The 288,358-nt window shown below is 45.3% G+C and overlaps 1 long non-coding RNA gene across 1 annotated transcript; it reads left to right on the forward strand.

Annotated features, from left to right (window-relative positions):
- Positions 1-33,718: 33,718 nt before the first annotated feature.
- LOC142786554 (uncharacterized) lies at positions 33,719-153,147 on the forward strand. The gene is made up of 3 exons (XR_012889091.1): positions 33,719-33,906; positions 114,291-114,342; positions 151,489-153,147. It is a non-coding gene; the product is annotated as an uncharacterized LOC142786554 (long non-coding RNA).
- Positions 153,148-288,358: the final 135,211 nt, after the last annotated feature.

Raw genomic sequence — 288,358 nt, forward strand, 5'->3', positions numbered from 1 at the left:
TCGATCATGAGTACGTGGGTTCCAATCTCCCTTCAGCAATTAGTTTCTCTGACAGTTTTCTTCTTAATTTTTCTTTCCCGCTCTTCCTTTTTTTCTCTCTGTACTCGTCCTCTACAAAGCACAGTAATTCCATTGAACGAGATAAAAATTAACCACATGTTTTAACAGCGAAGCTGTAGAACATGTGGTTGATTCATCTTCCTCTACAGCGAAGCTGTAGAGGAAGAAGCCATTTCGTAGCCATTTCACAAGGATAAAGCAAACAAGCAGACCAGACACGGCAAGCATTCAGGATAAGTGATGCGCCGTAAATGGAACGTCAGGAGGAGGTGGGAGGCAGCGCAGGAGTTAATCACATTCATGGCTTTGCGGCATAATCTCCAACAGATTAGTTTTCAATTAGAAATAAAGAGAGGCAGAGACAGTGGATGAATGAAGCTTAAATGAGCATCAGCTAAAAGAGCGGACTGGAGAACCAGTACATCTAACGCAAACACATTGAAGCAATCACCAATAAATAAAAAAACTTTTTGCACGCGTACACAACTTCTCGGCTGCCCGCTTATCAAGCTTCCAGGGAAGCACGCGTGGGAAGCATTATCAAACAGATGGTTAACAGAGCTTAAAAAACGTGTCAATAAAAGCTGCAATAAAAATGATGTCGCAACGTAGCGCCAGAAACTCTACCGAGGTGTTTTTGTTCCTCCTCTGTTATATGAATGCTTTTAATGAAGCGGCCAGGTTCGTGGTACTTATTTATATGGTACTTTATGGCTTACACCCCGTAGAGTATAAGACAGAACGAGTTCATGTGGCTACGGCAAACGCACCTGTTGCTCAGTTCCGATGCTTCTGAAATGCATTGAAAGAACCCGCAAGCTTGAATGTTTTATGTGTGGCTAATATATTTTGGTCGAATGAATGTGCAGCTGCTGCGCAAATATTTAGGAGCACGGAACATGCTGCCAGCTCTAAAATACGGATGGCAATTAGCGCGAAGGCTTCTAATTATTTACGTATGAAAGCGGCTCGCGGCATCGGCATTTTAATTTTACTTCGTAAGATAGTGATAACTTTCGAGGCAGTTTGTTTCTGCTTTGTCTTCGCTTCACAGCGAATTCCGGGATAATGGCAATATTTAGGCCGTTGACGCAGTCTAATTCAGCACATTTCTGCTGGCATGATTAGGAAACTAAACCATTACAGCCAGCCAGGTAAAGGTGCATTGGATGCGGTGTTATTCTGCAAGAAGTAATAAGAAGCTTATGAATGGAAAAGTTTGAGGCGTGTGTTTTTTGCGAAAACGGCTCTCAACTACAGATACGTAACCCTGCACAGTAGGGTGAACTTGTACAGCTGAGCTAAGACAAGCCCACGTGGGATTGAAAAGCATATTATGTGATGATGTGTACGTGTGCGCGCTTCCACATGTCACTCGCAGTAACCCTTCACAGAAAGATTGCCCTGGATATGTGTGGTTTCTCGATTCTCAGAATATAACTTTTTATTCGTTTTGGTTTGGTTTGGCAGCAGAGCTTGGTTGCTGCGCAGGAATCCCCGAGTTTGGTGAAACTCGAGATCTTTCCGAGATCAGGTGACACCGTTTTTCGAAAGAGCTATAAATATAGGAAGAGGTGAAATTTTTACCTCGGCGCACGCTGCGTTCCATTGGTTTACTATAAAACGTGGCGTCCCGTCAAGGGCAGTCGGAATAGTTCAGTGGTGTGTTAAAATTAAAGGCAACCTCTCGAACTTGTTTGTCATTTCACTAATTGTAAAAGTGTAGTCATAAAGTTACGCCGTTCATCTATACATGCAAGAAATGTGTCAGTGTAAAAACTTTTTACTAATGTTGTTTTTGAAAGCCACGGGTTGTTCAATTTCTTTTCACGCATTTGATGCTTCCACTGAGCATTCTTTGTAAGAATCAATACCGTGGCCTTTGAGAGTAGCTCCGGTCGAGCGCCTTACAACAGCGCGTGGCCTGGGCTATCCGTAGAGACCACGTGTAATAACAACAGGGGAGAGCTGCTACATCTTAGCGCGTTTCTCGACCGATGCGCGCTCTTTTCACCATAGTCGGCTTGCTGCACAAGCCCTTGCGCCCGGCTGATTAGGTAAGCATATGGGCGGTACAGCTAGATGTGCAAGTCAAGACATACATGGCCAAGCGAAAGTGTCCTAACACAAAGATAGCTAAGCCACATCTTCGTAGGATCAAGCTAACTTACATGAAGTAATTAAGAGCACACTTACTATAACTAAGCTAAAAGAGATTTCAATACCAAAATAGTGTAACTTCGCTTCCGTTAATTCGAATCAGGTTAATTAGCTTGATACTAATCAAGGGTGGGCTGATTACCTACGTGGCAAAAAATTAAACATGCGAAAAGTTTCAACTGCTTCACCCTAGTGGTGTAAAACCTGAAGGCACTGCTGTGCTTGTCAGCCTTTATGTGTCCCTTCATTTACACTTCCTTTCTTCCTCCGATCACTTTTTTGTCCTCGTTTTCAGCTTTTTGTGTTTTCTTTCTCTTTTGTACTGTTTATTTCTATTTTTCTTCATAGCTTTTTTGTTTCATTCTGTTTATCGCTAGCTTCCTACTTAAATGTCTTCAGTTCCGACAGCTGCGTTTGTTCATTGTAAGGTATATATATTTAAAAAAATTTTGGTCGTAGTCAGCTGGGACAGCATGTATAATGACATATGAGGGCTTGCACCTTTTTGAGAGATCTGGAATAAAACATAGTGCTTCTCTATAACCGCGTTTTTCTCTGACGCTGCGATATAATAGTACCGTCCTCACGCAGTCTTCAAGCGATGATGTATGATAAAGGAAAGTAACAAGACAATATATGAAAAGGGATTCCTTATTGTCGAGCATGGGCTTCGTGTCGCCACCAACTGTCGCCAAAAGGCACGTGTGAGTGAAGGCGGATGCGTGGCTTCAATCAACAGAGCAATGAACGGTGCGCGAAATCTTTCTCTTTATCGTGTGGAGCTCTATGAGCACGTGGCTTTAATTTGCCGCGCCGTGTTTGGCCTTACATAGGGAGTCACCATCTTTGCCGGGGGCTCGGTATTAAACGTGTAGCTGTGAGTCTCTTCTTTTATTGAAACACACACACACACACACACACACACACACACACACACACACACACACAAGCACGCAGGCACGCAAACACAAACACACACACACACGTACACGCACACACGTACACGCACGCACGCACGCACGCGCGCACACACACGTACACGTACACGCACACGCACACGCACGCACACAAACACGCACACACACACACACGCACACGCACGCACGCACACACACACACACAACACACTCACACACACACACACGCACATGCGCGCGCACACACACGTACACGTACACGCACACGCACGCACACAAACACGCACACACACACACACACACGCACACACACACACACACACACAACACACTCACACACACACACACGCACACGCGCGCGCACACACACGTACACGTACACGCACACGCACACGCACGCACACAAACACGCACACACACACACACACACGCACACACACACACACACACACACACACATACACACACACGTGCGCGCGCACGCCCTCTGCCTTGGGGTGCTTGCTTTCTGTAATGTCTGCCCGGCATTGGCTTTGGGCGATACTTTCACTTAAGAATAACCCAATTTTTTTACTCCGGGTACAATAATGGGGGTGCTGCCCCGCCACGATGGTCTAGTGACTAAGGTACTCGTCTGCTGATCCGCAGGTCGCGGGATCAAAGCCCGTCTGCGGCGGCTGCATTCCTGATGGAGGCGGAAATGTTGTAGGCCCGTGTGCTCAGATTTGGGTGCACGTTAAAGAACCCCAGGTGGTCGAAATTTCCAGAGCCGTCCACTACGGCGTCTCTCATAATCATATGTGGGTTTTGGGACGTTAAACCCCACATATCATTCAATCATTAAGGGGCGTGTTATTACAGGGCTTTTCAAGAAATGTGTCCAATAGTATTTAGTCCTAAGCAAATGTCGCTATTTGCTGGCCGTGTTAACAGTTGCGTTTTCTGTATCAGCAGATATTTTAACAGGGTTGAATACATTGTTTAAAACAGTAGTTAAGAAAGCTACTTTATTTAACCTAATATTTAGTGATCTGAGGAAGTTAACTCAAACGAAGAATTGAAGGGATTCATGCGAAGAACCAGTTGCGACTTGCAGAAGACGGCCTCTTGTAGTAACCGCAATATAATGAACTTCTTTTAAATTGTGCAGGGAAGCCGTAACCAAAGGACCGATGAGCGCAACAAGCAGACCATACAATGACGTCACTGTTCAAAACAGTGGTTGCAGGGCTGCAGTTCTTCCCTTTTCGTTAACGTATATGCGTCATGCGTGCTCTAAGTGCAAAACAGCACACACACCCACACAACGAAGTAGGTTGATGGTTGATATAACCACACTATCTCATTTCAGACGCTCCAGACGAATATAGCAGTTGCGCTCTTTCACGTTTCGGTATTAGTTTCATGGCAGAATTTAGGAGAATTTCATTATTTCGCAGTTACTACTAGAGACCACTTTTCCAAAACTTCAAAGTGACAATGGGCTCTTCACACGAATGACTTCAATTCTCTTCTTTGACTTAACTGCTTAACTTCACTTATTGAAAAGTCAATTATTTGTCTTTCCTGTTTACTGTTGCCAAAGATGTCTTCATCCATCTTAAGATGCTTGCGCTACAGAAAAAGCAACGCTGAAGACAGCGAGCAAATAGCGCCTTATGCTGATTTTTAAAGAATATTGGAAACATTTCTAGAAACACCCTGTATGACACGGCTGACGAATCGTAATAGGTAATTACGAAGAGTTAGGTTTGTGCGCTCACTCCAAAGTGACGTAATTGGAATGTTTATTTTCTACGTATTGTATATGAGCACTTTCATGAATGTTCACGATATGCCAATGAGAATTTCTGGAGTTTGAAGTTTATGCCCCAAAAGCACGATGCGATTATCAGGGACGCCGTAGTGCAGTGTGCTTCATAAAAACACAAAAAAGCGAATGTAAAAATTTGTTCATCAGTAGAGGTATTTGCCATATTGCAGGTGTGCGGGAAGAGAATAACGTCATTTTGTAAAACGTTTTGCGCGAAGGCACAAAAATAAAAGCCTACAACCTTGTGTGTTGTAGATATTTCTATACTGATAACATATAAGAAAGCGGTATACGCCGCTTAACCACGTTGCGTGCGACAGAAACAAGCTTCTAGATGAGTAAGAGCGCATATTATCAGTGCCTTTCCAAATAATTGAATTGGAAGCACATTCACTGAAACGATGAACGAATATGCGCAGCACTATATTTCAAAATTGATTCACAATAGGTACATGCAGAGGCAAGCGTGGTAAACGGTGCATTTGATGACATTTAAATACTTGTTTCTAAATGGAAGATGAAATGAGTTTAGAATTTGGTACAACTTCATTGTTAAAAGGACCGACATTACTGTTGACGATGTCGTAATTTCTGCCGCTATTGTAGGAACAGCATATTTGCGATACGCGAGAGCAAAAAAAAAAAAATTGCATCTCGCTCCACTGTCGCGAAAACACCAAAACTGAGTGCGTGGAGACAAACAAATCAGAAGTGCGTCATCCTCATTTCTTTTAGCGCAATTGCCCTGCTCACCGAAGCGAGACTTTCGCCTCTCAATGACGCCAACAAACTATGATATGATTTATGTACTGCAGGCTCATGTAAGCGTAGAGAAGTTGAGAATTTTGCAGTTGAATGAAAATATGTCGTAGCTAGAAACAGCTGAGGGTGACGCGAAGGAGCATTTCTTCCATCTTCAAGCATGACATTATTTACTAGTCCAGGCATTGTTCGTTGCCGAAGCTAATGATTCAGGGCACGTCTCAACAGTGCTGGCGTTGCTGACCAGGATTACCAAAGACGATGCAATCGCTTTAGCTCAGCATGTCGAAAAAATCCTGCGACCTCAAGCGCTCTGTTTTTTTAAACCAGACGTTGCTACTTGCGTTAATCTTTGAGAACTTTCAGAATGGTTTTAAAGCTCAGAAATCATGAAAAATCATAACAATTTGTACACTCTTTTTGAAAACGTTTTTGAATGAAGAAAAATACAGCTCGCATTGTTTTTCTTCAAGTGAAACTGTCTTACTGAATACTCAGAAACATCGCTTATTGAAGAGCGCGAACAGCAACGTTCGCGCTCTTCAATTGTTCTTACTGCAAAATGGCAGCACATATAGGTACTCGGATGCTGGCCCGCAGGTCGCGGGTTCGAATCCCGGCTGCGGCGGCTGCATTTTCGATGGAGGCGGGAATGTTCTGGGCCCGTGTGCTCAGATTTGAGTGCACGTTAAAGAACGGTCAAAATTTTTTGAGCCCTTCACTACGGCGTCTCTCACAGTCATATGGTGGTTTTAGGACGTAGAACCCCACATATCAATCAATGGCAGCACATACAGCAGCTGGTCATATAGTTCACGAAGAAAAGCGGTCGATACGACGATGCATTTGTTAGAGCACAGCTTTGTGAAAGCTGCCCCTGGTCAATCTTGATCAGAAAATTCTAATCACAAGGCTGGCTTCAGATTAAATTTGTCTGCATGATTACTAAGCGAATGTGGAAATGCGACAGGGTGACTATTATTTCGTGATTAGGAACATAAGTATAAGAAAGATGTGTAATTCACATTCATAAATCTGCCAATCGTTCTGTGGTACAAAGTGCTCAGCTACGCGAGTTTTGTGATTAAATGTCGTGACGCGCACTATAGATGGCGATGCCTTTGCCTTGAACGCTACCGCGCCGAAAGGCTGCTTTCAGAATAAATACCTAACAGATCACTGTTATTTCGATGGGACAGCACTTTCGTCGTTTGGGTTCCGGGGCATTCGCCACTTTTAGTACCAGTGAGGGCATCTGGGGCTTTCGGCCTTAATATAAAGTCAGTTTCATTACACTGCGTCAAAATAAAGGAAGAGGAATCATTATTGGCTATCTCAAGTTGAGTTTCTTTTCTCGTGTCTTTGGCTGCAAATGCACCTGAATAAAAGAAGTCTGATGTTGCTTAGCTCCAAAATCTCAGAACAGGCTTTGCTGTTCGATGCTAAGGCTTATGACTATTGGTAGTAAGTGGCCAGTCGTGATGCAAAGAATAACGAATACCGAGACCCCAGCGCTCACTACTTGAGCTCTTGCAGTAAAGCTAGATATCTTATAAGCCAGTTCGATGCCCTATGTCACAATATTGGTCACAGGACAAAAAGGATATATAGTTGTCTGCTTTGATAAACTTGCCATAGATGCTGCGGCCGGAAGCCCTACAGAGCACGAGCAAAGTTTGATTCCATGAAATAGAAGCCGGCAATAAAGACTTCAGTTTCTGGGGAAAGAAAACGAATGTACACTCCTGTAACAAAGCTCAAAATGATTTCACAAAAAAACAAACAAAAAAAAACGCGTCAACCTACAATAAAGTGCGAGATTTTACATCCAATTTGTCATGAAGCAACGGTATACGCGAGTCATAACCCTGTATAGACAGGGAGACAGATAATGAATGGAAGGCCTTAGTTACCCAGAAGAAGACCTTCTAGGTTGCAATCATTAGCTTCAGGGAAGGGAATTAGACAGTATTAAAGTAGGTGTGCAAAAGAAAGTATAGATGAGATGCGTAATGGTAGAGTGACAGCTTACCGGCCAGGACACTCTTACTTAAGGGCTTCGGAATGGCTTTGAAAAAAATATCGAATGAGCGAAGTGATTAGGAAAGCAATGTAACATTAGCACTTATCCAATGTCATTGCCTAAAACTCGCCGCGAACATTTATAATGGGGGAATCAGCAACACTATAAGCCGAGGAGCATTTAGGTTTCGTGTTTTTCAGAAACTCTTCTGCATATGAACGTAACCAATAATGTCGAAGTCCTTCTTTTTTTATTTCAAAGTGTTGCATAGATAATATTTTTTGGCACTGAAATAATACATTCTGTCGTAATACTAATTGCATAGCGGGCATCACTTCGCTGGTACCAACCACTACCACGACCATCTATGGGTAATCTTGAACAACGTGAACGGAAGCCAGAATTTATATTCATTAATTACTAAACTACGTCGTTTGCTCACGACACAGAACGTGACACAGGCGTCGTTACGGTGCTTGAAGTCGATAGGTCCATCACTCCTCGATTTGTTATACCCCTTCAAGCGTGTGCGCAACAAGTGCTCTGCTTTGTGTTCTCTTCTCTCTCCGTGCTATTTGTTTAGTTCGTTCACTGCAGAGCAGGAGGCTACCCATGCATATAGTTAACTTCCCAGCGCTACCCTATACTTCACGTTTTGTTAAAGTACTGGTAATAAAACATGTGGTGCAAAATAACGACAAGTCAGACGAAGCTGAACTTCGCCCATTGCTTTGAACTACGCCCAAGCTCATCATGGCGGATGACGTGAACAGACCAAGTCGTTGCATGAAGTGCACGCAAACAAAAAAAAAATCAGTGAAGAGATGCACTGGCAGCCGAGTGTTAAAGCTCGGTCATCCATGGAGAACATTAGTTGAGCATAATATCGTTCGCTGCGAACGCAGTGGGTGAAAGCAAGCAAGTGGAGCTCCGCTTTTCAAGCTTGACAGCACTACGCATGAGGTGCACCCAACAATCTCATGAAGTGATGTAAACTGGTGCACATAATTCCAGAAGTGGTATATGACGGCAGAGGCACGAAAGAATGTGCAATTTATGCAGCCCACTTTTTTTTTGCTTTCTAGCTGCCTACGTTTTCATACTATAGTGCTTAGGACAGTAAGCTGCCTCACATTCTTTTTAAAGCTATTTTCTCCTTGTTCTGCATTTTTTCTTCATCTTTGTTTCACATCGTTACTATAGCACATGACAAACACACACCACATACAGATTTCGTCGTTTAAGAAAACCTTTTTTTTTCTGCTCGCTTTTGCTTCTCTTGTCAACCAAACTTTGATAGGACATTGTCTTTGGCTAGCTCTCCTGCGGTCTGTTAAAATTGTTGGTGCAGGCAAATGAACTCGCAAAAGAAAAGAACAACACACTTATTAAACACTTGGCGAGTTATACTTACTTTGATGAAATGGAACACTCTTCTACAAAACTGGGAACAAAACGTAGCAACCATCAGAAATAATTAGTGACCACACCAATCATCGACCGCCTAGAGACACTATCTCCTATACTAGAGACGCTCAATCCTATCAGTGATTGACGTATCTTGAGTGAAGCTTAATTAAAGACTGGTCAAGGTATAATTTTCGCACTCCACTATCGCCCCCACACCATTCGGTACCAAAATTTTAAGAACTATTCGCGTGCTCCAAAGTATGCAATAAATGATTATTGAATGTGGGCAAGTCACACACGTCTTTTTATGTGCCTTTTATTTTTTTCATTCGTAGGCTTGCAGCCATACGGCCGTTCCTAGTATGGAAACCTGACTTTTATGGCACTTTTCAAATATGCTCACGTCCCCAAATAGACAGCCACAATTGCGCATACCACAAGGTTTTTCATCTCACTCCGAGTTATGAAGGAGCTGCTTATGGGCGAATATAGCCATGCTCGTTTGATACGTTTTGTGAGAACGTACTTCTTCGTTACTAAATACATAAAATAAAGTTCAGCAACAAAGCTATTTATGACAAGTCAGCCGACACAGCAAGCAAATAACAGCTTTCATGTTCAGACTATGTAGAGATGCGAGGACTGCAGAAATTCAAAACAAGCGGCGTGTGTGCGAAATACGAGGATATTTTTCGGGTGACGTGATATAAGGGACATTCTTTTTTGTTTTCGCCGCGGAAACGGGAGCGGGAACTGTTTGCGAAAAGGGCTGTGTCATCCTTTAAACTCTTTGTGGGCAGTAGGGCGTTCTTGACATTCTGTCATGCATTTTGTTGCTATATTCTGTTCGCCCACGTGAAAATTCTAAAACTAGCAGTAAGGCAAAATTTTTACAAAAATTGTAATCCGCCCAGTTCGGTAGAGAGTAAATGAACGAAAAGACAGGCAAGCAAACTATAAAATACAATAACGGGTAAGTAAAAAAGCATGAAATATTTGTATTTTAAGGGAGTGTGGTACGTTAATGGCCTCCTATGGTCCACCCTTTGCAGCCGGATCTACCACTGCACAGACGGCCGGTTTCTGCCTGGTCACAGACCTCCTAGTGGTAGACCGCCATGATGCCCCGTTTCTGGATACACGTCGCATGCGACATGTAGCCAGGATGGAGCTTCTTACCCGGCAACGTGACCGGGGAAGCGGTCTCTTCAATTGCGTTTACTCCTCGTTTGCTGAAGGTGTGCTACACAGCGTCATCGGCTTGGTAGAGCTTCGTACCCCGTGTGCACTGGATGAGGGCAGACGAAACGATGTATTCTCAATGTTTCAAGCACAAAATGTGAAAAACCCCTGCAGTGCAAAAAGTATGAAAAAAAAGTTTTTGTTTTGGCACGCCTTCCGCAACGGTTTAGGCGACATCGACCATTTAATTTGACTTGGCCGGCCACGGAAAAAACAGAAACGATGATCCGTAGCCCTTAATGGAGTGGTAATGTGATCAAAAATGTTAGTTTGCGACTTTTGTTTTCCGGAGAAGCCGCAAAAGGTGTGCAAGTTGGTACGTGATTGAAACGTGTAAAAAGCAGCTCGTACAGTACACGGAGGTATACGTTAGGGCTTTCGTTACACCCGCCTTCACCCTGTGTTCCCACTGTTTGCCGTTTTCCCGTAATGTCCATGGCAATGAGTCAGTCTGTCCTATTAAAACCAGTAAGTGTACGATGATGAGGGCAACGAAGATGACGACCACACAGAGCGCTTGTGCTCATTTTCATTGTCCTTGTCTTGGTGCGCTTAGCGGTTTCAGTATGCCAATTTACCAACTACATCGGCCCTCATCACACCTGTATACGGTATTATCATCATTAATACCGCCACAGCCCCCCCCCCCCCCCCGAACGAGCTGATTATCGTGGTCGGAGCCACAATGACCTCCTGACGTGTGACAACGGTACGTGTTGCTCAACACGAGGTTATTAGGTGCGGTATGTCTTTTATATTTAGGTCACCATGAGCACTGAACAACATGTTTTGTTTTATATGTCCTGTTCTATGCTGGGTGGATTATGTCGGCTAAAGCAATCTAACCTAACATGTTATGGTAGAATCATTTGCAGGTTACGTATATGCATAATTAAGAACACCGAACACTGTACAACGCCATTCACTTCCCCCTATGCATGGCGGCATTTTCAAGGTGCAATTCATTTTTCCTAATGATGTCGTGCACATGTTATGCCACGCTCTTACTGTGCTCGTACCAAACAAGACGTTGATACCACAGCTGAACCATAACCATTATTTTAGCCCAAGATTTTAGTCAAGCAGACACCTTCTACCACGATAGGGAACTGAAAAACACCAGCAACGCATCGAGCAATTTCCTAATATATCACTGACGCCTTTTCGAGCAACAGTCATTCGGATGTATAGACGTACAAACGAGCAACTCCTCTCACAGCGCGGCGCTACGTCGCGGCCATTAGCGAGTGCGGTGGTATCACCAGCCGAAAATAAGGCGACTATCAGCAGGCTGCCGCTCGTGCGGGCGATGCAGATTCCGCGGATAAGAGGCCACACTGAGCATTGTCTTGTTTTTTTTTTCCATACCAAACATACAACGCCCATCGAACCGTAAAATGCACTTAGCCGCTTCCACTGAAGCATTGGGGAGAAAGCGGTAGCGGTAAGACGATAGAGCAAATGGCGGCCGCGAACACACGGACACCGCTGATGCCCCGAGAGACCACGCCCGGCTCGCCTCGTCAATTTCTGCTCATTCATTGTGCATGGTGCTAACTCGGAATGGCGATGCTAGCCAAGACTACTGCACCTTTCTTTTGCGGCATCGCCACGTCGGTGTAGCAAGTGATAAGCATGGACTAGTGAAATAAATGAATGCAGTACGTGTGGATATCGTCGTGGTTTTCATCAAAACAGGACCACAATAAGCAAAAGGAAATCATACGTGACAATTCAAACCACTTTGTGGCAGTAATCTGACCTAAAAACGAGTGCTTTGTTACATGCAACAATGCACAGGTAGACAAGATAAACTCTAAATGTACGCAAATTAGTTGTGTGTGATCCATCGCTTATAGCGTCAAAGCTTTTTGATGATAAAATCAAATAATTGTAGTATGCGGCAATCCTTTATGGTTTTATGACAATTATCTTTTGTTAAAATCTATATTTTTTGTTACCGAGGTTCAACCATTATATCGCTGTCGAAGGCACAAAAGTGCTTCATAATAATTTATCCGTAAACACACGCGCTATTTATTTGTCACAACGAGTAAACAAACATGATAGACGAGCTCGCTATTACCACCTCCGAGCCAACATGCGGAAGAGCAATCTGATGAAGTTTCTCAAGGTGCTGCTGAAATCACGCTTGTATTTTTCTGATGGCTGGCCTACGTGATTCCCGGTGGACGACATAAAGGCGTGCCATCACGCTGCGAAAATGGGAACAGATCTCCGGCAATAGCCTCAACATTTGCGGAATGTGCGAGCTTCGGGCAAAACAGAGCAAGCGAGGACTTCAGGCCTCGAGAGCCTTTGTTCCCTCACAATACCCTCTACGATCCCAACATGAATCGATAGAACACCTCTTCAATTCGCTATACCTTATTATATATAATAAGGAGATACTATCAATGTTTCGCAGGTTAACATTAAAACTTCTTTCTAGTTAAATGATGCAGTCCCTCGTATCGTCTGTGTATGAGAATAACACATTTCGAGCTAGTAATTAACGAATATTATGGTGTCAATCTTTTTTCCTGTAATTCTAATACCGACATGTTTTCGTGAGGGAAAACTTGTCACGGTCTTTGACATTAGTTTACATCACTGAGGGTGTTATATTGTTTTGCAATTTTGCCAGATGGCCTATTTGGGGCCAGGCGTAAAGCTCAATCTGTATGGACGGGAAAACAACTCTCTGAGCGATGACGTCACTCCCGTAATACACGTGCACGGGCGCCACTGGTGTGACGGCATGTGCCACTGCCGAAACAAACCGGAACGCACTTGCTCCGGCCTCTTCTTAATCGTCGCCATCTTCTTCACCTTTCGCCTCGCTCGTAGAACGCGTGCGCCGATTTCCCTGGTGTAGGATGCAAAGACTAAGATGAACGAGAGTACAAAGAGAGAGAGAGAGAGAGAGAGAGAGAGAGAGAGAGGGGGAGGGAGAAAGAAAGGATGGGCATAGAATTTCTCACAAAAATACCCAGGGGAAATGTGGCGCCCCCGTCTATGGGAATTTGACGATAATGACGGTATATGTGTGTGCGAGGCTGGTATTGACTGAAGTTGAGCGAGGCTTCGGCTAAAAAGTGAATACAACTGCTTAAATGAAGCTTCTCTAAAGCAAAACGTTTTTAAGGGGATCTCATTCATGCGTATTACCATCTAAAATAAAAGTCCACTTACATTGACGGCACAACCAAACGACGAAAGAAAGAACCAAACGACATAAAAGTGGCACAGGCAACGCTCGCTTTGTCGTCTGCCTGCCAATTTCAGCGGTCGTTGGTTATTTCTTACGCTTCGTACAACTGTACATCTACATAGAAGGCTCAAGTGTTAAATAAGACACGTTTCTGTGCACAATAAATTGCTCATTACTTGCTATATTAATAAAAAATATCAATCATTGTAATGTGAAGCTAGACGCGTCTGCGAGGTATACAAATCCAACTCAATTTCGACGCTCACATATCGCGATATTCCCTTGCATCAAGCAGATCACTAGTGCCAGATTTTACTCTGGGGAATTTTTTAGAAAACACTATAAAAGAGGGTGACAAATTGCAAGACACAAATAAAAAGACGGACACAGATAGTCAGAATTAGAGAGGCAGTTATATTATAGAAGGGAAAATAGAAATAAAGAGGAAGCTAGAAATGTATAAAGAATGAAATGTAATTACACGCTTATAAAATAAATACCCGAAAAACAGAGAGAAGACAGAAAAGAACGAAATCAAAGAAAAACAAAGAAAAATGCACAAAATTCAGCAAAACGCCATCATGCAAGATTACAGAAGTTTCATCAGCTCCATTGTCTCTTTAGCATCGCACATCAGGTGCACTGTATACGCTAAAATTTTTCATGCTATGTCCTTGTTTGCGCCAATAAACCTCCTTGAATGTAGTACAGCGTGTAATGGTAGCCTTACTAGCGCTGTTCAACAACTTTCACTTTGCGAATGTCAGCAATTGCCGTTTTCGGTAAAAGACTAAAAAATCCTGCTGTGCCCCTTGCAACACCCACCTCAAAGCCTCGCCGACGCGCTCTTGAGGTGCACTGTGTGATCGTGTGAGGAACCAGCAAAGAAGAAATTGCTCGTAAAAGAAAAGAAAGTGCACTTGTATGCTGTGTGCACGAAGAATGTCATAGGAAGCATACTCAGCGATGTCCTTCGTACGTCGTCGGTTAGAATCAATGCACGGGTCTCCCACGTCTTCCAGTTACCGCGGTGACGAACGACACCTTCGTAAAACAAAACATCATCTTTCTTCTACGCATCCTTCGCACGCCCTGGGGCCAAACCGATCACGTTATAGGTACCCTTGCTTGACGTTGCCTTATAGGAAGTTGTTCCAACTTGACACGTTTCCTCTACCCGAGCGTTCGTGCGCAACTTTGTATGCATGTTCCGAGCACACTCATAGCAGTCGCCTTGTGTCAAAATCCAGCTCATAAGGTGACTGAAGTATCCATCGGTAGAGTCAGGCTCCTACTTTTGCTTCACGACATACTTGAACCACGTCGAGGAAAAGACAAGTGATTTCTCTGGGCTCCCATAGGCTTGATACCAAAGTATAGGTTCGGGGGATTCCGTGTCACTGATTAGCTCTTGCTCATGTATTGGTACTTTCGCACGTTTGCGTATGTATCCATATACGAACCTTTAAAGCACAGGTCTCTTAGTAGGGCAAGTGTATGCCTTGGATATCACCCTTCATGTTTCTTATAGGCGTTGTTGAACATTGCTAATACATATTTTTGCTAAGCGCTGATTTCCCATGAGGCGTTGGAGCTGAATGAATTGGTACAGCCCTTTTATGTCGAGAGCTGCGTATCATTTTCAGTGTTTTCCCGCTATCGAAGAAGCGTGCATGGTGGATGTCGACACACATTTACACACACACACACACACACACACACACACACACACACACATATATATATATATATATATATATATATATATATATATATATATATATATATATATATATATATATATATATATATATATATATATATATATATATATATATATATATATATATATATATATATATATAAATACCAGATCTAACAGACAGCAAAGAAAAGTAAAGAAAAGATATTAGACTGAATCGTAATCTAAATATGAAGAAAGAAAACTGGGTGAAAAGATAACTTGCCGTGGGGGCAAGTTCTCATGATATATATATATATATATATATATATATATATATATATATATATATATATATATATATATATATATATATATATATATATATATATATATATATATATATTTATATATATATATAGCCCCACCGCGCTAGTCTTGTCGCTACGGTACTTGGCTGCTGACCCACAGGTCACGGGATCGATTCCCGGCTGCGGCGGCTGCATTTCCGAGGGAGGCGAAAATGCTGTAGGCCCACGTGCTCAGGTTTGGGTGCACGGTAAAGAAGCCTTGGCGGTCGAAATTTTCGGAGCCCTCCACTAGGGCGTCTCTCATAATCATATGGTGGTTTTGGGACGTTAAAACCCGTATATATATATATATATATATATATATATATATATATATATATATATATATATATATATATATATATATATATATATATATGAGAGAGAAATACATGCAATCCTCTCGTATATCAATTCAGTTTCGCTAAAGAAAACATTTTGTAGTGAGAATTGGTTCACAAATAGTGTAATCGTGAAATGCTGACAGCCGTTGTTTTAAAGGCGCACGCAATATTGCCACAGTGAAGTAAATAGGACAACCAAAGTTGAAAAGACTTCTCAAAAGCTTCTTCATTACAGCGTTGGGGAGTGGCCGGCCGTGTAGTTCAATGCTGTCTGTCTTATGTTGGTGCTCTACCGCTCACGAAATATATCGTAAGCTGACAATGAATTTAGCTCAAGATTGCGTTGATTTCACTCCTGCTCATAGAATGCGTGATTACTTGTTGCCTTGCATGTGTTCACTGCAACGATGTGGTTATTTCCAACACGCTGAGATTACTTTCAGTGTTGTCTCTATCCATCTTCCGCTTCCTGTGTGTACTGCGTGTGTCCGTGTATTAGCATTCGTGTACACGTGTGTGCGTATATGTTTACACGTGTCGGTGTGTGTTCGGCTGCGAGAAAGTTGTGTGTGCATTTTGTAACGTAGAGTCCTTAAACATTATGTGAAAAGTGCGTCAATTATGTCAAAACTTTTGCTACATTGTAGTACATAAATTTTCGGTACTTTTCGCAGCCCTTCGTGTCTGTTATTTTCGGTCTGAGTATTCTTGAGTAAATAGATAGCCTCAATCATCTGCTATTTCATTATCGATCGTAATACCGAGGTACCAAACACATATTTAGTATTAAACCACGCATTGAAATTAGAACGACTAGGGAACACTACAAGATAACTCAGCCATAAAAAAAAGTAAGACTGTTGAGTTTGGCATCGGTCCTTTTATTCTGCTTGACTGCTCAGGTCCAGAGAGAGAGAGAGAGAGAATAAGATTGAGTGAAAGGCAGGGAGGTTAAGCAAAAGACAATTTTTGGTTTGCTACCCTGCACCGGAGAAAGGGGATTCTGGATGAAAAGATAAGGGGGGGGGAAGGGAATGGAAAGGGATAGTGAGAGAAAAGAAAATAGAAAATGCGCTCACACTCAGGCACGGGAATGTCACAGTCGTTTAGCGAGTCCGGTGGACCACAGAAGCACGTAATCAATGCATTCGCTGTTTTAACAGCAGAAACGTACTTATCTGCTCACCGTCTTCTCAATGTCTTATGGAGTGCACAGCTGAAAGGAAGTTGGACCATTTAGGGTAAAGTTCATGTCCGCATCTCGCATAAGCAAACAAGGGATGAAGGCACGAAGCATGCGCGCGTGCTTATTAGTTCGAATGCACCCACAACTCTATACTCAGTGACGCAACAAAGACTTCGCAATCCTATAAAGTGTACGGGCTTCTCAACTAACTTCGTGTCATGTGCCGGAAACCGTTGAAACCATGCTGAAAAGCCGGGGAACGAAAATGTCGCCACCAGGGGGTTACGTGACGATGATATACCGGAAATGGGCACTGAAGCCACACCGGCCTCCCGGGGTACTCTTATACTGTTTCTTAATTTTCTTCACTGTAGTTATCATTTGTTGCAAATTTAGTTTTTTGATTTTTTATATCAAAGACTAGAACATTGTCCGTGGACTTTATCAGACGCTTTTGTGTGCAGCGCACGTGAGAGCCAACATGAAACTTTTCTCGTTTACCTTATACGCTTTTCTCGTTTTCGTTGTTTAACTTTCATTGCAGATATCGTTCAGGCATAAAGCAGCTAAAACGCTCACATTCCAAGTCGTGACTGAGAAGTTCAAACACCCGGTATATTTTCGTGACAGAATGGTTCTCGGAGTGTCTTCTCATTCGGGTCCATTGCAGTTTAGGTTTTTCTGCAAGACGCGTCATCTTGCCCTTGTCAATTCGCTTAGTCGCAAACCATACGTGTAGTCTTCACGTGTGCGTTGCAGTCAGGGAGAAATATACCCCAGCATACTTTTGAAAAAGTCACGAGGCCTGTCAAAATCAGCTTTTGAAATAGTTGGTTCATATTCGCAGTAAAATAGCACCAGGGCAGTTAAGAGACTAGACGAGAAGACACATGTACACAAGGCATTCTAACAGCTCGTTAATGCGCCTTAGGTACGTATTTTTTTTTCATAGTCTGGTCTGTTGATTCGCTGGCGCTGTTTTACCGCGTATCAAGAATCTTGGTGGTACCGCACTAGACCGCTCAGTCATCCAGATTTGGAAGAAATGGAGACCGCCTGATAGGGTTTCGCCGGCACTGGTTCCCAAACACAATTTGCAACGTGGCAGAATAAAGACTCGTAGTCACTGTTATACGAGTTTTTCTTAGTATGTACAAGAAAGAAGGCGGGTTGAAGAGTGAGCTCGGGGTTTAGCCGGCTGAAACACTGTCGTCATTTTCGCAAACAGCGAAACTAGTAAAGGAACGATTGAGAAATATAATGCCACATGGCCGAAGTGAGTCGGAAAACAACTGAGGTTTCTCTAAACTAATGGGTGCCCGAGGCCCGCCAGATCTGCAGAGACGCAATTAGTGCTCAAAGCTTCAAGCGGCGTTGCCGTCACACTGGGTGGCGTAACCGACAGATTGAAAAGAACCTCACACACAGGGAGAAAATTAATGATAAAATATGAAGCGCCGATTTGAATTTGAACCCAGCTCTCCCTGCATTGCAGTCGAGTATTATACCACAGAGCGATGCTGATTCACGAAACTCATTTGCCAAGAGACCCTATATACAGACTGCATGTGACGCAAGGATTCCCGTTAGCTCATGTAGTACAGCGGGGTCGGAGAGTAAAATAACAAGCAGGTGTTGCACAATAATTTTTGCGTGGCGTGTGCGTGGTTTAATGTTTCCCACCCACTCCAACGTGCTCAGCCATAATTCTTCATCGTCATCAATTGCATGCATGACCAACCGAATGCAGGTATTGCCTACAGATGTCTAGCACCTGACGGATCTGCAGAAAAACGAATACGACCATTATGTGTGCATGCTGTACCACTTCACAAAAATCACGATTTTTGTCGTGTTAGACACCTTGTGGTAAGCCCAAACTGCAAACAGAGTTGGCCTTGCTCCAACACGAAGTTGCTTTCACAATTACTATCAGGCAGTATTGTAACGATTCTTGAATTTTTTTCTCTATAGCGATTGTATTGCATGTAGTGATCTGCTTGTCGAGGTCTTCAGTAGCTGTATCTATTCCACGACGCTACCAAGAACGATGCGACGTCTTATTGAAAAAATCTATTTGTCGTCTCTGATTTCGCATTACTTGCGTGACTGTCGATGAGGCACCCTTCCCTTCACATGCCGTCACTTGCTAGGCTGATATTCTTTGTACCACTATTCCGAAAATTATTGGTTGGCTAGGTGGGTGACCACGAGGAATGAGCCATACAAGTGTGGACTCAGGAGTTGGGCGAGAAAACTGCATATCGTTGGGACTGAATGCTTGTGCCTACACACGCAACGGCACGTAGCCAAACAGTGATAAAGTGAAGTGTACATTATAGACCCAGTAGCAGTGCACTGTGGGAAGTCCGTGCATTGAATAGTAGGGTCGGTGGCCGAGAAAAGTGCGCAGGCATGAGCAGAGCGTCGAACCACGACGGTGGTCTGCCTAATCATATAGATGGTGGTCGGTTACACATGGCGTAACGTCATTGGCACAGAGCATAGCAGTTGGCCACACGTTGTGGCCGGCCTAGCGACGAGAACGCACTGCCATACCTGTAAGGCTGATGCGCTCTATCACACCTCTGCGTCGTTACCATCAGAAGGCCTTTCTGCGTCACGGGCCGTCAATTCTTTTGTTATGTGCTTTGACCACTTGAGTTCACGAGTGCCATTTCTTTGTGGCATGGTCCCTCTTTAAAGATGAAATACTCTAAAAAGTATCTCTTTCTCTCTGTGTTTGTTTCCTTGATTATATTTGTGGAGGCTATGACATTCTCGATGCGCATTAAGCGTATATCTGCCAAATTCTCCGTTAAGGCGCAAAGTATGCTTGCGCGACGTTGGTTTTCACGAAAATGCTATATGGTAGAGCAAATGCTACACCAATCAATTCTTGTACGTTGTGCGTTACTCATGCAAATCTGTGGGTATCTGAGATTGACGAAACTTGCTCATCTTCCAATATTCTATTCAGCTATAAAATATCCAGCGCCCTTTATAATATTTTAAGTTATTGCTTTTTCGCCATCCCCGCGTATCCAGGGTCAGTGCTATGCAGAGTGAGGTAGCACGATCTGAGAGTCTGCCTGATCAAATATGTCAAGGACTTGGAATGAGGCTGAAATTGTCACAATCGTTTCAGTCATCCTCGTGCGTGGTTGGTGGATCCCGGGCTGTTCCCGGGCGAATGTTTTACAACCGAATGTGCTCTTCCAGGAGGAGGTGTTATCAAACGTGGGACTGCGCGAAATCAGACGTGGTTCCTAACGAGTATCTAATGTGCAGGCAATGAATTTATGTTGATGCTGGTAATACTGCCACTCTACAGTCACTCATGTGTAGTATGAGGAAAATGGTTTAGACGAAGCTTTATTGAGTGATCATTCGGTTTTGGCATCCGAGTTTCACCATGTAGTTGTAGCGAGCGAGGCCTTTTTTGCACAGCTCAGGAGCGAACGCGCAAGCACGGAGAACATTTTCAGAACGAAGGGCACTGGAAAGGACGAAATACTTCTCGGCGGATCATGTCATCCGTGTGTCTCTATGGTCGCGCGGATCGGTCGCATCCTTGGCGTGATCGACTGATCACGTACGCTTTAGAAGCGCTGCAAGTACGTTTGTGGAGTCTGTAGGTTTGTGGATGTGAAGTCTGTCATGCAGATTTTATCGTATACGTACGTTTATACACCACTTTTTACGGTGCGTATTTCGCCACCCCCACAAAGCGGTGCACCATACTGAAAACAATCGCTGCCCACATATGACATGCTTTGAGCTCCTTTGAATTGCTTATGTGTTTGTTCAGAATGTCGGTGGAACTTAGGCAAGTGAGAAAAAATAAAATACGCGTGTAGACGTGCACATTTCAATGTTGTATGACTATCAAGTGAAATAATATAACCAGGTATTGCTTGAACCAGTAAGTGTACTAGATCAATTGATTTTGCCTCATGCAATTGAGGTTCATCTGTCAGTAAGCGTGGCAAGGCATACCGTCACAATGCATACCGAATTTCCCCAAGAACACCGAAGTCCAAGAAAGGATGTAACGAATCAAAGATAAAGCGGACAATCAGTGTCGATAAATTTTTTCCGCAGCGTAAATTTGTTGCAACATTGTTGATTTACTGTATTTAAGTGACATGTTGCGCACCCTCCACATATCAGAAGAATCTAAGATTTGGTCTCTCGTTCTTTTTACGGCAGACTGACCAGAGCTGCACATCCCAAAATAATGTCTCGGAACTCCGATCAAGTAAGACGGAAAAGTGCTTGCTTTTTTTTTATGAAAATAAGAAAGAAAGCAGTCGGAGAGATAGTTTGAGATTTCTTGAAAAGAACAAAACTGCGGATTTTGCACTAAAGCCAATAAAACAAATAAAAATGAATAATCAACGCGATTCTCATAAATAGTACTACGTGAATGAGGGGACATTATTATGAGAACAAAATCTGCCCTCAACTTTCTCCTAGGCATCTGATTTGAGGAAAGATTCGCCATGTTAAAAAAGATTAATTATCGTTTCTCCAGAAGCCATTTTGTTAGCCTTTCGTAGAGATATAATAACGTGGTGAAGTAGATATTGGGACTTTTTTGCTAGCAAAAGTAACTCAACTTAGAATTACCTAGACACAAAAAGTGAGAAGGTACAGATGGTCTTGTTATTTTGCAATGTACTACAATCGGGTGTACATGGGACTGCGCGTGACCCGAAAAGAGATCTACCAACAGCTTTCGCTGTAAAAAGTAAAGTAAAGCTAAAGTATTGGTCAAGAAACATCGCAGCACATCCACGGGGTGAATAATGATGAGTGGGCGAAGCTCCGGAGGAAATCATCAGTAAACCGTGAATCTTCCGTGAAATTCGCCCAGTCGATCAATTTAAAGACGTGAGAAACGCTGTGTGTGTATGCCGCGCCGCTTGGTCCTCGCGCTCTCCTACGGCAGGATCTTGTCGGCGCCGCCGCGCAGCTTCAAGGCAAGTTTCTGCCTCGCGCGGACGCACATCGGGGTTCCGTCTTCGAGTGCGAGCCGCCACCGCCTTCCGCGCACGCCGCTCTGCAGCCTCGTTTATCCGCCGACTTTCTGAACGCGCGCCATAACGGCTTTATTTTACTACACCGCGCTTCCTAGTGTACGGCGCCGCCAACAAATACGCCATCGCCAGCGGCTTCGTGCAACTTCATTTCAACTTTCTCGCGCGCTCGCACATCGGGGTTCCGTCTTCGAGAGCGAGACGCCACCGAGCGAGACCTCCTCTGTAGACGCAGTAGCAGTATATGCTACACCTCTAGTTTATGCGTTGCTCAAAAGATGGCGTTGTGTGTATGTGTCTTTGTGAATATTATACCTAGTTGGCGTAAGTGGTTTTCACAGCATGCAGTCAATGATGATGAGTGAGCTGAAGCATCTGTTCGTGTGTCCATCCGTCCGGGCATTTATCCGTCTGCCCGTCCGTTCATCTATCCGTGAATCATTCCGTGCGTCCGGCTATCTATCTGTGCGTCCATCCGTCCGTCCGTGCATATTTGATTCTGTCAACCCTCCATCCGCTGATACATTCATTTTTTCATCCGTCCCTCTGTCCATCCGCCCACCGTGATTCCCTCCGTCCTTGCGTTCGTCCGTCCTTCTTTCCGGTTCGTTCGTCTGCCTGCCTGTCTGTCTGTCTGTCTGTCTGTCTGTCTGTCTGTCTGTCTGTCTGTCTGTCTGTCTGCCTGTCTGTCTGTCTGTCCATGCTTCCGTCTATCAGCGCTTTCATCCATCTATCCGTCCGGCCGTCCGTCTGTCTCTCCGTGCTCCCATTCGCCCGTTCTTGCTTCCATCAATCCATCCGTTCATCCATCCGTCCATACGCACGGATCGACGGACGCTTAGCACCACTCATGATCATTCACTGCGTAAATATGTTGTGAATTTTTTTGTTCTTTTTTCTGCTGCTTGGCTTCAATTTTTTTCGGTGTCTATATCCTTGTGTTGTAGAGGCAATGAAGTCCCACCGACACGGCACTACTATTTACGGCTCTTTGTTCTTCGGAAGTCATAATTTGACAGCTGAGTCTGATAGTGCTCAAAATTACTCTGTCGTAAATGTTCTCTGCGTTCTTTTTGTCATTCCGTTTAAAATAAAAAAAATGCCAGGCCTGCGTGGTAGGCGCAGCACAGCCTCAGCGAAAGCTAGGAGAGCAGCCTTGATTGATTGATATGCGGTGTTTAACGTCCCAAAACCACCATATGATTATGAGAGACGCCGTAGTGGAAGGCTCCGGAAATTTTGACCACCTGGGGTTCTTTAACGTGCACCCAAATCTGAGCACACGGACCTAGGACATTTCCGCCTCCATCGGAAATGCAGCCGCCGCAGCCGGGGTTCGAACCCGCGACCTGCGGGTCAGCAGCCGAGTACCTTAGCCACTAGACCACCGCGGCGGGGCGAGAGAAGCCTTTCAGAGCCTTTTAAAAACACTCATTGGGTAACTACTGCAATACCCACGAGGACATTATTAATGAACTTTTAGGTAGTAGGCCGGCATTTGCTATGATACTTTTCGTCATTCTTTTGCGAAGCGTGGTGTCCACTAAACACTTGCAATGAATTTTGTGCTGATTGTCCATGCACTAGCTTGCGACGATGAGGAATTATGGCTTTAGTGGGCATGCGCCACAGTTAAAAGGGGAGCAAGAACACGCCTTTGTAATGGGTTGGAGCATTTGATGGCCCACTCTATTGCTAATCGCAATGTGCGACGACTGGTTGTTCTTTCACTAATGTAAAACGCTTTGTAAGTTGTAATAACGCGATTGCTTTCCCGACATGAAGCCAGCCTAAGGCAAGTTTGACAATAAGGCATAAACACCGCTGTAGCTCAGAGGTAGAATAATGGGCTGGCGCCCAGCGGATCCGAGTTCGAGCCCCACTGTGCCATTGGTGCTAGGTCATGCCTGCCTAAGGCAAGGTTTTTTCTAATTTCGCGTGATGTGGTTATGTACACCGGCGGCGGCAGCGGACAACATGCAACTGCACGTGACCCAAATAGTGGTCTCATAACAGCTTTCGCAACAACAAAAAAAGATCGACGTTCTTGCTCAGTGTGAGGCGAAAAGTGCAGAACAAACATACACCTAATTGGTCTTGCAACATTGACATTTCGCCAATTTTTCGGAATATTTTACCAGATAACGAGTGGGAACATTCTATATTCACGTTACGCTGGTGAAATATGGAACAAACGTTGACCTTGACGGTGCATGGAATCCTGCCGATGGCAAGTTATCTTTTCGCTTACTTTTCTTTTCTAACATTATTAGCACAATACTTCTAATACCTTCTCTTATATTTTCCCGGGCATTACTGTCTGTTAAATCTCATTATTATTGTGTCTAACAAGGAAACTGAGCCCTTACGTTTATTTACAGTTTCCTTCTTTGATTTTAAGCGTCCTAAAAGGAGCAATACACGAAATTTCAAACTCTAGACGTTGTGTTCATTCGATGGCTCAGAATGCGTGAATATTTCATCGAACTATTAATGATGTTTGGGCGCAGAAGTTATTTTATTTCGAGTACAAAAAGCATCCGAAGTCTCAACGGCGTGTTCCAGGCCATAAGGCACCAACAGTATTTTGACGTGCTGAGCAAGCTCCAAGGCAATGGCGCTGTGTGACGATGAGCGAGCAGTAACTACATCAACAATTTTAGTGTTGGCCTCATGGTGTCTACATGTCGTACCATCTGGCGGGGAAGCTTGACTTTGTGGCAACGGCTTCACTTGCTTTGTTTTGCTCGGTTTATGCTGCAGGGTGATCGGATTGGATAAACTTTTATTTGGTCCTCCAAAACACAGATCACTGTGTTGCGGGCAGCTCCCACGTGGGGACTGAGATGCCAAGCTCCTCAGCCGCCTCGCGGGCTTGGTGGACAGCCCAGAGCTGATCTGCCAAGGACGAGCTGCGGATTGCCGCCTCCCATCTGGCAGAGGTGATGTGCGATAAATGAGCGAATTTGGTGCACTGCCAGAGCATGTGTTCTAATGAAGCTATTTTCCCACAATGTGGACAAAGATTACTTGGGTATAGGTCAGGGTACATTATGTGTAACATTTTCAAAGTAGGGTACATCCGCGTTTGCAAAAGCCTTAATGTAAGTGCTTGGGGCCGGGTTAGATTTTTGTGAGGTGGAGGGAAAATCCTTCTAGACAGGTAGAAATGTTTAGTGAGCTCGTTATATGTTGTAAGAATTTCCCGGTTATCCCCTTCATCGCTAGAACGCATCCCCGGGGAGGCGCGGTTGGAGAGTTCTCGCGCCGCCTCGTGTGCTGCTTCGTTAAGATTGGGAGGGGAATCGTTGATTTGTCCAAGGTGAGCTGGGAACCAACTCAGAAGATGATGTGTTATGTTCTTGCCTTGCAGTATTTTCAGCGTTTGTTCACAGACTGTCCCCTTGGCGAACGCCCGTAGTGCTGCCATGGAATCACTGTAGACCACTTCAATGTTATCCATCTTGAGTGCTAAGGCGATGGCCACTTGTTCCGCAATGATTGGGTCTTTCGTCCTGACCGTCGCTGAGTTGACGACATGGCCAGCCCCATCGACTACCACTGCCACAAACGCTTTCCCATTGGCGTAGGAAGCCGCGCCAACAAATACGACCCCTCGTTCCTCGTTTGAGACTTGACGAAGTATAGTCCTGGCCCTCGCTACTCTTCTTCCGACGTTGTGTTCTGGATGCATGTTTCTCGGTATAGGAGATACCGTGATAGTCTCCCTGATGTTGTCAGGGATATCATTGTAATTGCGTCTGATTGCTATTGGGTTTTGGCCCAGCTCGTGCAGGATCATTCTCCCCGACCTTGTAGTAGATAACCTTGCAAACTGTGCTCTCTCTTGGGCTTCTGCTATTTCTTCGAGCGTGTTGTGTATGCCAAGCTCAAGCAGACGCTCGGTGCTGGTATGTATGGGTAGGCCCAGGACCTTCTTGATAACTTTCCTGAGGAGCACATTCAGTGTCTCGGACTCTGCTCTTGACCAGTTGTGCATTGCTGCCTCGTATGTGAAATGACTTAGAACAAACGCATGCATCAACCTGATGAGGTTGTCTTTTTTGATCCCATTTCTTTTGTTGGCCACTCTGCGTATGAGGTGCACCGCACTGTCTGTTTTCCGAGTTAACTTGGCAATAGATTTGCTGTTGGCGCCGGTAGACTCTATCAGCATTCCCAGGACTTTGATGGAGTCGACCCTCTGGATGGCATCCCCTTGATTTGTACGGAGATGAATGTCTATCTGGTTTAACGGCTTCCATCCCCTGGGCTTCGGTCCCCGGCGTGCAGTCCGATAAAGCAAAAGTTCTGACTTACTCGAGGAGCACTTGAGCCCGGAAGGGCGAAGGTAGTCTTCTACGGTATCAATCGCCTCTTGCAGAGCGCTCTCAATCTGCCCCTCGCTTCCACCTGTGCACCAGATGGTAATGTCATCTGCGTAGATGCTGTGCTTCAATCCTTCAATGCTCGATAATTTCTTTGACAGTCCAATCATGGCAATGTTAAACAGCATTGGTGAAATCACTGCCCCTTGTGGCGTGCCCCTTGCTTCTAGTTCGATTGCTGCGGTTTCGATATCTGCAATCTTCATCACGGCTTTCCGATCTGTAAGAAAGGACCATACGTAGTCATAGAAGGCTTTCCCTAGACCAAGCTTGGAAATTGCTTCGAGTATGAATGAGTGGTGGATGTTGTCAAACGCTTTTTCTAGAACTAGGCACAGAATGGCTCTCACGTCTCTGGTTTCATTGTCAATGACCTGGTGTTTGATAAGCTTCAATGCATCTTGTGTGGATAGCCCTGCCCTGAATCCAACCATATTGTGTGTATATATGTTGTTATATTCCAAGTACTTGTTTATCCTGTGCAGTATGGCATGTTCTGCGACCTTGCCGATACATGATGTCAAGGATATTGGCCTCATGTTGTCCAAGTTAGGGGGCTTTCCTGGCTTAGGAATAAGGATCGTGCTGGCCAGCTTCCACTGCTCTGGCACCCTGCCTTCTTTCCATGCTGAATTGATCATATCCCTCAGGGTTTCAATTGAATCGTCATCAAGGTTACGCAGGGCCTTGTTTGATATACCGTCCGGGCCAGGGGCCGACCTGCCGTTGAGATCATGCAAGGCTCTTCTGATCTCCTCGATGTTAAAGTCGCCCTCAAGACCTGGATTTGGCGTGCCCTGGTACTGTCTACTTGGTGGTGCCAATCCTCTTTTGATTGGGAGGTACTTATGCACGAGCTGCTGGACAACTTGCTGTTCTGTAGTGCGCCCTATCTCTTTATGCAAAATTCGAGCGATGACATGCTTTTGACTTGTTTTGGTGGTGTTTTCGTTGAGGAGATGCTTTAACATATTCCATGTCTTGCCATTGCGCATCTGACCATCGACGAAGTTGCAGATTTCGTCCCATTGCTGCCTCGATAGTGCGCGACAATGTTCCTCGACTGATCTGTTTACCTCAGCTATCTTCTTCATCAGTCTTCGGTTCAGGCGCTGACCCTTCCAACGGTTCAGTAGTGTTTGCTTTGCCTCAAGAAGATGAGCAAGCCGGCTATCCATTCTTTCAACCGGAAGATCTGTGGTAATGGTGGAGGAGACGGATTTGATGTCATCTTTAATCTGTTTGACCCACTGCTCCAAGCCTTGTCTGTGGCCATCTTGTTCCCTTTCCATCCTTATCTTCCTGAACTTATCCCAGTCTGTGAAGTGGAATTCTCTCTGCTTTTTACGCTCCACGGAGAAGGTAGTGGCAAGAATGCAGTGGTCACTCCCTAGGTCTACAGCAAGGTTCATTCACTGGGCCTTCTTGATGTTCCTTACAAATGTAAGGTCCGGGGTAGAATCCCTGCAGCAAGATGTACCAAGCCTTGTTGGTAGGCTGGGGTCTGTGATTAGGGTGAGATCAAGTTCACTGGCACTTTGCCAAAGTCGATTTCCTTTCGCAGTGTTGTACTTGTAACCCCATGTATGATGAGGGGCGTTGAAATCACCTGCTATGACGAGTGGACATTCCCCGGCGATATTAACAGCTTTCTTTAGAACCGTCTTGAACCCTTGCTTTTGTTCCTTTGGACTGCTGTATATATTAAGAATGAAAATGCTCTGACGGTTGCTGGTACCCGGCACGATCTCTACCAAGACGTGTTCCAATCGGCCTGCTTCTATCTTGAGGTCATGGGTTACGTGCGTTAGTTTGTTGCATACGAAGGTGCAGAATCCCCTCCCTTCAGTATCCCCTATTACAGGCCGGAATCCAGGCAACGTTGCTTGCGGTGAAAGGGTCTCTTGTAATAATATAATATGAGGCTTTTCTTGGCTGCTCCTGATATACTGCTGCAGGGTTGCCTTCTTTTTAAGGTAACCTCTACAGTTCCATTGCCAGATACGAAATGCTTCACGTAGCGCTGCCATCATGGTTATTACATGGGTGGCCAGAGCCTGATGCTGCACCTGTCGACAGGTTTGGTACCACTAGTATTGGTGGCCGAAGGGGTGAGCTTGGTGCATGAGGAGGCCTTGCTGTGTTGTGCAGATATGCTACGACCTTTGTAATGCGCAAAGTCATATGCTCTTCCAGTGCCGCCACGCTTGATTGTAGCCTACCCATCTACTCGCTAAGATTGGCTACTACTTTGCTGAGCGTGTCAAACACCTCTTTCATATCTGACATGGTCGTTTGGTTGGCTTCCACGTGTTCTGCCATGACTGCCCTCTTTTTCGCGGTTCTCGAGTCCCCCACGTTTTCAGCTACAGGGACATCAACTGGCTGAGGCATTGGCTGTGAAGATTGCGCGCTGGTTAGCTTAGTGAGAAGAATTTTTATTTCCTTTAACTCAGCTGATAGCCTCTCATTTGATTTTGTAAGTCTCGCGTTTTCTTGCTCTAGCTGTGCAATTATATCATGCTCTGGCAGCTTACCTGTCATCACCTCTGCCCCGCCGCTGCGCACTCGCTCAGCCCAGCTGCCTTTCGAAGTAACTGCAGGCGTCCTCCCCGGGTGTGAAGCCGTGATCTCGAACTGAACGCCAGGTAGCTGGCCATTCGGGTGCCGCCCAGGCTGATCCCGACCCTGATGGTGAGCTTGAGAACTCGAGCGCCCCCGTGATTGGGAGCGGGCCTTGGGTCTAGAGCCTCTTCTGGAACGCGACCTCCCCCTGGAGTGGGGCCGCCTTTCCTGTTCTTGTGTAGTCTGGATGCTCTGGGTCCCGTAGGCTTGAATAAGCTGCTTGTCATTGATGTCTGGACTCGATGTGATTGATGCGTCCCGGGCTTCTGCGGCTGCTCGCGATCTTTCCCAACGTCTGCGTCTGACGACGTATGGCACTAAGAACCTGTTCTTGCACTCCTTGTCTGCCGTGGGATGGTGACCGTCGCACAGCCTGCATCTTGGATTGCACTGGTGCAGGCTATCTGGGTTCTTGATTTCGCAGCCTCTGCAGATTGTTTCAGCTGGGTTCGGACAAACGTCAGCCCGATGTCCCAGCTTTCCGCAGACGTAAGAAATATCGATGTTCTTGCGGTAAAGGGAGCATTGCAAAAGTGAAGGTCCATATCTCACGAATCTGGGCACCTTGTGTCCTTCGAACGCTATGATGATTGTCCCGGTGTTCTTGATTCTCTTGGCCTGCAGCGCGAGCGGGTTGTTCGCGTTCACAATCTTTCGGGTCAAAATGTCCTGAGTATCGCTTACGGGGATCCCGCGAATCACTCCTTTACAAGTGTCGTGGGGTGCCGCGGCGTACGCGCTAACTTCGAAAACTTTGCCTCCAATGTCAATTTGCTTGACCTTGAGGTATCTTGAAGCTCTGTCTTGGTCCGGAGTGCTTGCCACCATAATGTTCTGCTGCAAGTTGGAACAGATGATGTCCTGCATGGCCTCTTCCTCTTTGACGCCGGCCGCCAGTACTATCGCGTCTGCCACGGCTCCAGTGCCAATTCTCGAGATATTTAATCCTCCACGTGGTCGTAGCACAATTTTGCTGAAGTCCTTAGGTAGTGGCGGCATGCGTCCAGCTCGCACGATTGTATGCTTGGTGTCATACCTACTACGACTGGCTCGAGCGTCTCCCGCAACGCCGGCCTCGGTCGAACCCTTGGCAGCAGGAACGCTAACCGCGGCTTGCTTATTCCTTGAGCGTCTCGTTTCGGCTTCCTTCCAACCCATTTCTTCCGTGCAATCCTCTGGAGAGATGTCCTCTCCATCTACTTGGTATTCCATTCTCAGTTGCAGATACTGGAACGCGCAGAGCGTTGAGTCGCGTTGGCGCCGGGCCGGCGCATCGGCGACAATCGCCTCCTTGGTTAGGCCTAAATCCCCCGGCGGCGTTGCCGTGTAAAAATGTCCCAAAAACGGTTTAAAAGTCCACTCACCGGCACAAAGGTGGTATCTGCTGATTTCTTAAGAACTTAGGCACACGATGAGAGTAAAAACTCGGCGACAAATTTGTGAATACCACAGGAAAGCATTCTTGAAAGCAGGAGCCGATCTTCGCGCGTCCGCACTGGTCGGCACCTAGAGCGTCTCCCTGCAGGGTGATATGAATCCCGTGTTTTTGTTGAGCCGCTTCGGGTTACTTGTCGTGGGGTCACGAGCAAGAATATGATTGTTTGAAACTGCGATCATCGCGAACAAGTAACGCGCATACAGCGTTCATATGTCTTAGCAGCCAGCGTGACCAAACATGCGTTTCCAGCTGCCTCGTCTCTTCTCAGTATTGCGTCGATTTCAAAATCAGAGATCAGAAGAGAATCGAACCGAAGATGACTCGCGCAGCCACAAATACCAAGATCTCATATTCAGTGTTTCAATTGTCGCATCACGACGCCAATGATGGCGGTGACGACAATGGTGGTGGCGAAGACATGCTTATTACATGTGCGCGCCCAGCACACTGAAACTCGCGTCACCATTTGGTGTGGCCACTGGATCAAATGGGGCGGCACCGTGGGAGGTGACCACCTGGGAGCGCTAGCAGTGTTGAAAATTGGCGGGCTTTGCACTCATTTTGAATTGGGTTCAAATCTGGTCATACTAATCAATACCACATATCGTAATTCATGTCTGCATGTGTTGCATTATTAGTACGGAATAGTAAATAGTTAATGAATGAGTATTCATTGACCAAAAATGCGACACGCGTCAAGTTAATGCCACTTCTTTAAAACAACTAAAAAATATTCAGAGGCGCTTTATTCACAAAAAGCACGTTATATATTGTTTTCTCAAAATACGCCGACATTGGCTTCGATTCACTTCACCACGAGAAATTCTCTTATAACTTTAATTTTCAGACAATATTTCAAAGTTAAAAAAAATCACAGCGTATCCACGGAGTGAATGATGATGAGTGAGGCGAAGCGTTCGTCTGTCCGTTCGAGCTTGAGTCTGTGCGTCCATCTGTCTGTGTATTTGTCCATCCATCCGTCCATTTGTCCGTGCGTCTGTCTGTCTGTCTGTCTGTCTGTCTGCGTCCGTCCATCCATCCGTCCATCCGTCCATGTAGTGAACACTCGAAATACCGTCATCTCGCATCTTTTCATCACATATTCATAATATACAAGTATCACCATCCAGCGAACATTCAAGGACTAAGCGAGTGGTGGCTATCTACTACTTTCATTACTACTGCTACTACTGCTCTTACTCTTACTACTTACTTCAGGGACGCACAACCCATGGCTTAGCAACTTCACCCTTAAAACTGACGTTCTTGAAAACCAACCTTGGACAAGCGCGTGGAGGTTTGTCTAAGTCTAACAGTGTCCTCTGCCGACGCACCGAGACCTATAAGCCCGAATACTTTGACTTAGTGGAAATTTCGCCAAGTCTAGTCAATTTCACACTCGTGGGAAAAATGAAGTTCTTTCTCATGTCACTAAAGCACGGCAAACAGCTGCATTCTTGCTCTTTCTTCTTTATTTTCAGAACAGAGTTCGCTACCCGCTCACGCACAGAGGAGGATGCCATTTCAAGCCCATTGCTAACCAAAATATATGCTTCAAGCACAGTTTCACATTTCTGTAGTTATTTTTTCAAGACAGAGAGAAAACACTAATAAAGAATTCATAAATATCCACGAACTATGTTATTACGAGTGTGCGAAACTGGGTATCGTATCGATGAGTAACCATACACTCTCAGCCACCTATACTGGATAACGAACTGGACAGAGGCCGCGTGCCCCTATGTACAGAATATAAGCCAGCTTGTAGGAAGCCCAGCAAATATATATATATATATATATATATATATATATATATATATATATATATATATATATATATATATATATATATATATATATTGACGGATCTCGAACAGACGGGCTAAGCCTACAGTCGTGTTAAAGCGGCAAAGCGAGCCGTGAAAACTTCACGACGTGTGCATGGTGGCCACGATGGCGGGAAAAAAAGAAAAATATTTGGCAGATCTCACGTACTTTGGAAATCGACGTTATGCGAAGCATGCGTGGAGAAGGTACACGTGTCACAATTTCATTCTTTTAGTGACACGTAATAAAATGACGCTAGATATACGTACAAATGTTGCACGCACCGACAAAGTTTGGAGAGTTTGAGATGTTTAGAGAACCAGTTGTTTGCGCTTGCGCAACGATGCCAACAGGAACATGCGTATTAACAGCACAAGATGCTGATATGAAGCACTCATGCTCCCGAAGATGCTGGCCCTAGACACTGCTACATAAATCAACTTCAGCGCATGACATCTAACAACAATTTATGTTAACCCAGCGTCACGGCTGTATCGAAGGAGTACATATAGAATGTTTATAAAATTTGATAGGAAGAACTGCAACCACTACTGACATTTCACGAAGATTAGCGTCTACTTGAAAAGTAGTTTCGAGACCTGGCGTTGCCCTGTGGTAGAACGTACGCTTCATTGCCACGCAGAATTCTTGGGTTCGATTCCAGCTGCGACCCTGACATTTGTTCTTCGCATTCGTCGGGTCGTCGCTACCAACGACAGGTACTTCTCAACGTTCGCGCGTTAAAATTGCCCATGTGTGTTCTCGTCGTTCCTCGTAAGTGTCAATCACCTGTGGTATATAAACGCATATCAGTAGCCCATACCCACCCATTGGTATGTGCCCCTGTCGGGCGGGGGAAGTGTTTCACGATGTACGTGATGGGAATGTGACATTATTCATGTTTTGACCAGCGCGTCATATTCGTCAAACCAACCTGCCCTCCCATGCTAACTTTCGTTCACGCCAAGTTAAGGGGATGATCCCGAGAGCACCCAAACGTAAGCGGTTAGATAGATAGATAGATAAATAGATAGATACGCTCAAAGTCAGCTATGTTTGCTAAGAAATGCTTCAAATTTAATAAACAAAAGAACCTGGCGGTGCCAGATAACGCTTGGGGCTGCACGTGGTGCACTCGCACATTCTCAGTGCTTGCATGGTGCCGTAATTTTGTTTCATAGTCTTGTACTTATCAGGTCTGATTTGCTCAGCGGTTGCCGCCATGTGGGCGTCTTTTGTGCTGGCAGCTCGACAATGTTGTCGACGCAAGACGTGAACTGTGTTTCGCGACGGCAATAGAACTTTCCGTAGACGGCGAGCCCGTTCATTTAGTGACGGTCTGGGGCCTAGAGGGAACCTTCCGCTGCGACTACCTAGGAAAATTCGCGCATGTTGCGCGCTCGGCAGAGCCCAGTACAGGTGCGGTAAGTCATGTTTCTTTTCTGTCCGCTCATTCACAATGTCGCTCGGGCTCTTGCACGTTTCAGCTAATCACGGTTTGGAGGTTTTTGACCATTCGTGGCTATGTAGTGAAGATGTTGCGTGTTTCACGTTCGCGTGAAGATGTCGCGTGTTTGAATGTGTACATTGTCATCTGTTGGTGCCAAAAGCTTAGTATGTGAAGCTTCAGAAAATTTTATCCAGCCATTTTCACGAGAATACGGAAAATATATTTGAAAATTTCCTACCGCACAGTCGGAACTTTTGGCACGCAGTTTGAAAACGAAATTTCATCTTTGATATCATCCGCTAATGATGAACTTATAATAGTGAAATATATGAAATTAGAGTTCGCAGAGTAGTTTGTCAATGTATGTAGAGTCACTATACTTATTTACTGTCCATATAAAGAAAAGGCTATACATGGACTCCGTGGCGTCTGTGATCTGTCTGATGAGCCAGCGCCACGTTCTAGTAAAACACATCGCAAAAACTTTCTACTCTCCTCTGCTGAGTACATCGCAGTGTTCTCATTATCCTCTTCCTAGGAATTTCACAGCAGTGCTGTCAACCTTTGTACTATGCTGTTAGTCGTTAACGAAATGACCACCTCCATCACTAATTCGTAAGCCTTTTCTTTGTCTTCTTGCCTTTCGTCAGCGTGGGTTACAATACCGAAGATTAGCGAGGAAACAAGCACAGAAAGAGCTAAAGAAAGAGACAGACAAGCACTAATAAAAAAAACGACAAAAACATTCAATTTCAGACAAAAGAAATGGCAGCATATACACGGAGTGAATGATGATGAGTGGGGCGCAGCGTCCATCAGCTGTTCTGTGCATTCATCCACCCGTTCATTCTTGCTTCCGTCCACCCGCGTGACCATCCATGCGTCCGTACGTCTGTCCGTCCATGCGTCCATCTAGTGAACACTCCCAGTACCGCCATCTCCCATCTCGCAACCCCTGTGGCACATACCCGCTCTAGAGTGAGTATACATACATACATACATACATACATACATACATACATACATACATACATACATACATACATACATACATACATACATACATACATACATACATACATACATACATACATACATACATACATAGTGTCACGGGGTCGTGACGTGGCCAAAGACAGAAAACTTCGTGTTGGGATTTAACTGTTTATTTGGGCGAACCTGTGCCCGGTAAAGGGAAAGTCTAATTACAGCAGCAGTCTTGCACAGACAGCAGTCTCGGACTGATAGCGGCGAACGCAGCGTCGGCCTTCGATCAACAACTGACAAGCGGCGAAGCGCGTCGGCATTTATGCCCTTGCCGTCGAATGTTCTAGCGTTATCGCTGGCGGTGGCGTAGGTTCCAGAACAATCTGTACCGTTCGCACAGTGGGCGTGATCTTATCGAAATAATCTACTACAGTCCGGAACCTTCTCGAAACCTGCAGGCGCGGTTTGCGCCGAGAATCGTGTGGTGTTTCGGAACGATAACAAAAACTTGTGAAATGGAACGTGGCATTGCCCCCCTCTGAAAAAAGGCATCGTCCCGATGCTTTAACTAAAGATGAAGGTACAATAATAATGCAAGAAAGTACAATGAATAAATTACAATACAACAATAATAAAAAAAACACTGTTTCAGTTTGTTAACGTGCATGAAACGGCTTGAGGCGCGCGACATGGACGACTTCAGGTCGCGATCGGCGTCGTTGAGAGTTCGTGATGCCGTCGAGACAACCTCGTAATCAAGTGGGCCGAGACGTCGAACCACCTTGTACGGTCCGAAGTACCGTCGCAGAAGCTTTTCACTTATTCCACGTCGGCGTATCGGCGTCCACACCCAAACACGTTCACCGGGCTGGTATTCCACGAAGCGTCGTAGAAGGTTGTAACGGTGGCTGTCGGTCGTCTGTTGATTCTTGATACGAAGACGCGCAAGTTCTCGGGCTTCTTCGGCGCGTTGAAGGTACTCGCTCACATCGAGGTTTTCTTCGTCGGTGACGTTGGGTAACATGGCATCGAGCGTCGTTGCCGGGCTCCTTCCGTAGACCAATTTGTATGGAGATATCTGCGTCGTCTCCTGCACCGCCGTGTTGTATGCGAAGGTCACATACGGAAGAATGGTGTCCCACGTCTTGTGTTCGACATCGACGTACATTGACAGCATGTCGGTGATCGTCTTGTTAAGCCGCTCGGTGAGGCCGTTGGTCTGTGGGTGGTACGCTGTCGTCCGGCGGTGGTTTGTTTGGCTGTATGCCAAGATTGCTTGAGTTAAGTCGGCAGTGAATGCCGTTCCTCTGTCGGTGATAAGGACCTCCGGGGCGCCGTGACGTAGGACGATATTTTCGACGAAAAACTTAGCTACCTCGGATGCACTGCCTTTTGGCAGGGCTTTTGTCTTGGCGTAGCGGGTGAGGTAGTCGGTAGCTACCACGATACACTTGTTTCCGAAAGCCGACGTCGGGAACGGCCCCAGTAGGTCCATACCAATCTGCTGGAAAGGTCGGCAAGGTGGATCAATTGGCTGCAGAAGTCCCGCTAGCCTTGTCAGCGGTGTCTTGCGTCGCTGACAGTCCCGGCATGTCCTCACATAACGAGTGACGTCGGGGGTAAGACGTGGCCAGTAGTACCTTTCTTGTATCCTCGCGAGTGTGCGGGAAACACCGAGGTGCCCTGCCGTCGGATCGTCGTGCAGGGCCTGCAGGAGTTCTGGTCGCAGAGCTGAAGGCACCACAAGGAGGTACTTAGCTCGAAGCGGTGAAAAGTTTTTCTTTTGTAGAAGACCGTTTCGTAGAAAGAACCACGCAAGTGCGCGCTTGAATACCTTCGGGACTTCGGTGGTCCTGCCTTCGAGGTATTCTATTAGGGCTTTAAGTTCCGGGTCGGCCCGCTGTCGTTCAGCGAAGTCGTCGATAGTTATCGTTCCCAAGAAGTAGTCGTCATCCGAGTCGTCGGGTAGCGGTTGGTCGACAGGCGCACGAGAGAGACAGTCAGCGTCGGAGTGTATTTGCCGTAGGTACTGGGATCGATACCCAGCACCTCCACCAAATGTCACGGGGTCGTGACGTGGCCAAAGACAGAAAACTTCGTGTTGGGATTTAACTGTTTATTTGGGCGAACCTGTGCCCGGTAAAGGGAAAGTCTAATTATAGCAGCAGTCTTGCACAGATAGCAGTCTCGGACTGATAGCGGCGAACGCAGCGTCGGCCTTCGATCAACAACTGACAAGCGGCGAAGCGCGTCGGCATTTATACCCTTGCCGTCGAATGTTCTAACGTTATCGCTGGCGGTGGCGTAGGTTCCAGAACAATCTGTAACGTTCGCACAGTGGGCGTGATCTTATCGAAATGATCTGCTACAGTCCGGAACCTTCTCGAAACCTGCAGGCGCGGTTTGCGCCGAGAATCGTGTGGTGTTTCGGAACGATAACAAAAACTTGTGAAATGGAACGTGGCAATACATACAGCGAGTTCACGTAACAACACTTGTTATTGCTCAAGAAGCGTTAGCCGCAACAGGCTGGTACAGGCTGGAACCCGGCAAGCACGAGCCCCATGGACATCAACGTCTTCTTCTACGCTGGCACAGAGCTGGCGCCACTATGCTCCGGTACAATTAGTGCCCGCGCAGAAAGGAGCAAACCTGGCGACCTAGGGAAATGACATGACAAGGGGGTCTTAGCACGGTTTGAGGCGTGATACGTGTACTGTTTCATACCCACGGCAGCGTTGGTCCAAAGGTGGGTCAATGGCCTCAAGTTCATAGTTGACAGGAGATGTTTGTCGCACCACACGGTAGGGGTCATGGTATTTCGACAAAATCTTCGGGGAAAGACCGGGAGGGGTAGACGGGATCCAGAGCCAAACCAACATTCCTGGGTTATAATGGACGCTAGACGAAGAGGCATCGTGGTCAGTTTTCTGGCGCCATTGGTTTTGCGCGATAAATGAGCGAGCGAGTTGACGACAATCTTCGGTATTAGCAGCTGATTCGGAAACAGGCGTCGCTTCGGACACATCAGGTCTGTAAGGGAGAATGGTGTCTATGGAGCAAGATGGTTCACGTCCGTACAGGAGGCAGAAAGGAGAAAAGCCGGTGCTTGTTTGTGGCGCAGAGTTGTACGCCTACGTGACAAAAGGAAGCACTTGGTCCCTATTAGTGTGGTCAGACGCGTACATGGTAAGCATATCTCCAAGGGTACAATTAAAGTGTTCTGTCATGCCATTGTTTTGAGGATGGTATGCCGAGGCTTTCCGATGGACAGTGTGACATTTCCTGAGCAGCTTGTCAATGGCGTTCGAGAGAAACACGCGTGTACGGTCACTCAATAATTCACGAAGTGCACCGTGTCACAAAATCAGATGGTGAAGAAGAAAGGACGCAACGCCTTCCGTAGTGGTAGCAGGCAGTGAATATGTTTTAGCGTAGCGTGTCAAATGACCGACGGCAACGATAAGCCACCGGTTGCCTCGAGGAGCGTTTGGTAGAGGACCATAAATATCAATTCCGACGAGGTAAAACGGTCTTGCTGGGTAGGTTGAGGGTTGCAAAGGGCCAGCAGTGCTGTAAGAAGGCGTCTTGTGGGGTTGACACGTGGTGCATGACCGAACGTACTGGCGAACGTGCCGATACATGCCACGCCAGTAGTATCTTAGACTAAGGGGAGAGTTAGTCTTGAATACTCCAGCGTGGCATTCAGGGGGTCATCGTGAAAAGCAGCGCTGATGTCCAAGCGTAAATGACGAGGGATGACAAGGATCCACTTACGGCCATCCGTCACGTAATTGCGCCGATACATTAAGCCTTCATGGACAGCAAACTGTCTTGCTTGACGAGAGAGGGAGCGTGAGGTCGATTCGGACGAACTGTGAGAGAGGACGTCGAGCAAAGAATTGATACAAGTATCCTTGCGCTGCTAGGATGGCATGTCGGTGATGCGCAACGATGACGAATAGCATATGGCAGTTGATAAGCAGGCAAGGTCAAGAGGAAGCGGAGAACGGGATAGGGCATCGGCATCTGAATGTCTGTGTCCTGACCGATAAATAACAAGGATGTCGAATTCCTCAAGGCGTAAAGCCCAACGAGCGAGGTGGCCGGTAGGGTCTTTCATGGACGCTAGCCAGCATAAGGCATGGTGATCTGCGAGAACATCAAACTGGCGTCCGTAAAGGTAAGTGCGAAATTTTTCTATAGCCCAAATGATAGCCAAGCACTCCTTTTCTGTGACAGAATAGTTGGACTCTGCCTACGTTGGGGTACGGCTGGCATAGGCGACAACGTACTCGTCGAAACCATCCTTGCGTTGAGCGAGAATGGCACCGAGGCCGACACCACTAGCGTCCATGTGAATTTCAGTAGGCTCATTGGGATCGAAGTGGCGGAGAACTAGCCGAGACGTGAGTAGCCGGCGCAGCGCCAGAAATGCATCATCGCAGTGGGAATTCCAGTCATAGAGGCCGCGCTACTGGAAAGAAACTGAGTCAGGAGGGCAATTATACAGGCAAATTCGCGAATGAAACGCCGAAAATAGGAACACATGCCTAGGAAACTACGGAGCCCCTTTAGGGTAGTAGACTTGGGGTACTCGGCAACTGCACGCAGTTTGACAGGGTCTGGCGATATTCATTTTTTTGAGACGACGTGGCCAAGAGTTGCGAGTTTGCGGATGCCAAAATCACATTTCCTGAAGTTCAGTTGCAACCCGGCTGCCGTAAGGCACTGGAGAACTTGTTCCAGACGGAAAAATGAGTTTCAAAATTTGCGGAGAATACAACTTCGTTGTCTAGTCGACGATAATCCAAACCTGATGGAGCCATCGTTTTTTCACACGAGGACCATGGGTGAAGCCTAAGGACTGTGTGCGTGTTGAATAACACCACGTTGCAGCATCTCGTCGACGTGTTGAGTGATTACGACACGCTCAGCTTGCGAGACGTGGTAGGGGCGCTGACGAAGCGGATTATGATGACCAGTGTCGATATGGTGAGCAACAACTGACGTGCGCCCCAAGGGAGGTTGTCCGTGGTCGAAGGAGGCGAAGAAACGGTCAAAAAGTTGAACGAGCTGACTGCGCTGGTCCTGCGTAAGCCCGGTGTCCACGCTGCGCAACAGAACGTCTTCGTCAGTTAGTGAGGGCGCGGTGGCAGCTGTGACAGGATCCACGGACATCGGCGTCGTATGAGAAGGGGCATCGAAAGGAAAGATGCCATCATAAGTGTCAAGACTCCCAAGACATTCGTCGTGCAATAAGGTAGCGGGACAAGGGAACGGATTGCACACGTACACGGCACTGGAGCCGTTGGTAAGTGTTATGACGGGAAACGGGAAGACAAGGCTCCGGCGACGAGCGCTTTCTTGCGATGCCATAAAAAGGGCAGTTAAATCGGGAACGGAGTTGCACAAAATAGAGACCACGGACACCGAGAAAGCAGAGATCACGACGTTAGTGGCGACGATCACCTTTTTAGGTGAACAAGAGAGATCTCTAAATGTCACACTGAATGGGAACAAAACGAGTTGAGCACGAGTGCAGTCGACAATCGCATGATTAGCGGAAAGTTTCATCCCAGGATGATTTCATGAGACGCATGCGGAAGGACTACAAATTCATCGACGTAAAGCCCTCCTTGAATCACAACATGAACAGTGCCAGTGGCAGAAAATTGAACGTGCTGCGAACTCGCTGTACGTAAAGAAATGTCATACAGTGGAGTCGTCACTTTGTTTAGTTTGCGGTAAAAAACTTCACTGATTATACACATAGCGTCACCTGTGTCGACAAGAGCATTTGTGGCGAAACCGTCCACAAACAGGGTAATCTCGTTGGGGGACGAAAGTTGAGGCGTTGGCAATTCCGTCGCTGGCGCAGCTCTTCCCTCAGGAACTGCGACTAGCTTTCCTCCTGGGCATGGTTGGAACGGAGAAGCATGGGTTAATGAGACCGAAGAAGGGCGTAAAGGAGATCGACGTGGGCTGAAGCCTCGTCGACGTGGGCTGGGGTCAGGTGCATCGAGTGTCACATGTGATTGTGATTACCGAGGGATGTTGCCGGAATGCTGAGTATTATTAAAATAGAATCCTCGGCGACGATAGTAGCGCACGACATGTGCTGGAATACCGCAGTTGTAGCAGACGGGCCGGTTATCCGGAGAACGCCAAGAGTTTACAAGTGCTCGAGGTTGTGGCAAGGGCCGATTTACCGAATAAACCGAAACTAGTGAACTGTAGTAGTTGGTGGCTGGAATGTATGAAAGGAGCAGCGGTGGGGCCCGAGGTCCACGGACGGCTTCTGCATAAGTCAGCGGTGCAGTAACTGATATTGGGGACGCGGGCGAAGGGAGAGCCTCGGCAACTTGCGTCTGAATAGCACGGCGAAGTGAGGGATCCAGTGCTGTGGGCGTCTCGTTCATGGTGGCCACAAGAGAGAGCTGTCGAGCGACTTCTTCCCGGATGTTGAATTTGAGGCATCAACACGCTCACACGCTCACACGCAGCAACACGCATCCAAAGCCGAAATATCCGCTGTTTGCGTATTAGCGCGACGAGTTCGCTGCTTGTACATCTCATTAAAACTTTTACATAGCTGAATCACGGCCGTGAGGGTCTGTGGGTCTTTGGCCGCAAGCATATGTAAAGCGTTGTCATCAATGCCTTTAAATATATGTTTTATTCTGTCAGCCTCCGTCATCCTCGCATCAACTCGCCTACAGAGGCTGATCACAGCCTCAATGTAGCTTCTGAAGCTCTCACCCTTTCACTGAAATTGTCCCCGCAGGTCAAGTTCAGCGCGGAGCTTGCGCTTGGCTGGACGACCGAAAATCGAGGTCATGGTCTCTTTGAAAACCGACCAGGTGGGGATGTCGGCTTGGTGGTTGGGGAACCATAGGTTGGCCAAATCTGTCAGGTAGAAGATGACGTGAGTCAGCTTAGGAAGGTCATTCCACTTGTTAATCGCACTGTCACGCCCGTACTCTGCCAGCCAGTGCTCGACATCTTGATCTTCAGTGCCGTTGTAGGCTGGTGGGTAACGCAGACGAAGTGCACCAGGGCACATGACAGGTGGCCGCGTCAAAGAGGCTTGTGGGGAATCGACGCACTCGGTCATCGTGGAATCAGATGGTAGCTTACAGCTGCGGTGTTCCAGGACGTTACCCAGCACTTTATCACCAAATGCAACGAGCAAGTTCACGTAAAGACACTTGTTATTACTCGAGAAGCGTTAGCCGCAACAAGCTGGTACAGGCAGGAACCTGGCAAGCAGGAGCCACACGGACATGGCACAGAGCTGGCGTCACCCTCTATGCTCCGGTAAAATACATACATACATGCGTACGTACGTACGTACGTACGTACGTACGTACATACATACATACAGACGTACGTACATACATACATACATACATACATACATACATACATACATACATACACACATACATACATACATACATACATACGGAGGAGTGACAAACCCACGTCATAACGAGCTTCGCCCCTAGAAATTTTTGCGAGGGGGGATGCAAGCTTGCGTGACCGCAAGTCAAAGGCAAGCGTCGTAGCCGCTCCACTTTTCAGACACGCTAGCAGAGCATAGAATAGCCTTGTGTGGTATTGTATAGCAAAGAGGTGGGAAATAGAGGTGAGAATAAGGATAAAGGTAAAGACTAAAGCATAATATGGAATGAAAAGGAAAGCTATATACAGATTTAAAGAAAGAAAAAAAGAAAAGATGGAATCAAAAATATAAGGAGAAAGAAAGAGAAATGCATAGAAATAAGCAATGAGAAACAAAAACAAATATAGATACAAAAAAGATAGAGAGAAAAGAATAGAAATAAGCAGAGACAAAGGAAAGATACAAAAGAAGAGAGATCAAAATGAGAGCGGCCGAGAAAACAAAGACTACCCAGTTCCCTACTTTCCTCTGGCTTGACACCACTACTGTGAGAATGGCCTAATTTTTTACCTGCATAGTTTGCTAGATTTACAAGTTTTGTTAGACATAAAATGATATTCCCGTACACGACGTATCTCATAAATAGTACTGTTTGTTTCTGTTACATGTTACCAAGCCTATTCCCAAGAGGCCACGTGATATACGAGCATACCTTATTGATGAGAAATCCTTCAACGTGAATTACCCCTTCAGTGGCATTATTTGTAGAGCGATTGCTCATTACTTCAAGCATCTAGCGTCTTCAGGGCGTCTTTCGGCTACGTCAAATTTTTTTTCGCACAATGGTCTTAATAAAGATAAAGAGCCTGGATAAGTACAAACTTAATCAACCCTGCAATTATAGTGATATACCGCAAGCATAACTTCATTCAGAGGAATAAACACTTCCCTACAGTTTTATTCACCCTACTATAAAACGCCATCCGAGTGCGAAGAGGAAGAAAACGTAGGCGCCAATAGAAAGCAGATGCTTTCAAAGAAGACGTACTTTACATTTTTATGTGCCTGACATGGCAGCGTTTAATTTAAAATGATGGGCCTTCTTGCATTAGTGAATGCCTACTTTTAATGCAAGTGCCAAGGCCGTTGCGAAAAAAGTGAGTTCAATCGATTGCTGACCGTCATCACAAGATATATCCTTCACACTTTCATTGCCTGTTCAATTACTTGAAGAAATTGGGCATGTGACTCAGAAACCAGGTATTGCGAAACTAGCTACATGATGCAGAGCTCGGAGAAGACTCTATATACCGTTTCCCCACAATCTATGTAGCGTGGGGCACGTATCAGATTACGCTAGTCACAATGACAACCTCATAAACTTGGTAGTAGCTGTGGAGTTCTAAGAAGATACCTCTTCCGTAGCAAACGCATTGCCTGCACTAATCTGACGCGTGCCTGCGTCCTCCACTAATTTTCTACAAGACAAGTGACCTCCACGACACAGTTCACTAGCGCGTTCTTTTTTTAGAGCCAGCAACTTCATTAACTCTCTATCGGGGTATGTCGGAGGGGAGGCACTACGAGCTTGTTATAATGTATACATGTTTCTCTCATCACCGGCCACCTTACTATCGAGAAATATGCTGTAATAATATCCTTACCCTCAAGGTACATATATGTCAGTGGGTAAATGCTGCTAGCTTGAGTGCCACCTCATGACGAATATAAGGACGCAACCAATTGCCAACACTCACCTAGTTTTGCCAAAATTAGTAAGTGTTTACGGGTTTGAAAAAAACAAACTAAACGAGCTTTTTTTAAAGGCTTATATCTGCGCTACTATTAAACACATGAAGATACGAGTGAAATTCAGGACCCCGCGTGTCCGGTATTTCACTCGTATTCAGCCGTGTTCAATAGCGGTGCAGTTGTAAGCATTAGAAATGAATGTAAACCAACTAGCCTGCCTTACTGAAGGAAGTCTGTCTGATATTCTTGAACAATGCGAGTACACTGCCGGCCACGCCATACTCAATTCAACGTCATAACTATTATACATTGCCTGGTCACTACCGGGCAAATGTACCCGCCATGGTGGTCTACTGGTTAGCGTGCTTGCCTGCCAACTCTCACCTTACAGGATCCTCGCCTCCACAGACCCCGGCCCCGATGGCCACATTGTCCGGGGGGGGGGGGGCGGGGGGAGCGAGGATGCTGCAGGTCCGTGTAGTTCGATGTATGAACACGTTACAGTTCCCCTGGTGTTCGAAATTTCTGGAACTCTCGACTACGGGGTCTCTCATGAGAATGTCGCGGTTTCGGCCCGTGAAACCGATGGCAACTACGGTCATTACAAAACAAGTGTAACCGTTTTTCGGTTAATTGCTTACAAATTCATTGCGTGCCACCATATGGTACAATTTACTTTCAAACTTGCAGCGCCTGGGAGGACGTACAAATACGAGCAAAAATGTACGGCACAAGTGATACTAATTTTGTTGCAATTGGCTGAGCTTGGAATTCTTAAAGACGTATTCGACAATCAACATCAGTAACGCCTTCAAGTTATCTTCAAACGTATTACAAACTTTGCATATGTACGACATGTTTGTTATAACTTCGTGTTTGAGCATTGCTTCGCAAACGCCATAAATTGCTATATCTTTTTTTATTTTCTCTCACTAGCGTGATATAATTACAAAACTTCAATTTTGAAGTTGAGGAACCAACTCCCCATCTTGATGGCAAAGTATTTCAAAATCTTGTAGAAATTATTTTGATGCATGATCAGGCATGGTTTCATGGTGCGAAGCCTTCTTCTACGCTTGAGAGACATGCAGGTTTACATTAAAAAAAATACCGAATTCTTGTGCGAATGCCATTCCCCATCTCCGTTCCGTTTCTTCGGCAGCTGCCTCACCATCAGAGCTTAGAACTTGTTCAATCTTTTATTTCCTTCTGGGAACATTCGATGAAAGAAGGCTCTTCGATTTACGACAATTTTGGGCCGGTGCGAAACGGGCAAAAACAAGCGGAAATGTTCACGCCGAGATACCGCTTTAGGCCGGGATTTAAACGTCAATGCGGGATATGGCATTGCACATACTTCTGCTTTCTGCCTATTCGTTTTCTCATTTTTTTGCACTCGTTCATATCGCTCGCTTCGAAGTTCTTCAGTATTCTCGCTTCGATCAGTTTGCCACTAACGAGAAATTTTCGGAGATCAATTCAACTTTACGTGGCACCGACTACTCGTTTTCAAAGAATACTCTCTTTGAGTGTAAGCGACAATGAGTATTAGTAGAAACTTTATGTTAAAAACGCAAAAATGATACCAAAATACAGATCGCATGAATCCCACAAACTATAAAAAATCACAGAAGCGCGAGCACCATCGGCATAGCTACAGCACAGACAATGAAACTATTCAGTCACATAACAAATCGAGTTCATACAAAATTCAGTCATACCAACACTGAATATATCAATAAATAACAATGCACAAATCATCTAGTAACATAAAACTCTGACAGAGTTTATTCACAGGAATCTTGAATACGTTTACACATGAAGCAACACGTAATACATGGTCAAGTTGAAGTATAAACTGTGCTTGCATTCTGAAATTTTAATCTAAATATTTATCTCCATAACTTTCAAAACACACACGCTTCATTGAAAGTTGTTTTCTTCTTAATATTGCGAATTCTTTTAAAATAGGAATAATAACTGAGGCTTTAATCCCAAAAGTACGGAATAATTCAGAGGGGCGCTGTAATAGAAAGCACTAGAAATTTCGACCATCTGGTGTCCTTTAACGTGTACGTACATCACACGATACAAGGGCTTTTACGATTTCGCCTTCAGCAAAATCCGATGGCCATGCCAGGGATTGAACCCATGACCTTCTCGTACAGCTGAGCACCATAGCCACTGATACGTCAGGGCTGACTAAGCTTGCCACCTCTTGTAATGCGTGCCTTGGTCATGGACTTATGAGCTTTTTCAGACAGAGAAGAGCCTTGAGGTTAAAGTTAATATGGAGTCAGCAAACAAGTCACACCCCAAAATAAATATTTTTTGAAGAATTCTGTCAATAGAACAGGTGCGTTTCAGTACATGCAAGCCTATTTTCACTTAGGTTGCCCTATCGTACGATACACAGAAGGATGACCGGGCGTTGCAATTACTTCATAAAAAAAGCTTCAAAGATATTGTGAAAAAATGAAAATAACAGTAACAATAAAAAACATATTTCTTTAGATTGATACGTTAAGACAAAAACTGAAATATTTCACTTCCAATCTTCGGATGAAAAACTTGAAACAAAGGAATTTGCTGTGTGTGTGTATGAACAAGTCGTCTTACGCGCATGCGTGTGAGACAGACGTCACAGTCCCTGTCCATTTAGTTGGTTGGCTTCAATGGTCTTGTTTGTCGATGATAAGCAATGAGCAAGTTTTTTCTCTACTGTCACTGAGAGTGGATACTGGATTTTACAGAAAAATTGGTCTCTCTATTGGAAGAATGCTACCACAAGCTGAGCGTGAATCGTCAGCATCAATGCGAAGCTTATACAATCCAGATTTCAGCAGCAACCTGATATAGTTGATAATCACTCAACAATGAGTATGTCGCTCTTATCTGTGAATTCTCGGCTTTATGTAACCGTACTAGAATAATTATGGGGATGTACAGGCACAAATGAAACTTCAGAGTTTTGCAGGCGTTTTAGGATTTATTCGGTTTTTCTTGGAGTGGTTAACTAGATCTCATTCTCAGATTTGCCCATACGTTACAGCTGTAGGAAGTACTAACGTGTCAGTGAAGAGTTGGTACAATGCTCGGGTGTGGTCCTGGGTAAAATCTGGGGTCGTGAAATTGCTCTAAGGGAAACAGAAATGAACCACCCCCATGATGGGAACCCTAATTGGATGCGGAGCAGCAGTGGTGCGCATGTGGTTGACCCGGTGGAAACAGGTGTGGGTGCTGGCACTGAGATCCCACTTGGAAGTGGAACTATGTGTAGCGTTTACTCGAGTAAACGTTCGTTTCAAACGCTAGGACACGGGAGGTGGGTTGGGTTTCGTGTAAGTCTCATTAAAGCACTTGAACAAATTTTAACGCAGCGCGCAACTACGTGGACACAAGAAAAAAAAAAGACACGAGCCACAGTGCAGTGGCTTGTCCATTCTTCTCTTGTCTCTGCGTAGTCGTGCAATGTGGTAAAGTATGTTGAAATACTGACACCAACTATTCTAGCTTTCAGTCCTTTTTCATTAAAGCGTTTGGCAAGACTTCGTAGTCGTCGTTTCTTCAGAGTGGAAATGGGCACTGGACCGGAGCTGGCACGCGTTTCGCCTTAACGACAAGTGATGTGCACGCTGAGAGGTTCCTGCAAATATTCGAGGTCGAAGTTGGCAAAGACCATAATGATGCACGTTCCCCCTATTGTGGTGGATAGTTTAGCGGTGGTAGTGGCAGTGGTTGCGGGAGAACGGACAAGGCGGCAGCTGCGAGGGCTGTGGCCAGCACGTACCAGGCCAGGGAGAGAAACTTCAGCGCGCACTGAGAGGGGAGTGTGACGTCATCGCGCAGATGCGGCGTGACCTACTTGGCACCACTCAATAACTGTGGCGATGTGAACGCGTTACGGCGCGTTCGTAGGAACGCACGGACGTATGGTGTTACATGCATGATCCATAAACTGTTTTGCATCTATACAGAGGAGATAACGCTGCAGTTAATCGCCTAATGGTGGTTATAAAGCACCTGGCTGAACTGAACGCATTGTGTGTGTTTATAAAAAGTGGTTAACAATTGAGAGTACTCTGTATCTACTATCGGAATGCTGGAACCCGTCTTGTGTGCCTCACACCTAATGAGGCCGCATCGACAAAAACTATAGAGAAAGCAGACTGCTTGCTCTCTGAATGGTCGGTTTCTACAGATGTTGTGATGTGTGTTTAGAAAAAGTGGGTAACAATTTAGTGTACAAGGTACACTACTATGGGAGAGCATAAATGCCGTCCTATAAGCCTAAATGAACTGTGTGTATAGAAAAAGTGGTTAACGATTTCGATTACTTCGTACTCAACTACGAGAGAGCAGTGAGCCATCCCGGTTCAAGAGACTTTTATTTCTGAAAAAAAAAAAACATACTTACACAGAAGGAATTTGTGTTACATTGTTCGTTCTCATGACATCCTAATATATTTTAATATACATTCAAATGAAGAACATGAATTGTTTGTACCTGTAAACGGAAATTCTAACGTGCGTAAAGAAAGCTACGCTCAGGGGTACGTACAATTCATAAAAAGGAACGAAAGACAACATTTAAGAAGTGCGCATAACAATGAATAAGTACTTATGCAATACTAAATGCAGGTTCAGTGATGTCACATACACTAGCCTACCTTCTCAGTAATGAAGGCAAGGTATTGACACTTTGTTCTTTCTGAGAATAATAAATCTTTTTGACCACCGCAGGAGGAAAGCTTCCTCCCCCAGAATGAATAACTGTTCGTTCAGATGTGTTAACATCATAGTTCTTAAGCGATGTAGCAGAGGAAACATGGCCCTTTGAGGGCGTCCCCGCAGGCATGCCAGTCCCCCCCCCCGCTTCCACAATACAAAAGCACCAATACACATTATCAACTCAACGAAAATGTATCTGTGCCGCAACTGCCATTGCATGCTGACTTGAAATATGCTGGTCACCAAACGCCAGAAAGTACGTGCCACAGGACATTGATGAAGTACATGATTTAGAGTTTCCGTCCGGCCGCCCTGCGGACATGAGGTGGAGGGTGCCACAACCCACGCCGCAAGGCGGTGGACCGTTTGCAACGCCTGCCATTCTCTCAACCAAGTGAAGTCTCAGATTTCAGCGGGTAGAGTAGTGGTTTTCATGAACCAGCGTAGACTTCTGCGGCATTTCTTGCCATCCCTTGTTCAAGAGAATTTTATTTCTGGATATATCATACACAGCCTATGTGCACACATGAAAATGGACTATGGTGAACAATGTGTGCGTACAATGCAAGCTGTTATATACAGCGAAAGAACTTATAGCGTGTGCAGTGACGTACAATGCGAAAATTGTACAACAAAGACAGGACATTCATGACATCGAGACGCTTAAACTTAAATAAACAGTAAGGCTTTATGAACAAACAAGGGGGGGTCATTAACAGTGTAGCGTGATATTTTGCATTCACTTGTGAAGTATATTTGCTCTCGGGCTCAAGAACAATATTGCACAAAAGGACATATTTCTAAAGAAGAAAAGAAAAATACACACTGTAATGTCACAGTGGTAGAAGCTCTAGCCCACCACCTCAATAGGGGAGGAAAGGCATGGACACTCTGTTGTTTTTCACGGTAATAAATCGCGTACACCACCGTCAGAGGAAAGCCTCCTCTCCCAGCATGACTAGTTCTGCGTTAAGATGCATAAGCATTACGTTTCTTAGCCGATGTAGTAGAGGAAACACGGCCTTCTGGGGGCGTCCCCTCAGGCAGGCCAGTCAACTTCGTTTCCGTAAGACGAAGGCTCCGACAGCCATTCCCAATGATACCATGGTATAAAAATTAATCAGTCGATGCTTGGCTTTTGAGAGGAAGACAACTTCGGTGATTGCGCTCACCCTGAAAGCTCAAGTAATGAAACCGCTGGCTAGTTGTAACAAAATTTATATGGTGGTGATTTATTTCTTAATTTTTGCATTAAAGTAGCACTTTGAAGAAAACACATTTCATTTAGTTTGCCTTACTCAAGAGCAGCGTGCTTGGTCGATAGCAGGTCAACGCGCTTCGTGAAAGACTTTTTAATTCCTTTAAATACGTGACGAGATTCGCACAAAGGTTTACTAATACACGGTAGTAAGATGCTGCAGTTATGCTTTTCTTGTTGCCAATCTCACGAAAAAATACCAATTTTTTTTGCAGCCTTCACAACACTTTCATTTAAAACTTGCATAGAAAATTGGCAGATGCCCCCCGTACAGTGGTAATCGATGATATGCGATGCACGAATGAGGAAGGTTGATATGTCATTTTCAAATCAGCACAATGTTACAAGGTGGAGGTAAATTATGCCGTACATGACTTACGTTTCATGATTATCATGTTTGGATGTGGCGTTTACCTCCATTATCTATTCACGTCACATGATACCAAATTTGTAATATTTGGAGCTGGCAAAACGGCCACGAGCACGCAATTAGCATGGTATGTAGTCATGTTCCTAAATGACACGCTTGTCAGCATTTTCTTGTTTGCGCCATTCATATGCTTTTGTTGTCCACCGACGCCACGTAACACCAAAATTGGTATATGTGGAGTTATCAAAACAAATGGGAGCGCACCTTGAAGGACCCAATATACTCCAATGTAGCATTTACGCGTGTGAACGCTGGGTACAGCGACGCCACGTTAGCAAAACGTGGACACTCTATAGTTTGATGCGAGGCACGACCAGCGCGACCAGCGTCCATCGGCCGGCGCGACGACAACCAGCGCGAAATGTGGCATGCTCGCGCCAATGCGTTACCCCGACAACACTGCGTCTCCCTCTTTTCGTGACGGAGGGACGCCGGACGCGCTGAAACGTGCATGCGTCAAAGCAACGCAGTGCGACGCACACCTGCGAGTACATGGCAAGATCGGCACCTGGCGTGGCAACGCCGCTTGACGCGACGAAATGAATGCGCACAAGCATGCGCACCGCGTTACGTCAAAATGTATTAGTGCCTTGACTGTGGTATGTAGTCATGTTCTCACATGACACGCATCTCATGATTATCGTGTTTACCCTAGTCACATACCTTCGTCATCAATTCATGTCACAGAATACAAAATTTGGCATATGTGAAGCTAGCGAAAAGGCCAAGCGCACCATGTGCGTAGCATGTAGTGATGTTGTTACATGACACGCATCTCATGTTTATCATGTTTGCACCAGTATCATACCTTGGTCATCTATTCACGCCCAGTAATACGAAACTTGGTATAAGTGAAACTAGCGAAACGGTCGCCAGCGCATCATGAGCGTGGCAAGTGGTCATGTTGTTACAGGACACGCAGCTCATGATTATCGTGTTTGCACCAGTCACATGCATTCGTCATCCATTCGCGTACCATAATACCGAATTTGCTATATGTGACGCTAGCGAACGGCCGCGAGCGCATCATGAGCGTGGGTTGTAGTCATGCTGTTACATGACAAGCATGTCATTATTTCCATGTTAGAATCTGTCGCTTGTGTTCGCCATGCAATAATGTCATACCATACCAGTTTTGCAACACGCCATGTGAACGAATCAACCACAAGAGCTTCAGAACCATGACATGTAAATTATGATATTTATAACATACACGTCAGGATTTTCATGTTGTAACTAGTCGGTTATGATCCTCGTAAAGCCATGTTATGCCATACCAAGTTTGGTATTAATACTGTTATCGAAATGACCAGGAGAGCTAGATGTTGTAAGCGGATAGATAGATAGATAAATAGATAGATAGATAGATAGATAGATAGATAGATAGATAGATAGATAGATGCGCTCAATGTCGTCGAAGTTCGCTAAGAAATGCTTCTCATTTATTACTGTCACCAACTAACCTAGCTTCCAGTCCTTTTTCATTAAAGTGTTTGGCAAGACTTCATAGTCTTCGTTTCTTCAGAGTGGAAATGAGCGCTAGACCGGAGCTGGCACGCGTTTCGCCTCAACGACCAGTGATGTGCACGCTGAGAGGTTCCTGCAAACTTTCGATGTCGATGTTGGCAAAGATGAGACTGATGCGCGTTCCCCCTATTGTGGTGGATAGTTTAGCGGTGGTAGCGGCAAGTGTTGCGGAAGAACGGACAAGGCGGCAGCTGCGAGGACTGTGGCCAGCTGGTAGCAGGCCAGGGAGGGCAACATCAGCGCACACTGCGAGGGGATTGGGACGTCGACGCACAGCTGCGGCGTGACATACGTTGCACCACACAATACCTGCAGTGAGGTGAACGCGTGTCGGCGCGTTCGTAAGGACGCACGGACGTATTGCGTAACAAGCATGAGTCATAAAGCTGTTTTTCATCTATACAGAGGATATATAGCTGAAGTTAATTGCTTATGGTAGTTATAAAGCGCCTGGCAAAATTTTACACACTGTGTGTGTTTATAAAAAGCGGTTAACGATTGAGAGTACTCTGTACTCCACTATCGGAAAGCTGGAAACTGTCTTGTGTGCCTCACACCTAATGAGGCCGCATTGACAAAAACTATAGAGAAAGCAGACTGCTTGCTTTTTGAATGGTCGGTTTCTACAGATGTTGTGATGTGTGTTTAGAAAAAGTGGGTAACAATTTTGTGTACTAGTTACACTCCTATGGAGGAGCATAAATGCCGTCCTATGAGCCTAAATGAACTGTGTGTATAGAAAAAGTGGTTAAAGATTTCGAGTACTTCGTAGTCAACTACAAGAGAGCAGTGAGAGCAGTGAGCAGTGTTTAAGAGACTTTTATTTCTGAAAAAAAAACATACATACACAGAACGCCTTTATGTGTTACATTGTTCGTTCTCACGACATGCTAATATATATTAATATACATTCAAATGCACAACAGGAATTGCTTGTACCTGTAAACAGAAATTCTAACGTGCATAAAGAAAACTACGCTCATGGGTACGTACAATTCATGAAAAGGTACGAAAGACAACATTTAAGAAATGCGCATAAGAATAAATAGGTACTTATACAATACTAAATGCAGGTTCCGTGAAGTCACATACACTAGTCTACCTTCTCAGTAATGAAGGCAAGGCATTGACACTTTGTTCTTTCTGAGAATAATAAATCGTTTTGACAACCACACGATGAAGGCCTACTCCCCCAGAATGAATAACTGTTCATTCAGATGTGATAACATCATGGTTCTTAGCGATGTAGCAGAGGAAACATGGCCCTTTGAGGGCGTCCCTGCAGGCATGCCAGTCCCCTCCACTTCCACAATACAAAAGCTCCAATACACACTATCAACTTAACAAAAATGTCTCTGTGCCGCAACTGCCATTGCATGCTGACTTGAAACATGCTGGTCGCCAAACGCAAAAAAGTACGTGCAACAGGACATTTTGAAGTACATGATTTAGAGTTTCCGTTCGGCCGCCCTGCGGACATGAGGTGGAGGGCGCCACACCACATGCCGCAAGGCGGTCGACCATTTGCAGTGCCTGCCATTCTCTCAACCGAGTGAAGTCTCGGACTTCAGCAGGTATAGGGTGGTGGTTTTCATGAACCAGCGTAGACTTTTTGCGGAATTTCTTGCCGTCCCAAATGATACCACAGTACAAATATTATTCAGTCGATGCTTGCCGCTGGGGGGGAAGAAGACTTCGGTGATTGCGCTCCCCCGGAAAGCTCAAGTAACAAAACCGGTGGCTAGTTGTAACAAAATTTATATGGTAGTCATTTAATTCTTTACTTTTGCATTAAAGTAGCACTTTGATGAAAAGACATGTCATTTAGTTCGCCTTACACAAGAGCAGCGTGCTTGGTCGATAGCAGGTCAGCGCGCTTCGTGAAAGACTTTCTTAATTTCTTTAAATACGTGACGAGATTCGCGCAAAGGTTTACTAATACACGGTAGTAAGATGCTGCGGTTATGCTTTTCTTGTTGCCAATCTCCCGAAAAAATACTGATTTTTTTTCAGCCTTCACAACACTTTCCTTTAAAACTTGCATAGGAAATTGGCAGATCCCCCCCGTACAGTGGTAATTGATGATATGCGAAGCACGATTGAGGAACGTTGATATGTCAATCTAAGATCAGCACAATGTTACGAGGTAGAGGTAAATTTTGCCGTACATGGCTTACGTGTCATGATTATCAGGTTTGGATGTGTCGTTTACCTCCATCATCTACCATGTCACATGATATCAAATTTTTTATATGTGGAGCTGGTGAAACGGCCACGAGCACGCATGAGCATGGTATGTTGTCATGTTCCTAAATGACACGCTTGTCAGCATTTTCTTGTTTGCACCATTCATATGCTTTTGCTGTCCACTGACGCCACGTAACACTAAACTTGGTATAAGTGGAGTTATCAAAACGGCTGGGAGCGCAGCATGAAAGGCCCAATATACTCCGATGTAGCATTGACGCGCGTGAACGCTGGGCACAGCGACACCACGTTAGCAAAACGCGAACACTCTATACTCTGATGCCAGGCACGACCAGCGCGACCAGCGTCCATCGGCCGGCCCGACGTCAACCAGGGCGCAATGTGGCATGCTCGCGCCGATGCGTTACCTAGACAACACTGCGTGTTTCTCTTCTCATGATGGAGGGATGCCGGACACGCTGAAACGTGCATGCGTCAAAGCAACGCAGTGCGACGCACACCTGCGAGTACATGGCAAGATCGGCACCTGGCGTGGCAACGCCGCTTGACGCGACGAAATGAATGCGCACAAGCATGCGCACCGCGTTACGTCAAAATGTATTAGCGCCTTGACTGTGGTATGTAGTCATGTTCTCACATAACACGCATCTCATGATTGCCATGTTTACCCTAGTCACATACGTTCGTCATCAATTCACGTCACAGAATACAAAATTTGGCACATGTGAAGCTAGCGAAATGGCCATGCCCATATTGTGCGTAGCATGTAGTGATGTTGTTACATGACACACATCTCATGTTTATCATGTTTGCACCAGTATCATACCTTCGTCATCTATTCACGTCCCATGATACCAAACTTGGTATAAGTGAAACTAGCGAAACGGTCGCCAGCGCATCATGAGCGTGGCATGCGGTCACGTTGTTACAGGACATGCATCTCATGATTATTGTGTTTGCACCAATTTCATACCTTCGTCATCCATTCACGTTCTCTAATATTAAATTTGGTATACGTGACACCAGGAAAACGGCCACGTGTGCATCGTGACCGTGGCATATAGTCATGTTATTACATGACACGCATGTAATTTTCATGTTAGGGTCTGTCGCTTGTGTTGGCCATGCAATCATGCCATACCATATCAGTTTTGCAACAGGCCATGTGAACGAAACCACCGCAAGAGCGGCAATACCATGAATTGTGAGTCATAATATTCATGACATACATGTTGCTATTTTCATGTTATATGACTAGTCAAATATGTTCTTCATAAAGTCATGTTATGCCATACTAAGCTTGGTATTGATATTGTTATCGAAACGACCAGGAGAGCTAAATTTCTTAAGCAGTTAGATAGATAGATAGATAGATAGATAGATAGATAGATAGATAGATAGATAGATAGATAGATAGATAGATAGATAGATAGATAGATAGATAGATAGATAGAGTCAAAGTCGCCGAAGTTCGCCAAGAAATGCTTCGCATTATAAAATTTTGCACTTTCTCACAACGGCTCTGACGAAAAGCATAAGATAGTTGAGAGTTTCAGTGCCGGGACTCCCAAGACGCTCGCATTATTATTATTTTTTTTTTTGCGTGTGGGTGGCGAATGGCAAAACGCCGGGAGTGCTGAAAAGCGCACAAGATGTTAGGGACACAATGGCCAGGGGTCCCCGGTGCTAAATGTTTCCAGCATTTTCTAAACACGAGCTTATTGAAAGCAGTAGCGTGCTGGAAAATATGCTTTTTTCACATTCATTTAGTAAACCGCTATTCGCGAAGTCCATGATAAACATAATATAGCGCTGAACACTTGGGACGAAAGAAGGGAGAAGCACAGCGCCGAACTAGCCACTGGTTCCTAATATTTGTGATGCCTATCTACTAGCTCGTCCAATCTGCCTGTCTTCTTCATTAGGAGTTGTTGATTGTGCCTATAACTGTGGAATCACCATTACCATCACGTACCCAAGTTAGCTACCCTCCCCCAAATAAAAGCTAGTGATCTCCACTTGGTTTTTATTTAACACAAAGAAATTAATATGCAGACAAATACTACGCTGCGTTGAACATCATCATCACCGTTATTTCTGCTTGAGGTGAACTTATCGAACATCGATTTGAACTTGAACCTCATGCAAGTTTTCCCTGCTCTTACGGGTCGACTTGTAAATACTCATGTCTCAGTTCTCCATTATGCTTGCTTTCTATGTTTTACTTTATATTCTTTTAACGAGTATGAAGTCTATCTAGAATTCATTAGTGAGCTCGAGACCGGAACGCTTTTGCAAATTCAAGACTCAAAAAGCGCGAATTTGTTGAAATATTGCTAACGACTTCGGTGGAAACAAAATGATCTCAGCCATTTTTATGTGCATTGTGAAACCGCCTTCTTAGCTCCCTGCAAAAAATAAGAAAAGGAAAATAGAGACAGCTTGGACCGGAGTTTCGGCGCACTGATAGATGCGCGATTATTTTATTACGATTCACACAAAAATGGCTGAAATACCAAAACATCTAATAAAAATGTTATTGGAATGGAGAGTGCGGGGAACCAATGGATGACTGGCTCTGTGTTTCATGATTTCTTCGTATTCTCCTTGTTATAGTATTATATTTTTACGTTTTTAAGTATTTTCCACGCATTTCGGGGAAAAGATCAGTAATTGAATCACGAGGTTAAACAAACTCATGCTTGCTCGAGCTTGCAGCAGTGCACTGTATTTCGCTCTTTAAAGAGCAATGAAAATTAAGAATCTTTCTTGAGACATTTAAAAATATCTAAATTCTTATTGGGACTCGGTTCACACTTCCTTTGTATCGCTGCGATTTCGACGCGATAGCGTTCGAAAACTCATTTTGCTGAAATTCTAACTTCGGTGTTGGTGTACGTGTCGGCGCGGGTGTCGTTGGTTGTCAGCGAAGAATGATCTTGTAAGTGACTGTGAAATTAATATGAACATAAAATGAATAGTAAAAGTTCCCAGGTACAGTTGAGGATCGAAGCGAGGCTGTTTGCGTGGAAATCCGGAATGCTATCGCAAAGCCAAGTGTTTCCTTGGAAATACAGCTCTAATAGCTTCCTCTGCACGGAAGTACAGTAAAAATATCATTCATGCTTTACAAGAGCGCGCGTCCAGTATATACATTTCACTATAAAATATGTTATATTGATGTAATATCACGCGGTAAAAGCGTAAATTGCCATCGCGCGTGAAAACATCTGATTGTATTAATTATTTCGTCGTTACGAAACGTGCATGAGATCTGCCGTAATTTCGTAGGTGTTTGAGCACGCCACCCCACAACGATTGTTATTCAACATTCTTTGAATTTTCAGTCCCCATAGAGGCGACGAACGCTGCTTTTTCACTACGGAATGGTGAAATACACGCAAACACATGTACAACGAATTAAGGTAGCTACGGCAGACATCGGCTTATATTTCTCCAAGAGTAATGAGCAAGTTCGCCACGTATGGCGCTTCCGTCGGCGCCCACTAGGCGTATAGTAACGCCACGTGAGGTGCTTTATTGTGAGAACAAGAACAGTTGTATGTAGTGGTACGCACCTTCGGCAGCACAGCTGTTCTAATGCTGTAATTAACGACCAATGAGTGTCTATGTCACACGTCACGGTCCAGTTCACAAATACGAAAATAGATGACACTTCATGTGACTAACGCACAAATGTCTTATTTGCGGATTAAGTCCTGGCTGCACGGTGAAATTGAGAGGGTGGTTCGAGCATGAAATGTGCAGAAAGTAAATCTACGAAAAATCGGGTGTTGAGGGTCCGCCCCACATCCATTTGAAACATCTCTACTGTAGAAGTAACGTAATGACAGAGACCTACATAAATGATGAAAAATCACAGAAAATAAAAGAAATCACAAGCGAAACGCAGGAGAAGCGCAGCGCAATTCTTTCTGCATATTTCGCGCAGAGTATAACTAAGAAAGTTTTTTTGCAGCCCTGCTATCATCATGTAGTATGATCATGAAAACATCTCTTAGTTTGCAGCACATTTTTGCGATCTTAATAAAAATTGCGTACCATATATCTTCAATTCGGTTTTAGTATTCGCTTATTGAGTTGGCAAGTTAAAAGGGGGCTGCCGGCTGCACTGAGAAAACAAAGAAACAAACAAACAAAAACATACGCATCTTGCGAACTTGGTAGACTTTATAGGGCATACACAGGTCGGATATATGAAAAATACGCACACCCTCTAAGAGAAAAATTCGCAGATTCCACTCACCTTGGGAATTGATGTTTAGCTAAGCATGTGGAGGAGTAGTAACTGAGCTGTTTGTTTTTTCATTATTACAGGTAAATTTTGGGAAGTGGTTCTTAGAACATCTACAGATGCACTCAAAAACATACGTTAAACAGCCTCATATATTTTATATTGTCGCGAAGTGAAAATAACAGTATACGGGACGACGGTGTGACCAGAAAAAACGATGTCTGTATTAACAAAACAAAAGAGCAGCCACTTCGACGTCGCCTTGCTCGGAGGATCCGTGAGTGCTGTCCACGCTCATCACTTTGTCGTCCTCTGTCTTCTTGCCCGGCCTTTAACCGTGACATCAGCCTCATATTCAAGAAAGCATCGTCCCGATGCTTTATAATCAAAGTGGTTTGTACTCGTTGGAAACGCATGAGTTTATTCGGAGAAATAAGACTTCATCCGTACCACGTGCACAACTTCTGGAGCATATGTTTGACGCCTTAAGGAGCGTGCAGTATCAAGAACAACCTCATAATTGTTGTCACTGAGACGTCGGGGAACTTTATAGGGATTGAAGTACCGTATTAATAGTTTTCATGAGAGGCCACGGTGCTGAAAAGGAGTCGATAGCCAAACTTTCTCTCCTGGCTCATAGGAGACGGGTCGGTGACGAAGGTTGTACCTTCTTGAATCGTAGTCCTGCTGGCGACTAATACGTAGGCGTGCAAATTGTCGGGCTTTTTCGGCAAGCTGAGTGATATAATCAGCATCCGTTTCGGCGTCTTCGCACTCATGCGACAGCCTAGCACCCAGCATAGTGGTGACTTCACGCCCATGAAAAAGGCGGAATGGCATTGTTCTTGCTGTTTCTTGATGAGCCATGTTATAGGCGAACGTGACATACGGCAAGATCTATTCCCAGTTTTTATGTTCCACATCGACGTACATGCAGAGCGTATCCGCAAGTGTCTTGTTGAGCCGCTCCGTAAGACCATTCGCTTGCGGATGATACGCCGTTGTTCGCCGGTGGGAGATGTCACTTAGTTTTAAAACTGTCTGTTATAGTTCAGCTGCGAATGCAGTTCCCCTGTCAGTTATTACCACTGACGAAGCGCCATGCCTCAGCACCACATTCTCTGCGAAAAATCGATCTGCTTCACTTGCCGCGCCCCTCTCAGAGCCTTTGTTTTGGCGTAACGAGTAAGGTAGCCGGTGGCAACTGTAATCCATCTGCGACCTGCCGATGAGGTTGGAAATGGGCCCTAAAAGATCCGTTCTGGCTTGAGCGAATAAAGTAACAGGCACATCAATAGGATTGAGGCCTGCTGGTTTGACGTGTGGGACTTTTCTGCGCTGGCAATCATTGCACGTCCGATCATAGTGTTGAACGGTCGCCGTCAGTCTTGGCCAGTAGTATTTCTGCCTCACTCTGCACAAAATGTACGTGTGTAACCCAAGTGGCCGGATGTTGGTTCATCGTGGCATGCCTGTAATGCTTTGCTCCTTAGAGATGTTGGGAGGACGAGTAAGTCGTTTCCGTGTGGCGGGAAGTTCATTTATACACGACGTCGTTGCACAAGCAAAATGGCGAAAGCCCTCTCGCAAACAGTCTGAGTACGGCTGAAGTGCGACGCTCTAAAAAAACGTATTATGGGTTCTAGTTCGGGGTTGTCTCGTTGCAGTTGTGCGACAGTTGCCGCGTTTACAACTGTGACAAAGGCTGCATTGTCATCTTCTGTCGTCGCAGGCTCGTATGGCGCAAAAACGAGAAACGCAAACGGGAAAGGGAATCAGCGTCTCAATGTCGCTTCCCAGATCTGTAGATCACCGTCATGTCAAATTTTTGAAGCTTCAGGCTCCAGCACGCCAACCGTCCTAAAGGGTCTTTTAAATTCGTCAGCCAGCAGAGGGAGTGATGGTCGCTGACAATAATAAAAGGACGACCACACAGATATGGGCGGAATTTCATAACCACACACACCACCAGAAGGCACTCTTTTTCCATGGTGGAATAATTTTCTTCCGCCAGTTAAAGAGTTCTCGCGTGAGCAATTACTCGTTTAGCGCCATCCTGCGACTGCACGAGTACAGCTCCTAAGCCGACATTGCTAGCGTCGGTGTGCGCTGTTGTACGGGCCTCATCATCAAAGTGTGCGAGAACTGGCGGCTTCTGAAGGCGTTGCCGCAGCTCGTTGAATGATTTTTGCTGCTGTTCATTCCATATGATTGCGACGTCTTCTCTGGTAAGGCGGGTCAACGGCGAGGCAATGCGCGAAAAGTTCTCAATGAAGCGACGGTAGTATGCACACAGTCCTAAAAACCGTCTCACCGCCTTTTTGTCAGTTTGCGCTAGAAAATTCGTAATGGCAGCTATTTTTTTAGAGTCAGGCCGCACACCTTCACTACTGACAAGGTGCCCCTGGAACACAAGCTCTTCGAAGCTGAAGTGGCATTTTACCGGCTTAATTGTTAGTCCGGCGAAACTGATGGCTTGAAATACTGAGCGGAATCGCCTGACGTGTTGGTCGAGTGTGGCAGGAAATACAATGACGTCATCTAAATACACTAAGCACGTCTGCCACTCGAGGCCTCGTAGTACGGTGCCCATTAGCTGCTGAAACGTTGCTGGTGTTGTGCATAAGCCAAATGAAACTACCTTAAATTCAAAAAGGCCATCAGGTGTCACGAAAACTGTTCTCTCCTGGTCTCTTCCATCGACTTCTATCTGCCAATACCCACTCCTCAGATCCATCGACGAGAACTAACGGGAATGCCGTAGTCGATCGAGTAAATCGTCGATACGTGGAAGTGGGTAGACGTCTTTTTGTCCCCTGATTCATCTTGCCGTGATCCATGCAGAAATGTAAGGTGCCGTCTTTTTTCTTCACTAATACAACCGGCGAAGCTCTAGGGCTTTTAGGCGGCTGTATAACGTCGTCTTCAAACATCTGTCGCACCTGGTTTTCGATGGCTTCACGTTCTCGCGGAGCTACTTGGTATGGGTTTTGCCTGATGGGTCTGGTCATGTCGTCCGTTATAATTTGATGTTTCATCAGTGGCGTTTGACGGACCCTGGACGTCGAAGAGAAACAGCCTTCTACCTTGTTATTAAGCTGCATGATACTTTGCTTCTGCGCCGGCAACAAACCTGATCCAATATCAACAGATAGAGGAGCGGGGGGCATATCAATTGAATTATCTTTCTCGAGAGTTAGGCAATCTGTCATCTCGGCGAGCTCTTTCATGTACGCGACTGCTATGCCCCTCGTTAGATGTAGGCGTTCATAGCTGAAGTGCGTAACAAGGACGTGCGTGTGTCCGCATTTTATGCTCACAAAGCCTCTTGCGATAGATAAACCATGGCTGAATAGCAGAGTTGTAATTTTCTCGGCGACGTTTTCAGAATTGCTCGACGTGTCACTTGTCACAGCTACGAGTGCACTCGACCGCGGTGGGATGGTCAGGTCGTCGTCGAAGACGCGCAAAAGTTTATGTCGCTGGTCTGTACAGGGCACATCCGAAACTTGATCTGGGGCAATCCAAAACGTAAGCGATCTCTCAGGAATGTTGATAACGGCACCGTATTCACGCTGGAAGTTCATGCCCAAAATCAGGTATTTGCAGCACTCCGGTAAAATTACGAAAGTAGTGACGAAATCTGAACTGCCAATATTAATTCGAACGGTACATTTGCCCGTCGGCGTCACCACTTGACCAGCTGTCGTTCTTATTTTCAGGCCCGTCCATATTGTTCTCACTTTCTTTAGACAGGCGGTGAGTTTACGGCTGATAATAGAGTAGTCCACGCCAGTATCTACCAGAGCTGTTACTGGGCGTCCGTCTATACAAATGTCCAGACTGGCGCTTACCATTTTCGTTGATGTCGGTGACGTCGTATCGTCCTTGGTATCGTCTATCGTATGATTCGTGGTATCATTCGTCGTATCGCGTCGTGGAGAAGATGTTGGGGGTGTGACAGCATCTCAACGGTCGGCAACCTTCCCCCCAAAGGTCACTGCTGTTAGTTTCCCCGACGAGAACTAGGAGATCTGCCCCGGATCACCTCGGCGTAACAACAATGCTGCGGCGAGTTAGATGCAGGTGAAAGAGAGCGGGGTCGACGATACGGCATATCGGGATGCTGTGCTTGCGGGCCTGCACTGCTTTCATGGCCATTATCGAAATAAGCACGAGGGGAAGTTTGTAGAAAGTCCTGATGTCTAAGGTCACGGTACACGCGATTGCGGAAAATATGGTCGGCTTTTTTGCAATGCAAGCAAAGCGGTCGACGGTGCGCCACAAGTCCGTCTGGCGGATGAATGGTCGACTTGTGGGCATCCTTTGCGGCCAAGATGCAGGTGTCGGTGGAGTGTGCATCGGCAACGTTTTCATAGGCACGTTAGACTGTGGATACGGCAGCGTCGGATTGACAGCTGGGGCCCATGGCTCGTCGTAAGGCCCTAGGCTGACGTCGCGATAAGCTAGTGGTGACGAGTTGTACGTCACTGGAGTGGGTCGAAAGACGGCTGTTGCGTAGCTTACAGACCACTGCTCTGAAAGCAATTCGGGCAACGAAAATGCCTGGCGGAGTTCTTGCCGGACAACTTCTGCAACGCAAGCCACGGTATTTTCTTGCGGAGTGATAAGGAGATTTTGGATCTCCTCACGAATGACCTAACAAATGAGCTCATGCAGAGAACACTTACTGCTGGCAGTCAAAGCAGAGAGGCTGGGAGATGTGTTGTTTGGTTGGTTGTGGTATCGGTGCCGTTGCTGCAGTGCTCGCTCGATTGTCGTAGCCTCTTTGATAAATTCCGCTGCATTTGTTGGCGAGTTGTGTAGTAGACCGGCAAACAGCTCTTCTTTGACGGCCCTCATCAGATGTTGGGATTTTTTACCTTCAGGCATTACGGGGTCAGCCTGCCGAAATAGGCGGGCCACGTCTTCCGCAAACATGGCGACGCTGTCGTTTGGCTTCTGTATGCGTGCCTTGATGAGCTGCAGAGCAGAATCATGGCGGTCGGTGTTTGCGAATGTCGCGAGAATTCACAGCGGAAATTCATCCCACGAAGACAGCGTTGACTCGTGGTTCGCCGACTCGAGCGCTGTCTGCCAAAGCAAAGTAGACGCACGATAACGTTTGTTCAGTGGGCCAGCGGTTGGCCTTGGTGACTCGCTCATACTGGGCTAACCAGTCCTCAACGTCTTCATAAACGTCACCGTGGAAGGCTCGGGAATATGAGGCTGTTCAACAGTAAGCTGTGAAGGCCCTCAAGTAACTATTTCTCTAGGCACGGTGTGTTGCTGGAGAAGTTCGAGCAGGTTTGCCTCAGGGCTAAGGCCTCGCTGTCGGCGACTGTAGCGGTGGACGGGAGTGTACACTGCAGTAACGGGCTGTGGTGGTGGACTCGCAGTGCCAGGGCGCGGAGGTGTCCCAAGCATCAATTGGAGAAGTCCAGCACCTCCACCATTGTCGCGAGGTGAAATTAACAGGAGACAGGACGACGGTGCAACCAGGAAAAACGAGGTCTCTATTAACAGAACAAAAGAGCAGCCGCTTCGACGTTGTCTTCCTCGGAGGAACCGTGGTGCTGACCACGCTCATCACTTCGTAATCCTCTGTCTTATTGCCCGGCCTTTAGCCGTGACAATATAACGACTTATTTACAGTTGCGTAATGACACCAACAGGGTGATGAATATTAGAAACACCAGAAGCGGTAGGCTGATATGTAGCGCTGACGCTCGCAAAGATGGTAGCCCGTGGACACTGCTACATAAATCTACTTTAGGGGGTGTGGCACTTAATTACAACTGACGTTAACCGACCGTTACGACAATATGAAAAGAATACATGTGTAATTATTATAAAATTGAATAGCCAGCACTACAGCCACTTAAGGTCGGTTTGAAAAGTGTATCAGAGACCTGGAGTGGCTCGGTAGTAGAATGCTTGATTACCACCCAGAATGCGAGGGTTAGATTCCTTCTCAGATTTTGACATTTTTTATAAAAAAAGCTCTTATGAGATGAAAACTCGGGTGACACGCTGTGCTGTACAGTTTCGCGCCGCAGGTCCCAGTAACCACTATCGCAGGAATGGGGAAAAACCTAGTACCAAGGAGACAGCGGGGTTCAAACCCCGGTCCGATGCGTGCCAGCCCAGTATTCTACCACTGAGTCACGCTGGTGCTTGGGACTTATTCGCAAACTTACCATAGGCAGGCTTGACGTCGGGAAAGGAATCATGGTAATATGAGTATTAAGCGTTTTAGAACATAACAGTCAGGCGTCATACAAAGCGAATAGCGTAACGAGTGGGTCGTCCAATGCTCCACTCCATTACAAAAGCTTGTTCTCAATCACCTATTAACTGTGTCGCATGCCCACTTCAGGCATAATTTGTCATCGTCGTCAGCCACTGTGTGAACAATTGGCACGACATTGCTTGCAAGTGTTGAGCTGATACCGCGTTTCTCAGAAGAATGACGAAGGATAGCATAGTGAATGCCGGCCTCCTACCCAGTAATTATTATTGTTAGTGCCGAATTGGATACCTAGCAAGTGTGATTGCAGCAGTTAACCAATGAATGTTTAGAAAAGGCTCTGAAAGGCAACTTTTCTAGCTCTTGCTGTGACTGTGCTGCGCCTTCTGTGCAGGCCAGGCGTTTTTTTTCTTTGTTTTTAAGGTCAGCGATGCCAACGCCAATTTTTTGCACTCTCACACGTTAAAATTATCCATGTCCTCGCTGCTCCCGAGCAGATATAAAATGTCAATAATCTGCGACACATTCGCGTATACCTGTGGCACACACCCACCCATGGTGATGTACCACACGTTTGGCGGAACGTTTTCACGACCTACGCGATGGAATTGTGACATTGTTCATGTCATCACCAGCAAGTCATATTCGTCAAACCATCTTAACCACCGATACGGTCCTTGGTTGACCCCAAGCTAAGAGGGGTATGATGGGAGCACCCAGATAGATAGATAGATAGATAGATAGATAGATAGATAGATAGATAGATAGATAGATAGATAGATAGATAGATAGATAGATAGATAGATAGATAGATAGAAGTGCCTGCAGTAGAAATGTTTAGCATTTAGGCGCAATTTGTCTGTTACTCTCCATTGTTATCATAGCATTCTACTAATTAAGCGAAATGACCAGAACATAAGTAAGAAATCACAAAGAAAAGCGAGAGCGTAAGGTTTGTCCCTTCGTCTTTTCTCACGTTCGTCTACTTTAAGAACACAATTCACACATTTTTGAAAAGCAAGAACAACGAAACATTTAGCCCACCAGAACGTTGTATCGAATTACAGCAAATGTTACCTTCTCCAGAGGTGTACGTTTAGTGTTTTTAGATGATTATTGTACCCTCCTTGCAGTGATAAGAGTTGCGACTCTCAAAAAGAAAGCGAGTGAGAATTTATAGAGAAACAGAGAGAGAAGATGTATATGTGGCGAGTGAGATCAGCTGTATACCTTGTAATGAAGAGGTAGAGATACCCTTCTTTGTTTCCTTAATATGCACGTACAAATAAGAAATCTCAATTTTTGTTTCGGCAAGAATAAAAACCATGTAATGCATACTCGGATAACTTTGGAAGTGTGTATTTATACCTGAAGCAATGTAGATGAACAGAACGGACACGTACATTGTCATATTCGCAGGTGATACTCAGTTGTGGAAAACACTTAAACCATCCCTAATGGCCTGCCCCGCCGTGGTGGTCTATTGGCTAAGGTACACGGCTGCTGACCCGCAGGTCGTGGGATTGAATGCCGGCTATGGCAGCTGCATTTTCGGTGGCAGCGGAAGTGTTGTAGGCCCGTGGACTCAGATTCGGGTGCACCTTGAAGAACGCCAGGTGGTCGAAATTTCTGGAGACCTCCACTACGGCGTCTCTAATAAGCATAAGGTAGTATTGGGACCTTAAACCCCACATATCAATCAATCGTCTCTATTAGCCATCTTGTCTGAGAACGTATGTCACGACATGCTGTGCCTGCACCTGATGGTAGCGTCACTAAATGGCGTCGCGTGTCTTGGAGAAAGTCAATAGAGAAAGTGCGACAGAGGAGCTTGGCTGTAGCGGAAGCCTCTCAATGGCGTGTTTCTGCGCGGCTAAAGGGACTTTACTCCGTTGCTTCCAAAAGTTTAACATTGCATGACAATCGTATTGAGTCCGATATGCACAAAGATGGATACTTACAACTGCAACTTCCGGTAATCGGGAGCAGGTACAGGCAAATGTGTCGTTTTGTTCATATTGTTTTTACATTTACCCGGCAAAATAGGCGGAAAAAGGCACCAAAATTCTTTTTTTTTTTCAGGTCATTTACACAATCACTGATTGTGAGCCATTTTCTCTGTCCTGTGAGACCGACTTTTATGAAATTGCCCCGCCGCGGTGGTCTAGTGGCTAAGGTACTCGGCTTCTGACCCGCAGGTCGCGGGTTCGATTCCCGGCTGCGGCGGCTGCATTTCCGATGGAGGCGGAAATGTTGTAGGCCCGTGTACTCAGATTTGGGTGCACGTTAAAGAACCCCAGGTGGTCAAAATTTCCGGAGCCCTCCACTATGGCGTCTCTCATAATCAAATGGTGGTTTTGTGACGTTAAACCCCACAAATCAATCAACTTTTATGAAATTGCTCTCAGCGTTTACGTCTCTGACATGGTACTTTAACCAGAGGTGCCGTGACAAGCAACGTGTCCCCTCAAGCATCTTCAATGAAGAAACAGAACTATTGTGACTGCACATAAACCACGTTCTGCCTCCCAGACAGACTGAAATTGAGATAAGTTCTCCCTTTCCTATTTCCACAACTTCTTAGAGTTTCTTATCGTGACGTCTGGTGGAAAACGCGAGAAATGAAATTCATTTAGACAATGCCTGCCCCGTTATGTCTTTCAATTTGCATAAGTGTTCAGCGACATCCAGAGAGCTCCACGCGGGCATGGAATAACGTGAAGAAAAAAATTATACTTTTGCTCCAGGCTGATTTCGTGTTTGTTTTTGCCTGTTTCAGAGAAATAACAAAGACCGAACAGAAAAGCTCTCGCTTTAGCTACCCGCGTTTTCCCCAAACTTTTGTGAACCTCTCGTCCACCGCCACCTTCAGAACTCCGCACAAAATTTTTTTTCCACTCCGCGCTCGTCTTTCAGACCCAAGTACCTGAATTAAGCCTGTTTTATCAAGAGAGTCTTAAGCTATAAGTGCCACGTGTGGCGAGCACTGGATTTTTCCTTATTCTTTATGTAGTGCAGTGGCGTGGCCATAAAGACTGTGGTTTTGAGAGTAGAATACTCCGCCCTGCCGACATAATGCGTGGGAGATTTAGTTAGCACGGAGAGAACCTGAAGACTGAAGACGGAGGGCCCTTTAGAGTTTCTTTTTCATTTTTTAATTGTCCCTGCAGTACGGAAGTAGTGTTGTATACCTTCACGTGCTGCAGCGCCGAGACGTTGGAAACCAAGAGTGGTACGTCGCAAAAAAGTAAATCGGATTTAGCTTGAGACGTGTGGTGTGAATGCTGTTTACAGAAGTGCTGTGTTTTTTTCCAGGAAGCCTCAGTGGAGTACCTACGTTTCACGGCTATAATGCATGTTGACGCCGTTTCGTACGTATAAGTGCGTAAAGACAGGCACTTTTAATTATCGGTGCCGTGATAATCGTAGTTGTAGAAGAAGCACCAGTATAGTAGCAGGCTTTCCAATATTGAAATTACGCCATTGCTATGGTTTTTTTATAACTATGAGTTCTGGTGTGAATTACTTCGAGTGAGTAACTTCAAGGTAGGTTCTCCCTGCTTTCTCTGTTACCTCTGAATCCGATAAGTTACTCCGCTTCTCTAACAACGCCGAAATTTACAAAAAAGGAAAGCATTAGAAAGTGTATGAGCTAATCTAAGTGCCAAGTCTCAAACACGCGAAGTTGACCAAATGCTTTTGCGATTTCAATATATATACGTGACGTAAATGAAGTGTATGTGAGTTGTGGAAGAGTTATGAATGTTCGTTAGGGCAGAGAATAAAATCACAGACTTCAGAAAGAAAAAATGAAATGAGACCCCGCAACACGTGCTAAGCTTTGTGCCTTTCTTATATTGCGAATCCTGCCATTTCATACTTTGATTTTACTACGAATCAACTAGCCCTCAAAAAATGTTATAAGACTTGTGAAGTAACTTTGTTAGCTTTATTACGAAAGCATTTGTAAGGAGACTATCGGCTGGATTTTGCCTCCAGCGTCGACGTAGAAGTCGGCGTCATGCACCGTATACGTATACGTATCTATACATATATGCATACACATGAAAGAAAAAAACCCAGAAAAAGCTCCGGCACATGGAATCAAAAATGGGACCTCCAGGTCGTAAATGCGATAAGTTAACCATTGAGCCACCGAGAGCCGGCGAAGGGTCGAGAGGGAGGTTTGGGCGGACGGGAGAGTGCGGCGCAGAATGGAGAGAGAGCGAACAGCGAAAGAAGGGGCGAAACACATCACTTACCCTCTCCTACACTCTCGCACATCACATATTGCTAGGGGCAACGCCGACTAAATTTCAAGGTTGAAAGGCTGCCGCAGTGACGTCAGAGGTTGGGGGCCCAGTTGCCCAACTGAGCATGCTCAGTAAGACTTTTTTTCTACATCTTTTATTCGGACCAATCGAGCCGCAGCAGCTGCGAGAGTGGGAACGTTGGTTCTCCTTAAACGTGAACGAAACACAGGCTTTCCGCCGCGTTCGCGGCGTAACTGGGCCCCCACCTTCTGACGTCACTGCGGCAGCCTTTCGGCCTTGAAATTTAGTCGGCGAGGAATAACTCGCACACCCGCAGGTGTTGCTTTGGGAGAGGGATTGAGAGCGGAGAGATAACACCTGCCAGGTCATGGGCACCACCGCGGTCAACGCTGGATGCCTGACATATCCCGACTAAGTAATGGATTCGCATTTAAAATTGCACCATATTCCGCTAAAGGGAATCATGTGGCGGGTGCTAGCGTTTACACTATCGCCGGAGAGAAACCTGGGCGTTGCTCCGGAGAGCTATGTTGCGCCGGAGTGAAACCTGGGGTGGCGCAAAGCATGCAGGGATGGACCGCTGTTTCTTCGTGGAACATTCCAATCGCTGCTTATAAGCAATGAGGGACAGCGAACTCTTATTGGAAACAGAGACCCGGAGTCCGCCTTCAGTTAAGGCGCACGCCATGAGCATTTTTGTTCAACGACGCTCAAGAGAAAAATCAGCCACCAGCGCTACTTATGAGTTTAAGATCCAGCGCCTATATTTATGGGGAGGGTAGTGAATGGCTGTGCAGCGCGAGCAGTTGGTCTTTGAAATCTAGAAACTTGCTAGCATATGCTGCCTGCGTTGGCGTCGCAAGGCGACAGAGAGACATGTTGGAGAAGAAAGAAAAGGTAGGGGATGTACATGCGCCATGGGGGTGCTAACGTTACTGGGAGGGATGCCTATAGGAAAGAGAGAGGACAGCCATCGAAGGAAGGAAGCAACAAAAAGGAGAAGGTGGGGAGGCTAACCAGAAAGACATCCGGTTGCCTACACTTCACTGGGAGAAGTTTTGATAAGTTAACCAGAAACGACTATGGCGTTTTCACAGTTCACCGACCATAGGAACGATGTGTAGTAGACGAATTTGCCTGGCCTTCGTACTTGTGGGCGGCTAATCGCACTTGTGGCCTCGTTTATTACTGGGTGTCGGTTTTGTTTCGAAGGAAGGAACAAACGCTTTGAACTCCGTGACCTGATTTGAAATGGTGAGATTTAAAAAAGAAGGTGGTGAGGTGCAACCGCTTAATTTTTGCTGTTTTTGTTTCACGAGCAAACTGCTTCAAGGCACATGATCCCACATGGAGCCAGAAGTTCGACAATTAGACAAATCCGTGTACTACCTATCATTCCCATGCTCACTGAAGCACCGTGTGTTGCATGTCCCTCAGGCATTAGTGCCAGATTTCGCTCAAGTGTATAATTAGCAAACTCTATGGGGAGAGCGAGCGCAACCAGGTGGTAGGGAAGAAGTAGAGAATGTAACACGCAGCTGTTCGAGAGAGGGACAGATGAGAATTGCGCATGCGTAGCGTGAGGGCTGAGACCAACGATGCTGCGGGACATGGGCCCGAAAAAAGGTCCTTCGCATCTAAAAAAAGACGCTTCTGGGCAAAACCATGACCGCGTTACATGGTCGGTATAACTTGCCCAAGACACCGTTTGACAAAGCCCCGACTCGCACCCGTCTCTTTCTACCGCTGAGAACGGGTCCCTTGCCACCCCCATCCTTGCTTCTGGACTGCTGTTCGTGCTGAGGACGTCTGCGCCACTGTTTACGTAACACTTTTCTCTTCTATCCAATTTACTCCCATTCCCCATCCCCGCAGACACTGCGCCATGCTCCCTGCCCGGCTTCAGAAATTAGTAGCCTTCTTACTCTTCTAACGACGGCCACCACCATCACCACCGTCTCACCAGAGTTCATTGAGACTCCAGCGAGGGGCAGTGAGACTCCAGCGAAAAGCACTTTAGTAGGGCAGCCTCCCATGCCTCTTGGAAAGTGGTAGCAGAAGGGGGCAGATGTGCCTTTTTCGTACATGCCCACATTATGCAGAAGATGCCAAAGGTCTCCCCATTAAGTGGGCACTTCCTATCTGAGCTCTGACCAAACTATTTGATGACTGCATGACTAAGTATAGTAGCTTGTCTGCAGGTGCCTTGATGTTCGCTCATTCGCTTTACTCAGGCCCTTTGCGGAACTGGAAAAAGGCAGTGAGTGTCGAGACAACAAGAGAGAGAGGAGAGGAGACAGGGAGGTTAACCTAGAAGAACTGGTTTGCTACCCTGTACAAGGGAAGGGGAAAGGGCCGTAAAGAGGATAGTATTAGAGCGATATAAAATAAATTAGAAAAAAATTCAAATGCGCCCAAATTCAGGGAGTTACGATCACAGTCGTTTGGACAGGCTGGTTGAACGCAAACGCAGGAGCACCTTCACAGCCTTCTTCTGCGCCACAAAGTCCTGTCGGTAGCGGAAAATTCTTTCTTCCGAAAGAGTATGGTTGTCCAGTTCGTCTAGTGCTTTGCAGAGTGACTGTCTTTGCGAGCAGTATTGTGGGCATTCATACAAAATGTGCCAAGTTGTTTCGTCACTGCCGCAATGGTTCCGTGCAGCAGTTTCGCCTATTCCTATGCGGAACGCGTACGCATTGGTAAATTCCACCCGCAAGCATAATCTGCAAGCGCCCCAAGTATGCGGAGTTTCCGTGTAGCGTGAGTTATGAAGAGCGGAATTGCTATTTGATTGCTTTTAGTATGGGCAGAACGGGCAGTTCGATCAGCCGGTTCATCGCCAATTATTCTACAATGATTTCAAAGCCATTGAAAGTCTATTTCTTGTCCTTTCTCAGTGAAATGTTGAGTCTTTTCTGCCATCTCGAATACAAGCTGTTCGTACGGACCGCAGCGTAAAGGTGATACAAGGGATTGCAGGGCCACCTCTGAGTCACTAGAAATTGTCCATTTTTGTGGCTGTTTGTCACAGATGAATTGCAAGGCGGCACTTCGAGCTGTGAGCTGCACTCCCGTTGATGTCGTAAAGTGGAAGGTCTTAAATTTTCTTGTCGTGTCTTTTATTGATGTAGGAAATGATGCCGTTGAACTCTCCTGTAAAACAGAGACGTTGGTGTATGTATATCGCCTTGATACGTCTCGTATAACAAGAGCAGAGCAAGCTGCCCAAGAGCACCTGACGATAGATCTCATTTTTTCTGGATGCCAGTTATAGTTAGCCTGTTGTTAGCCTGAGTCAGGCACCAAGAAAGAGTCGAAGGCCTGGCGGCGGGTGGGAAGCATGTTGGATAAGAGTCGCAGTACGTGGTCACCGTTTGGCAAAATGAAGAACGTGGTCTGTCTGCTGGTAAAGAGGCTCGGTGGTGGCAGGGTGTCCGAGCAGTATTCCTTACACGTGTCCTGAGAACCTCAACGTCAACGTGTATCGTGATGATGCGGTCACCAGCGATTGCTACAGTTGCCATTCTCTCCAGACGCAAGACTATCGTCTTTCGACGACATTTGCGGTGTAACATGCTGATTTGGAACCAATTTTTTTTATTCATTTCTTGCCTAATTAAGTAATTTTTATAACATGTTTTTCTTTGTTTTTTTTCTTTCTCTCTTTTGTTTTTTTCTCCCATTTTTCTTATACTGACACGATGTGCGCATTCCTGCCTAGTCTGTCGACAAACTGTGAGCAGCCTTTTCCCAAGGAGGAGGAAGTGGGCAGTTTTGAGCCCAAGGATAACATCACGTCACAATGTATGGAAATAAAATAAGCACGCCTAAGAGAAAAAAAATTAAAAAAAATGCCACCTGCATCTTCCCGCGGGGGGAACTCGAGTAAATGCGTCGCAATCAGGGGGGGGGGGGGGTGAGAGGGTATCACGGGAATGATGCGGAAGTTAGTATGACTTGAGAGTGCTTATTTGTTATTTCGTGTTTACTATTCTTACTTATATCTCACTTATAGAATGAAGAAGAAGCGTTACCTTCAACGAGTGGTGGGACGCTAATGTGTAATCTACTGCTTTTCCTAGTTTCATACAATAATTATTGTATGAAACTCTATGAGTGGCTCTATATACGGAGTGACCAGTGAACGGTTGTGCAGCTCGAGCAGCCGGTTTTCTCTAGCAGACGCTGCCTGCGTCAGCCTTGCATGGCAAGAGATAGAGAAGCAAACAGTTGGCACGCGACGCAAGCATGCGGCAGGATACGCGATGCGCGAACATGCGCAGTGAGAGTGTGGATATCGCCGTTGACGCACGATGCACGACATTGTGCGACTAACAAATGCTCCACATACAAAAAATGGCTGCATATCCATGGAGTGAATGATGCAGAGTGGGGTGAAGCATTCGTCTGTCCATTTGTTTTTGCTTCCGTCCGTGCATGCGTCCATCTGTGTGACCATCCGTGCCTCCATCCGCCCGTCCGTGCGTGCGTCCGCACGTCCTTCCATGCGTCAGTCCCTGTGTTTGTCCATGCATCCACCCCTGCGTCTATCCATGCGTTCATCCGTCCATGCAGCCATCCATGCGTCCAATCGTGCATCTGTCTGTGTGTTCGTTCGTCCATCTAGTCAACACTCCAAGTACCACCATCTTGCATCTTTTCATCATATATTGCGTATATAGTAGCACCGTCATCCAGCGGACATTCCAAGGACTAAACGAGAGGTGACACACGCACACTTTCTTACGACTTACGCTTTTTGTCTACTTCTCACCTATAACCACCTCAAGTTCATGGCATATACTAGTTCAATGTATTCATGGCACTGCGGCCCAAAGCTCGCTAAAGCTTTTTAAAACCAAAAAAGTTACGCCCAGCGAGTATAACTTAGCACCTTTTCTTGTCAGATAGCGCTCATTGTACATGCCAATGGCTGCTGATTGGGAATGAGAGACAGGAAAATTCGCCTTTCAGTTAACGCACACGCTGCGATTTTTGTATTGTTCAACAGCGCGCAAGAGAAATCTCCTACCGGCACCACCTTGCTGGTGAAAGCGTAAGACTGGTTACGCACCACGACGAGGGATGAACGGGTGCCGCTCTAAAGAGCTTCGCCCCTAAAAAGTAACAGTTTTGTGTACGAGCATAACCGATGAGTGAAGCTTCTCAGAAATGGGACGCACGCAGTGGTCAATACGTCTCATATCGCTGAAGGATTGTCAAGGTGATAGGGTCATAGAGAAAACAAATGAACTTTTTTCCTTTCTTTAAGGAGGGTGGAGAATGGTGGAGATAGCGTTTGCTGCGCTCCATGGCGGGAACGACTGATCGGTTGAGTGAGCGGCGTGCGACAGGCCTAAGGAGCTGCGCTCCTAGAAAAAATTGGGCATATCCCACGTACCCTGGGGAGAGAATGGTAGAGAAGGAATGGTAGGGAGGTCAACCAGTTGAGGATAAACAATTTGCTACATTTCGTCGTAAAAAAGAAAAAAACACTTGTTGCAAAGGTTTCTCTGGAGCTGCGCTTTCTTGACTGTTTGTTACGAAAAAAAAAGACTGATCTAAGAGGACGTTTCTAACAGTTTCTTTTTATTTCAATAGGCGCGGAAGTCATTAGGGCAAGAATTGGCATCCCTTTGTGTTAGCGCAACCTCCTTCAGAGTTTTCTTGCAAGATGGGCTATTTATTTTGGCAGAATGGTAATGACAGGCATTATATTTTTCTGAGACAAAGCTCGTTCGTTGTTCAGGACGTAAACAATGAGTATATGTGTGTTTGATGTTCTTTCAGTGGTATAGAAGTGGGTCTTTGTTTATGAGTGCCGACTGAAGGCACAAGAACAGATTAATCAGGCGAAAGATGTTTTAGTGGTGATTCAGACCGCACGTTCTTTTATGCTTGCTCATAAGCTATCCCCCAAAAAACTTGCCAACAAGACCGTATAAGGTCCATCCTTTAAACAGAAACCACCGTGATTGTGTGCCCTGGGATCTGCGCATTTCCACAACGCTGCCTATTCAGGCCGTGTACTTGATACAAAAGAAGAGACTGAACTTTATAGCCTAAAATATAGAGAACAATAAATACACTTCAGTAAACTTGCAAACTTTAACCACGAGAAACTACCTCTTTTCATTCTCCTTTTGTTGGTTTTTTGTGCAGTTTAGTCACACTTAATCCGTTTGCCCAGCTATCTTGCAGTCAACATCTGAAATAAGTTAATCCAACAATTGTTCGTTTTGTATGAGTATACTTAATTTTTTATAAGTATGAATAACTTTGGCAGAAATTAGGTTTTCTACTATTACTGGCGATATTACTAGTGGTAGTAGAAATCTTAAGATTTCTCTTTTGCTCATGATATCCGAAAGGGTAGAACCTCCATTTGAGTGCTTGATTTGATAATTCAGCTGGCTGGCTTGATAAGTCCATTTCAGCTGGTTATCCAGGGCTATGCTAGAAACGTGAGCAGCTTCCCTCTGAGAAGGGACGAGCTTGGGCATTGTGTGCGTTAGCCGGGAGGTTCGGAACATTCTGACATGGAGGACACAGTTTTAGGTATACGTCACAAAAAAAAACGATCTGGAAATTCAGGTGGGCAAAATGCATGGCGGAGTGCCGTGCTGGGGAATATATTAGTTTAGAGCTGGTGCCAAGCAGGAACTTCTGCACGGGAGAGTTTATGAAATGCATTTCTCAGGCTATTCATAAGGATTACCTCGTTATCATGTGGTTCTCTTCTCCTACGCCCATGTTTGCAGATCTTAACTACACTTAAAATGAATCACAATTAGCTGTATTTCGTGACCCCTCTAAACATCGGCTTCACGGGCACGATTGTGCGTTGGGTTTGTTGCAACGACATACGGCCATAGCTCGTTAAGTCGCATTTTACTATCGCGCGAAAATATCTGAAATAAACAAATGTCGAAAAACCAAATTTTTAACACAAAAAGAATGTGTGTTGCACCATGTTTTTTTTTTTACAGCAAAAGCTGCATATGGCTAGGAGAAACAAAACGTCTTTCGGCAGTAATGTCTTGTGAATTTTTTCGACGTCGCTTCCTTAATTAAACTAGACCATTGTAGTCTTGATGCGCCCTAACATCACAATTTCATGTTAAAAAAAACAGGAATCGTAAAAAAGGGGACCCCGAAGAAGAAAACGCATTTAAAGTGGGCAGAGAGGCAACCACGCAGATGCGCAAGCATTCTCAACGAGTACGGTTCCTCGCAGAGGTCATTTGATGGACCGATATTGCAAAGAAAAGTGATTGCATGGAGCATTTGCTTGCCAGAGTATGCTGTGTGACGTTAATGACTTTTCTCTATTATTTCTTTCGGCTTTATGAGTATATGTATAGTATAAGGCGGATTTCACTACAGTTAAATAACATCGATATGAACTGAGACATTGTGGGGAAATTGAGGCCACGTCGGCCCAAGCAACCTGCACTTAGCCGCAATGTAACAGCGCAAGCACGCACCTTCAAGACAGGTAACACCTACTAAGAAGCCCCGACGATTGGACTTAGTGTTGACGGCACCAAGATGTCGTACTTATCTATATGTGTAACCTCCCCAAGACTTCAGTGCCAAGAACAAAACACACGACTCTTTCACTACACCGAAAACGTCATCTGCTGCGCGAGAACTGTTTAGAAGACTAATGCGCAGATAGCAGTTTTCTTACGAAACATTTTGCGCGAAGATGACAACATACAAATACCCGTTGTCGTTGTGCTTACTCTAATTTTATTCCAATACCACCATGGCTATTTTGTCATAATTTTGTAAATTATTTGGTTTTATACTCTAGAAAAACTAATATTTCGTCAAAATCTGGAAGCATGCATGGAACACACAGCCCGATCACAGAATAAGCTGAAGGAGGCACCCTTTTCAGGTCCGTTCTACAGTGTGTTAAGACACCTGTAGTGCAAGTGACTTTGAAAGATAGCCACTAGATAATTACCAAGATGTCGTATGATGATGGAGTTGGCGATTGATCAGCTTTCAGCACCCAACTTGTTATGCAAATTACCTGGTGTGGCGCCTGTTGCAATGATAAGCTTCTGCCACGTCATGTTTGTGTAGATACCAACGTGCCTCCTTCCAGGATACGACGACTTTATGAAGAATTTATCTGAAACAGCTTCTAGCACTAGCGTTCCATTTTTTTAATGTTTGAAAATCGCGGAGGAGGCCTGGGCTTGAATCCAGTTCCAACCCCGGCTTTTATTCTCATGTTCTATAGATGCAACCGACACTGGCTGTGGCGGGTATCGCGAACAAAAATAGCTCATGTGGTCTCGCAAGTTTTTGCACTCAAATGCAAAGTTTACAGCGGAAATAGACATAGCACGGTTGCATAAAAATTATTAGCCATGCTTGGACAAAACTTCATTCTTTGAAGGCACCCGTCGCATCTGATTATAGCAGTGCTGTTGGAGGTCGTGTAGAGTATTGCTTGGAAAACGCCTTTTGAAACTTCCTCCCAAAAAATCAATTTTAGCTGTCAGCCCGGCTCACGAAATTACCATATAGTTTCTTTCAGCAGCGAATGGCGTGAAGCTCTTTTAGCCTGTCAACTTTTGTGCTCACAAAAATGGTGCCTTTGTTAGATACAGGCGTTAGCGATTAATCTTTGTCTGACCATCCATGTCAGCAACGCCTTTCAGCCTAACTGATAGACTGCCTAGACAGAATAGAAAGGAGGGAATTGATAAAGCTCTGATTTTTTCCGTCATTGAGGAGAAAACTTATTCACGACATTTTTCAGACTGGAATATAACACTCATCACTGGTACATGACTTCAGGATCGACTGTTGAGGAGCACTCGAAGTATTAAACCACCCTTGCTTGCATCTGCTACTTGTACTTGCATGGAATTAGAGTAATGCGATGAATGCATGAGGGTGGGGAGATGTCTATACATACCATGTAAGTGACATTTCAAGTACTTCAGAACTTCAGAATGGAAATTATTTCGCTATTATTCACAAGAAATTTTACATATTTCAGGTATGATGTTAGTATATTATACATTAGGCATCTATATGTTGTGCCTTGAGCCCGAGTTGAACTGCGTCTGTAGACAAAAGACGTTTGATTAGGCATCTTACCAAAGAGCTTATAGGTGTTTTTCCCAAGGCTGTAAGTACATCGCGCCTTGCTTTTTTTTTGTTGTGAAATGTAATACTTATCTCTACATCTTCTTATTCTTCTGTTTACTCGGGGCCGTTCAGGCCTGACCAAAGAATAGTACACTTTACTACATCAGCCCAGACATTGTAAACTTCTACAATTCAAAACCTTTTGGCACTTATAGACAGTGTGATTACCCGGTCAGACTTTGACGTCCGTCATTGTGACTAGTGAGCTAGTGGTGGCCAGATACACATGGCAATGTTTTTTAAGTTGTTTCTTGCGCTAATTATATATTAACCTGTGCCCACCGAAAATCTGAGTAGGGTAAGGTGGGCTACGCGTCATTAGCGATCGTAGAGAAAATATAAGCACAAACATAAACACGTGTTATGCTCTGGTAAATAATGTTCATAGCAAAAAGTTAATACAGTTAATCGAAGTCCATCTTACTCGCCTCTTGCAACACCGTTATTGATGTACGTACTATATATTATCATTAAAGATAATGTGGTGCAGGATGCAGTCTATCCTGCACGTGCATAACCCATAACGTAGATGGGGGAAGGCTGCCATAGTAGCTAAGTTGTTAGAGCACCGAGAGCGTTATTCGAAGCTCCCAAGTTCGGTACCTGCCCATGGCAAGTTACCTTTCCGTCTACACTTCTTTCTTCACATTTAGATTGCACACACATTACACACTTTTCTTGGCGTTATTGCCTCTCAGATCTCAGTATTGTTTCCAAGGAGAAAGACATATTGATTCCCATGCACCATTCAGTACATTTAACAACGCATTTATGCGCACAAGACCAAGGTATTTTAGAGAGGCTTATGTCACCCCGTCCGGTCCAACTGCTGCCTTCTTACGGCACGATACAAGTGCATGCTTGAATACTTCTAGGGCGAACACCTGAACTAGGCCATGATGTTGAGTGCAGAGAGTCAATTCAACTGGTATTTTTTCAATTCAATTCGTATCTGCAATGATTACGTTCTACAGAGCACTCGCTGAATTGGGCGAGTATAAGCTGAAACTCGTTCGCAAGGATCGTTCCCGGTACAGTTTGAATCCAGACCATGATTCTGCCTGTTCGTGTGTTACTGACCAATTTAGAAAGAGCAAAACATTATTAAATATTGACTTTTGCGTAACGGGGCCTAAGTGAACTGTAGAATTTTCGCCAGCACTTTGCACCTAGTCGCTCCAGTTGCCGACTCATCCATTCATACTTTTCTTTCGTTTTAAATGCGAAGCATGTCTTAGCAAACTTCGGGCACATTGAGCGTATCTATCTATCTGTCTAACCGCCTACAACTTTTAGCTCTCCTGGCCCTTTCGATAATGGTATAGATACGAAACTTGGTACGACATAAAATGACTGTATGATGAACATATTTGACTAGCCGAAACATGAAAATCGTGATATGTATGCCATGAATGTCATGCTTTACATTACAAGATCCTGCAGCACTTGCGGTGGTTTCCTTCACATGGCATGTTGCAAAACTGGTATGGTATGACATGATTGCATGGTGAACACAAGCGACGAACCCTAACATGAAATTCATGGCATGCGTGTCATGTAACAACATGACTACATGCCACACTCATGATGCGCTCACGGCCATTTCGCTAGCTTGACATATGCCAAACTTGGTATTACGTGATGTCAATGGATGAGGAAGGTATGTGACGGGTGCAAACATGACAATCATGAGATGCGTGTCATGTGAGAACATGACTACATGCCACAGTTAAGGCGTCAATATATTTCGACGAAACGTGGTGCGCGTGCTCGCCGGCATTGATGGCCCCGCGCTGCGTTGCTTTGACGCATACGCGTTTCAGCGCGTCCGGTGTTCCACCGTCACGAAAAGGGGGAAAGTCAGCGTTGTCTGGGTAACGCATCGGCGCGAAAAGCAGCATGTCGTATTTCGTGCCGGTTGCTGTCGGGCCGCGCTGACGGACGCTGGTCGCGCCGGTTGTGCCAGGCGTCAGGCTATAGGGTGCTCGCGTTTTGCTAACGTAGCGTCTCTGGGCCCAGCGTGCGCCCGCGTCAACGCTACACTGGATTATATTAGGCTTTATGATGCGCTCGCGGCCGTTTTGCTAGCTCCACGTATACCAATCTTGGTGTTACGTGACTTCAATGAATGACAAAATATATGACTGGTGCCATCATGACAACCCTGACACGCGTGTCATGTAAGAACATGACAACATACCACGCTCATAGCGTGCTTGCGGCCTTTTCGATAGCTCCACATATACTAAATTTTGTATGACGTGACGTGAATGACGAAGGTGAACGACACATCCAAACATAATAATAATGACGCGGAAGTCACGTACGGCATCATTTATCTCCACTTCGTAACGTTGTGCTGATTTTAAAGTGACATATCTACCTTTCTCATTAGTGCTTCGCATATCATCAATTCCCACTGTCCGTGCGATCTGCCAATTTTTTTTTTCTTTTCAGACCACTTTTCCTTTTTTTCCTCTTCCTTTCTTTCCTTCTTCCTTTCTTTCATTCATTCTTTTTCTTTCCCTCTTTCTTTCGCGCACTTTGTTTGCTCGCTCCAGTCTTGGCATTGAAGAAATGGCGAGCAACCTTGTCACCCGGTGCGAGAAATGAACGTGCCTTTGCACAAGGAAAACATGACGCCGCCTCTTCTTGGAATGGCGACGTGCCTTCGAGCAACCGGTGCCTTCACGGTACTGAAAAGAAAAAAAAAATAACCTTGAGAGATCAGCTTGAACTCAAGTGCCGTACAGCATTCAACAGGAACAACAGACAGTGTTGAACGAAAACCACCCATCCCTCACACGCGGCGATGCGTCAGGAAAGAATGCCCAGTAGCCAGCAGTTCGGTGTGAATGGTACGGATTGCTTTCAGATCGCGCTCCAGGAAATAAGAGCTGGGATGATATCCCAGAGAGAAAGAGGGAGGGTTTTGTGGTGCAGCCATGATTGTGTGTTTTGTCGTTATTTGCGCCACCATGCCGCTCTTTGCTTATATTGATGTATATAAATGCCACCATGCGGCATCTGGCTGCTGTTTTGACGTGCTTGTGCGCGAAGACGTCGGTGCTCACGTTATAGCTCACTGACATCAAACTGCGCAGTCAGGGTGAATGACAGTATTGCAGAAAAACCACTTCCGTCGTATGCAAAGCACGTTGCATACGCCATAGCGAGAGAGAGTGAAAGGATCTTTTTCGTCGCTATAGAGTGCGTCAATTTGCAGGGGCGTAGCCAGAAATTTTTTTCCGGCGGGAGGGGTTCACACAGAACCTTCGGGAGAGGGAAAAGTCACAAGCATCAGCTTTTCTCTGTGATATCACTATCAGCGGTACTTTATACAGATGGTGGACATGTATATCAATTCATAAGATTGCCTTTGTTCCTATGCGTATGGTTGTAAAGAGAGTAAGTAAAAATACTGTTAGAATGATTGATTGATATGTTGAGTTAACGTCCCAAAAGAACCACATGATTATGAGAGACGCTGCAGTGGAGGAATCCAGAAATTTAGACCGCCTGGGGTTCTTTAACGTGCACCTAAATCTGAGCATACGAGCCTATAGAATTTTCGCCTCCATCGAAAATGCAGCCGCTGCAGCCGGGATTCAATCCCGAGACCTGCGGGTTAGCAGCAGAGTATCTTAATCACTAGTTGACGGCGGCGGGGAAGTGCTGTAAGACGTACTCTAAATACGGTAAACGACAGGTACAGTGACCGTTTGAAGCAACGGCCTCTCGCCGTACCATTGAATGGGCTAGTCTTCGAAAACGCATTGTAGCGTAAGCCTGGCTACACACTACGACTACGACTACGAGGAATGAACGGGTGCCGGTATGAGGAACTTCGCCCCTAAAAAGAGTAATCTCATGAGCGCTAGCGCATAAGATCTCCCTGAAGAAATGTGGGCTAGACACGGTATAAAGTTGATCCTTGCAACCAGACCACCATGGTCTCCTGCTATGCTATCTAGAGCATTCCACGCGCCTAACCATACAGAGCATATTTCGGAAGCCGCTGGAAAAAGTCGCGCTTGATGTACCTCTGCCATCAGATGAGATTGTGTTATTTAATCGAACTGTTAGGCTCGACTTCAGTTCTTCGGTCTTTGTTTATTCGTGTGTACAGTGTAGTGACACATATTGAGTTTGTAAATTCTTTGCAGCTAATCATTTGAGGCCTTGACGGCACACTCTCAACCGATTGCTCCAAAAACCACGTCGACTTTAAAATTTCTATAAATAAGAAAGTAAGTGACTCGCTTTGCCATTTATTCGCGTTACATGTTATTTCTTCATCGCTTAAAGTACTCAAAGTTGATGTGTTTGCAGAGCACATGTTTATCTGCCCGAAGGTGTTATACTTGGCTCGATTGAGGATAATAACCATCTTGGAGGAGACAAACACTCCTAGCTAACATCAATGCAATCTTGTCTGAACTTTGATCTTTGCACTATCAATACCCATATGCAGTGAAGCCGAAAGTTGAGTCGGTCTGCAGTTCGAAAGGGAGAGAATTCGTACGAGGAGGGAAAAAGAATGAGAAGAAAGTGGCGAGTTATCTCTTTTAATAGTGGCAGTGGGTGCAATGATGTCAAAAGCGTTGTTTCCACGAAAATTTATTTAAGTAACGGACGGCCTATACATGTCGCCTTGTCTGCAAAATCAGCCTTAGTAGGCGTTCGGCGGTGTTTATACTATCATACCTCTTCACGCTTTTTATATTATAAGAAGAACAAACAGCCTTTATTTACATCTGGGCCGCCATGTTAGTGTACGCTGGGGTCGAAACACATTTCATTTTTCGCTAGGAAAACTTGCTTCGAATGATGCGACTCGGATGTGCCTATACTGAAACCTTCTTCATCGACTTGAAGAACACACAGCGACAAAAACGCTGTTTGTTGAATAACTAACGTCCTCATTTTTTTTCTTTTGAAGTAAAGTGCTTTTTCTTCACACAAGCCCACATACACAATTATCTGGACTGATAAGCAGAGAAGGACCATTGTTTAAACCAAAGACAGGCCAGTTACAGCGTTTAAACAGAATGGTATGCATTAACATCATAGTTAAAAAAAATAAACTGATCATGAAAGCGAGAGAGAAAAAGAAGAAAAAAGCAGGAAGGTTAACTAGACTAAATCCAGCTTGCTACCCTACACGTGGGGAGAGGGCTGTAAGGGTGAAACAGAGAGAAAGAGAGAGAAGGAAATGGACATTTGCACACCATAGACACACATACCACACACGCTGTGCAGGGTTTCATAGGTGGTCACTTAGTGATGTTGCCCTCAAGAATTGTAGAGGGCTCATGTGCCTTTCTGTGCTTTTGTGCTTGAACACCGACGGCTGCCTGAATCGGGCACGCGCGGTGGTGTTTCTCCAGCCGTTTTATTCAGTAAGCGCCCCATTGAAAAAATTTAATTGTACAAGTTCCGCTGCGTGCCACGACTTCTCCTATCTCCTCTGCAGACGATGCCGAGAGAGCCGCGCCGCCGACATGCTTGGAGAAATGCACATTGGACGTCGTTCATGTGGTGACCCGATTAAAGGAACGCTAATATATATTCTTAATCGTACTTGACACTCCATGACGCATGTATTAAGCTGACTGACTACATGATCTGCCGCGCTTTTCATTTTTTTGTTTTAGCGATTGTTTCTTCCATTGTGCGTGTCAATTTGCGGCCTTGTTCTGCTAGGAATGCATTTTGTCGTGGTTGACCCTGCATTTATTGCTATGCTACGCAGTCCAGCTCTGTCATCACAGCGTCACATTGCTGCAAAACTAAAGCGTAGTACACGATGATCGGTGAAGTTTTGCTGTAGGCACGAAACTTAATATTTCCAAGTTACCACAGTATGACAGTGTTGCGAATGTGACTTTCTCATCAAAGTGGAGGCAGCATGTAGGCGACTATGAACGTGAAAATGATGGGTGATGGTAGTCGCCTGAGAATTATAGGGTGCCAGGGATCGTTCACCCCATTACCAAAGCACTTTTTTTCCCTTTGGTGAATCTTGTCGTTCTAAAGGGCGACATCATTAAAGAGCTTGTTTCGCAGAAATTGTGTCATCGGCGTCAGTGTGTGAGCGGAAAAGCTGCATTGGCTGTGAGCGAAAAATTGAGGTAGATATGGTGGTAGTGGTGGTGGTGGTGGTAAAAAACATTTATTTCAGAAAAAGTTTACTAGAGAGTGCCGACGTGGCCCATCGGCGTGCTAGAGTGGCAAGACCCTATTCCGGGACGCCAGTGGAGCTGGAAGCTGCCCTTGCGCGCTCCACCAAGGAGCGTTGTGCAGCCAAGGTAGAGCAGCCGAGCAGTTGCTCCTCCCAAGCCTCTCTAGTTGGGATAGGAAAAGGGAATGAGAAAGGGACAGGATTAACTGGGCACGATGCTACGACGTGATATGTGTCGGCGAGCACATGACAGGTCGAGCAGGTGCCATTGATTTCCGGCAAAAAGTGCCTGGCGACCGCCGGACTGATAAAGGTGTTCGTCTGCAGGCGGCGTAGCAGTCGTTCGTCCGCTTTCTCCAAACCGCGTGCGGGGTCCGGGTAGAGGCGGCGCGAAGCCCGGTAATAAGCCAAAATTTCGCGAAAGCGCGTCAGGTTGGTATTGCCAGATTCCGTCTCGGGACATGGAGGGGCAACGGCTCGGACAGGAGAAGCGCGGGCAGCGGCATTTGCCGCCTCGTTGCCGGGCAGGCCCGAGTGGCCTGGGGTCCACACTATACGAATGGGATGAGGGTTAAAGCGCCAAGAGGCTGTCTGTAGTAGGCTAGCCGCCAGCGGAGCAATGGAACCCTGAAGGTACTGAGAACAGGCCGAGCGCGAGTCCGCCAGGATGGTGCGTGAGGCAGGGTGAGAGGCGGCCAAAGCTATGGCAACCTCTTCAGCGTGCGTTACTGTGTCTGCTCGAAAGGAGAGGCCATCTACGTGTTTGCCCTCTGTAATCACGGCAGCCGTGAAGTGACCCGAGGGGGAGGGACCCGAGACGTCCACGTAGAAAACACCAGGACGATCGGAGTGTCGCGTATGAAGGGCCGCGGCGCGTGCTAGTCTACGGCCAGGATGGAGGTCGGGGTTCATATTACGGGGTAGAGGTTCCACCCATAGCTTTTGACGCCAGAGCTCTGGTACCGGCTCCAGAGGGTCTTGGTCAGATATCGGGTTAAGGCCAAGGCTGTGTAGAAGACGGCGCCCTGAAGGCGTCTGCGACAGTCGATTGATTTGGTTAACGCGATGAGCTTCGCGCATCTCTGCAAAGGTGTTGTGTACCCCCAGAGCCGTAAATCGGCTGTTGGAAGTTGCAATAGGTAGGTCCAGAGCGCGTTTGTATACTGAACGAAGAAGGACGTCCAGCTGGTGCTCGTGTCTACGACGCAGGCGAAGGTAAGGCAAGGCGTAGAGGACGCGACTGGTCACAAACGCGTGGGCCAATCGGAGGGACTGAGACCCGCGGAGGCCGCCGCGCTTGGTAGACACTCGCCGTATCATGCGGCTCACCTGTTCGCTGGTGCGTCTGAGGCCTGCTATTGTGCCCTTTGGATCCAAGGACGATGTGAGGTGAAGGCCAAGAACCCGAATATTTTGCACTGACGGGACGGGCCCGGACGGAAGAAAAATTTGAGGCGGCGGTAGCGGAGAGACTGAAAGAAGAGCCGATTTAGCTGGAGAGCACTCCAGGCCGCATGAACCTGCGTAGGTTTCCACCAGAAGGGCAGCCTTTTGCAGGCGTTCTTCGATTTGCGCTAAGGAGCCGGTGTTGGTCCAGATTGTGATATCGTCCGCATATAGTGCGTGTTGTATTCCCTCGACCTCGCTTAGAAGAGATGGGAGGTTCATCATCGCCAGGTTAAAAAGCAGAGGAGACAGGACTGCCCCTTGAGGTGTACCCCGCGTGCCTAATAAGTAAGGGCCGTGTTCGGTAGAATTAAGGCGAATGAAGGCGGTGCGATGTGATAGAAACGCGCGAATGTAGTTGAAAGTCTTCTGCCCGCAGTTTGTGGTAGACAGGTTAGTGAGTATAGTGCTGTGTTTGACGTTGTCGAACGCCCCGCGGAGATCGAGAGCGAGCACGGCTTTATGGTTATGGCGCATAGTAGTCGGCTCTATGATATCGTGTTGAAGCTGGAGCAGGACGTCCTGCGCCGACAGATGTGGGCGAAAGCCAAACATCGTGTCGGCAAAGGTCCTCCTGGCCTCCAAGTAGGCGGAAAGGCGTTCGCGAACCATGGTTTCCATGAGTTTGCCTGCGCAAGACGTAAGTGAGATGGGTCTCAGTGCCTCAATACTAATGGACTTTGCCGATTTGGGAATGAATGTCACGACCGATGTGGTCCATTCCGTTGGAAGCGGAGAACCGTCCCATATCGAATTTATAAGGTGGAGTAGCGAGAGGTGTGCTTGGTCGGGAAGATTTGCCAGGAGCGATACTGTGATTCCGTCGCGTCCAGGGGCCGTGCCCCGTCGCATTTTCGTGAGTGCAAATCGTAAATCAGAAAGTGTGTATGGGGCGTCGAGGTCGGTGTTCGGGGCGCCGGAATACGTATATGCTGGGCCTGCGGGATCAATTGTGCGGCAGATGTAGCGGTCACGAAGTTCTCGCGCGAGTTCATCCGTAGTGCCCTGAAAGGCATGCAGAACACGGTGGAGCTGGCGTTGCGTTTCTCCCCTGGTGGTGGAGGGATCGAGAAGGCTTCTAAAGAGTCGCCACGCACTCTTAGAGCTCATCTGCTTTGCAGCCTTCGAACAGGTGTCTGCCCAGTTAGCATCGGAAAGTTGTGCGGAGTATGCGGCCGCCTCTGCAGTGAGCGCCTCAATGCGAGCGCGAAGTTTCCGATTAAGTTTGTTGCGTTTCCAGCGCCTTATGAGCCCGCGGCGAGCGTGCCAAAGATGTAGGAGGTGTGGATCGATTGCAGGAGTCAAATTAGAGGTTGCAAGGGTGCGAGTGTTCGCTTGTTTCATATGAAGAGCATATGATGCCCACGCTGCATATTCGGTCGAGGAGAGGCCGGCGGGGAATGGTTGCATTCTGAACCGAGTCCAATCGGTGAGACGGGCTTGGCCCCAGTGTTGGCGCATTTTCTGCCGCGGTGTGAACGAAATGCGGAGTAAAAAGTGATCGCTGCCTAGGGTTTCGCCTAAATTCTCCCATGTAGCATCGCGGATGTGACGGGTGAGGGAGAGGTCGGGGCATGTGTCTCGCGTGACCGAGTTGCCGGAACGTGTGGGTTGTGCCGGATCGGTAAGAAGCGTCAGGCTCAGCGAGGAAATGAGCTCCTTGAGCTCTCTGCCCCGGGCCTTCTCGTAGTGGTAACCCCAGTGAGGGCTGGGGGCATTAAAGCCCCCGACAATCACCAGTGGTTGTCGGGCCGCTATACGCAGCGCCCGGTGGAAGAGATGCGCAAACGAAGCCCTTGCAAGGCGAGGGGGACAGTACACGTTTAATATATGTATTGATGGTTGGCCCCTCCGCTGAGACAGCACTGATATCATGCAGTAGTCGTAAGGAAGATCCAGATGGAGGTCAATCTGTACCGCCGTGTAAGCTTTATGCACGAGGAGGCATGTGGTGGTGCCGCCTACATAGGAGCAGTATCCAGAAAGGGATGGAGCAGGGCCAGATTCTTGGAGCGCCAAGACGGCCGGCTGAGAGCCAAGTGAGCTGAGGAAAAGGGAAAGATGTGAACGCTTTCGCCTGTTCCCGAAGCCTCCAGGGTTCCACTGTATGATCTCGAATTTAGACGCAATGTTTGAACGGGACGTACGATTGGTAGCCATCGTGACTGTCCTAGGTTTTATATTTGGTCCTCCATGTCCCGCTCGGATTCCTCAGAGGCAGGGAGGGGCACGGAGGCCGGATTGTCCGACGGCGGGGTGGTGGTAGCTACCTTACGACGACGCCGTGGAGCTGTACCCTCACTGCTCACCGAGTAGGAGCGGGAACGCGATGCCTTGGGTTGAAACTGGGTGATTGCCCAGGCTTGAATAGCCTGGGTAACCTCTACTACTATGCGTTGGACCGAGAAGCTGGTGAGGAGGTGATTAATCGAAGCTTCGACGCGCGTGAGGCGTTCCTCTACGCGCGGGGTGCGCTCTTCGCTAGGGAGAGTTTGGTTAGCGGGCAAGATAACCTGAGGTGCCCCAGGAGCCTCAAGAGCTTCTGGAGTAGATGTGGCACCGGTTCCGAGTGCTGGAGTACAAATGGTTGCTTGAACCGGCGGTTTAATGGGAGTGGGCTTAGCGCTAGGACTAAGCTTGGACGTAGCTGGCGTAGCCGCCTGGACAGAGGAGGCAATACCGGATGGCCTTGCAGTGCACTGTTGTTGGGGTTGAAGTCGCTTATTTAAGAGTTCGAGTTGTTTAGTTAAAAGAGAATTTTGCTTTTGAAGTGCCGCAACTTGCTGGCGAAGGGCCGCAAGTTCGGGAGAAGGAGGATCGACAGAAGGGGGTGAGAGAGGCTTAGAAGCAGCTTTCCCTGCCCAACTGCTCACCTGAGGTACCACCGCTGGTGCTTCGAGCGGTGGGAATGCCTGAGTGTTGGCGTGGAGTGGTGGAGCCGACTGATGCAGGTTGGTGCCGCTGTCTGGCTGTGACGAACATGAGGTGGTCCCTCGAGCAGATGTTGAGGGCTGCTTGCGTTTCTGATATTTTCGATATTTTGCCGTGCAGCCACTGGTCCCAGTCTCATGAGCGCCGTGGCAGAGGAGGCACTTGGGGTGGCACTCGGTGGCATTGAGACCTGCAGGTGCGGGGGTTCCACATTTGGCACACTGCGTTGGAGCGGGGTGAGGACACTGAGGTGGTCGATGGCCGATGGTACCGCACTTGGTGCAAACTGGGACCGTTTTCTTGTAGGCGCGGATGTACGTCGCCACGCAGTGGTAGAAGAGGAAGCGGGGTAACTTCGTGCCCTCGAAAGTCACCACCGCCTTAGCGGAATCTCCGAGTTTGCGGACCGCAAGGATAGTACCTCGAGGCCAATACAGTTCAGACTTTATCTTTTCCGGGCTTTCAGCAGGGTTTACGTTGATGACGCCCCTGCATGTATCCCCTGGTGCCTTGGCGTGGCCTCGAACGGGCAGCTGCTGATCCCCCACTTGCAGCTGGAAGTCCCCGAGGAGTCGCTGTGCCATAGGCAAAATGGTGGTGCTACAGACCAAGATGTTCTGTTTCCAGATTGGCCACACTTGAATTTGCGTGGTAGTCCGGTCGCCGAGGTAGCTGCGGATGGCGTCGCCCGCGCGATCGGCCGGGACAAATGTGCGTAGCTCGCATGGAACGCGAGGTTTAACTACTACGATGTAGCCGTCGCGAGAGAGGCGAGGAGTCTGACGCGGACGCCACTTGCGTTGCTTCACTGGCTGCGAGGACGGAGCAGAGGTAGGCACACCACCGGAGGGATGGAGCGCCGGCGTTCCTTCCAAGGCTGGGGAATGGCGGCCAGCTGTGGCGTCTCGTTGTTGTTGAGACGCAGGCTTCGATTTCGCTTGCTTGCGTTGCCACAGTCTCACCATGTCGTCGAGGTATTCATCTTCTGATGGCATGGTGTTTTCGGAGGATGAAATCTCCATAGACAGCATTTGGCTTGAGGTAGGATCATAGCCCGTAACCACGTTAGCGGCCGCCATCGCCGGGCTGAGAGCCCTTAGCGAGGCGGCGTTGTAGCCGGGAGTGAAGGACGTCCCTCAAGTTGTCAAAACTGGACCCACCTGGACGAAGGTGTTGTCTAGGCGAAGCGGAGAACTTGGCGGTGACGATAAATCCAAGTTTCAGGGGTACCAAGGTGGATGTCCGCAGAAATAGCATAAAATCTACGGAGGCGATGTGGAGTGCGTCCGTCACCATCGAGCGCTCGCAGCGCCCCCCCAGGTAGATACGATGGAGATGGTGTTTGCACTTCGGCCTTCCTTACAGTAAAGTGTGAGACCTCGCCGAGAAGTGAGGCCTTCGTGCTATCGATTGGTGAGGCGATTGTGTGTGCGTTCTTCCGTGCGTGAGTGCGTATGTGTACGTGCATGTGTGTGTGTATGCATGTGCTTTTTTGTGGGGTCTAGTGCACACGCGCCACGTGTGCGTGCATTCTTCCGTGCGTGAGCGTGTGCGAATGTGTGTGTATGTGAAAGCGCGTTCTCGTCTGCCAGTGTGGGAGGACTTGTGTGTGTGTGTGGTCGAGTGCGCGCGGGTGCGTGTGTTCTTTTGTGCGTAAGTGGGTGCGGATGTGTTTGTTTGCGCTAATGTGTGTGCATGTGTGCACGCTTGTGTGTGTGGGCGACTGCACGCGCTCGCGCGTGTGTGTTTTTTGTGCGTGCGAATGTGTTTGTGCCCGCGCTCTTTCGTGAGTGAGTGTGCGCGAATGTGTGTGTATGTGAGCGCGCTTGTCTGTCTGTGTGCGTGTGTGTTCGTTAGCGCGTGTTTTTGTGCGTGTTCTTGTGTCACTGCGTTTTTGCACGCGTGAAAAAAAAACTCGCTTTCTACGTGTACATCAAACGCTAACCGTCGTCTGTGTCTGTATGCAAACTAACGCTGGTTACGCTCAGCCGTCACTTTCCATAACGTTCACGTGCCAAACCAGACTACTTCGCGTAGGAGCACATTTTTAGGAAGCTCCACTCCCGTAGCTTTCCGTTCATTGCCGAAAAATGTTGTCTGCGAGTAAAGCGAATAAGCTTGCGCATTGAAGGCCTCAACACGTCAAGGTATCTCTGCCAACATCCACGATGCAGTTAAGCTATCCTTCGGATTGTTTCGCTCTTCTGGAAGCAGTCAACAAAAAATTTTAATAAATCAGTCGGGTTAATCCACTTCCCTGTGTACTTTGTACTCATGTGCTGCACAGGAGGGCACCAAAAATTTCTTGTAAACTTGCTCACGGATGTGTTCACTTCGGTCACTATCATCACAACAGGTGGGGCACGAAGAAAAAGAAAGAATGTAGCAGCAGACACTATGAATTATTTTTATTTGTTTTACAAAAAACACCTCGGAAGACCCGAATGTTAGTCTTCCCGTCATTTGAAAGCACGGGTGTGCTATACCACCAGAATCCCAAGAAGAGCGCTCTGTAGAGCTCAAGCATTGCTGATACAAATGTGTCCCACGTTTCACCTGTGATGAATTAGACTGCGTGGGCGATAAAGTTGAGCTTCGTAGTGCGAGATGTGAGCACTCCACGAAAAATATTTGCTAACAATAATTCCCACGAATCAATGTAATCTCGTATACTGAACTTTTACATTGTCAATGGAAACTGCATAGGAGGACATCAGCTTTCAGGTAAAAGAAACTAAGATGCACTTCTCGGTGAAAGTTGCGCACGGAGAAACTTTGGCGTTATTATCGCTGTTTTTTGGAGGTTTGCGCGTACCTGGGGTCGCGTCACTACCGGAACTCAGATGCAAATGTCATCGTAGTATCTAGATATGTTGACTGATCGAAATAGAGCCCGGACAAGTCGAATTATCGTCAGGTTAAACAAGTTGGGGCTGAGAACCCTACCATGCGTGACGCCACAAGAGGTTTGTAATGGTCAACGATGTGGCCTTCCGCAGTAAGAAGGGAAAGTATCGCTTCAATAAGTAGCTCCGAATCCACCGAAGGATTCTTCTACTGATTCCAATATTTTGCAAGGTATCGAGAATGGCGTCGTGCGTTGCGTGGTCGTAGGCGCTTTTCGCGTCGAAGAACGTAGCAATAGACATGCACTTGAGAGATTTCTGTAGTTGCACATAGGTCCTAAGGTAGATTACATGGTCTATAAAAGAACGGTCTCGTCTAAAACCAACCATAGCCTCAGGATATATATTGCACCACTCTAGGTACCACTGCAGGCGTGTGAGGACCATTCTTACCCCAAGCAGCTGGACAGCGCAATAGGTTGGTACGATGCAGGTCAAGCGGTGACTTTTCAGGCTTTAGGTTCGGTACCAAGCAGCTTGATTTCCACTTATCAGGAACGACGCCGATAGTCTAGTAATAGTTGTAGTGTTCCAGTAGCAGGTCCCGGCCCAGTTCTCCAAGAGGCCATAAAGCAAAATACGTGTTGCCGTCCACCCAGATGACGATGAACGCCTGCATATAGCTATGGACGCGTCCAGTTCCTCGAGCGAAAAAATGACGTTCAGTTCAGGAACACGTGGTACACAAGCATTGCCGAGAACCTCGTCACTCATGGTGACCATATTATCCACAATCTTCATGCAGAAATATTCGATAATGTCAACCTGCAGGCAGCCTTGTTGGAGAGCCAGTACGCTGAATAGATTTCGTTGTTGTAAAGCCGAGCCAAGGCCACGAACCATTCATTCGCCTTATAAGGAAGTATCTCGCGAAATTTCTTCTACCTTGGCCCTCCAGCTTGTCCAGTCGCCGTTGGACTGTCTTTTGTAGGCGCCGAGCATCTCGGAGGTCATGAATTGAATGGGTGCGCCTTTACGTCCTCTCAGCCCAACTTTAATTCTTAATCGCTCAATTTCCACATCAAGTTTTTTGCGCTATGCTGTGCACGTAATTACGCTCTTAGCCGCTTCCATAACATTTGCAATTGCCTCCTGCAGGCCGCACCTGACAAATTCGCATGCCTGATCCACCTCCATCTTGTATATAGCCAATTAAATGTGTTGTGAACTGAAGAGAAATTTGTAAAACTGTGACCTTTTAATACGTTGGAATACGTCACTGCCACGAGTCTTATTATCAGTGAACCATCGCACTTGTTGAGTGAATCACGATGGCACCAGTGCCAAATACAAACTACTGGTGTAACTCACACCACATAGGTATGTGTGACTGCCGTCATTCATAATGTGAAGTCCATGGCGTGGGGCTGATTGAGCAAGTTTCTGGCCCCTGGAATCAATTTTGGTACTACCCCAAAGAAAGTGATGGGCGCTAAAATTGTCAGTGATAATTCAGTAACCAAGTCTCGCCATCAAAATATCATCCAGTCTTGCAGTGTAGACAGAACAGATGGAGAAATGTAGGTGCCGATAAGTGTGGAGACTGTGTTCTTCTTTGTAACGTAGAGGCACACGTACTGATTTCCATTGTGGGGATGCACCAACTGCGGAATGTTGGTTAAATCTGTGCCGGTGAGTACAATTACTTTGCTGGGTTCCCCATAGGTCAATGAAGTGAAGGATTCGTAGCCAGAAAACTTGATCAATTTGATCAGTTTCGACAAGTTGAATTCGCATATTACTAATACAGGAAATCTGTTGCAGTGGACATACTAGTGAAATCAACAAATCTGTGATTTAAGTTCACACTTCTTCACGAAATGTAGGTAGTGGATGAGCCACTGTGTTTGGGCAAGGTTGGCAAGCACTGCACTCCGGCATCTAATACTTGCGCTGCGCAGCCTGCTGTTGGGGTATTCATATCACCTACAAGGATGCGTATGGCATCGATGAAAGGCTTGATCTTTGTCAAAATTTTACGGTCACGCCCTTCAAGCTCATCTGGGCGAGATGCGGAGTGCGGTGCTACCGGTGCGCTTTTCACTTATCCGCAGCAGTTATTACTGGAACTGATGGCCACAGCCTCGTTTTTAGGTACAGTGGGCGTGTGTTCGACGTTAGTAATGATGTCTATTCCACTAAAAACGTCTTTACAGTAAGCATGCTACTGTACCCAGACCTTCTTGACAAGTGCCTGTGACAGAACGATGTCGCCAGACGACAGGAGCTGCTTCCCGGTGATTCGAGTAGTCCATCATTTACTTCAAAACCGAAATTTCCTGCGTTATTTTCAGACACTCCTTTTGATCAGGTATCATGTGGTCCTTGGTGATGTGAGTAGTTGTAAAGTTCAGCCTTACATATCTCGGCGAAATGTGGTGCGCCGCAATGGGAACATGTAGGAATTCCCTAGATGGTGCTCACACTACCGAATTTGTTACATTTTCGTCACAGACATGGCTTGGGAGCAAACAGCCACACATCAATTTGGAAATGACCCACCTTTACATGTAACGGTAGGCAATTGCTCTTTATGTCAATCTTCACGCAGCAAGATTTTTCTAGACAGCACACCTGAAGGATTTAGGGTTCGTTATTGAAAGAATAATGACAATCGCATATCTTCGAGATGGTCATATCGATGTCATATATGACGCCTGTAATTCCTTGCCTTCGTAGTGGAAGGACCATATGAACGTCCACGCCACCAAAAACCTCGCTCAGAGAATCTAACGCAGACGCTTGAGTGACGTCCGGACGACACATTCCTTCGGGGATTCCCTATGATGTCTTAAACACTGTTCGGTAACAGTGCCTCGAGCTCTAAAGATACCATTTGCCTGTTCAGCGGTCTCATGATTATGCAAGGTTGCGGTAGGCGAGAAGAGGACGGTGTACTTCGGTGGGCTCTGCGGGGTCTTCACAGCGGCAGCATTCATGCAGGCGTTGAACATCCTCCGCTTCACTTTCTGGCTCATGACAATCACGCAGATACTTGCCATCGGAACTATAAGCGCTCTCGACAGTGTCAATGATGGGTGCATCACTGTCACTGGAAACGCAGTTCTGCTTACTTGACGCTGCCGACCTTGATGCCGCGAAACCGGATGGGTGTGCACAATAATGCACTTGCATTTTCGGTAAGCAGAGAATCGTGTGTTCCCGTATAAACGGGGAAATAACATAAAAGTCTGGAGATGAACAGCACTCAGCTACAGAGACACTTCGTCGCCGTACTTCCATCAAGAATAAGGGACACCTAGGCAGTCAACATAAGAATGGTAAATATTCTGGTACGCTATAACAAAGTATCTACTGGAATGCTTAAAGTTCCCAGTACGTTTTACATGTATAAGGTAAAGTATTCCTCATTTTAGTTTCTCTAAATTCAATTTGCCTTTCATCCTGTACCTCTTAACACCTAGGTAAATTCAAGTTGCATTTTTAAGCGTATCGCCTACTGCGTTTTTAAGCGTATCCCCTACTGCGCCTACTGCGCTAATGTGGTTTCTCCCATTCGCCTACGGCGATTGGAAGAAACCACATTAATAAATGTATTATAGCATGTTAGAAGAGTAAAATAACAAATAGGTGTTCCAAAATGTGAATTTTCTAATAGGGCATCACACGTAAATTACAAATTGCGTAGTAAAGGTGTCGTTCATTGCTTCCAAACCATTACAAAAGGCCCAGCATTGATTATTACGTAATGCCTTGCAAGTGCGTAGTGACTACCTCACTTCTTCGCAGATTGCAAATACTGTAGCACGGAGTATTCTTGTCGAAAAATTTTGTTTATGGCGTGGTAGGCACCTTGCAAGCGCACTGCAGTTAGTAGCCCCAAGAGTTTTCAACGGGTTCAAGAAATTCTAGTCTTCCAGGTTTTGCTGTGAGCGTGTTGCGCTTTTCGCGCACAAGGCTGCTGTTTTTTTCCTCACTTTACGCGTTCAAGCAATGTATTTTGGCACTTGGCAACAGCCTTCCGTAATATTTCTCCTACATTGTCGTTGTTCATTGTTTTAAATTATAAAGCACGGCATGAAGGTATTATTTTTTTAGTCCTTCATGGTTTATATGTCTGTAGGGGCATGCAGGTACGATCGCTTGGAGCACGCAATTTGCCCCGGGTTGTTTAAAGCCACCTTGCCAGATCCGATAAAAACAAAAGCGAAACGCACGTGTGTCACTGCTGCTTACCCCTCGAGACACTTTCTTAAAGAAAAAATGAAGGCGCTGCTCCACTCTTGTTTCCGAGATCGGCAACGACATTCCTAGGAAAACGAACAAAATGAGCAGTCATTAAAGATATAGAGAATGGCTAATGTTGCTTGCATAGTCATATCTCATTTACGTAGATTTTTACACCTTGTCTGTTTTGTCATTCTTATGATCAGGATTTTGCAGGAAATACTGTGTGTGACATGATTACTATGCTCGTTGTTTTTGTGATTTAGTTAATTATGCTCTTTCTTGCATATACCACATGCCCCAAATCGACACAGGCACGTGCTATATTTTAATTTCGTTACTTTATTACAACGAAAAAAACCTTCAAACTATTCATCCCCCACTGAACAATTTCTCAGTGAGATAAAAAATATCAGCCGGCCCCGCCACGATAGTCAAGTGGCTAAGGTACTCGGCTGCTGACCCGCAGGTGGCGGGATCGAATTCCGGCTGCGGCGGCTGCATTTTCGATGGAGGCGATAATGCTGTAGGCCCGTGTGCACAGATTTGGGTGCACGTTAAAGAACCCCAGGTGGTTGAAATTTCCGGATCCCTCCACTACGGCGTCTCTCATATACATATCGTGGTTGTTTCGGGACGTTAACCCGATGTATCAAATCGAAAAATTGCAACTCTTCCATGCTGACACTTTTATATCATACATTAAGAAATACTTGCGCTATGAGTGCATACTTAAAAAGACACTAAATAGAAGAACTATTTTTTCACCATTTGTAACACAGCTCTATCACAATTGTACCATTACCCTGCTTGCCACAAGCATAAGCTCAATCATCTAAAAAAAGGTGAAAGAAATGCACGTGATGACGTATTGTGCAGATTCTCACACCACATGTAATGACGTCATACATTTTCACAGCCTCTTTTAAGTCCAACGTAGTTACTTACCCTTAAACATCGAGTGCATTGTTTTCTGAGGTGTCTGTGAATTTAATATACCGAATTTTCATAGATTTTAGTTAAGGTAACATTGCCAATATACAAAAAATACTCTTTCAAATCTATTTATAGACATTTAAATTCGTAACTTTATGTCAGCAAAACGCAATGCAAAAATTTACCGAGTGTTTGAAATTCATTTTTCTCTGCGATTACTAAAAGTATGGTGGTAAAGTGAACAAATGTGGAGTTCTCAGAGTTCATTATACCAATTTAAACTGATTTATTCAGAAATATCAGCTGTCATGCAGACACTGCGCAATCAGGGCGTCGATGAAGTGTACATAAACATCCTGGAAGAAATCTACCGGGGATCAACTGCTACCATCATCATCATCATCGTCATCAGCCTGACTACGTCCACTGCAGGACAAAGGCCTCTCCCATGTTGCGCCAGTTAACCCGGTCCTGTGCTTGCTGCTGCCAATTTATACCCGCAAACTTCTTAATCTCATCTGCCCACCTAACCTTCCGTCTCCCCTTAACCCGCTTGATTTATCTGGGAATCCAGTTAGTTACCCTTAACGAACAGCGGTTATCGTGTCTACGCGCGACATGCCCGGCCCATGTCCATTTCTTCTTCTTGATTTCAGCTATGATATCCTCAACCCCCGTTTGTTCCCTAATCCACTCTGCTCTCTTCTTACTACCACTGCCACCATAGTGCTTCATAAAGAAAGCCACAAAATACCAATGAAGAAGGATGTAAGGCAGAGGGACACAATCACAATGTCCCCAATGCTATTGGCCACGTGCTTACAGGAGGTTTTCAGAAGCCTAGAATGGGAACAGTTAGGTATAAGAGTTAATGGAGAGTACCTTAGTAACCTGCGCTTCGCCGATGACATAGCATTGCTGAGTTAATCAGGGGACGAATCGCAACTCATGATTACGGAGTTAGACAAGGAGAGCAGAAAGGTGGGTCTTAAAATTAATCTGCAGAAAACGAAAGTAATGAACAACAACCTCGGAAAAGAGCAGCGCTTCGAGATAGGTAATAGTGCACTTCAATTCGTAAAGAACTATGTCTACTTAAGGCAGGTAATAACCGCGGAGCCGAACCACGAGATTGAAGTAACTAGAAGAATAAGAATGGGGTGGAGCACATTTGGCAAGCACTCTTAAATTATGACAGGTAGATTGCCCCTATCCTTCAAGAGGAAGGTATATAACAGCTGTATCTTGCCGGTACTTAGCTACGGAGCAGAAACCTGGAGACTTACAAAGAGGGTTCAGCTTAAATTGAGGACGACGCAGCGAGCAATGGAAAGAAAAATGGTAGGTGTAACCTTAAGGGACAAGAAGAGAGCAGAGTGGATTAGGGAACAAAAGGGGGGTTAAGGATATCATAGCTGAAATTTAGAAGAAGAAAAGGACATGGGCCGGACATGTAGCGCGTAGGACTCGCTTGCTGGATTCCGTGCCGACCGCTTGTGCCCTCGCGATCTCCGGCGTCAGTGTAGCTCTGACCGACTGGACTTGCTCTACGCCATCTCCTGACGTCGACAAGGGCTCTCGCAAGTGGTGCCCCGTCCTGTGACTCCTGTGACCGTGTTTCCATCTTTCCTATCTCTTCTATCCCCTCGATTTGTCGTCGCTCTCTCTGGCTTTCCTCATCTCTTTTTCTCTCTCTCTACATCTTTATTCCTATCCTTTTAATCCCTCCTCACCCCCATCCCTTGTGAGCTACTGCTGAGGTGTTGCACCCTGATGCAGACAGTTGCAGGGCTCACTTTTCTTTTTTTTTCCTTCTTCTAAACATAAACACTCCCCCCTCCCTCATGTAGCACGTAGACAGGATAACCGCTGGTCATTAAAGGTAACGAACTGGATTCCCAGAGAAGGGAAGCGGGTTAGGGGGAGACAGAAGGTTAGGTGGGCAGATGAGATTAAGAAGTTTGCGAATATAAATTGGCAGCAGCAAGCACAGGACTGGGTTAACTGGCGGAACATGCGAGAGGCCTTTGCCCTGCGGAGGACATAGTCAGGCTGATGATGATGATTGTTTTAATTTGGTGTTATTGTAAAGCGCACCCATTAGTTTCCAAGCGGAGATATTTATCGAGCGACGGTATCGTCATGGTAGTGTAACATAATGACATTTTGCAATAAATTGGGCGTCTTGTGAGGCTCTGAACCGTTTCAATAAAACGTATTAGGCGATCAATAGTAGCTGGAACCAGCGTATGATGCAATAGCCCCTCACCCTCCCGCCAAGGAATTGTCTGCGTTAATTTTATCTCTCTCTTTTTGCCTACCTCATATTCTCCTCTCATGCTCCTAGTTATTGGTTTGGCACAAAACGAGTACTAATGCTTACTCGATCCAATGGAAACGCCCGACTAGACATCGGCCTGCGCTGGTGTCGAGCTTCACCAAGTTGAATAAAGAAGCCAACCACTAAAAGCCTACGAGTGGCAAAGGTCATAATATGCGCTCAGCTATGGTAAACACAATTCTAAGGGGCTTTATATGCCTAGGAGAACTTAGCACGGAGGCTTATACAGTTCTGAAGGGGTGAATCCACTCATCAGAGATATCTGCACGCACTGTGCGCTGAGAGACGTGCACACTTCAGGCGTCTCGTGATGGCACTTCTAATATTATTAGTGCTCTCAAGCACCATGGCTTTCCTACCACAACATATCCACCCTCCTAAAAAAAATCTGCTTAAATTGGGAGTACAAGCACTCACCTCGCTAATGATGGCAAGCAAGGCAGGCGGGATTGAGTAAGTAAGCTCGGCTGGGTTAAGACAACGTTTGCAAAACAAACAAAAAAAGAAGTATTGGTGGACGCAAATGAATGAGAGCTGGATTATACAAAAGGCAGAGAAGACACGTACACGGCAGCACGAAGAAGTAAGAACATCGTGAGTGGAAGAACTTCCTCACCTCTGGCTCTTTCTGGACTCATTCGCGACAAGCTTCTTCGAGATCCAGACACCCTATCAAATTTGCCTCTCCTGGTTCCACTTTCCCCAATCACTCTACATCTCACGTGTACACGACGCGACGCGAAAGAATTTCCATATAAACAAACGCAAGATTTTCATGCGCAGTGAGATGCCAAAATGCAGTGAAAGGAGAAACTGTTGAGACACATACGAGAGTCTGCATGTGTATTTCTTTTCCTGTGGCAGTTGGTTTGCAGTGCAACGCAAGAACCACTGCTCATTTTTGGCACAGTCTAAAAATGATCCCCTCACTCAATTTTTTCGAATGCTTCTCAGGTTTTTTCACCTGAACTGTAGCTGTAGAACCAACACGCGTGCATGAATTCCTCACTTGTGCGTCTGCGTTATTTTCCTGTTTCTCTCACATTCGAGCTTGTTTGTTATGTTTACCCGCCCGTAGGTGTTATCTTGTAGTTCCAAACGCTGCAGTTGGTACTTATCGACACGAAAAGACCAACTGCAACGTTCATCTACTCAAAAGGTGAGCCTCGAGGGGTTGAACACTTCACTTGTAAGAGGACTGTAGCATGCTCTCGTGGAGCTACTCGTCCGTGCGTAACGAAGGAGTGTTTGGTGAAGATAAAATATAGCAAGAGCATCTGATTACTGCTGCAAACTTTCGAAACCTTCTCGGATGTTTGCACGGCTGTGAAACGAAAAGGGTAAGAACGAAAGAGGCAAGGAAAAGGGTCGACCAGAAACTCGATCAGGGTGATCGATGCAGGATGGTTCGTGTTTCTGTGGCACCTAAAATCTAAACCGCTGTTCTTTTTGGAGGATAAATTGTATTACTCACCTGCTTGTTTTCAATGTGTTCGACTGTTTCGAAACTAATTTCAGTATAATTGAAAAGCAAAATTGAATTACTGTTGTTATATAGTAGTTAGAAAGAAAAACTAAAAAAAAGAAAGCTTAACAATATTACTCAGAACTGTTTTCGCCCTTACTTTGTTTCCGTGTCTGCAAGCACGCTCCAAGAGTTAAAAAAGATTGTCGCAAGAAACGAAAGAAGTATGACTGTAAAGTATAAAAAATGAAATATAAAATAAAAACGACAACACAAGCGCGGTGATCATACACACACACACACACACACACACATACACCATACACACACACACACACATATATATATATATATATATATATATATATATATATATATATATATATATATCGGTTCCTGCTCACGGCAAGTTATCTTTTCATCCACTATTTTTTTTTCCACATTTACCTTACGATTCGGTCTAATCACCTCCCCAATATTTCTTTGGCATTATTGTCAGATCTCATCAATATTGCGTGAAAACACGGAAAAACGAGCCCTTAGGTATACACTTCCTTCCCTTATATATTGAGTGCGCCATGAAGGGCCCAAAATACTCTAATGTAGCGTTGACGCACGCGCACACTGGACACAGCGACACTACGTTAGCAAAACGTGAGCACTCTATAGTATGACGCCACGCACGACTGCCACGACCAGCGTCAATTGGCGTGGCCCGACGGCAACCAGCGCGAAATGCGACATGCTGCATTTAGCGCCACTGCGTTACCCAGACAACACCGCGCCTCCCTCTTGTCGTGACGGAGGGAAGCTGGACGCGCTGAAACGCGCATGCGTCAAAGCAATGCAGCCCGGCGCGCGCCTGCGAGTATATGGCAGGACCGGCGCCTGGCATGGCAACTCCGGCATGACGCGACAAAATGAGAGCCGGCGAGCACGCACACCACGTCGCGTCAAAATGTATTGGCGCCTTCACTGCGGTATGTAGTCATGTTATCACATGACACGTATCTGATGATTATCGTGTTTGCACCAGTCCTATACCTTCGTCATCCATTGACGTCACGTAATACCAAATTTGGCATATCTGAAGCTTGCGAAATGGCTGCGAGTGCATCAAGAGTGAGGCATTTAGTCATGTTGTTACATGACTAAATGCCGTCATTATCATGTTTGGATGTGTCATTTACCTATGTAGTAGTCCGTTCTCGTCGTGTAATACCGAGTTTCGTACATGTGACGCTAGTGATACGGCCGCGAGCGCATCATGAGCGTAGCATTTATTCATGTTGTTACGTGACTCGCATCTCATGTTTATTATGTTTGCACCAGTATCATACATTCTTCATCCATTCACGTCCCGTAATACCAAATTTGGTACATGTGAGCTAGCGAAACGGCCGTGAGCCCATCATGAGCATTGCATGTAGCCATGTTGTTACATGACACGCATGCCATGATTTTCATGTTAGGGTCTGTGTCATGTGTTCGCCCTGCAATCAGGTCATACCATACAAGTTTTGCGACATACCATACAAACTAAACCATCGATAAAGCTGCAGGACCATGAATTATAAATTATGACATTCACGACATACATGTAATATATTTCATGTTATGACTAGTCAAATATGTTTTTCATACTGTCATGTTATGTCATACCAAATTTGGTATTGACACCATCATCACAACGGCCAGGACCGCTAAGTCATAGGCGGATATATAGATAGATAGATAGATAGATAGATAGATAGATAGATAGATAGATAGATAGATAGATAGATAGATAGGCTTGAAGTCACTGAAGTTTGCTAAGAAATGCATCGCTTATAGAAGAATTAGACAAGGTAGCAGAGCAAAAAGATACAAGTGCTCTAAATACAACCTTTTCATAACCCTTTCCTGCAAAAAAATTCTCTGCTACTTGGCATCCTAGTTAGGGTATGCAAAGCGATGTCCAGCGCAGATATGCATAAGTGTTCTTATGAGAAAAACATAGGAACGTATGTCTACTTGCACCTACAAGTAGTTTCTATCACAACAATTATTTTTCGCGCATAAATAAAATTATACGCACCAAAGCCATGACAATCAATTCTTCGCATTTCCAGGACGAGCGCTTGTACATAACTAAGATATATCTAGCTTAACTTCCTCATCTCGAATCACCTAAAACGTTTGTGTAGTACCGCTAACAAAAAAATTACATTAAGAAACTCAGCTACGTTAACAATTTCTTAGTGAGTATAGTGGGTCAGAATTGTTAGACTAGCGTACAACGTAGAATATATTACCAATAGCGCCTGCTTTAACCTAACACTCCGGCGTATGTACTTAAAAAGCATTAAATTTTCGTGCACCATGTCTGCGAACTTGGCACTTTTATTCCAAGAGGTGCTCTTGTTTGAAATGTGCTGTCGAGCACCTATGCATAATATGCCCTTAAGAAAACAGAGCTTCAATTTTGTGCCTAATTAACCAAAGGTGCATAGAGTATGCCGATGGAAACTTTTCTTCCCTCCTGCAGCGTGAGCTGAGGGTAAATATTTGCATAGCTTAGAACTACCTGCCAGTCGTGCGGACACAAATCCTCATACTAGAGAGCTGACACGCGTAATTGCATGGGTTACATATCGAAGCAAAAAAAAAAACACTAAACCGGAAGCTCTTTATTATATATTCACTAGCGGGGATAAACATTGGTGGTGGTGTGTGCCCTAAGAGCAGAAAACATTACAAAAAGGGATTGTTTTTGTCAGAGATTATAAACACATGGCAGCTGACATAACTCAAGGGTTTGCTAAATTAATAAACAATTAAAACACTGAGTTGCCTCAGGATAATAAATATTATAGAGAGAGAAACGAGAAAAAAGGAAGGCAGGGAGGTTAACCAAATGCTTGTATCCGGTATGCTACCCTACACTGGGGTTGGGAAACAGGGGTCGAAAGAGAAAGAGAGAGTTAAAAATAAATAAGAGAAAAACAACGACACACACGCACACACAAAATCCGTCCACTCAGAGGCGTTCCGACAGGCCAGTAGTTCGCAAAAAGCCCAGTAGCGCTTGCACGGCTTTCTTCTGTGACGATGAGTCATGACGATGGCGCAGTATAATTTCTTCTGACAGCAGCTGGTCATCTAACCTGTTTAGTGTATTAGAAAAGTGTTGTCTTTCCAGGTTGTTTTCCGGGCAGTCACACAGGATATGTCGAATTGTTTCTTCATCTCCGCAGTGTTCACAGTCGGTGGTGTTGGCCATCCCTATGCGGAACGTGTACGTACGGGTTAACGCGACTTCCAACCATAGTCTGCACAGAGCAGTAGCGTCACCTCGTCGAATTTTTGTTGGAAGCTGTCAGCTTAACGTTGGATCAAGGGATCTTAATCTTGCATGCGTAAAGAGAGGCTAAATCTAAGGAGCCATGGAGCATTGGCGATCGAGCAAGCATGCGGAGCCTCCTAGTAGCGTACGTCCTTGAGAGAGGTATTGACTGGTTGTTGTCTTCTGTATGGGCTGAACGGGCAGCTTGATCAGCTCGTTCATTACCAATAATTCCACAGTGGCTTGGCAACCACTGAAATATAACGTGGTGCCCTTTCTCTAATATGCGGTGTAGGATTTCTGCTGTTTCAAATACCAACTGCTCGTGTGGAACACGGCGTAGATTTGACAGAAGTGACTGCAGTGCCGCCTTGCAGTCGCAGAAAATCGTCCACTGTTGCGTGCTTTCGTCGTAAATGAAACGCAGTGCAGCGCGAAGCGCTGCAGTTGTTGTGGTTGCATGAGCTGCCCTGAATTTGATGGTTGTGGCATGCGTTGGAATAACGACCGCCGCAGTTGAGCAGTTTGGCAGGACGGAGCCGTCGGTGTAGACGTGGGTGCAGTCTTGGTACTTCTCCTATAGCAGAAGTAAGGTGAGCTGCTTGAGGGCTGGTATTGATAAATCTCGTTTTTTGGATGCCTGGTATTGTCAGGTTGATGACTGGCTGTTTGAGGCACCATGGAGGAATTGAAGGTCTCGCCGCGGGCGTAAAACCAGTTGGTAGGGAGTCACCATGTCTAGTTATTGTTCGACAAAAGGAAGTATGAGGTCTATCCGCTGGTAGAGAGGTTAGGTGGTGATGGGGAGTCCAGCCCACATGCCTTATGTGTGTTCTCAAAGCTTCAATTTCAATACGGGTCTGCACGAGGTGGTCTTTGGCTAAAGCTATAGTCGCCACTGGTGAGGCACCCTGAGGCAGACCTAGACATATTCGAAGCGCCTGTGCCTGAACGCTTTGTATCATGCGTCGACTTGTTTTGCTGGCGTTTGATAATGCAGGCAGACTGTATCGTAAAAAGCCAAGAAAAAGCATCCTCTGCCGTCATAGCATAGCATTAGGCTGCATTCTCCAAGTCTTTCCAGCGAGAAACTTGAAAAGATAGCATATGCCAGTCAATCGCTTTTTTAAATACCACACATGAGCGCTCCATGATATATGTCTGTCGACTGTGACACCAAGAAGTTTGTGAGATGGACGATATGGTATATTTTCACCGTTAATTGGCGCTCCGTGATTTGACATGGGTTTGCGCGTAAATGCCAGAAGAGCGCATTTTCCGGAGGAAATTTCCATGCCCCGATTGCGAAGATACAAAGCAGTTGCAGTAGCAGCTCTCTGGATTCTCGCTCTTAACTGCAGGCGAGTTACCACAGATTTCCAGATGCAGATGTGATCAGCGTATGTTGATAGATAAATATTGTTTGGTAGGTGCGTATGGAGAGCGATTAGTGTTATATTGAATAGCACGGGGCTCAGTACACCACCTTGAGGGACGCCATGACAACTGAAATGTGCAGACGTGTTCCCGGCCTCCGTACTCACAAAAAAGAATCGCATTTGGAGATAACTGCGTATTCACTTAAATATTTGGCCATCCACTCCAATCTCTTCTAGTGCGGTAAGGACGGCTTCATGCGTAACGTTATCATAGGCTCATTTGACGTCAAGAAACATAGAGGCGCAAACACGCTTATGGCTTTTCTCGTGTTCAACGTACGTGATAAGGTCGATGACGCTATCGATCGATGATCGACCACGTCGAAAGTCAGCCATGGCATTTGTGTATATCTCATGATACTCCAAGTAAAACTCGAGTCGGTCGAGAATCATTCTCTCCATCGCTTTACCCACGGAACTAGCCAAAGCGATCGGGCGATAGAAGGAGAGTTCCAATGGTGATTTGCCAGGTTTTAGCAGTGGCTTAAGACGACTAGTTTTCCAACTTAAGGAGACAGTGCCCTCTAGCCAACAATCATTATATAGCTGAAGTAGGGCTATTCTCACGCGCTCACCCAGATGACACAGGGCTCTGTAGGAGATTCCGTCAGGTCCAGGTGCGGAGGTACGTTTGCATGAAGCGAATGCTGCCTTGAGCTCCTGAATGGTGAACGTGAAGTTCATACAGGAATCACGTGGTGGCGGACAACTGCTCGAAAGTGGTGAGCTGCTAAGTGCTGTAGTTTGCCCTGATAATCCGGTGCAGAACTCTTCAGCAACGTCCACATCTGGTCGATTTTGGTGAAGGGCTAAGGCCTTGAATGGTGACTTCTGAATGGGGGATGACCGCAAACCTCTTACCGTCCTTAATATCTGCGATAAAGGCTTACGATGTTCGAGTGACTCGCAGAAAGTAATCCGGCGTTGAAATTCTAGCTTGTCCAACCAACGTGTCCCCGCCATGTTGGTCTAGTGGCTAAGGTACTCGACAGCTTACCCGAAGGTCGCGGGTTCGAATCCCGGCGGCGGCGGCTGCATTTCCGATGGAGACGGAAATGCTATAGGCCTGTGTGCTCACATTTGGGTGCACGTTAAAGAACCCCAGGTGGTAGAAATTTCCCGAGCCCTCCACTACGACGTCTCTCATAATCATATGGTGGTTTAGGGACGTTAAACCCCACAACCCCACATCAATCCAACCGAGGTTTGATCTTTTTCTGCATACGTCTAGAAGTCCGTAAATCATCTATGTCCTTCGTGCGCCGGTACCTTCTTTCAGCTCGTCGTCGCAATGCTCGAAGCCGCTTCAGCTCTATGTCGATGTCCTTGATTATTACAGGGCATGGGATCGTACACACAGTCTCTTTTACAGTGCTCTTGACGGCATCTTGTAAATGGGATATGTGTTCTTGGCATTGGTCTTCCATACGAGACTGAAATTTTTTCCAGTCCACTGTTTTAACAATGTCGCGCACTTTAGCAGGCGACAATCCCCTGATCTTGACGAATGTTGAAATGTGATAACTCCCATGCGTTTCTATATCCGTAAAATATTTAGTATGTTTCACTAGGCTTCGCGAAACAAAAGCCAAGTCGAGACAGCTACTGTATATGGAGCCACGTAAAAATGTAGGACTGCGATCGTTCAGTAACCAAAGTTTGTTGTCAGAGGCAAAAGACACCAAGTTTCTGCCCTTCATGTTGGTATTCTCACTTCCCCATAATGTATGATGAGCGTTTAAATCCCCGATGATAACGCACGGGTCAGGAGTTTATGCTATGATGTCTCGTAGTCTTTTTTGATCGAACCGGCTTGATGGTGATAGGTATGCGCCAACCTCAGTGATGTTGAGCCTCCTCTTTTTCACTCTTAGGCATACGTATTGGTTTCCGTCATGAGGTGGTACAGGTTGAAAGATATAAGTGAGGTCTCAGCGAATGAACACCAGAATCTTGCTGCTATCAGTAACAGTAGACGACATAAAAGGTTCGTATCCCGAGAGTCGTATTGCACTCGATAAGTTCGGCTCACAGATGACGATTACGGGAAACATATTGACGTACACAAATCGACGAAAGTCACCAATGCGCGATCTCAGTCCCCTGTCATTACACTGCAGTATTGCTGTTTTACGAACCTCATCCCTTAAAGACAGTGATGGGTTAGCCATGGTCTACTCTAGGGCTGCTAGCACTGGACTAAGCGCGTCCAGTACTTGAAGGACACTTTTGGCTGACGGTGTATTTATGTCGCTTAATACGCGAATGGTGTCCACTAATGATCTTAGCATCACCACCACGCGATGATCTGGCTTCCCGGCCGTTGCAGCATCTTGTGCTTGTTTTTGAGGCGGCTTCTGTTGAGGCTCAACAGGTCGTGTAGGCGGCTTCTGTTGAGGCACGACAGAGCGTCTAGGCTGAAGAGGTGATCATTCATTTGGTGAGAGAGATCTCCCAGCATCTTCTCTTTCAGCGCAGATGTTTGCCATGCTAGGAGCCGCGCCTGTGGATTTCACTTGAGTTTCTGACTTTCTCGTTAGATTTTGCACTGTCCTTCGTGAGGACCTTCGACGATGACGGAGCCTTCACCTTACTTTTTGCGCAGCTTCTGTGTGAGACGAGTTGTCTCGCACCATTTGCCTTAAAATATAAATCTCTTTCTTAATCTGAGGGCAGTCCTTGGAGGAAGCACTATGAGCGCCTTGGCAATTAGGGCATTTCAACGTAGTTGCACTATACAGTCGTCTTCTGAGTGGTGTTCAGTGCATTGGGGGCACACTGCGAAATTTCTGCAAACGCTTATCACGTGGCCAATCTTCTGGCACTTGAAACACTTCATAGGCTTCGGAATAAATAGGCGAACCTGGTGACAAAAATGGCCAACCTTCACGTAAGAGGGAAGACAGTCACGCTTGAATGTTATTCGCACACAACGAGAGTTGCCTAGGTGACCAGCATGCACAATGACGTTGTTTTCACTCGCTGGTTTTATCAGTACAGAAAAATATTTATTCGCGATTTCAGTGTCTATATCATAGATAACTACTGTTACGGTGTCACCATTCGCTGGTATTATGAATCGGACTTTGATGTTTCCCATCTCCGACACATGCTGTAGCGTGTTCAGGGCACTCGGGTTCATCACTTTGATTGCCAAAGTATTCTTCCTCGTGTTTATCCTGATGTCCTTAATCTCGTTAGGCACAATGTTTTCAAGGTACAAGGACAGTGCTTGCCTGTTGATGATGCGTAGATTGGCAGTAGTGGTCTGTGGCACAAACAGAATGAAGTCAGGCCATCGCGGAGGCGCTGTCCTCACAGTGTCTGTACTTGATGCCGATGATGCGTTCATGATTCTTCTTTAGGCCCTGTGGTAGAGCGCAGGTTCGAAGCCGTCTTCCGAGGATTCGTCGTCTGATGCAGAGTACAGCTCGGTGTCCTCGCTCTCACTAGATGCACTACCACGCTTTCTTGAAGCAATTCCCGTGGATGATCTGGTACCGGGTGGAATTTCCGGGGATCGTACATCCATCACCGCGATGTAGGGGGCTGGAGACCCCGCTTTTGCGCTGTGGAACGCAGAAAATACAGCACAGACCGCAAGAAGTGTTCCACAAGAGAACCACTTCGTTTTCCAGGTTTTTGTAGAAGTCATCATGGTTAAGTTGTTTTCCTTCTAGGTAACCCATTTGCATAGTTCGTATGCAAAAAGGGGCGTTATTTCACGGTGTTTTTATATAACTGTTATTCACGGAACAAGAAAACGGTGTGCAAGGAACATGATGAGGAGCTATCAAATGTACTGCTCTTTTGTTCGTTTTACTGACACTTGCTTTCAGATATCTGATTCTTCATTGAATAAACTATTATCTAGCGGGATAGCATTAAAGAGCTCGTTTCGCAGAAACTCCAGTGTTGGTACGTTGGTTGTGAGCGAATAATCGTCTTGTTCTTCACCAAAAATTGATACAGATGATAATAAGAAATAGATAATAAACGTGGGTGGTTCCAATGAGAAACCAACCTTGTTCATCATCGAAACCAACTCTTGGTTGGTTTCAATGAGGAGCCTGGGGTGCCTGTGTGGCAAGCTGGTGTTGTACCACAAAGTCAAGAAGTGACAGATTAGACTTTACAACGTCTGACTGAGAGTCAGCGTTTCTCCAATTCTCGTCATTTCTTCGTCGTGTTTGTCCCTCTCGCTCTGTTACTTTCTTCGATGACTGTCTACTCACGACTTGAATAACGTGAAAACAGTGCTTGGTACGTCCTGAAACCGTAATATATATATATATATATATATATATATATATATATATATATATATATATATATATATGTGTGTGTGTGTGTGTGTGTGTGTGTGTGTGTGTGTGTGTGTGTGTGTGTGTGTGTGTGTGTGTGTGCGTTACCATGCCTGCTCACCACGAGCTGCGGTACGCGATATGGGCCACGGGTTAATGACAGTTTATATTTGCCCCTTAACGCTGAAGAGACACATTATTAGTTTAAATGTGCGAACGTTCACAGAAACGAACATTACCAGCATTTACTCGATGAATTAAAAGATAAAGACAAGAATTCAGAAGGAATTGAACCCAGGTGTCCTGCATTTTACGACAGACCCAAGTGTTGAAACTGTTTGGGAAAAAGACATTACGCAGGTGTAAAGCCGGTGCAACTTTAACTGTGGTTGCAGTGTTGGCGATGTATTTTATGACAAAGAAATAAACATTACACATGCAAACCTTTCACACAGACGTCATGCTGAGTTAACGTCCATTGTTATTTTGAAGTAGACTCCCCTTTAGTAGCAGACTAATAAACGTAAATTTCGATTTCGCCGATTTCAAACTAAATAGAAGCGTTGCTCAACCGCGGGGGAATAGGCTAACGAAAGCTGCGTGTCATATTAACATCGTGCCCGCGAAAAGCCTGCTTCGCTTCCATAATTGTGGCGTCTCTTCTATAGCGTGAGAGCTGACGTTATGTCAGACTACAAGTTGCCCATCATATTCCCAATAGACGCCATGAAGGGCAGTAGATGCTTCTGTCAGGTATTATATGTGTGTACAATTAGTGCACTAAACGTCTATCCAACTCGTAACGCTCGGTTAAAAGCGAAAAAATGCAGCATACAGAAATACTCGCCATCTGCTTTTCCTGGAGCAAATTCCCACGAGGCGGGGATCTGTCGAACTTTTTTTCTGAAAGATCGATAATAATGGAACATTTTTGATGCTGCTGTTGCATGTGTTAGTGTACACCATAGATGGAAACTAACCACATGTTTTTTTCTATTCGCCTCACTAGTTTTGTGTTTCCTTCGTTAACTTTTATCTAGAAATTTCTGGTATGAAGCCAGTAGAATGCTGCCAAACACCTTCCACAATGTCTTGAAAGGATGGTTTTTTTCTGTCTGCTCCTTTCGCGGCAACCTAGTTTAGTTTTCCTTCCAAAATATTTTGCACTCTTTCTTGTTCATCTGCCTTGTCGCAAGTTATGCATCCGCTAGGCCATGGTGGTCTAGTACCTAAGGTACTCGGCCGCTGACCCACAGGTCGTGGGATCGAATCCCGGCGGTGGCGGCTGTATTTTCGATAGAGGCGAAAATGCTGTAGTCCCATCTGCTCAGATTTGGGGGCATGGTAAATAAAATAAGGTGGTCGAACTTTGCGGAGCCCTTCACTACAGCGTCTCATAATCATATGGCGATTATAAAACGTCAAACCCCACATATCAATCAATGCTTCATGTCCCGCAAACCAAGAGCGCCGAGGGAGCGAGGAGGAAGATATATAAGGTCTACATTTGAAACCTCTTGCATGTGCGCCGGTAGCGAACTGGGTAAAGACCCCGGCAACAATTGTCGCTTACCAAAAGGTCACGAGTTCAATTCCCAGGCCATCCTAACTAACGAAATTGTCTTTTGCTGGTGCGCATTTTACCTACGTCACTTCTGAGACGTAAATAATTTCAGTGAGGTTTTGGTGGACCTCGGCATAAAACACTTTCGGGCTAAAGTGTTTTCTTTTCGCGGAGCCGTGTCCCGGTAGGTCGTTGTGTGCGCAAACCTGAGCGGCATCTCGAGCCATCGCAGCACAGTTTGCATCTTCACCTCGGGCCTAAACGAGGGGTATTTGCACGTTCGGTTTTTCCTGATAGCCGAGTTTTGTGAGCTTCTGAGCACGCAACGTTGGCAATTTATTTATTTATTTATTTCAATACCCTCAGGGCCCGAGGGCATTACAGAGGGGAGTGGGTTACACAACCTAATGAAAAAGCAGAAAATTGGTGGTTACATGAATCAGCGAAGGAAACCAACAAGAAATAATGCACATTATAAGAACAAAAACAGGCACTAAAGAACTACAAAGCTTAACAGGCCTACTAAAAAATGGAAATACTATATTCGTAAAAATTTTGGCGACAGGTTAGTTATAGCAGCCTTAAACATAGAGGTATTAGACATCTCCACTACAGATCGGGAAAGGTGATTCCAATTTGCTGAAGTACAGGGGATGAATGAATTGTAGAAATGATTGGTGTGGCATGTAGGAATGCCAACCTTATGACGATGGTCGGTGCGAGCAGATACGTAAGAAGAAGGGATTATCAATTTATTTTTAAGGACTGAATAGTGGTAATATATCTTGTGAAACAGGCAGAGGCGAGATATTTCTCTACGTTGTGAGAGCAGAGGTAATGATAAAGTTGTTTTCATGGAATTGACGCTGGAGGTGCGATGATAGTTGGAAAGAATGAAACGAGCAGCCCGACTCTGGATGAATTCAACCTGTTGAACGAGTGTTTCTTGGCTGGGGTCCCACACTGATGCAGCATATTCCATTTTGAAACGTACTAGTGATTTATACAGAAGTAATTTCACTGAAAAGGAAGCAAGATGAAAATTACGGCGTATAAATCCCAGCGTGCGATTAGCATTATTGGTTACATGTGTTACATGCATCTTCCAGGTAAGATCAGAAGTGATGAGTACGCCTAGATGTTTGTAACATGACACAGGTTCTAGGTTAGTATTATTAAGGCACTCACGGGCACAAACCTGTTACTTACAGAGACCGACAAACATTTCTCGGATGCTTTCTGTTATTCATTATGGTTGTTTCATTTGTTTGTTTCTTGCTTCTGTCATTTTGCCACACTCGTATCTTCTGGCAGGCAATTTATGTATTTTCCTAAGGCAATAGAGCAATGGTTGTCAGACGACAATATTTCGCATTTATTTACAGTTTAAATGCCACACTATTAGTTTTTTTTAGCAGTTTGCGTACTGAACAACTTATTTTTCATATATGGTGATGGATGGCCCTGAAGAACACTGCGCACAAAAAGCAGCAAACAGAAGAATGTGCGCCTGTAACAACTTCTGACATGCCATCTTTTCTTCTTTCGGTCTGTGGAGGATTGTTGCTGAATACCCATCATGGTCTCCGGCACTGGGTGTATTTCCCTGCTATTGCACCCTACACACGGCTCATGCTCCTCTCTTTCTGTCATCTGTGTGAATGTGTGTGTGTGCGTGTGTGCGGGCGCATTCTTTGATTCTTTATCTCTCCACAAGTCCGACATGCCGCCTGCACGTTCATGTTGTTGCGAATTCGTCGTGTAGATATTCCGCAGCGCTTCTCTGTGAGTTCCACGGGTCAGCTTTTTTCTGATATTTTAGCCGGACCTTTTGTTAAGTGACAAGAGCGTGAAAGTACGACCGCAAATGCGAACGTAAAGGCATTCGCTACAGCCCTCTTTTCAAAAGGAAAGGAATAGAGCGGTTATGGTGCGCACAGTCTTTTACCTAGTCTAGGTGCACAGTGGCTCTCAGTATCACACGTGATATTTGAATTGGCAGCACCAACATTTCACGAATCTCGCGAAATGTATTTGAGCAATTTGGAGCAGTGCGAGTTCGGGCGTGTGGCGTTTAATTGTTGCGTTTTAAGGGTGGGCCAAATATGGGGCAAAATATTACTACAAATTTATACAGGAACCCAAATACATGTTTATTGATTTGGTTATCAATTAGAGACTGCTGGTATTTTTCGTTGTCGGGTTTCACGCAGGCATAGGAATATATAGGGAGACGTTTTGAGACCCGTCACTTGCGTCTCACCTCTCGTCCAATACAGACTTGATTCTTCCGTACAAAAGGGTAGTTGTACCATGTACAAGGGGAAAAGTTTTCAACTTTATTATTTGCAGCATTGACGCGGCACATTACATAAATTTTGCTATTAGCTGTGCTGTATAAGCTGCAGCTTTAGAAGCAATTATTATCTGAAGACAGAAAATTAAGGCGTTTTATGTGCAAACTTTCCCACTCTGTATAACAAACTTAACATTGGAGATCACGAAACAGTCACTGATGATCGTCACTTGGCAGCGCTGCCTGAACAAGATTCATCCAAACTCTGTTATGTAAACAAGTTGCACAGTCCTAATTGAACCCAATGTCTTATTTGTTTAAAATAATTGAAAGGAAAGCTCGTTTGTGCATGTTGCGTTGAAACATGCTTTTGGGTTGTAAGGTCTCGGCCATCTAGCATGACGTCAGAGGAGAAGCTGGTGAAAGAGCGTTGTTATAACAAGAGGGGCAGGCGTTGCAGCTCGGTGGGATTGGTCGGCGAATATGAAAAGTGAGTCACAGAGGCTGTTATTATTATTAATAAACTGTTTTGCGCAAAAGGTAACCAAAGTAATCGGCGTGTGCTTGGCACTTGTCCTCGTTGTTCTAGGGGTTGTATTTTTACCTTTCGCACTGAGCAGCTCATGAGGAACACGTGCGACACAATGGATTTCTGTGCCATAAACACCACAAAGAATACTTGAGTGCGAAGGTCAGAAGGTTATTACGCCTTCGCCTACGACATTTCTAACGTGGATGCTAACATTTCTTTTATTTTTTCTGCTTTTTCATCTTAGGCCAGATGAGTTTCGGTGGCGCCACCTGGTGCGTGACTTGGATCACATCACGGTAAGGATTCTTCAGCGCCCACCATGGCATGCCTAGATAACAAGCACTTGTTTTGTACGCTTTTCCGCTGCTTGCGATCGCTTTTCGCTTGTCCGAAGCTTCAAATAAGTGAAGAAAATTGCATCAATAATGCTTCCAGTAAAACGACGAAAAGCTTTTGTCTGTGCAGTACAATCACTTTCGGTTCCCGTGCTCCATCTTGCACATTTTGATATGCTTTGTTGTGCCACAGTTAAACTCGAGGATGGGTGTGATGTCGTTCAGGTTATTTTGATCAATCAATCAATAAATCAATCAATCAGTCAATCAATATAACTTTATTTTTCTATGAAAAGATTAGAAATACAAAGAATATTTGTACCGATAGCCTTAAGTGGCTAGTGAACGGTTCAATACAATGTGTATAGAGAATGTACAGGTCAGCAAAAAGAAAAACAAAATAACAATAAAGATTTATGTGAATATAGGCAATACACGTAAACATTTTCTCAAATCGAAACAGGCATACCCACAGGCTTACATATCTTGTTTGAATAAAAAAAAAAAGACTTCAATGCTTGATCGAAATTACGTGCAGTTTAATCTCAAGGGGAATCAGGTTCCATATTTTTGTTCCACTAACTTCGATCAGTCTTTCTCTATAAATGTTCTATCATATGGGTAAATTTAAATGACCAAAAGATGCATGTCGCGTATTGTATGTAGGAATTTCAAAATATCAGCAAGCAAAGGCGAATTTCTATTATTATGTTTTTTATTGAAACGGCAATTTGTAGTCACGCAACATCGTAAACGAGGAAAGGCGTTGCGATTGAAAAATGTTTCCTACTGGTTCACTTTGGTTAATGATTTTCAATGTAAGCTTTGTTAATGTGTGACGCATTGAAAATGGAGTAGATGGTGGATGATGTTGAAAAACCCCCCAATTACATTTGAAGGTATGAACATACACAGTAAAGTGTCTCACTTGGCGCCACTAGAGTCCAGGCACTTGCGGGCTGGCAGAGCCACCATGGCGACTTCGACATCTTCAAGTCGTCGTCGACCGGTGTGGCAGTCGCAGAGAGACAGCAGGTAAAGAAAAGTCAGTGACCCACAGCGCGGTAACTGCTAGGCGCCATTGATGGCAGCACCAAGATCCTCCCCAATGCCGGGCCAGGACTTTGAGACGCTGGCTGTCCCGATGACAGGAGCCTTGCGAACTCTACGCGTTGATGCGGCTTCGATCGACCACTGACCCATTCTGATGCTGATGACCTCAGATGTATGGCGCTCACCCACACAGGGGGATGGGCCAAGAACCGGGCGGCAGGATACTTAAATGAAATTAAATTGAAACAAAGTCAATCTGTAAAATTATACTTTGAGATAAAACTGCAAATAAACAAAAAATGGTTCCTGACAGACATCTCCTGTTCATGACGGACATGGATACGAATTATAAACTAAAGATACGAAACGATTAGGGTTCTCTAGCACGGTAATGATTTAGTTGCATTGATGTAGTCAAATACAGTGGTGAAAATATCCCTGTGGCCGTAACCAAATGAAGTACCGCCAAGTGATAAAAGTACTGGCATATTTCCTTGTATTCCTAACTTCTGTGATGGGGCTTCTAAAAATCTTTTCCTCTGATAAAAGTAACGACGACAGAATAAAAAAATTTTTTAATTGTTTCTATTTCATTGCGAAAAATGCACAGCGGTGACTCTTTGAGTCGAGCTTTGTTAAGGTAATAATTTAGTTGTAAAACTCTACGGCGCAATCTGGTATAAGTGACTTTTAACTGGCGAGATACACACCACTGTTTATTCTAGCATTACTTTATTCCTCGAAATCTTTAAATTTATCTAAACTACCTATTCGCCACGGCAAACAAGCATTTCGGAACCTTAGCGCTGTCACGTAAGCCGTGTCTGGAAAAACCTGGATGGTGGGCCCACTCAGAAATACTGCTGCTAAAGAGTCCGCCATTTTGTTCAAATCTAATCCGCCGTGGCCTGGTACCCATCGCCAATGCATTCTGCCCACGTTCCAAAACAGTCTCCTCCTGCACGAGCCCTTCTTTCTCGTCTTCCAGGGATCGACCACTGCGTCGTCTGCTCTCGCTGGGTCGTCATAACGTACTTTACAATAGGTTAGATTATCGGTTTCAGCGCGTTCCGACCAAAGTGAAGAATAACAACACGTTTGTGCTTAGATAAAGCTGCGCGTTACGAAATATCAGACGGCCACATTCATTCTACAGAATGTCCAGCCATCAAGTCGCAGTTTCGAGACGTAAGGCACCATATTGGCATAAACATGTTGCGTCGTTCACGGCCAGTTCTTTTTAGAGATATAATATTATCACCTAGAATTGTGTTGTTTGCATCAGACGCATGTGCGTACCTGCTGAGAGCATTTTTCGCCGGTGTGTAAAGCCCAATGCACAGGTTCGAAAGCCCATACAATATCGAGGCTTCCTATGTATTTTGAAAGCGCGTGCGCGAGAATAACACCATAGCTGTTGTGTTTGTTTATTTAAATGAAGCATTTCTTAGCAAACTTCGGCGACGTTGAACGTATCTATCTATCTATCTATCTATCTATCTATCTATCTATCTATCTATCTATCTATCTATCTATCTATCTATCTATCTATCTATCTATCTATCTATCTATCTATCTATCTATCTACCACAATTAGCATGGGAGGGTAAGACGGTTTGACGAATATGACGCGCTGGTCAAGACATGAATAATTTCATCATCTCGTCACGTACGTCGTCAAACGCTTCCCGCCAGACAGTGGCACATGCTCATAGGCGGGTATGTGCCACTGGTAAGCGGGTATGTGCCACAGGTGATTGACACTTAGTATCTACCCAGGAACAACGAGAACACACATGGGCAGTTGTAACGCGTGAGCGTTAAGCAATACCCGACAATGGTAGCGTAGACCCAACGAAGGCATGGAATAAATGTCAGTGTTGAGAAAAACCTCACATAGGCAGCGTTGACCCCCCGACGAAAGCAGATAATAGATTTCAGGGTCCAAGTAGAAATCGAACCGAACACTCTGCGTGGCAGTCAAGCATTCTATCACAGAGCTACGCCAGGTCTTCTACTTTTCAAGTAGACGCCAATCTTCGTGAAACGTCAATAGTGGTTGTAGTGCTGCCTACCCCATTTTATAAACTTTACATAAGTACTCTTTCATTGAGTCGTCACTTAGGGTTAACGTCAATTGTAGTGAACTGCTATGTGCTGAAATTGATTTAATTAGCAGTGTGAAGGGCCAGCATCTTCACGAGCATCAGCACTTCATATCAGCTTCTGGTGTTGCTAAAACACATTTCCAGCTGACATCGGTTTGCAAGTGGAATGCTAGTTATATAAACATCTGCAGCTCTTCAACATATGTCTGCGTGCAACATTTGTACATATAATTAGCGTCATTTCATTACGTGTTGCTCAATTTCAAAAACGAAACATGGTCACCTTTCCTCCGCGTGCTTTCCATAAAGTTAATTCCCAGATACGTAGGATCTGTCGAATTTTATGTGCACAGCTCACTCACTTTGTAGATTCGTTTCTTGATTTCTTCGCAATGATTTCGGGACCTTAACCCTACAATAGTAAGTTGAGCTTAATTGCCAAAACTTCGTGCAGCATCGTAGCAACAGCTCTGTAGCACACGCAAGCACCAGTTCCGATATTCAGCTCGTAAATTAACTTTGCTTCTTAAACATCACCAACCTTGCTTGTGGAAATGACATGCGAGACCAGAAATGGAATTGAGGAGAACGAAGTTTGATTATTACTTGGGCCACCTCACTCAGAGTGAAGTCGAAACAGTTTACAACGTTCATTTCGATATTTAGGCACTTGTTTCGCAAACTATTGCTATCAGTAATGCTCCCTCCTGAACTAAACATTACTGCTCGTGATGCGGTGATTTGTCGTACCAGCTGTTCAAGAAATTGTTCATCTATCTATCTATCTATCTATCTATCTATCTATCTATCTATCTATCTATCTATCTATCTATCTATCTATCTATCTATCTATCTATCTATCTATCTATCTATCTATCTATCTATCTATCTATCTATCTATCTATCTATCTATCTATCTATCTATCTATCTGTCTGTCTGTCTGTCTGTCTGTCTGTCTGTCTGTCTGTCTGTCTGTCTGTCTGTCTGTCTGTCTGTCTATCTATCTATCTATCTATCTATCTATCTATCTATCTATCTATCTATCTATCTATCTATCTATCTATCTATCTATCTATCTATCTATCTATCTATCTATCTATCTATCTATCTATCTATCTATCTATCTATCTATCTATCTATCTATTTATCTATTTATCTATGTATCTATCTATCTATCTATTTATCTATTTATCTATTTATTTATCTATCTATTTATCTATCTATCTATCTAATGTAATGTTTGGTGACAAGCTCTTCATTAGCAGAGATTTCACTAAGATGTAAAAACTGTGCGCAGTGATGCGCATTTGCTAGCGCAATATAAAACAATGCCACATGTACTGCTTAGCCTTCAACAGGTATTCCCCCGGGTAATTTTCCACAATGTTATAGCACCAGTGTGGTGATTGTCGCCGGTACCAGGGCTGCGTGTGACCAATGCATATAATTATCGCTTGTTTACGGATAAGAACCCTCTTTACGCGTGAGTGAGCAAAAGTGTATCTCTCCCCATCTATTTCCATCCACGGTAACTTGCTGCAAGATCGAAAGCGCCAGCATGTGTGTCACCGCCGCAGGAGATAGCACCATGTTTTCCACGCACCATAGCGTTTACAGATCCTTGTTGGCCTGCAGCACCTTGTCAATAATTGGCTTCCCGCCCAATTATGCTTTCATCGCAGAGCTCAGGGCTGGCGTGAAAGAACTGCGCTGTGTTTCCCTGCGCAACCAGTGGACTTAAACCGCGTGCAGTCTCCTCACCTCGACGGCTTTCGACCTACACAGCTCCCGCATTCTCATTGCACCATTGGGAGCAAGAACGCCCTAGTTCTGCCGAATGCCCGTTGCGGTGAACTTCACAGTCGGCAAACTCATTAAGAGTCTTCATCCTTGGCGCACCATGTCTCTTCCGCGGAGTGTTTGAGGGCGCCAGTATGATTAATAGGTATTCGATAAATGCGTGCTATGGAGGAAAAATTTCGCCACTATTGAAGGTATGCGAAAAACTTGGAGTGGCAATGCAACTGTGGTGCTTAGAGTGCATTGAGCGGAGCTGGTGGCCTTGCTCTTTTCTTTTCTCATCCTCATTTCCCTTTCCTGGTCATTTGATAAATTGTTGCACAAATATTATACTAGGCTTTGCCCTCCACTTCATCAAGATCACTCTAAAATATAAGGAGATGCTGTGCTTTATTTCTCTTCATTTTTCTCTATATTTTTTTCTGTTTTAACAAGAAATTGTTTTATGTAGGGGTCCACCATGCTTCACTGACGAATGTCATGGATATAATGCTGCAAAATTAAGCTAACAGCTTGCAATAAAACAGCGGAGAAGAATTTTTGTTGCTGGGCATCGAACCGACGACCTCTTGTTACACAGCGCGTGGTGCGAAACCACTCGACCATGGAGCGTTCGTTGTCAAGTTTGGTAAGGGCGAACTATTTTTTTTACACAATTTACCACTTTGGTCTTTAGAGTTCATCTATTTTAGCGCATTTTCGTCATAAGAGTTCAAAGCAGGTAACAACTATAAGGGCACCAACGGTCTTCGTGCCGAATCAAATGATTCACAAGTCATGTTGACTATACGAGGTGTTTTTCAAGAAAGTAGATGTTAACAAATACTGGACGTGCGAAAATGTAGAGCGAGCCTTTTGAAGAATACCTGAATGAAACAGGATATATATGCGCCTGCAGTGTGTATACCACCATCACTTGTTAGTTGTTTATCTATTCGAAGCAAAGCAGTATCACATCCTAAACTCACAAGAGACGAAGGTATGGAGTAGAGGTGATTCCAAAGCAACACATTCACTGTTTTATTGCACCACCTGTAACCAATGAAACATGACTAAACCTGCTCACACTGTAATGTGGCAGACACTAAGACACCGTCTACTGTGATTCAATGGCAGCAATCCAGCAGCAGCAACAAAAGCAGACACAAAACTCCTCAGTGAAGGGCGGGAGGCTGGAAACTCCAAGCCAGACCTGGTTAGCCAGCGCCAACTCGTCGCATGGGCCCGGCAGGCATTCCAGACCAGATTTTTCTTGAAATACGGGACCCTTCTACTTTCACTAACAGGCCAACTGATAAATCTTTTCTCTCACTCGTTCCTAAACGCATATTGAAGACAACAGACTGAACAAAGAACAATGCTTGTCTGTCAATATTTCTCATTTTTATATGCTCGTTTCTTATTTCCTCAGTTGAAAGTTCCACATACGTTTTTGTTGTGAATATTCTCAACTTAGTCCACTCTGTTAGCTTCACCCTTAACGTAGAAGCGAATGAAATAGAACTAGATACACCACTGCACATTGGTTTGACTCTAGCAGTAAAACAACAGAAGTTTTAAAGCGGCCCTGCAACACTTTTAAGCATGATCAGAAAACGCTGCTGATCGGTAGTACAGGCTCCCGGCAATACGCTAGCCAAATAATTAAGCGCAGCACACGGCCTATATTTCACAATAAATTATCAAAGTCCACTCAAAATTGCTTTCTCTTCTCTCGACAAATCAAAGAATATGCCCAAAGATCATACGTAGCAAGCCCACCTACAGCCATTGGCTGATTTGAACATGGCGCACTCGGTCGTTACAGAGATCGCCACGGGAGGCCGCTACTTGTCCACGCGTGCGCATGTGATCACACTGAGAAAGCGGCGCATTTGAAAAAAAAGAAGTGCTGAAGGTCACGAGGTGCACGTGACGTCTGTGGCCCTGCCATCCCTCCCTGCTTAGCTTCCAGCGCTTTCATCGCCACGAGAGAAGAGAGAATGCAATCGCAGCATGCGACGAACCTTCTGAACTCCACTCGCTGTGGACGGATTCAAGGCTTAAAACTTTTGCGGCGTTGAATTCGTGAGAAAATATTCCCGTCCACTGAATTCATTCCATGGTTACTTGAAAAGGTCTTTCAGGGCCCCTCGTAAATTATACTATGCCCTGTATAAATAATACGATTCCTGGTTTTTTATACTCGGGCTAACACTGCGACAGAAATGACGACGAAAAGAAGGACAACATGCCACAGAAACCGCTAAATGCATCATTTCGTTTTTTCTCTGTTGACATTTTTTGTGCTATGCCAACATTTTTTCTACAAAAGGTGAGCTCACACACCTTTATAATGTATCAAGTAAATTCAATATTTGCAATATTTTCTGTACTGGCAGTAATCTTTCCACACTGGAAGTAGAACGTCTAGTAAAACTTGTAACACTATCCGAAACAAAATGAGTACTAAGTCTCCTTAGCTTTGACCTTGGGTAAAAGCTGCTTTAGATCATAACACAGAGAAGCGACATTGTTACCTGTTCAATAGTGACAACTTAAGGCTTACTATGCATATGTTAATACCCGGACTTCACAATGGCTGCAGAGTAATTCATTCGATGGTGTCACTACTATCCTTGCATCCAAGTATCTTTTTTTCGTCTACACCGAGAGTTGTAGAAAACATGCCATGAGACCAAAAATCAACTTTCTTGCTTATTTGAACAAAGGAATACCTAGATGTCATTTAAGTATGCACGGAACCTTAGCTGCTCGACCAGGCGCTGTATATCATTTTTTTCTGCCGCTGTTTCGTTCAGGAAAATCCGTGAAAGAAAAGAAAGTATTTTTCAGTTTATCAATTTATTTCGATTTGTAGTCAGATATGTTGTTTCATGCTGCATTTTACGCTTTTCTCTTACACACCTCAGTCTAGAATGGGTGTGCCAGCGTATTTTGTTTGAAGTTTCTGGTAACGCAACATCGAAGTTTGAATGAATGCTTCATAAACATTGTGGTATGTGTTTCTTGTAGACTCTTTTAATTTTGTGTTATTAGGGGCAACAATTTTGCTCGGGATTGCTTATGTTGTATACAGGCGTTTTCTTTTACTATATCTGCCTCAGCTATTGTGGGGCCTGCGTGAAAAATGAAAATGAAAAAATGAAAATCATCCAACAGTGTCCTTACAAGGAAGCTCTTCACGCCAAGTGCATGAACTATAGCGTAAATTAGTTTTTGCATGCTTCGCTTGTCTAATTCCATATCGTCGTGTCTAATAGGGCGACTCTTTCCACCATCACCGACTGCTCGTAGAAGTCTTTTCAATTTATACACATCTACCTATGCATCATTTTAAATCGATATGAATGTCATTTTCAAGCAAGGAAGTGAGCGAACAGAATCTGAACAAGAGGGCAAAGGCTGGCAAAAAAGACGCAAAGCTTACTTCTTCGTAACTGAACTGTTCCTAGCATTTCATGAGGAATGTGGCAAGGTTTACACTATTAGGATAGCGTTCCTCTTCTTTCCGTATCCAGGTTCAGTGGTGTGAGGGTCTCTAAGTGCGTCCAGCGTGGTTTGTGCAACGTGAACCAACGTAGAAAAGAAAGGATCTGTGTTAAGGTGACCGCTGACCCCCGAATGAATACATACGAGACGCGATCTAAGCAAACTACGTGATGTGTATACGTAAATCCACACATTGTGGCTATTGGAATTTCAATATTCTGCACTTGAATGCTACACTTAGATGTCAAAACAGACATGCCTATTACAGCCGTTCTGTTTTGCGTATAGACCATCTTTCTGTTGTTTTGTTATTTTTTGGTTTTTAATGCGTTATTTTTTGTTTTATTATGCCTGCGAAATATAGATTGCTTGGACGACTGGAACTTGTCTCGTTGTCGCCACTGCCTCTGAGTGTGTGTCAAATATACGTCAGTAGAGCGGCCTTTCAAGTCTTCATGTCTATGACACAAAAGCCGTGTGGAGAGGGCCAGTGACTTTCTTGCTTGGCGCTGGATCATGATAGCCAGCGATCGTGGAAGTTTCTGATGGTTTTCGAGATTCGTGCGAGATAAGATATTGCTTCTATGCACAAAGCTAGCCTCATTATCGCGAGTTCTGCTCAATCAGGGTCACTCTACTCACAGGACCAGGCGAGACTGCGTCGACAATCTCCTACTCGCCCTCTTGCTCCATAGGCAAATGATGTCGTCGTCGCATGATTTGTCTCCCAAGGCGCCAGTGTACAGCCGTGTCCTCGGTGTCACTGGGTGGGTTTCATTTTTCTTTCGTGGTGGTCGGTCAAGATGACTGCTGGCCAGGAGGTCCTCTGTAATGCCCTTCATTGATGGCCGCAAAACTGGGAGCTGAGGCGCCAGGAAAATCTGAATGTTTCATCGAAAAGCTCAGAGAGCACCAAGAATTTTTTAAATGCGAAGAACTTCTTAGCGAGCACCGGTGACTTTGAGCGTATCCATCTATCTATCTATCTAGCCGCCTATGACTTCTAGCTCTCCTGGCCGTTCAGATAATGGTATCGACACCAAATTTGGTATGACGTAACATGACTCTACGAAGCATAACATGAAAATCATGACATGTATGTCATGAATGTCATGATTTACATGTCATGGTCTTGCAGCTCTAACGGTGGTTTCGTTCACATGGTTTGTTGCAAACCAGGTATGGTAAGGTTTGATTGCAAGGCGAATACAAGTGACAAACACTAACAGGAAAAGTATGACATGCGTGTCATGTAACATGACTACATGCCACGCTCATGATGCACTGGTGGGCATTTCGCTGGCTTCACTTATACCAAATTTGGTATTGCGGGACAAGAATGGATGACGAAGGTAAGATACTGCTGCAAACATGATAAACATGAGATGCGTGTCATATACTACATGCTATGCTCATGATGCGCTCACGGCCATTTTGCTAGCTTCACATGTACCAAACTCGGCATTACGTGACGCGAATGAACGACATAGGTAATTTACACATTCAAACATAATAATCACTGCATGCGTGTCATGAAACAACATGACTTCATGACGCCAATGGATGACGAAGGTATATGACTTGTGCAAACACGATAATCATGAGATGCGTGCCATGTGAGAACATGATTACATGGCACAGTGAAGGCACGAAAACATTTCGACGTGACGCGGTGCGCATGCTCGCCGGGGTTCATTTCGTAGCGTCACGCCGGCGTTTCCACGCCAGGCGCAGGTCCTGCCATATAATCAAAGGCGCGTGCCGCGCTGCGTTGCTTTGACGCATGCCCGTTTCAGCGCATCCGCCGTCCCTCCGTCATGAAAAAAGGGGGCGAAGCGTTGTCTGCGTGAACGTATCGGTGCCATATGCAGCATGTCACATTTCGCGCCCGTTGTTGTCGGGCCGCGCCGACAGACGCTGGTCTCGCCTGACGCCAGATTATAGAGTACTGGCGTTTTGCTAACGTAGCGGCGCTCTGCCCAGCTTGCGCGCGCGTCAACGCTACAATGGAGTATATTGAGCCCTTCGTGATGCGCTCGCGGCCGTTTTGCTAGCTCCACATATACTAAATTTGGTGTTACGTGACGTTAATAGATGATGATATATAATACTGGTGCAAACATTATAATCCGTTGATTCATATGCGGGGTATAACGTCCCAAAATCACCATATGAATATGAGAGACGCCGTAGTGGAGGACTCCGGAAATTTCGACCACCTGTGGTTCTTTAACGTGCACCCAAATCTGAGCACACGGGCCTACAACATTTCCGCCTCCATCGGAAATGCAGCCGCCGCAGCCAGGATAAAATATTATAATCCAAATATGCGTGTCATGTAAGAACATGACAAAGTACCTCGCTCATAGCGTGCTCGCGGCCGTTTCGCTAGCTCCACATGTACTAAATTTGGCATCACGTCACGTGAACAGATGACGAAGGTAAACTACACATCTAAACATGATAATCATGACACGCAAGGCATGTGCGGCATTATTTACTCCCACCTCGTAACGTTCTGCTCATTTTAAAGTGACATATCAACCTTTCTCATAGGTGCTTCACATATCATCGATTACCACTGTACGTGCGATCCACCAATTTTTTTAAATGACAATCGCACAAGTATCAAAGCTGAACCATGAGCAATATTGGTGGGCGCTGCGGATGGGTTCGGCCGTTTGGATCATCGTTTGGCCACTTAGGTACCGTGTAGGGTACGGGCGTACAAACAGACAGATGTACAAACAGACAGATAGTTAGACAGACAGAGCAAAATGTTTATGTCGAAGGTCTCCAAGAAAGACTATCGTCTTTAAAAAGGTCAGCTCGCTCCCGCCGCAGTTTTTCTCGCCGCGGGCTTCGAAGTCCATGGCAGCATATTCACGGGGTGAATGATGGAGAGTGGGGCGAAGTACACGTCCGTCGATTTGTTCTTGCTTCCATCCATTCATGCGTCTGTCTGTGTGACCGTCCGTGTGTCCACCCGCCTGTCTGTGCGTGCATCTGTTCGTGCGTCCGCACGCCCATCCATGCGTCCATCCCTTCGTTCGTCCATGCTTTTATCCGTCCGTGCAGCCATCCGTGAGTCCATCCCTGCATCTGTCTGTGTGTCCGTTCGTCCATCTAGTCAACACTCCAAGTACCATCAGCTCGCATCTTTTCATCATATCTTCCGCATATAGAAGCACCGCCATCAGCGGTCATTCCAAGGACTGAACGACAGGTGGCACACGCACACTTTCTTACGGCTTGCGTTTTGGGTCTACTTCCCACCTTTAACCACCGCGAGTTCATGACATATGCTAGTTCACTGTATTCATGGCACTGCGGCCCAACGCTCGCAAAACCTTTCTAAAACCAAGGAGAATACGCCCAGCGAGTATTACGTAGCAACCCTTTCTTGTCAGATAGTGCCCAATGTACGTGCCGATGGCTGCTGAGGGGGAATGAGAGACAGGAGAATTCGGCTTTTAGTTAACGCGCACGCTGCAAATTTTTTATTGTTCAACAACGCACAGGAGAAATCTCCCACCGGCACCACCTTGCAGGTCAAATCGTAAGACATGTTATGTACTACGACAAGGGACGAACGGGTGCTGCTTTGAGAAGCTTCGCCCCTAAAAAGAAAAAAACATTATTCTTTTAACGCTCGAACCTCACGTGCGAAACGCTGTTATGGGCATTACGGCATTCGCATTTCCTCACGATTCCCTTCATGGAAATGGGGGCGTTCTTGGGCAATCCAAGCCATCTGTCTTTGTGACCGCACAAACACCACCTGCACACCCGCTTCCTACGCTTTTGTCACATCTATTTCATGGGACAAACCACGTTTTGACTGATAAAACATGCCTGCATCAACGATGCACGTGGTGTGGCAGTTTTAAGGCATGCATTTGTAATATGATATAATGCCAACAGTTGAGTGAAAAAAGTCTACACGACTACAAAATCAAAACAACCACAAAGAGTGCGCCGTTTTTGCAGGCGCGAGTTATCAGTTGAAACGAACTTAGTTTTATGAAATACAACGAAAGTGCTCTGAGCGAGCGCAAATTTTGGGTTAAACAAGCACACCTTCCAACGTTGCCACCCGTGCTGAGCAAACCTACATGTTTGTAAAGCCGCGCATGCTCCTGCACGCGGCGTCACAACCTGCAACGGCCGCAAGGGGTCGCTCCACAGAGCAAGGCCGGCTGCTCACGCGCAGACGTGGCCGTAGCTGTACTCCTATATTACAGGCGTGACGTTGGGTTAACGACAATTGTGGATAGATTCTATTCGCAAAAGTTAACTTATGTAGCAGTGTCTAGGGCTACCATCCTCGCGAACACTAGCGCTTCATTAGAGCTTACCGCTTCTGATATTGCTAATATTTATGTCGGTCTTGGCATTGTTACGCAAGTGTAAAAAATGATTATATAAAACATGCGTGGCTGTTTAACGTACGTGTTTATAAAGTTGTAGATTTAGCGCCACTTCGTGACGTTTCACTCAATAAAATTTGCGACACAGTCAGCTTCGACGAGCATGCTTCGCACAGCCCAAGGTACGTGAAATCAGCCAAATATTTTCAACGGGGGCATGTGTTTTTAATGCGTAGGTGTGTTGACAACAAGGAGGACACGTGAGGATCGTATAAATACGTGAAGAATTGGGCGAGATAATTTTTGATGCATTATAATTACTCGTGTAGGCAGTCAACTGTGACTTCAGCGGTATAAAACTTGATTATTCAGGGTTTTCTCTTTTCGCCTATGTATTTACTTAGGTCAATACGCAGTATTACCGCCAGATATAATTAAATATGTAGGGAAAGTGTCAGAACCTTGAGTAGCTATTCATACGACCCAAATTTCACGTTTTGCTTGGTCAATTTTTCTTTTCCACAGTGTCATTCATACATAATGTTTCAGCGTACTGTAGATGAAAACATCCGCCTTCTGTCACTACGATGACGGGCTAACTTCGAAATTAAATGTGCAGTAATAATTGTAGAAGTCTAAAAGCCGCACTGAAAGTGAGAGCACTGAATCCGAAGGAGTCATTAGGGAGGAGTGTGTGGCTTAATTGCCAGTGCACTGCGAGATGTGCTGAAAAAAAAAACGTTTGTGCATAATTAAAGTGACCCGCCAAGTCCACTTGATGACGTCAGAGAAAGCAAGTCAAGCAAGTTTTTGGAAGTACTTGGGGCCAACTATAAGTCGTCCAATTTCCGCGAAAGAATGCACATTACGTAGTAAGCCCAGAAGAACAGAGGAGGGACAGAAGGGACAGCGCTGGAGTCGGTGTCTACTTACAGGAGTTTAGGCACAAAGAATGCCCTAGATTGACAGGGTAAGGGCTTTTCAGGAATGCTAATTTGGGTTCTTGAGAGGTTCTCGCGTTGATCAGACATAGACTCGTAGAGTACTGCTGTATTGCGCTGTCTCAGGAAGACGGAGACGGCGGTTAGATTTAGTGCACATCGCTCTGTGGAAGAACTGTTGTTTTAGCGAAACAGCTTGAAAAATATAAACGTTTTTATTTGAATAGTGAACGCGCAGATTGGTGACCTATGTCAGGCTCACCATATAAATGACAGCAAGATAATCGCTAACAGAATAAAATTTGAAAAGGCCTGGTGTAAGCGTTTTGTTGATTTGGGTTAGCTGGTGTTTCTTGAATGGAACTTTAGGCTGCAGTAGAAGCTGAGGACAATACCGCAAAAAGTGTCGAATAAATTCAGCTTGTTCTTGCTTTCTTATTACTATCCTCGTCTCATTGAGTTTCATCAAAATATCTGCAGGAATCAAGCCTGTCAGTCTATACACAGAACACATAGGTATATACAGATGAAACCTAATCACAATGAAATGCTTTTTAACTATCCGACATGCGAGCCTTAGTACGCGTATAGATTATTACAAAGTTAATCACTAGGGTGCGTTGATAAGAAATCATAGTAACTAAATTCGCTCAAGACAAGGAGAGATAAGCTTAAGACACACATGGCCCATAGGTTGGCAAAGGCACGCATGAATCACCTAAAGAAACTCACGCAGACTCAGGTAAAGCCATATATCTGAATCTGGGTGATACCGAGAAGAGATGTTAAGGCGGTAGCGTCAAAGAGCTCGTTTTTTAGAAATTCCTGCACCGGCTTTGGAGTCGGCGTAGTTGTTCTGAGCGAAAAGTCATCATCTCCTCTGTGAGCGAGAAATCGCGTAAAATTCACATAAAATAACTCACATAAAATATTCACATAAATAATTCACATAAAATATTCACTTTGGGTAACAACTGAAGCCAGGCAATCTAGGTGGCAAGCAGGTGTTCTTCAAAAAGCACCCTATTGCTTTAATCTGCTAGAAAAAAAACTATGTCAGTATTCTATAGTGGATGTACAATAATAATAAATAATAAAAATCTTTAGTTTGCGAGAGCACCCAAGCTAGGCCATCTGCGTGGCAAGCAGGCGTTATAACACTGAGCCTCGTTAAGCTTGAGACATGTTTCATAAATGTAACGTAGTAGAAGGTGTCTCCCTTACGTATGTAATATTGCGTGACAAAAGCATAAAGTTGCATCATGCATCAAAACTGGTGAGTTGAGCAGCGAGTGAGTGTTTTACAGGCTCGCCCATGAAAAAGCGATGAAAAATATTTAATCATCTGCTGCAAAAGCATCAACAGAATAAGAATTGATTGATGTTTGGGTTTAACGTCCCAAAACCACCATATGGTTATGGGAGACGCCGTAGTTGAGAACACCGAAACTTTTTACCAAACAGAGTAAGAAGCTGCGTAAATTCGCGTGTTGCCTCAGGAAGACGTAGTGGGCCTTTTCGTAATTATCGAAGAAATAATTACGGTGTAGTGGTCACTTCAGCAGTGGTCATTTTAGGATAATTTTAAGTGGCAATGCTGCGCGCACAGTCGTTCACTTCATTGTGGCACTCCTGAGTCAGGCACCGAGAAGCGGAACAAAGCTAGTGATTTAAAGGGCGATGCGCACGACATTTAATGACGCTATCACCTTGTGCTCTTGAAAGCGAAGCGGAAGCATCATATCAGTTTCATTTTTAGCGTGTTGAAGTCACTCCTTTAGTAGAAGTATTTAGGTGAGTTCGAGTTTTGATATAGCCCAGCTATGGGAAATTTTAGTATTAGTCCTACGGAGCACTTGGCAACAAATATATTTCTCAGATGTGTCTGTCTCAGCCCCACATAATTTGTCAACATCTGAGCTTATCTATACTCATGCTCGGCATTAATATCAGCCTTCATCATTATCAGCCCGACTACGCCCACTGCAAGACAAAGGCCTCTCCCACATTCTGCCAATATACCCGGCCTTGTGATTTCTGCTGCCACATTATGTCGGCAATGTTTTTAATCTCTTTCGGCTACGTAACTTTGTGTCTGCCCCTCACGCGTTTGCGTTATCTGGGAATGCAGTCAGTTACCCTTAATGAGCAGCGGTTAACCTGCCAATGCGCTTTGCGCCTGGCTCATGTTCATTTTTCTTCTTGATTTCAACTACAATATCCTTAGACCCAGTTTGTTACCTTACCCACTCTGCGCACAAATATCAACCTTACATAGAATCAAGTACACACTCCCGTCTACTTACACATATTTCACACACTGGCGTTCAAACGCTAGCGCAATGTTTATTGCTCGGACGCCTGAGTAAACGAGGAAAAGCCATGGGCCCCGTCCTACCTCGAAATTTCTTTCACCAAAAATTCTTCATCAAGATATATCGCGAGAGTAATCTCTTCAATAAGATGGTCCTTGATGGAGTGCTAGTACTGATAATTTTTACTTGAAGCTCCGAGGTTGAAAGCTACTAAGTAGAGGCTACCTAGGCGAAATACTAGTGTTAAGAATCATACACAGCATGGTCTAAGAAGCTAATTTTAGGCACCGGTGAGTAGTAGAGTCCGAGTGAGTGACATCGAGGTCAGTATGACTTCGCGCGAGTCCAGTTGAAAAAAAAATGGCAGCATATCCACGGAGTGAATGATAGAGAGTGGGGCGAAGCAGTCGTCCGTTCATTCGTTCTTGCTTCCGTTCATTCATGAGTCCGTCTGTGTGACCGTCCATGCGTCCATCCACCCGCCCGTGCGTGCGTCTGTTCGTGCATCCGTCGCTGCATCCGTCCCTGCGTCCATTCATGCGTCCATCCATGCATCTGTCTGTGTGTCCGTTCGTCCATCTATTCCACACTCTAAGTACCACCATCTCGCATCTTTTCATCTTATATTCCCCATATAGAAGCACCGCCATCCAGTGGACATCCCAAGAACTAAACCACAGGTGGCACACGCACACTTTCTCACGGCTTGCGCTTCGGGTCTACTTCCCACCTTTAACCACCTCGAGTTCATGTTATATACTAGTTCATTGTATTCATGGCACTGCGGCTCAACGCTCGCTAAACCTTTCTGAAACTAAAAAGGTTACACCCAGTGGGCATAACGTAGCAACCCTTTCTTCTCAGATAGTGCTCAATGTACATGCCAATGACTGCTAATGGGGAATGCGAGGCAGGAGCATTCGGCTTTTAGCAACGCGAACGCTGCAATTTTTTTTTATTGTTTAACAACGCACTGGAGAAATCTCCCACCGGCAGCACCTTGGAGGTCAAAATGTAACACTTGTTACATACTACTACTACTACTACGACTACGAAGGGCGAACGGGTGCCACTATAAAGAGCTTTGCCCCTTAAAAAGTCGAGTCTGAACACGCTTCAGAGGATCTAAACCAGCAACGGGATCTCGTTGCCAGAGATGTCGAAAGAGGCAGCGAAGGCGAGAGGGTCCCTGGAATATGCAGACCTTCCACTAATGGTAGTCGGGGGTCTAGCATTGCGATGCAATTTCTTGAAATATACGTTTACTCCTCCTCCTCCTCCTCTGAGTATGAGCGATAACTATAGCCACAACACATTTAACGAGTCAGTCTAAGAGATCTGCACATTTTGTTTTTGCCGAGCCTTGTGAATTATTCTGAAGCCTGCTCCTATTTCTTCCATTGTGCATCCTTTCTAGTCTTGGTCAATCTTGTGCAGATAAAAGAGCTGGCTAAGAGCACCCATAAACTTTTAACAAACTATGCTCTAAATTCAATTATTATTTGTCATCAGAAAGAAGCAGGAACAAGATTTACAATACTTTATTGAGCCGGTTGTTAAAATGGCTAGCAAAATGAAGTTCAGGCCTTCGTTTCACGTGCCTTGGAGCCCACACCCGCTCAGTGGCGGTTGCTTCAAATTCTCGCTGACAAACTAGACACTTGGCAAGAGTAAGTGATTTACCATGAAAAGTTGGAACTGGTACTTGCTTCGTGCATGTTTTGATTCAACATCTGTACGCACCACCGTTACTGCAATGAGCGCAGTTTGTAAGCTCCGCCGGAGACAGCACGTGTGGTGGTGGGTAGAACTCGTGGCGGTGCAGTAAACTCTTACTCCCGCGACTGCTACTTGTTAGCCTCATGGGCAACGTAGATTACAGCTACTGGTACTATTTGTTCACTTGTACTTTTTGGGACTGGTTCCGTTCATTGCGACATCACTTGTATGGACACTATCGACGGGTCTTTGCCGTGAACATTGCCGTCATGTTTTGTATAAAAACCAAATTGATAATATACTCACGCGGATCATATGTTGTACCCGCGGGTAAAAGAGTGCGAGCTGTGGCGATAAACTTGGCTGAAGCGGAGATAAAGAAAGCCTGGCCATCTGCGTTACACGCAGAGCGCTTGCGATAACACCATCCCGCATGCCAGTACGGCCATCGATCGCTACTCAAGATAGAAGTTATAAGGGTTATGATGGACCGTGAAGGGCAGGGGTCAGTGTCGCTCGGATGGAATACGGCGAACATTGAACTGAAGGGCTTGGTTGTGTCAACTGTTGTGCTCTCTATCTTAGCAGGCATCACAAGTGGCTCGTCTACCTTCTGCGAGCTATTTTTTCCACGCTAAGAGATTGTGCAAAAAGTGATGCTCTCCCTAGAGCAGCCGTATGCTCGTACACCACTATTCCATAATTTTTGAGATTTCATCCAAAAGTTAGCTTTCCGCCTTACATCGCATAATATTATAATTTGTTTCTTTCAAATTAATTGCTTTGTCCTTGCGGTGAAATTGATTTTTTTAGCACGGCGTAGTGTTTTGTACGAAGATACGTGTGTGATGTATGAAGCGTTGCAAGGAGAAACTAGCTGATGCGAGAAAGGTTCTGGATATGACTAGGCTGTACAGCATGTGTGCAGGAAGGTCTTCAATTGCTGTGTGTGGCTGTAAGCGAAATGGGCTGATTTCTCATAGACTTATTTCGGGTGTGGCAACGATGTACTCACTCTGGGAACTATCATTCTTCATAATTTTCCCAGGAATCTTTGTGCTTTAGGTGAAGAATGGGCATAATTATGAACTGGTTGGTTTATATTCGCAGTAAAACACTGTCAGCGAAAACCAGATACCAGACCAGGAGGCTAAGGAGCCCCTCGCGTATGAGGTGATCCTCCTGGTCCGGTCCCCTGTTTTCACTGGCGTTGTTTTACACGAGGATTGAAGGACTGATTAAGCCAATGGTAGATGAATAGGAAATAGGAAAAAAAAACGCTTACGGTTTCCACATGAAATAAACAAAAACGCATCAGTGGCGTATCAGAGGTGATCAATCGATTCACGGTCGAATAGGCACCATTTTCAGTGGGCATGAAACTGAATTCGTGGAGGCACAGTTTTAGCGATCGTTAACGTGATTTGCTCCCACTAATTATTTCCGTATGTAAGAGACGGTCAATTCGCGCATCGACAAAAGGCGAATAATACAATTATTAAAAGCACACTTCATTCTAGGTACATCGGACTGTGTAAACTGAATGGCAGAAGTTTAGGTGTGATAATAATGCGGGGATAGCCGGAGAAGTGAGGAGGGCAGTGGAGAGTGGTGCGCGGATAGCAATGGTTCATATACGCCACGTTCAAGCTATAGAGGGAGGTCGTTTAAGTGAAAGGGAAATGAAGAGTATGCCTCGGTGCGGTTCTGAACTAAATATGGATAACAAAAAGCAAAGACAATACTGAAAAAGTATATCTGCCCAAGACGAACTAACATGTTACAGAGAGAGAAACCATGGCACTTAATAAACTGCGACTTTGTGAGCGCGTAAGGGTTATTATTCTTTTAAAATCGCAATACACGTATTCTCGCGCAGTTCGGCAAAAGTCTGCGGAATTCAGGCCGCTTCATTAGGCAAGCTGAATAATGCTAATGCGGTTGTGCTCGCTCCTTGCGGGAAACGAGCACTGGAAGGGGGAAGTAGCACGCTCGTCGTTCGAGTTGATTAGGCACGTCTATCGTTTTGTCGTATCAGCAGTAACAAGCGCTTTTTCCAATGAAAAATTGCACGCTCAAAAAACTGGGAGACTCCGCGTACATTGGGAATCGCTGATATGCAAAGCACGAATCAAGACGGGTAAATTGTTACACTAAAATCAGCACAACGCTACCAGGCGGAGGTTAAGTAGGCCGTACATGACTTTCATATTATGATTATCATATTTGCACCCGGAATTCGTAGCCCCGCCACGGTGGTCTAGTGGCTAAAGTTGGCTGCTGATCCACAGGTCGGCTGCTCGAATTCCGGCTGCAGTGGCTGCATTTCCAATGGAGGCGGAAATGTTGTAGGCCCGTGTGCTCAGATTTGCGTGCACGTTAAAGAACCCCAGGTGGTCGAAGTTTCCGGAGCCCTCCACATGGCGTCTTTCATATTCATATGGTGGTTTTGGGACGTTAAACCCCACATATCAATCATCAAACCCAGAATTAGTAATCGTCGTTCATTTACGTCACGTAATATGAAATTTGTTACATGGGAAGCCAGAGAAACGGCCGCGAATGCGCTATGAGTGCAGAATGCAGCCATGTTCTAACATGACATGCATATCACGATTATTATGTTTGCACCAGTCATACACATTTGTCATTCACTCACGTCACGTCAAGTTTTGATACGTGGTGATCATGGAATGGCCGCAAGCGCACTGTGAGCGTAGCATGTAGTCACGTTTAACATGACACACATAACATGATTATCATGTTTCGACGTGTCCTTACCTTCGTCGTCTATTCACATCACATTACAACAAATTTAGTGTATGTGAAGCTAGCGAAATGGCCGTGAGCGCAATATGAGCACAGCATGTAGTCATGTCACGACACACATGTCATTATTATCATGTTTGCAGCAGTCATTACCTTTCAAAACCATTTACATCACGTAATGCTAAATTTGGTGTATGTGAAGCTAGCAAAACAACCGCATGCGCACCATGAGCGTAGCATGTAGTCTTGTTCTTACATGACATGCATGTCATGGTTATCATGTTTGCACTGGTGCTATACATTCATTTTCCATTCACGTCACGTAATACCAAATTTCGTGTATGCAAAGCTGGCGGAACTACCGCGAGTGCATCATGAGTGTGGCATGTGGTCATGTTCTTACATGACACGCATGTCATGATTAACATGTTCGCACCAGTCACATACCTTTTTCGCACATTCACGTCACGTAATACCAAATTTGGTATGTGTGAATCTAGTGAAACGGCCACGAGTGCAACATGTGCGTGGATGGAGGACATGTTCTGTTCTCATACCATACCATTTTTGCAATATGTCATGTGAAAGAAAACACCGCAAAAACAGCAAGACCTTGAAAAGTAAAGTATGACAATCATGACATAAATGTTATCATTTCCATGTTGTGAGTTAGTCAATTAAGCTCGTCATAGCGTCATGTTATTCCATACGAATTTTGGTATCGATACCGTAATCGAAACGGCCAGGAGAGCTAAAAGTCGTAGATAGATAGATAGATAGATAGATAGATAGATAGATAGATCGATATAGATAGATCGATATAGATAGATAGATAGATAGATAGGTAGATAGATAGATAGATAGATAGATAGATAGATAGATAGATAGATAGATAGATAGATAGATAGATAGATAGATAGATAGATAGATAGATAGATAGAAACACTCAATGTTGCCGAAGTTCGGCTACGAAATGCTTCGCATATAAAAGTCGAAATTTATTTGCGCCACATGTACTCAAACAAGTTAGGCCTCTCCAACGCCGTGCATTATTTTGAAGCCTGGGAGTCTTATAAGCGCGCGCACGAGAGACCACGCTCCGTGGAGGTGGCGCATCGTGGAGGCGATGACCTTCAAAGCACGCACAACGTGAGCACGACCTGCCATCTTGCCACTGATAACAAAAACGCGCTGAAGTTTCGAAGCTCTGAGGAATGTAAAACGGTGTATGGTGCATATAAATGGCTTGACGTTAGCATTCCAGACAACGCACGCTCCGTGACGTAGTGGCTAGCACCACGCGCTGGGAATCGAGAGGTTGTTTTCGATTTTGCGCGCAAATTGCTTGCGTTCTGGCCTTTTCTCTGGAATTTCTTGGCATATATTTTTCAACGTCACTTCCGTCACAAAAGTACGTCAGCATAGCCATGGCGGACCCCGGCATAAAACAGTTTTAAAAAGATTGTTATAATAGCCACTCATAATTGTTAAGATATATTAGGATTGTTACGATAACCCCTGAATATCGGTCCAGTTATGGTCGTTATAGCGTGTATAACTTCCTGAGATCCTGCCAGCCGGTTCCCATTATAAGATACACATGACGTTTTCTCTTTCACTTCCACACACTCTCAGCACATGTTTGCTTTGGATACGAATATTTCTGTTTTGTATGTCTCATCCCTATTATGCGAAAAATCTCATGTACCACAGACAGTTTTAAAGCTATTCAAAAACCAGGAATCGAACCTTGAGCAAGAATTGAACTTGCTCACGGCAAGTTATTTTTTCACACACTTTTCTTTTTTCTTATTTTACATTACATTGGTTCTAATGACTTCCCTTATATATTTCTTGGCATTATTGCCAGTTAGATCTCATTATTATTGTGTCAAAACACGGAAATACGAGCCCTTAGTTATACACTTCTCTCTCTTATATAAATAAATAAATAAATAAATAAATAAATAAATAACTATTTATATATATAAATATAAATAAATATATATATATATATATATATATATATATATATATATATATATATATATATATATATATATATATATATATATATATATATATATATATATATATCGTATGAAGGTAGCGTGGTTTGTAGAAGTAGATGAGGAATTGATTGATTTGTGGGGTTTAACGTCCCAAAACCACCATATGAATATGAGAGACGCTGTAGTGGAGGGCTCCGGAAATTTTGACCACCTGGGGTTCTTTAACGTGCACCTAAATCTGAGTACACGGAAGTAGATGAGGAAGAAGTCAGGATAGAATAAACATGGTATATGAGCCAGGCCACGTCGCCCATTCTTCATAGCGTCACACGAGTCGACAGGATGAAGACCTGGCGACCACTTCATCAACCAGCCACCATCTTCGAACGTCTCGGCAAGACGCAGTGACCGAACGTGCACCACGAAAGTACATCCCAACACTACACCAAGATCAGCATCATGACAGCACCATCAGACGACCTTGACATCCCCAAGTACGAAGATTTCAATCCTTCCTCGAAGATTTCCTTCCTCGAAAGATCCTTCCTCGAAAGATCGAAGATTTCGATCCTTCCTCTAAACAAAACTGTCAGATTAAACACTTCGCCCAACTGATACATTATCCTCAATGATACTTCTCTCAGAATTTATGCCCATTCTTTCCTTTTTATTATTGCTTTTCATGTTCATGCCACTTCATGACCATACATTTGAACTACTCTATTTTTATCTTAGCACTGTTTTCATATTTTTTTGCATTACTTTTTTGTAATGTTATACCTGCATGTTTATTTCATATTTGTTGTACATGATTGACTACCATTCCTGCTGCTTTGTCAACTTGTGAACGGGGTCAGGACCTCGTCAAGCTCTTGAGCTTTTAGTCCTGTACTCCGCCTTATCTAATAGAAATAAAATGATTGATTGATTGATTGATTGATTGATTGAAGTACACAGGATCAGTGGACGACGGACCCGTACAGGACTGGTTCAACCTTTTCGAGCTCCACGCCACCGCTGCATCCTGGTCGGAACGGGAGATGATCATAAACTTCACTGACTACATCTCAGGGGAGGAATTCAAGTTTTACCACACCCACATCTTCGAGAACGATGAATCTTGGCAAAAGATAAAAGAAGAAAGGATCATCTGGTTTCAAGACTATAATCAAGATTCGTTTACAACCAGCCATATCGATGCATTCAAATTCAGTAATCCCATTTACGCGCAGCCTTCACGCATTCGAGCACAGAGCAGAAGTTTACAATTCCCGTCAGGCGAAGTCAGTCATCTGCTCATAAAAGGACATTCGAGCCGTTTTCCTGCAAGGCCCAACCTTCCACCTGGTTTCGCTTCTGCACAAATATCGCCAACGGTATCCTCTTCCCTGCAAAACACAAATCAAGACAATATTCATGCACCCAATGTACTTGACTCTTCATCTTGCTTACGTAAACCATCATTTGGTTCTGTGCCAAGCAGCTCGTCTGGTGCTCGTCACTCTCATCGCACCCCTCAAGATATCGCCACATACGCAACAGACCACCTGAAATATCGGCCAAATAACTTTTAAAGCCACTGCCATTCCGAAAGCGGTTGTACTTCAGGAACGCTTGACTCAATTCTCCCGCAAAAAAACAAACACACGGAATCGGAACCACGTCAAGCCATGTTTGCGGTGATGTCATCCTCAGGAACCGGAACAACCGAAAGTCGAAGCAGTACAGAGTCACTATTGTATGCAAGTCTCGCCGATAAAAACGAAAATGTATCTACTGCTTTCCTTTACACAAATCATGCTTGCATTCCACTCGTAAATAATGCTGGTACTACCGACAGCGTCTCCTTATTCAACGACGGTGACCACCCGCAATTTTCTCAACACCATCACCAAATCAAGAAAAGACGACGACGAATGAAAACTTCAACGAAAGCACGCTCCCAACTTGAACGACTTAAAAAAATTGCCCGCAGCTTCCCTCGGGGGAACACTGAGGAGGATGCGGGCCATATAATTGGTTAACGGGGTGTTAAAGTGCGACTTACTTGGGTCGATGGCTAAATTGGTTAACGCGGTTGTGAAATGGGGTGTTAAATTGCGACTTACTTGGGTCGATGGCTAAATTGGTTAACGTGGTTGTAGGAGGGGGTGTTAAATGAGTGAACACGTACACACGTATGCGAAAGGGCGGCGCTGGTCGAAGGGACGTCGATCATTGTGTTTGTGGATTCGTTGGAATTCATTTCACCGTGACCTTGGACGTCGACGCGCCGTACAAACCAACCGACGAGCGGCAACTGAGCGAGCGAGCGCCGACCTTGAGTATATATACAGCACGACGGCGCATGCACTGTCAGCTGTTGAATGTTCTCGAAGCGCGACGCCACATGCGCGTCCACTGGAGAATCAGGAGAATTGTAGATGTCGAACGCGGTGTGTAGAGGAGGAAGGGTGCACAGATGGTGGAGGAGTGAAGCGCGCGCGGTGTGTAGAGGAGGAAGGGATGCACAGATGGTGGAAGAGTGGGTGACGGCGCGACGGCGCATGCGCGCGCGTCAGCTTTCGAATGTTCGAGAAGCGGTGCGGACGGCGCGGACGGCGCGGACGGCGCACTACAAGGCGCGAGTATAAGATGCTCCGCATCTAAAAATTAAGATCTTTGATCCAAGGGCCATTTCAAGAAAAAAGACGTTTCCGGATGAAGGAACATCGTCACAGACACTCTCTGCGCCAGCGGTTGCACAGACGACAACACCACGGAAAACGCCCATTATTACGCGGAGCAGCTTCTTGCACGCCGCCAGCACACAGGCATTTAGCCGTCATCATCTCTCAAAAAGCAGGCATACTAGATACAGTGCATCTGTCGCAGTCGCGACTCAGAATCCAACGCATTAGACATCCAATCTTCCAACGCTACAAGGACTCCCAACCTTGTTCGTTTTTCGCTACTATCCAGGCTGTGTGATCATCATTTTCCACGTCGAATGCATGGTTATGCTCTGCAGAACGCAACAGCCAACCCCACCCACCTGAGGTCTCCTAGATCTCACTGGAGTGCCTTCCCTGTGAATGTTTTTGTGCAAGTGCATGAAACTGCCGTGTTACATGGAACTACTCTATTTTGTGATATTTTTTCCTATGATGAGACACCACTTGTCCATGCTTCATAGTTCGTAGCTCGCGCGTTCTTTCGGGGGGAAGGGGAATCATGTGACGTATCAAGGTAGCGTGGTTTGTAGAAGTAGATGAGGAAGAAGTCAGGATAGAATAAACATGGTATATGAGCCAGGCCACGTCTCCGATTCATCATAGCATCACATATACATACACACACACACACACATATATATATATATATATATATATATATATATATATATATATATATATATATATATATATATATATATATATATATATATATATATATATATATATAGCGTTAAACGTACTCGTTTACAAGTTCAAGTGCACTACTCTATATTTCAGAGCGCTGTTCTCTTCCGAAGTTGTTGTGCTATATTCCTGTCCTTTCCTTTCTGCTTTCCTTCTCTAATTATGTAATCATGAGTTGCGATTCGTCCTCTGAGTAACTTAGCAATGCAATGTCATCGGCGAAGCGAACGTTAATAAGTTACTCCCTATTAGGTCTTATCCCTAACTGCTTTCATATTAGTTAGTAAACTCTTGTAAATAGGCAAATATTACACGTAATTTTTTGTGAGAAACAAGCCTCGTGAGAATTCTCCTTTACCGAAGCCTGAGTTACAGCCTGAACACCCTCCTCGCTCACACGCACACACACGCACACACGCACACACACACACACACACACATATATATATATATATATATATATATATATATATATATATATATATATATATATATATATATATATATATATATATATATATATAGAATGAACTTGCAGATTTCAGATACATTTGAAAAGGAAATCGTATTTACTAACGTTTCGACCGTGGCACGGCCTTCGTCAGAGCCGTCACCGACGAAGGCCGTGCCACGGCCGAAACGTTAGTAAATACGATTTCCTTTTCAAATGTGCTATCTGCAAGTTCATTCAATATAGAAAATACCCGGACCTCTCGTGCCTTCCCTTCAAGTTCTATATATATATATATATATATATATATATATATATATATATATATATATATATATATATATATATATGTTGCCACAGCTCGAACATCGCAGAAGACGCTGCCACAATTCGCGTTCGTAAAAGCCGCCAAGCAAGTAGCAAGAAAGCCGCGCTATGGAACGCCGTCCTGCACGCGCCACGATGCTACGCCACGAGACCGGCACGACACTCGAGGGGCATAAGAAGAGACCGACGAAGTGGGAGTCAGCGAGCAAGAGGCATTCTTGGCTGACCATTTTTAGCTTTGAGTTTACGGGCACAAGTTCGCCCTAAATAAAGAGTTTATGTAGTACCAGGTGCTATATTTATTCGTAACAATCTAGTGGACGTGCTGGGTATGATTCCAAGCCCAACACAGGCAAGGAAGAGAGGCCCAGATCCCACAAGATTGGAGCCAGCAGAATTGACACCTGTGCACCAACGCACGAGTCGCCGACTACGTGGTGAGCAGCCCGAGTTTGGCCCCCTAATTGACCCATCAAGACCTGTCGAGACCTCAAGCACTAGCGTCACTGCGATGGCCACCCAGTCGATGCCATCTCCATCTCACCTCATTGTGGATTCGCCACGTACACCAGAGGTCTTCTACGGTGAAACCTTTGAAGATGCCGAGGACTGGCTTGAAGGCTTCGAGCGCGTTGCACGATTGAATGGTTGGGACGAAGCCCGAAAACTTCGTTACGTTTACGTCGCCCTGCAAGATTCGGCACGTACGTGGTTTGAGAACCACGAAGCGTCCTTGCTGTCGTGGGATGACTTTCGACGAGAGCTCATCGCAACCTATCCGAACACGGACCGCAAAGAGAAGGCAGAGGCTGCTCTTCAGACAAGGAACCAACGGAATAACGAGAGCGTGGCCATGTATATAGAAGACATGTCACGGCTCTTCCGCCGAGCCGACCAAAACATGGCCGAAGAGAAGAAGTTGCGGCACCTAATGCGCGGAGTCAAAGAAGAGATTTTTGCAAGCCTGGTGCGTAATCCACCATGAACTGTGGCGGAGTTCCGGTCCGAGGCAACGACCATGGAAAGGACACTACAACAATGTGCGCGACTGTACAACAGAGACTTCAGCGTCTCTTCAGTCAGGGCGGAGTCAACAACCCTCCCCACCAACGTTGACGTCCTCCGGGAAATGGTGAGGGCTATTGTTAAGCAGGAGCTCCAGAAACTGCAACTCCCCCAAAGTCCTCCAGCGATGCCCTCAATTGCGGACGTTGTACGTGAAGAAGTGCGGCAAGCGATTATTCAACCGCAGCCTCAGGTGCTACACCACACGCAACCGGAACCTCAGCCCCAGCTGTCATACGCGCAAATCGTACGTCAAGACATGAGACGCCCGAGCTTTGCACAAGCTCCCGTTATGCCACCAACCTTTCCTCGCAGTACGCCATCGCCGATGCCAGAAGCGAGACCCCGCAAAAGTGATGTAAGCGCATGGCAGACCGGCGGCCCCTGCTACCACTGTGGGGAGGCAGGTCATCTTTATCGGACATGCCACTACCGTCGGGTCGGGGGCTACGTGGCTTCCCAGTGAATGCACCCTGCCCTCGCTCGCAACGGTGAGCACCCTTACAAAATCGAAGAATATTTATCTTCGCGCTATGCATATCCAACACTCAGCGACATGAATCGCGGTCGATTGCACCAATGCGTAATAGGTCGCCAAGTCCACACCCATCATCTACTTTCCCGAGGCGTCGTTCACCAAGCCCTCGACGGGAAAACTAGAACCAGCGACCTGTGGAGGCAGGGCCGCTGATTTTTGGAAAACTGAAAACCCTCCATCGCTAACCGGATCAGATGACGACACTGACACAATGATGGACAAGCGCAGTAATGGTGACGTGACATCCGAGCTACAAGTCAGAATCGACGACGTCAAAACCATAGCGTTGATAGACACAGGTGCAGACTACTCAGTTATAAGTAGCATGCTCGCAAAGAAGCTGAAGAAAGTGCTCACTCATTGGACCGGACCGCAGATACGCACCGCCGGAGGGCATTTAGTCAGCCACATAGGAATGTGCACAGCGAGAGTGGGAATAAGAGGCCATGTGTACGTCTGCAGTTTTATTGTTCTCCCCGAGTGTTCCCGTGAGGCAATTCTGGGCATGGACTTCCTGCAAGCGAACAGTGCCATCATCGACTTGCAGAAATCCCAAGTTTCTTTCTCTACAGAGAACGCTGTTGCCGTGTGTCATGCGGAGCAACCAATTGTTTCGTCTCTTCGTATTGTGGATGAAGGTGTGACAGTGCCGCCACGTAGCAGCGTGACAGTTTCTGTGAAAAGCGACGTTTTTCGTTAATATGCCGGACTAGCTGATGGAAATATCGAACTGCTACTCACAAAGGGGATACACGTGGCGCGAGTTCGAGTGAACCTGCGGAACGGATATACTGATGTGCTATTGACTAACTTCACCAACGAGGTACAGCATGTGGCGAAGGGAGCAGCCATAGCATCACTTCATGACTACGTACAAGTCTCAGATGTTTGCACCATAGGAAAAGTACCCACAACGCCCTCAACAGTCAACAGTGTCCTCGAGAAAATAGATATTGACCGAGAGCTTTCATCTCTGCAGAAAGACCAGATTGTGCAGTTGATCAAGGAATTCGCAGAGTGTTTTTCCTTTTCATCAAAAGTCGGACGTACACCTGTAGCAAAGCACCGCATTGTAATCGAAGGGCATGTTAGACCAGTATGTCAGCATCCATACCGAGTAGCCCCGAAAGAAAGGGAGGCGATAAAGAAGCAAGTACAGGAGATGCTCGACGACGATGTCATACAGCCCTCCAAAAGCCCATGGGCATCGCCGGTAGTAGTGGTGAAGAAGAAGGACAACACCATGCGGTTCTGTGTTGATTACAGAAAACTCAACCTCGTCACGAAGCGAGACGTGTACCCACTCCAACGAGTCGACGATACGTTGGATAAACTGCGCAATGCTCACTTTTTTTCATCGTTCGATCTAAAGAGTGGGTACTGGCAAATAGAAGTCGACGAACGAGATCGGGAAAAGACGGCGTTTGTGACACCCGACGGACTCTACGAGTTCAAAGTACTCCCATTTGGTTTGTGTTCTGCTCCCGCTACCTTCCAGAGGATGATGGACACTGTGCTCTCCGGCCTCAAATGGCAGTCATGTCTTGTCTATCTTGATGACGTAGTAATTTTTTCCACTACGTTCGAGCAGCACGTACAGAGATTGAGAACGGTACTGGACGCCATTCGTATTGCTGCACTTACGATCAAACCCGAAAAGTGCCATTTTGGATTCCGGGAGCTTCGGTTCCTCGCGCACATTGTCAGTTCTCACGGTGTCCACCCAGATCTGGATAAAATCACTGCGGTTGAAAATTTTCCAAGGCCAAGAGACAAAAAAGCTATGCGACGTTTCCTGGGGCTTTGTGCCTACTATAGGCGCTTCGTTGAAAACTTCTCCAAGATTGCGGAACCACTGACACGGCTTACGAAGGAAGGTGTAACATTTATCTGGCACCAAGAGCAAGAAGACGCCTTCTCTGAGTTATGACGGCGTTTGCAGTCACCTCCCATACTCGCTCATTTTGACGAAGATGCCAAAACAGACATTCATACGGACGCCAGCAACGTTGGCCTCGGTGCTATTCTTGTTCAATGGCAGAACGGCGAAGAAAAAGTTATTGCTTATGCAAGCCGCACTCTGTCGAAAGCAGAGTATAACTATTCCGCTACGGAAAAGGAATGTCTCGCAGTTATATGGGCCATCAGTAAGTTCCGTCCATATTTATACGGTAGACCATTCCGAGCCACCAGTGACCATCATTCATTGTGCTGGCTTGCGAACCTCAATGATCCTTCCGGAAGACTTGCTAGATGGAGCCTGCGTCTACAAGAATATGGCATCACCGTAGTCTACAAGTCTGGCCACAAGCACAATGACGCGGACTGCTTGTCACGAGCACCAGTCCAGACCTCGTATCCTGAGCATGCACAAGACTCCGCGTTTCTTGGAGCTGTGAATGTATCGGTGATGGCTCATGATCAGCGAATGGACCCAGAATTACTTCTGCTCATTCAATACTTAGAGGGGCAGCAAGTCGAAGTACCGCGAGTTTTCGTCCGTGGACTACGTTCCTACGTCCTCCGCAACAACGTTCTCTACAAGAGAAACTTTCAACACACCGGTGAAACGTTCCTACTGCTGATACCATCATCACTGCGAGCGGAAATTTTAGAAGCGTGTCGTGATGACCCATCGGCAGGTCACTTGGGCATTAGTAGGACTTTGGCAAGAATCCACCAGAGATATTACTGGCCAAAATTGATGGATTCAGTACAGCATTACGTAAGATCATGTAGAGAATGCCAAAGACGCAAAGTACCACCCCTAAAACCAGCAGGTCTTTTGAAACCGATAGAGCCACCGAAAATTCCGTTTGAGCAGGTCGGAATAGATTTGCTAGGACCATTTCCTATGACATCGTTTGGGAAGCGCTGGATAGTTGTAGCAACCGACTACATGACCCGGTATGCCGAGACGTCATCTCTCACAAAAGGAACGGCAAATGAAGTGGCTCAGTTTTTTGTGACCCAGATAGTGCTGCGACATGGCGCACCTAAAGTCCTTATAACTGACAAAGGAACTGCGTTCACTGCCAGGCTAGTGCAGTCTGTCATGAAGCTAACGCACACCGACCACAGAAGAACTACCGCATACCATCCGCAAACTAATGGGTTAACGGAAAGGCTGAACAGGACGCTTGCTGACATGATCGCGATGTATGTGGACGTCGAGCATCGGACTTGGGACACCATAATACCGTATGCTACATTTGCATACAATACCGCAGTACAAGAGACAACCCACTTCACGCCATTTCAACTTGTTTATGGTGGGACAGTAATAACGACATTAGACGCGATGCTGCCTGTCAACAGCACGAATGAAGAGGACCCTGACATAAGCGAATATGTATAAAGGGCAGAAGAGGCGCGACAACTAGCACGGAACCGCATCATTCAACAGCAGGACGTCGACGCGCACCGCTACAATCTAAGACGAAGGGATGTTCAGTACTCCCCTGGAGACCAAGTGTGGGTCTGGACGCCTGTACGTGCACGTGGCCTATCAGAAAAGCTTATGCGCCGCTATTTTGGTCATTACAGGGTTCTTCGTCAGCTAGGCCCACTAAACTACGAAGTGATCCCTGAAGGTCAAGCATGCACAACACGACGCCGGAATCTCCCGGAAGTTGTACATGTAGTATGGATGAAACCGTACTATGACAGGAACTCAACAAGTGAACTGACTCACGTCGTCTAACACAAGGACAAGTCGTACTGTTTAGAAACTGTCAACCGGCTCTACGCATCGGGGCGATGCGTGCTAGGAGGGGGACTAATGCCACAGCTCGAACATCGCAGAAGACGCTGCCACAATTCGCGTTCGTAAAAGCCGCCAAGCAAGTAGCAAGAAAGCCGCGCCATGGAACGCTGTCCTGCACGCGCCACGATGCTACGCCCCGGGACCGGCACGAGACTCGAGGGGCAGAAGAAGAGACCGACGAAGTTGGAGTCAGCGAGCAAGAGGCATTCTTGGCTGACCATCTTTAGCTTTGAGTTTACGGGCACAAGTTCGCCCTAAACAAAGAGTTTATATAGTACTAGGTGCTATATTTATTCGTAACAATATATATATATATATATATATATATATATATATATATATATATATATATATATATATATATATATCAAATTTAGTAGGCTTCGTTGCGCTTTTATGCCATCGTCCAGCCGGGAGAAAGAAAAAGACACGTGTTATCAATATGGACCCATTATCAGTATGTCATGGGTTGTTTGACCACTGCTTTATCAGTACACTTTTTTTCTTTCTCTCTCTCTTTCTTTTTCCCGGCTGAACGATGGGATAAAAGCGCATCGAAGCGTACTGAATTTTGTCTGATAAACATCGGTCTCAGTTCTAAACGTCACCAATAAACAGTTATTTTAGAAGCGTATTCTTCTTTTTCCCGAATTCTGTGGCAACAGAAGCCAGACTCTTCTTAATGTACGTATATAAATATAAATATATATATATATATATATATATATATATATATATATATATATATATATATATATATATATATATATATGCGTGTGTGTATGTGTGTTGTGTGTGTGGGGGGGGGGGAGTAGCTTGAAACGCTAATTGCATTACCAGGGTTTGGAGGGACCCCTGGGGCACATTCATTTCCTCATGAACAAAAAATAGAGTGGTGTATTTCTTCATGGCTCGCCGTGCTTGTGCGCGCGAGTTCTTTTTTCTGTTTCTGTAGCTTTTCTAGTTCTGCTGTGAGATAACCACACAATCTTCTGGCTGGCTGAACGCTTTACTGGCTCTGTTTTCCTTTTTTTTCCTTGCAAAGCTTGTAAAGCAGTCCGCACGCGTCTTGCTTTTGCCCTATCACAAATTATTTTCAGGTCCCGGTGCCGCTGCTGGCCTGTTAGGTTCTGACTATACACTCTATTTAATAGGACCCCTGTGTGGTTAATTAGTGCGTTAACTAACCGTCATGCTAAAGTATGTCCTTTCATGACTGGGGTACAAACATGGAGGGGCTTGACGCGTAACTTTTGATTAGGCGGTTCGATAAATCAAAACAAACAGGGCTTGAAAAAAAAACAGCAGACTACACATAGCGGACATAAGGCTGTCAAGAAAACGTGGACAACATTTAAACTTTCTAAACATGAAAAAACCAGAGTGTTCTAACGGGCTTACGCAAGGTGTTCGTACAAATAAAATGAAAAAGAGAAAGAAAATAGTGGGCAGTCAGTTGAAAAGCTTCTGGTTAGCGGTCATGTAGACTACATCAGAGAATGTACAAAGATCAGTAATACTTTCTTATTTCTCTTTCTCTCTCTCTCTATCTGTCGGAAGGAAAGTATGTAGTGTCGAAGAAAGGTAGTCAGAACTAAGAAGATAATAAAATGCTAAAGATTTTCTGAAGGGCAGGGCCAGTGGGGCTTCAGCACCCATTTCTGGTACTTTTGCCGTCCCAGTAACCAGTTTGCTGGATAGTATCGTACTGCGGCTTTACTCCAGACTGCTGACATGCTTAGGTTGTCTTTCAAATGCAACTTTCTGTGCTCAACAAGAAAAAGAAGCATAGAAGACTACTCGAAGATAAATAACGCTGTGGAGTCGGGGCTGCAAACGTAACAAACACACGGTTCTGTAACTGCGAGCAGAAACAGGAAGTATACACGAACGGCCATATCTACACGACTAATTCGAGAGGCTCAACGTTATTTTTGTCATTGGAGTCATTGAGCGTGTGTTTTTTACTGTACTCTCCAGGTACCGCATATCTGAACATGTTTCTAGACTACCTTGGTGTTGAATGTCGGCTATTTGTTCAAAGATATTTAGGGTGTAATTATAAGACATGAAGTGAAGGGGATGGTGCAAAATATTTGAAGTAATTAATTGTGCAAATGTCCGCGTAACGTACTCACATTTGTAACATAGGGTTCATGAACATTGGACGTCGCAAGGCACACACACACTCTTTATCAAACACACATGTGGTGCGTAAGCATATACGCATTGACACGTAAATATCTGCAAGCATACCCGCAGCGCGTGCCCACAATACAATCATACTGCGTGTGTGCGAAAAAGAAAGAGAGAGAGAGATTGCATTGGAAGTAATGATAGCAAGTGGAACTTCAGCGCAGCCATGTGTACTAGAAAACATACCCAACGCAACAGTACATATATTTCAAAAACATGCATAATTCAGTTTATTCCTAAAGAACAGCCATTATTGCTTCCTGATACATTCTCGGAGACATAAGCGTAGATATGGAGTAGGCATACATCGTTCAACTAGAATGCTAAGTGGTAAGAAAAACTGCATAGCAGCTTTTCTACAGTGTCCTCGGTTGTCTATGTTGTGTTGTTTACATCACTGTAAAAATATTGTCGGGAACTGTCCGAACTCTTTTTTGTCGACCACTCTCATTGCCACTTCTGCAGCGCTCTTTTTCTACTCAGTTATGGACAATGTACTTGAACACAACTGCATCTTCTTTATCATGTAGCACGCGTATGCTACAAAGAATACGCAGCCTCTCTATCAATGTGCGCTCTGATATTTAGCCGTAATGCCACGTTGGAAACCGTGCAGTAACAAAAATATCAGCGATCTTCCACAAGACGAGTTAAAAATATCGAGTGTGGGATCGTTCAACTGAAGTACTCCGGATGTTTGGGTCTTCCTGCGAGGATATGTAGGAAAACACTCTAATGTATGTGGAGCGAATACTTGACAGCTACACAAAAGCATCAACGCCGAGATTGAAATCAATACTTGTGAACAAGAAAAGCTCTTGTCTCTTCGGAGTGGTGGTCCTGTCATATGGTGCAAACTAAAAAAGAAACAACGCCGGCTCTCTCACTGGACGCTTGTCATTTCCGGAACCGGATATTTACAAGAGTCAACTGTTAGGAGTGGGAGCAGAACACACACAAGTTCTCACATACGAAAACCCACGTGCACATGAGCTCACTGTAAATGGAAAGGCGATGAGTTAGAGCAACTTTCTTTAAAACGAAGTCAACCTACAGCACGATTGTTTTGGCCCCAGCACACGGAAACGATACGTTGATGAAAGAGACCATGTTTTTATAGGACGGTGTTAGTCTCCGCGGAAATTGCGCGCTCACTCCTTTACATTGTCCTTTATTTAGGGATGATTTTCCTTAGGTCCTCGTTCCGCTGGCACCGTCAGCGCTGTCACCGTCAGAGCTCCCAGCGCCGCGTATGTCGCACCCTCACTCATTCAGTCATTCCGGCCACCAAGCGCAACAAACGCTCCCCACCCGCAATGGTGGTGGTGGTAACAACTTTATTAATAACTCCGGCAAATTCGTGGCCTGGGCCTAGGCCTCCCCCGAAGAGGGCCCCACCGCGGTGGTATAGTGGCTAAAGTACTCGGATGCTGACCCGCAGGTCGCGGAATCGAATCCCGGCTGCGGCAGCTGCATTTCCGATGGAGGCGGAAATGTTGTAGGCCCGTCTGATCAGATTTGGGTGCACGTTAATGAACCGCCGGTGGTCGAAATTTCTGGAGCCTTCCACTTCGGCGTCTCTGATAATTATATGGTGGTTTTGAAACGTTAAACCAAACTTATGATATCATCCCCATAGGAGGACCGGAGACCCTGTCTCCTCACCACCTCGCGGGCTTGCCCACCCTACTGTTTTCATGGAAGCCAGCAGCGAGATCTTGCGCACAATCGTTTACTATTTGTACATGGAACTTCTTGCATTTGGTGTGCGTCATTCCTTGAATTGTTAGCCAGGTGTGAGTGTGGAGCTCTTCTTTCGGTAAATGTCACCACCTAACACGTAATCTTTTCATGGCATGGCTGTTCAGCAGTAAACCCTTGCTTGCAAATAAAGCTTCAAGTCTGCCGGTGTGAAGCCCTCGATATGAACGGAAAAAAAATAAGGGAAATTTTTATAATGATGATTGATTTATATCTGGGGTTCAACGTCCCGCCATCACTCTATGATTATTAGAGACGCTGAAATGGTGGGCTCCGGAGAATGCGACCACATGAGCTTCTTTAACGTGCGCCCAAAAATGAGCACATGGGCCTACAACAATTTCGCCTCCATCGAAAATGCAGCCGCCGCAGCCGGGATTCAATCCCGCTACCTGCGGTTCAGTAGCCGATTACTTAGCCACTAGACCATCATGGCGGGACGGGAATTTTTCGAGGCTGTAGTTTCATCGTAATAAACCACGAATGAAACTAACCGAATTTAAGCCAGTTTAGCATAGGAGACATGATTTATAGTTTTTAATTTTATCTTAGTCATTATGGGCTTAATCTTAGCCATTATAGGCTTACTTAAAGTATGTTGAGGCTGCTTTTACTGCGTTCATCATGAACGTGGTTCCCATATTCCTAAAGCTACTCAGCCACGCGGTTATTTAGGGACGATTAGGATATATGGTTTATTCACCATACAGCTACGACAAACTAAAAAATAGATTCTAAATTAATCAACGTCTGCAATTATCAATAACCTTCAACAGTCACGTAACCGACCGCTACATTTCAATGGATTCAAACAAGAACTAATGTGCCACATTTAGCTCACAAACGTTCAATGCAGTTTGAAGGAGTCACGAAATACTTTTCGCAGTTAACTTCGGATGACATGAGTACATGAGTGGTCACGTGAATCAATTACCGCAACGTTTTCTCGATTCCGCCCTGAAACAGAGGAGTTACAGGAATTAGTCGCACGCTATAAAGGCTTTGCCTCTTCTGCCTTTCAGATGAGCCCTCAGAAACAACAAAAGGGGAAATGACACGGGCCAGAAGTTACGTAAGTTTGCGTCACGACCACGCACACGTCATCGAGCGGGGTCACTTCCTACAGTTGCGATTCCGGAGCTTGGTGATCTAAGCAGACCATGGAGCCCGACGCCAACACGCGGTGGCACCTAGTGACAAGTAGTGCATCTCAGCCAACGGCGATTTTGTGTTTACGTCGTCTATTGGTTAATGACAAGCTATTTTCTGTGGGACGACGGATGTGATCCCAGACCTTTTTAGAATCAGCTTTCACCTTTATTTCAGTTATTTGTACAAAAACGGGAACATCTTCCGAAAGCACAAGGCTTCAGGGGAACCTCCTGATAATAAAGATTACTCAATTAACTGTAACAGTAAATACAGGGAGATGAGAAAATTGATAAAATCAATACTAACAACGAAACAAGAAAAAGAGTTGCATAAACAATATAACAGGGAAGAAACATCTAGTAGTCAATCCGATACGAATACAATTGCTTTTTAAAAAACCGATCGTGGAACATTGTTTGATCTGAGAAGGCAATGAATTCCAAAAAAAAGTGCCTGAAAAAGTGTCACATTTGCCCACCGCTTCAGAGCTCACCTGGGATCTCGTCTTTGAAAGATGTTGTCGGAATGTTTATAGCAGCGTCTTTTATCCACGCAATGTCTTTTCACACCAATCTTGAAAGGTGGTTCATAAACCCAGAAAAACTTATAAAATATCAGTCTATGGACATCACAAGCAAGTTCTTCTCCCTCACAACCCCTGGCTACTGGTCAAAATCTTTTGAGCCGCGGCAGCAGCAAGGGCTTGACTAATGGATGATATTAGTCTCGGCTGTGGGGCAGAGCCACCGATGATTCTAGAGTGTAGGAGCGTTGCCGGAAATATACACTAGATATGGGCCAAATTTGCAGCTTTGTATTGAAGTGTCTACTGTCATCGGAATACTTCCGGAAGCCACTCGCTTAGAGTAAATTGTCAGACAGCCCCATAAAGTGGAGGGTAGGCGCCAATTTTAGTGTATCTTCAATTTTTTAGGCAGAGATCTAAGTGCTCCTATTGCTGTAGATATGGCTGAAAAAGTCCTTCTACATTAGGTCTGCGCAACCGCCGCCTACAATTAGGTAACGCTAAATAACCAGGTGTTCAAGACGGTAGTAAGGCCCTTAGACCGACTTCATCAACTCGCCGGAACACATTCGAAAAAACCCCCAAGGCTGAAAAAACTCTCCAATTCGCTGTTTTCGTCGTGAAGGACTAACCCATGCTAGCACGCACAAACAAACAGCAACGCGATTATTTTCAGAACACACATGCTATTTGTGCTTGTTTCGGTTTGTTTGTTCAATGCTCCACAATATGCTGGCAACGACCTTGCCATGGAAAGCTCGTATCGGTGGCAGGCTTGCCTGTGTCGTAAAGCAATCAAGGCTAAAAGAAAAAAGAACTGAAGTACAGCTGCAGAAATGTACTCGAGGTCGAATGTTTTCCCGACAGCAACGAGGGCAGCCAAAAAGTGTTTTACAATGTTTCATTGCTTTGCTGAAATTGAAAACATTTTTAGAAAACATTTTCTTCTGTATAATACTACAGCCAATAAAGAATGCTATTCAATATCTTGAATAAACCTACATCCATTGAACCCATGTGATAAACATTATTTGTGAAGTTTGTGTTTGAGTATGATTCAGAAACCGCTTTTTTTGTGGTAAAATAGTCGCGTGTGTGATCGCTCATGCGCAGGTGAAATGAGAGCAGGAGTTATTGTCTTATCTCTTCCTTCATCCTGAGAGTGAACTGTAGTTGTTTTTGCCTCCGCTCCGTGAAATGTACTCAAGAAGACTAGATTGAAATAACATTACTGTGAGGTGCTGTTGGTTTTAGAGGCCCGGGCTCACGGCTGTCAAGTTGGTACGTCGAGAACTTATCTCAACGTAAGTTTGCAGAACCGCTGGAAGGTCCAGATTTCGTCGTCAAGGTGGGCTCCGCCGGATACAGGCCCACCTCGATGAGATGGTTAGAAGTGCGGCTTCTTTGTGTTTAAATTTTAAACTTGAAATTTGCTCAGCATATGCTTACATGCAGTATCTCTTGTTTTCAGAGGGTGCATTTGTACGTTTTCTAAATCTCGAGAAGTGTTAGTTCGAGAGGAAACAAACTCGCTGGGGAGAAAACTTTTTTGAAAGTGATGCGTGCTCCCCCTGAACCCGGACTCATTGTGCACCACACATTTTCTGTGGAGTGACTGGTCTTATATAAAAAAATTGGCCTCGTATATGCATGTCAATCTGCAAATGTCATCCAAAGACGACATTCTTGCGTGGGGAGAGAGTGAACAATTTATTCGATGTTCTGCACAAGAAAATCAGTGAATGGTATTCTGGAGGCACTGCGTTGGAGTGCCTCGAGCGTGCAGCGGAGGTGAACGAGCGCATCAAGTAACGTCACACGTAAGACATGAGCACCATCTGGCAGTTTTCTTGAAAAACGAAGCGTGTGGCTCTGAGACGGGTGTGTGCGCCCGTCTCGGAGGTGGTAAGGTGTAGAACGCAAGGCGACATGTAGGTGCCACCACCGTCTCGCCTTAGCAAAGCGTTGGAAACACCCACCTTTTTGTGCAAGCGTTGCATGGTCAGCGCAGCGCGATAAGCGCTACGGTTCTTAAAATTACTTACGTATGTATTTTCTAGTAAAACATGCACGTGCAGAATATATACGTGTTGTTATGGTGCCCCAGACATGCTGCTTATTTGTTGACAATTGCACAAGTATGAACGCTAGAGCTTGAGCAACATTGGTGGGCGCTGCAGATAGGGTCGACCGTTTCAAGTACCCTGTGCCGTTAGGAGGAGACAAACAGACAAAAAATAGACAGACAGATAAATAGACCAAAGTTTTTGCGTCGAAGGTCTGCAAGAAAGATTAAAGAACGCGTAATTCACTTCATGTTCTCGTAGAATATCAAACTAAAGCCTGAAGACTTTTCACTTCAAAAGTGTGATCATAAGATGAGAAAAAGGACGCTCGTCGGAACTCGGGCATCGGTTTCACATACTGGTTATTTCTGTTTTGTCAACGTGCATAAAAATATCATCACACGAACATTTTTAGTTTTGGCCCTACCTTTCCCTTTTCTAGACAGATTGCCTATCTGGCCGGTATCGAACCGGAAGCATCTAATTCAGTGACTCAATGTGAGAGCCATTGCCTACCCCAGCGTGTCTCTCTCATACTTTTTTACTTTGTTCGAGTGCGTAAGTGTCACTTCATTGGTTGTTCATCCATTTACCTTAAAACTTAGACCTTTAAATAAATTATTCGAGCCACGAGGATAAGTCTAGGGCTCGAAGCATGGGCCAAAACATTAGATATTTACACTCGAGCCACATCTATGTGGCAAATCATTTGTTTTTCACTGTTTTATGCAACAAAGGTAAATTTCTCGTGACTTCCTACTTCATAAATATAGAATTCGACATATCTCTTCGATGAGACAAGTGGCTGAATAATTTTGTTTATCATATGTGTCGGGTGGATAGCCAAATAACGTACAAGTTGTAACAAAAGAGACACGCACGAAACCCCTTCCCTGGGCAGGCAATGTTTTATTCTCCTTCGCCTTCCATATCCGTACTCACATACCGCACGTGCATGAAGACCCGCGCCCTGGTTCCACATTCAGTCACTACAGAGCTGACAGAACTGAAAGTTTCGCAGCCTATAAATTAGTTTGGCACACTGCATTGGTTTTTAAAGAAAGAAAGCCTTGTTCAAATTTTTTGGTCTTCTTTACTCGCTTGCTGGCGACATGAACTTACGTAACCCACGATGTCATCCACCATAATTCAGAGCATAGAAAGTATTTTAAGTAAATAGATAGGGGTAGTAGTATCGAATTTATCATGCCATACGTCTGCGAGAGCACCATGGTAAAGTTGGCAGTGCGTAAACGAAACACCATGTAAAGCGAAAGAAGATATAAACTCTAACGAAAAGTTTTTGAAGAAACCCGACGCTTCGTAATCGACTTGGTTCCTTCCTCACGGGAGACTGCACGGCTATGTAGCAGCGGCATCTTCAATGCGCTTGCAGGGCAGATAATGACCCCCCCTCTCTCTCATTTTGCCCTGGAGCGCAGTCCGTGTGTAGGCACTGGGGGAAGGGCTCTGAGAGAGCGGTTGATGTTTTGGGCTGTCCGCTGCATATGCCACGATTCGAGTAGTTAACCTTCTCCTACAGTTAATCTCGCTTTCAAGGATGGCCGTTGCTTCGAAATTTACCCGGTGGTCAAACGTCTCAGCATGCTCGGCGACTGTGGTGCGCTCTTAGTAGAGCTTCCGCGCATCGTTGGCGTGTTGCTTTGGTCGTTCCGGTAGGTTTTTCTTCTCGCCGATATACGAAGAAGGGCACTCGGCGCACGGGATTTTGTAAACGACACCGGGGGGTCTTGTCCATTGTTGGCCGGTCTTTCGGGCGGGGTAGGAGGCATCCCGGTGTGTACGACGGCACGTGAGCGATGCGAACTCCTTTTTTCTTGAAGATTCACGCCAACATCTCGCTGCTTTCCAGGACGTATGGGACCAGTACGTGTTTCGGAGGGCTGGCAATTATTGCTAATTGGAGTTTTTGTATCCTCTGTTGCTCTGCATGGCGGGTGGTGGCTGGAATGAAGTTTTTTGGGTATCCGTTCTTTCTGAAGTCCGAAATTACGCGGGCCTCCTCTATCTTTTACCCGTGTCGTTGGAGCAAAAGTTCTCAGCTGTCTGGAGTAGCGTGGACACAACCAAGGCCTTGTGGCAGGCGGGGTGGAAAGAATCAAATTGAAGGTAGCGGCCGTTGTGCGCTGGCTTCCTGTGAACAGAGAACTCCAGGTCGTTGCGATTTCTTGCCACCTGGACGTCGAAAAAGGGCAGGCAGCGATTGCTTTCACACTCGGCCGTGAATTGCATGGCTGGGTGCACAGAATTGAGATGCTGTTTCAAGTTTTCAATTTCAGACGTCTTCGTGACGCAAAAGCAATCGTTCATATAACGAAGGAAAAGCTTGGGTCGCGGCGAGAAGGAGCTGAGCGCTTTCTCTTCTATGTACTCCATGGTCAGGTTTGCAATCGTGACGGAGATGGAAGCTCCCATTGTGTTTTCACTGTTCTGCCTGAAGATAGTTCTTTTGTAGGAGAAGTACGTGCAAGAAAGGCAGAATTCCAGTAAACAGCAGAGCTAATTCTGCGACTAATCTGCCGTAATGAATCCGCACCAAGTTTCTATGGACTACCGAAAATTCCCAAGCCTGAGATTCCTTCCGACCAATTGTAGACATCACTTCTTCTCCATGCCGAGCCCTTTCTAATTTTCTACGCCAAATATCCGTCTTCATAACCCGGAAGACACCAACTCAAGTCGGTCACTCCAGCCATTTCGTGCAGCTGGCGTCAGACGTGAGCATCGACGGTGGCGTGAGCCAGGTCTCGTTTGACGTCATTTCATTGTTCACCAATGTGGCAGTGCCCTTAGCTCTCTCCTTTGCCCGTGCTGGGCTTGAGGGTGACGCAAGCCTGAGTAAAAAAACTCCGTTGGCGGTTGACGAGCTTTGCCGTCTACTGTAATTCTGCCTATCTATTACGTACTTTTTCTACAAGGGAACTCAAAACTCTTTTCAGGCAGAACAGTGGAACAGCGATGGGGGCTTCCATCTCCGTCCTGATGGCAGAGCTGACTATGGAGTACATAGAAGAGAAAGCACTCAGCTCCTTCTCGCCGCGACCCAAGCTTTTCCTTCGTTATACAGACGATTGCTTTTGCGTCATGAAGACACCTCAAATTGAAAACTTAAGACAGCATCTAAATTCCGTGCACCGAGCCATAGAATGCAAGACCGAGTGTGAAAGGAACCGCTGCCGGCCCTTTCTCGACGTCCAGGTGGCAAAAAAAAAAAAACCCAATGGCCTGCAGTTCTCCGTTCGCAGAAAGCCAGCGCACACCGGCCGCTACCTAGAACAAGATTATTTCACCCTACCTGCCACAAGGCCTCGGTTGTGACCACGCTACTCCAGACAGCTAAGAACTTTTGCTCTAACGATACGGAGTGAAATAAACAAGATGCCCGCATAATTGCGGGCGTCATAAAAAAAGGATACCCAAAAAACTTCATTCGAGCCGCCACCCGCCACGCAGAGCAAGAGAAAATACAAAAACACCAATTAGCATTCCTCAGAAGCCCTCCGAAACGCGTACTGGTCTCATACGTTTAGGAAACCAGCGAGATGTTGGCGTGGATCTTCAAGAAAGAAGGAGTTCGCATCGCTCACGTGCCTTCGTACACGCTGGGATGCCTCCTACCCCACCCGAAAGACCGGCCAACAATGTACAAGACCCCCGGTGTCATTTGCGAAATCCGGTGCGCCGAGTTCCCTTCTTCGTATATCGGTGAAAAGAAAAACGTACCGGAACGACCCAAGCAACACGCCAACAATGTCTTGAAGCTCTACAAAAAGCACAGCGCAGTCACCTAGCGTGCTGAGACGTTGCACCACCGGATAAATTTCGAAGCAACGGTCATCCTTGAAAGCGAGATGAACTGTAGGAGAAGGTTAACTACTCGAGTCGTGGCATATACAGTGGACAGCCCAAAACATCAACCACTCTCCCCCAGGCCTTCCCCAAGTGCTTACACATGGACTGCGCTCCACGGCAAAACGAGAGAGAGAGAGAGAGAGGGTCATTATCCACCATGCAAGTGCATTGAAGACGCCGCTGCTACATAGTCGTGCAGTCTTCTCTGAGGAAGAAACCAGGTCGGTTACGAAACGTCGGGTTTCTTCAAAAACTTTTGGTTAGTGTTTATATCATCTCCCAGTTTTCATAACCAACTAGACAGACTTTTGTCGAATGTATACATTGAATTCAATTAGCCAAGGCCATGAGAAGTATACATTACCGTCGTCTATACGTTGTCTATATATATTTTATTGCTATACTCCGACACTTTGCGGACATTTGTCGAAGGGACGATACGAACTGCAATCTATAAAAATCTGTTGGTTGGCGTATTGCTGAAGCCTGATATATAGCTGCAGAATCGCCTTGGTGTAAGTGTGCACGCATTGATGTTTACGTATGCCAACATCTTCGTAAACAGAAAGTCTTGCTTCGGGCGATGCGATAGATCATTGGAAATTCCAATACACCTATCTTAGCCTTTATAATACTTCGGTGTCTCTACAGCTATTGAGTGTTCTCTTTTTTCGCATTTTCCTATATAGGCACAAAGTCGCATTAAAAGGCAAATGCGAAAACACAATCAGAAATGAAATGACCACACGATCTTGAAACATATGGCACCCGGTAGCACGATTCTCACACATCATACCAACAAACCTACATGGCGTTCAGCTGCAAACTACTGTAAACATTATATATGTCATGTTGCCTAACGCAAGGAAACCGCAAATATGCTCGCACGGCAACGACGCTGAGAGAGAAATAAATAAATCATATAAACCCGCGCTGACGCTCGAAAAGAAGTGCGAATCCTTCCTAAATAAACTCTTTTGGAGGTTCTGGTACATTTGAAGCGGAATATTTACAGCGTTGCGAAAAGCGCAGCCGCACTTTGCACTTTTGTATTAATTGTTTAGTTTGCTTTCTTTTAAAAAATCATTCACACGTGATTATGACAATAGGCAAGTTCAAAAGTTTGCTTGCTTGTTGTTCAACTTTGACGCTCCATTAATTCGGTAACAACTCTAATAACCTACTGTGGTGCTTTGACCTTCAAACTTACTTTTTCGTTTTGATTACTCGATCCTACTTTGAATATTAGCAAAGATTCCTGTTTGGCGCAGACAGATTGTTCGTATTGGTTTACTTTTCTGCTCATCTCTTTTTCTTGATAAACCACCTCCTAAACCTTCTGAACAAGTTGAAAAAATAACTCCAACAGCTTCACCCTTTCACAGCACTTACTCTTCACGAATGGAAATCCCCCAAAAAGCTGTCAGAAGGATACTGCACACTGTTATCATCCACTTCAATACCCTGGAGCCTTTCCGCAAGCAAGAAGTCTGACTTCTCACGAGAGACTGTGTCAGCATTAGACTTGCCTTTCACAATTGAAGAACTGAATACCGCAATGGGTGAATTAAACAGGTACACATCATCCGGTCATGGCGTAATAAGCTATAAAGTTACCCCACACCTCCCGCCTACGACTCCTAGAATATTGCAATTCTTCATGGCTGTCTGGCGAGGTTCCAACAAACTGGAAGCTCGCTAAATAGTGCACATTTTGAACCTTCAAAATGGACCTTCATTTGAAACCTTCATTTTTAAACCTTCAAAGCAGCCAACAAGCTACGCCTCTTTCGAACCCGTTGCCTTGCTGAGTTGCGTTGGCAAGCTTATGGAGCGGATGGCTCATAAACAAATGACTTGGTTTTTAAAAGCCACGACAAATTTCCTCAAGAAATGAACGGATTTCGTCAAGGCAGATCAGCTATTGATGTCATCACCCTCGTCTCTTCACTTAAGGAGGACATCTTTGCTGGACGCATTCTAATAGCTATCTTTCTCGACATCGAAGCAGCTTTTGACTCCGTCTTTCACTTTCGCTGACATTGAACAATAATGCAATCGTCTCTAGCCAAATTTCTAACATATTAATGTATCTTTGCTATATCTGTTGTTGGGAGTAAATGTCACAGTCAGTAGAGAAGAATGCGATCTCATCAGATAAATGTAGACGTTATATTTCTGATCAGTTGAAATAGTGCTCAATAATACATTGAAAAAGAATGAAGGTAAAACTGCTCCTTATAGGGGAACTCAGTGTTTTGTTTGAATTTAGATGAGGAACATCCAACCTTTACACAGAGAAATTCTCTCGATGTTTACACTTGTGCCACCCCCTCAATAGTATATTCTGGAAAATCAAATCTCTGTAGCGTATTGAATAAAATGGAGCGCTCCACACTGCCATATGATTTGGCTATGTTAAGTGTTACTAACGCAGCCTAGTTACTTCTTTTTTTTTTATCAAGATGCCAGCGCTTTTTTTTTCTCTTCTTCCCTCTTCGTCCTTTGCATCTCCTGCTACCTCGCACATAGAACATGCCCGTCAATTTGTCTAGCGCATGATTGTAATAGTTTCGATTGCGTTGTAAAGAATAAGTGAGAGAGCAAAAGATAAAAAGAAAAAGAACGCAGAAGATTTACGGCTAAAAAGTTTGTGAAGGGGTGTGTTCTCAACCAGTGCACCCACGATTCTTAAGGGCTAGAATCCTAACCACTTGGATATCCAGGTTCTTTATTTTTGGTTTAATGACTCCTTCCAAACATGATCCACAACAAGTACTAGAAAGTACCTAACCCATATAGTGTCAGTCTTAGTGCACAGAAACCAATTTAAACGTTCCTTAAGCACAGTCAAGGGCTACAGCCTGGACAGCCACTGAAGTAGTGCAGACGCCTCTGCTCTCTGAAATTCAACAAATTTCGACGTGGACGACCGCAAGTACACTCGTGTCGTCTTTGCGTTAGAAGTACAACATATTCTGGCTCTAAAGCCTGCCCTTATTATTATAAGAGTTCACTAACGATTACAACAAACGGTAGTGCATCGACATGATTTATTTGGGTAAATCTAATACAATGTTCATTTAACGGAAACTTAGCGAGTGTATCATGAGGATGACATGTAGTCATGTTGTTACATGACACGCATGTCATGATTTTCATGAGAGTAGGTCGCTTGGGTTCGGCATGCAATCATGTCATACCATACCAGTTTTGCAACATGCCATGTGAACGAAACAACTGCAAGAGCTGCAACACCATGAAATGTAAATCATGACATTCATGACATACTTGCCATGATTTTCCTGTTATGACTAAACAAATATGTTTTCCATACAGTCATGTTATGCCATACCAAGTTTGGTATTGATACCATTATCGAAACGACCAGGAGAGCTAAAAGTCGTCGTCGGCTAGACAGATAGATAGATAGATAGATAGATAGATAGATAGATAGATAGATAGATAGATAGATAGATAGATAGATAGATAGATAGATAGATAGATAGATAGATAGATAGATAGATAGATACGCTCGAAGTCGCTGAAGTTCGTCAAGAAATGCTTCGGGTTTAAAAAAAGGTGGAAACAAAGACAAAGCGAGGAATGGAGATTCAGAGAGAGGAGAAAGGAGAAAAGAGAGAATTAGTGAAATAGACAGAAATAAAAACATATAAAAAAGCAAAAGAGAGAAAGAGAAAGGCAGTCAAACTATGGAAGTGGGAAGGAAACAATTAGAAATATATGGAATAAAAAACAAAAAAATACCGAATCAAGGAACACGCTCCCAGCTGCACGGTTTTTTTCAGTCTTCGCAGCGCTAATGATAGTCTTAATTTTAGCAATTATCTTCCAAAAATAATGACATTTTGAGAGACAGCGTAGTGCAGTTATGAAATTTCATCCGCATGGGGTTCGTTAGCGTACACTTAAATCTAAGTACAATGACTTCAAGTATTTCCGCATCCAGTGATTATGCGGCCGCCGCAGCGGGGATTCGACCCCGCGACCTACGGGTCAGTAGTCGACCGTCGTATCTACAAGACCACCGCAGCGAGTTAGGCATTGCACCACTTGTGTGTGGCTGTCCTAATGTATTCTGGATGTAATGCCCCTAGGTATATTTTGGCGATGCAATGTTTCATGACGCGAACATGTTTTGAGACTATAGCTGTTGTATGATGTTATGTTATTTTAGTCACGTGGTGAGATTTTACGTGAATTTCAGTCGAGGGGCTAGATGTTATCTGACGCTGCGTTGTTTTCGGTATTGTGACTACTTGCTACATGATGTTACAAGATGTTTAGTCATTGAACCCTCTCACCCATCATAGGTGTTGCATTCTACATCTGGGCAAAGCACCATGCATGTTGCGGGAGTGATGCAGATGATGGAGAAGAAGAAAGAGCAAGTGCGTGCAGCCTCTTCTAACTACAGGGCGCAACTAATAACTTGATTCACCACCACTTGAAAGCTAGGCATTGTCTCTCTTCCCCCTTAACAGCCTTTATTGCTCCTGATCCAAGGAAACGATAACTTTCTACTTGCTACTACAAACCCGCCTACAGCATCGAATACTTCAAACACGCTTGAGCATGTAGAACACAATAGTAGTAGAACACAATAACGCAATTGGACTTTGTTCAAGTCGCCTCCTCGCTCACTTGCCAGGCTTCTCTTATAGGTGGATAGCTTAGCCATGCAGCAAAAAAAAAAAAAAACGTCCGTGAGCTTCCTTATCAGCTTTTGCATATTATTTTGAAAGTACAGAAGCGTAGTTTCAACAATAGTGTGAATCTTCCATTTGCGAGTAGGACCCACAATGCGTGCACCTGCGGAGGCGCACAGGCGTTTTCGAATAAAGACAATAAATTAATTAACCTCGCGCGCTTTGCGATTTGTGGGCCTTTCAAACAAACCATTCGTCACACAGTTCACATGTGTTTTGGCGTGGCGTGATTATAACCTACTGCGATGCAATTCTTTGCAATGTTATGTAGTGAAAGGAGTGCTCTGACACTACTTCAAGTATTTAACAAACGATCTTTTTTTCTTTTCTGCGAAATCAATTTCGAGTACGGGCAACACTTCTCACCATAAAACCTTTTTGCCGAGCAGAAGACTTGAGTTCTTTTCCCACTTCAATCAGTTATTATTATGACTTCTGCATTTGCCTGCCTCTGGCATTTTCATTCGTGGTCAACGCTGATATTTTGCTCAGAACCAATGATGCCGCACCGACCGCAGAATTTATCCTAAATTAGCTCTTTAACACTATCGTTTTATTACAGGTACAGGCACAACTGTTGGTGTTATGGACACTAACATCATTCAATTATCTGTAAAGATTGATTATTGCACCTCGCTACCTTTCTGTAAATACATTCTCTCTCTCTCTTGATTATTGCGATTGCGTAGCAGGCAGAGATGGCTAAGAATTAAGATACCTTTGAGTATGAAGATTTTGCAGAGAATAATTTTTTGCCACTCTTTTCTTCATATTTGTATCGAACACTCTCTCATATTTGTATCGAACACTCTCGTTCCAATGCCTTAAGAAAGGCATTGGAACGGTAGTTTTGAAGGCGTGAATGGAATTCATGAGCAGCCGAAATTACTCTTGAGAAAGTCAGAAGCTATAGGTTTAAAAGATGCCAAAAATAAGGCCTTAAGCACAAACCAGTGCCTTTCTTTTCGTGTTTTAAAACTAAACAAACTCAGACTTTGCAGATGAACCCTTGTTTTGATAAGTTGCAGTCGGCAACACATTCATTGTCACGGTGAATGAATATAGCAACGTCACGCAGGTAACTTGTTCTTCGGAATGCTATGTTCATTTGCTGATGTAGTCATTTATGGCCGTCTCTTTGTTGTTACTTGCGCTGCTGCTCCTGTTTTTGTCTGAGCGGCATAGGGCGGAAACTGACGAATCGAATCTTAGAGCAGCCCACTTAGCATTCGCTGGTTTCTACCACGGACGTATTCGGTACGTCATAAGTGAAAACAAATCACCCCTCTTTCTGAAGTGCAATAGGATGAATAATACGCTGAATGGAAGGCACAATTCTGTTTCCAATTTATTGGAAGGCACGGAAACTCACAAAAGACATAAGGCTTTCATTTTTAGTGAGAAAATGAAATATGTTCCTTCAGGAATACATTCGAGTAAATAAATTTTTTCTTTTCTTTTTTGAGTAACAAATTCATCATTTTTCATTAGATATAACCTTTCGTCTCATTGGGTCACGAAAATTCTTTAGAAATATCATTCCTTAAGGATGAAAATTCAAGAAAACAAACACATCACCCAACATTCTTTGAACTTCATAGCTATCGTCGTGAAGTTTAATGGAAAGGCTTAAAGGATGGCAGCGTTTTAACTTCGGCCTTCATTAAGACACTTCACTTCAAAGGGCCTCGAAGTGTATGCTGAAGAAACAACAGAAACAATGACTTCAGTTTGGTTTTGATGTTGCAAAGTCCGCAACCAGCCACCTTTGGTGTGTAGCCGGCAGTCCTTTGAGCTTTGGAAATGTGCTCGCGTCGGCATGGTTGAGAGGAGGTAATCTAATCAGGGGAAGAAAATGCCTGCATATTGATGATAGCTAGAGGGGCATCAAATATTTTCAATGAGTCATTATAAGAGCGGATAGCGTAAGAAAATTTAGTAAATGTTAGGCGCTCATTTCAGGACTTTAGCACGAATTATCCGATAGCCTGCCTGCGTGATTTAACTGGGCATAATATGCCCGGTTACAGTCTGCGCCACGGCATGCTAGTTTTAAGCCGCCGATCTCTACTCGTGCATTCTCGTGACGGCTGCTTCTGCTAGTAAAGCAGTCCTGTGAGTACTGCACGCTAGTCGTACGTCAGCCAATAATGAACAGAAACAGGTGAACACAATCACTGTCATGTCGCCCTGAAATTGTTTTCGTTGTTGTTTGCGTGGTTGTCGTTTCTCCCCCGGTTTTCTATAGCTAGACGCGGGATGTATCAATATTCAAGAATGCGGTGCAGGTTTATTCGAAGCATTCATTCATGAACTGCTAATTTTTTTTTCACGTAATACGCGGCACACAACAACATTCGAAGTAGTGGAGAACTGTTTTTTTTTTCTTTCATATCTAATCGCGACCATCTCTCAGATACTTTCAAAAAGCTGAAATGCTCATGTAATTGACTAAATCCTATAGAAGATGTTTTATAGATATGTGTGCACCATATTTTGGCTGATTCAATCTTTACGATTCATACTTAAGGTACAAGTGCTGCTCTTTGCAATTGATTTGCTGGCATCTGTACGGATATTCTTACTCACAGGATGGACTGCAATATTATCGTAGAAATATTTATGTTTTAAGGTTTAGTGCACGACACCTTTGTGAATACAATTCGCGTGGATTTATTAAGTTCTACTTCTCAAAGTGACTCAGAATATCCGAGACAACGGAGACCTGTTCGGTTCTGTTTAACCCGCATGTAAATGGCACAGTACAAGCGCTTTTGTTTTTTATATAGAAACATAACCGCTGTGGCTGATGTTGAACCAACGACTTTCCTGTTAGCAGCAGCCGAGCACCAAAACCACTAAGCCAACACAGAAGCCTCCTTTAACTGTGCACTTGTTTTTATGCTTGCAGAAAGTCTGTTAATCGCGAACAAACATTATAAGCTTGATGAACCGCAACGCGCTCTTTTCTTCCTTTTCTTTCCTTTGGTTCTCCTCTTCAACTTCGGTATCGCAATCAAAATACGTAATAGACTTTCTCTGGTGGAAGTGCAGTTATTCTAGTTGTCCTGAGAAGAAGAGCAGAGAGAGCTAATGATAGAGAGGAACTGAGAGAGAAGAAACGACTAAATACAATTGAAGAGAACCAGAGAAATAGGGAGATAAAAGTGGAAGTACGAGACATGATCATATACATAAAGTAATCGACAGAAAAAGGAAAAGATAATATAAAACACAAATATTTAAGTACTGTGAAAACAAAGAGCAGCGCGAAAATAGAAACGAAGAAAGACAAGACGTCTTGAGGGGCTAGTTGGTTCATTCTATTCAGGTAAAAATTGCGCTGAAATAGAAAGGACACCACAAAGAAGGAACACTTAAACAGATCGAGCGCAATCTGATTGCGCTCGATCTGTTTAAGTGTTCCTTCTTTGTGGTGTCCTTTCTATTTCAGCGCAATTTTTACCTGAGAAGAAAGACAAAGGCATGGAGACAGTTGGAGAAATAGAAAGAAAAGACGAGTAAGTGAGAAATCGTGAGAGAAAAAAGTATGAAGACATTGTAAAAGAGGGGAATTCATAAATGAAGGGAAAGAAAGAAATTCAACTAAACCGAGGCTAGAAAGAAGTATAAAAAAGAGCGAAATAAAGAAAAAATGAAATGAAAAACAAATGGTAGCAAGGTATGCCACCCAGTAATAAGGTGCCTATGGCTTGGTACCACTAAGGTAAACTTGCATTAATGTTTTTCTTTCTTCCAGTTGTTTTATGAGCATGGATCTTCATCATCACTAGCGCACCAGTGCCGCTTATTCAGCTAATTGAGCCTATGCAAGGAAATCTCATTCCCTCGAGGGACCAGGTCAAGAACATTTGCGGTATAATGCTGCCTATAGGCACTAGGGAACGGAAGTAATTTAGCCTGTAGACACTCGATGACACGTTGGTTTGTCAAGTTCTTAGCCTGATCCGGAAATTAACGTGGCGTATACGTCTGCGTAGGCCAACATATTGGTTTGTTCGGTATGTGTGCACTGCGAGAAGCCTCGCTCCAGTAAAGTGACAGGCATATATATTCATGCACTTTCGCTGTACGGCAGTGCGACAACATATCTGCTATCTACGACGTGTGCGTCAAGCGCCTTGATAAGACGTGATTAGTATTGCGTGTGAATATTTTCCGCGGCCATCCACTCTCCTAAGACATAGAGCCACCGGACACAATATTCTGCTAGCATACAGAGCGTACTTATCACTACAATGGAAGAGTAAATTTCCGTGTCACCTCACTCACAGTTCTTCAGAATGTCTAAAGTGGTTGGCCATCGGCTCCTTAATGCCCAAGCTTGTGGAGTGTGAATAAAGGCGTATCTTATTGAAGCGCGGTAGTAGCGACTCAACACACTTTTGAAATAATACTTTTTATGAAGCATTTAAAGATGGAGGATATAAAATTATGCATCAATTTTCCGAAGGGAACCATGCTGGAATGCAAAGCAGCAGTGGTGTGCACGCCGTTGACTTGGTTGAAACGGGCGTCGACGGAGGTGCTGTAAGAGCGGTTTGAAGCGAAACTCGTTGTAACCTTTACTCGAGTAAACATTTCTTTGAAACGCAAAACCTGAAAGGCTGGCTGGGTTTTGTGTAGGTTTCATCGCAGATAAACGACTTGAAAGAGTGTTTCAACTCGACATTCGGGTGACCGTTGCGAGTGGGGAAGAGGGTGAAGTGAGAGGGAACTGTTTGCGAGCTGGTGGAGGAGCAACACCAACTGTGTTGTGAAGAGCCAGCAGCTGCTGCGGATGACGGGGGACATCGACGCGCAGCTGCGACTTGACCTACTTGGCATCGTTCCAACAACTGCGGCGGGGAAACGCAGTGCGGTGCGTTGGCACGGAGAGACGAACAGACAACGTCAGAAAGGCTAGTCAAAGAGATTCTTCGCATCTAAAAAGATTGCCCACAGCTTCCCTCAGGGGAACACTGAGGAGGATGCGGAGCATATAATTGGTTAACGGGGTGTTAAAGTGCGACTTACTTGGGTCGATGGCTAAATTGGTTAACGTGGTTGTGAAATGGGGTGTTAAATTGCGACTTACTTGGGCCGATGGCTAAATTGGTTAACGTGGTTGTAGGAGGGGGTGTTAAATGAGTGAAAACGTTCACACGTATGCGAAAGGGCGGCGCTGGACTAAGGGACGTCGATCATTGTGTTTGTGGATTCGTTGGCATTCATTTCACCGCGACCTTGGACGTCGACGCGCCGTACAAACCAACCGACGAGCGGCAACTGAGCGAGCGAGCGCCGACCTTGAGTATATATACAGCGTGACGGCGCATGCACTGTCAGCTGTTGAATGTTCTCGAAGCGCGACGGCGCATGCGCGTCCACTGGAGAATCGGGAGAATTGTAGAATGTTCTCGAAGGGGAGAAGCGCGCGCGGCACAGATGGTGGGTGACGGTGCATGCGCGCGTCAGCTGTCGAATGTTCGAGAAGGGGGAGAAGCGTAACGGCGCATGCGCGCGCGTCAGCTGCCGATGTTCTCGAAGCGCGACGGCGCATGCGCGCGCGTCAGCTGCCGATGTTCTCGAAGCGTGACGGCGCATGCGCGCTACATTATACAGCTAGCGAATGTTCGTGAAGAGGAGAAGCGCACGTGGTGTGCAGAGGAGGAAGGGTGCAGAGATGGTGGAGGAGTGAAGCGCGCGCGGTGTGTAGAGGAGGAAGGGATGCACAGATGGTGGAAGGAGGAGGAGGAAGCTTGCGTACGGCGCCGCACTACAAGCCTCGAGTATTAGATGCTCCGCATCTAAAACCTTTTTATTAGGATAACATACAAAACTGACATGAAATTTAATGCACTTGGAAAGATTCTGACTCAGCAAAATTGTAAGGCAGTGTGAGCGTTACTTTTCATTGGTGTGTTCTCGGCACTGACGAAGCTCAAGAGATGAAAGGCCCTGTGCAGATGCAGCTTGAGAACAACGTTCTATAATTCACTGCAGGGGTTCCAGCAGTACATCTCTACGCTGATGAATAACTTCTAAAGGTGATTTTGCTGGCAATACTTAAGCTTAACTAAAAGTAACAGACGAAGTGCTGTCAATGAATCTGCTGCTATGAACTGAATCGATCTGCCTTAAGACAAGAGTACGGCACCATTTTTTTCTTTTATGCTTTTTTCTTATCTGGTTTGTTACTTAGCAGAGCATCGCCGCGACTGTTGCGAAAGCTAATGCTCAGCTCGCATGAGGATTTACAACGACGATAACATACCAGGAAATGTGACGGATCTTGAGCATTGCACGTCGAAGTATTCGCATAGCGCACACAGCTTTACTCGAAATTCAGGTCACGAAGTGCGAGGTAAGCAAACTCGGGGTGGTGTCTTTAAAAAAACCTAGGAGTTTGCTGCCTCCGTTTCCCATGCACTAAAAAGCACCGAACCAAACGTAATGGTAAGCGTCGCTTGCCACGTTTACATTTGCTTCTTCTCCCTGACGCAAACTGATTGCTAGAGATACCGCTTCACAGCCCTGTTCGCTATTCCCAGAAATGTAATTCGCATTCAACTATTTACAACGAAGGGGACAGTAGGTGAGTGTCGGCATAGAAAAGAACCACATGCTTTTATTTCTTCTTTTTGCGCAAGCTACTAAAAGAAGAAGTTGTTAAAACTAAAAATGAATACACAAAGAAGTCATTTTTTTTCATATATACTAGTAAAAGAAGAAAAAGTTATTTCGTCGGTGCGTTTTGATGAAAATTGGCAGATCACGTACTGTGGGAATAGATGATATGCGGTGTATGAATGAGAAATGTTGATATGTTACTTTAAACTCAGCACAACGTTACGAGGTGGAGGTAAATGATCTCGTACATGCGTTCCGTGTCATGATTATCATGTTTGGATGTGTCGTTTACCTTCGTCATCTATTCACGTCACGTGATACCAAATTTAGTATATGTGGAGCTAGCGAAACGGCCGTGAGCAAGCCATGAGTGTGGTATATTGTCATGTCCTTACATGACACGAGTGTCAGGATTATCATGTTTGCACAAGTCATATATTTCGTCACCCATTGACTTCACGTAACACCAAATTTGGTATATGTGGAGCTAGCAAAACGGCCGCGAGCGCATCAAGAAGGACCCATTATACTCCAATGTAGCGCTGACGCACGCACGCTGGGCACAGCGACGCTACGTTTGCAAAACGCGAGCACTCGATAGTCTGACGCCTGGCACAACCAGCGGCCGTCGGCGCGGCCCGATGCCAACTGGCGCGAAACGAGACATGCTGCTTTTGTCACCGATGCATCTAGACAACACTGCGTCTCCTTTTTTTTGTGACGGAGGGTCACCGGACGCGCTGGAACGCGCATGCGTCAAAGCAACGCAGCGCGGCACGCGCCTGCGTGTATATGTAGAGTGCCTCGATGCGCGCGTCCCCGCTTAGAGTGGTGTCAGCCTTTGTAAGGGCAGGTGCCGCCTCCTCGGCCTTAGCGGCGGCATGGCCGCCATTTTGACTCCACTCAGTCACTTCTGCGTGTTCGCTGCGCCCGAATAATTGTGCTGGCGCTCGTTACCGTCACCGTAGCGGGTATGGCATGCCGCAGGGCATTAATCATTGCAGAAACTCTGAAGGCTGTATCGTTTCCTAAGAGACCCGAAATGAAGGCCTTTTCAACAGTGAAAATCAAACATGACAAGTGGCATCCGACAAACAGATCATCCATTCACAGCGTAAGTTTCCAGCCGGTATTCCGCATGCATAATTTGTACCGGCACCAATTTCGTGTAAGCAACAGACACGCTGACGGCTGTATGCTTGATTCTCGTGTGCATGAATCGCGTATTTCACTTCGTAAACATTGCTTGCTGCTCTTGGTTGGTACTGTATCTGCCCTTCATTCTTGGTTTCACTATGTGCGATGAGAACTTTATCATTAAATATATATTACACGTGTTTCTTTGCAGATGATATCCTTGTTTTTTTTGTAATATTCATTTGTGGGAATAAAGCTTTGCGCAGCGGTGGTGTCGTACCCAATGAAGTTTGAAGAGTGTGTGTACGTTACGGAATCACCATATGATCACGTGAGACGCGGTATCCATTGGAGGACTTCGGAAATTTTGAACAGGTGTTTCATGTAACTTGCACCTAAGTTTAAAAACTCCGGCATTTCATCTCCATCGAAGTGGGGCCACTGCGGCCGGAATTCGATTACCGACCGTTCGAGCGCCCAAACGATTACAAAGCCACACAGGTTCTTTCTTTCTACGATCTTTTCCTCGGTTTAGGTACGCCTTCTATGCTGGTGTGATGACCCTTGTAAGAATGTGTGCAGTTCAAATTTTTTTATTGTTCCTGTATTTCAAGTTTTCTTTTCGTCCTGTCTCAAATCATTACGCAATTGATGTTGTTTTTTTTAATCATTTACGACCACTGCGAAGCAACTAGTGACAGTACTCAGTGAAATCTGCCATGGATCGTATAATTTGAATTGCTTCTGGCAGCGCTGCATTAATGCACAAAAATAAACTATTTTTACACTGGATTATAATAGGGGAAACGGCAGGCGTGTACACACGCACACACACACACATCGTCAGTATTTAAACTCTTTCAGCACGCATTATTTTTTAAGTGAATAATTTATTTATTAATACTGTGAGCTATCAGGGATCATACGCAAGTGCTTATGCAAACTGTACTCGCGAAGCGTCCATACAAAGAAATGCATAAAGACAAGACAAGACCGGGCACCGCTGTGTAGAATGAACACGCTATCTCGCAAAACAACAAAAAAAAACAAGTCAAGTTGTGCGATGAGAAGATCGTGGAGAAATAGTTAATGCAATAAGAAAGGCGTCTGCCTCAGTGGTACCGTGGGCACGGTGATCGGTTGCTGACGCGAGGCTCACGCTTTCGATCTAGGCCACGGCGGTGTCATTTTGAATAACGTAAAACACGGACGCCCATGTACTGTGTCAGTGCAGGCAAAAAAAAAAACTGATTGTCAAAATTGCTGCAGTCCTGCAATCAGGCGTCATTTTAGAACGTAAAAGCCTCAGATAATAATTAACACTAACAAAGAAAGCATATAAACGACACCACCGATATAGATTTAGAATCCCCTCTGTGGTAACCGGCGTAGGGATTTGTTTTCAACATGAAAGAGTCAGCGTCTGCCTCTAGCGCATAAATCATGCGCAAGCCGTCAGCTTACATGAAATATGTGCTCCCTGCATACATTCAGGCAAAATTAACTCTAAAAGATGTCCAAGCTTCAATAAGAAGAAAAGCTCGCTAGCTTGCACATGTTTCCGGGCGTATCAGGGCACCACACGAGCGTTGCGTAGCGGGCTTTGCATACGGTCGAGTTGTGGTGGGGAGGCGCAATGGCGGCGGTTGTAGCAGACGACGCGGCTGTCCTCACCCTCATCGGAGCACGCGGGCATCAAGGCACCCTATGTATAATGCAGGACCAACACCTGGCTTGGCAACGCCGGCGTGACGCGACAAAATGAACGCCGGCGAGCACGCGCACCATGTCACGTCGAAATGTATTGGCGCCTTTACTGTGGCATGTAGTCATGTTCTCACATGACACGCATCTCATGATTATCATGTTTGCACCAGTCACATACCTTCGTCATCCATTGGCGACACGTAATACAAAATTTGGCATATGAGAAGCTAGCGGAACGGCCGCGAACTTATTATGAGCGTAGCACGTAGTCATGTTGTTACATGATACGCATCTCATGTTTATCAAGTTTGCACCTGTATCATACCTTCGCCATCCATTCACGTCCCGTAACATCAAATTTGGTATAAGTGAAGCTAGCGAAACAGCCGCAGTGCATGACGTGGCATGCAGTCATGGTGTTACATAACACGCATCTCATGATTATCAAGTTTGCACCAGTCAAATATCTTCATCATCTATTCACGTACCGTAATACCAAATTTGGTATATGTGACACCAGCGAAATAGCTGTGAGCGCATCATGAGCGTGACATGTAATCATGTTGTTACATGACACGCATGCCATGAATTTCATGTTACGGTCTGTCGCTTGCGTTCGCCATGCAATCATGCCCTACCATACCAGTTTCGCAACATGCCACGGGAATGAAACCATCGCAAGAGCTGCAGGACCATGAAATGGAAATCATGACATTCATGACATACATATCACCATGACTTTCATGTTATGACTAATCAAATATGTTCTTCATACAGTCATCTTTGGCCATACCGAGTTTGGTATTGATACCATTATCAACGGCCAGGAAAGCTAAAAGTCGTAGCTGGCTAGATGGATAGATAGATAGATAGATAGATAGATAGATAGATAGATAGATAGATAGATAGATAGATAGATAGATAGATAGATAGATAGATAGATAGATAGATAGATACGCTCAAAGTCACCGAAGTTCGCTAATAACACATTTAAAACGCAGATTGCATTGAGATTCGGCGTGAGAGGCAAACGGTTTTCAAAATGGGTCTTGGAGACGTCGTTTCAGCACGGATGGTATTTTCATTTAAAAAAAGACATGAAAAGAGGAAAATATAGGTATCAAGTATGTTACTCGGAGAATTGAAACTTTAAGTGAATTGTTCGCAAACATTCAGTCAGTCATGCGTTTTTTACACTTGCAGAAGTTGCCAGTTGTGGCTATTTCTTTTGTTACTTTATATTAGTTGGAAAATAAGCTGTTTATATGACAGCCTCCATAATCATCTCACATTGCACAGCGCTACGAATTCCGCACATGTGTGAGGCTGATCAGTGTGTTCAAATAAAGACATTTTAGAGGATTCTTATATTATACGTGCTCCTAAATAGATGGCTGATCACTCTGCCATAGAAATTGATATAACAAACACGGAAGAGAAACCTGTCATCACAAAAGTAGTGCATGGATATATCTGAGAGCTCGTACAACGTTTATTGCTGTTTGCCAGATATGGCACCACTTCACGTGAACGGAGCCATGCTGACGCCTGGTGCAAATTCTACGTACCGACGTCTAACGCTCGTTATCGTGATTTGACCGTTGTGGTAGCTGCAGTTTCAAACATACACCTGGATATCTCACATGGCGAGTCCCGTATAAAGATTTCGTCAACAACAGCGTGATAAACACTCATACTCGAAAAGCACTCCTTCGAAGCGCAGGGAAACGTGGAGAGAAACGTGACGCACGTCACGTCTTTCCTCTTGTTAAGCCGGTGATTTCCACAAGGTGAGTGGGGAACGCAGTGTGACATCCAGTCTACAGTGAACGTAGAGCCAAACGAACGTAAGAGACCTGTTTTTATTTTTATTTTAAGTGAATGCGATGAGCGAAATTTGGGCTAGAGCCGCCAGCTACTGCGTGTTAGAGCGCTCACAAAACTACAGCTGATCATGCAGGCAACATGTTACTTCGCCTTACATCGTCCAGGCGGTGACACTACCTCACAAGAAAAGAGCACTCTGAAAGAAAAATGGCAGAGACAAAAGGCACGTTCGTGTGGATGCCTTCATGTGTTTGGTGCTGGCGCAGTCTGCTAAACACTCGTCAGCAATGGGACGGGAAAGGAGAGAGTGGATTCGACTCTTGTCAATGCAACATTTCCTTGAAGTTGCATTGCTTTTTTCGTGTGATGACGTTGATTTTGTTCAGGTGTTTTCGTGACTGCAATACGCTATGGTGGTATTAGTGGAGCCCGGCAATATACACTTTCTTGTTAAATATCAGAGATACCAGATTAAAATGTTTCATTTGAGTAAGTAAGTAATTCTTTATATTCTTAAGAAAGCAGGGAAGTGGAAGGGCTTGCAAGAAAAAATATCTGCTGAGAGTGGTGCCTCACAGGAGTTTAGTAAACACTTTATTTTCCGCCTACCCTGAATTTAGGACAGTGTATGAGCAAGCCTAAGCAGTCAATGGTAGAAAATTACGAAAAAGAGGCATTCTCAGTTAACCCAGCTCCACGGTGCACGATGTTTCTTCTTTTATCTGAGAAAACAGCTAAAGGTATACATAATTGAAATCAATTAGAACAACCGACATTACCATATAGGACCAACTGGCCCGAGTTGAAGCTTTGCTGAATGTGTACTTGACTAAGCCAAATGCGTCAAAACCCAAACAACGACCTAAATGTTTCCTCCAAAAGCACAGCTTCCTAAAATGTTAAATTCTGATCAACACGCCTAATAGCTAACACCCGGAAAAAGCACTTTAAGTAAGGCAAAGCAAAAGTAGGCATAATATAGCTCCAAGTCTGTGGGGCTCGCCACGGTAAAGCTTGATAGATCACGCACTCTGCTCGCTCTGTAGACAGGGGCCGCGCATCTGTCTTGGCGCACGTGTCCTTGTAGGAGGACAGTCCGTAGAGACGCGAAGACCCCCAAAACGATTCCTGGATGTCTGTTCTTGCCTTTTAATTGTGCAGTTTCAATGTTTACAGCCTGGCCGAGGTCGGCCTCCTTTGTACACCTCATGTGAGAAAAAGGTGGCCGTATCGGTTTCACAATCTTTCCTTCCCCAGGGTTCCTTTCACTGTTCTTTCTTTAATCTTTGTTTCCTCTGCATGCGCTTCCTCTTGCATGTACTTACCGCTTCAAGCCCTCCGCAGCGTGTAGCCTGCCTAATAACGGCCATCTTTACACAAGGAGAACTGCGCTTGTGGCGCATTGCGCACCAGTCACAGTAAACTTGAACTTCTGAAGGTTTGCAAACAGTGCATTAAAAGCCAACTGCAATGAAATTGTGCACACCTCAAAAAGCTGATTAAGAAGCAGTGTAGCAAGAAAAGTTGCTGCCTGCCATGTTTTACTTTCGACGTTGACGTGGTTACCTAAGAAAAAGAAAAAAAATCTCGCAACACATTTTTATACTGAAACTAAAAAAAAATACGCCATAACAGCTGACCGGAAGTTACGTAAACTGCAGCTCAACAGACCGACCGATACAGGGGAATCATCTGCTCTGCGCTCCGAATAATGTGCTTCGCGGCCGCCCTCCAGAGCTTTAGGGGCGAAGCTCCTTAAAGGGCGACTCACCAGGCCCCATACAAAATTTTAGTTAGACAGTGGAACTTGTTGGGTGTCCGATGAGGAACGTTTTGCCACAAAAATTTTTGAATCAGTTCACCACGAGCGAAGAAAAAAGGTTTTTCTGAAGCGGCGCAAGATGAGGATGAGAGGAGGTGAGCTCGAAACCCTTGCCGCTCCTCCACGTAGCCTTCGCAAGCCAAATCTCTTCCCCACCCTCTCCAGCATCCGACCATGAGGTGACGTGCGCATGACGTGCCCAAACAAGTCCAACCCCCTAGCACGCGAACGGCGTTGCTTTGTTGGATTGGATAGACTTTTATTTTTTCTTTGGATAAACTTTTATTGCGTTGCTTTGTTGACAAGCGTTATTTTATGGTCTTCTGCCTGTTTCTGCGGGATGGTTTGGAAACGCTGGCTTAGACGCGGTAGAATACATGAGCAAAATGAGTGCGCGAACGCGTAGGAGCGTTCCACGGCGGTCGTCTGCACAATGCGCTGACCGCGGGGACACGAACGCATGCGAAACGCTGGCATATTAGCCCCGCATCTCGTAGCATATCACGGGAAAAAAAGGAAAGAAAAACGCGCACAATTTTTCATTGCGTCTCATTATTTATTGCAAGTCTTATTATTCTTTTAAAGCAACAAATACATAAACTACGCATGTTATGTTAAATAATTTTTGCCATGTTACGTGGTATACCGTTGAAAACGTCAGAGCAGAGTTGTCTACGTGGAAGACCAACGTCATTGCATTGCCGTGTACGTAGGGCCATTCACACGCCCACGTCATGCCCTCATTCTCTAAGCGTGCGCTGGCAGAGGGGAGAGTGAGCAGCGAAATTTGACCCATTTTCGCACCGCGTAGCATTGCAAATATTGGAAGGCATCATCAAGAACGCCTCGTCTACACATTGCACTTGTCAGCTAAAAATTGTCAAACCTGGTGAGTGGCCCTTTAAAGCGGCACCCGTTCGTCCCTCGTAGTAGAGCGTAACATGTCTTACGCTTTGACCTGCAAGGTGGTGCCGGCGGGAGGTTTGTCCTGTGCGTTATTGAACAATGAAAAATTCGCAGCGCACGAGTTAACTAAAAGCCGAATTTTCCTGTCTCTCATTCCACATTAGCAGCCATTGGCATGTGCATTGAACAATATCTGACAAGAAAGGGTTGCTGCGTTATAATCGCTGGGCGTAACCTCCTTGGTTTTAGAAAGATTTAACGAGCGATGGGCCGCAGTGCCATAAATACAGTGAACTAGTACATACGATAAACTCGAGGTGGTTAAAGGTGGGAAGTAGACACGAAGCGCAAGCCGTAAGAAAGTGTGCCTGTGCCAAAGCCGAATTCTCCTCTCTCATTCCCCATTAGCAGCCATTGGCATGTACATTCAGCACTATCTGACAAGAAAGGGTTGCTACGTCATACTCGCTGGGCGTAACCTCCTTGGTTTTAGTAAGATTTAACGAGCGATGTGCCGCAGTGCCATGAATACAGTGAACTAGTATATACCATGAACTCGAGGTGGTTAAAAGTGGGAAGTAGGCACGAAGCGCAAGCTGTAAGAAAGTGTGCGTGTGCCACCTCTCGTTTAGTCCTTGGAATGTCCGCTGGATGGCGGTGCTTCTATATGCAGAATATATGATGAAAAGATGCGAGATGGCACTTGGAGTGTTGACTAGACGGACGATTGGAGACACCGACTGATGCATGGACGGTCACACGGATGGCTGCACGGACGGATGGACGCATGGACGGACGCAAGGATGGATGCATAGATGCATGGTTAAAGGTGTGAAGTAGACACGAAGCGCAAGCCGTAAGAAAGTGTGCGTGTGCCACCTCTCGTTTAATCCTTGGAATGTCCGCTGGATGGCGGTGCTTCTATATGGGGAATGTATGATGAAAAGATGCGCGATGGCGGTACTTGTAGTGTTGACTAAATGAACGAACGGACACACAGACAGATGCATGGACGGACGCATGGATTGCTGCACGGACGGATGGGCGTGCGTACGCACGAACAGAGGCACAGACGGGCGGGTGGTTGGACGCACGGACGGTCACACAGACGGACGCATGGGCGGATGTAAACAAAAACGAATGGACGGACGGTTGCTTCGCCCCACTCTCCATCATTCACACCGCGGATATGCTGCCATATTTTATGGTAACGAAGAGCAAACAAAGCATACATGCACCGTGAAAAATCCACTGTCATAAGAGACCATAAACGCGTATATCGAAATAACGGCTCCCGCTTTGTGTCCTGCTGTTTTGGTGAACTCACTGGTGCTCAGTCACTACACTTTTTCCCCTACTGTCGCAAACTCTTCTTCTCCTCTTTCATTCTTTTATATCCTTTTTTCCCTTTACTGAGCACAGGTTAGCAAACCAAAAATTTCTTCTGGTTAAACTATCTGTCGTTCCATTATATTTCTGTCTCTCTGGTTCACAATAACTCATGTCACTCGCTTACGCTTCAGAAATCTGCGCTTCGTTGACAACTACGGATGATAAGATGGTGTGTTTTTCAATGGAGATGCTCGTTTTGACACACTCGCATCTCTACCAAAAGCATCCCTGCATTTTTGTCAATACTTGTTTGACTGCGCTCGAACATATACATTAAACTTAACGCAGCAAAATTCATTTTTAAATGCAAAGCATTTCTTAGCGAACTTCGGCGACTTCGAGCGTATCTTTCTGTCTAGCCGCCTGAAACTTTTACCTCTCCTGGCTGTTTCGATAATGGTATCGATACCAAACTTGGTATGGCATATCATGACTGTATGAAAAACATATTTGACTAGTGATAACATGAAAATCATGATATGTATGTCAAGAATGTAATGATTTACATGTCATGGTCCTGCAGCCCTTGTGGTCGATTGCAACATGTCTTGTACACACAAGGCATGTTGCAAAACTGGTATGCTATGGCATGATTGCAAAGCGAACACAAGCGGCAGACCCTAACATGAAAACTATAACATGCTTGTCATGTAACAACATGACTACATGCCACGCTCATGATGCACTCCCGTACGTTTCGCTAGTGTCACATATACCGAATTTGGTATTACAGTACGTAAATGAATGACGAAGGTATGTGAGGTGCAAACATAATAATCATGTGACGCGTGCCATGTAACAACATGACGACATGCCCCGCTCCTGATGCACTGGCGGCCGTTCACTAGCTTCAATTATACCAAAATTGGTATTACGGGACATGAATGGGTGACGAACGTATGATACTGGTGCCACCATGATAAACATGAGATGCGTGTCATGTAACAACATGACTACATGCTACGCTCATGATGCGCTCGCAGCCGTTCCGCTAGCTTTACATGTACCAAACTCGGTATTACGCGTCGCGAATGGATGACATAGGTAAGTGACACATCCAAAAATGATAATCAGCATGTGTCATGTAACAACATGACTACATGCCACGCTGATGATGCACTCGTGGCCGTTTCACTAGCTTCACATGTGCCAAATTTAATATTACGTAACCCGAATGGTTGACGAAGGTATGTGACTGGTGCAAACATGATAACCATGAGATGCGTGTCATGTGAGAACATGTATTCATGCCACAGTCAAGGCAGCAATGCATTTCCACGTGACGTGGTGCGAGTGCTCGCCAGCGTTGATTTCGTCGCGTCACGCCGCCGTTGCCACGCCAGGCACCAGTCTTGCCATATACTCTCAGGCACGCGCCGCGCTGCGTTGCTTTGACGCATGCGCGCTTCAGCGCGTCAGGCATCCCTCCTTCACGAAAAGATGGACACGCCGTGTTGTCTAGGTAACACATTGGCGTGAAATGCAGCATGTCGCATTTGGCGCCGCTTGCCGTCGGGCCACGCCGACGGACGCTGGTCCTGCCTGCCGTCAGAGTATGGAGTGCCCGCGTTTTGCTAACGTATACTGTGCCCAGCGCGCGCGCGCGTCAGCGCTACATACATTGGGCCCTTCATGATGCACTCGCGGTTGTTTTTTTATTGCTCCACATATACCAAATATCGTGTTACGTGACGTCAATGAATGACAAAATATATGACTGGTGCAAACATGATAAGCCTGACACGCGTGTCATGTAAGAACATGACAACATACCAACCTCATAGCGCGCTTGCGGCCGTTTCGCTAGCTCCACATATACTAAATTTTGTATGACGTGACGTCAATAGATGACGAAGGTATATGACACATCCAAACATAGTTATTATGACACGGAAGTCATGTACGGCCTTATTTACTTCGACCTCGTAACGCTGTGCTGATTTTAAAGTGACATATGAATATTTCTGATTTGTGATTCGCATACTATCGATTTCCACTGTACTTGAGATCTGCCATTTTTCTTATAATCCGTTTATGCGCTTATCTTTTTTGGACTTACCCCGCTGCGGTGTTCTAGTGGCTAAGGTACTCAACTGCTGATCCGCAGTTCTCGTGTTCGAATCCCTACTGCGGCGGCTGCATTTTCGATCGAGGCTGAAATGTTGTAGGCCAGTGTGCTCAGATTTGGGTGCACGTTAAAGAACCCCAGGTGGTCGAAATTTCCGGAACCCTCCACTACGGCGTCTCTCATATTTATATGGTGGTTTTGGGATGCTAAAACTCACATATCAATTAATGAATCTTTCTTTGACCTGAGCAAAAAACCTTCCTGTCGAACTTCACTGCTTTGACTCCCCGCAACTAAAGTGGGAGGTATGAGAATAAAAAGGATCACACGTATAACGTGGCAGCAGGAAGCACAAGACCAGGTTGATTGGCGCATCATGGGAGAGGCATTTGTCCTGCAGTGGGCGTAGTCAGGCTGATGATTATGATGATGATAATGGTGAACTAAAAGTGAGCCAATCAGGCTTTAGCGCTTTGATCACAAGATCAAAGATGGCGCTCCTAGTCCAGCACTTCGTGGGGCGCTATTTAGCAGTTCAAGTTACATTTGCAGTGGCGTTACGCTAAATGACTTTGCGAGCGGAACACACTAACGCAAGCAATTTACGCTACACTAAAGCTGTGTACTGAAATAGACAAGGAGAGCAAAAACGTAGGTTTTTAAATTAATCTACAAAAAACAAGAGTAATGCACAACAACGTCAGAAATACAAAGCAATTCGAGAAAGTAGCAGTGCACTTGAGGATGTAAAAGGACACGTCTACTTAGGACAGGTAGTCACCGCGGAGCCGAATCATGAGATTGAAGTAAGTAGAAGAAAAAGAAGGAGTTGGAGCCCAATCGGCAAACATGCACTCTCAAATCATGACAGGTAGATGCCACCGATCTCTCAAGAGGAACGCCTATATTAGCTGCATCTCGCCGGTACTTACCGACGGAGCAGACACCGGGAGAATTACAACGAGGGTACACAGAAGTTGGGGGAGATCCAGCGAGAAATGGAGAGAAAAAAACAACAATCTTTATGGTGCTGATTCATGTACACCAACCACGTTGGGAGGATTTTAAATATACGAATAAAGAAGCGGTCTCTAAAACTCCGCTAAGTTAACCGTAACAGTCGATTGTCAAATATATATTTACAGACAAGCAAAATTGTTTAACGCAGACTTTTGCGGTGAACGACGTGAATCCTTCAGCAGCAACGCAAACCTTCAGTTCGAAACGGGCCACCCAAACAGCCGCTATGCTTTATGTGCACTATACATACGTAAACATCGCAAACACGGTAATGCTGGATTTGAAAATTCGGCAGATCCCACGTACCTTGGAATCGATGTTATGCGAAGCATGCGCAGGGAAGGTGACCGTTTTGCATTTTTTCATTGTGTAACACGTCGTGAAATGAAGCTAAATATATGTACAGACGTTGCACGCACAGACATATGTTGAAGAGTAGCAGATGTTTTTATACCCAGCTATTTGCACTTGCACAACGACACCAACTGGAACATACGTATTACCAACACCAGAAGCTGATATGAAGCGCTGATGCTCGCCACATAAACACTGAACACTGCCACATAAATCTACTTCAGCGCATGGCGAATAACTACAATTGGCGTTAACCCGACGTGATGGATGTATGAAATGAGCATATGTGTAATGTTTATAAATTTTGGTAGGCAGCATCGCAACCACGATTGACGTTTAACAAAGCTTAACGTCTATTTGAAAAGTAGTTCCGAGACCTGGCGCAGCTCTTTGGTAAAGTGCTTCGTTGCCACGCAGTGTGCTTGGGTTTGATTCCAGCTGGGACCCTGACATTTATTCTTTGGATTGGTCGGGTTGACGCTACTGATTTCGGTTATTTTTCTTAAAGCTCGCACGTTAAAATCGCCCATATGTGTTTTCGTCAATCCTGGGTAGATACTAAGTGTCATTCACCTGTGGCACATACCCTCATACCATCTGCACATACCCACCCGTGGGTATGTGCCACTGTCTGGCGGGACGTATTTGACGATGTACGTGACGGGATCGTGGCATTATTGAGGTCTTCAGCAGCACGTCATATTCGTCAAACCATCTTATCCTCCCATGCTAATTTTAGTTCACGCCAAGTTAACGGGGTGACCACGAGAGCACCCAAACGTAAGCGGCTAGATAGATAGATAGATAGATAGATAGATAGATAGATAGATAGATAGATAGATAGATAGATAGATAGATAGATAGATAGATAGATAGATAGATAGATAGATAGATATATACGCTCAAAGTCGCTGAATTTCGCTAAGAAATGCTTCGCATTTAAAAATGTAGCCGTAACCCTCAGAAACAAGAAGAGAGCAGGGTGCACCAGGGAACAAACGAGTGTCAAGGACATTATAGTCAAAACCAAGAAGAAATAGTCATGGGCAGGGCGCGTAGTACAAAGGCAAGATAATCGCTGCTCATTAAAGATCACAGACAGGATTCCAAGAGAAGGCAATCGGGTGAAAGGGAGACGGAAAGTTGGCTGGGCCGATGAGATTAAAACATTCGCCGGATAACGTGGCAGCAGCAGACGCAGGACCGAGTTGACTGGCGCTAAATGGGAGATGCCTTTGTCCTGTAGTGGGCGTAGTCAGGCTGATGATGGTAATAAAACCTGTCTAATACGAATGCATATGTCACCGCCGGCGTTTCTCCGAAGTCCGGTTGGGGCTTCGCGCTGTTGTGTTTTCAGTGGCGGAATATTGAAGGCGCTGCGTCCGGATTCCCACATTATTTACAGTTTCAACAGTATTTCGCCAGAAACACCGAGCGTGTTTAAATTCATCATCCCATAAGTTCACCGCGTAAAGCACCATGTTCTTCGATACACTGTAAACCAAATTACACCCTATAGGTGTAATATGCTTTCTTACCACACCCCTATACCCCACAAAATGGTTGAAGTGAGCAGGACTACATCTATACAATGCACGTATACTTCGAAATTTCCGCCTTATAGCTCCTCGTCTTTTCACTCACTCCGATAACCCGCACATTTTGTAGCTTCACCCATTTCAGACAAAGCATGAAAGCAGGTACAAGCCGTAAGATGTTGCATCAGCCTACTGCACCGCATTTCGTACAACAGAATAGTGAACTTCTCCGAATCATCCGCTCGTAGAGGGGCGTCACTCAGAAGGAATGGATGCGGCTGCAGGAACTTCGACTCACAAGCGGTGGTGAGCTACAATTGATGTAATTTTAAATGTATCTTATTTGCCCTGGTCCACCACTATAGAGCACCACATAGTCTGCTATAGCTGACAATTACAGCACCGCTTACAAATAAAATACACAATTGCAAGCTTTTTCGCTGTCGTTATTGTTCCATACCTAAAATACACGAATTTCAAGCCATATGAAGCCAAATTTTGTTGCAGTTGGACTTTAAACAAATTAATGGAAACAGTTTGTGCGTACGGTTGGATTTCTCGCTTATACTTACGGATGAATGCATTGCGGCGTGAAGTTGCCAAAAGCGGCCATGGTGAATACCTTTGCGCACCTATTTCTTTCGCAGCTAGAAATGCGAAGTCGCTTAAAAGGTTTCCTCTGTTTTTGTCTGAAGAGAATTGAATGCATGCTTTGCGCGAACTTATACAAAGTGTGTTCGGTCCTACGTTGAATACGTAAAGAACGACCATTACCTCACCCATGCGGTGCCTTTTTGCTCACTTTGAAGACCTTATGCGGTGCTTTGTTGCACACTTTTAAGCCTTTTAGGCGCTACGAACTTACACTTTCATGTAGATATGCATATCTCCTGAGCACGTGCGCTCAGGAGATATGCGTGTAAGCGCAAAGAGCTGAAGTGCACCAGAACTAAAATTCACCGAAAAAGGCCAGCTTCCCGAAATGTACTACTTGTTGCACGAATGCGACACACTCGTAGGCGAATACACGCATCCGCGAACGCAGACCGAGCTTCCCAGTTCTAGAGAGCCTTTCAACAACAAACGGGATGTGTAGATAAGATCATCTGTGTAGTATAGCGTAGCATGTATAAGCCTTTTTCTGCTCTAATCTATCACCTGTAGCCTTCGCGTGGGCATTACGGTCATGTGAGAGAGAACGCTTTTTGTGGTGGATAGAGACCACGTCAAGTAATTTTGTATTCAGTTGTTTTGTAATCATTGTGTATTTGTATTCATTTTGTATTCATTCCTCGTGTTCACACCGATGGTCATCACACTGGTTCTGCATAAGGTACAGTGTTTTGAGGTATAGTGCGTCGCCGTTTATGACACTATGCGGGCAAACAATGAAAAGCGCCACTGCGATGCTCCTGCATGCGCTGACGTTATAGGAGCATTGTGATGCGGTGGTGGCATTGCCACGCGCGACGAAGAAGAAGCACAAATGAATAAAGCCCTAACCGCAAGCACGCGATTTTCTAGAGACAGCGAAAAACTTCCTCTGTCGCGACGGCTGCAACCGCATGTCGGCAACAAAGTACCATTGTTGCTTGAATGAAAACTACCACGTGCGTACTCAATAATTGCGAATAGAATTTCAAAAGTTGGTTGACAACAACATGCCAAATTTATTACTGTCTTGTGTGGCCTAAGGAAGCCACAAAAGCATTTTGCGACCTTCATTTTTTTTCGTGATCTTTGATTAACCCACGTCAAGCTGCTTTATGACGGTTTCGACGCACTTTGCGTGACGATTTCTAATTGTAGCAAGCGACCAAATTGTCACAAGCTACCATCAAGACATCAAAAAAAAAAAAAACCTTTGATAACAAGATTTACGAGGAAATACGGCCGCTTTCTCACTCTCCGCGTGTGATGAGAATGTTTAAAAAAATGTTGTCGATACCTTGCATCCATTGAAGTACGCGCGGATAACAATAATCGAGAGCGAATTGCAACTGAAGCGAGGACCTTAGCCGCAGCCATATTGCCGGAAACTGCCACACTGGCTTCTGGGCGACAAGCGATCATTTCTAGTTTTCCATAAACGCGCGACGCGACAAGCGGCGGCGACGGATGGACCTCCGGTACAGCAAATCTAAGCAAGATTAAAAAAGTTTTTTTTTAATTCTCCTCGACAAATCTTCTCTCGCTCGTCGCTGCCGCTTGTCGATGTCACGAAGAAATCACGTGCATACGGTTAGGGCTTAAATCTTAGAGAAATGCGACACTGAAGAGGAAAACGCATCTGTCGCATCTTCGTGGGAAAGCGCTTGGACGCACGCGTGACGCATGTAGCCCTTTCACTGGTTACAAACACACGCCATGGATGACATCCGGTTTCGTCGATCGATGTGTCTTAATAGCACCGGTGGGCAAGAAGAGATTTAGAAAATAGGCAGCTCATTTTCTACACATTTATTTTTTATTTGGTGAAATATATTCAATACTATGTTCTTTTGCGCTACATAAAAACTATAAGAAATTCTCTTGATTAAAACGCGTGTTCCTTTATGTGAAAAACTAATGAGAACCTTTACTTTCTCCTGAAAAAAAATTTCAAAACTTGAAAACATACTTTCAGTTTTAACGTTAGGCTCTGGCAAATGAGGTGACCGAAAGTGTTTCGGGGTACAACGCCTGTGAACTTCAAACCATCTATGTCTTGTCGTATCACGACCACTTTCTGAATAGACCTCTCCCTGTTTGCTAACAGCGTGACATCCCTTCCCCGCTCACCATCCCCTTCCTCGGAGCAGGGGCTGGTCGGAAGTAGTAGTAGTAAACATTCACTTAGAAAAAAAACAGAGGTTTGTAGGGAGACCACCCACTAGTGAGTCAGCCTCCGTGCAGTACTAGGTGGAGTCGCTAGTCAGGGACCCCATTGGTTGTGGCCGCTGTACTGGCACGCTGGACCATGGCTCGTTGGGACGCAAGGTCCTGGCAACGGAGCAGGGCCGCCTCCCAGTCCTCTCTTGTTGGATTTGGGTTCGGGGGTAAAGAAGCATTGAGCCGGCATGCCCATACCATGTGGTACGTGTCAGCCACCTCCGCACAGTACTGGCAGAGGCCGGAAAAGGAAAAGTCAAAGTGTTTAAGCAGTGTTGAAAAGAAAGTTCCGTCGGCGGGATTGTTCTGCTTGACAGCGCTGCGTGTCCATGCATTCCTTCGACAGATATTTTGAATGCGAAGCATTTCTTAGCAAACTACAGTGACTTCGAACCTATCTATCTATCTATCTATCTATCTATCTATCTATCTATCTATCTATCTATCTATCTATCTATCTATCTATCTATCTATCTATCTATCTATCTATCTATCTATCTATCTATCTATCTATCTATCTATCTATCTATCTATCTATCTATCTGTCTATCTATCTATCTATCTATCTATCTATCTATCTATCTATCTATCTATCTATCTATCTATCTATCTATCTATCTATCTATCTATCTATCTATCTATCTATCTATCTATCTATCTATCTATCTATCTATCTATCTATCTATCTAGCCACCTATGACATTTAGCTCTCCTGGTCCTTTCGATAATGGTATCGATACGCAACTTGACATGACATAACATGACTGTATGAGGAACATATTTGACTAATCGTAACATGAAAATCACGATATGTAATGCCATGAATGTCATAATTTACATTTCAGAGTCTTGCAGCTCGTGCGGTGGTTTCGTTCACATGGCATGTTGCAAAACTGGTATGGTATGGCGTGATTGCGTGGTGAACCCACGGGACAGACCCTAACAAGAATATTATGACATGTGGGTCACGTAACAACATGACTACATGCCACGCTCATGATGTGCTGGCAGCTGCTTCGCTAGCTTAACTTATACAAAATTCGGTATTATGAGACATGAATTGATGACGAAGGTATCATACTGGTGCAAACATTAAAAACATCAGATGCGTCTCATGCAACAACATGACTACATGCTACCCTCATGATGTGCTCGCGGCAGTTTCGCTAGCTTCACATGTACTAAACTCCGTGTTGTGACGTGAATGGATGACATTGGTAAATGGCACATCCAAATGTGATAATCACGACATGCGTGTCATGTAACAACGTGACTACATGCCAAACTGATGATGCGCTCGCGGCCGTTTCGCTAGCTTCACATATATTTGCCGAATTCGGTATTACGTGACGCCAATGGATGACAAAGGTATGTGACTAGTGCAAACATGATAATCATGAGATGCGTGTCATGTGAGAACATGACTACATGCCACAGTCAAGGTGCCAATACATTTCGACGTGACGCAGTGCGCGTGCTCGCCGGCGTTCATTTCGTCGCATCACGCAGGCGTTGCCACGCCAGGCGCCAGTCCTGCCATATATTCGCAGGCGTGCGCCGCGCTGTGTTGCTATGACGCATGCGCGTTTGAGCGTGTCCGGCATCCCTCCGTCACGAAAACAGGGAGACGCAATGTTGTCTGGATAACGCACCGGCGCGAAATGCAGCGTTTCACCGGTTGCCGCCCGGCCGCGCCGACGGATGCTGGTCATGCATGGCGTTATACTATAGAATACTCGCGCTTTGCTAACGTTGTGTTGCTGGGGCCATCGTGCGCACGCGTGAACGCTACATTGGAGTATATTGGGCCCTTTATGATGCGCTCGCGGCCGTTTTGATACCTCCACATATACTAAATTTGGTGTCACGTGACGAGAATATATGATGAAGGAAGCAACACAACCCAACTTGATAATCATGACACGAAAGTCATGTGTGTTTAGAAAAATTGTTTAACGATTTAAAGTTCTGGGTACTCTACTATGGGAGAGCATAAAGCTGTCCCTCGACAGTTAACGACTGCCGTTTGTTAACTTAAGTTTTTCATGTACGACATCATTTGCCTCCTTCTCGTAACGTCGTGCTGATTTTAAATTGACATACCAACACTTCTCATTCGTGCTTCGCATATCATCGATTCTCACTGTACGTGGGATCTGCCAATTTTTGTAACTAGCTATTCTCTAAAGTCAGAGCTTTTAAAAAGAAGCGTTGTTGCATGTGGTGCACAGTTCTGGTAGGTTAACCTGCTGAAATTCGCGCGTGGTAGATGGCAGCCATACACATACTATAGCTAAAGTTGCCACTGTGACATGAAGTGTAAGCTTTGAAGAAGAAAAGAAAACTAGCCGCGAACACTACGCTACTGTACCACGCTCACCCACCAGCGAGGCATTTTTGTCAACCAACGCCTTCATGTACGCCGGTGACGTCACGCTTTGACGCATCCGGTAGAGGTCTATTAGGGCGCAGCGACGGCTGCCATTGAGAAGCGAGCGTTTGGACTGGCATTAAACAAATCAAGGAGGCTTTGTTGTCGCTATAGCTGTAAAACCCCTTTGCTCCACTTAATAGGTAACAGTATTTCGTCGTCTCTTCGAAATTTTCCAAATAAATAGCAAAATGTTCACGTAAATCTGAAAATCATGTGCCACGGGGCAAATACCTGTTTCTTTCATAACGCTTTAAATCATAAATCAGAAGTGCTTTTATTTTCCAACGAAATTGTTGGGGGTCCTTCAGGCGAAAAGCTGCGTAGTACAACTTGAATGTGCCTGAAGGCCCTCACATGGCAGCAGTAACACTAAAACCAACATAAATACAGATGTTTAGCATATATCCAAATATAATACACCATTTCAATTGAAACTAGGAACTTGCAGCATGTTGAATAACACTAGTGATTTCCCACGAACACATGGTACTTAAAAATAACATTGAAATGTAATACATATGTGAGAAGAGATGGGACAGTACATTGTGATACATAAGAAACAATAGTATTTACAACACTAAGAAAAGCACAGCTATATATATGACTATGATGCACAATATGATGATACTTTGTATATTGAAACACTGAGCGCGAAGTAGATAATATAATAGAAAATGCGAAAATGTAATAACGATGTCTTTTATATGTTCAATCCGATTTACAAAAGTATTGTTTAATTTGTTTGCGAGTCAAAGTATTCGGATTAAATGTTTCCCCTTGCACTTTATTTAACAACGAAGGTAGGCTATGTCGTAGTGACTGCATAAGATAATTTGCGCGTCTGAATGGTACTAACCACCTGTCCTGGCTACGAGTGCGCGAGTCACTTTTTTTGTATTCGAGTCGTGACGTATGTTTTAGGAAGGATTTGATATTTTCGGAGCCGAAAAAAAAATAAATGTAAAAGTCGGTATTCGGAAAGATTTGTTGCACGTATTATATTATGTTTTTGAAAAAGTTGAGCGCTAGGATGAAAATAGGGTACATTGGCTATTTGTCGAAGCGCGCGTTTTTGAAGTTGAAGAAGTGTACGAATATTAGCTTTCATGGTGGTGGCCCATACAAGCGCACAATAGTGAAGATGCGATTCAAACAAGGCCTCTTCTCACGAAAAAACTGCCGACAGCGAGACAGCACACCAGCGGCAGATGAGAAAGATGTTGATATTAGTTCAACGTGATCGGTCCAATTCATGTGTTCTGAAAACGTAACGCCTAACACTTTGTATTTCCTCAAAATTTCAATGGGAGCACCGTCTAAGAATAATTATTGGTTGAAACAAAATTGGCTGCCTTTCGCCCTGAACAATATGGCTTTCGATTTTGAGCTGTTAATTGTTAGAGCATCATTACGAGCCCACGCCGACAGATTAGAAAGAATATTGCGAGATTTCTGCGACAGATCATCAAGTTCATGGCCAGACACAAACAAACTTGTATCGTCAGTGTACAGCACAATGGATGCATCACTAACAATTTCAGCAATGTCATTTACATAGACAATAAATAAGGTCGGTCCCAATACGCTACCCTGCAGTACTCCGGATTTAATTTCGCGATATGAAGAGCAGAAATTTTCAATAACAACGCACTGAGTCCGCCTGGAGAGATTTGACTGAAACAACAAGTTTAACACGCCCCGAATACCGTAGATGTCAAGCTTTCTTATTAAAATTTCATAATTTAAGCGATCGAATGGCATGCTATAGTCGATAAATATACCTAAAGTTAGTTTTCCTGCATCAATGTTATCAATTATTAGCTCCTATTGACATAACAATGCCGTCTCTGTCGACCTGCCCGGGCGGAATCCGTGCTGACAGTCAGATAGAATGTTATTCTTTAAAAAAAAGTAATTCATTCTAGCTGAGATCACCTTCTCTAAACCCTTAGAAAAGGTGGACAGAATAGAATAGGCCTATAGTTCCCTATGTCATTTTGATTATCGCCTTTAAAAATCACTGAGACCCTGGCTTTCTTCATAGCACTTGGGAAATGGCCAGTTTATAGAACAAGATTTAACACAAATGCAAAGTGGATTGCGATGACGTCAATTACAGATTTTATTGGTCTGATTTGAATGCCATCTGCATCAACAGCATTGCTGTTTTTTAGGCCTAAAAAAGTACGATAAGTCTCAGTGTCATCAGTCGGCTCGCAAAAAATGCTATGCATACATCTGTTACCAGCTGTGCCAGTGACCGCGCTATCCGATGATGTCATCATGTTCACGAAGTGATTGATTGATTGATTGATATGTGGGGTTTAACGTCCCAAAACCACTATTTGATTATGAGAGATGCCGTAGTGGAGGGCTCCGGAAATTTTGACCACCTGGGGTTCTTTAACGTGTACCCAAATCTGAGCACACGGGCCTACAACATTTCCGCCTCCATCGGAAATGCAGCCGCCGCCGCCGGGATTCGAACCCGCGCCCTGCGGGTCAGCAGCCGAGTACCTTAGCCACTAGACCACCGCGGTGGGGCAACGAAGTGATTATTGAAGCGTTCAGTTAAAGCGACGCCAGTGACCTTTCCATTGTTTAGGGTTACTTCATGGAAAGGCTGTTTCACCTTTTTTTGTCTTATGGCATCGTTGATAATTTTCCACGTTTTTTTCTGGATTTTCCTCTGTACCGAAGAAAAAAAGGGTTCATCATAGTGGGCTTTAGCCTTTCGCAGTTCTTTGTTTATTGCAGTTCGTAACTTTTTAAAAGCAACGAGATCGCTTTCTTCACGCGTGCGTAAAAATCTATTGAATAACCTATTTTTCTTACTTATCATCTTAACGTGTGGAGGCTGCACCCAAGCTTTTTAATACGTTTCTTTACTTTGCCTTATTTTAGTGGAAAAGATAAATTGTAAAGATGAGTGAAAATTGACAGGAATTCGTGGTATGCCTCACTAGCATCTTTTTTCCAATGAAAAAGAGACTTATCCCGCGTGGAGTCTCATTCTCTTCTGTTAAATAATTGAATTGACACCAAACAGTTGTAACCAATGCGAGTTGATTTTCTATAGGAATAGCACAAAATAGTGTGCTTTATTTAAATGAGAAGATGGAATAAGTCTATTCTGTTTTCTTGGCATTTATTCAGTATCCACAGAGTCAGGCAAAACGATTCTGGGTTGAGCTTAAAATTGCATAATCGTGTGAACAGCTGTGGGTTGCAGATTCGTGCATGCCTGAGAGGTATGATGATTCGATAGCTAAAATATGGAGTGTGGCGGAAGAAGCACTCAGTAAATGAACTTGCACCAGCTTTGGGGTCACGTGTGAAAACTGACATTTTTCTGAACACGATTGGTTCTCACTAAGAGGAAATGAAAATAATGGTGCCGGCTGGAAATTCATCGATCACTGCCTGATTCCAAAAACTAAAAAAAATATCCGTAGAGTTCTCAAAATAAAAACATGCCTCGGTGCTGATTTTGGGGAACTGAGGAGCAGCGCTATGCCGACCACTTGAAAAATGGTAAAAAGGAACCAAATACAAGAAAACCAAAACCAAAAAAAAAGAAACACAGCCTGAGAATTAAGGGACCCGCGGTAATCCGAGTTGTCACTTTGTCCTTTTACTTGGCGCAGTTTGCGTTTACTTACGAGTATCAGCCAAGGTTGCTGGAATAATATTTACGAGAACACGCACATGCACTCACAAACATGCAAGCAAACACACGCACACACGCACGCATGTACGCACACCCTAATTGTACAACCGCTATCCGTAAATAACATCACACTGGGTCATGTATCCACAGCTCCAAACCACCCGGGAGCGAAACACGACTTTCGAACGCGGGGCTTCATAAACTTTCTTGTCGGTATTTCTTCCACAATGACACCACACGTAATAAATAACACTTTTCACTACTTTACCGAAATTCATGTGCCATGCTTACGGTGCCAGTGAAAAATTACAAATTTCAAATCCATTTGCTGCCTAGCTATGCCCAATTTTTAGCCATGAGTGCTTGCTTTTCGGACTTCAGTTTACGAGCCCCTTTCTTTGTTTGATCTTTGCATGAAAGGCACAATTGTCTCAGACACTTATGTGTTTTTCACTTCTTTCACCATATTTCAAGCATTGCATTAGGAACGAGCTGCTTAGCAAACGCACCATGCTTTATTCTTGCACGTGGCCTGCATTTACATTTGCCGCCGACAACGCCTTCCTCAACACAATGCACAACCTCCGTCTCATACGAAGCCGTAGAACTTTTTTTTAACATGCCTCACCGGCGCCTGATGAGGATTGCCTGTCGTCAAAAACTGCCGTCCACCAAGTAGCCATACAACGCCTTCTCATCCCACATAGGCCAAGATGTAGCTTTTGAAACGTGCCTTATATAGTGTCATATACGAGAGTAGCTAGGACGCACGATTTCAACGAGTTCAAGGCTTGGCGAGTCATTTTGTTATGGCTGCGAATAACTCAATTGTTATCCCGCTTGCTGAGCCGTGAGGCTCTAATGAACAATGAATAAGTGCTGACGCAAATGCATCATTTCTTGCGCTTTGTTCTAATTTATGAAAATAGCGGTAAGAATGCCTCAATCCCGCAGATCGAGCCTCCCCAGTGACGCTACCAAGGAGTTTCTAGGAGACCGTAAGGAGGAATAGGATTTATTAAACAAAAATAGAATTGACGAAGAGAAAGAAAAACATTCAAAAGAATGGCATTCAAGACCGCAAGCTCGTAAAGCCTCTCTGGCTCGGCAGAGCCGTGTAACTAAGAATACTATACGTCGAAAGGTTGCGTGACAATTGAGAGGCTTTCGAGGAGCGCACGTGATAAGCAAGCGATTGTTTTCTCCTTCACATTGTACGGTATCCGGATGGGGAACCGAAGAGAACCGAAATTAGTAAGGGGGAAGGCGAAAACTTTTGTTTGCTGCCTTACGCTGTCGCACAAGTAAGTTTGAAAGATAAGCAGGTAAGCGAGAAAATAAGTTAACTGTTGTTTAAGGAGAGTAAAAAAGATAATTTTTGGAAAACATAAGGCAGGGGTCACAAATACGTGGCCCACAGACGGCTGTGTTGGCGTCAAATTTGTTATTTTATTTTTATAAGAAGCTTGTGCGTGAGCAACAAAAGCAGGACTTATCTAAAGCGTTGTTTTCTTGAGGCACCCCACGTGGTCATGATGTCTTCAAGCGTAACCATGGAATGAGAACAGTATTGTAGAATCGGCGTCCAGAATATACTCATTTTGGAGATCAGTATAGACATGATGTTTTCAAGAATCCTCGCCCCAGATCTTCTTCGGCAATCACCTGTATGTAAGATATATGGAAAAAAGTTTTTCTTTCTGTGCTAGCGTTTGCTAGCGCCAGCCACCCTCGAGCTTTTTAATTGGGACACATGTTTCTTGCAATGGCAATCGGTGCTGCCTATACGTTCCATGTGCATACAGGCAGCAAACTTATTCTGTAACAATGTGGGACATTTCGTGTGGTACTATTATTGATAGGTGATCTCTTTACCAGATAGTGCGCTACCGAAATATTTCAATCAGACTATGTTCATAGTCTTCCGTATATGTGAAACCACTCTAGCAGCGCATGCAGCGCCACCATGCGGTTGGCATGTGAGCAGGAATATTGAAAAAGGAAAAAAAAAAACTACAGGGCGGAGGAATATGCCGAGGCGAGGATGTTGAGACAGGGCCGTGAAACATATTTTTGCAATAAGTAAATCGGCTAGGACAATTAAGTATATTATTATGTGAGAAAAGGTATTCATAATGAAGGGGCCAACGTGCTAATAAAAAGCAGCCACAGCACATAAGCACTGACGTCAAAGTAGCAGCTCTTTTATCGTACAGCAGCCACTGTGAGATCCTACGGTTTATCTAAAGACCGGAAGGTGTGCATTATAGAGTAAAATGGCGTGTATTCACGTCATGTGGGCACCACGTACAGTTTTGGTAGAAATACCGATGAGAAACGTTGTGTTATGAACCTGGCGGTTTCATTGTCAAACCGCTTGAAGAGTCGTACAATGAATGGTAGATATTCTTGCGTTGACAAACTATGGCCCATGCTAGTAAAAATAACGAATAATAATTTGGGGATCTTATGTATGTTCAATATGTCACATAAGCACACTGCTTCCCGCGATCAAATCAGCGTGCTCGTGCAGGCACCGTGCGCGCAAGAATGAACCCTTGAATACTACTTTCGCTTTACCATCTAAGTACGACATATTTGTGAATGGCCACACTTAGGAAGAAAAAGCTTTCATTTGAGACTTTGTTTAAATCCGACCGGTGTGAAAAGCTTATACTGAAAGAAGAAAAACGACATTTCATTTCAGCGTAATGGCAACGACGATGCTGTAATGTCCTTTCTGCACTCACTTTTCTGCGTTCGTCCCCCGTTACCTAGTCTATAGGGTAGAAAACCGAATTTTACATTATAGGTAGCCTGCCGACATTTCTGATACTTTTACATTTCTTTCTTCAGCTCCGAGAACATTTTCAAGAACGTTGCAAGAAAAGCCTGTCAAGTTACTACAGCTTTTCTACCAAAGGCTGACGCTGACGTCAACTTTATTGAGAAATACTGCGGACAACGTGACATTCCATTTGAACAGGAATTGCTGCCGTTGTGGGGTAAGAACAATTAAGTTAAAAAGGTGGCTTCTTTTCGAGGAACGGCACCTTTCAGGCTTCCTTAACTGCCGTTGAAACTAGTAGATTGGTTTATGCGATAAAACACACTCCCTTGAAGTTTCGGGTTTCTTCAAATGTTTTGCTTGGAGTCTAAATCATCTGCCACTCGCTTGAAGTGTTTTTCGTAGCAGATTAATAGGTTACAGTGGGTGTCACATGAGCTGTTCAGACACATCAAACATCAAGTTGAGTGATGATGGCGTCGTCCATGGACATGAGAAGTGATGGTGTGACCCGAAAGAGATGACAAAATCATGTTTGTTCGCACTCACTTGACCGTTAAAGATGAAATGTTTCCTCCACTCATAGCTCAATTTTGTGACATATTAGTACAGATACTGACTTCGACAAACTTCGTTTTTAAGCGAAATGCCTCACCAACATATCATGTAGACTAACGTTGAAGCGAAGGCTCGTTTCTGAATTCGCACTGCAAAAGTTTGTCTGCCTGTGTCGCATCTAACACATATCAATCCTGTTCATTCAATGAGTAGTGTTTTAATAACAAAAAGAGAAAATAGATCAATTGTGAATTATTTTTCAAGCCCAAACATGACTGATGGTGGGCAAAGTCAGCAAGGCATGCTGTTTTCATGCGACAGTGACGTGTTTATTCTACAAAATAATAAGTAGATTTCAGGAATGGAGCGTGAGTGCCTAGCTAGTTACGTTAAAGCGATAATACAAAGCATCTCGTTAAAGTGTTTGTGACGACACACAAGGGATAGTTAAAAAAATCTATCATGAAGTAGCTCGAAATGAACACGCTCGCATGCTAAGTATATTTATTTATTTATTTTATTTATTTATTCAATACTACCAGCCACCCTTTGACAGCCAGGGCAGGAGTGGTACAGTGCAGAGTTTGAATACAAAGTTTACACGCGACCAGTAACACGGTCCGCGGTACACAGGGAAGCAATAATGCAGTAAGCTTACAGATTGTCACGACACACACACAAGAGCGCGCAATCAATAGCACGGCACACGATTCGCAAAGCAGCAGTAATTCTCGTTAAAAATAGCTAAGTGATTATACAATAAAACTGGCAATGCTATTCTAATGCAAAAACACACAAAGTGCACTACGCGCATTGACCAGGAAGCGTGAGAAAAAAAAAGCAGTGTGCGATAGTGGCATGCAAGCAGATGACGCGTGAAATACGTTAGTTCAATAGAACAGGGAAACAAGACCAACACTTCCAATCACACACAATTTTGAATAGCCATTGAAAAAGCATTTTGACTAGTTAAGTTAGTAACGTCACGTGTCACGTGGCAAAGTGTTCCATTCTGCTTTCGTTCTCGGGAAAAAGGATAGACGATGATCGTTTGTGAAAAGCATTAGAGTTGTGTTGTTGTGCTTGTTCCGAGTGGAGCGTGACATGTTGAATTCGAGATAAGTATTGAAATCAAGCTTTGAATAACCATTAACTATGCTGTGTAATATTTTAGGACGATGTAGTTTACGGCGGGACTTTAGTGTTGGTAGGTCAGAACGCCTGCGCAGTTATGTCACGGATACTCGCCTGCTGTGTGCGTTGTGAATAAATCGCAGCGCTTCCTTTTGTACCCGTTCGAGCATCGCTGAATCCGTCTTCGAGTGTGGGTCCCAAACAACGTCTGCATATTCGAGCAAGGGGCGGACCAGCGTAGTGTACGCAACGGTCTTCGTTTTGCTTGTACAGTGCTGAAGTCGGTGTCTTAGAAGCCAAAGTCTGCGCAGTCCTGATGATGTAATGTTTTGTATGTGTTTGTTCCAGGTGAGGTTTGGTGTCATGGTTACACCCAAATATTTGAACTCGTTAACAACCTGGAATTCAACATTGTTAATTTGATAAGTATATTGAAACGGACACTTTTTGCGCGTTATAGTCATTTAGCGGCACTTTGTTGTGTTGAGGTTCATGTTGCAATTGGCACACCAATTACTAACAGCTGTTAAGTATTTGTTGAGAATTTTCTAGCCATTTACCGAATCAATAAGGAGATAAACCACGCAGCCATCGGCAAAGAAACGGAAACGCACCGAACAGTCGAATTGTAAATTTGTTTAAATAGATAATGAAAAGCAACAGACCTAAGACAGAGCCCTGTGAGACTCCAGAAACAACTGATAACAAGTGAGAGGCAGAGTCCCCTATTTGAACGTACTGATACCGGCTTCATAAGTATAAGTCCAACCACTGAGTTATTTTCTCATTTTCGACCAAGTTTGAATATTTAACATTAGGTTGCTATGGGGTACTCGAACGAAAGCTTTTTCGAAATCCCAGAATATAGCGTCAATTTGCCCTTCCCCCCCCCCTCATCTAAAGCTGTTGAGATGTCGTTAGTCATGTGTATTAGTTGTGTAACCATGAAAAATCCACGCCAAAAATCGCGTTGATTGCTCGTAAAAAACATGTTGCTCTCAAGATACGTTATTAGGTGTTTAAATATAAAGTGCTCCAAAATTTTACCGGCTGTACACCAAAGGGATATGGGGCGGTAGTTTTTTTTTACAGACAGCTTATCGCCGGATTTATGCACAGAAGTAACTTTTGCAGTTTTAAAATTATCTGGAACCACACCACTTAGTAGACTTTCTTTAAATATAATGTAGAGGTATTTTGAGCACCACTCCGCATACCGGTAGAGAAATGCGTTTGGTATTCTGCCGGGACCTGTGGACTATTTAGGGTCAAGGTTGAGCAAAGCCAAAAATATTCCCGGCTCGGTAATAGCTATATCGGGAATTTTAAAGCCAGGAATATTGATATTAGTGCATCACTGGTTTGCACGTACAAATACAGACGAGAAAAAGGCATTAAAAGCCCTTGCTATCGAGCTGGAATCGGACGCCTCCTTGTCGTTTATCTTAATTTTGCCAACTGGGTCTTTCTTTTGGGTGATGTGAGTCCAGAACTTTTTAGGTTTGGTGGCAAGAAAGCCGTGCATCTTAACATTTAAAAAGTGATACTTTGATTCTTTGATGTTTTTCCGTAGGTCGGCCCTTAAGGATGGTAACACGTTAGGCGTTTTAGGCGCTCGGGAAAGACGCTTAAAGCGAAGTTTTAAGTGAATTATGTCACGCGTAATTCAAGGGTTTGGCGGTTAATCATTCGTTGTTTTTGTGGGACATAATTGTTAATACAATTATGCACGGCTGTCTTGAAGTGCTGATTGATTGATTGATTTGTGGGGTTTAACGTCCCAAAACCACCATTTGATTATGAGAGACGCCGTAGTGGAGGGCTCCGGAAATTTTGACCACCTGGGGTTCTTTAACGTGCACCCAAATCTGAGTACACGGGCCTACAACATTTCCACCTCCATCGGAAATGCAGCCGCCGCCACCGGGAATTGAACCCGCGACCTGCGGGTCAGCAGCCGAGTACCTTAGCCACTAGACCACCACGGCGGGGCGTCTTGAAGTGCAACCAATATTCGTTTACGTCGAGATACCCGTTATCGTATTTGCTCTTAAAGGTGTCGAAATCTAGTTCGAGGAAGTCCGAAATACTTTCATTATCAGCACTCTTAAAATCTCTAAATGGCTTAATGATTGCCCGCGAAGTCGAAGGCAACATATCACTTTTAAACTGTACTATTTCGTGATCTGAAATCCCGGGCAGAACATTGACATCAAAACCAAAGCCATGAATGGCAAGTGATGGCGTTTACTCGGAGCTACAAGTAAACCCACAAGTTGTAGGACACAATATAATTTACTATACGGTGTGTGTAATGTAAGGCTGTATGGTTGCCTGGAATTTCTGCACGGAGAGGCTAGTTAAAACCACCTTTGCAAACATCCTATGTATCCTGGGAGACACCAAGAAAGACAATAACTACCGACTTCAGCTACCCAATTAACTAACATTGAATATTAAACTTATTGGTGAGTGCAACAAGAGGGTACGTCTGCCTCGAAAAGTTAGAGGCAGTTGCCGGTTCTACGCGGTTGTGCTTGAGAGAATTCTTCCATCGTGCTCCGTGGTATCCCGCTGCGCAATTTAATCGCGGTTTGCACGATTATTCACGGAAGACTACCAGCACTGACGCAAAGCCCCTCCGCGATGTGCCGTGGTTGTTGCGTGCACCGCTTAATCTGACAGAGGGACGAAAAAATATAAAGGTTACACACCGTAAAGCAATGACTGCTCGTCAAATCAAAATGGAACAGGGCACGTATCTGCTCTACCTTGCATGCGTCTAGAAACGTGACTGCCCCAACTTCACAGTGCAACGGTGCCCGCCCACTGCGCTCACTAAAATTATTTATCAATCTTGATTAGTTCGGCGTCGGAAGATGATAATTATTCTCTTTGTGTCCTTCTGGATTCATACCTTATCTACAAAAATGGCATTGAAGTTCTTTCCGTACTGAAATTTAACCAAACCCCGAAGCCGAGCCGTGATCACCAGTACATTAGAAGTGTTTGACATATCTGCAACCAACATCTGCAACAACGCCTCACAATAATTAGGCTACTTACACTGCAGTCTATGTAAGACGACCACAAATATACGTGCCATAGCATACGTATTATTTGTTCGCACTCAGCCTGAATTCCCTTCTGCAGCTAGGTCCTCTCAATTTACTTATTTAACTAATATGATGGAATGCATCAAGAAGAGTGGCGCTACATTATTCTCCCAAAACTATGATCACAGTGCAATACTAACACAAATTAAAAAGAAAAACACTTTTTTTGAGCAGCCATCACGATAAATATCTTCTTTTCGTAATTTTATAGGCAAGTGCAAGAATCAATGCCACTACTTGTAGCATTGCAAGCATCTCCATCTACATCAAATAGACGGCATAATCATCTTTCATTCGCGTACATTTTCAACTCATCTGCCCTCCCCCACTTAACTCACATGAGGAAGGGCCTTCCAGATGACATCGTACCTGAACGCAATCGAAAAAAAATTCAACAGATCTCCGGTACCTTGGGAATTGACGTTTTGCGAAGCATGCGGATGAAAGGCGAGCATGACGTAGTTTTTTTTATTGAGTGACAAGTCATGAAATGACGCTAAATATATCTATAAATTTCGCACGCACAGACATATATTGAAACGTCGCAGATGCTTACATAACGAGTTGTTTGCACTTACGTTACGGTGCCACCAGGAACATGCGTATTAGCAACACCAGAAGCTTATATAAAGTGCTGATGCTCGCGAGGATGCTGACGCTGGACACTGTTACATAAATCAACTTCAGCGCATGGCACCTAACCACTATATACGTTAACCCGACGTGACGACTTTATCAAAGGAGTACATATGTAGTGTTTCTAAAATTGGATAGGCAGCACTGCAACTACTACTGACGTTTCACGATATTAGTGTCTATTTGAAAAGTAGTTGCGAGACCTGGCGTTGCTCTGAGGTAGAATACTTCATTGCCACTCAGAATGCTTAGGTTCAATTCTAGCGGGGACCCTGACAACTTTTGCATTGGTCAGGTTCACGCTACCGATGTCATGTATTTCCTAACGCTCGTGCGTTAGAATTGCGCATATGCCTGGGGCATACACGCATATCAGTCGCACGTGTGCGCCCACGGCTTTGTGCCAATGTCTGGCGAAAAGTTCTTCATGACGTACGTGACGGGAATATGACATTCATGTTATGACCAGTGCCCATTGTTCATCAAACCATTTTACCCTCATGATAATTTTAGTTCACACCAAGTTAAAGGGGTAATAAACGAGAGCACCCAAATTTAAGCGGCTAGATAGTTAGTTAGATGGATGGATACGCTCAAAGTCGCCGAAGTTCGCTGAAAAATGTTTCGCTATTAAACATTTCGGCACCTTCCGATCACCCATTTCCAGGATTAACTGCTTGGCTTATTCATTCATACCAAGTGCACGCGAGTGATGAGGTGCCCGCAGATCTATGACAGGTGCGAAGGCTCAGCTTTAGTGCTAGCGTCTGCTTTTGCAGTTAGGGCACTCATGTCGTGTCAGTGCCCATGGTTTATCTCAACCCTTACTGCACTGATAAAAAACTTAGCATCACCTGGCTATAGTTTAGCAACAATTTCTGGAAGACACATTGCAAGAACCAAGATTACCGGGCTGAAGTCTGTTCACGCATAAACTACAAAATATGATCAACTATAACAAAATTTAGTTGCTATATGTCAGACTGCATGGTAGGTTTTTTTTTAATTCAAAGAATTATACGTACACACACACACACACACACACACACACATACACAGAGAGAGAGGGAGGGAGAGAGGGAGAGAGAGAGAGACTTACAAGTAACTACACATCCCACAACAATACACGATATTTCTTTCCTGAAGATATTTGCTGGTTGCGCGGGTCACACTGCAATACATGAAAAAAGGCTGCTTACAGCTTTTCGCATTTTCGTTTCAGGAAAGATGTCTTATTTAAAATTGATCAGAACTATCATGGCTCACGACAATAACTTAAGATTCCTACAGGCTAATCTGGACCATACACGCGATGCCATAAAATAATTGATACATGACGTCACGTTATGACGACGTCACGTGACGTCGTCATGACGTGACGTCATACATGACGCAACAACATTGCAATACATGACGCAACATACATGACGCAACAACATTGCAATTTCGCCTTCGTGTGGAGAGAGAAGACGAAGTGTTGCCGTAGCTTAGTGTTTGTCGTTCATCATCAAACTTTTCACCTATTTTCACATTTATACGGGGAACATAGTTCCCTGTTCGGCGGCGATGGAAGTGGACTCATCTGCACGCCCTCTCGATTTGCCGGCGACAGCGCCGGCAGCATCAAGGAAGCGAAACTGCCTTTCCAGTGAAAGCGAGGCTACGCTCATTGACACTGCCGAGAGCACCGACAGCTCCGACGACGAATACGTGACCGTCATGAGCCAGAAAGCAAAGCGGAGGATGCTCAGGGCATCCATGGACGCATCTGCTGTGAGGGCCCCGCAAAGCCCACCGAGGTACACCGTCCTATTCTCGCCTACGCAACCATCCATCAACATGAGGCTACTGAACAGGCAAGCTGTATCTTCAGAGCTCGAGGCACTGTTGCCGAACAGTATTAAGGATATCAGAGTAAATCCCCAGAAAAATGTTGTAGCAGTGGACGTCGCTCAAGCGTCAGCGTTAGATTCACTGAACAAAGTCACCGTCCTCGGCGGCATGAATGTTAACACTATCATTCCGCTAGGAAATCAGGCAACTACAGGCGTTATATGTGACATCGATGTGACCATCTCGAACAAGATCTGCCGATTCCTATTAAGCCTGCTAATGATGGGCCCCAAATACTACAGGTGTGCCGTCTAGGAAAGTCGAGATGCGTGAAGGTAGACTTTAAGAGTGATTGCCTGCCGACACATGTTAAGGTGGGTCATTTCCGACATGCTGTGCGGCCATTTGTTCCTAAGCCGCTTCAGTGACGAAAATGTCAGAAATTTGGTCACGTGAGCGCCGTCTGTGGAAATCCTACAACATGTTCTTGTTGTGGTGCACCACACTCTGCCAACAACTGTAAAGCTAATTCCTATAATTGCCCGAATTGCCAAGGGCTCCACGACGCCACATCAAAAGAGTGTCCGAAAATAAGGCAGGAGATTTCGGTTCTGAAGAAAATGGTGAGGGACCGTTCGACTCATCTTGAAGCGGTTGCTGTCGTCAGGCGACATCTTTCTCGTCGCAGATGCTCATCTAGAAAGCCTGCCCACAGTATCAAGCCTTCTGTAACGCCTGCTTTCGTTGAATCGGCCTCACCACCAGCACCAGACAGAAGGAGCACCTGCACTGAGAATGCTGCCTCTGAAAAGGAGGCTCTGGAAGAAGCATGGCCATCACTTCCAAGGATAACCCCTGCAGAAAAACTGGAACGTGCACCGGTAGCACCACTTTCTGCATCTCGCCAAGATGAGGCGACAGAGCATGACCGTGAAATTTTGACGATGATCAACTCTCTCATCAATGCAATTCGCACGCTCATAGGCAACACGGGCACGCCTATAGCACGATGCGCAGTGGAAGTATTGGATGCCCTGAGTCCAGTGCTGCCATCTTTGCATAGACAAAATGGCTCGTTCACTGCCTTCATTCCGAGACGAAGTTCGTAGTGCGACAGTTTTACAGTGGAATGCCAGAGGACTTAAATCACGGATCTCATGTTTTCAACAGTACGTTTTCCGCAACATATTTCCTATATTAGTAATGTGGGAACCAAATTTGTGAAAAGCGATAAAGCTTTCTGGCTACGAAGCTTTCACTTCATCGACTTGTGGTGAACCCAGCAAAGTTATTATATATATATCCGCACAGATTTAACCTACATTCCTCATTTGGTGCAAGCCCATAACGGAAATCAATACGTATGCCTCCGCGTTGCGAAGAAGAAGGTAGCCTTCACGCTTATCGGCGCATACATCTCACCATCTGGTCAGTTCGATGGTGAAAGACATGACATCTTAACCGCTACGCCTGGATCCTGGATTGTTATTGGTGATTTCAATGCTCATCACTTGCTTTGGGGAAGCACAAAGATTGATTTCAGAGGCTGCAAACTTGCTGAATTCGCCTTACGCCACGAACTTAACGTTATGAATGACGGCAGTCCAACGTATTTGCGTGGTTCTAGATATAGCAGTTGCTTGGATCTTGCATTGGTGTCACGGCGATTCACCCAACAAGTGCGATGGTTCACTGATATTGAGACTCACGGCAGTTATCATATTCCAACGTATCTGAAAGTCACAGGTTTTGCAACTTCTTCCTCATCAACTAACAGAAAATTTAATTGGACAATGTACAAGACAAAGGTGTAAGAGGCATGCGATGATAGTGCGTGCGGCCTCGAGGAGGTAATGAATAATGTGATGGAAGAGGTTACGTGCGCCTTTAAATACGTATCAAAGCGGTCAAAATTTGATATAGAACTTGAACGACTACGAACAATTCGTAGGCAGGCTGAGAGGAGGTACAGGCACACTAATTCGATTGATGACCTCAGAGACGCTCGACGTCTACAAAAGAAAATCAAACGTCGATTGGACAAGCTGGAGGACCAACGGTGGAAGAAATTTTGTGAGTCACTCGATCCTCGCAAGCCTATGTCCCATATTTGAAGGACGGTGCGTGGCCTTGGCTTGACTCCACATTAACGTCCATTCAGCACGTTGGCTCCCCATCAATGCCGCCTGCAGGTTGAAGTTGCTGGAGATTTCTGCTTGAGAATTGCGGTAAATGTGGTTGCCATGAGTGACGAAGTTCTCGGGGATGTTCCTGTAGCACGATTTTCTGAATTGAATATGCTTTTCTCACTCGAGGAACTGGATGCAGATCTAGCCACCTGCAGACGTTCATCGTCACATGGGCCGGACGGTATAACATACGCTGCTTTATGCCATCTTGGAAGACGCGACCGAGACCAGCTGCTAAAATGCCACAACCAGTCATGGAACGATGGCGTCGTTCCAGAAAGGTGGAAATCCAGCCGCTTGGTACCAATCCTCAAATCTGGGAAGTCACCGCTTGATCTGGCATCATATCGACCCATTGCGCTATCCAGCAACGTGGGGCAAATAATGGAAAGAATGTTTCTGACACGCCTCAAGTGGTACCTGGAACGCTATATTATGCACCCAGAGGCCATGGCTGGTTTTCGAAGAGGCCGCTCTTCTATTGATAATGTAATCGACCTCGTAACCTCTGTGCAACAACAGAAATACCTCATGCGCATCTCGGTTGCAATGTTCCTAGATGTGAAAGGTGCATACGACAACGTAACGCACGATGCTACCCTAGATGCCTTGGCAAACATTGGAATCAGTGGAGAAATGTTTCGATGGATTCGAAGCTACCTACAGAGCAGATGCTTTTTCGTGCTTACTGCGAAAGGCTGCACCGTTGATTATTACACCGCTCGTGGCGTTCCACGAGGCCGGGTTCTCAGCCCTACGCTGTTTAACCTCACGATCATTGCCTTGTACAAAGTCTACCTCGATCAGTCAATCTCTCTACATACGCTGATAATATATGTATCTGGGCTTCAGCAGTGACACGACTCCAGGTACCCACACGGCTCCAAAAAGCAGCGAGAATAACGTCGACATACCTCCATGCTCGAGGCCTCACAATTTCTATCGAGAAGTGCACCTCAGTCCCTTTTACCCGCAAGCACATGATTTATTATCCGGTTTCCATCGACAACGTGAACCTTTCGTGTACGAGACGTCACCGATTCCTGGACGTCTTTTTCGACAGAGATCTCTCGTGGAGTGCTCACATCTCGCACTTGAAGAAGAGGCTCAGCTCTATCACACACGTGATGAGATTTCTCGCTGGCAAAATGTGGGGCACATCAGTGTCATCTATGCTTCAGCTCTACAGAGCGCTCTTCTTGGGATATTTGCGGTATAGCACGCACGTGCTTTCCAATGCCGGAAAAACTAACATCAGGGTCCTGCAAAGCATTCAAGGCCAAGTCCTCCGCACATGCTTGGGGCTACCTCGGTGCGGTAATACGTTAGCAACAATTGGTATTGCTAAAGACCATCCGATCACGACATATATAACTGTCGACACACTCCGGACGCATATCCGTCACATATCCAGAGTGCCTAACTACCACCTTGCTAGCTTGCCACTAGAAAGACCAAACGCAGTGTTTTCCAAAGTTGTTGCGGCTAACCAGAATTCCATCTCGTGGAGATTCTCGCCCGCACCCATACTATTATCTCCAGAGTAGTGCATGAAAAGACCCACTGTGCACGTTGAAGTGCCGGGGATATCTAAAGAGGCAAGCCTGTAATCAGTAGTTCTCAGACAGGTCTCACTGGACCTCTTGCATTTGTCGTAAGCTAACCAAATTCATGTTTACACTGACGGTTTGGTCTCGGGAAGTTCGACAGGTATCTTTGTCATACCATCTCGATCAATCACCGTCAAATTAAAAACATCAAACTTCTCGACATCTACGGTATCCGAGCTCGCTGCTCTTCGAACCACTGTGGAGTTTGTTACGCAAGAATCCCCTAGTAGATGGGCCATATTCTGCGACTCCAAGGCAGCCCTTCAATGCGTGCGAAGTCTACAACGTAGAAACTACCACCAGATGGTGTATCGTATTAATGAAATTTGTCATCGCGCCGCTGATCAAGGACACGACATTGTTTTACAATAGCTACCGGGTCACTGTGGCATCAGTGGTAACCACTTCGCCGACGACGCTGCCCGATGTGCCCACGATGGAGCGCCCACACTGTTAATACCCTTGTCAAGAGTAGACGCAGCTAGGAAACTTCGTCACATCGCACTTAATGCAACGCTTGCGCACTGAAATTCTCCACTTAACTCCAATCATCTCCCTAAGAACCTTAAGTCATTATTCCAGAAACAACTGCCATCCAAGATTTCTCGACGTGATGCTACAACTCTGTGCCTGCTGTGAACTAGGGTAGCGTTTACTAAGTCATTCAGCCATCGCATAGGCATGGCAGATTCATATATCTGTGAAAGCTGCAACTGTATAGAGAGTATTGAACATCTCTTGTGCCACTATGCCCAATTTGATGAAGATCGCCGGACTCTCCAGTGTGCCTTGAATAGACTCGATGACCGGCCATTTAATGGAGCAAAGATCTTAGGAGCCTGGTCGCGCAGCACATCAGCACAGAAAGCCCCATGAGCCCTCTAGAAATACTCGACAGCAACTTCATTGAGGAACCGCCTGTGGAACTCGGCATTGTGTGAGTGATGTGACATGTGTCTATCCTTCTCTCTCTTTATTTTACTCCCCTCTCCCCCATCCATGTGTAGGGTAGCAAACTGGACGCATAGTCTAGTTATCCTCCCTAAGTTTCCTACATTTCTTCTCTCTCTCGCCTTCGTGTGTGACCCGCACATGAGCGCAGGCACTGTTCAGGCATACCACACCCCATAACAAAGTTCCACTCACCAAACAATCCTCGCGTCTTGCTTCTAGTACACAACACTAATTTTGACTCATTCCCATTACACGTAACAGATTTGGTTGTTGCAATAAAGTGTGGAAGCCGTGACCAAACATTAATACTGATTGCTGTGTATGCCCCGCCGCAAATACCTATTGATCCTGTTCTGGATGAGTTGCAAGCTGTAGTTTTATTATTCATAGGTTGTACTATCATCATAGCCGGAGATTTCAATTCTAAGCATAGAATGTGGGGGCCGGCTATAGGGGATGTTCGCTGCTCTCAAGTAGTCCAATTCTTAACGGCGAATGACTTAGTCATATTAAACAACCCCACCTCCCCCCCCCCCAACTTTCACAACTCCGTTATCAGATGCATGGATAGATTTAACTATAGTTTTGCATGTCCTCATTCGTGAAGCTTGCCATTGGAAGGTTCTCCAAATTGCCACCCTCTCAGACCACAACTACATTAAATTATCATTCTCGCAAGCACATACCAGCAGTGGTAAACTATTAACTAATGTAGGAAGAGCAAAAATTCTTAACAAATTAAAGGGCGATACTTGGTTCACAAAGATACTCGGCTGCAGCATTGGGTCACCTGAAGCCTTAAACATGGTTATAGACAAGTTTTATGCCATATACTCCGCTTTAAGCCAGTGTTACTCAGGACGCCTAACATCGCGTAGTAAATTAGATAATGTTTGGAAGACACCAGGACTGACTATCGAACGTAAGCGTGTTCGGGCTATGCGACGACGATATCAGCGAACAGCCGACCCCCTCCTTCGAGACATGTGTCGCAAATTGTACGTTGACGCATTCTCCACCTACAAGGATAAAATCAGGAAAGCAAAACCACCGTTTGATAGAGACATTTGTGGCTTTCTTACTAAAAAATATTTACATGGTGATGTTTTCAAAACAGCATTTGAAAAACACTACCAAGTAACTTTTCTTCCTCCTCTGATTTACCTAACGGCACTCACACAACTTCTGCAATGAAGTTCGCCCGGCTCCTACTCGATACATTGGCAGTAGTGGACAGCTGTTCTGAAGGCAACATCACCACACTATCATGCGTGACAAAGTGGCTAGTCCTTACCCGTGGCACACTTATGACCTTCCTTTTGCAATATCTGAGATAGAGTGCGCGATAAAACCGGGCAACTCACTTTCTGCTCCTGGACACAACGGATTAACCTACAGGTTCAATAAAGAATTACTTGAATACCACCCCCATTTTTTATTTTATATTCAATGTCACCTTAAGAATCAGACACTTCGCGCAGGCTTGGAGAAGAGGAAAAGTAATATCCATATCAAAGCCAGGTCATCCGCTCAATTCACCTAAGACATATAGAGCAATAGTAATGAGCTCTGTCTTCAGTTAAGTTTCGGAAAGACTCCTGAATGCTCATATGTATTGTTTTATGCACAATAATCATCTTATTCACAATAATCAATACAATTTTTACGCATAATAAAAGTGCTACTTTAGCACTGTACACACTCCGAAGCAAATTAGCTGCGTAAAAGGCATCCAAACTTCCTACCGCATTCATATTTCTTGATTTTGTAGGAGCATTCGATAGCGTTTGGCATCCTGCAGTTTTGAACTTTTTATGCAAGCACAGGTGTCCACAAAACTTCTATTGCCTACTCAAGTCGTTTTTATCGAACCACACTGTTACCTTTTTCAAGCAACGTCGCACAAGAGACAGTTCGTACAACCATTGGCAGCCCGCAGGGATCCCCTATCAGTCCGCTACTGTGGAACATTGTAATACACCGCTTACTCAATCTTCCCGAGCCACCCAGCGTACGCATACTGGCGTACGTTGACAATACCATCATTGTCATCGCAGATACGTCAAGACTCCAGTTACAAGCAAAGGCTGGGCATGTCCTGGCTTTAGTATCCGGGTGGGCACGAGAACGAAAAGTTACAGTAAGCGCTGAGAAGTCCTTCTTAGTGTTCTTTAACAACGGACACATGGGTACATCAAAACGCCGCCCATCTATCCACAAGAATGGCGTTTTTCTCAAACGCAACAAAGAAATTAGGATTTTAGTCGTATTATTTGACCCCTCTTCAAACTTTCAGGCCCACATTGATTATATTAAAGGAAAAGCTGAAATGTCCATGCCCCGCCTCCTCGCATTTGTTAAATCGCACCTTTCACTAAACAGTACACTCATTAGACGACACTACCGTCATGTGATACTCCCCTCTCTCACATATGCATCTCCAGTATGGTGGCCTATGCTCTCATCGAAATTCATTAGGGCGCGAGTTTTATCAGTTCAGCGAACCGTCTTAATTTCTTTAAGAGGTGCATTTTGCACCACACGTACGTCATCCCTACACATTCACGCTAACACGCCTCCGTTAGCATTAGAGTTGAACAGACTATCTGCAGAATTTTCCTTATTCATACTCCGGAACGTAACTTACTCTGGTGTAAAAACATTCAAACCGGCTGACATACTATAGCCATGCAGTCCGTGGGCTCATCACCCCATTAAAAACTATAAATTTAGTTTCACTAAACTCTCACTATCACAAGAAGCGGTTATTTTCAAAACAAAAGCCATTCACGTATACACCGACAGCTCATACACGTTATACGCGGCGCGAGTTGCTTGCATTTATTTAAAAAAGATAAAAAAAATCATAACTGGCAGGAAATTTCAGATCCGTAACGCTTCAAGCGCATACGACATGGAATTATTTGCATTCCAAGAAGCAGTCTATTTCGTTTTTACAAAAATCTTTGACACGCCAGCCCACATTTACTCAGACTGTCTATTGCTTCTAATGAAACTTTCAAGTCTCACTGATAATGATGGAAGAATTTAGAACATCAAGCTGCTTATTAACCATATAATCTCGTCAGGCAAAATTATAAAACTTTATCATGTACCTGGCCGATGGGAGTTTAGGAAATGAACTAGCTGACAAAACAGCTGCATCAGGAGGGAGATCAGGCTTCGTGCGTTACGCCAAAATATCAATTCGCTCAATACGGACTCAGTTTCATGAAATCTTGAATTCATATTGGCGCACCCATTAACAGACAGATGGGCCTGTGACAACGTTGTTTCATTGGATCACATGTCCGTACAAAATTTCTCTATGGCTCCCCCTCCTAAATGCCTAACGCACTTATTGTCTGGTCAAGGACACTTCCAGCCATATCTTCATCGATTTAATATAACACCATCTGACAGGTGTATGTCTTGTCCAACTTGCTTGAGCGAAAAACACTACTTTAATGAATGCCCAAACAAGCTACACATTGGCAAATCCCACTTACAGTGGAAATCGATGACATGAGAAGCATGAATGAGAAATGTAATATGCCACTTTAAAATCAGCACTACGTACGTTACGAAGCGGAGGTAACTGATGCCGTACATGACTTCCGTGTCATGATTATCTTGTTTGATAGTGTCGTTTACCTTCGTCATCTATTCAAGACACGTGATACCAAATTTAGTATATGTGGAGCTAGTGAAACGGCCGCGAGCATGCTATGAGCGTGGTATGTTGTCATGTTCTTACATTACACGCGTGTCAGGGTGATCATGTTTGCACCAGTCATATATTTCGTCATCCATTGACGTGACGTAACACTGAATTTGGTATATGTGGAGCTAGCAAAACGGCCGTGAGCGCATCATGAAGGACAAAATATACTCCAATGTAGCGTTGACGCGCACGCACGCTGGGCACTGTGACGGTATACGTTAGCAAAATGTGAGTACTCTGTAGTCTGGCGCCAGGCGCGACCAGCGTCCGTCGGCGTGGCCCGACGGCAACCGGCGCGACATCCGACACGCTGCATTTCGCGGCGTGCATTAGCCAGACAACACTGTGTTTCCGTCTTTTCGTGACGGAGGGACACCGGACGCGCTGAAACGCGCATGTGTCAAAGCACCGAAGTGCTGTGCGCGCCTGGGAGTACATGACAAGACCGGTGCCTGGCGTAGCAACGCTGGCGCGACACGACGAATTAAATGCCGGCGAGCACGTTCACCATGTCATGTCGAAATGTATTGGTGCCTTAACTGTGGCATGTAATCATGTTCTCACCTGACACGCATATTATGATCATTATGCTTGCACCAGTCACATAACATCGTCATCGATTGGCGTCAAGTAATACCAAATTTGGCATATATGAAGCTAGCAAAACGCCTGTGAGCGCATCGTGAGTGTGAAATGTAGTCATGTTGTTACATGACACGCATGTCGTGATTATTATGTTTGGATGTGTCATTTACCTTTGTCATCCATTTACGTTGCGTAATACCGAGGTTATAGTACATGTGAAGCTGGCGTGACGGCCGCGAGTGCATCAAGAGCGTAGCGTGTAATCATGTTGTTACATGACACGCATCTCATGTTTATCATGTTTGCACAAGTATCATACCTTCGTCAGCAATTCACGTCCCGAAATACAGAGTTTGGTATGAGTGAAGCTAGCGAAACGGCCGTAAGCGCATCATGCGCATGGTATGTAGTCATGTTGTTACATGACACGCATGCCATGGTTTTCATGTTAGGGTCTGTCGCTTGTGTTCGCCCTGCAATCAGGTCATACCATACAAGTTTTGCGACATGCCATGCGAACAAAATCACCGCAAGAGCTGCAGCACCATGAATTGTAAATCATGAAATTTATCACATACATATAATAATTTTCATGTTATGACTAGTCAAATATGTTTTTCATGCTGTGATTTTATGTCATACGAAGTTTCGTATCAACACCATCATCAAAACGGCCAGGAGAGTTAAATATCATAGGCAGATAGATAGATAGATAGATAGATAGATAGATAGATAGATAGATAGATAGATAGATAGATAGATAGATAGATAGATACGCTCAAAATAGCCGAAGTTTGTTATGAAGTGCTTCGCATTAAAAAAATGTAAATATGTGTTCAAGATTGTTAGAATTGTTATTAAGAAGCTTGACTGATACAGGTATTTCCTTCCTTGCTGTTTCTATTCTTGTGGTCTACTGATGCGATTTCACATTTTTCCTCTCCCATTTAACAACGACGGCGTCACTCTGTTGGAGCAAGTTCACATCGAAGCTTGTCGGCGAGCATGAGCACGTATTTATTAGGGGATCTGCATTCATGGAGCAAGGAGAAACGAAGATAGCGGTGCGTTGTGAAATATTGTGTTTCCCACACATGCAATCACTGAGAAGTTGTGTGCGAGTGATTTCATCAGCGAAAGTGGGATGCAAATCACCATAGCCGCCTTGACACTAAAACCGGTGATATGCAGTCTTCAGCAACACCAGCTACTTGGAAGAAAAAGTGAGATTGGAAGCTGTACGTAAAAGAACTGACCCTTTCTTAAACTGCGTTGCACACGTAGTCGGTTTTTTGCTGCCTAACATTGTTGGTACGATAACGCTGAAGATTGTCTACTCTACATAACACCATTCTCATCGGCCCCTGGGGAGAAAGTGGTTTTTCGCGCCGACAGCGACTTAATAGAATACCACTACCTGCGCACAGCTTCGCCTGGGAAACAGACGCGTTAATATATTCGCAATGTTCTTAGGGTGTCTCACCGCTTAGCAGAATTCAGGAGCGTCCTCTCAAGAAAGATCAGTAGGCATGCGCTATCAATGACCCCTTGTTCGGCAGTGCTAGCCGCAGTGTCAACGCGTTAGCAATAAATGAACACAAACCATTTTGTATGTTTCGTGAATCAGTGAATATACCGGACCGTCCGTGACACGATAGATCTCATTCGTTCTTGCGAGACGCGAAGTTTTCGTGAAAAGACGTGGCAACTCACGCTTTCGGTTACAGCCCGCAGAGTACACATATCAGCTTCGCGACACTTTCTGCAGTCACTTTCTATTGTTCAATGTTATCGTCTGACCATTCCAGTTAGAACTCTCTTTGTTTTACGTGCGTATAGAATTTGTCAGTGCTTTTGTTGTGCATGAATCCCATAACATTCCTGGTACGCGGAAAGTAGCGCAGCCCCGATATTTCCATTTCTAAACCTTGACCTACGCTGAGCCGCTCGTTTTTTATGTTTGTTGATAGATGGAAGCAGATTGCAAGCGATTCCTTTCTTGCCGGGTATCGGAGCGAGATAATCTCCGCACCCTCGGATAAACGTGGAGAGTGACGCTGTGTGGGTGTTGTGCGTGGTGAATGACGCGTTGTTGGTGCTATCTAAGTCATTTGGCGGAGAGAATTTCTGATATTACTTATTGCACTGATGTTGATGTTCAAAGAAACCGTACTGAAAGTTGAGGATTTTTCACTGGACGTAGATGGTTATCAGGGCATTGAGAGTGACAGTGGCGATGTACGATCAGCTGCCAGCTCACAAGCAGAGAGTTGCACTTCACGACCCGTCGTACGCTAATGTTTTTCACGCTCGTAAGTCACCTTGATTGTATTTATGGTTTAATATGCTACAGCGATCTCAGAATAGAAGCATACTTTTTGCGCATTGAATGTATTCTAATTACAGTAGATATTACAAAGCGCCAACACACTCGAGCTTGACCAGTGAAGCGTAATGGTTAGAGCAAAGAAATATGCAGCTACGAGTACAGTCCACGGTAACTTATCCTGCACTTCGCCAGGGCCGTATCGACTACGTTGTTCTTCGAGAAGTGTTTGCAATTTTGACGTTGCGAAAAGCGTAGGCGCGTCGATATCCTTGTTTCGATCGTGCTGATGGAACCTGCAACATCCAAATGCAGCGAATTGCTCACTGTTAGAGTCTGATCATGGCTGTGACACAAGTGCTACTTAAAGAGAAGTTAAATGATCGTGTTCCGTTCAAGAAGCAGCTTCATGATGCTTACAGCGCAAGTAATGACGATGGCGTAATACGTTTCGAAACCATCGCTACGTTAAACATTCCCTCCTGCGCAGCCGCGACGGTGTGCTACTCGCTAATGGCCTACTACTGCGGCAAATCCGCCAGACAGGCTGGGCACTAATGATCACGAAGTGTAATTCAGTACATACGGGAATTTTAGGTCGCACATATTTCTGTACCACGCACAGCATTACGCAAAGCATTGTTGATACAGGGTTGATCAGGTGACACCACCGATCTTTTTATTGAGACAAGAAATGAGATAGCGAACATTCAGAAGTACCTGTCGGTTGGGAAAGTACTTTGGTTCCATATGCATTCATTTGATGATCGAGAGTTCATCCGGTGAAAGCGGCACGAGGAGTGCATCCGTGCATCCTAACTTTAAAAAAAGTTATGGTGAACTTTGGCAACATTTAGCTTTCCTGGCCGTTTCGATATTGGTGTTTATTGCAAATTTGGTATGGCATAACTTGACTGTATGAAAAACATATTTGACCAGTCATACCATGAAATCATAACATGTATGTCGTGAATGTCATGATTTACATTGCATGGTCCTGCAGCTTTTGCGATCGTTTCATTCACATGGCATGTTGCGAAACTTGTATGGTATGGCATAATTGCATGGCGAACACAAGCAACAGACCCTAACATAAAAATTGACATGGGTGTCATGTAACAACATGACCACATGCCACGCTTATGATGCGCTGGCGGCCATTTTGCTGGCTTCACTTATACCAAATTTGGTATTACGGGACGTGAATGGATGACGAAAGCATGATACTGGTGCTAACATGCTAAACATGAGATGCATGTCATGTAACAAGATGACTATATACCACACTCATGATGCGCTCGCGACCTTTTCGCTAGCTTCACATAAGCCAAATTTAGTATTACGTGACGCCAATGGATGACGAAGGTATGTGACTGGTGCAAACATGATGATCATAAGATGCGTGTCATGTGAGAACATGACTACATGTCACAGTCAAGGTGCCAATACACTTCGATGTAATGCGGAGCACGTGCTTGCCGGTGTTTATTTCGTCGCGTCGGGCCGTTATTGCCACGCCAGGTGCCGATCCTGCCATATACTCGCTCGCGCACGCCGCGCTGCGTTGATTTGACGCATGCTTGTTTCAGCGCGTCCGGCGTTCCTCTATCACGAAAAGAGAGAAACGGAGTGTTGTCTGGGTAACGGATCAACGCGAAATGCAACATGTCGCATTTCACACCGGTTGCCGTCGGGCCGCGCCGATGGACACTGGTTGCGCCTTTCGTCACACTGTAGAGTGCTTGCGTTTTGCTAACGTAGCGTCGCTGTTACCACCGCACCTTTCCCTCTGGGGATAAAAGTTTTTCTCCTCCTCCTCCAAGCGTGCGCACAGGTCAACGCTAAATTGAAGTATATTGGGCCCTTCGTGCAGGGCTTGAATCCGTTTTGCTACCTCCACGTATACCAAACTGGGTGTTACGTAAAGTCACTGGATGACGAAATATATTACTGGTGCAAACATGATAATCCTGACACAGGTGTCATGTAAGAACTAGACAGCATACCACGCTCCTAGTGTGCTTGCGGCCGTTTCGATAGCTCCACATATACTAAATTCGGTGTCACATCACGTGAATAGATGACGAAGGTAAACGACACATCCAAACAAGATAATCATGTTACAGGAGTCATGCACGAAATCATTTACCTTCACCTCGTAACGTTGTCCTGACTTTAAAGTGACTAATCAACATTTCTTGCTTCGCATATCATCGATTGCCACTGTACGTGGGATCCGCCAATCTCCTTTTGCGAGTTCACGGGCTGGTCATCCTTGCGCAGTCATCTTGGATTGGACGGCGTGCCACCTACAGCCGTGGGCAGTGCGAATATTACCCAGTTGGCGGTGGAAAGACAGCGTTCTTGGTCGTGTAAAGATTGCGTCTCATCCACTTCAATTCACGAGCGTCAGACGTCCGCTCATGACCAATCTGTTCTAAGATCTCTGCTTTCTATCGTTGCCTTGGGAGACGCTCTAGGTGCCGACCAGTGCGGACGCGCGAAGATCGGCTCCTGCTTTCAAGAATGCTTTCCTGTGGTATTCACGAATTTGTCGCCGAGTTTTTACTCTCATCGTGTGCCTAAGTTCTTAAGAAATCAGCAGATACCACCTTTGTGCCGGTGAGTGGACTTTTAAACCGTTTTTTGGGACATTTTTACACGGCAACGCCACCGGGGGATTTAGGCCTAACCAAGGAGGCGATTGTCGCCGATGCGCCGGCCCGGTGCCAACGCGACTCAACGCTCTGCGCGTTCCAGTATCTGCAACTGAGAATGGAATACCAAGTAGATGGAGAGGACATCTCTCCAGAGGATTGCACGGAAGAAATGGGTTGGAAGGAAGCCGAAACAAGACGCTCAAGGAATAAGCAAGCCGCGGTTAGCGTTCCTGCTGCCAAGGGTTCGACCGAGGCCGGCGTTGCGGGAGACGCTCGAGCCAGTCGTAGTAGGTATGACACCAAGCATACAATCGTGCGAGCTGGACGCATGCCGCCACTACCTAAGGACTTCAGCAAAATTGTGCTACGACCACGTGGAGGATTAAATATCTCGAGAATTGGCACTGGAGCCGTGGCAGACGCGATAGTACTGGCGGCCGGCGTCAAAGAGGAAGAGGCCATGCAGGACATCATCTGTTCCAACTTGCAGCAGAACATTATGGTGGCAAGCACTCCGGACCAAGACAGAGCTTCAAGATACCTCAAGGTCAAGCAAATTGACATTGGAGGCAAAGTTTTCGAGGTTAGCGCGTACGCCGCGGCACCCCACGACACTTGTAAAGGAGTGATTCGCGGGATCCCCGTAAGCGATACTCAGGACATTTTGACCCGAAAGATTGTGAACGCGAACAACCCGCTCGCACTGCAGGCCAAGAGAATCAAGAACACCGGGACAATCATCATAGCGTTCGAAGGACACAAGGTGCCCAGATTCGTGAGATATGGACCTTCACTTTTGCAGTGCTCCCTTTACCGCAAGAACATCGATATTTGTTACGTCTGCGGAAAGCTGGGACATCGGGCTGACGTCTGTCCGAACCCAGCTGAAACAATCTGCAGAGGCTGCGAAATCAAGAACCCAGATAGCCTGCACCAGTGCAATCCAAGATGCAGGCTGTGCGACGGTCACCATCCCACGGCAGACAAGGAGTGCAAGAACAGGTTCTTAGTGCCATACGTCGTCAGACGCAGACGTTGGGAAAGATCGCGAGCAGCTGCAGAAGCCCGGGACGCATCAATCACATCGAGTCCAGACATCAATGACAAGCAGCTTATTCCAGCCTACGGAACCCAGAGCATCCAGACTACACAAGAACAGGAAAGGCGGCCCCACTCCAGGGGGAGGTCGCGTTCCAGAAGAGGTTCTAGACCCAAGGCCCGCTCCCAATCACGGGGGCGCTCGTGTTCTCAAGGTCACCATCACGGTCGGGATCAGCCTGGGCGGCACCCGAACGGCCAGCTACCTGGCGTTCAGTTCGAGATCATGGCTTCACATCCGGGGAGGACGCCTGCAGTTACTTCGAAAGGTAGCTGGGCTGAGCGAGTGCGCAACGGCGGGGCAGAGATGATGACAGGTAAGCTGCCAGAGCATGATAGAATTGCACAGCTAGAGCAAGAAAACGCGAGACTTACAAAATCAAATGAGAGGCTATCAGCTGAGTTAAAGGAAATAAAAATTCTTCTCAGTAAGCTAACCAGCGCGCAATCTTCACAGCCAATGCCTCAGCCAGTTGATGTCCCTGTGGCTGAAAACGTGGGGGACTCGAGAACCGCGAAAAAGAGGGCAGTCATGGCAGAACACGTGGAAGCCAACCAAACGACCATGTCAGATATGAAAGAGGTGTTTGACACGCTCAGCAAAGTAGTAGCCAATCTTAGCGAGCAGATGGGTAGGCTACAATCAAGCGTGGCGGCACTGGAAGAGCATATGACTTTGCGCATTACAAAGGTCGAATCATATCTGCACAACACAGCAAGGCCTCCTCATGCACCAAGCTCACCCCTTCGGCCACCAATACTAGTGGTACCAAACCTGTCGACAGGTGCAGCATCAGGCTCTGGCCACCCATGTAATAACCATGATGGCAGCGCTACGTGAAGCATTTCGTATCTGGCAATGGAACTGTAGAGGTTACCTTAAAAAGAAGGCAACCCTGCAGCAGTATATCAGGAGCAGCCAAGAAAAGCCTCATATTATATTATTACAAGAGACCCTTTCACCGCAAGCAACGTTGCCTGGATTCCGGCCTGTAATAGGGGATACTGAAGGGAGGGGAGTCTGCACCTTCGTATGCAACAAACTAACGCACGTAACCCATGACCTCAAGATAGAAGCAGGCCGATTGGAACACGTCTTGGTAGAGATCGTGCCGGGTACCAGCAACCGTCAGAGCATTTTCATTCTTAATATATACAGCAGTCCAAAGGAACAAAAGCAAGGGTTCAAGACGGTTCTAAAGAAAGCTGTTAATATCGCCGGGGAATGTCCACTCGTCTTAGCAGGTGATTTCAACGCCCCTCATCATACATGGGGTTACAAGTACAACACTGGGAAAGGAAATCGACTTTGGCAAAGTGCCAGTGAACTTGATCTCACCCTAATCACAGACCCCAGCCTACCAACAAGGGTTGGTACATCTTGCTGCAGGGATTCAACCCCGGACCTTACATTTGTAAGGAACATCAAGAAGGCCCAGTGGATGAACCTTGCTGTAGACCTAGGGAGTGACCACTGCATTCTTGCCACTACCTTCTCCGTGGAGCGTAAAAAGCAGAGAGAATTCCACTTCACAGACTGGGATAAATTCAGGAAGATAAGGATGGAAAGGGAACAAGATGACCACAGACAAGGCTTGGAGCAGTGGGTCAAACAGATTAAAGATGACATCAAATCCGTCTCCTCCACCATTACCACAGATCTTCCGGTTGAAAGAATGGATAGCCGGCTTGCTCATCTTCTTGAGGCAAAGCAAGCACTACTGAACCGTTGGAAGGGTCAGCGCCTGAACCGAAGACTGAGGAAGAAGATAGCTGAGGTAAACAGATCAGTCGAGGAACATTGTCGCGCACTATCGAGGCAGCAATGGGACGAAATCTGCAACTCCGTCGATGGTCAGATGCGCAATGGCAAGACATGGAATATGTTAAAGCATCTCCTCAACGAAAACACCACCAAAACAAATCAAAAGCATGTCATCGCTCGAATTTTGCATAAAGAGATAGAGCGCACTACAGAACAGCAAGTTGTCCAGCAGCTCGTGAATAAGTACCTCCCAATCAAAAGAGGATTGGCACCACCAAGTAGACAGTACCAGGGCACGCCAAATCCAGGTCTTGAGGGCGACTTTAACATCGAGGAGATCAGAAGAGCCTTGCATGATCTCAACGGCAGGTCGGCCCCTGGTCCGGACGGTATATCAAACAAGGCCCTGCGTAACCTTGATGACGATTCAATTGAAACCCTGAGGGATATGATCAATTCAGCATGGAAAGAAGGCAGGATGCCAGAGCAGTGGAAGCTGGCCAGCACGATCCTTATTCCTAAGCCAGGAAAGCCCCCTAACTTGGACAACATGAGGCCAATATCCTTGACATCATGTATCGGCAAGGTCGCAGAACATGCCATACTGCACAGGATAAACAAGTACTTGGAAGATAACAACATATATACACACAATATGGTTGGATTCAGGGCAGGGCTATCCACACAAGATGCATTGAAGCTTATCAAACACCAGGTCATTGACAATGAAACCAGAGACGTGAGAGCCATTCTGTGCCTAGATCTAGAAAAAGCGTTTGACAACATCCACCATTCATTCATACTCGAAGCAATTTCCAAGCTTGGTCTAGGGAAAGCCTTCTATGACTACGTATGGTCCTTTCTTACAGATCGGAAAGCCGTGATGAAGATTGCAGATATCGAAACCGCAGAAATCGAACTAGAAGCAAGGGGCACGCCACAAGGGGCAGTGATTTCACCAATGCTGTTTAACATTGCCATGATTGGACTGTCAAAGAAATTATCGAGCATTGAAGGATTGAAGCACAGCATCTACGCAGATGACATTACCATCTGGTGCACAGGTGGAAGCGAGGGGCAGATTGAGAGCGCTCTGCAAGAGGCGATTGACACCGTAGAAGACTACCTTCGCCCTTCCGGGCTCAAGTGCTCCTCGAGTAAGTCAGAACTTTTGCTTTATCGGACTGCACGCCGGGGACCAAAGCCCAGGGGATGGAAGCCGTTAAACCAGATAGACATCCATCTCCGTACAAATCAAGGGGATGCCATCCAGAGGGTCGACTCCATCAAAGTCCTGGGAATGCTGATAGAGTCTACCGGCGCCAACAGCAAATCTATAGCCAAGTTAACTCGGAAAACAGACAGTGCGGTGCACCTCATACGCAGAGTGGCCAACAAAAGAAATGGGATCAAGGAAGACAACCTCATCAGGTTGAAGCATGCGTTTGTTCTAAGCCACTTCACATACGAGGCAGCAATGCACAACTGGTCAAGAGCAGAGTCCGAGACACTGAATGTGCTCCTCAGGAAAGTTATCAAGAAGGTCCTGGGCCTACCCATACATACCAGCACCGAGCGTCTGCTTGAGCTTGGCATACACAACACGCTCGAAGAAATAGCAGAAGCCCAAGAGAGAGCACAGTTTGCAAGGTTATCTACTACAAGGTCGGGGAGAATGATCCTGCAGGAGCTGGGCCAAAACCCAATAGCAATCAGACGCAATTACAATGATATCCCTGACAACATCAGGGAGACTATCACGGTATCTCCTATACCGAGAAACATGCATCCAGAACACAACGTCGGAAGAAGAGTAGCGAGGGCCAGGACTATACTTCGTCAAGTCTCAAACGAGGAACGAGGGGTCGTATTTGTTGACGCGGCTTCCTACGCCAATGGGAAAGCGTTTGTGGCAGTGGTAGTCGATGGGGCTGGCCATGTCGTCAACTCAGCGACGGTCAGGACGAAAGACCCAATCATTGCGGAACAAGTGGCCATCGCTTTAGCACTCAAGATGGATAACATTGAAGTGGTCTACAGTGATTCCATGGCAGCACTACGGGCGTTCGCCAAGGGGACGGTCTGTGAACAAACGCTAAAAATACTGCAAGGCAAGAACATAACACATCATCTTCTGAGTTGGTTCCCAGCTCACCTTGGACAAATCAACGATTCCCCTCCCAATCTCAACGAAGCAGCACACGAGGCGGCGCGAGAACTCTCCAACCGCGCCTCCCCGGGGATGCGTTCTAGCGGTGAAGGGGATAACCGGGAAATTCTTACAACATATAACGAGCTCACTAAACATTTCTACCTGTCTAGAAGGATTTTTCCTCCACCTCACAAAAATCTAACCCGGCCCCAAGCACTTACATTAAGGCTTTTGCAAACGCGGATGTACCCTACTTTGAAAATGTTACACATCATGTACCCTGACCTATATCCAAGTTCTCTTTGTCCACATTGTGGGGAAATAGCTTCATTAGAACACATGCTCTGGCAGTGCACCAAACTCGCTCATTTATCGCACATCACCTCTGCCAGATGGGAGGCGGCAATCCGCAGCTCATCCTTGGCAGATCAGCTCTGGGCTGTCCACCAAGCCCGCGAGGCGGCTGAGGAGCTTGGCATCTCAGTCCCCACGTGGGAGCTGCCCGCAACACAGTGATCTGTGTTTTGGAGGACCAAATAAAAGTTTATCCAATCCAATCTATCGTTGCCTTCGCCTCCCCTGAAAATAACGTAAGCGTCTCCACAAAGTTCTTGCGTCTCCAAAAGAAGGGAAACAACGATGCTGACCAAGTGTACATTGAAATTTAGGTAACGGTTTCTTGCCTTTGCATTGTTTTTTTTTCAATCGCCCAGTTCCTGCTCAGCCACGCCTTCTTGAATTCGAAGCAATTCTTATCGAACTTCGGCGACAGTTAGCGTATCTATCTATCTATCTATCTATCTATCTATCTATCTATCTATCTATCTATCTATCTATCTATCTATCTATCTATCTATCTATCTATCTATCTATCTATCTATCTATCTGGCCACATACGACTTTTAGCTCTCCTGGCCGTTTCCATAATGGTATCGATACCAAACTTGGTATGACATAACATGACGGCATGAAGGACATATTTTACTACTGAAAGCATGAAAATCATGACATGGATGTCAGGAGTGTCATTTTTTACACTTCATGGTCCTGCAGCTCTTGAAGTGATTTCGTTCACATGACATCTTGCAAAACTGGTATGGTATGACTTGATTGGATGGCGAACACAAGCGACAGACCCTAACATGATAATCATTAGATGTGTGTCATGTAACAACATGACTGCATGCCACGCTCATGATGCGCTGGCGGCCGTTTCACTAGCTTCACATGTACCAAACTCGGTATCAGGGGACGCGAATGGACGACATAAGTAAATAACACATCTAAGCATGATACTCATGACATGCGTGTCATGTAACAACACGACTACATGCCACACTGATGATACACTCGCGGCCGTTTTGCTAGCTACGCATATGCCAAATTTGGTATTACGTTACGCCAATGGATGACGAAGGTATGGGACTGGTGCAAACATGGTAATCATGAGATGCGTGTCATGTGAGAACATGACTACATGCCACAGTCAAGGCGCCAATACATTCCGACGTGACGCGGAGCGCGTGCTCGCCGGCGTTCATTTCATCGCGTCACGCTGGCGTTGCCGTGCCAGGCACCGGTCCTACCATATACACGCAGGCGCACGCCGACCTGCGTTGCTCCGAGGCATGCGCGTTTCGGCGCGTCCAGGCGTCCCTCCGTAAAGAAAATGGAGAGATGGAGTGTTGCCTGGCTCACGCATCGGCGCGAAATGCAGCACGTCGCTTTTCGTGCCGGTTGCCGTCGGGCCACGCCGACGGACGCCGGTCGCGCCTGGCGTCAGACTATAGAGTGCTCGAGTTTTGCTAACGTAACGTAGCGTAGCGTTGTGCCGAGCGCGCGTGCGCGTCAACCTACATAAGAATAAATTGGGCCCTTCATGATGAGCTCGGGGCCGTTTTTCTAGATCCACATATACGAAATTTGGTGTTACGTGACGTCAATGGATAACCAAATATATTGCTGGTGCAAACATGATAATCCTGACATGCGTGTCATGTAAGAACATGAGAACATACCATACTCATAGCGTACTCGCGGTCGTTTCGCTAGCTCCACAGATAATAAATTTAGCATCACGTGACGTGAATAGATGAAGAACGTACACGTCACATCCAAACATGATAATCATGACACGGAAGTCATGTACGACATCACTTACATCCACCTCGTAACGTTGTGCTGATTTTTAATTTAAAGTGACAAATAACATTTTTCTTTTGTGCTTCGCGTATCATCGATTCCCACTGCACGTGGGATCTGCCAATTTCTTTTTCTGAAATAAATCTGATTGTTTCATTGAAGCTTCGGGTTGTTTTCCTTGAAGATGAACATTTTAATAAATCCTCCTAAATAAATGCATCATTTATTGCATGCACGGTGCACCTACGAAAACGTACATGTTAAATGTGCTTGCGAAACCGAAAGCGAGGTCACATGAAAATGGTGTGCTTGGAGTAGTAGTACATGCGTAGAAGCCTCGCCCACGCAGCTTCAGCTGGGCTGCCTTAGAAAGTTATCGCCCAGTGTACGTGAGTTGGTGTCTTTTCAAGAGAGGTGTTCGCTACCCCACATCTTGAAATATGGCAGCGGCGCCGTAGTACGCGCCGCTCTAATAAATTATTAAAAAATTGCTCGCAGCTTCCCTCGGGGGAACACTGAGGAGGATGCGGAGCATATAATTGGTTAACGGGGTGTTAAAGTTCGACTTACTTGGGTCGATGGCAAAATTGGTTAACGTGGTTGTGAAATGGGGTGTTAAATTGCGACTTACTTGGGTCGATGGCTAAACTGGTTAACGTGGTTGTAGGAGGGGCTGTTAAATGAGTGAACACGTACACACGTATGCGAAAGGGCGGCGCTGGTCGAAGGGACGTCGATCATTGTGTTTGTGGATTCGTTGGAATTCATTTCACCGCGACCTTGGACGTCGACGGGCCGTACAAACCAACCGACGAGCGGCAACTGAGCGAGCGAGCGCCGACCTTGAGTATATATACAGCACGACGGCGCATGCACTGTCAGCTGTTGAATGTTCTCGAAGCGCGACGCCACATGCGCGTCCACTGGAGAATCAGGAGAATTGTAGATGTCGAACGCGGTGTGTAGAGGAGGAAGGGTGCACAGATGGTGGAGGAGTGAAGCTCGCGCGGTGTGTAGAGGAGGAAGGGATGCACAGATGGTGGAAGAGTGGGCGACGGCGCGACGGCGCATGCGCGCGCGTCAGCTGTCGAATGTTCGAGAAGCGGTGCGGACGGCGTGGACGGCGCACTACAAGGCGCGAGTATAAGATGCTTCCGCATCTAAAAACAAAATACGAACATTCTATTTCACTACAGACGGAAGGAAAGAGGGGCACACCCCACTTGTGTCCTCTGCAGAACGTGAAGAAAGGAAATGGGGCAACCAATGGGAAAACCACATAGCAACAAAGTATGGGGAACGAAAACGTTTGTAAAGTGTTCTGAACGAAGCACAATAGAGGAGAAGGAGGAGGAGGAGGAGAAAGGGAAAAAAAAAAGAGGGGCAGGCTAACCGGTGAGTGTTGCATGGCTACCCTTTGCATGGTTGCGTAGTGTGCAATAGTCGGCATGCTATCGAGGGAACGTCTACTGTAGAGAGCAGATGCGTGTTTCATGAAGACTAAAAAAAAAAAAACTTCTGCAAATCCCTACGCGGCAGTGTCTCGCCAGGCAAAAAATAGCCTAAGAGGTGCAAATTGCAATCAGTTATGTTGGTTGCTCTGCGAAAGCATGGTACTACCGCTTAATGTCGATTGCTTCCCACATGAAAGACGACGAACCAATACAGAATGCAAAAAAAAAGGTTCCTTGGGTGTGTGTGGGGAGGCGAATAAGGGAAGACGAATGGAGGAAGGAACATACTAACCGAAATGCAGCCTTATTTAAGGCAAGTCACGAGAGGGATCGACTTTTAGACTTACCGTGACCCTGAACTTGATTGCTTTCTTTCCCGTGGAGATTACAACACGTAGGTTTAATTTGCTGTACCCAGGGGGCCCGACAGGAACGAAAAAAAAAATCGAAGGTTAGTGCGGTAAAAATAAGTATCCTCAGGGAGACGGGGTGGTGAATAAATAACAGCTTCGGGTCGGTATTAGCATCGATGTCCGGTGGCGCCGCGCGTAGGACGTTCCCCAATTAAGAAGACCAGATTCTTAATTCCTGGATTTGGGTTGCATTCAAAGTTGTAGTCTGCTTTTGGCTTTTCCCTGTGTTTGCGAAAGTTTCTTAAGACCGACATTCGATGCTGTAGGACGTCTGACGTTATTTCCAGCACTGTATAACGTTTGCGCGAGTTGGTAAACCTTCACCAGAAACGCCGCACGCATGCAAATACAAAAGAAGCTGAGAAGAACGAACGACACGAACGCTGTCTACCTGATGAAAGTATATTATTCAACACGTGCAGATAAATACACAGAGGATCACCAGATGACGTGCATACGCGTATCAAGGCTAGTTAGGGCCAGTTGTAGCATGCGCCATTGGAGGAAGACATGGTATGATGTTCCACGCTTTACGTGGCGTCAATGGAAGCGAAAAGAAAGTGATGGTGAGAGGGACTGAAAAAAAAAAAGAGGAAGGTAAAAGGATGTATAGTATAGCAAGGAGGTGTAAAGGGGAATTGAGGGTGAAGAGTAGGGGAGAAGGCGCCACTGCATCTCAAGTAAAGCTTTTCTTTTCAGCAATAATCTCCCAGCTGGCTATCCGTTCGGAAAGCTCGCTTGCCCACAGGTGCGAGCGTCGCTTGAGGACCGACGAATCACTGCTGCAAACTTATTACAGCTTCCAAGTTTAAGGCGACTGCATGAATTGCTTTATTCGCACGTAGAACATACGATGAATAGGGAGATGTTACCGACTTGGAAGGCGTGCGGAATAAGAGTGAAACGAAATCGTCTCCTTTCTTCATCCCCTCTGCGTTACATAGCAGTAATAACAAAAATAATTTCAATATATATCGCCTTTAGAAAAGACTCATCCACATAAAGATGTTCAGGGCTGACTAAAGTTCTTTATGAATTCCTTCATGATGCGTGTTACCACGACTGCACGGCTGATATATATATATATATATATATATATATATATATATATATATATATATATATATATATATATATATATATATATATATATATAACGCAAACTGTGGCACTGTACTACTCTGCGCGCTCAGCGCGCTTGCTAGTTTCAATTCCTGCAATATCGGCCTCAATCAGATTGAGAATGACAAGGCAAGAAGTTCGATACTTTGCGCGTGGCTGGAGTGAATATACACGCCCAAAATAAATCCTGTGTGGCTATCCTGCTGCAGAAATCGTATTTACTCCCCTCCGAGACAACATCGAGAAATATCAGGAAAGCGAGGGAAATTATTTTGGATTTTATCTAACTTGAGACATCATGGCGCCGACATAAATGCTCGGTATTTTAATACATCGGGAATTTTGTTAATAGAAAACCATACAAACATTCACAGAAAAGTAATATCGCAAATTAAAAAGTATGGAGCTGCTCAGCAGTAGTGCGAAGACATTAATCGCTGGACGTGTTGTCAGTACTTCCTTATTTTCATCATCCTGCCTTCCATATTCTTTCGACACCTTGGTATATATATATATTATTCATTGTTATGCTGTACTTCTCCCCTATCTCGCTTCTCATCAGCATCGGACTCCTCCTCCTCATTCTCACTACCCCTTCACATGCATTCATATGCTACGCTCTCATATGCATATTCCTCTCTCCTTCTATCTTGACCCTCACTTCTTTTTTTCATCTCCTTCCGATAGATAAACGTGTAGCAGAGCTGGTTGCTTCGAGAAGTCCACAAAGAAGTTTAGACGCGTAAGCACCACTAGAAGAAAGACGGAGCTCTGTTTCGTCTTTGAGCTGGCGTCTAAACTGTCTCCTCCTAACACCTTGCGCTGCCACAGTGTGCATAGCTATAGTATGCTTTGTTCTTCTCACTTTTGCTTTCTCTCACCTTCGCTTTTGCTGTGTGTTTATTCTATCATTTTGTACGTCATTCATCTCTTGCAGTATCTGTGTAATTCTTTTTCAGGAACTCTATCTTTGTCTTTCTCGCATTTCTTTCTCTCTATATCTCTTTTACTTTCTCTACAAGCTCTGTCGCTGATAAGAGTTACTGCTAGCCACACCGGATAAATCCGCGCACGTAATGTCGGGTTGACGTTGAAGATCAGGATAAGGACAAAGAGCAAAAGAGACCTATTGACAGCTTAGGATGGTGTTGTGATGCATCTACATGATGGTGACAATTCGTTCGCACTACCATGTGAAACAAAAAAGCCTAAACTTCTCCGCAGGTAATAGCAGCAATTTAAGCAATTGATGTGGAATGAATATATACACTAGCTATCACGTGAACGCTAACCTAGGCAACGTAGTATGTCAACTACCACCATTGCATTTAGGACAACGTTATGTGCTCTATGCTTTCACTTTCATCGGCCTCCTCGGCGTTGGTCTCTTGGTAACTTTATTTCTAGTTTTTTTTTTCATATTATACACCGAAACAAATTCCTTATGCCACCATTATCGTCGAAAGACTGAGACGCAAGTATAAGATAAGTATTTAAACAAATGGGTGAAAAAATGCGTTACACAAGCTTCCCAAGGTGTATAAAACCGAAAGCGTATTTCGTGATGACCTAAAAGGCCTTGAGCAAAACATCATTGATTGATTTGTGGGATTTAACGTTTCAAAACCACCATATGATTATGAGAGACGCTGTAGTACAGGGCTCCGGAAAGTTTGACCACCTGAGGTTCTTTAACGTGCACCCAAATCGGAGTACACGGGCCTACAGCATTTCGGCCTCCCTCGGAAATGCAGCCACCACAGCCTGAATTCAATCCCGCGACCCACGGGTCAGCAGCTTAGAGTACCTTAGCTACTAGACCACTGTGGCGGGGCGAAAGCAAAACATCACTAATCCGCGTCCGTTGCTAGAGATGCGACATGATAAATGAGCTGTTTATCATAGATAAGCTGAAAGCAGCGGCTAAAGTTACAAAATCGTTCATAAAAACTGTGAATAAAACCATTTAGTGTACCATTAAGTTCACCAATTCTTTAAATATAGGAAAAGATCACTGTATTGAGTATTTACGGATATACGACAAGAAGCTGAACAGGGAGCAAAACACGTGAGCTTTTGAATTATTTAATCAAACGCATTCAAGAATAATTACTCGACGAGAACAAGGAACACACCATTTTGTTTTGAAAGGGTTACCTGCGCATGCTTGTCTTTTAAATATGAGCCCCTTTAAACAGTTTTTCCTTCTCATTCTGCAGTAGTGCACCATGTAAACCCAGAGTTATACAGAATTCTTATGAAAGGAAACTTACCTTCGCACTTGTGCATTATTTTATGGTGACTCAAAATTGAAATCCATCCAATACAGAAAACACTAAAAAAATTGGCAGACCCCACGTGCAGTGTGAATCGATGATAGGCGAAGCCCGAATAAGAAATGTTGATAAGTCAGTTGAAAATCAGCACAACGTTACAAGGTGGAAGTAAATGATGGCATACATGACTTCCGTGTCATGATTATCAAGTTTCGATGTGTTGTTTGCCTTCGTCATCTATTCACGTCCCGTGATACCAAATTTAGTATATGTGGAGTCAGCGAAATGGCCGCGATAACGCTACGAACGTAGTAGGTTGTCATGTTCTTACATGACGTACGTGTCAGAATTACCGCGTTTGCACTAGTCATATATATGGTCATTCATTGACGTAACGTTACATGAAATTTGTTATATGTAAAGGGCCCAATATACTCCAATGTAGCGTCGACGCGCGCACACGCTGGCCACACCGACGCTACGTTCGCAAAACGCGAGCACTCTATAGTCTATAGAGAAAACGCGAGCACTCTATAGTGCCTGGGACACCAGGCACTACCAGCGTCTGTAGGCGCGACCCGATGGCGACCGGCGCGAAATGCGGCATGCTTCAATTCACACCGATGCGTTACCCAGAAAACACTGAGTCTCCATCTTTTCGTGACGGAGGGAGGTCGGACGCGCTGATACGCGCATGCGTCAAAGCAACGCAGCGCGGCGCGCTTGCGAGTATATGGTAGGACCGGCACCTGGCGTGGCAACGCCTGCGTGACGCGACGAAATGAACGACGGCGAGCACGCGCACTGCGTCACGTCGAAAAGTATTGGTGCCTTGACTGTGGCATGTAGTCATGTTCTCACATGACACGCATCTTTTCATTATCATGTTTCCACCAGTCACATATCTTCGTCATCCATTGGCGTGACGTAATACCAAGTTTGGCATATGCGAAGCCAGCGAAACGGCCGCAAGCGCATCATGAGTTTGGTATGAAGTTATGTTGTTACATGACACGCGTGTCGTGATTATCATGCTTGCACCAGTATCATGCCTTCGTCATCCATTCACGTCCTGTAATACCAAGTTTGGTATATGATAAGCTAGCTAAACGGCTGCCAGTGCATAATGAGCCTTGCATGTAACATGTTTATACATCACACGCATCTCATGATTATCATGTTTGCACCAGCCACATAACTTCGCCACCCATTCACGTACAGTAATACCAAATTTGGTATATGTGAAACTAGTGAAACGGCCGCGAGGGCATCATAAGCGTGGCATATAGTCATGTTGTTACATGACACGCATGTCATGATTTTCATGTTAGAGTATGTCGCTTGCGTTCGCCATGCAATCATGTCATACCATTCAGGCTTTGCAATATGCCATGTGAACGAAACCACCGCAAGAGCTACAGGACCATGAAATGTAAATCGTGATATTCATGACATACATATCACAATTTTCATACTATGACTAGTCAAATACGTTCTTTATACAGTCATGTTATGTCACACCAAGCTTGGTATCGATACCATTTCTGAAACGACCAGGAGAGCTAAAAGTCCTAGGCGGTTAGATAGACACGCTCAAAGACGCCGAAGCTCGCTAAGAAATGTTTCGCATTTTAAAAAAAGAGAGATCCTTTTTTCATCTCTTACGTCAATAAATGCACTGAAGGGAGAATAAGCAATTCAGATATTTCATATGCCTTCACCAGTTTTACTGTTTTAGCAATAGTGTAATGTTCATCGGAAATGTTTATTTAATTTATTCACAGGATACTTGCGTTGGCTTGGAAGGCGTTCTCACCTTCTATTTGTTAGCTAAGTTAGCTAAATCTTGGGAAACCTAACCTAAAGGAAGTAAATAAGTGTGCATGTGCGCTTTCTTTTGTGCAGAGCTTCCCGTTTAGGTCATATTATTTTAAAGCGCCTTTCTTCGTCGATGAAAATTTACGCGGTATAAAAGATATAAACATTAAACAACAACTCATGGACTTTTCGCACCGACGTGGATGAAATATGTGTTCTCGTCACGCTTTGTCCTTTTCAGGGAACTCCAAACGTGCGCTAGGCATTTTTTCTTGCTGCATTTCATTCATTTTTTTAAGTTTTCCTTTAATGTACACTAATTTATTATGATACGCTACACGACTTCTTTAGATTTCCCAGAAAGTTCAATATATTTTTTCTCACTGACGTCCTTAATTCTTCTCTTTAGATTTCAGCAGCAACACACAAACGGGTTAAAAGCATGAGTGTTAGAACGAACAACAAATGCACACGTATGTTGTAAATCTTCCTTGCATGCAAAGCTGCACGTTTGGATAACTAAAAATAAACGAGTAAACGGCCTTTAAGATTTTGCAGAGTATGCTTACGCAACCATTTTCCTGGCAGTGCGCGTCTAGTTAGGCAGTGAAGTGCATCAATCTCCGACACTAGGCAGGAATGCTGGTAACTAGCTAGCGCCGTTACCTTAGTTCTGAACTCCTCTCCAACTGTCGTTCATCACGGAAATTTTCATTTTTAACCACGTATGCTTTTTTCGTTTACTGCCTTTATAAACGTTTGGGTGAATAAAAGTAAGCAGAACAAAGCACTAAAGCTTGTGCCGCAATGGGTACTCTGAAAGGTGTGTCATTCATTATTGAGAAGTGGCCGAAATAAACTTTCATTCACGTGTTTCGTTTTGTTTTCCTCACTTGCAGTTCATTCCAGAAATTTCTAGAATACCCTGTAGATGGTACAAAGGGAATACGCGAGAGGAAAACTACTTATGTCTTTTTAGTTGGCTTCATTTTCAAGACATGAAGTTTGAGTTCATCCGTTAAGCTGCAATGTTTACGATCCCAGTGAATAAGAGGCTTTGTGTTATCAAAATCAATGCCCTAAATTTTCTTCTTTTCTGTGTGTTTTGTTAGCTGAGATTGCAAAGATCTAAGGCATCTCACTGTATTGTTATTTTTTCTTACAGCTGAAACTTCTGAAAACATGGAGTTCGCCTAAGTGGTAATAGAGATGTCAAGCAGTGAGTTCGGCCAATATTTACATTTTACATGTGCACCTCAACTCAGATTTCTTTTTTGATTCCCGTCCTTATGAGCGAACAGGAAGAGTGGTATTTGCACTGTCAATTTCACCCCGCACGACCAGCCTATGCTATCAAATAGAGGGACAAAAGCAGTGTTAGTTTTCTTTTGATATCCACAAAAAAAAAACCGCAATTGACCTTCATGTACGGGTGGGATACGACCTACGGCGAAAAATTGGCTGGAAAGGGAAATTGAATGATCTGTTGGTCCCTTGTCCCGCCCTAATTGATTTTGTTCGCAAAGTTCCTAAAACACCTTCTCGATTTTTAAAACATTCTTTTTATTCTTGGTGGCATAGCGGGTATTGTTCCGTAAGTACTGAAAAATTTATGGGCTGTCCAACTTGCAAAGTTTTTTTGACTGACGTTTACCATTAAGTAAATTCAAGCTCTTTAGCCATGAATTCGCTTAGGAAGAAATTGTCGCAATCAGTGGTAGCTGTTCTTGAAATAAAGAAGCTTGATTCGCGGCGCATTGAATGAACATTCATGCCTAAGCTCTCGTGCTTGCTCCGGCTGTTCGTACTGCCATTGTTCCGGCCGCAGTTAGTCGTCCTATTAACTCGCTGTGTACACGAGAGGCAAATTGGTCGTGCAGTAGCCGAAAAAATTGCTATGTACAAAAACAAAAGGGAAAGATCTGCAGGAGACTAATCTATCGTTTCAGGCTAACCTGTAAAGGCGATTCAAGCCTCCAAGCATTTGAAAATGGTTTACTTGGTGAAGCTCATGAACTTTGTTCTAAACATGCATGAGCAATAGCGTTACTAAAGTACCCCAAATCAATTTTCTGACATGACTGTCTTCTTGAATCAACTGCGCACACTGAAACCTCCTACATATTTTCATATCCATTAAATATAAAAAAGCTGATTTATTTTCTCACCATAGGGGTTTTGATCATGTTTTTTGATGAATATATATGACGTATATGTTGCTCCTTCAAACATATTATTGTGAGAATGATGTTTGTTGACATACTTCATTGAAGTACGCGAAGCTCGCGGGAAGTAGTGTCCATGGTCAGTTTTTTTCTTACGTTTAACTAAGCGTTACGAAGTGGATGAATGTGGGTTTTTTTTTTTGTAAGCGTACTAGTTGTGTGCACCATGTTGGCTTACTAGAGACGTTGGCTACCCTGGCGTTTAAAGGCTCAATTATGGTACGACGTAACGTTCGCAATCACGATATAGCACACAAGTTAGTTATATTGATACGAAGCGCAGTTTACGGTGCGATAATGTCAATTTTATTGGCAACATTTGATAGCGTATTCATCTGGGGTCGAGCACTTCTTCTGTATATCTTCCTGCATCATAGAAGTACATATGTGAGTTTTGTTTTTTGTAAGAAATCTAGATGTCCACGACAACAATAACAATTCACATTACACAGAAATTAGGCCTGCGAAGGGTCTTTTTTTCAAATTGTTTTCGGGACCTGGCGTGACTCTGTAGTAGAATACCCTAATGACACGCGGAATGCTTGCGTTCGATTATTGCTGCAATCCAGATTGTTAATTGTTATTTGCATTCGTCGGGTTGAAGAATGCAAAAAAAAAACAGGTCATTTCATTTGACAATGCTTATTCCCGCAGTACCGGGGCAGGAATGAAATATCAGTCACCTGAGGCGCATATCGGCGTATCGTGGCCCGGTTTATACGAGTTGGTGCCATACGTATCTGGAGAAAAGGGTTTGACGACACGTGTGTCGTGATTTCTACGTTATTTTTGTTATGAGACGAGAAGTGGACCGTCCAGTGGGCCAGGGGTATCGCCGAAGACCACGAACTTTCTCATTGTCTTCTGAAACCAGCCAGATAGATTCGTGAAACCCTTTGACCCTCCAGTACCAATTTTCGTCTATCCTAAGCTAAGGAGGTGATTGCGAGAGCACCCAGACGTACAATTGAATAGGATAGATAGATAGATAGATAGATAGATAGATAGATAGATAGATAGACAGACAGATAGATAGATAGATAGATAGATAGATAGATAGATAGATAGATAGATAGATAGATAGATAGATAGATAGATAGATAGATAGATAGATAGATAGATAGATAGATAGATAGATAGATAGATAGATAGATACGTTAGAAGACACGCTCGAAGTGTCTGGTTCGCTCAGAAAAGCCTGTAGTTTAAAAAACGCTAACATGAATTCACATGTAGAAAATGTGTCGTACTTTGTGACGCACATAAGCGCGGCTAAACTAAGGTTAATTAAGTGTCATTGTCACAATATTACTGATAATAATAATAATAATAATAATAATAATAATAATAATAATAATAATAATAAAAATAATAATAATAATAATAATAATAATAATAATAATAATTATTATATTATTATTATTATTATTATTATTATTATTATTATTATTACTTGGCTGTGTTTAGAAACGTTTAACAATTTGGAGCACTTCATACTGCCCTATGGAAGAGCAGAAAACCGTCCCAGATCCACGGGTGAAATTTTCTGGCACATTGCGCACAAAAACGTAAAGCCATGTTTACACGAAGTTGTTAACTAGTTCGAGTATTAGGCACTCTACTGTGGGAGAGCGGAAAGCTGCCTCGTGAGCCTCAGAGGCCGTGTGTGTGTGTGTTTAGAAAAAGTTGTTAACAACTTAGAGTACTTTGTACTCTACTATGGGAGCAAAAAGCCATATCAAGAGGCCGTCGCCCAGCTAATTCTCCGGAATGTGCAAGAGAGAGAGAAACAACTTTATGTGTGTGAACAAAATTCAGAGAGGAATGGCAATCTGGCCGTGCCTGGCCGCCACCTCCTCAGCTCGCTGTATGTCCCGGAGCTGTACTCCTAGTCTCGCATCTCGGAGTACTCTTTCCCATCACTCGGACGAGGGAGTGGTCAGGAGATGAGGCGGGGGTGGATCCTCGCTGCAGCCCATAGTCTATGACAAAGGGAGGCGACGGAGCTACTATTTGAGCAATGCGGACTGAACAGAATGGGGTAAATGTGTGCGTATACCCGTGGGCACGGGAACGAGTTCGTTTGGAGGCGGCTCCATGTGATTTCTTGTGGTTTCGTTAGTTTGGGATGGGGCAGTGGTTTTGTTCGACGTGCGAGGCGATAGTGCTGAGCAATTTTGTGATGAGATATCAGGGGCTCGCCGGTGTTCTCTGATGTCTTGGCGGGGCTCGCCACTTGGTTGAAGAATTCTCGAGCTTGACGGTGGGCGGCCTCGTTTTCCGGGTTTCCTGTGTGCGCCGGTACCCAGATAAGAGATATGGGAGGCGAATCCTCATCTTTGAGGTAGGCGAGGGACTCAAGGAGCCGTAAGGTACTGGGAGCAACGGTACCGCAAGCGAAATGGCAGATAGCGGTTTTCGAGTCGCTGAGTATTGTAGTGAACTCGGAGGACACCGCGAGAGCAATGGCCGCTTTCTGGGCTTCGGCGGGGCGAAGGGCACTGACAGAGCCGGCTACTCGCAAGATTGCGTCGGTGTTAAGGGGGAGGCGAGTAGTTAATACGCTAAGTGCGTACGTGCTTGGTTGAGAGGGGTAGCTGGCCGCGTCCACGTAGGCCACATCGGGCCGCGAGGCGTAGTCGTCGTGTAAGGCTTGTGCTCGTGCTCGCCGTCTACCGTTGTGGCGTCCTGCAAGTATGTTTTTCGGCAGTGGTTTGATGAGAAAACGTCGACGTAAAGTTGGAGGTATAGAGACCGGGTCTCCGCCCGATGGCGAGGTGGTGAGTGCTATGCGAGCGAGTGTCCAGCGGCCGGTCTTGCTACCGCGAAGTCTCTGAATCTGTGCTGTGCGATGCGCCTCGATGAGTTCGTCGACAGTGTTGCGGGTGCCGAGGCTGAGGAAATGCGACATAAAGGTCGTGCAAATGAGTCCAAGAGCCGTCTAGTACACTTTGCGAAAAAGTTTGTTCAGTTTGTTCCTCTCGCATCTCAGTAGGCGCAGTATATATGGTAGGGCGTACGTGGGACGAGATATGACAAAGGCGTGGATAAGCGGGAGTAGCTTGTTTTTTTTTATGCCTTGCTTTCGAGCGGACACGCGAGCAATGAGGCGGGTCGTTTGAGTGACGGCAACGGTGAGGCGTTCCAGTGCGAAGGTGTTCCGTTGATTTGATTGATTGAATAGGCCTAAAACGCGCATGTGGTCAACTTGTGGTACAGCTACAGCGTTGACAGAGATTGGAATGGCTGGTTGGGGAGGGTACTTGTTCCTACGGCGGTCGGCAGGACGAAGCAGCAAGAGCTGAGACTTGCTATACGAGCACATGAGGCCTACCTACGTCGCGTGGCTAACGACGGCGTTGGTCACACGTTGGAGGGTCTCCTCTATCTCGCCATCTGAACCCGTAGTAGTCCACAGCGTGGCGTCGTCTGCATAGATGGTGTTGAGGAAAGGATTAGCCGCCGTGTCCATGACAAAGCCCACCCGGTGACCTCTTCTTTATTGCGAACACTGCTCTAATCCCCGATGATGATAATGTCGCGCCTCGTCCTCTACACAATTTGCAACATCATCCACGCCCCCTAGTGTGGCCTCATGATGAACAATATCACAGGTCCAGTAAACACTAAACGCACAATGTTCGGCACTAATAGTTTGAGGTTCAAGTCAAACCACGTGGAACAATCCCGGAATGCTCTTGCACCTGGTTTTCCAACGTTGCTTTTGATGCTTGTTCCTTTTACGTGCCTTCAAACGCGTCGCCTTGGGTGAACTTGCGTTCTCTATGATCACATTTTGTTGGTAGAAACATGGTTTCTTCTGCGAGCTTCTGATGTAGCTTACTTTGAGAAGTTTTTCCGTTCAACTTTTTTGCCTCTGCTGTGTTCACCTTGAAAGCATCATTATTCTTCCTCCATCCCGGACCTGACTGCTTCATTGATCACTTTGGCCCTTTCTCAAAATGCCTAATCGGTAGTGTGGTAGCTTGTACGGTTCACATTCTTCTCCCCCTTGACTTCTGTTTCTTCTCCCTCTCGCAGTTTTTCTTTTGCTTTTTTTCGCTTGAATGCGTCTTGATTAGCTTCTGTGAGGCATTTCTACACTTCGCTTCAAGGACTGTACAACATCTGAATCTGCTTGCCTTGGTGTGCACTCATTCTTAATACCCCTTGAAGGCTGTTGCGAAGCGCGCCTCCGATGACGTTACGAAGGACGCCACGAATCCCACCGCTGCCACCATTGTTGCGAAAGACGGCGACGCCAACACGGTCCCGAAGGCGCAACTGCTTCGAACTCCGCCGGGAAGGTCACCAGCCGTTTGGTAGCGTAGGTTTCTCAGCTCGCGACTGCTTCTGCGCAGAGCTGATAGACAAGCGGACGAGACGACGGTGGGTTAAACAAGGCTTATGTACAGCATATATACAGAGGCGTTACAAATTCGGCACTGGGCCGTCAACTTAGAGACCCGAAGAGCCGAGCTCTCCTCTCTAACACATAGGTCTGCTGCTAACACATAGCTCAACTGCTCGCGACGCGCCGCAGGGCTTGTTTTATATGCACCGGGTGGATTCTTTGAATATCGAATTGTCCAACCAGAAGCGCCGCTGGTCGTGAGGTCAGACTCCTCCAATGGGGTCGCCGCTGGGCCGCGTCATTCTCATCGAATCTGGAGAGGCTGCGCTGCAGGTGGCTGCACCCAAGGACGAGTGACGTCGCCATGCATTGCGTCAGACCCGCCAGACAGGAAGGTGGCGGTTGCTGACTCGACGGGCTCGCTGACTGAGATGACTCACTGTGCGTACGTGGCAGAGAGGCACCGCCACGTGTTGACGCCGTTGAGTTGTTCGCGCCAGGCGGGCTCGCGGGCTGGCCTTGACACAGAATGCCTTTTTCAGGGGCATGGACGTTCGCTGTGGACTCGTAGGCATAACAATGCCTGTTAATTTCTTCAAAGGCTTCCCGCTTTTCATTATTAGATCTTTGTTTCTCCATCATATGCACTTGAGTTTTTGTAACTGTCGTGTGCTTTGCTTCATTCATTTTGTACGCTGACGCTGGGAGTTCTAACGACGTGGGCCAGTTCATCGAAAGTAGCTGTTCTGTGCGTGCTTGAATGCTCGTTACAGTGGTGAACTCAATGACTTTTCGGCTTCCAGCGCGTTCAGCAATCCGTCGTGAGTCTGAGTCTTTTAGCTTCCATAGATGAAGATTGCTGCTGAAGAAGCTGATGCAAGATAGTGGTGCCACAGATGAAGAGTGCAAGTCAGCTTGTACTTCTGTCCAAATCCTTTGCCCCATGGCCTCCAAACGTGCTTTTCGAGCATTTAAGACGTCCGCGATCTTTTATTCCTCTCTGATCGTGGCTAGAATGATCTGGTGTTCATAAAGCTCTGCTTCGCCCATGTCAGTTTCCAGGTGATCAATATGAACTGTGTCTTCTACTGCTTTGTCTATTTCTTTAAGAAGCTTGTAATGCTCAATCAAAAATCGATAAATATATCGTAACTATGTTACTCACAGACGCTCCACATATTGTAGACGTTCAATGTTGGCGATGGCTTCCGTGACGGCCTTGCGCACTTCATTCCGCCTTGCGAATAGGGCCTTCATTATCCGGTCCAGTGTTGGAAACGAGAGAAATCATTGGCCGGTCACGTCACTAGGTGAAGTCGCAGTCAACGTGGTGTCCGTCACAAACGCTTCGCCGCACAAAGTTTAGAGCAATGTCGGGGTGTCATGCTTCTTGATCTGGTTTTGTGGAACAGTTTGGCTTAGCACATCAGTTTTAACCACAGCGGCTTCACAAAAGTCCTCGAGGCTACGACGGCGGTCGAAATTCGTAAAGTCCGCTCTGTCTCACCTATGAAGGTCCCTTCCTCCCGGGTTTCACGGCACCAAAATATTGAGGAAAGGAGCGAGCCACCGTCTCCATGGCGAAGCCCACCCTTCGACCTCTTCTTTTATTCCAAACATTGGTGTAATCCCTGATAATGATATTGTCACTCCTCGTCCTCAACACAATTTGCAACAGATGGTTTGCGGCAGCAACACTTCTCTCACAGAAGGAACTACTATGGCTTACAAAGGTAGGCAGAGAATTCTCACTCGCTTGGGATGCCCTACTAGACCACAATACTGCCGGGAGAACATCACTACCATGGTTAGGAAAACTCGCCAACACATAACCATCTGCCCCATTCCGCGAAACATGAGTAGGTTGTACCATGAAGCAAGAAGACAAGCTAGAGCTCGCCCGCTTCAAAGACAGGTGAAAGCCACGAAGTAGTATACACCGATGCCGCTAAATCAAACGAGAGCTGCGTTAGAGTAGCAGTTCAACCAATACCGCATACCGCTAAAACTGTCGAAGCGTCAATTAAAACAACCTGTACAGCGACGGCGGAGGCGGCGGCGATTGCGCTAGCTATTCGAACTAAAGAGGCAGAGAACACCTCCACATTAGTCTTGTATGATTCCCAGAAAACCTGCAGAATGTTTCCCCGTGGTGCACTACCGAATGTCGCCTTGAAAATACAAGGTGACAGGCTGATACACGACCATGCTATAATTTGGTGCCCAGGCCACGAGGGTATCTCGGGTAATGCGCTGGCGCACAGTTTCGCTCGTGATTTGTGCAACCGAGTGAACAACAACAAAGATAATCAGTATGAACCTTGCACTGCACGCGATATACTCGAGCATCAACGGAAGACAAGACAGCGGTATGCGCCACTGCACAAATCGCTTAAAGTTGACGAGGCTGGCCAGCTAAGACAAATTCAGGTTAACACCTATCCACATTTGGAAAGGTGGCATCACATAAACCCCAATGCATATGTAAACTAATGTCCAGGGTGCGAGTCACGACCAACGTTGCAACACGTCACATGGGACTGCCGGGACAAGCCTATGGAGGTTCAGTCACCTCTGATACTCACGCTACTGGGGGACCCTTTGGAAGCCATTCTCACCCGACCTGGCCTGAAGACCCAAAGGGGTATCCTGGATTAAGCCTGGCGAGCTGCAGCGGCAACTGGTGTCCTGGATTGGGGAAGCCACTCTTGACATTCGCCCCTCCCCTTTTCCCTTTTTTCATAAAAAATGTTGCATCATCATCATTATCATCACCATCATCATCATGACGAAGGGCCGAGATACCATCGAGTGAAGAAGGCAGCATGCGCATAGCAAGGTTCAAATAGAAATGGAGACAAAACCGCTCCCTTAGGGGTGCCTCTGTCTCTGAGTGTCAGGTGTTTAGAGATGTAGTCACCAGCTGATGATATTTCAACGGTACGGTTCGAAAGGAAGTCACATACGTAGTGATACGTACGTTTACCCGGGTTGATGGCAGCAAGGTTTGAGGCGATGGCTTCGTGTCGCACCGAGTCGAATGCCTTGTGTAGATCTAGACCAAGCACGGAGCGAGGGCCGGTCTTCGGCGGGGTACAAAGGAGGTCATGGTGTATTTGCACTAGCGTGTCTTGCGTCGATAAGTGGGCGCGAAATCCGAGCATCATGGGAGGGAGAAGGTCATTTTCTTCAGAATAGGCCTGTAATCGCGCAAGCACAACGAGTTCTATTAGCTTGCCAATGCAAGATGTAAGCGATATGGGGCGTAGGTTGGCGATGTCCATCTTCTTACCTGGTTTGGGGATAAATACAAGCCTCGCGTGTCTCCACTCTTGTAGTATGTGGCCCGAGCGCCAGCACTCGTTAGCGGTTCGCCGCGTGAGCGCAGCCACCGATTTGACGTCGAGATTTCTAAGGGACTTGTTGCTTACGCCATCAGAACCAGGCGCCGATATTGTGCGATGTTTGAGCATTGCGGCGTAGATTTCCGCCTCCGTAATATCTTTGTCCAGTCGGGGGTTCGGTCTGCAGCTGTACGGGAGAAAGTTCTCGGCCGGCGCGTTTGGCTGGGCGAGGTTCACGTAACGACGAGCGAACTCTTCGAGCAGCTCAGCGTCCATGCCAGGCAACTGCCGCACTATAAACCCGCGTTCTGAACGCTCGCGTGCCCTCCAGTCCGGCCGTTGCCAGGGTAAAGATGTAGCAGCCAGTGAAGCTGTTTTTGCGCAGACGACTTGGACGCACAGGGAGCAAGTGTCGTAGTAGGTGCCACGTTCTTTTGGAGCTCATCTGCCTATTGAGACTGTCACACAGCTGACCCCACAGCTGTCCCGCGAATGTGAGGCTGTGGTTCTCTATTTCGCGCGTTAGCGCTTCGGTGTGGCGGCGTAATTTCTTGTTGTGACGCTGGCGGCGCCACCTGCGCATGAGGCCAGCGTGCGCGTCCTACATGTGGAGGAGGTGATAGTCGGTTGTGGACAAGTCGGTCGTAGTCTCCACTTCATGAATTCTGACTTTCACGTGCTCTTGCAAGGAAACGATCTATTCATTGATGTCCGTAATGGTGTCGGAGGCTTGTTCTTCACGCAACTGGCGGAGTTTCGACCAATTGGTTCTGCGAGCTGTGGGTTCTCGCTTCTTGCTGAGGCGCGTTTGAATTGTTATAGCGAAGATGCTGTGGTCACTACCCACTGAAACGCTTATGTTGTCTCAAGTAGCGCGCGTAGCGTTCTTGCATGGTGATAGGTACGGCGATGTGTCATGACACACACTGTTGCATATGAATGTGGGCGGCTACTGCGGGTCGTTAAGTAGGGTAAGGCGAAGGTCTTGTACTAACGACCATAGCTTTCTGCCTTTTGGAGCCATGCGCGTGTAGCCCCAATCGGCATGTCATGCGTTAAAGTCGCCGAGCAAGAGCAGCTGCGCGTCTCCGACAAGAGCGATCGTCTCCGTGAAGAGACGATAGAAGTCTGTCGCTTTCTCACGCGGTAAACTGTACACATTCAGGACGAAGAGCGACTTCCATGTGCGTTTGCGTGGTAGAACCTCTACGATCGTATGCTGAATGTTCTTTGCTTCCAATTCATGCTGTACAGCTGTGAGGCTGCTGTGAACGAGCGTGGATGTGCAGGGGGAAGCACGCGTATCAAGCTCATGGTAGGCCACGTAACCGGGGAGGGCGGAGAGAGTAGATATCTCTTGCAAGGCGATAACATCCGGGGCCGGTCCCGTCGCCTGCGGATCAGCTTGCAGTTTCTGTACGAGCTGCTGCAGGTGGCTCCGATTCTTACGATGCCCCCTGCAGTTCCATTGCCAGATGGTCAGTGTGGAACATGCCATGGTTAAGCTATTGCAGGCTTGGGGCCCGCTTGCAGCGTGGCAGGTTGACCGAACGTGGGCAGGTGCTCACGGCGCTCGAGACGGGCATGGATTTCGGCGGTGGTGGACTCCATGTGATTTTTTAGAGCATTCAGTGAATTATTGGTGGCCTCCACATAACCATTCAGGGCATTCAGTGAGGTGTTCGTGTCCCGAATGGCTTGTTGCAGAGTATTGAAACGGACTTCAAATTTCGCGTCTAGGGTCGTGAGAGCCGCGGATACTGCTTTAGAGACCGCCGTAGCGATATCGGTTTAGGACATGAAGCGACGTGGTGGAGGTGTTTGCTTTTCGCTTACCCGTGGGCTGCGATTGCGGCTAGGATGGGGAAGAGACGGCCTCCATCGGTTCCGACGAGGTCGTGGCTGGTTGCTCAAGGTTTTTGTCTAGCTTCGCTTCTAATGACTGGATGCATTGTGTGAGGTTTCCCATCTGGGACATTAGTTTAGAGAGCTGAGACTGCTGCGAAGAAAGTTGTGCCTTAAGTGAGGAGTTCTCCCTGACCGGTGGACTAGGCACGGATGACGACGTTGACAATCCTTGGTACGAACCAGGGGAGGAGGAGAGAGGCGACGAGGACGACTTGAGGTAGCTAGCAGAACGGGACCGCAATCTGGACTCGGACCGTCACTTGGACCGTGGCTTGTACCTTGACTTAGACCGTGACTTCATCCTGGACTTGGACCGGGGCCTGCACCAGGACCTCGACCGGAACCGGCCATGGTTTCGGGGTCCGGAATGTTCGGTTTGTGCTGCTGCTGCGGCTGGCCGATAAGAAGCGGATACGACTGCTCTTGGCACGGTGAGGGATTGGTGCGAAGGATTGATGGCTGCGGTGGTTGTGGCTCTTTGTCGGGTGCTTGCGCCAGTGCGTAGCCGGACGGCGTAGGCTTCTTAACGAAACGCTATTTGCAGTTCGATTTGTTTGTTGCGTGACCACCCTTAAAAACGATGCAGCGGGCATGGCATGCCGGTTGGGTGCCCTTTGGGATCGGCGGGTGTTCCTCGCCACAACGCGCACAGCGGTTGCGTTTGGGATGAGGGCAAAGGTCAGTTTGATGACCCACCTTGCGGCAGTTACGCTTCTACTCTTGCGCAAAAGGGGTAGAGGCGAATGTAGACGCTGTATTAGAAGACACATCGTAGAAAACAATCTCCAAACATGGTGACGAGTATGTGGTTGGTCTGTCCCATGCGACGGCTATTCACGACAGGCATAGTAAGGTTGCTCTCTTGAAAGTCCTTCAATATTGCTGCATCAGTAAAGCTGTCGTAGGCGCTGAGCTTTATGCGACAAAACGCATCGCCAGGTGATGGGGCGTAAATGTGAAATTCGATGGTCTTGACTCTGATCTGCAGTGACGTGATGCGAAGGTAGGCTTGTGCTCGGACGGATTCTCGCACACTAAGGGTTAAGGTGTTGTTTGCGGGGTGAACCCACACTTTGTCGCGGGACACTGGTGGCTGGTCCGGTAAAGACGCGGCCTGCAGGAGGGCTTCGTACAGTTGCCATGTCGGCAGCTTCGTAAGGTCTACGAGAGTTTTTGGCCGTACAACGATGTGGATGGCGGTAGGTGGCATCCGAGGTAGCAGACGGTGTCTTTGCAGGGGCGGCGGGTGCGGCTAGAGGTCGTTACGTGGGGGCGTCGCTTGCTGGGTGCCGTTCAGGTGCGCCGTTGCCTGGCGGAGCTCGAGGCGTCGCTTCAACTGGACGTCCTTCTTCGTTCAGTATACAAACGCGCTCTGGACCTACCTATTGCAACTTCCAACAGCCGATTCACGGCTCTGGGGGTACACAACACCTTTGCAGAGATGCGCGAAGCTCGTCGCGTTAACCAAATCAATCGACTGTCGCAGACACCTTCAGGGCGCCGTCTTCTACACAGACTTGGCCTTAACCCGATATCTGACCAAGACCCTCTGCAGCCGGTACCAGAGCTCTGGCGTCAAAAGCTATGGGTGGAACCTCTACCCCGTAATATGAACCCTGACCTCCATCCTGGCCGTAGACTAGCACGCGCCGCGGCCCTTCATACGCGACACTCCGATCGTCCTGGTGTTTTCTACGTGGACGTCTCGGGTCCGTCCCCCTCGGGTCACTTCACGGCTGCCGTGATTACAGAGGGAAAACACGTAGATGGCCTCTCCTTTCGAGCAGACACAGTAACGCACGCTGAAAAGGTTGCCATAGCTTTGGCCGCCTCTCACCCTGCCTCACGCACCATCCTGACGGACTCGCGCTCGGCCTGTTCTCAGTACCTTCAGGGTTCCATTGCTCCGCTGGCGTCTAGCCTACTACAGGCAGCCTCTTGGCGCTTTAACCCTCATCCCATTCGTATAGTGTGGACCCCAGGCCACTCGGGCCTGCCCGGCAATGAGGCGGCAAATGCCGCTGCCCGCGCTTCTCCTGTCCGGGCCGTTGCCCCTCCATGTCCCGAGACGGAATCTGGCAATACCAACCTGACGCGCTTTTGCGAAATTTTGGCTTATTACCGGGCTTCGCGCCGCCTCTACCCGGACCCCGCACGCGGTTTGGAGAAAGCGGACGAACGACTGCTACGCCGCCTGCAGACGAACACCTTTATCAGTCCGGCGGTCGCCAGGCACTTTTTGCCGGAAATCAATGGCACCTGCTCAACCTGTCATGTGCTCGCCGACACATATCACGTCGTAGCATCGTGCCCAGTTAATCCCGTCCCTTTCTCATCCCCTTTTTCTATGCCAACTAGAGAGGCTTGGGAGGAGCACCTGCTCGGCTGCTCTACCTTGGCTGCACAACGCTCCTTGGTGGAGCGCGCATGGGCAGCTTCCAGCTCCACTGGCGTCCCGGAATAGGGTCTTGCCACTCTAGCACGCCGATGGGCCACGTCGGCACTCTCTAGTAAACTTTTTCTGAAATAAATGTTTTTTACCACCACCATCAACTGGCCGCGATAACCGGGCAATGGCTGCCAGAAGCCGTGCGACCATTCTTCTGCTGAAATTGTGGTTTCCTCAACCATTTGCTGCATGTCGAGGGCAACCGGACTTGGCAGGAACGCGGGGGAAACGTTTTAGCACTGCTGGCAAAAAGCCAACGTGAAAGAAAGCGGGAGCGTCGCAAGAGACGCGAGAACGTCCCTCACAGACGCGAAAGCAAGAAATGCACGTCAGCTTTCTGTGTATAGAGAAAGTTGTTAACGATTTCGAGTTCTTCGTACTCAACTATTGGAGAGCAGTGAGCCGTCCCTAAACGGTCCTAAATAGCGGGTTTGTGCTTTTAGAAAAAGTGTTCAACAATTTTGAGTACTTCGTACTCAACAATGGGACAGCATAAAGCCATCCCGTTGGAATACATCAGGAGCAACTTGGTTTAGAGAAATTTATGCTTAGAAAAAATTTATTCACAGCATGTACAGAATGCAAAGGCTTCATACCATTCCAGTAACAGGGCACATACACTTCGGCACATCTATATTTCACGACTAACATCACTACGTTACAGTGAAGACATTTCCTCTAATATACATGACAATGTTGCCATATATGTACACAATAACTCAATGCGATATCATCATACAATGGTATAATGATACAATAGATGCAATGAAACTCGATATGTAACAAATGAAATCATATAAAACAACTTAACGGGTGCTGCTTAGCACCATGTCGGTCGAAAAATTTATTCTCACGGACAGTGAACATGTGTGTTTAGAAAAAGTGGTTAACGATTTAGAGTACTCGGTACTCTACTATGGGAGAGAACAGTGAGTTTAGAAATACTGGGTGTAACGATTTAGAATACTAAGTACTCTACTATGGGAGAGCGTAAAGCCGTCCCATCCCGTGAGAAGCAGAAATAAACAGCAAGAACCAACAGGGACTCAAGAATGTGTAAAAATCTTCCCAAGAACGATTAGCCACATTCTAAGCTTATTGCGCAGCCGGCAAAGTGGTACTACTTGCAAGCGTAGCTCATATCCTTAACGTAAGCTTAGAGCGTAAAACACTGATTATTTTTTCACCGACTGTAGTTGCGAGTTGCATTTGCCCAATGCCTTTTAACAGAGCAAGGGCTAAAAATAAAACACTAGTCCTGGACAACATTACTTTAAGACATTTACTTCAAAGACAATGTGCACTGCCTTACACTTCCAGCGGTGCTCCAGGAGAGCTATTTTCGGGGTGTCCTAATCGTGGACGTGCCCAATTCACCGGAGCACGTTCAGTTACGCAAAAATACGGCGAGTTGTAACGCCATAAAGCTGCTGAACACGTTGCCGCCTCGAACCCCTCAGCACATTATTAGCGTAAAAAAAAATTGGCAGATCCCACGTACAATGGGAATCAATGATATGCGAAGCACGAAGGAAAAATGTTGATATGTTATTTTAAAATTAACACAGTACGAAATGGAGGTAAATGATGCCATACATGACTTCCGTGTCGTGATTATTATGTTTGGGTGTGTTGTTTACATTTGTCATTTATTCACGTCACGTGATACTAAATTTAGTATATGTGGAGCTAGCGAAACGGCTGTGAGCACGCTATGAGCGTGGTGTGTTGTCATGTTCTTACATGACACGCGTGTCATTATCATGTTTGCACCAGACATTTATTTCGTCTTTCATTGACGTCGCGTAACACCAAATTTTGTATATGTGGAGCTATCAAAACGACCGTGAGCGCATTATGAAGAGTCCTATACACTCCTATGTAGCGTTGACGCGCACGCACGCTGGGCACAGTGACGCTACGTTAGCAAAACGCGAGCACTGACGCCAGGCACAACCAGCGTCCGTAGGGACGCTAGTCGCACCTGGCGACCGGAGGGATGCCGGACGCGCAGAAACGCGCATGCGTAAAAGCAACGCTGCACGGCGCGCACCTGTGAGTATAAGGCAGGAGCGGCGCCTGGTTGGCAACGCCGGCGTGACGCGACGAAATGAACGCCAGCGAGCACGTGCACCACGTCATGTCGAAATGTATTGGCGCCATTACTGTGGCATGTAGTCATTTCTCACATGACGCGCATCTCAGGATAATCATGTTCGCCCGAGTTACATACCGTCGTAATCCATTGGCGTCGCGTAATACCAAATTTGATATATGTGGCGCTAGCGAAACGGCCACGAGCGCATCATAAGCGTGACGTGTACTCATGTTGTTGCATCACACGCACGTCAATATTTTCACGTTTTTATGTGTCATTTACCTTTGCCGTCTGTTCGCATTGCGTAATACGAAGTTTGGTACACGTGAAGCTAGTGAAATAGCCGCGAGCGCATCATGAGCGTAGCATGTAGTCATGCTGTGACATGACACGCATCTCATGTTTATCATATTTGCACCAGTCATATACCTTCGTCACCTATTCACGTACTGTAATACCGAATTTGGTATATGTGACACTAGCGAAAGGGCCACGAGCGCATCATGAGCGTGACATTAGTCACGTTGTTACATGACACGCATGTCATGATTTTCATGTTAGGGTCTGTCACATGTGTTCGCCATGCAATCATGCCATACCATACCAGTTTTGCAACATGCCATGTGAACAAAACCACCGCAAGAAATGCAAGACTTTAAAATGAAAATTATGACATTCATGACGTACATGTCCTCATTTTCGTGTTATGACTAGTCAAATATGCTCTTGATACAGTCATGTTATTCCATACAAAGTTTGGTATCGATACCATTATCGAAACGGCCACGAGATATAAAAGTCGTAGGCGGATAGATAGATAGATAGATAGATAGATAGATAGATAGATAGATAGATAGATACGCGCAAAGTCGCCGAAGTTCGCTAAAAAATGCTTCACATTTAAAAGAACTAAAGGGATGAAATTTACAGCAACATGACTCTGAAACAAGCTTGATAAGTCCGAAAGTGCGTGTGAACGTGTTGAGATGTTTCAAGAAAGATGCAGGGAATGCGTAGCGACCTTCCAGAGGGGTCAGGCGGGCGGCTGCGTTAAACCTACTTCAACGGGTAACGCGGCAAGAGATCATGCACAGTCTCAGAGATGTGCGTCCAAAAGCGGATCTCGGGGGGCAGCATTCGTATTGATGAAACGTATTTAATTTTTCCCATTTGTGTCGGTAGTTGTGAAAGCTGCGTGGTGTCAATGTGACAGAAGTGTGGCAGCTTGGGCTAGTTGGTATGCCATGACGATAGTTACAGCGCGAAAACAGAACGACGACACAGAGGTGTCCTTCTTGTCTGTTTGTCATCGTTCTGTTCTCGCGCTATAACTATCGTCGTGTCAATGTGGCGTGGCGGAAGAACGACCGAAAACGGGTGGTGTGCTGCTCGCCAGCTCCAGCTAATCACTGGAAGCAGAATTGAACATGCCCACGAATGCGACACCTCGAGGATTGCTCCTCAGGACTCTGCTATTTGTTCGTGCATCGTTTTCGTTTCCCTGTATGTTGACAGAGAGGCCCAAACTCGAGGACCCGAGTCCTTAGTCTTAGCTACATTAAACATGAGTCTTGAGAATATTACGGTATTGCTATCTTTCTCTTCCCTCTACGCCACGGTGCTCTAAACAAACGATCTATATCACCAATGGTAAGATAGCAGAGGTCTAGCTGCATGATAGGGTCCTATTTTTTTGCTCTAGCATTTTTTTGTTTTAGTTTTTTTTGTAACTCAGAACACGGAGTCACTACACTTTTTTCCTAATCTTTACAACATCTTTGAAGCTTTGCATTGTTCCCAGTTCAGTTGAATTGTTTAAAAACAATGCTTAAATCAAAATGGGGTGCTGACCGGTAGAAACATATAGTGGGGTAGTTAGGGTGAACAGTGGAAGCGCCTCAGATAGGATGGACGACGTTTCAGTAGGAAGACCTATCTTCGTCAAAATCGCCTTGTCATCCTTGGCGTGTTACTTTTAAGGGAGTTAGTAGTGAAGTCATCTTCTTGTGGTGGCACGTCTCTCTCCTGGCAATCCCCGTCTGAAAAGAAAAATACTAGAAAGCAAAGGAGTGAAGTCCTCGTGGCTGGTTAAGTTGGGTGGTAATGATTTCAATTGTTCTCTGAGGGTGAAAAAAAGACGAGAAAAAAAAAGAAAATGCAAAGTAGGAGTGGTCTGCTGCCAAGCGGCACCCAGTGCTCCTCTACTAGGACCGCGAATCCACTAAGACGCTTATATATCACTCACTAATGAATTTTACGTCCACGTGGCAGGTATGCTTTCAACGAATGTTGTGACATATTTCTAGATAACTGGCCATTAGGTTTAAAGACGTAATTCATTCGAATAGGAGTCACTGCTGCTGTCATAATGACGTTCTATATCTCGAAGGTTACAATTGACCTTTAAAGTACAGCCCAAGAAAATGATTCACGATCGAAACATAAAGTAAATATTTACTTCGCACGAAAGCAATGCTTATCTAAACGCCAATGTCTGCGAGAAAGCATAGCCCAGACAGACCTAATTCTTATCGCAATGCCGTCTTGTCGGATCATGCATGTGTGTATCACGTTCCTTTCTTCCTAGAGCTATTCTATGAGCTCTAGCACAAATACTGCATTTTCTTTTTATCTACGTAAGCCCGCATAAGCTGGCCGAATGTTTCAATTCCATTTCCTGTAAAAGAAAGCGAACAACGCTGTTTTAGTTTCAAGGAATTTCGGGAATTCATTCCGAGGTTGCTTACAACCCTCGCCAGTCTGAAACAAGGAAAATAGTATTTTCAATCCTAAACATCATTTTCGCAAAAAATAATTAGGGCTTTTATCGTTGTGTATGTTTGGTATTCTGGGATTTGTATGCTAGACAACATAGGAAGCAGCCATCGGGGCCTATCAATTCAAGCTGACGCTGCGCGCTGAGTGATGCAAACAAGTCATTGCTTTCATAAGTGATATTTTGCCGTTCAACACTCTTTAAAACTGAAACAAATTTTCTCCTTATCTTCTCACCCACAATTCAACGTCAATAGGCTTCACATAGATGTAATTACCGGTATGTATAGCTGACTCCCGACTGCGGAGCACTGTCTATTACTATGTCTGTTTACCAGAGTTTCAATGACTACTCCGAAACGCAAGCAAAATGCGATATAGCCTTAGAGGCAGCGTCAGTCAATTCAGTTCAGTTTGAAACTTCTACCGTTTACTTTCCACGCACTCAAACCGCCCGTGATACATACTCGCAACGTAAAAATCACACAGAAGTGGCTGAATAGTTCGCAAAACAGAAGCGCACAACACGTTGGCTGACAGAAAACGTCAAAGTAAAGCAGTACTACCCTTTGAAACCGGCAAAACTTCGACAGTGTAGACATTCTGAAGCCAACAATATCAAAACTGAGCAAGACAGAACGAGGTTACGGCAGAATACTCGCATGATAAGGAGGATTACCTAGAGCACTAAGCTAGGCGTAGTTCGCAAGGTAAGAAGTAGCAAGCCGTGCACCGTTTAAAAAAGTAGGTAATTTCAAGCAGTTAAGGAAAGGCTGGGCTAGCTACGAGTAACGTGATCTTGGAAACTCATAGGCGCCCAGGTGGAATTCTACAGTGCTAAGAAAGTGCTACAGAACCCCCTGCTTTGAGATAGCGCATCAGCCTACCATGCAGTGACAAAATTTGGTTCGAATGCAGATGCCAAGTCATTTTCAATCTTATAATTAACGCATGATTGATGAATCGTTAAACAATAAAAGCAAAAAGGTCTTTGGTGCGACCTCACTGGCAACCACCTGCCGGTAATGCACTCCCTCACCAGAGCAAGATTGGCCACTCTCGTGCAGTAGTTGGCAACTACCAACCATATGAAGGCACTAATTAATCATTAGGCCCCAGTCGCCGCCGGCTAAGAAGCAACTGCCCAAGGCGGCGATCAGACCTGCGATGTAGCGGAGGGTGCACATAGTAAGAATTTCTGGGTCTGGACAGGCCGCCATGAAAATCTGAGCTTGGCTACGTTTAACGCTAGAACGATATCTCGTGAGGCAAGTCTAGCTTTTATATTTGAGTAATGAGAGGGTGATTGATTGATTGATTGATTTGTGGGGTTTAACGTCCCAAAGCCACCATATGAATATGAGAGAGGCCGTAGTGAAGGGCTCCGGAAATTTCGGCCACCTGGGGTTCTTTAACGTGTACCGAAATCTGAGCACACGGGGCTACGACATTTCCGCCTCCATCGGAAATGCAGCCACCACAGCCAAGATTTGAACCCGCGATCTGCGGGTCAGCAGCCGAGTACCTTGGTCACTAGACCACCGCGGCGGGGCTAATGAGAGGGTGTGAAATGAGATGGGGGTGAAATAGGAAGGCTCAGTGAAAATAGGTGTACACGTGAGACTTATACAGTGCTCAAGAATGGACACGTCCTATGTTACGGTGAATTAGTTGACAGATGAAAACTATATATGGGTGAGGTTTCTTATACACAAGAATATCGCTGGCGACGTAGTGTGTTACTATAGCACCAGTGAGAGGGCAGCAACTATCATAATTATGTTTAACAAATGGTACAAGATGAAAGTGGTACAGGTGGTGGCATACGCGCCTACATCGAGCCGCGATTATCATTCATTCATGATTGTTGTGATTAGCGACAAAATCCCAATAAATAAGGGTGCATGGCCAGGTAAGGCCAGAAGCGATCTCTCCAATAATATTCACCGCGTGTTTACTGGAAGGTGTAAGAGCCATAGACAGGGATGAATTAGGGATAAAAGTGTTTGGAAAGAATATTAGCAACCTGCGATTCGCTGATGACATTGCCTTGGAGAGTAACTCAGGGGACGAATTACAGCTCATGATTGTTCATCTGAACACGGAGAGCAGAACAGTAGGTGTGAAAGTAGAGATGCATAAAACCACAGTAATGTGCAACAGTCTCGCCAGAAAACAGCTATTCGCGATAGCTGGAAGTTGTTAATGAATATGTCTACTTAGGACAGTTAGTGACTGTGAACCGGAACAGTGATAGTGAAATAACTAGAATAATAACGATACGGTGTATCCCTATCGGCAAGCATTTTCAATTCATGAATGGAAATCTGCACTAACCGTCAAGAAGAAGATAGAACAGCTGCATCTTGCTGGTGCTTACCTACAGAACAGATACCTGAAGGCTTACAAAGAGAACGCAGCCTAAATTGACGACTACGCAGCATGCTATAGAAAGCAAAATGTTAGGCGTAACCTTAAAAGACAAAATAACAAATTAGGGGTCAGAGAACAAATCGAGGTTAAAGTATCATAGTTAAAATCAAGGAGAAGAAATGCACATGGCTCGCGCTCGAAGGACGTAGGCAGTGTGCCCGCTAGTCATTAAGGGTAACCGACTGGATTCCCAGAGAAGTCAAACTCACGAGATAAAGAAAGAAAGTTTGGTGGGCCGTAGAGAACGAAATTTTCGCAGGTATAACGTTGCGAACAAACCGGTATAACACCGGTTTGATTGCGAATCATGGGCAGGCCCTTCCCTTGCTCTTGGCGTTGTCAGGCTGATGAGGATGAGTAGAAAGTATCGTTTTTTTTTTCTTGCCATTTGGTGGGTCTTTGTCGTAGTTCACTTTTTTGAGGAAATGCGCCATTGATGTGAGCTCATTTGTCGTAAATCTTCAATTCTCTAAAGTATGGCGTTTATTTTGCTGGAATGTGTTTTTATTACTTAAGTTTTCAATGAATATCCTTTGAATTGCTGCTCATTATCCCAAAACTCCACGCTTTAACTTTTTCTTACTTCTTGTTCATTTGCCCTGTTCATAAGGGCGTTGATTAGGACTGTTATGAACGCAGTGCCGAAGTGTGGGGGGAAGGCTGGAGTCGGTGTAGCAGCGCCTCAGCTTTCCTTCCACTTTCTCTCATTTTCTAGATTAATAAAGGAATAATTATTATAGTTATTCTTAATACTGACACATCCTAGATGAAATGATGTGAACACAGAAACTGAAATATTACGTGCTTCGAAGGTTTGAACACACAAAGGCGCACTAATATAAGCAAAAGTACTTTAAATAAAGATCATATGTGTTTATTTGTAATACAACGATAAAGCTGGCTGTATTAGACCCGTGCATACAATACGAGATTGTATCCGCTGATGGAGGTGCGCCCTTTTTAAATTGGTGATTATCCGCTTTAAAAATGCCCTTTGAAAGTATAAAATTTTCTTGCAAAATCAGAATTGTTTGGATAAATTCAAATTGTCAAAACTTTTACCAGGGAATATTCATCGAACTTTTTCGGATTTATCTGAAATCGTGAAGGCCTGGTGACGATGCGCGAGGTCTCAAACTTAGGGCAGGAAGAGATCAAAGTTGACGAGGCATCCAACTTGCAAAAACAAGTAAATTAGGCCTTGCGGGCAAAGTATATTCAGTTTGACATCTCCATAAATAAGCTAGTGACCATCCAAAGCTTTCCCGCCAATAAAAACAAAGACCAACAGAATAAATGCTTTTATTGAGCGTCGCTGAGAGCGAGACGTTTTTAAATTGTTTCATTTTGCGGCTGCTGATCTGCATATCGCGGGATCGAATCCAGGATCCAGCGGCTGCATTTTCAATATAGGCGAAAATGCTGTAGGCTCGTGTATTCAGATTTGAGTGCACGTTAAAAGACCCCATGATGGCCAAAATTTCCGGAGCCCTCCAGTTCGGCGTCTCTCATATTCATATGGGGATTTCGGGATGTTAAACCCTACATATAATTCAATACAGTGTCTCTCAACTTCATTTGGTGGTTTTGAGACGTTTAACCTCAGATATCATAATTGTTTCAGGTTAATGTTTTCTACACAAGACTGGCACATACCGTCTGTGCTTGCCTTTCTTTGTACGGTCTTTTTCAAGTAGCATTGCTGTACGCGTCCAGAACGGGCTAACTAGCCTGACGAAGAGCTTTTGTACAGTGCACACGTACTTTATTACTTCTACCTTACCTAATTTCTACGCCTTTTCACTTAAATACGATAGCCTGCGATAGTTCACCGTCTATATTGTCACGTTTTTTGATACTTTTCTGAAGAATGCACGGTGAGCAGAGATGTAGAGATGTATGCAGGAAAGTAAATCACTAACTAAATATTCCGAACGCTACATCCGACGGGTGCAAGGACAGGAAGCAGTAGAGCTGGAGGCTTTCTCCTGTTTTGTGTGCTCCTTTTCCTCATTTTTCTCCTCCGAGATTGTCTTACGTTCCTAACACTTTTTCCTCACACTACAAAATCTACCGTGAAGGTTGTAGGATCAGCTCACCCACGAGACACTTTATCGCGCAGACTCGGAAATGATCTGCAAACAATGAGCCGAGATTAGTCAACCCCCCCTTTTTTGTTTACTGAGCAAACGATGGGCTCGTCGTGCGGGTTCTGCAGAAAATCGCTGACGTAATATTCAGAAACCGACGCTGGTTGCTTCATCGCTGACTTAACTTCTGTAGAACATGCCAGTTTGGTCATTCTTACGTCATTGTGAGGCTACGCATGGGCACCGTTGCATGCTAGTGATGCATGCACGAAAAAAAAAACGGCGAGTGTAAATATGTCCGTGCCACGTCGTTTCGCCTAAAAAAAGCAACTGTGCTACAACAGCACATCCACCCACCTGAAACATAATTATATACACACGTACGCATAGTTAGCTGCCATATCCACGGCGAACTTGGCTTAACTATGGGGACAAACACGCCGATAAATATAGAGAGAAAGAGAAGCACCTTGTAGCGTTCAATGAATTTAGAGAAAACCACAAATGTGAGTTGGAGAGCTCGCAGATTACCGCCTTAGGCACTAGCAAGGAAAGAACTGTCCAACTTCCACGAGGCAGGAGGCAGTTTTACCAGCAGCGCCCAAGTGGCCGCACAATGCAGTGGCGCAATAGCATGAATGAGCATTGCAGGTACGAGTGGTCTCGTTGCTTGGCCGGCCACGCCAAGTGGCCTGATTCAGGGAGTGGTAGCATTAAAGTTACGCTGCGTGAAACCGCCAGCCGTCCATCTCATTAGTGAGTCTCGTGTCGCGGCGACACGCTCTGCTCAAGCATGCACAGTTTCCTTGGCGACCATGCCGCTGCTATGAAATTTGCAGGCTGCCCATCGTCTGCTGCCACAGCCGCTGCAATGAGCAATACCCCGTATTAATGTTTGGAGGTGTGACGTTGTACGTGTGTGATGGCGCGTACAATGAACCCTAACGACCCGGAGTTTTCTGGCGCACCTCCAGAGCATACACACTAATGGCCGTTGAGACTCCGAACTACCGAACGTCCCCCGGAATAAAAGCACGAAGGCTATAAGCGCGCAAGTGGCCGTATATGGGCGCAAGCATGGGCGAGAACGGCACGCGAGGTATCCGAACTCGGACAGCACATATAGCGCACGAAAATATGGCATGAACGCATTGTTTAGCGTACTGGGGTTACTGTCTAGAGTACTTGGTTATAGCTGCCGTAAGCATCGACAACCATATCCCGATGTGCGGCAATCGCTGTTGACAAAAAAAATTAAGCAGCACACGCCCTAATAGTCGGCGCCGTTATTGTTAACTGCATATCACCCATAACTTCGTGTGAATCTGCCAGCCAGTCCTCATAATTCTGTACTCATGAGACGTTCTCTCTCTTTCTCTCTCTTTGCAACGCATTGTCAGTAGCATCCGTTTATCATCTAGAGATACGCATCTATTTTCTGAATGTATGTTTCGTTCTTTGCAGATTGTCTACATGTACTAGAGGCACGCTCAAAACCATGTAACTTAATGAAATTATATATGAAGTTTGAAATCCGCAGCTGCTTCACATAGTGATTTCCGACATCGTATGGCGTCTCGGAACTTAGGATAGTAAAAAAGAAAGGGACAGCGCAAAGTCACTGTGTACGCTAATTACATCTCTGCGGACAGTGCATTTCCCTGGCACTCATTTATTTGCTTCTCAGCCAGGCAGAAAAAGGGAGCGAGGAGAGAGCATGTCTTTCCCCGTCTCGCTTTGTTTATGTGGGCCTTTATGTTTCTCGATCGCTGCTCTTACAGCTGTGATATTATTTCCGGAAATGAAGACATGATATTCGTGCCGGCTAAGCACTGGCCTTTTTTCTACCTGTTTTGTCGTCTTCAAAACTTGTATAGCAGCCACTACGCGCCTTTTATTTTTTCCCACGACAAGTCCCTTCCTAAGCCCGGTGCCACGGCAACCTTGTCAGGCAGTCTCTATGGTTCTAACTACCTCATGTAGTTATACGAACGGCTTCGCGGTTAAATGCGCTAACCAAACAACAAGACTTTTGAGTTTTCCGAAACTTTCGTCGAATGTCTCTCTTTATGACTGAAGCGCAAGCGTGAAAGGACTCGCGCATAACACGTGACTTGGAGGATCCACAAACGAAAACAAAGTGTTTAGGCAATGAAACTCAAACTTGAACGCCTCGAAAAGAGGAAACAAAGCACAAATCATCGTGGCGCGGAAATGTGGAGTGCATTTCGACTTTCTCCATCAAGCTTAAAATGAAGCAATCCATTGATTTCAGCTTAGAAACTTCTACAATGACAAAAAAGTATGGGAACTCAATTATTTGAGACACCTAAGGAAGTGCGTAGCATGGGCATGCAGTGATCCCTTTTCTTAATTAGCTTTCCCTGGTTTGTTGACCGTAGCGTCGAACACCTCAGTATTTGAGGTAAGTGCGTAGAGTTTCGTAAGCTCGAGTGGAGTCTTGTTAGAGAGATTCACCAACTCAGTGTGGCACATGTGTTCTACTTCGTGCCACGCTTTGCAAATTTTCTACTTCCAACTACAGTTAAGATACGCGTCGTATGCAGCAAGTGCCATAAAGGCCTTACCGCACACTCTCATTGCAGCGCGTCAACGTGGGGCTTTCTGACACAGCGCCCCACTCTTTCCCTATATAGAGAGAGTGGTCGCGCAGCTACACGAAGCCTCGTGTCCTCTCTCTCTCTATAGAGAGAAGCCCCGGCGTCATGTCAGTAAGCCCCACACTGACGCGCTGCAAACGGTATATGTGGCGAGGCCTTAAGGTCATTTTCCCCGTCAGATGCGGCGCAACGCCGGGAAACCGCCGGCGGAGGAGCATTTGCGTACAAGGTAAGGTGATTGCGCCACCTCTCGCGTGACGCCGCAGTCAACCACACACTTCAGATACGCTTTTAGTGATTTTAGGCTTTACAGCTATTACTTCTTGGTTATTTGTGGCAGTTATAATATGATAGACGTAGTCCTTTCACTGTAACCGGCTTTTCGGCATTGGTGGCTTTCTTATGGCATGTATGGAGCGTTGTACTGCGAGTGTTATGACACCACACGGAATGCTTGGTTGGACGATGTGCGTACCTCTAAAGAGTGAGAAAGGCAGACCAGAGAGTAAAAGCATACGATCGGCTGTCGTGAACGCGGCACAGAGGACTGGGCGAAAGGTGCAACCATATTGTTCATCGGACCTTTCGGGGAAAAAAAATAATCGAAGAAACGATAATCACAGCGACGAAAATAATGAGACGATAAGAAGTTGCGGAAAAGCGGATGTGGCCTCAGTGCCCGTTTCCGGGACATTTTCGTTTCCCTGCTTCTCGCCATTGCAAGTTTCCGGTCCCTTTGAGCATGCGATGCGAAGTTTTCTTGGGCAGTTCGGACGTAAGTGGGTTTTACGTGCTATTGCGATAATACGAGCAGCGGTAAGTGCGCGTCTGCGTGCACAGTACTAATCACAGATATATGACCTGGCGCCAAGGCAAATAAATGCCTTTCGTGATTGAATGCTGCGTTTTTTAGTGAATGCTGTTATGAGATCCCGTGAAGGGTCTCTTGCGTCGCCGTAGCTGTCCGCCGCCGGCGCCCGTAGCCCCTATCACGCGAAATATTTAAAAAAACATGAATACATAAAACACCATTGATGCAGTGGGGTTTGAACCGAGCTTCTATGCGTGCCAGTGCAGTATTCTATTCTATCAGTGAGTCACTCCGGTGCGCAAAACTTCATTGCAAAGTCGCCTTGGGCAGGCTGAATGTCGCGAATGGAATGGAATGGAAGTACTTAAGCGTTTTAGAGCAGGAAAAAAACAACCAGGTGTCACATAATGCGCATGGCGTAACGAGTGAATTAATGAATGCTTCCAAGCAACCACAAAAGACTCCACCATAATTATTCATCGTCCTCAGCCACAGCATCAACAAATTGCGCCAAATTTCTCGCAAGTGTGTAGTGGGTACGTAATTCTGCGAAGAATCACGAAGGTAGGCACAGTGAATGCTTCTCTAAAACACAAACTTTATGATGGTTGATGACGTAGTTGGTGCTCTGCAAGTGTGCTTAGAGCAGTTACCACCGTTTAAAACTCGGATAAAAAAGCTGCTCTTTCAACCTTGACTTTGACTGGCAGTACTGACGTTTTATTTATTAATTAATTTATTTATATCTTTGTTGTCGTTCTGGTTCACGTGAGATGCAGAACCAAGCTGGACTTAAAACTGGCTAAGCAATTTTCTTGTTGAGCGACACACAAAAATAAAAAGTAACGCTACTCCAGGTAGTGTTACTGTTTCTGAGTGCTGCAAACGTAAAAACTACCTGCGAGTGCAGCAAACGTAATAAATAAACGCTTGCGAACCAGAACGTACAAACAGCAGGGACACACAAATGACCACATCCCATCGCTGAATCAAGTGAGCTGAAAGCTATTTTTGGTGTTTGTCGTTTAGGAATCTGGATAATATGTTTTTTTTTTCAAGTTGGGGATTCAGTATCAAGGTGTTCACACAGAGCAAACGAAAAATATGACAAAAGCGATAAAACACTACAATGTCTGCGTCGTGTCCTCTCTGTACTCTTTCAATTTCCGCTGTGCAAACAAGTTCGCTTTATATCTGCGTTGTTTGTGATACTATCGACATACCATTTTTTTCTCTCTGCCTGTGGGATATCACGCAATTCTGGCAGTTTGGTGATGCTGTGCATTTAAGTATATTCAAAGAGTAAGTCTCAGAAGCCCGTTTCACAAACCTTGTTTCGTAAAGGCAATTTTTGTTGAGGTGCCAGTTTGTCAATAAAATTTCCTGCATCGTGATTGGTGTAGATATTTTTTGTAGAAACATTTTAGCTTAGAAAGCTGTTCAGAGCAAGAACCTTGACTTGAAGCTACGCGAACTGTACACCAATATCTAATAAGTTGTCCTGAATTTCGTGATAACGTTCACGCATTCGACTACGAATATTCAAGTATACACGCACAAACACGCACTCACAGAGAGAGAGGGAGAGAGAGACAAATAAACACCACACGTGCGCACGCGCACCAGAACAGGCACATTCCACGCATTGTGAGTACAAAGCTCATTAGAAACACTGAGGGCGCAGCAGTTGACACCGAGCCGAATTCCCTTCGTTGCGCAAAGTGTTGCGACTGGAGTCGGCGTGTTTCTGTAAATTTAGAATTTGTGCACAATCGTACGCCTATCAAGCCGAGTGAGTACACTGGCGTGAGGGTGACTTGTGACCGGACGCAACGTGGACACTCACGTTATTGCACAGATGTCAGTTTTAACGGTGATAGGCCCACTATGCAGTGTAATGACGTCCACTGCAGTATCAGCGGCCGTAGGTGTGTTTGCGCAACGCTAGACTAAACTTGCGAAGTCTTAGCTTTACATAAGTGCTCTTTTTACATTGATACAAAAGCAAATCACCGCCAAAGCGACTATTCGGTTGCCTCAGTCCTTACAGACTTCTTTTATAGGGCCTTCTTTCGAAATAGTATGGAGCCCTGGCACGGCCCTTGAGCAGAATAATGCACATGCTTGGCAGAACGCTCTGTTTGATTCTAACGGGAACCATGGTTTTTATATCTCTTTATATAATTATGTGTCAACAATCGACAAATCGGCCTACCCAGGAACCGCAATTCCGGCCACATGAGTTCAATCAGGATGTCGCTTGAACATGTACAATGTATCGGTGACACATACCCGCATTCTGCGGGAACAGATATGCGGGTATATGCCACACGTGGCTGGTTAAAAGGCTTTTCTTATGTGTGAGGCAGCGAAGTCGAGGTCTTACTGTCATTGCCTGCGAATAATGTTCGTCCTATACTAACATTCTGTCATGCCAATTGCGCTGCACACCAAATTAATGAGACCACCATAAAGGTCCCCAGACGTGGGCGGGTAGTGAGACTCCGGGATGAATGGAAATATTCAAAACGTCTTTAGTATTGAATGCTTCGCATTCAGTACTAAAGTACTGAAGTACTGAAGTACTGAAGTATTCTGCAGTACTGAATGCTTCGCATTCAGTACGTCTTTAGTATTCAGTAGTCTTTACTTTATAAGTAGCCCATGTGCGAACGTACTGAATGCTTCGCATTCAGTGCGTTCGCACATGGGTCACTTAGAAACAGTAAGATAGATATTATTTGTAGTCATCAAGCAAAATAAAATAACCGTGTTTTTATTTTCTGGCAACAAGCATGCGTAATGCTAACAATTAACACTGTTTTCGAGAACAGGAATAAATTAGTTCATTCGGAATTACAGACATTATTAGTTCGCAATATCTCCTCGCGGCCAAAACTTTATAAAAAGAAAAAAAGGCATCCTTGTATTAGATGACGCAAAGCTCAACGCAACTATAAAGTTGTTTTTTTTTCGGTTTCTTAACCACACTGGCCGTATTACCGTTTGCTTCGCTGTGACAACATTATCTGCGACTTCATAATCGTCCCCGCCTAGAATAATGTGGTACATCTTCCCCATAGAGCTAGTACGCTTTGCTTTATACCGTTATGCGTTAGGAAAAACTAATACCATCAAGAGTTCATCATTATCATCATCATCATTATCATCATCGTCGTCGTCATCGTCGTCGTCATCGTCGTCAGCGTCGTCGTCGTCGTCATCAGCCTGACTGCGCCCACTGCAGGGTACTGATTCGCCAATGAACCCGGTCTAGTGATTCCTTCTTTTCCATTGTATACCTGCAAGCAGTTTAATCTCATCAGCCCGCCTAACTTTCGGTCTCTCCCTCACGCGTTTGGCTTCTTTGGGAACCCAGTCAGTTACGCTTAATTACCGGTGGTTATCTTGTCTCTACACGCTACGTGCACGGACCCTGTCAATTTCTTATGCTTCTTGATGTCAACTAATATGCTCAACCCCGTTTTTTTTTCCTGACCCACTCCATTCTCTTCCTGTCTCTTAAAGGATCTCTGAAACCAAGTTTGGAAACTCGAGATGCTTGTGTTGTTTGATAGTCCTGCAGGCGGAGCCACTTCTGGCCAATTATTAGTGGCAAGCGTTGCCCAAAAGTTATCTTAATTTGCTTTTAAAGTTAGAGTGCGCGCTCCTCCGAGCATTCAGGTACAATCGACATTTTCTGTGGTTTCACGTAGATAGGGGATCCCCTTGTGACGTTGCCGAGGTCAAGAACATTTGTGGGGCGCGCACAATGCTACGACTGGCACCCGGCGAGACCTATTGCTCATCATCCCTCTCGCTCTGTTGTCGGGCTGCTCTCAAAGTGGTTAGTTTGATTACGCCAGTAAGGCTTTTTTTCTGAGGGGGACATGCTCAAAGCCCCAACATTGTTTCATTCTTGACCACCCATGGGTCTCCCAATTTGAAAACAGCGTTTCAGCCTCACCGACGCTTGAGCACGCGTAGTTTCAGGTGCTGCTCCGCTGTGGGGCGCTAGTTTTTTAGGGTATTTAGGTGGGCGTTTGGAACTGACGTAAAGCCATTCTGAATTAATGCCACTAGCATTAATTATACGATGTGTTAAAGCATTTAGGATACAATTTCGGCATTACCAGACGCAAAGCTGCAAATTACTTTAGAAAACTCGCAAACAAAACTTTCGCTGTCCGGGGTCCTGTAAAGTTGCTGCTATCATTTTCCTTTGCATTGCTCATTCCGGAGCCCTCCACTACGGTGTCTCTCATAATCATATGGTGGTTTTGGGACGTTAAACCCCACAAATCAATCAATCATCAACCTTTGCATCGCTCACTGCCTCGTCCACAATTTAAGCTGAACACTCTTTGTAAGCCTCCAGGTTTTCGCACCATAGGTAAGTACCAGCAAGGTGCAGCTTTTATATACCTTCCTTTCGAGGCCTAATGGTATATTATTTTTTATGATTTGAGAATACTTGCTTAATGTGATCTACCCCAGTTTTATACTTCTAGGTACTTCACTCTCATGATTCGGCTCCGTGGTTACTACCTGTCCTAAATACACATATTCGTTTACCTCTTTATACGTCTTTCCACTTATCACAAAGCGCTATTTCCTTGCGAGATTGTTGCAAATAGCTTTAGTTTTATGCATACTAAGTTTCAGGCCTACTTTGCTGCTTTGCCTATCCAGTTCTGTAATTATGAGCTGTATAAGTACCTTGAGTTACCCATAAAAAAAATGCCATGCGCGAATGGCAGGTTACTAAGATACTCTCCATTAACTGTTATCCCTAACTCTTCTCCACCTAGAGCCCAGAAAACCTTTTGTATTTACCCCTTTTAGTAGCAGTGTGTACAAATGAGGATGCCAGCTTCAATGGCACGTCACGCAGCGCGTGTTTCTTGAGATGGCTTGAAACTTTGTGTGCGCATTTGTGCAGGCCTCCTGAGTGATTAACTGAGGATAATTTACTTCATCATGCTGCGTATTGCTGCAGAGGGTCACTTTGATTGATGCACTGCCATGTTCGACTATTCTTCTACGTGATGCTTTGAAATATCACCGTGGACAGTACTTTTTAGTGGTGAAGCTACTTAGGGCGTGGGCTGAGCGGTCGTCGTAATCGTATGCAGCCACTTCTCGTTTGTTCTTAAACCGGCCGTAGAGGGCGGTACATTTACATATAACTAAATGCAGATACGCTGAAAAATGCAAATGGCACAATACTAGAAGACCTCACTTGTAGTATGATAAATTAGAAAAATCACGGCATATCCGTGGAGTGACTGACGGTGAGTGGGGCGAAGCGTCTGTCATTCAGTCCGTGCTTCCGGCTGTCAATTCATTCTTCCTTCCGTTCATCCGTGTGCCCGTTCGTTCCGTGCGTCCATCCGTTCATCCGTGCGTCCATCTGTGCGTGCATCCTTCCATCCGTCCGTCTGCACGTCCATCAATCTGTGCCTGCGTTTATCCATGCGTCCGTCCATGCGTCCATCCGTTCATTCGTGCATTCGTTCATGCATCCGTCTATCTGTCCGCCCCTGCGTTTCTCCATGCGTTCATCCGTCTATCCATCCGTCTGTGCGTCCATCCGTTCATCCGTGCGTCCATCCGTTCATTCGTGTGTCCGTCTATTTGTGCATTCGTCCATGCGTCCGTCCGTGCGTTCATTCGTCCTGTCGTACATCAATCCATCCTTGCGTCCGTATGTGCGTCCGTCCCTGCGTTCGTACATGCGTCCGTCTATCCGTACGTCAAACAGACAGGCAGACATGCCGACGAACGGACGCGGCCAGCGGATGATTCACGGTTTGCCTATAAATAGTATCATGCGCCCAAGGTGGTGGCGGCTCGCACTCGATGATGGAACCCTGATGTGCGAGCACGTGAGGTAAAAGCGTGCCGTGAAGCTGTGCTGCGACGCCGACAAGATCCCGGAGTACAAGAACGGGAGGCCGAAACGGCGTGGCAGTGGTGAGCTGACCCCACTTGGCTCCACTCTCCATGATTCACCTCGTGAATATGCTATCAGTTTTTTTTCTTCACTCGAAACAAATCGAAGCCAAAAACGAATTGCGTGTGCATTACGGGCCTAATAACGAATTCGTTTTATGCAAGTACTGAAGCTGACTGGTGCCAGAATAGTAGATAAAGAGTTACACACTCATTACTTTAGTTACCAAGACTCATACAGAATGTTTTCGTACATTTTTTGACTCGGAATGTAATGCTGAGTGCCTGGGAATAAAGCCACGTGAACCTGACGTGTTTTTGCAAGAACATATTAATTTGCGACTGAAAGGGAAAAACTCGCGGTGAATAGCATAGGAGAGATTGTGTCTTTCTTCTTTAAACCCTTGTTTTTTTATTCTGTCTATTTTCTTTATAGAGGATTAGTTTTGACTGTGGATCCGCTGTAGATTTCTTCTAATATGTTTATTCAGGGTTCTTGAATGCCCTGATTCCATAGTGACCACATCACTGCTGATGCCTAGACTAAATCAAACGCCTTTTCATAATCTATGACGGCTATGTATAGGGGTTGGTTGCATTTCGAGAATTTCTCTATCTACTGATTGAGTCAACGCTATCCCGTTAATAATAAAGATGGAGACACTGGGGAGACAACATAAACTGGAGGGCCGCCAGAAATAAAAGCGTCTGGGTCAGTGTTCCTTGAGCTTCTCTTTTACAGAAAGAGTTTGACCTGTTCAATGCATGTCTTCCATACGCAGTGGTGACGTGGTAAATGCTCGAAAGAGAGAGCTCTGTAAGAAATCGTGCTGAAAAACTACTGAGCGCAGGTTTCAATATCCCAGGTCACGTGCTTTTAAAAGATGTTTCTACTAGGTTATTTTAATTCCTTGTACATATTATGCATATACACACTTTTACAATACGTAACATAATGGGAAAATTATCCCGCTGAAAGGGTTCATATTGTTATTGCAATATAACTGGCCTACGTGAAAGCACCATTAGGGCCCCGTCGCGGTGGTCTAGTGGCTAAGGTACTCGGCTGCTGAACCGCAGGTCGCGGGATCGAATCCCGGCTGCGGCGGCTGCACTTCCCATGGAGGTGGAAATGTTGTAGGCCCGTGTGCTCAGATTTGGGTGCACGTTAAAGAACCCCAGGTGGTCGAAATTTCCGGAGGCTTCCACTACGGCGTCTCTCATAATCATATGGTGGTTTTGGGACGTTAAAATCCACAAATCAATTATTGAAAACACCATTAGTGCTTGGTTCTTTGAAGTTGATAGTTTTCAATGACTCACACGCGCAGACAATGTGCCCTTTCTTTAGTGTTGTTGTTTCGATAATTATATTCCTATTATATGAAGTCCTTGGGCCTATAATGGAAGCCGCCTACACAAATTTGGTTGCTTGCTGATTGTTTTTGTTGGTTATTTCAAAAATTTCACAAACCTGCACTCGAACTTGGCACACAAAGCCGATGATAAGCCTTTGCAGAAGAGCCAGCAGCTTTATTACAAATAAAAGTGTGAAATTTCAGAGCAGTTCGCACGCTCAACGAGTGACCTAAAAGTGCTTTAAATGCCTAATTCTCAGGTATTTTATGTTCTTTATAATTGTCTTGTGCACGAAATATATCAATGCATTAGGATCATTTGTTTTAAGTTACATCTAAAAAAATGTGTTCTGAATCCTGGTATTCCAAAAATAGAGAGATTTTGTAAACGTGCATGTGCTTTTGCGTGCCCTAACTCGAGCAGGTACACTGGCGGTCAAAATATAGAAGACCACCATTGGAGTACGTTGCAAAATACAGGCTTCTGATGACTGCACCGTAACGTGTACCTTTCTCTAGTTCTCTTTTCTGTATCTTATCTATATTTTATGATCCCCCTCCCCCCCCCCCCCCCAACGTGTGTAGAGTAATCGGCTGTGCCGAGCTCGGTTAACCTTTCTGCCTGTGCCCTTTATTTGTATTTCTCTCGGGCCATTTCAATCAGAGCGCTTTGCTGTGATATTTCGTTGAAATTTACGTACGCATTTTACTGTGATATTTATTTTCTGCAACATGGCAACCTCATTTCCGAGCACTTGCAAACCCAGGAGCACAGTAAACACTCTGACTACGACAGTAATATTATTATATTTTACACCCACAACTGCGATATAATTACGAAATACGCCGAAGTGGGGGGCTCCTGAAATGCCGAACACTTGGTGCTCTTTAACGTGCGCTGACATCACACAATACACGGGTATCTGCCATTTTGCCTTCATTTAAATGTCACTATCGTGTGCGGGATCAATCGCGCGACAATTGCGTTAGGCGTCGAGCCCCAGAACCATTCCACCACCGTAGCGGACCACCGATGATGATCGGTAATACTTGCTGATTTTTTCTAACATTATCATAAAGTTAGACTCATACATACAAAACACTGATGCACAGAAAATATTACCGAAGGCTATTTCATTCTCGTAGTCACAATTTCGCTGAAAACGCTTTCAAAAAAACCAACCCCGTTGGAAACGAGCAGCGGAGTGGGGTATTTCATCTCGTAACAGACACAGCCAATTAGTTTCCGAGTGCGACTGATAAACAAGCCATCCTGTAGCGACTACCTAGATGAAGTTTATTTCCGTTGTTGTCGTACGTAGCCACCGGGATGCGTGATGAGAGATGGCGGTACTTTAGTGTTCACTAGAAGGCAGCACGGACATACAGAATAGAAGACGGACGAACGAATGGATGGACCCGCGGAGCGGGTATGTGCCACAGGGAATTCGAGGTGATTGATTGATTGATATGTTAGGTTTAACGTCCTCAAACCACTATATGATTATGAGAGACGCCGTAGTGGAGGGCTCCAGAAATTTAGACCGCCTGGGGTTCTTTAACGTGCACCCAAATCTGAGCACACGGGCCTACAACATTTCCGCCTCCATCGGAAATGCAGCCGCCGCAGCCGGGATTTGAACCCGCGCTCTGCGGGTCAGCAGCCGAGTACCTTAGCCACTAGACCACCGCGGCGGGGCGGGGGGGATTCGAGGTGGTGGTACTTGGGGGGTTCACTAGAAGGACGCACGTACGGACGGACAAACAGTCTAGAAGACGGACGGACAAATGGAGACACGTGCGGACGTACGGATGAATTGATTGATTGATTTGTGGGGTTTAACGTCCCAAAAGCACCATTTGATTATGAGAGACGCCGTAGTGGAGGGCTCCGGAAATTTTGACCACCTGGGGTTCTTTAACGTGCACCAAAATCTGAGTACACGGGCCTACAACATTTCTGTCCCCATCGGAAATGCAGCCGCCGCAGCCGGGAATCGAACCCGCGACCTGCGGGTCAGCAGCCGAGTACCTTAGCCACTAGACCACCGCGGCGGGGCGACGTACGGATGGATGGATGGACGCACAGAGGGTCGCACGGACGGGTGGAAGCAGGAACGAATGAACGGATGTAAGCACGAATGGGCTGATGGACGCTTCGGCTCACTCATCAACATTCACTTTGTGGATATGCGGAGATTTTTTTTTATTCTGTGCTTTCTTTCGGTCCTTCTCGCTTTACAGCCAACTAACTGAAAACACCGAAAATGTTTCAAAAACTATGGTATCCTAAAACTTCGCATTTAGGAGTTGAACGCGATAGCGATATCTTTTTCCCAATGTGTCCTTCAAACACTTTGGGCATGAAACCTTCTGGGCACTCTGCCCCCACTACGTGGTCTTAAGAAAATAGTTGCAGTAGCGTGTGTGCCTTATGCAGTGGGTGACTAGCTTGAAACCACCTGGCCATTATGATAACCCCATGTTCTTAGGCCACTGGGGTGGACCACGCATTATTACAGCCATATTTTTTGTTCAACTCGGAAGCATGCATGAAGGACGCGTGTGTTTGTAAAGCATGAAAGCTCCTTTAACTGCATTTACAAGCAGAGAAAGTTCTTTTCACTGTATTCACAAGGTGACGCGTGGCCATTTGGTAGAACATCCATTCGTCACGCAAACGGCGCGGGTTCAATCCTCACTCGGACCCAAACGACCCTGATATGTTCCCCACTTTGACCCAGGATTCTTTTATCGCTGATTTCATTTGCATTGTTGTCCACCTTTCGGTCATGCGTAGGATGATAATTTTTCGCTCACAGCCAATGGCGCCGGTGCCGCATTTCCGCGAAACGAGCTCTTTATGCTATCGCGTCAAAATGAAGCAGTGGCACTTTCTTAAGGCTTGCGCTTCGCGTCTACTTCCCACCTTTAAGCACCTCGAGTTCATGGTATATACTAGTTCGCTGTATTCATGGCACTGCGGCCCAACGCTCGCTAAACCTTTCTAAAACCAAGGAGGTTACGCCCAGCGAGTATAACGTAGCAACCTTTTCCTGTCAGATAATGTTCAATGTACATGGCAATGGCTGCTAATGGGAAATGAGGGACAGGAGAATTCGGCTTTTACTTTCTTACGGCTTGCGGTTCGTATCTACTTCCTACCTTTAACCACCTCGAGTTCATGGTATATACTAGTTAATTGTATTCATGGCACTGCGGTTCAACGCTCGCTAAACATTTCTAAAACTAAGGAGGTTACACCCAGCGAGTATAGGGTAGCAAGCCTTTCTTGTCAGATAGTGCTCAATGTACATGCCAATGGCTGCTAATGGGGATCGCAGCGTGCTCGTTAAGCAGAAGCCGAATGCTCCTGTCTCTCATTTCCCCTCAGCAGCCATTGGATGTAAATTTAGCACCATTTTTTATTGTTCAGCAATGCACAGAAGAAACCTCTCACCGGCACCACCTTGGAGGTCGAAATGTTATACTTGTTACCCACTACAATGGCTACGAGGGACGAACAGGCGTCGCTATAAGGAGCTTCGCCTCTAAAGAGTGCTTCTCGTCACATGTAGTATGTGAATCTGTTCCAACTTGGCGGTTTTTGCGTTTCTTTTTCACTTTGTTTTTTTTTGAGTGATTCGTGATCTGTGAGGACATTGAAGTGCTGTGTGTTACATCCTGTTTTTGTTCTCTTGTTCGTACACGTCACTAAAGTGATTTTTTTACACTAGGCAGGTTTACTCATTTGAAATGTTACCAGTTTTCAATAAACTTCCCTGTCTCAATTGCTGAATGCCAGCAGCTCATCATGGCCCTCATAAGATGGCTGCCACAGCCGCCATCTTACGATGGGTACAATTTCACTTGTGGGCAATAGTTTTCACTCCAGCATTTTTTTTTGAACCTCCTTGATGTAGCCCCGTGGCCGACGCGACCAAGGAGAGTAGCGCTGCTCGAAGTTCACGAGCCGCGGGGTGCGATCAGAATGCGACACTGGAATGTGTACACCAGCGAAGCACGCGCAATCACTGCTCCTCGCGCATGCGCTGCACGGTGCCTGTACGTGGACACGAAACAGCTCTGGCTCGGCCAGTGTTGCTAACGCTACAAAAATTTAGTTTGCAGCAGCACAAAAGTACTGTTGCTATAGTTTGCGAAGCGGCGCAAGTATCATCGCACCACCAAGTACTTCACTGAGCATGAACCCATACTTAAGCTGCGGTGTGTTATTTCTCTACTAGTCGAAGTGTTTGAATTGACGAGATGGTTTTCTCTAGCAGGCGTGTTTCGCGGTGCCCTCCTTCTTTCGATAAGAGCGTGCCAACTGGAAGCTGTCATCAACAAGTGGGTGACCTTGGGGCGCTGACAGAAGAACTGAAAAGTGAAAGAACAGGAAGAGAAAACTGTAGGAGCGCTGGTTACGGAGTGCTGCAGTTCTGGCGAGAAGCTCCTGAGCTACTCTAGGAAGTTTGTCGAACCGCAGCAATATTAAATCTTTTCAAACTGTGTCTTTAAACATTTTGTAGTGTTCCTTTCGTTGCACTCAGCACCAACTGGCACTGGAAAGGTAAATAGACCAAGACTACCTTAGGTGTCTCGACAGCTCTTCGACTTGATGCACTGTGGCATTTCGTATTGCGTGCAGAGCCTCCTTTCGTTTACCATAATTTCGTCGCGTCTCGTATAAGTATGATGTGGAAGGATTGGGGGAAGTCGTACTAAGAGGGCGAACTTCACTGGGAGTCTGCATCTCGAAGAAGCTTCGTTGCAGATGAATCGAGAAAGAATGAAAAGTAAGAAACATTTCCCTGACACAATATATTCTTTTCTCTTTTTGCTACTTACATGTACGCGCCATCTCTCCCTTCTTCTCAGTCTTCAGTTCTCGCCCAAATTTCTTTCCACCACTTTTTTCTTCATCAAATGCTTCGTTTTTAACCCAACACAATACGGTCGCTCACTCTAGAAGGCATATTCTTGTCGTCATCAGCGAGGAGAGGGTACGCTATGAGCACGTTTTTTTTTTTCATTTGAAGAGGCAACACAGGAGAAAGGATAACGCAGGTGCGGAAGTGTTTGCGAACGCTAATGACGTTATACGGGCCCACATGACTCCAACCAAGTGTGCACCACTGTCTGTCTGCGTACTGCATGTGCAAAGACCTCTTATGAGTCAATACGCCCTTTTAGGATTACATATTCGTGCATGCAAATTTCTCCGAGGCCTTTGAAGAACTTTCCCTTCACGTTTAGTGCCGCTGAGTGTGTTTGTCGACGTTCCCTGCTCATCGGCATGTCGGTGTATGTCTCTTCAGGTAAAGTGTTCAGCCAGAAGCGGCGGATGCAGAGTTCAACGTTTCGTGTGTAATTGTGTTAGCACTGGTACTGTAGGGCTGATCAAAAAGTAGATGTTTATGCAAAGAACTGAAAATAGTAGGCCAAAAGAGAGACACCAAATAAGGGTGTTTAATTGTATGCGAAAGTACACAAAATGCTGTTACCGTCTACTAGTGTTTTACCAATAATTTAGAGCACTGTCCTTTGGCACTCGTTTTTGCGTACAGCGGCACTACCGTAGCTGTCGCCGTCGGTGGCGTAACCGATAGATACAGAAAACGAACACGCAAAAAATTACCCGGCCCTGAAGGGGGTAGGGACGCAGGCCCTTTGCGTGGAAATAAAGTAATCTACCCCTCTGTTGCGTGGAGCTCATTATCAAGATTGCTCTACGCAGATGTCATCTCAGGCAATTATTTGCGTGAACCTAAAAATTTTTTCGTTGAGCCAGTTGTTATGAAGTGGTGCTAAATAAATATACAAATTCACACAACACATAAGTTAAATAGCCGCATATGTTTTATCTTAGCAGTTGTTTACAGTTGCGTAACGATTCGAAGAGCGACATGAATATTAACACCACAAGAACCGAAAAGCTGATATGAAGCTCTGTTGTTTGGGCTGGTGTGCGCCAGGATGGTAGGCCTCAACACTGCTACAAAAATAAACTTATGGCGCCTAACTACAATTTACGCTAAGCCGACAATGACGGCTGTATCATATGATACGTATGTACTGTTCTTAAAATTTGATAGCCAGTACAGCAACCACAATTGAAGATGAACAAAAATTAGGGTTTACTCGAAATGTATATCCAATGCCTTGAGTAGCTCTGTGGTAGAATACTTCATTGGAACACAGAATGGTAAGGTTTTACTCTTCTTGACACACTGGGTCTATTGTTTGCATTCCTCCGGTCAACGCTGCATTTGGCAGTTTTTTTCTTAACGGTGAAGCGTTAAAGTTACCCATGTGTGTTCTTGCCGTTCCTGGTTAGATATAAAATGTCCTTCACTAGTGGCACATATCCGTATGCCAGTGACACGCACCTGCCTCCGGCTATGAGCCACTGTTTTTCGGAAAGTGTCTGACGACGTACGCGACGAAACTGTGACAATATTCATGTCATCACCATTGAGACGTATTCGTACAACCAACTTACTCTCTTGCAGAAATTATAGATAGATAGATAGATACATACATACATACATACATAGATAGATAGATAGATAGATAGATAGATAGATAGATAGATAGATAGATAGATAGATAGATAGATAGATAGATAGATAGATAGATAGCAGAAGTAGTTGCACTACGCAGCATAACGCTGTGCATTAAAAAAACAACCAACTATTTAACAATTATCGGGCATACTGTTACAAATAGTTTTCAAGTATTTTTTATTTAAACTCAAAACAAGCCAATAAAATGCAGTATAAAAACAGAATTCTGGATATTGGTAAAACATAAGAAATAAATGGAAAATTGTGAACTAATTATTGAAGAGTATGCATAATTCCTTGACATATTTATGTTGCCATCGGTGGTCACTGTGAGGTTCTAAATAAAGTCAATGGCAACAATTTCGTGCGTCGCATGTTTTATATGTGATTGAATGCGTTCGAAGCAGCTGACGATTGATGCGGATTACATGTGAGTAGTGCCATCGCCATTTCACATCACTCCAAAACAGCCATAATGAGAAAGTCAGAGTAAACTGGACAAAGAACACAAAAGCTTTAAGAACAAAAGTTTAGTCAGCTTTATTTGTGTGTGTGTGTGTGTGTGTGTGTGTGTGTGTGTGTGTGTGTGTGTGTGTGTGTGTGTGTGTGCAGCGGAAATGAACACGACTGTTTCAACCGTCCAGAAGGCGGGATCGACGTTCTCGAGGCACCATATGGCGTGTAAGGCTTTCTGCTCCTCTTCAGTTGAGTAGGAAGTATTACAAATCGTTAAACGCTTTTTTAAACACACCACGTCTTCAAGAAACTCTTTCAAGGATGTCTTATGCGCAAGCGGTATTGAGCGTACTGCTTGAATTACGATTGAGACTATGTTCATCTCTCCGCAAGCGCCTTCACTTCAGGCTCGTAAACAAAGCTTTGCTTGTTCCTTACAACGGCAAATTATACAAAGACATAGCAGTCATTTGTTCATGTCCCCAAAAATGCAGGGACATAAACGAATGGCCATGGATACTTGTAAAACGTCTTGCCCGTATTGGCTTGAATGAATTGCGCGCATTTAAAAAAGAAAGCATAAATGTGCCTGCATCTGCAAAATATAACGGGAAGCCAGTAATCGGGCTAATGGCATTACTCTTTCATAATGAAAAGTAAAATTCGCCAAAAATACGCTTTTATAGGTTTCTCTCTTTATGATCAGGGGTCCCAAGATAGCAGGCCTCAGAAAAGCCTTGGCAACAGATCCCCCTTCCACCCCACTAAAAACCTTTAACGTTATCTTGCGTTTGTTATTCGCCGTTTATGCTTTAGCTTTCTCATGGGTCAACGCATAGAGAGCAGATGCCAGGTTAGCAGCCAACTCAATCCGTGCTACCCTACAGATCCGTTGAAGCCTGGCACTTCCAAGGAAAAAGCAGAATCGCAACAGGCGGGCAAGTATAAGCGCATAGCAACGCAGCGATACTTCAACACATATCGACGCGCTATATAGCGACGCCAAAGCACCCTTCCTCTCTTCTTTTTCGCTCCAGAGTTGTATATGACGAGAGTGGCTCTTCTGAAAAGCTGTCGCACAGCCTGACGTGCACAGTTTGATGTCGACGATTTATAACGGGAGCACTGACGTGGTCGCACACAAGCACGTCAAAACAGCAGCCGGAGGTCACATGGTTGGTATGATATCCATCAATAGAATCAAAGCGCACCGTGGTTGTACGGATAACAAGAAACCACACAACCGCAACGATACGATAGAGCCCGCCCCCCTCCTTCCTTTTCTATTTCTATTTTAGATGTCATCCCAGTTTTTATTGCACATGAAGCGCTAGCCGAAAGCAAGCCGTCCGCACGCCAAGGTGCTTGACATGGTATATTTTATCTCGGTGCATCGATGAGTACGAGAGATCGGCTGTGGAATGCTGTAATGCAATGTGGTGGAATCCTATCTATGCCGTTATCTACATTTTTTTTTGTCGTTTTGGGCGACAAACATCCACTTATTCTTTCAAAAAGGGGTGATGGGATGTTATCCTTGGTCGCAGAAACGGCCATTCTCCGTGCCAGATGACAAGGCTGCTCGCCGTTTGTCGATTGACAAGAAAGGAGTGATCACATCGTGTGCGTCGTAGAACAAAAAAGAAAAAAAACAGGTCTGAAAAAAGGACAAATCAAACAGAACAGCACATCGCGAGTCTCTCGCCTCATGCCTAACAATAAGGGTGATGGCTGAAATGGGAAGTACGCGTCTGACTTCGCGGAAAATAATACAGCCGCTGTTTTCGTGCACTGAGCAAGGAGTGGTATGTTTATATAGTAAGTTATGGCAAAAAAAGAGCTTTTTTAAGTTACCCCTGTTGAAAAGAAATGGACTTGGAAATTTATGTACGCAAATACGTACAGCAGACCTGTTACGATGTCCATTGACACGAGGATGTTTTCTACGAAAATGACTTTTTCCAATAAAAATACAACGAAACGTGAAAAAAATTGTGAAATAAGAGCCGCCTTACATTCAACGGGATTCGGCGCTTTCAGCCGCGTCGACTCTCTGACGTTGACGACGTCAGTCTGATCTTGTCTATGAGAAAAATAGATAACAGTCAGTGGCAAAGACATGGAGCCGTAGTCAACTTCAGAAGTAGAAGCTGAACAAATCTTGAAACGTAGGGTGGGTTATTGAAATTAAAAACTCAAAAAAGGCTGAGCATTGTTGAACAACATTTCTTCTTACGTTTCGCCGAGTTGTTCCGCGTTTGGTGTTTCGCGATGGTGATAAAATTGTTGACTGTTTTTTTTTTTTATAATTTCTTAGTAGGACGTCTAAGGTGTCGCTGTATAAGGCTTGCCGGGTCGACTGGTTTGAGATGTCAGACAAAAACAATCACAATGAAATTTGAAGAAGCGATCCCTCTACTATGTGTAATTACAAATGGAATTTATGTGACGTGAAAGTGAATGCGTCATTGAAGGATTGATTGCCTACATGGAGATGCAAGAGATATCAACGAAGTTAGTGCATTGCTCGGCATGCTCTTGCGGTATGGGTCTCAGGCTCTTGCATTGACTTTATACTTTAAGAAAACAAGGCCAAACTTGACGATTGGCAGTCTGAATACGAATATTTAAAAAGTAGATAAGAATTATTTACAACGAGGTGGAGGCGCATACAACGAAATCATGTTTTGTGTTGTGCTCTTTCATCTGCAGAGTGCAAATTTTGGTGTTACTGTACGATGACAGTACCAAGTTTGAAGACGTAGGTTCGACTGAAGGTCACTGCGACCACGTTCTGCCAAATGTGAACTCCAAAAAAAGTTACATGAGTTCTTACGTTCACGTATGTGTTAGAGTACCCCAGTTGGTGAACCTGTTCTTGAGCACTCCGCTGTATAGGGCGTACTTCATAATGTCAGCGTAGCTTAAGTGCATGGAGAACAAGGCAGGGTAAAGACACTTAGAAAACTATGCCGTGACACAGATATCAAAGTACATTTGCTGGAACTATGAGATACAGCTATTGAAATAGCTTTGTCCTTGACGTGAGGCCGTATCACGGAGTATACACTTCCAAAAAGACAAAGTAAATAGCCCGGTCAACTAAGTGAAGAATGCAGGTTCTTGAACATCTTTTTTACAGCGAAAGCTCTTATTTACCTATTTATTGTTTGTTTATTTATTGAAAAACACGTTACAGGCCTGAAGGCATTAAGTAAATCAAAATTGGTAGTGAACACACAGAACAACGCTACAGTGCCCATTATTATAACAAAAAAATACCCCGAAAGATTACCAGCGCATTCAGTGATCAATTATATAGTTTACAAAGGTCTAAAAAAAGGGCAGCACTCCACAACACAAAATAGCTTGAAGGTTACACCATAAAAGATAAAAAATGAAACGAATAACTGACAATGCTATATAAAAAGAATCTGAAGTTTATGTCGGAGTGTGCCACGGTTACTATCAGAGACACTATCTTCGGGAATATCATTCCACGTTTGAATGGCTTGCGGTAATGCGGATGTGTTAAACACATTTGTATTACCAAAGATGTAGATAAAGCTGAGATGATTGTGTAACCTGTGTGATGTAAGAAGGGGCCGTTTTAGTAGTAATGATGATGTGTTGTTCCTGTGAAGGTACTTTTGAAACCGACATAACAAGGACAATTGACGCATATGATGGCTGTAGTGAATGATCCAGTTTATTCTGAGCCCCACTGGAATGATTGCACCGCATGCTGGAAATGAGACGGGAGAATCTGTTCTGAATTTCTTTGAGTATATTTATTTGACAATGAGCGAATAGAGACCTTACAGACGAGGCGTATTTAAGTTGTGGGCAGACGAAACTTAGGTAGGAACTTTGCGAACGTTAGACGGACATTGATGAAGGTTTCGGCGCAGGCAGCCTAACGTTTGGGAGGCTTTTGCAGAAACGGCATTTATAAATTCAAGCCAGGAAAGTGTTGGTGTAAGGTGGACGCTAATATAATTGTAGGAAGTTGCCCGTGAAATCCGGTCGCTTTAAATATGGTAAGTAAAGTTAGAAATGACTTGTTTACGTCCAAAGAGAAATTACTTTTACTAGTATTGAAGGCTATTAGCCAAGTGTTACTCCAGGTCGAGATAATGTTACGAGAACCTTGAAGGATAAAGCGGTCGTTAAAACAGCTTAAGAGTCTGTAGAGCATGCAGTCATCTGCGAAGATGCTGATATTTGATGATATGTTAGATGGGAGGTCTTTGATGTAGACGAGAAAGAGTAATGGGCCAAGAAGGCTCCTTGTGGCACGCTAGAGGAGACATAGGAAGAGAGAGAGAGGAATAATTATTAATGGTTCTGAAGTGCTTGCGAAGGGAAAGAAACCTTCTTAGCCATGATGGAGTGGGGGAGTCTAATCGTTAGAAAGATAATTGAGAAAAAAGTGAGATCACAACAAGCGTCGCGTGCACCGTAGTGCTGCGACGCCACCACCGCCGGTGTCCGTAATCACTATCATGCAGAATGAGAAGAAAATGAGTGAATAGAAACACCAAGGACACCATAGGATTCAAATCCGGGTCCCCTGCGTGCCAGCCCAGTATTCTACTACAGAGCTACGCCGGACTTTTGTTGGTTACATGGTATTTAATAGAAAGGCGCTTTACGCATATACTTAGCGTCAACATATTTAAGGCCACTTCAAAAATGTACAGGAGCACAAAACAAATTTCATACAAAACTTTGCCTAAAATGGTACGTGACCAGCACATTTGATGAACCAGTCCGGCTGAAACTGGAGTTGTTCATAAAAGTCTTTTAGCTGCAGAGCCATTTTTACAAAGTGAGACACCATTTGTTCTGCACTACATACCTGGAGCCTTTACGTAAACTACAGAAGCGCTCACTAAGAATAATAAATAACGCACTCAAGTCACGATCATCCCAGCGCACCCCTGTTTAGTAAACTACAAATTTTACCAATAAGCAGTTTGCGTCAAAGGAGAACAGCCATTGCCATTAATAATATTATAAGGTATAACCGTCCTCTTCATTCGTCCATTTTTTGCTCCTTATCCCGCCCTACGAGGAATACTGCTGCCGGTAATTTTGACCTTCCTCCCGCGAACAACGTCTATGGAGAACGGCGTCTGCAGTTCGTCGGTACCAAAATCTGGAATAGATTGCCCCAGGATATAAAATCGGCTGTTAACTTTCCTCTGAAAATAAAAAAGAACACTTCCTTGCAATCCTTAATGTGTCTCAGTAACCCCCTTAATAGTAACAAAATCGTTCAATTCTTGTATATAAGTTTCACTACGTCCAGTCAAAGTTTACTGCGTAGTTGTTATTACTCATTGCCTTTCTTTTGTTTGTGCATGACAATTACATGTTTCTGTTATCTTACCCAAGTTCGAGTATCTGAATATATATGTCTGTACAATGCCTAACCCTCTTTACTTAATCCGCAACGTTTAGTATCTTGTATCCTGGTTCAATGCCTTCTGCTATTGTTTTGCTACATGTGCTATTGTTGCCTTGTGCTATCGTTTGGATACTGTGCCATTTGTATATAATCATTGGACCCTATTCTAGCCTTTGGCTATGGGTCCAAACAGTTTTTTGATCCATCATGTTGGAATTGAAAATAAAGTGAACTGAAATGAAATGAAATACCTGTCTAGTCTATAGGGATATTGTAAAGGGTTATACAATACGATGGTTTACCGGTTACGCGATTCACAATATTATACTTCTGGTTGTTCCTTAGCTTTTCTAAAGCGCACACGTTACACACATTAATGCGCTTCGTTTTCCGGGATGAAGCCTGCGTATGGTCAGTTTGCGACGGAGTTCCAAGCACCGACGTAGCTCAGTGTTTTCCATAAACAGTAGGCATACGTAACTTATGGAAGACACTGATCTAAGCCAGAGCTTGGAACTTTGTTGCAAACTGACTCTAGGCCAGCTTCACATCGGAAAAGAAATCGCGTTATTGTGCGTAATCAAGCGTTTTAGAACTGCTAACTAACAGCCAGGCATCACACAATGCGAATGGCATGTGTGTGTTTGTGGCGAATGCAGTGTGTTGTCGAGTCATGCAGCCCCATAACAAAAGCGCTATAGGATTGATCGATATGTGGGGTTTAACGTCACAAAACCACGAAAGGGCTAAAGGCATAATTGCTCATCGTCGTAATTCAAAAAGTGCACAAAATTACTAGCAAGTGTCTAGCGGGTACCATGCTTCTCCGAAGAATGATGAAGGATGACGTAGTCAATACCTCTCTACTACACAAAAAAGTAAGGTTTATGACGTAGCGGGTTCCCTGCCCGTATGTGTCCAGTAGTTACCCAAATAATGTTAAGGTAGGGCTCTGAAAAGCCGTTCTTCCAGTTGTCGCTTTCACTGTGCGGCGCATTCCGCAAAGGCCTGGCATTTTCTAATGGTAATTGATTTGCTCATGCTCCAGAATAATAGTGCATCAAAATATTCTGAATAATGTAGACTCTCACTGAAACTTGCTGGTCAAGCATAGATCCTGAATAGCTAACGAACACCAGCGAATAATGATGAAGCATGCATATGTTGGCTACTGCTGGTACTGCTACCACATATAATATTTATTACATATATTTGTTTATAACTTTTAATACCTTCGTTCAAAATAAAGTTGAAGTGTGCTACTAATATTTTAAGAACAAATGAAATTAGAAAACAAATATTATCAATAAAGTGACGAGGGCCAGTCAATTGATAGTCGAAGCAGATAATGAGAAACTGCGATTCGAATGAGGGCATGCTCGAAGACTAGCGACTGTTCCGTGGTCTTAATTCTGCGTCGCCTTTGTTCAAATAACGCCGTTCCGTCTTATGCTCTGACAAATGTTCATCATTCATGGCTAAATCACGTACACATTGTTTAAATCACGTAAAGACTAAAATATGGGGTGTACTTGTTAAGCTTTCCACGCTAAAGGCGTGACACTCAGAAGTATTTGTCCTTGTTTTGTTTTTTTCTTAACTTTGATGACTTTTTTGGGCCATCAAGAAAGCGAACATACTTTATATGAAGGTAATATTTCAAAGTAATTAGACGATTTGTTGAGGTCCTTCAGTCCAATGAACGAATATCTTCAGAAATTTTGACCATCTGGTGTTCTTTACGTGAATGATATCGCGTAGTAAAGTGCCTTTATCAACTTGACTCCATTGAAATGCGACCGTCGCGGCCAAGATCCAACCCGAGACATTGGAATCAGCAGCCGAGCACCAAAGTTACTGATGCAGCGAGACTGGCTGCCCTCGCTTGAAGTAATAAATAACACAACTTCACAAAACGCGATTTCACTGATGTTATTTAATTATTAGCAAGTCTAGGGTGCTATTCTGGACATTGTCAAAGTCCGCCATGTTGTCAGATTCCGCCATTAGTCGATGCTAATTGCCAAGTGAGCTGCTGCAACCTCTCTGATTGGCCTAAAATGCCGCATTACGAAATTTGACGATATGGCGGAATTCGACAGTGTCCAGAATAGCACCCCTGCTACTATTACTGCTTCCGCTATTACTACAAGTACAGCGACAACAGTCATCAAAGTTGCCTCTTTTTGAGCACTTACGAGCGGAGGGGTGGCAATACGCATTACAGACAGCAGTGAAACTCAGAGAGGCAAACAGCATTTGGTTGAACAAGGCAACACCATGGTTATCAATTTTCCGTGCACAGCACTCACGGTAGACTTCTTAAATTAGGGCTCATATAATTGCACGCGTCGTACCATGCTCGGTTTCCAAAGTTCTCGCACTGCAGTAAGGGAAGCTTGTATACGTCAGCACGTCCGAGCTTCAGGGCAAGAAAACAAAGTTAAGGAAGGAAATGCTGGCACGTAATAATCTGCGGAGAGTGCTTCATCCTCACGTCGTCGACGCGATAACTAAATTTTCCGCGTGTTTATATCGGCAAAGTTGAGCACTCCTCTTTCAAAGTCACAGCCACTACGGCCTTGCCAGTGGTTCACTATGAAGAATAAGACAAGCTCGCCGCTCGTTGTACATATAGCTGAAGCGAACAAAGCTTGGCTTGGGCACCCCAGTCTTAAGGACGTGAGCCTAGAGAAATAAAAATTCTTGTACGGAGTTTTCAGGATGGCGGTGAACGAGTGTTTCAGACAAGCCGGGAAAAAACTTAGGCAGGCTGAACAGAGAGAGCTTTTCGTTTGTTTTCCATTGAAGCATATGAAAATTAGTGAAACAATTCAACACTGAGGCGAAATGAGGCTTTGTTGTCACGTTGTTCTATGCTGCCGCACAGCTCTCTGGACGTCGGCGAACACCTATGCAAATGGAGTGATAAAGCAAGGCCTGCATTGTGTAAATTAATTACGCTCCCACCACTTCTTAGTGGATGACGCTATAAAAAACTCTGGGAAGTAGGGAAAAAGAACACGGTGTATGTCAGTGCCTTTTATGTCTGTCTGGCAGGCAGACCTATGGATTACACCTAAATGAAATGGGCAAAACTTTAGCGCGAGCATCGCTTCAGGGCCCACTAATTAAGGCTCTTTCAGAAATAGAATATATAACAGCAATCAAACTTAGAAACCCAGTCATTTGATCTGATGCGATGAAATTCATAAACACATGGACAGAATATCAGCATCTAAAGTTCCTGTTGAAGGTTTGTCGACTCAGTTTAGGCAAGCAGACGTTATGATCACCAGTCTTCGATTGCATGTGCCCCCATTGAGCTTTTATTTACACTGGGCTGGTCTGTTGATATCACCACTCTGCCGATTCGGCGGGGATACAGGAACTATTGAACATTTCGTTTTGACATATCGCAGATACACATACTCGAAGAACACTACTCGGTAATGGGAAACTCCACTTTCAAAGATTGGACTAAATTTACCTGAACAAAATATACTAAGCTTTGGTGCCTCATGTTTGGAACATTGCCAATGGGATGTTTCGATGCGGTTTATAGTTACATTCAAGCTTCCAAATGTACTTCATGGTAATCTTTACTGTCAAAGATATTCGAAAAGAAATAAACATATAATTAAAAAGAAAAACGTTTGAATACATCACATTCAAAAGTGCAATGATCAGGCGAACTCCACAGTCTGGTCTACTAGAACAAGGGCACAGTTAAATTTATTTTTAACTTTTACCCAGTCTTCTTTTATTATTTATTATATTCTTCATCATTTTACATTATTGAAATTATCTACTGAATTCAAAACAATGACATCCTGGCCTATCCTTAAGAGTGGGTATACGTGCCATTTTGTGTAAGGCACAAACAAACAAACAAACAAACAAACAAACAAACAAACAAACAAAAGGCGCATGACAGACTCTGCCACAACGTCGCCTACAACAGTCACTTTAGGCGTTCACGCTGGAGCCGCCACTCCACTTCTCGCTCAACGGCTACCCCTTCGTCCGAAACCTAGAGTGCCTTGATGTTTACAATCCCACTTAAGGTGGAGTCACTCTTTGAAAGGGGTCATCGCTGCCAAAACTGATTGTCGGGGAACGCCGACCCCATTTTCTTGCTTTCTTCTCACGCCGACTATCCCACTCGACCCCGGAGACACCACTTTCCTTCTGTTTCTGCCCAGAATGCGTGGTTGCTGCGTTAGGCAATGAAGTAACAGCGCCAAAAACGGCTGAAGAATGTTTATCTTCCAGTATATACCAAAAGATAGCTCCCAAGACTCAGGAAAGAATTCGGTATTCAAAAACAAATGATCAGGTATAACTACTCCCATAGAGAAGCTTCACAAAAAATCTGGCGTTGACGTCGCCACCGACGCAAGCGCTCCAGTCAAGATGATGCTCATGAACCACTCAAGTCTACACCACCAACATCTACTGGAAAGGCGGAGAGCACAAGAATACCTTCACCGGTGAACCTTTTCACCCCTGAAGACTGGCCGGCGCTTGCGAATACACGGCCTTCTAAGCAGCCTTCGCACTCTCTGCTTCCAGTGAAAGCCAATGCTGCTGTTCATGAAATTATTCTTATGCTGCGATCTATTGGGAGTGCCATTAGAGGTATTCAGACAAGCATCGATACACCAACTGCTAGGAGCGGCCTACAAGTGCTGGACGCGTTGAGCCCGGTCCTTGCAAGGCTTCAGTAAAGCCATGAATGACAATCACAAGTCGTTTCGACAAGATGTCAGAGAATCGTAGGGTTCTAAGTGGAACGCAAGAGGTCGTAGATCTCGCATCTCTGATTTCCGTAAGTTCGTTCGTCTATACCGATTTCCTATCATGGTTATTTGTGAACGAAAATTATCACGCCCATTCAGACAATCCGACTAGGAGTAATTTTTCGCATCAAGTGACACGAAAAGTGGCATGGTTGTTGTATTTATTTACAACTAGGGAGCTTACTTAGGTCTTCCAGCCAGTGCAACCACACGACGACAATCAGTATGTGGGCTTGACTGTTAAAAAATGGAAAAGTGACATTCGCACTCGTGGGTGTGTATATATACCCATCAAGTCGATTCGACACCAACAAACTTAACGGCATAATAAGGGCACATCCGGGTTCATGGGTTATCACCAGAGACTTCAATGCACATCATCCCAGCCGGGGAAGCTGATGGGTTAATTCAATGAGATGACGTCTAGCATCATTGGTTTCCAGCCATGGTCTCGTCCTTCTGAATGACGCAAGTCCTACGTTTTTGCGAGGCACCGCATGTAGCAACTGCCTTTATTTGTCTCTTGTTTCACGCCAATTCGCTACATGTGCAAAGTGGTTTTTTGTCATTGAATACACCGAAGCGGACAACTCGCCACTTAACTGAAGATCAAAGAAAGAGATGGAGAGAACACAAGGAGAAAGGCAGGGAAGTTAACCAGGGCTGAGCACCGGTAGGCTACCTTGCACACTGAGGAAGGGGAGAGGGGAAGAAAAGTTATAGAGGAAGAGAGAAGGTCACTGACTGGGCCGACGCGTAACAGTTTCACCATCACAAACGATGAAACAGGCCTGTGTCTTTGAGAAAATGCAACAGTGCTTTCGTTGCCTTTCGGAAATTGGATGGGCAGTGCCAAGGTCCCAATACTTTCTCGACAGTGAAATCACTTCTGTCCAGTTGATTTAAAACACAGCGCAGGTGAAGCCTCTCGTTTGTGTATGCCGGGAAGTAACATAAGATGTGTTCAATAGTCTCATCGACGGTGCAGTCGTTGCACTCCGCGCTGTCGGTCATCCCTATCTTAAATGAGTAGGCATTGGTGAAGGCTATGCCCAGACGCAGACGGCACAGCACTGTACCTTCCTTCCTAGAAAGACCAGAGGGTAGCCGCAGTCGTAGAGATGGGTCGAGAGAATATAGTCGATGATGTGCAAACTGTGATGACTGGTATTTCGAACACCTACTCATCTACCACGAGAAAAAGAATAGATTGGACTATGTTCGAAACTCAACTTGAGGATGCTTGTGAGAAAGGGCCCTCTTATGGTCTTCAGCAACCTATTAGGGAAACTGCAAATGCGGCTATGCGCACAATCATATTCTCTCCAGAGTACACTGAATTTGATTTCGAGCGACCAGAGCGACTTTGTGCGCTCCGCCGTCATGCCGAAGGAAGATACCGACACACCAAGTCCACGGATGATCTACGGACAGCCCAGCGCATCCAAAAGGAGATGCAATGTCAATTTGACAAGTTAGACCCCCAAAGATGTAGGAAATTCTGGGCGTCACTAAAATCATCATAATCCATTGTCTCAGATATGGAGGAGGAGGAGGAAGAGAAGAAATGAAAGGCAGGGGGGTCAACCAGATGCACGTCCGGTTTGCTACCCTGCACTGGGGGAAGAGGTGAGGGGATTAAAGGAGAAAAGAGAGAGGTGAAGGGCAACGTGTGTGTAGATGTTACCTTGTCCATTGCACGCTTATAAGCCGTCGCCTAGTCCGGTCGTCTTTAGAAAACTTAGCAATGCCAGTGTCGATTTGCTGGCCTGCGACGCCTAGAGCCATGAACCAAGGATCTGCTCTTCGGAAAAAGGTCTACTGTCTAGTATCTCTAACGTTTCGCGTAGCAAGTTGCGGTCGCTCGCAAAACGTTCACATGAACACAGTAGATGTTCTATTGTCTGGTCAGTGTCGCACGATTCACATCAGGAGCTATCCGCCATTCCTATGCGAAAGAAGTACGCCTTTGTAAAAGCTACTCCTAACCACAGGCGGCAAAGTAAAGTTGCATCCTGGCGGGAGAGGTCCGATAAAACTTGAAGCTTTCTTGATGGGTCCAATTTGTGTAGGCAGCGGTTCCTGACACTGGGGTCACTCAGCCAAGTTTCCGACATGGTGTTAGCGAACGAGTGAAGGCCCCTTGCAGCGTCGGTTCTCGACAATGGAACTGGGGTTGTCTGGGCGTCCGCGTGGGCGGATCGGGCAGCATTATCAGCAAGGTCGTTACCGGCAATACCGCAATGTCCCGGTAACTACTGGAACACCACGTCATGTCCTTTCGATAAAACTTCGTGAATCACTTCGTGGACACCACGGGAGGTATAGTAATTGGGGGTAGGTCCTTCTGAGGTTTGTACAAAAAAGGACCTTCTCGTCAAATAATCCTGGATCTATTGGAACATCCGACCACCGATTCCGACAGCTTCCAACGAGTCTAGGATGGCTTTATGTGTTACATTATCATAAGCCCCTTTGACGTCGAGGAAGACTGCCAGTGGTATGCGCTTGAGGCTCTACTGTTGCTGGATAAATGATGTGAGATCAATCATGTTGTCAAGAGATGACCTACCTCGCCGAAAACCCGTCATGCAGTTTGGGTATACGTTGTAGTGCTCGAGGTGCCATTCTATGTGTGTAAGTATCATCCTTTCCATGACTTTTCCTACGCAACTTGCGAGGGCGATAGGGCGAAATGATGTCAAATCATATGGTCACTTTCCTGCTTTGAGTAGTGGCATAAGTCGACTGATCTTCGAATCCTGGGGAACAATGCCCGCCTACCATGAGTGGTTGTAAGTGCATAACAACTGTCCCCTTGCCTCCTGTTGAAGGTTGGCTAGAGCGGCGTAGGTGATGCCATCGGGTCCTGGTGAAGATGATCGTCGGGAAGCCGCCCAAGATGCGTCAAGTTCTTCTATAGTGAAAAGATTGTCCATTTCGGAGATGCGGGGCTCAGGAATAACACTTCTAATGGTGTCAGCGAACAAGGCGGACACGCCAGTGATTCGCGTACAAAACTCATTTACCACTTCAAGTTGGGTGCGGCCTAAATGTAGGGCTAAAGCCATGAAAGGATGTCTTTGGATGTTTTTGTTGGGGAGTCGAGCGCAGGCCACGAATAGTGCTCCAGATGCGTGACAACGGCTTTCGGGGATCCAATGATTCACAGAATGATTTCCAGCATTCCTGTTCAAGTTTGTCTAAACGTCGTTGGACTTTTTTCTGGGGGCACCGTGCCAGCCTCAAGTCGCATATTGCTTTCGTCCGTCTGTATCTCCGTCCTGCCCTTCGGCGAAGCGCACACAGTTTTTCCAGTTCAACGTCGAAATCTGAACACTTGCCGGTGAATGGGAGGAGACAGGAAGCTTCCCTCATTGCCTCGTTGATGACATCCTCCAAGTTCTGGTCAGGGTCTTCATGGCAAGTATTTTCCATGAGTCGCTGAAATTTAGACCAATCAATTCTACGTGTTGTAGTCTTAGGAAAGGAGTTATTAAGACCCTTATTCGCATATAAGTTGAAATGTGGTCACTCCCATGCGTTTCGATGTCTGAAAACCAGTGCACTTGCGACCGGAAGTTTCTGGATACCAGAGTCAAATCGAGGCAACTGCTGTACGTAAGGCCCCGCAGGTATGTAGGACTGCCATCATTTAAGATACATAGGTCGTGCTTGGAGGCGAATGACACGAGGTTTCTTCCTTTAGCATTGATTGTCGAACTACCCCAGATTAAGTAATGTGCGTTGAAGTCTCCAGTTATAACCCACAGGCCCTTATTGTCAGTATGTCTCGTAGTCGGTCTTGTTCAAATCGCCCGGATGGTGATATGTAGACACCAATGAGCGTGAATGACACTTTTTCCTTTTTAACACGTAAGCAGGCATATTGATAGTCATCATGCGGTTAAACTGCGTGATGCACATATGTGAAATCTGTGCGAATGTAAACAACCACCTTGCAGCGTTCCGCGCACGTTGAAGAAACGAAAGATTCATACCCTGATAGTCTAGGAGGTTGTTGCACGTTTGGTTCACATATAACTATTATAGGAATACGATTCATGAATATATACTGACGGAATGAAGAGATGCGGTATCTCAGGCCTCTCGCGTTCCACTGAAATATCGACGCTTATCGGACCTTGTTGCGGAAGGAGAAAATTGGTCGAGCCATGGTTGCTACTGGAGACTTGCAAATACTGGACTTAGAGCATCCAGTACTTGTAGTGAACTCTGAGCGAGTGGAGACTTCAGGCTGCTGCACAGCTTTCGAACGGCATCCAGCAGTGTTCGGAACATTCTGATAACTTCTGTGTCCGCCTCAGGCAGCTTATGAGCGGCTGGCTGGAGGGATGTGATTGTCGATGTGCGCTTGGAATTTGCAGGTGGCTGTGATTTCGGCAATGAAGGCCAAACTGATTCATCTGCAACATTGCTGTTCGTTGGTTTGTTGACCGCGCTGGCCGCCTTAGGTCTGGGAGGCAAAGACGGTAGAAGAGAAGGGTGGTGGAGTGGCGCTTTCGATGCAGCGTGTGCGGCATTCTTTGATGAACTGCGGCGACGATGACGCCTCTTTCGAACGGTCCTGGCAGCCTCTCGATGCGACAAATTGTCTCTGGCCATTTGTTTCAATACCGCTATTTCTCTTTGGATTTCGGGGCATTCTTTTGACGAAGCTGCATGTGACCCATGACAATTCGAGCATTTAAGGGTAGTTGCTTCGCAGTCATCCACAGAATGGGCTTCCGCGCAACACACCGTCCTATTTTCGCATACGCTTTTCACGTGGCCTATCTTCATGCACTTATGACACTGGAAGGGCTTCGGTACGAAAGGTCGCACAGAATGCCGAAAATGACCCACCTTTACGTGTGAAGGAAGAGGGTCGCCCTTGAACATGATCTTCAAGCAGCGTGAGTTTCCCAAACGAACAACTTTTGCGATGACGCAGGCTTCATTTGCCGGATTGATCAGAACATCAAAGTCGGAGCTCGGAATGGCAGTATCCACATCGTAGATTACTCCAGTGACGACGTTAAATCTCACAGGAATGTAGGAGCGAACTTTCATTCCCCCCAGCTCGTTGACGTTGCGCTGTATATTAAGTGCCGCAGCATGTAAAACGTCAATGTCCAATACGTTCTTACGCGTGTTCACTCTGATGTCTGTGATCTCGTTTGGCGCGAGTCCTTCCAGCATCACCGAAAGAGATTGCCTGTTGAGGCGCTTCATGTTACCGTCCGGTACCTCAGGGACAAAAAGGATAGTGTTTGTCACGGGTCTTCTTGGCACTCTGTCGTTCAACGTACTCGATGACGAAGATATTCTGACGTTCCGCGTCTTCGCTTTACGGCTCAGCACCAGCTTAAAATCATCGTCGTCAGAAGGCTCTTCGCTGGTCATTGAGTAAACAAGAGTTCCCTCGCTGTCGTAGTCACTGTAGAGTCCCGTACGCTTCCTGGATATGGCCACCGCCGACACCGCCGTATCTGGCGGACGTTCGTGGGGGTCCACGTTCATCACCGACAGACACGGATGTGAAATTCACGTAGTTCACTTATAATTAGGTGAAAAAAGAGAGCACCTACTGAAACAGCGATCTGCTAAGCCGTTTCAGGTATGGAGAACTGTGTAAGGCCTACGTTCTGTCTTAGAGCAGCGCTTCCCTTTCAAAGCCCTAGCACTTTTCCATGGCCGACATGAAATTGAAGTAGCACAAGATTTCTGCGCTATGATTTTAGGCCAGACAACGTACCCAAGCCTACAGTGAATCATATTCCAAACCCCCAGGACCTACGCATGGATCTACCGTTTACGTCACAGGAGCTTGATGCGGCTCTCGTCCTATGTAATAGGTCGTCGTAGACGGGCCCAGATGCCATTTCTTACCGGATGCATCGGTACCTAGGTGAACGGGCACGAGAAGCACTCCTTAAAATCTTGAACGAATCCTGGCAATTTAGCTGGCGTCGTTCTGCAAGATTGGAAGAACAGCCTCTTGGTAACGCTTCTTAAGCCTGGCAAATCTCCCCTAGGCATTACCTCTTGCCGACTGATCGCACTTTCAAGTTTGATTGGAAAGGTAATGGAAAGAAAGATCTGGGTTAGGCTTGAATGGAGCCTTGATTACTACGAGATATAGCCGAACG

The sequence above is a fragment of the Rhipicephalus microplus genome, chromosome 2 (genome assembly GCF_043290135.1).
Source record: "Rhipicephalus microplus isolate Deutch F79 chromosome 2, USDA_Rmic, whole genome shotgun sequence".
Lineage (NCBI taxonomy): Eukaryota > Metazoa > Arthropoda > Arachnida > Ixodida > Ixodidae > Rhipicephalus > Rhipicephalus microplus.